The following is a 275,187-nucleotide window of genomic DNA, read 5'->3' on the forward strand; positions in this document are numbered from 1 at the left end:
AAACGTTTGCGATAAAGACAACTACATAAGCACACTGCAAGAGTGAATGCGCGGGAATCGTTTTGGCGCCTTTTTTGAGTGACATAGCGCTTAGAGGATGCAGGAACACCATCTAGCGGTCGTCCGATGTACTACAAGACCGAAAACGGCAATAAATGTGCGCCCGTAGTTTCAACGGGCTACGACCGGAATGTGTTAAATGACTTCCTCCTTAATCCTGTAAGCCTCGATTAGTTGTCGATTGTTGGTTAGCAGGTTTTAAATTGACCCCATTTTTAATGTGTCCTTTTAGTGCCATTGCTGCTAGCTATTAATTGGCATATTACTTTCTGAGAGTATACACTGTAAGGTCTCACTACTTTCCCTATTGAACAGTAATGAGAGCTTGTAAATAGGAGTGGCACATGTGTGTGTTCTTTTAACTGATGACTGTGGTGTGTTGTTCCCTGTTGCCACTCATATATCCCCACTAAATTAAAAACTTGTTTACCACTCATGTAAAAGGAAAGTTTCATTGTGCTTTACGGTTTATATAATAATTGCATTATGCGCAGTAAAGGAGCATATTGAACGGATCAGTACAGAACTGTGGTAAAACTGGGTGGAAGCTGCAATATACAATTATTATGTTGTTTGTACCACAACAAACAACATAATAATTGTATATTGCAGCTTCCACCCAGTTTTACCACAGTTCTGTACTGATCTGTTCAATACGCTCCTTTACTGCGCATAATGCAGTTTTAACATATTTCATGTACTTTTTATGTAATTTTTTGTTTTTTCTTCATTTTAAATGTAAACCACTAATTCAAATTGTGAACAGCTGGGCTAGTGACCCAACGTTCTTCTATTAGTCAATAGATGGCAACACTTATGCCACTCTGGTTTACCAGTCTGCTTCCTCGTTCGCATCCGTTGCTTCGCTCTGTGCTCACAGGCAGCACACTGCGCCTAGTACACATCCACCACAGCAGTTGGGGGCCACACCACCAAGTGTAAGTGTCCTGATATTATTTGTATATGTCCCTACCCTGGCAGTTGTTTGTAGGACTGTCTGGTGTCACTTTTTTATTGACAGAGGTTTCTCAGCACTTAGCCCAATTGGTGGTTTTGAAATGTTTTTTAAAACTTTTTTATGAATTTTGTTTTTGTTTTTCATGTGTGTTGCTGCATATGAAAATTATCTCCTGTCTCTAGCTGTTTCTGGTACAGCACCCGAGGATGGGCTTATAAGAGTCCAAAACCGGTCATGTGATAATAAAAGAACTTTACAACTGAAGCAGTATTTTCAACCTCTGAGAAAATATAGACAGTTATCAAGGGAAGACGTGTGTGTGTGTGTGGGGGGGGGGGGGGGGGGGGATCACACTGAAGTGGAAGAGTCAACTGCACAAAGCAAGGCTCAGTATTTGTTTTGGGTCAAGTGTGATTGATAGGGTTAATGATGAAAATATGTTTTCACTGAGGGGACTAGGAGAAGGAGAGAAGTTATAAAAATTATTTCTGATTAGATGTGCGTTTAACATGTACTCAGGGAAGACTGTAGCTTTTTTGAACTAATGAATGGGTTACAAACAAAGAACATATAGAGCAATTTTTCAATTTTTGTGCAAACTCTCATGGCTATAGTCAAAAGTTTGTAGAAATTGCAGACTTAGGCATACTTTGATATGAAATAAACTTATTTGTTCCACATCTCAAAATGATAATAATATTACTGTAACTCCAAATCACTGCAGCATGTCTAACAGATTAAGGCTCAGTTCATAACAGAATCAACTTCATATACTTAATTAGAAAGAAATTGAAACAAAAATAATGTGTTAATTACTGTTCAAACAATGGTAGTAAACAGAAAAATGCAAACACATAGCAGGCCGCATGACACACTACAGATCTCCATGCTTGCCATCAGAAATGAGCAGTTGAACTGTACCTATACATCCAGACTTTTCAAACCACTGTGAAGTGCTTGGCAGAGGGTACTTCCTATTGTACCAGGTATTATGACTTCTTCCCACTCCATTTACATATAGATTGTGAGAAAAATGACTGTTTCAATGACACTGTGAGTGCTGCAATTAATCTCATCTTGTCCTCATGATCCCTATGGTAGTGATATGTTGGGGGTTCATAAATACATCATTTAAAGTTGGTTTTTGAAACTTTATAGGTAGATTTTCTCAGGATAGTTTGCTTCTGCCTTCAAGTGTCTGCTAGTTCACTTATTTCAGCAGCTGTGACAATCTGTGCTGCCCTTCTCTATACACATTCAATATTCTCTGTTAGTCCTACTTGGTAAACACTTGAGCAAAATTCTAGGATGGTTTGCACAAGTGATTTGCATGTAATCTCCTATGTAGACTGATTATATTTCCCCAGAATTCTACCAATAAACCAAACTCTGCCACCTACTTTACCATGACTGAGCCTACGTGATCATTAATTTATATCCCTACACATTGTTACAGCCTGGTATTTGTAGTGGTTGACTGATTCTGTGACTCACTGATATTTACAGTCATAACAAGTTATCAAATTTTGCAGCACTTTGAAATCTTATCACAATCCAACTGAATATTTGTTCAGCTTATGCAGAGTTTACCTTAATACAGTCATATTTTTTTCATTGTATTTTTCTGCCTCAGGATGGACAAATAGTATGATGTTATTTGTGTAACCCAAATTTCACTACAAGATTGTCACTATGTTCACCTAAAGCAGCATGTTTAGTTTGTTATAGTTATATTTATTTTTGACATAGAGTGAACCTTGTTTCATAAGCCAAGAGAAACTTACTTTCCTGCTTCAAGCTCTGTAAATTCTGTAGTACTAAATGTCTCTCCTTGAGTGAAATTAAGATCCTGAATGCCAGTACCTCCTTTGAATACAACTGCTGAATTTGGAGGCACATTCCTGCCTCTTATGTAAGTGATTCTGAAAACAAAAATCAGTGTTTTAAGTTTCAAGTAAATTGTGTCAAAAATACATAATTACTAAATTGCACTCCACTTAAAGCTTCTCGAAATTTGTTGTCTACTTCCAATGAAAACAACTGTCTAGTGTCTTATTTAATGCTGTGCAATGCAGTAGAGAAAAAATGCAGTGGTGTAATAGCTTCAGTATGGTAAGAGGAAGCAACAATGATAGGTGCGCTTAAATGTTCAAAAAAGGGGACAGTTATCTGTTTTGAGGTGTATGAGCATGTGTCCTCTATATATCTTCACTGAGATAGTTGTCTGTGGTATATGATAAAACAACAGATCAATCTGCACTCAAGAATCAAATTCTAACAGAGATCATTACCAAAACTTACAGAGAAAATATAGAACCACTCATAAAAGAAATGAAAAATTAAAGCTGGCTGTGCATATAAAAAATCTAGAGCGGAATAACAACAGTGAATAGGATAGATGCTGAATGTGGCACATGTTTGTGTGTGAGGTGTGTGTGTGTGTGTGTGTGTGTGTGTGTGTGTGTGTGTTTTACTGCATATGAGGAATGACTTGTCCCACAGTTTAGTCTACTTTTAAATGTACTTTAAATGTGCCTTTCTCCTGCTCAACACCTCCTCTATGTTGTGAGTAGCAATCTATCCTATTTCAGTTTTGTTATGTGTCAAGTTAACCAATGAAATTAAAGACCTACATGGGTAAACATGCATGCTATCTCACTGTTTGCATAAATGATTCATGACTTAACTTTCAAAGGATAGTGTACAAAATGAAAAGCCTAAACAGTATAGGACTGATTATCAAGAGACTGAAGAAGATGGGTAACATCCACAAATACTTTTCCATCTCTAATTATTTCAGTTCTGATGGACACTAAAATCTAGCTAGCTTCTCTTCTTTTTACACAAACATTTTCCTCTATCTCTGAAATATCAGAGGCACATACCTATGTATTCCTTGGTGAATTTGAGACTGATCCATAAATCTATCGTGAAAATGCCAAATATTAAATTTTTCTGAATAAAGTCATTTAAAAACATGTGAGTTACTTGCTACCCAGATTTGACTGCAACAGATCACTGCTGGTGAAGTTACCCTAAATGGCGTATGCAAACAAAGATAAGCTACAAATACCTAAATATTTGGTGGTGCAAATGCAAGGTAAGAGCCAGATAATGTCAAGAGATTCTGAATATTATGTTTTAGTGCTTAAGTGGTAGATTTAAAACAGTTTTTTATGATTGTACCTCCTTTCCCCTGCAATCCTATATGATATATCAGTATTTTGTACATTTCAACCAGTATTACTATTGTGGCCCCACTCTGGAGAGTCCCTTATGTGAAGCACATACCATATACAAGTAAATACCACAACATTTACAAAAGTTCAACTGCAGTACATTTCACTTACAATTTGCACTGTTTAATATTAGAATATATTTTATGAGTAGAGTTTTAATACTTTTATAATTTAGTGCTTGCAGAGATAATATCTACAGATTCAAGTGATGATTATCATGAAGTCATTTTGCATAGTGTACTTAAGATACTGAAATAAAATTATTCCATCACTTCCTGTTACTATTGTTTTTCATCTACAAGTTTTGATTAGTGCATCCTGCTTGTAACTGTTCAAAGTAATTGAATGTGATTTATGTATATGGTGTAGTGTCATGCTTCTGTTATTGTTGAAAGCTGGACAAAGAACAGCGTGGAAGCTGGTATCATCATATGACCTATTTCTATTAGGAGACAGAAGGGCTTCACCAGCCAGGCTTAACAGTCCATTCAATGGAGAGACCAAAATCAATATTTTCTAATGAGTCATTAGGGTGTAAAAAAAATACAGACAAAGATCTGTTAACTGAGAATTCATCTGATCTCTCTTCTTCTCCTGTTCCCAGTTTAACTACACTAACGAGGTTCCCTTCAACATCAGCAACTGAACTCTGGCTCTACCTCACGTATGGTCACCGTTTAGCAATTATGACTGTAAAAACAAGTAAGAGATGATAGCCAAAGCTCCAAGCATAGTTAGTCTTCACTTCTGAGTTGTCAGAAATGTGGCAAATAAGGACATGAAGTTCTCAGTCAGCAATATTTGTCATACGAGTAATATGTATATTAAGAACATTTTGAAATACATTTGTTTATTAACATTAGGGGAGCTTATTCTCACCAAAATCAGATATGCCAACTTGTCCATTATTTTTCAGATTCACTGTTACAACTAAAATGTACTAAAAATTTCTCCTGGCTTTATTCATGTGAATCAAAAATAGAATGGCATTGTACTACAACTAATAAAGGAAAAACAGTATACATTATTTACAATAAGTTATACATTTCAATAGAATGGATGGCATCTGTTTCCTAAAAGTAGAATTATGTTCTGAGTGATTTAAATAGCTGAGAGATTCTAATAGTTGTGGCTAGATGTAGCAGATATAACCAACAGAGTAAGGAAAAACAGTCAACATGCACAGAATGCATTAAATGGTAGATAGACACATAAACATGAAATGACTCATCGTAATCATGTTTTTACTTATATATGAATTAAGAACTTGCTTTTCTTCTCTTAGTAGCTGCATTTTACCACAGGTGTGACTACTAAGAGCTGGGAGAAGCGCCCTTGATTACATCTCAGAGGGGAGTAAAGGAACCAACAAGGGAAAATCCAAATGTCCAATTCAGTCATTTAACCAGTGCAGCTGTTAGTATTCATGACACAAGAATCTTGATGAATCGCTTTATGGGAAACAAATATGGACAAGTTCCTCACAATGCAGATAGTATGATAAGCCTACGTCTGCAATGTTATTGACTAAACACACTGCCTGGCAAAAAAAAAGTGAAGCACATAGAAGGGGAGGAGGAAATAAATTGCATCATGATAGGTCAAGAGGGTATGTCATCTTATTACAGTGATTATAAAACTGAATTAGATTTGTGAAGAATTTGGCCATTTATTGCTATGATGGTGCAACCACTCTGGTGTGGATGCATGCACAAATTCAGTTTGGAGGGGTGTCATAAGGTCATTGTATCCTCTCCTGAGGCAAGTTAGCCCACAACTCTTGTAACTGGTCCTTGATATCCCATATGCTAACACTGTGACAGAGTTGAGGTCTGAGCTAATTCCATGCACGTTCACTCGACATTTTGTTGGTCATAGGAGGACCTCAACATCACACACATAGTACACAGAAACACATGTCAGATGCAGACAAACCCTGTCCTAATGAAAAATGGCACCTGTAATGCCGGAAATGCATATCCTCCTATTTCCATCTATTGTACTATTATTTTTTTTCCTTGTTTTGTTACCTCAAGATATGACATTTCTGTCTCTTTATATATTGTAATTGTTTTACTGTTTGTATACATATATATATATATATATATATATATATATATATATATATATATATATATATATATATATAATGGAAGGAAACATTCCACGTGGGAAAAATTATATATAAAAACAAAGATGAGGTGACTTACCGAGCAAAAGCGCTGGCAGGTCGATAGACACACAAACAAACACAAACATACACACAAAATTCAAGCTTTCGCAACAAACTGTTGCCTCATCAGGAAAGAGGGAAGGAGAGGGGAAGACGAAAGGAAGTGGGTTTTAAGGGAGAGGGTAAGGAGTCATTCCAATCCCGGGAGCGGAAAGACTTACCTTAGGGGGAAAAAAGGACAGGTATACACTCGCACACACGCACATATCCATCCACACATTGGTCTCCTTGTGTCTCTCCCTTAAAACCCACTTCCTTTCGTCTTCCCCTCTCCTTCCCTCTTTCCTGATGAAACAACAGTTTGTTGCGAAAGCTTGAATTTTGTGTGTATGTTTGTGTTTGTTTGTGTGTCTATCGACCTGCCAGCGCTTTTGTTCGGTAAGTCACCTCATCTTTGTTTTTTATATATATATATATATATATATATATATATATATATATATATATATATATATATATATATATATATATATATATGCACTTATGTCGATGTATAATTGGTTTGTTTCGTAAATATTATTTGTATTTTTACGCTGGGCCTTGCCTAGGGAAAACTGCTATAGAACGATTACATCGATAGGTCGTGTGAAGAATCAAAGTGTGTAGGACCTTTGGTAGTGAACTCTGCCACGTGGAGCGCGGGCAGAGCAGAGAGAGTCTGGCTGGAGTAGCGAGTGGAGCAGGTGTGTTGTGTGTAGCTCCCGCGAGTTGCCGCGCTTTCGGGGTTTGGCAGCATGTAATTGCGCTCGACTTGCGATGATTGTTCTGACATGGTGTCGCGGACTGGAAGCATTAGCTGGCGCACATCAAGAGCCCGTTTCGTCTGGTGACCGTGTTGAGAAGAAGGCGCGCCAGCATCCAGCTTCTGCAACAGCGACGGCCGACAATGAGTGACTGTCGCCACCTCCTCGATCGACGGCTTCAAACCTTCAATCAACTAACAAGGAAGACTGGAAGCACGTAAAGTTTTAGAACTGTATGGCAGACCTCAGCTTTTCAAATTGTTCCATTTGCCTCGCAAAATTACAGCAACTTAGCATGAACCTTTGTTGCTCATTATCCCAATTGCATTACCAAGCAGGGTCCCTTCCTTTTCCGAAATGAACCCGAGTGTCGTTGAAATTCAGACGCCAGCATTAAAGTACAATTATTGCATTTCACTGCTTTAATTTCAAAGTTCAGTTTAAGTATTCATAGCTGGCTACAATATTTAGATTACGCAAGCACAAATTAAGAGTGCGAGTTTTGTTACCATATTTTAGCTTACCTGTGACTGCAGCTCAGCTTGGTACGTACTAAATTTTACTATTGTTAATTGTTCAGAATCATTTAATTCAAGTTCAAAGTTAAATCTCTTATTTCTAAATTGCGTAGATTCAAGTAGCTTTTGAAATGATTGTTGAGGTAGTCCAAGACTAACCGTATTTTACTGAATTTCGATGTGCTTCAGAAAGAAAGCTCACTATTAATTTCAGTCACTAAATTAACTTTCGGTTTTCCGGTTTTATTAATTCTTTTGCTAAATTAAGTCAGAGTGCAGCGGAAGTTATTACTTCTGACAAACTTTCAGTTTTTACACTACACGTGTCAACCTTCAGTTGCCACGCTTCTAGTGCTAATTATATGTGTAATTACCTTTCTTTTTCAGTTACTATAGTAATTGTCCTTAGGACTGGCGACCGTAATTTCCCCCAAATCTCAAATATCTATTTACCGCTAGTTAATTGTTAACGTAACGGGCGCACATTTACTTTCTTCATTAACTTTACCCCTTTTCAAAATTAATTTCCACCAGTTTCATTTGCAATTTTCCTTTCATTTAGATGTAGCCCTTTACTCCCTCTTTACCGACAGATTAACTTCGGTGACGATTGCTTTTTCCCAAATTTCCATTAGGTACACGCGGTTTAATTTTTCACTGTCATTAAGGTCGATAAGCGAGGGGGAGGTTACACGTGGCGGCCTGGTGACAGGACAATCTTCAGTTTTGAGGTTGTTCTGGACATGAATTTTGTATGGTGCAAATCTCGTAACAAAGTACTGGTTACGTACAGGCCGTTACGTCAGCGAGAATAGGTAGTGGGAGTAATCCTAATTATATTTGAGATTTGGCATTTATATTGAAAATTATTAAAATGAGTGAAGGCAACAATTGCCAAAATTTGGTAGACTTGGATACGGAACAATCGGTCGAACAGTGGGAAACACGCACCGCGGTACCCATTGTTCAGGGGCAGGCGGCTAGCATGAAAGACGCGACCGCCGAAACGCAACAAAGAGCAGAAATGGAATTCCAAACTTTAGAAAATGTTTCCGAATCGGAAGTGAAAATCAAATCTGAATCCCTTGATGCCGAATAGGGGGGGGACAATTAAAGAGGAAGCCACTACGGAAGTAAAACCGGTAGTTTCCGGGAATTTAACTGATTTATTGAATGTTTTGATTAACGAAATCAAGAGTCAATCGGCCAAGCAAGAAGATCAGGCTGCCAAGCAAGAAGCTCAGGCTGCCAAACAAGAAGCTCAGGCTGCCAAGCAAGAAGCTCGGGCTGCCAAGCAAGAAGCTCAGTCTGAAAAATTTGAACGGATGCTAGACAATCAGAACAAAGCTATTAACGTTGTTATCAACAATGTTGGAGTTGTTAACACAAAAGTTGATAAAATAAAAGAAGATATTGTTGTAATTAATACCGAAATCGGTAATCTTAAACAGGAAATGATAGGCGTTCAGGCAGAAATTGCGAGCATAAATACTCGTTTTAATTCCGAAATTAGCAGAATCGAGAAAAGTGTAGGAGAATCAGTTGCTCCGATCATCGAGAATAAGGTGACGGAACAAATTCAATTAGTGAAAAAAGAGGATCAAAAGAAGGTGGAAACTTTAAAGGCTTTAGTATCCGAAGTAGATACCAAAGTGACGAAGCAGGCTAATACCTGCGAAGAGAAAAAAAGGGAAGTAGAAACGCTTGCGACAACCACTTGCCAAGTAATTACGAGAGTGTCAGAATTAGAAAAGAAACTTGACGAAAAACAGAGCTATGTGCCAATCTATGCACATAGTTCGGAATTGTTGACGAAAGAGGAGCGGTTCGACCCCTTGAAAAAAGGCGGTATACACGCGACGGATTTCATTAAGAATTGTGAAAGGGTTTTACCCAGATCATGGACTAATGAGAGAAAAATTAATGCGATTATTGATGTGTTGGCTGGTGATGCCAATCGTTGAGGCTTAAACCTCAACATTACGAACCTGACTTTTGACGAATTTAAAAATTTGTTTCTGGCTGAATACTGGTCAGAGCAAAAACAGCAAAGTGTCTGGCGCGAATTTGTCGTACCGAGGCCTTTCGATGCGAATTCGCGCGGTTCGATGAAGGAGTTTTGTGAGGGCTGGATCCGCAAGTTGGAATACTTGCATGATCGCTGCACGGAATCCGAAATAGTCTGGGAACTCTACAAAAAGCTTCCAGATGATACAAAAAGCTACGTAGGAAGCAATTACAGGACAATAAATGATTTCGTGGAAAGAGTGGAGGACGAGGACAATTGGCGCAATAATCGCGACAGTGGTAGAGGCCGTGGTAACAACAACGGGTACCACAGCAACCACAACAACGATAACCATGGGAATAATGCATACCGCAACCATGGCAGCAATAACAATAATGGTTCGGACCGTAATAACAATCGGTACAATGCAAATAATAACAGGAATGACGGAAACCAGTATCATACTAACGTGATACGGGCTTCACAGAATAGTAATAACGCCAGAGGGTGTGATCAGCCGCCTCAGCAGCATCCGAGGAGCGTATCTGCTGGGACGAGACAGGGAAACCATTAGCCGCGCCGGTGAGGGGCCGACCGGGCGTGGAGAAATTTTGGCGGCCCAATAACAGGAGAAAACTCAGATGTTGTCGTTATGAAAATTCCGTATGGAGTAATCAACGGCGGGAGAGTGTGCCAGTGTTAAGAGAAAGGAGTGCACCCACAAGTAGTAGATCAGCTGTAGACACGGCAGTAGAAAATACATTCACTGTCAGTGAGAACAATTTAAGTAGTGTTCCGGAAATCGATTATAAAGTGGCAGCTGTAATACCCACAGCGGAACTGGAGATTGAGTTTAAGAATGATTCGCAAGTGTTGAGAGAAGATCAGATGTCGGATAAAACGTCCGCCATCGAGCGAGGGGATGCAGAGAGGGATGAGGTCTGGTTAAGGCAGTTCGGTCGCTTATACGACGAACTAAGAGATTATAGGGGCCTGTATGGGAGAAGTGTTTATGGGGAGCACGTGCAGGATTTTCAGCATCTCGTCCCGCAGGAAGATAGTGTTTGTGAAATGATAGAAAGTTCTGGCCCTAACCAGCAGACTTTACTAGAAATAGTTTATGTTAATGGGGAGCACGAGCAAGATTCATCGTGTCTCGTTCCACAAGAGTTGGATGTTGAAGTAGTAACGGAAAGTTCTGGCCCTAACCGGCAGACCTTACCGAAAGTTGTAGTGGTAGAAGTAGCCGACCCATCCGACACAAACCTCCAGTTTAAACATTGCGAGAGTATTAAGGAGAAAGATTACGAAAATTTTAGTGATAGCCGGACACGATTGGTAGAAAAGCACATAGATTACAGCGTGTATGAGGTTAGAGCTGACGTTATGCAGTCAGACGGTAGCAGTGTGGGTTGCGCAGATCGAGAGGAAGTAATTTCAGATGCAACTGGGCACATTCCTCCAGGTAGATTGGCAGATGAGATCAATCTGGCCAAAGAGGAATCAACAAAGGTGACAATTAGTGAATTGATAGCAAAGCAACACTCGCTAGTTGACAAGTTACAGGAAAAGGTTTCGGTATTGGAGGCGAAGCTACAGACAAAGCCTCAGGACAAACGTGTTGAAATTAAAACTGTATGTGAACAGAGGCTGAAAAAGCCACCAGACAAACCGAATTTAGGATCAAAGCCGGATGGTTTTTTCTGGAATGACCTGGATATAGACGAGGATTTTCTGTGGGAAAATAATGAAACAGTCGAGGACAAGTGTAGACAGATAGTAGTGTCTGTTAATATGCACGACCTACAACTAAACGTGTTGATTGACACCGGTGCAGAATTGAGTGCTGTATCTGGGAAAATATTTGAGTTACTGAAAGACAGACCCGGCATCGTAGTTATGCCAGTAACAGGAGTGAAAATTATCGGTGCTACTGGGAATGCCAGTAAACCGATCACAAAACAGATTTTTGTCAACTTCGAGATATGTGGGGCACGATTTGAGCAAGAGTTTGTCGTCGTGCCAGACTTAACTACGGAAGTAATTATCGGGTTGGATTGGCTATTAAAGTACCGTGTAGTGATTAATTGCGAAAGCAAAACTTTGACATGTACGTCCCAAGATAAAACAATAGTAGTTAGTTTTGACGAGGCAGGAGACGGTGTGCATAGGCAATACCAGCCTATACACATTGTTAACTGGCCGAATGGTATTGACGTAGGTATGAATTTGAACTACTGTAATGTGAGGAATCTCGGCATTGACAATAGTGTAGAAAGTGAATTGGAAAGTATTGTAGACGGTGTGTCAAACATAACACACGAACATAGACGAGGCCTGTATGAAGTAATAATGAGGAATAAGAGTGTGTTTTCAGACAAACTGGGACTTGTGGAAGGATATAAATGCAAGTTGCATGTAATTCCGCACGAACCATTCTTCGTGAGACCGTATGCTATACCGCTGTCCAAAAAGGAAGCAGTGCAACGGGAGATAGATAAGATGATCGAATGGGGAGTGATTGAAAGAAGTACGAGTCCATACAATAACGGTTTGGTCATTGTAGCAAAACGGGATGGTAGTGTGCGTATTGTGATTGACGCACGCACGTTGAATAGGGTCGTTCAACGCGAAACAGACAGACCAGAGAGTATGGAGGAGATTTTGCAACGTTTTCATGACGTTAAGTTCATGACTAGCCTCGATCTGACGGCTAGTTACTGGCAAATAGAACTCGAAGAAGAATCTAGGCCATACACCGCCTTCTTGTTTGCGGGCAGATGTTATCAGTATAGAGTACTGCCGTTTGGACTTAATATATCTGTGTCCGTATTCATCAGGGCTCTAGATAAAGTGCTAGGACCGGCTTTGAGTTCAAGATTAACTGTATATGTTGACGACCTATTGTTGGCCAATGCCATTGTGACCTGTTAGATGAAGTTTTTAGAGCATTGCGCCGTGGCGGAATGACTCTAAAGCCAAAGAAATGCGAATTTGTGAAGCAGGAACTGAAATTTTTAGGGCATGTAATTACCACTGCTGGTATTACGAAAGACCCAGAGAAACTAGAGGCAATAAGGAATTGTCCTCCACCCAAGTCTAGGAAACAGTTAAAAAGTTTTCTAGGGCTCACAGGATTTTACCGTAAATTTGTAAAAGGACAAGTGTTTAATGATGAAAATTTGAATAACCTCTTACACAAAAATGTTCCGTTTGTGTGGACTGACGGGTGTCAGACCGCTTTCAAGAGATTAAAAGACGAGTTGTTAAGATCTAACATACTATTTCATCCTGATTTATCGCTACCCTTCCATCTGGGAACGGATTCGTCGAATTACGGGGTGGGGGTAGAACTGTTCCAAGAAGTTGGTAAAGGAGAGGATAAGGAACACCGGACGATAGCGTTCGCGAGTCGAACTTTATCAAAAAGTGAGCGAAACTACACGATTTCTGAGAAAGAGTGTCTCGCTATCGTGTGGGGATTCAAGAAGTTCAAGGGTTACCTATGGGACCGTAAGGTGATTGTTTATACGGACCATAAGGCGCTCACTTATCTGAAGGATTGTAAACTACTTCACGAAAGACTGACTATGTGGTCGTTGTATTTACAGCAATTTAACTATGACATCTGTTACGTAAAAGGGACCGACAATTGCGTAGCAGATGCGCTGTCGCGGTTGCCCGAGTCTAATCAAGGTCTATTGAAAGATGAGGCAGATGGAGTGGTCAAATTGTACTATTTTAAAGAAGTTGAGGGACGTAAATTAATAATGAACATCAGTAAGAATCTACGTCGTCATCAGAATGAGGATGGTTGTTTAAATATGGTGAAAACCCGATATGATGAAAAGAGTCCAGAAGGAGAGAAATTAAGGAAGTATTACAAGATATACGATCATATCTTGTACATACGTAAGGGTGAAGATAGTAATATTTGGCGGGTATGCTGGTCCACCAAATACGTCACGGAAATAATAGACTACTACCATTTGGCGTATGGTCACTGTGGACCAAAGAAATGTATGGAAAAGCTGAGTGAAGTAGTGCATTTTAACAACATGTTAAAGCGAGTTACTGACAGAGTGAAAACTTGCGATTTATGTCAGAAGGTGAAGGTTACCAACTGTACGAGTCGTGGTCCTATGCAAAGTATAAGGCCTAACGACACCTTTGAGTTACTGTGCGTGGACTTGTACGGACCTTTGGCCAAGTCATCAGGAAACTTTGCCTACATTTTAGTAGTGCTAGAAGCTTTTTCCAAGTTCATCAAACTATACCCGATTAGGAAAGCTACAGCCAAAGCGGTCTATAGCAAGCTTGTGAACGATTATTTTGTTCATATTGGTAAGCCCAAGGCGATTCTATCAGACAATGGGGCACAATTTACTTCTAAGTTGTGGAATGAAGGCATGGAAAGTAATGGGGTCGATGTGATCCATATTTCAGCTTATTGTACGGCTCGGAATCCCGCTGAGAGGTATATGCGTGAGCTAGGCCGACTGTGCCGTACCTATTGCCATCACAACCATAGGGCATGGGGCAAATATGTACCAGTATTTGAGAGAATTATGAACACCTTGAGACATGAATCTACGGGATTTTCTCCAGAGGAAATCCTGTTGGATGACAGAAGTAAAAGTTTAGTGGAAGAGATAATCAAATTCCCTCCACGGATTGACATTAGTATTGGTGTGAAAAAGGATCGTTTGCGAGAAGTAATGAAGCTAAAAGCCGATGCTCGCATACGTCGTCATGACGCTAAAGCGCGTTTTGCTAAGTTTGCAATCGGAGACTTAGTACTTGTAAAAGCTCATGAGAAATCGAGCGAGTTAGACCATGAAATCTCTAAATTTAAGTTTGTTTATAATGGACCATATAAAGTCATTGGTATACCTCACACAAATGCTTTTTGCTTAGAGTATCCAAGCTCTGGAAAACTATTAGGTATACGGAACATTGTAGACTTGAAATAGTACCAACCTAGGATCGATTAACACCACACAATGGGTAATTCATACAGTATGTAAAATAGAGTGTAAGATTTAAGGATTTGCTAGATTGCCATGCTTTTGACTGACCAAGGTCATTAAAGAAGTTGTAATTAATAAGTAATTAATTTTGATTAATCAATTTAATCATGATCTAATCAACTGAAAAATCCAAGCTGCTAGTTTAAGTTTTCAGCTGAGTCACAGTAGATTAAGGAATGTAAATATGATTTTGTAAATAGCTGTAAGATTTCATAAATATGTGATTTACTAGTCATTGCCGATGTACCTAGACGCTGTTTTAAGTTTCAGGCTAGTACATACGTGTGATGATGGACAGTGTTGAGTTACCCACTGTGATAGTGTTTATGGACTCCTTGAGATTACTTGGGAGTGAGTTTTTCCGAAAGAATTCAGTGAAACGGACGTTCTGGAAACGCCGTCACAAGGGCGAGTGAGATCAAGCGTGCCGCACACGTGGGCGCAACAATACTGGCGAGGCGAGCCGCTGTCGGCTCTTGTGCCGCTGTTGGCTCTTGTGCCGCTGTCGGCATTCTTTGTCCTTGCGAGTACGGAAGGCGGAATTGTTTTTCTTCCTGGACAGCTGAAAGAATTCTGCTGTTAATATTTATGTTTTTGTCGATCTGCTGTACATTATTTTCTTGTTTAGCGTTAAATAGATTCTCGTGACGTGAATATTAATTATGAAAAGGTTATATAAAATGTGTAGTCTATTTAATTATTTATTTGCGTATTTTGATCTACCTGTTTTTATGACCATGCACTCTAATTAATTTTGCAAATAGTATTCCATTTCTCATAGTGTTACGAATTTTAATGATTTTGGAATAGCTAAACCATTTTCTATATTTTCTATGAATTTTAATATGTTGTCAACCTGTTTTATTTTGTGCAAGATGACAGAGTGGAATAAGATTAGGAGTGTCTCCACTCAATTATTATGGTCTAAAAATTGATTTATGGTTAATTAGACGAATGCTAAATTTTGTTGATGTTTTGAGCATATGCATTTCAGCTGTTTCTTTTTTGGGACTTTTTCTGAGTCTGTTTACGTTACACAAACATCCTCAGACAATGTGGGGCACGTGTAACGCCGGAAATGCATATCCTCCTATTTCCATCTATTGTACTATTATTTTTTTTCCTTGTTTTGTTACCTCAAGATATGACATTTCTGTCTCTTTATATATATATAAAAATTGGTTTGTTTCGTAAATATTATTTGTATTTTTACGCTGGGTCTTGCCTAGGGAAAACTGCTATCGAACGATTACATCGATAGGTCGTGTGAAGAATCAAAGTGTGTAGGATCTTTGGTAGTGAACTCTGCCGCGTGGAGCGCGGGCAGAGCAGAGAGAGTCTGGCTGGAGTAGCGAGTGGAGCAGGTGTGTTGTGTGAAGCTCCCGCGATTTGCCGCGCTTTCGGGGTTTGGCAGCATGTAATTGTGCTCGACTTGCGATGATAGTTCTGACATGGTGTCGCGGACAGGAAGCATTAGCTGGCGCACATCAAGAGCCCGTTTCGTCTGGTGACCGTGTTGAGAAGAAGGCGCGCCAACATCCAGCTTCTGCAACAGCGACGGCCGACAATGAGTGACTGTCGCCACCTCCTCGATCGACGGCTTCAAACCTTCAATCAACTAACAAGGAAGACTGGAAGCATGTAAAGTTTTAGAACTGTATGGCAGACCTCAGCTTTTCAAATTGTTCCGTTTGCCTCGCAAAATTACAGCAACTTAGCATGAACCTTTGTTGCTCATTGTCCCAATTGCATTACCAAGCAGGGTCCCTTCCTTTTCCGAAATGAACCCGAGTGTCGTTGAAATTCAGACGCCAGCATTAAAGTACAATTATTGCATTTCACTGCTTTAATTTCAAAGTTCAGTTTAAGTATTCATAGCTGGCTACAATATTTAGATTACGCAAGCACAAATTAAGAGTGCGAGTTTTGTTACCATATTTTAGCTTACCTGTGACTGCAGCTCAGCTTGGTACGTACTAAATTTTACTATTGTTAATTGTTCAGAATCATTTAATTCAAGTTCAAAGTTAAATCTCTTATTTCTAAATTGCGTAGATTCAAGTAGCTTTTGAAATGATTGTTGAGGTAGTCCAAGACTAACCGTATTTTACTGAATTTCGATGTGCTTCAGAAAGAAAGCTCACTATTAATTTCAGTCACTAAATTAACTTTCAGTTTTCCGGTTTTATTAATTCTTTTGCTAAATTAAGTCAGAGTGCAGCGAAAGTTATTACTTCTGACAAACTTTCAGTTTTTACACTACACGTGTCAACCTTCAGTTGCCAAGCTTCTAGTGCTAATTATATGTGTAATTACCTTTCTTTTTCAGTTACTATAGTAATTGTCCTTAGGACTGGCGACCGTAATTTCCCCCAAATCTCAAATATCTATTTACCGCTAGTTAATTGTTAACGTAACGGGCGCACATTTACTTTCTTCATTAACTTTACCCCTTTTCAAAATTAATTTCCACCAGTTTCATTTGCAATTTTCCTTTCATTTAGATGTAGCCCTTTACTCCCTCTTTACCGACAGATTAACTTCGGTGACGATTGCTTTTTCCCAAATTTCCATTAGGTACACGCGGTTTAATTTTTCACTGTCATTAAGGTCGATAAGCGAGGGGGAGGTTACACACCCTGATACTGTTGCCATGTAGCACATGAGGACACAGTCACTACCAGTCAATGGGTTGCTACATCATAATGTCAAGCACATCAAAGCTGTGCCTCTCCAAAACATCATAAGAATGGGACCTCTCCCTAGGTAACTTTCATATTCACTAATGTTGGTCATCCAGAGTATTGCAGAAATGATGATTCATCAGTCAGCACAATGCAACACTGTTTGTCAGCAGTCCATGCTTCTTGATAATGGTAACACTCCAAATACAGCAATTTTGTGGAGCCCTGTGCATGAGATGGTAATTTCCTAGTCCACCTGTTGGTAGTCTCTATCCAATACTGCAGAATGACACAGAATATTGCAAGGAGTGAATTACTTGTTCATGGATAGCAGTGCAGATGAGAAGGAGCTACAGTATGCTTGGTGTATAACACAGTGATCCTCCCTAGTGGTGGCCAAATATGGTCAGCCAAAACCTTAATGAATATTCCTGCCCTTATGTTCCCACACAGTACTATATGAAGCACTCACATCCAAATGCCCCATAAATCTGGATAATGCATGACTCAACCAGCAAGTCAAATGGAGACCCACAATGAGGCCCCTTTCAAACTATACAGGGTGATTCAAAAAGAATACCACAACTTTAAAAATGTGTATTTCATGAAAGAAACATAATATAACCTTTTGTTATACATCATTACAAAGAGTATTTAAAAAGGTTTATTTTTTCACTCAAAAACAAGTTCAGAGATGTTCAATATGGCCCCCTCCAGACACACGAGCAATATCAACCCAATACTCCAACTCGTTCCACACTCTCTGTAGCATATCAGGCGTAACAGTTTGGATAGCTGCTGTTATTTCTCGTTTCAAATCATCAATGGTGGCTGGGAGAGGTGGCCGAAACACTATATCCTTAACATACCCCCATAGGAAAAAATCGCAGGGGGTAAGATCAGGGCTTCTTGGAGGCCAGTGATGAAGTGCTCTGTCACGGGCTGCCTGGCGGCCGATCCATCGCCTCGGGTAGTTGACGTTCAGGTAGTTACGGACAGATAAGTGCCAATGTGGTGGCGCTCCATCCTGCTGAAATATGAATTGTTGTGCTTCTTGTTCGAGCTGAGGGAACAGCCAATTCTCTAACATCTCCAGATACTGTAGTCCAGTTACAGTAGCACCTTCGAAGAAAAAGGGACGCTGACGCCTAGTCAACAGCGCCTCAAGCGAACAAATGTACAACTAAATGAAACTTTATAGCTCCCTTAATTCGCCGACAGATAGTGCTTAGCTCTGCCTTTTGTCGTTGCAGAGTTTTAAATTCCTAAAGTTGCGGTATTCATTTTGAATCACCGTGTATCATGTGGCTGATAATGCTATCTCATGCAAGGATGTGACAGCTCAATGTCCTTCACAGTGGTCGTTCAATACCTGACACTGTTCAAGCACCTTATACAGGATGTTCAGAAATTCCCATTACAAACTTCTAGGACATGTAGAGGGGAGTGAACGCATGTCTGTAAATGTACAGTTTGCTAGGTAGTTAGGCAAAATGGTGGGGGTTGCTTATATCAGATCAGCTTATGTCATTTGAGTCTGTCCTACTTCCCTGAACTGGTTCAAGCTTCATTCATATGTCTGGGAGTGTTAAAGCACCATGGTTGAGTACATGACTGCAGAATACACTGACATGAGCTGCTCATCACCATTATTAAGATCATTATCCACAATGTCTGACTCCATAGCATACCCCTTTTTGCCACAATTACAGAGTAGCTTTGAAAAAGGGGAGCCTACACCACCAGCAGGGGTGACAGTTGCACTCCAAGGAGATGCCACACACCGAAGTTGGAACAGGCTGTACTGCATCACACAGAAGAGAACTCATCAATGAGTACATGAGCAATTGTATGTGTTTCTTTGATTATTAATGAGTGGAACTGTAAAACAAATGATGTATTGGGTCACATCTAATAAATTACTTACAAAAGTGCTCATGTTACCAACATGTTTTCAAACTGCTGTAGCACAGAAATGGAACAATTCAAAATATTATCTACTTACTCCCCTGTACAAGCTCTAGAACTTTGTAATGGGAATTTCCTAACACCCTGTATAACCTATCAGGTCTGGTAACAACTTTAAACATGAAGAACACTAAGAGTAGAGTTCTTAAAGGTTCTACTGTTATGAATGAATTCTTGGGATGTGTTTTCTTTTTTTTCAATCAGAGTGAAAGAACAAAGGGAACAATGGACTGAGGTAACTCAAGCAATTGCTTCAGACACATGACAATGCCTGAAAACTACTGTGTGCACACTTGCTACATGAAATGCAGAGAATAATATGAACCACAGGAACCAAATTGTTTCTACTGTCTTTTACTTAGGATAATAAATAGCAGAACTTTAGGATCGGCAAGATGATTAATGCAGGTGAAAATGAGTTAACTACAGCAAATATGCTATAGTAGAGATATCTCAAGTGCAGCAAGAAAACTGGGACAATATAATAATTTGAGTTAACACTTTATTGTAAAGAAGAAAATCAAATCAGTATTACAGAGACTGAAAGAAAAGTCAGGAAAAATATCATTACATGTGTATAAAAAAAGGTTCAATGAAAATCATAAAACAACAGCACAACAACATGATCACATCCTTGATTTCTGAGAATGTGTTCTATCAACCTGTTCCAGCTTTAAGTTTTAGTTGTTTTCTCCCCAACTCAGTGTTGCACCACTTTAAATAAGCATAAGATATAAGTATCATAACACATCAGACATTTTGATAAAATGTATAATGTTGATCCCAGGCTAAGAGATTTAAAAGGATTCAGGATTGAGGTGAGACTGCTGTGAACATATCTCTAGTGCATTATGGCTCTATGTACATACATGTTTCACTTCTGTATACAATACACTGCAGGAAAAGACTTTCTATCACTCAAATTTATATTACATGTTAACTTATCCCATATCAGTTGTACAAGCCATTGTACTGATTTGATCTACGGGACAAAAAATAAATAAATAAATAAAAACAAGTTTCTCTTTTTTGGAGAAGTTTTTTCTTGTTTTTGCCAATGTTTTTTTATATGCTTGGGTCATCAAGAAGGATTTTTCTATCCAAATAAAAAAACCTGTCTACTATTTTCAGCTTCTCATTTCCTGAGGAGGGGTCACCTGATTGAACCGCTCTCCATTATCTTTCATTTACTTTTTTTGGCGTTAATCCTGATAACCCCATTTATAATACCAGAAATAACACGGGACATACAATAGTAGAACTTGTTAAGAAGGATGACATGTTTTGCCAAGCATTCACCTTAAACACTAACATCCAAACAATGGCTGCAGTCGCCAGAGACAGTGTTCATGTGTGAGTGAATTGTGCTTGAGTGAATGTATGTGGGTTTCCTACATCAGAAGGCCTTTTGGCTGATAGCTAATATGAATAGCAGTCTTTTCATTGTATCTGTCTGTGACTCAACATCTCCTTTATACAGTGAGTAGCAATCTATTCTTTTCTTAATATTGTTGTTATTTCATACTAGCTTTTCACTGTTTAACATACAAGCAACATTGTTACAAAATAAAATGATATGTATATGCTTGATGACATATGGAATTAGCTGATGTAACTGCTGTGCATATTAAAACATCACAGTCGACAATTCCTACATAGCTAGTGAGTAAAGGGAGAGCTCTGCCCTCCTTTCCACATGTCGTTGGAGGAATAAATAAATAAACAATAAATTTTACACATAGCATGTATACAAACAGGAAAATGTCATAGTGTACATGCAGACATAATAGAAAGTTGATCAAAATTGACAAATACATTTAAAACATTAAAAAGACATTAAAAAGATTGCAAGGCCAATAGTAGTGGCCAGAATACAAAAACAATGTCCTCTATCAAGCATTAGATAGAATCATTTCATCGTGTACACTTTGCTTAACATTTTCTGGCTACAGATAATTCCCCTGCTGGAAGAGTAATGGATATATTTGCGAATTATACTGAATATAAATTTTTTGAAGACAATGATGAAATTAAAGCCAAAACTTATTTACTACAAAAGATATGTTGATGAACATTTTTACTCTGCAGTGGTTAAAAAGGTGAAATAGATAACATTGCACAAATCCTAAGCAGCATGCATCCTAAGTTGTAGTTTACAGTAGAACATGAAGAAGATAACTTAATTAATTCCCTGGATTTGACTATTATAAATAGTGGAGGTGGCTACCAGTTTGGCAGTTTGAAAAAATCTACAACTACTGATGTGGTTACTGATGCTGAATCATGTCGTCCTTGTAAATATGAATAGGAATTTTTATTCCACTGTCACAGGATGTGAAGATACCTTTAGACTGCATTGAAATGGAAAAATAAATTTTAATTTTGAAATAAATTGTGATAGCAAATAATTACAGTACTGGAGATGTGGATGATATTCTGAATAACATTAAACAAGGACCTACAAATATGTCACCTATAGAACATCCACGTTTGTCAATATGATATATATGGGTCATGTTATGGACAAAATATGCTGGTTATTCAGAAACAAAAATATTAATAGAATTTGTGTCACTAGAGATTCCCTGCAAATGGAATTGAAACACACCGAAGGTAATCACTGGAATAAGTTTTACCAGCCCACTGTTTACAAAATTAAATGTGACAACTGGGATAAAAAATACATAGGACAAACAGACCACAATTTCCGTATCTGTTTAAAAGAACATACCCCTGCAGTAGCATGTAACAAATCTGTATTTGGTCAGAATGTGTTAAAGAATGAGAACTCAGTATGCACCATAAATGACAGAATAAAAGTTCTGCATTGTTGTTGTTGTTGTGATCTTCAGTCCTGAGACTGGTTTAATGCAGCTCTCCATGCTACTCTACCCTGTGCAAGCTTCTTCATCTCCCAGTACTTACTGCAACCTACATCCTTCTGAATCTGCTTGGTGTATTCATCTCTTGGTCTCCCTCTACGATTTTTACCCTCCACGCTGCCCTCCAATACTAAATTGATGATCCCTTGATGCCTTAGAACATGTCCTACCAACCGATCCCTTCTTCTAGTCAAGTTGTGCCACAAACTCCTCTTCTCCCCAATCCTATTCAATACCTCCTCATTAGTTATGTGAGCTACCCATCTAATTTTCAGCATTCTTCTGTAGCACCACATTTCGAAAGCTTCTATTCTCTTCTTGTCCAAACTATTTATCGTCCATGTTTCACTTCCATATGTGGCTACACTCCATACAAATACTTTCAGAAATGACTTCCTGACTCTTAAATCTATACTCGGTGTTAACAAATTTCTCTTCTTCAGAAACGCTTTCCTTGCCATTGCCAGTCGACATTTTATATCCTCTCTACTTCGACCATCATCAGTTATTTTGCTCCCCAAATAGCAAAACTCCTTTGCTACTTTAAGTGTCTCATTTCCTAATCTCATTCCCTCAGCATCACCCGACTTAATTCGACTACATTCCATTATCCTTGTTTTGCTTTTGTTGATGTTCATCTTATACCCTCCTGCATAATATTCCTAAAAGTCTTATTACTGGATGCTTTAGAAAAAAAAATTGAAATTTATAGTTACCATAAAAATGCCTCAAGAGTTGTTACATGAACAGACTGACATCAAAGAAAAACATTATAAGACTTGTTCAACGAATTGGTGCAGTGTGGACTTACTGCTGTTCTGTTTTAATTTTTTACTTCTCACTTTTAGTTTCTTACTTTCTGTGCATTTTTGGAACATAAATAGTATGATAGGCTTAAATAAACAAGGAGTTAACTAAATTCTTGCATATATGTTATGGTGTATTTTTACAGTGAGATAAATTTGATATATTTTTTTACTTGTATGCTTTTTTTACAGGAAAAGAGGCTACTAAATAAAAATAGCACCTATGAAAGAACAGAGTAATGCTGTATTTTGAGCATTGCAGTGGCCACTCAGTTGCCAATTGCTTAATACTGAACACTGTACATAACTGTTACTATGATGGTTACATGACCTTTCTGCATCTTTGTTGTTGATCATTGCATCCTACATATTATACTACCTGCTTCTCAGGCTAACTTCATGTGCCAGTTACCATTGCAGCCTAAACACAATGTAAATATGAAACTTCCTGACCAAATAAAACTGTATGTTGGCCCAGGACTTGAACCTGAGACTTAACGCCTTTCACAGGCAGGTGCTCTATGAACTTTACTACCCGAGCATGACTCGTGACCTATCTTCACAACTTTACTTCTGTCAGTGCCTCACCTCCTGTTCTGGAAACAATGTATAGTTCATGTAGCTATATGACTGGCAGCAGTTTTCAACAGTGCCTTCTCTATACCTTTAAAACTGTTTTAAACTGTTCATGATTTTTAACACAGGGTGTACATTAAGTCCGGGAACACTTTCAATTATTTATTGCACAAGAACCAAACATTGTACAGATATCATTCATACATCATTTTGAAGAGAAACCCTGAAATCCCCCCCCCTCCCTCCCCAGGTATACCACCACAACATAGTTTGGTAATTTGCCTATAGTCAGCACCAGTTGCCAACATGGCAAGTTCAGGTGCGAGAGCACTTTGTTGAGAGTACTGTCACTGGATATTCTTACTTGGACATGTGGCAGCAATGGCTGAAGCCTCTAATGCAATCTGACTCTCTGTTCATCTTTCAGCAAGATGGGGCTCCAACCCCCCCCCCCCCCAAAAAAAAAAAAAAAAAAAAAAAAAAAAAAAAAAAAAAAAAAAAAAAAAAAAAAAACTTTGAGAGTTTCGTTTCTCTTCAAAATGCAATATGTACGACACCTGTACAATGTTTATTCTTGTGCAACAAATGATTGAAAGTGTTCCTGGACTTTAAGTATGCCCTGAATACTGACTGTCTGTGCATGTAAAAGTTTTGTGACTAAACCTCATGTAACTCTAATCATGAGGCAGGACACATATCATTTTACTGGCCCACCTCTAGGGCAAGTTATCACTGGTATAGCAGTACTGGGGAGGGTGTAGCCACATGGTAACTGCTGACAATTAGCACAGAGCAATCTTTGCTTGGCTGAATGTATCATCTATGCTAGACAATGTAGCAATATGTACGTGATGAACTGATTCCATATAATGCACAATGGAAGTGAGTGTTTTTTATATTCTGGATGCTACTACTAGTCATTTTAGTCTTGAATTATTCTATCAAATGTGTGGAATGGTGGGCAGAACATTCCCTTTATTCACTAGCTACTCAGCAATTGTCAAAAGGGACTTTTCGGTACACACAGTAACTCCCTGACCTTGCTCCATGTGTCATCAAGGACATAAAAATCATTTTATTTTATAGCTTTTTTGCTTGCATGTTAGTTTTTAAGGTGAATCATCCTCGGCCCACTTTATTATACATTTCAAAGCTTCTGGTCTGAAGATGGTCACTTAGACCGAAACCTGTTACCAGAATTAATCTGGATTGACTGTGCCTGTCATACTGTTAAACTTAATCACTGACATTCTGCTATTACATCAAAAATTGTGAACTTATAGTAAAAATAAATGTGTCAGTATTAAAAGAAAAATGAAATGTATTGTAATATCTGCGTAATGTGAGTTTTTCATATCTTCGTCATATGTGGACACCTGAATCTTTGGACACTAGAACAGAGGGTGCTCATGTTGTGACAGTGCCACGACATTTAACAGTGCTGCCACGACAGTGCACGCAAATGGCAATAGAGGCGCTCCGCAACTCGGCTGAGTGCGGGAGCGCCACCTAGCTACGAACGGCGCCGGCCGCATATCACGGCATGGCAGTCGAATGAGAGATACTGAGTTGTTATCATGTAAGCAGCTATTGTTTCTAAGTGAGTGTGTTTGAATATCCACGCAATTATTGGTGATTAAAGGTTATAACGCTTTTTGGCGTCGAGGTCGGATATTTTCACTGCATTGTGGATTTGTGTGTTCATGACGGGGCAGACATGGAACAGCTTATGCAAGCGCTCATTGAACAACAAACACAGCTGACGGCTGCTATTCAGGCACAACAAACACAGCTGACAGCTGCTATTCAGGCGTTGTCGACGTCGCTTACTCATCATCTGTATTCCTCTTTTCCGCCTCCATTCCCTCCTTACGACGAGGTCGCTGAAGACTGGGAGGATTATGAGAAGTGTTTGCGGCCACACTTCTTGGCTTTCGGCGTTGTCGATGCTCCTATGTGTAAGTCATTATTTCTATCTTGGATTTCCCCACGGATCTATCAGCTGCTATCTCAGTTAGCCCCTCTGCGGGAACCTGCCTCCCTGTCCTTCCAAGAAATGTGTGACTTATTGTCTAACTATTACCGCAAAAACACCCACGTCGTTGCCGCCCGCGTGGCGTTCTACCGGTGTCGTAAACAGCCCCATCAATCTCACCGGGCTTGGGCGGCGGAACTACACGGTCTGAGTAGGAAATGTCAGTTTGTCACGGACACTCATCATGAGTCTTATGCTGATTCCATGGTTAGGGATGCTATTCTACGGCTTGCTACTGATAAAGAAGTTCAGCAACGTGCCCTACAACTGCCAAACCCGTCGTTGTCGGAAGTTCTAAGCATCGCTCAATCCTTTGAAGTGTCTCACGCTGCTGGCACGCAAATAGACGCGTGGTGTGATGTAGGCGCTGTACAGTCAACTTTCGACATGGACAATTTGCCTGTTTCACAGGAGAACGAAGATGTGGCGGCGGTTCACTCGCGTAAACAAAGTCACGTTGGGCCGCAACGCTCGCAGCAAAAACAGCAACCACAGAAGCAGGTTCATTCCGCACTTCCTTCTTGTCCACGTTGTTTTGTACAGCATGACAGGGCCACGTGTCCAAAATGTTGGGCCACGTGTAATTCATGTAGGAAAAAAGGCCACATTGCTTCTGTGTGTCAGTCCCCTAAAGTTCCTGTCGACGAGGACGAGGCATCGGACATGGATGTTAACTGTGTGCTTTCTCAAACAAATAAGTTGTTTGTTACTGTTTGTGTTCTGGATAAAGACATTCGCATGCAAGTGGACACTGGCTCTGCAGTAACTCTCATTAATTCTCGCATGTATTTAGAGTTGGGCTTCCCTCCCTTGTCTCCAGTTACGCGTAATCTGAGAACTTATAATAAACAGAAAATTCCTATCATTGGCCAGTTTGATGCTTCCACTGCCTACAAGTCTGTTGTTAGGCCCCTCACGTTTTATGTGGTGGATCATGCGGGCACTGAAAACCTGTTCGGTTATGATGCTTTCCAGTTGTTCGGGTTCTCCATTGATGATGAGGTGCACCTCATATCTGAGGATATTCCGTATCAACAGCTGGATGGATTGTGTTCTGAATTCTCGTCCGTGTTCTCTGCTGGTCTGGGTCGTGTCAAGGATTTTGAAGCCCACATTACTCTTAAACCTACAGCTCGCCCTAAGTTTTTCCGGGCACGCCCTATTCCGGTGGCATTGCGTGCACCTGTCAAGGCTGAGATAGACAGGTTCACGGCTTCAGGGATTCTCCTTCCTGTTACCTCCAGCGAATGGGCATCGCCAATCGTGGTGGTTTCTAAACCAAACGGGAGTCTACGATTGTGTGGTGATTTTAAAGCCACCGTCAATGCTCAGAGCCTCATTGACACTTATCCTCTTCCCCGTCCTCAGGAGTTATTAACCAAGCTCACTGGGGGCCAGTTCTTTTCCAAACCTGACTTATCGGAGGCTTACCATCAGTTGCCATTAGATGCTTCTTCCAAGGAATTTCTCGTCACCAACACTCCTTGTGGGTTGTATCAGTACCAGCGGTTACCATTTGGCATTGCTAGCACACCGGCCATTTTTCAGTGGTCTTTGGAACAGCTCACAGCTTCCGTTCCCGGCTGCATAAACTATCTGGATGAGATTGTTGTCACGGGGGCCTCCACTGAGGAGCACCTTCGCAATTTGCGTTCACTGTTTCGGGTTTTGCATTCGGCTGGGTTGAAGTGCAATCTGGACAAGTCACAGTTCTTCCAACCCTCCATTGTGTATCTTGGTTTCCACTTGTCCCATGAGGGTATACGTCCTCTACGTCAGCACGTTGCGGCCATTAACGCTCTACCCTGGCCGTCTACGGTCAAAGAACTTCAGACGTGTCTAGGCAAGATTGCTTATTATCACAAATTCATTCCATCCACGGCGGTGGTAGCTCATCCTCTGCATCAGCTGTTACGCAGAAACGTCCCTTTCTGTTGGTCCAACGAGTGTGAGCAGGCTTTTGTCCACCTGAAGGCTCATTTGCAGTCAGCGCCTTGTCTTGCCACATTCCGTCCGGGTCAGCACTTGGTTCTGGCGACTGACGCGTCCCAGTATGGCCTAGGGGCTGTTCTCGCCCATCGGTATGAGGATGGGTCAGAACGACCCATCGCCTATGCTTCCAAGACCCTCCACGACGCGCAACGGCGTTACTCTTAAACCAAAAAGGAGGTGCTCCCTATCATATATGCTCTAAAAAAGTTCAGCGTTTTATTGTATGGTTCTAAGTTTCACCTCATCAAGCCGCTGGTCTCTCTGTTCAGCCCATCGGCGTCGCTTCCGGATAAGGCAGCTCACCGCCTGCAACGTTGGGCCTTATACTTGTCTCGTTTTCACTATGAGATTCACTATCGCCCCACGGCCGAGCACGCCAACGCTGACGCATTGTCGCGATTGCCGATGGGCCCCGACCCGGTTTTCGATCGTGATGAACTACTCTGTTTCCACATTGATGAGGAAGAACGTCGTGCGGTCAAGGGTTTTCCACTTACAGGTTCGCAGGTCACGTCGGCTACTGCGCGGGACCCGGTCCTGCGTCAGGTGATTGGTTTTGTTCATCAGGGTTGGCTGGACAGGACCAAGGGCCAGGCATCGTATCCCCTTCGCAACTACCATGCCTTGCGCCTTCGTCTGTCTGTTCGTGATGGTGTTGTTCTTCTGGCCACGGATGGCGCATCTCCACGGGTTGTGGTGCTAGCCTCTCTTTGCAAAGATGTTCTCAAACTGTTGCATGAAGGCCATTGGGGGATTTCTCGGACTAAGTCCCTGCCACGCACGCACGTTTATTGGCCCAGTATTGATTCAGATATAGCCCACATGGTTGCTGCGTGTGGTCAGTGTGCTCAACAACTGGCTGCACCTCGTACAATGCCCTCTCCGTGGCCTGATCCGGCGCAGCTATGGGAACGGGTGCACACTGACTTTGCCGGCCCCTTCCTTGGTACTTATTGGCTACTGTTGATTGACACCTTCTCCAAGTTTCCATTTGTTGTTCGATGTCCGTCACCCACCACTGCGGTGACGACGCTGGCTTTGTCCAAAATCTTTGCGCTAGAAGGTCTTCCATCCACGATCGTCACGGACAATGGCCCTCAGTTCTCTTCGCAGGCCTTCCGTGATTTTTGTACTGGACAAGGGATTCATCATGTTACAGCACCGCCCTTCCATCCGCAATCGAATGGGGAGGTCGAGCGCCTTGTCCGCACTTTCAAAAGCCAAATGAAAAAATTTCTTAGTGATTTTTCCACAGATGATGCTCTGCTGCAATTTCTGAGTTCTTATCGCTTCACGCCTCTGGGTGATCGCAGCCCTGCTGAACTCTTGCATGGCCGCCAACCGCCCACTCTACTGCACCTGCTTCACCCTGTCAGGCCTTGTCCTGTGTCCCCTAGTGCGGGAAAATACTCGATGGGCGCCGACGTGTGGGCACGAGGGTATGGATCTCGCCCTAAATGGATTCCAGGGGTGGTCAAGGCTCTTCGCGGCCGCCGGCTTTGTGAAATACATACGGACGACGGCATGGTTGTTCGCCATTATGACCAGATGCGCCCACGATTGGTAGCCACGCTGGTGACACCGCCCCTTCCTTCACCTCCACCAGCCCGAGAAACCAGTCCTGTTGCTGCTGCCAATCTACCGTACGTGTTGATGCAGCCGACATCACTACCGCTTCCGAGTACGCCGGAACCGGCCCCAGTCGCGACGCCGCCTTCTCCGGGACCCATCTCGCTGGAGCACACCCCCAGGTCCACGACACCTATGGATGCTGCTCCGGAGTTTTCACCCATCATCTCGTCCAGGAGGCACATTCCATGCACAAGCTTCCGTCCTGGACATTTTCGACCATACTCTCGTGTCTCTCTGTGGGATCTTCTCGGGGCCTCACAAGAGGCCATGGATGTCTCCGCACTGTCCATGTCTCCAAGGAAGTGAGTGTTTTTTTTTTTTTTCAAGGGGGGAAAAGTGTTGTGACAGTGCCACGACATTTAACAATGCCGCCACGATAGTACGCGCAAACGGCGATAGAGGCATTCCGCAACTCGGCTGAGTGCGGGAGCACCACCTAGCTGAGAACGGCGCCGGCCGCATGTCATGGCACGGCAGTCGAATTAGAGATACTGAGTTGTTATCATGTAAGCAGCTATTGTTTCTAAGTGAGTGTGTTCAAATATCCACGCAATTATTGGTGATTAAAGGTTATAACAGTTCATCTTCGTCACAAAACTGAACCTATTTCAGGGCATGATGATAGGTAATCAAAGCCCTGACAAAGGATGTGGTTCTGCTGTTCCAGTCTGGGGTGTTATTGAGTGGCTAAGGGGTCACTCCTGCTTGAGGCTGGTGGGAGGACTGTGTGTGTGTGTGTGTGTGTGTGTGTGTGTGTGTGTGTGTGTGTGTGAGGAACCACATTTTTGTAAATCTTATGCACTTTGTAGTCTGTTTTAAATAAATAATCTTAACAGGTTATGGGCCCAGACCACGTGTGAACAGCCGCGAAGTAAATGTTTTTGCTCGTGACTAATATAACTTGAATTTGCCCATTGTTTGTGTGTTTGACAAAAATGGCAGCCAGTGTTGGTGATTACAAAATACAAGTGGAAAACCCTGAAGCATCTGAAGACTGGGCAAATTGGAAATGGCATGTGTTGATACTGTTGCGATCATATCCACTTGAAGACATTGTAAACAGTATGTACAAGTGTCCTGAATAGCCGCATGATGTGACCGCAGAGAAAAAAGCGGCACATCAGCAGTGGTTGAAAGACAATGAGAAAGCAGCAAGTTTACTGGCTAGTGCCTTAGGAAAGTCCGTTACAGAGCTGATGTTAACATGCACCCAGGCAAGTGAAATTTGGGATAAGTTACCTGCACAATTTGAAACAAGCACTACACAATGTCTGAACATGTTGATAGAAGCATTTTTTGTGTTCAACATGATGCCAAAGAGGACATTAGCACACACGCTGCAAAACTGCAGAAGCTTTTCATGGATCTGAATGATGAATTGCAGAATCACGTTGTTAATGTTTTGCCTGAAAGAATTTTAAATGGCGGAATTCTCTCCACACTAGGCAAACCTTTTGATTGAAAAATTGTGCACAGTTGAATTGCATGATCAAAGTATGGTTGAACCAGCCGCATTTGTTACATGCAGTTGGTCTAACAAGAAAATTCAGTGAAGCAAAAGTGATGATATCAGTAGTGAAAAAATTTAAAAAGAATACTGAATGCATGAAACAAAGATTTCCTTGTCATAAAAATGGGCAGGTAGGCCACTGGGCTGCAAAGTATCCAGCAAAAAAAAGACAGATAACATTAACATCAATCATTCTGAATAGAACATGTAAAAGAATGTTGCATTTTTGTCTCATGTTTTTAGTGCTTCACTCAAAAACTGTGTTGGAATCGGCAGTTGGTACTGTGACAGTGGTGCCACAAATCACATCACTGCAAATAAAGAATATTTCATATCATATACAAAATTTGCCATCCCTGAAAAGATTTTTATAGGGAAAAGAGGTGTGAGCATGTTGGCTCATGGACAGGGAACTGTGAAAATACAAATGCAGTTGAATAATGCCAGGAATAATGGTGAACTGAAAGATGTACTTTATGTTCCTGAAGCGACTGCTCATTTGTTCTCTGTCAAAGCAATTGAGCAAATTGGCCTTTGCACAAGACTTTATGACAAAAGTGTGGAAATTGAAGACACAGTCACTGAGCAAACAATGAAGACTGCTCATGTTAGCCATGGTCTCTATGTTCTTGACATGTGTCGTTAAACCAGTACAACCAGCTCAAGTGAATTTGATGACATTGTCAGATATGCTGCAAATTTACCATGAGAGATTTTAACATCAACACAAACAACATGTGAAATGCATCTTGAAGCAGATGGACATCAATGTGGATGGGTGCAAAGAAGAATTCTGTGATGGATGTGCACTCAGAAAAGTGCATAGACTGGCATTCAGAAATAGAATGAACTGACCAATGGTTACAGGTGAACAAATCCATGCTGATGTAAGTGGACCTATGTCTACAGAGTCTCTCAGAAAAGCATGATATTATGTATGTTTCAAGGATGATTTTAGCAAGTTCTGTAAAATTTTCTTTCTTAAGCAGAAAAGTGAAATCAGCACAGTCCTGGAACAGTTCTTGAATGAAGCCAAGACAAATGGTCATGTTGTCAAACAGTTCAGTTGTGATGGAGGAAGAGTGTTTGATAACAAGAAAGTCTTGGAACTGCTGGCAAGCAGAGGCACAGAGCATTGCATCACTTCTCCTTACACACCACAGCAAAATGGTGTTGCAGAAACAGAAAACTGCACTATTGTAGAGTGTGCACATTCTATGTTGAACCCCAGTAAACTGCTAAAGGAACTGTGGGCAGAAGCATGCAATACTACTGCATATCTTTTAAATTGCACTTCGAAGTTCTCTACTGAAAACAAATCTCCGTATGAACTGCGGTATGGATGACCAGTAGGCAACCTGAATAATATGAGAATCTTTGGAACAAATGTTATGTGCATGTCAATAAAAATTTTTGTTCGTAATTTGACGAAAAAGCTGTGCTTGGACATCTGGTGGGGTACATAAATGACAGAGGTGGCTCTAGGGTCTGGATTCCATCTCAGAGAAAAGTTTACTATGTCATGATGCAAATTCAAGCCTGAAGTTGTATGCAATCTGCGTACCAGTGCTGCTGAATTTGAAGTTGCTGTTCAACAGCGTCAGCCTAATCAGACTTCTGGTGAGAAAAAGGAATCAGAAGCTGTCAGCCATGACGAGAGAACAGAAAGAGTAAGTGAAATGGAAGATGACTTGGAGACAACGTCAAGTTCTGGAGAAAGTAATAAGGAGGAAGAAGATTTGGATGTGGCATCAACTTCTGCAGGAAGCAAAGTTTTGTGTGAGAAATGAAGAAGCAAATGAGAAGAAGAAACCAAAATGGATGGCCAGTGGAGATTATGTGTACATGGCTGGAACTCCTATCCTCAGGGACAAGGATCCAAGCTCATATGCAGAAGCTTTGCAGTCTAACAATAAAAATCAGTGGCTGGAGGCCAATCATGAAAAATCTTAAAGTCCCTGAAAGAAAATAATACTTTTGGATATTGCTGAGTGTCCAAGTGGTGTATGGATTTTGCAAAATCAATGGGTCTTACAGAAGAAAACTGCAGAAAATGGGAAAGTTTGATTCAAGGGTCGACTTGTGGCCAAAGGACACATACAAAGACAAGGAACTGACTATGAAGAAATGTTCAGCCCTGTAATGCATTATGATATAATTCGAACCCTGTTGGCAGTGGCTGCTGCAGAGAAATTGAAGCTTGACCAGTTTGACATCAAAACAGCTTTTCTAAATGGAGTACTTGAAGAAGATGTATACATGGAACAACATGAAGGTTTTGAAGATGGTATTGGGCATGTTTGTTTGATGAAGAAAAGTCTGTATGGTCTCATAGAGGCACCACATTTGTTGGAACAAATGTTTCCAAGACTTAATGATGAAGGCTGGATTTAAAAACTCTGATGCTGATCTGTGTCTCTTCCACCATCAGAGCAGCAAGAACTGTCTGTGTATTGCAATCTATGTTGATGATAGTTTACCTGTGGGCAGTAACACAGACATTGAAGAGTTCATGAAAATGTTGAAGATGGAGTTTCATACAACTAGGGGTCTCTCAACAACTTTTTGGGTATGAAGATCTAGAAAAATGAAGATGGGTCAATACCATTGAACCAAGAAAACTACACAAAGGAAATTCTGAAAAGATTTGGAATGGCTGAGTCTAATGGAGTTTCTACTCCAATTGGATTGAAGAAAATAATGTAAAAGAGAAGATCACAGGCAAAGTTCCATACCAAGAGGCAGTGGGTTGTCTGATGTATTTGACTACTGTCTCACATCTGTACATTGCTTTTGCAGTGAAAAAAACAGCTAGAGTGATGGAAGATCATACAGTTCAAGGCTGGACTCAAGTAAAATGATCTTTTAGATACCTAAAGAATACAGTGGACTATGGAATTAAGCACAACAACAAAGACAGTGATGCTGATTATGCTGGTGACAAGGACACGAGACATTTAACGACAGGTGTTGTCGCAACTGTCAGTCATGGGGCTATATCATGGACCAGTCAGTTATAAAAGACAGTGGCAATGTCTACTATGGAAGCAGAAATAATACCAGCCAGTGAAGGCGCAAAGAAGTTGAACTGGTTAAAAAGGTTTTATATGAACTGATTGGAACTTCCAAACAAGTGAAACCTCCTGCACTGTATGTTGACAATACATGTAAAGTAAAACTGTCCAAAAACCCAACACATCATCAAAAATCAAAGCACATAGAAAATGTCACTTCTATGTCAGGGAATGATTCTTGAATGGGGATCTTGAATTAGAACACACTGACGGGACCAAACAGTAAGCTGATCTACTAACCAAGCCATAGGAAAGGGTTCGACTCAAGATGCTGCATGAAAGAATTTGAGTGCAGAAGATGAAGATTAAATCCATGTGAAATTCAGTACTCACCTTTTACTTTTCTTTGGAGGAAGTCTCAATATTAAAAGAAAAGTGAAATTTATTATAATATGTAATGCGAGTTTTTCATATCTTTGTCATATGTGCACAATTGAATCTCTGGACAATAGAGCCAAGGGTGCTTGTCTTTGTCACAAAACTGAACTTACTCTCTGAGTGTGTGTGTGTGTGTGTGTGTGTGTGTGTGTTTTTGTGTAATGGAGTATCTGTGAGGAACCATATTTTAAATAAATAATCCTAACAAAATGCAAAGTTTGAAAGGAACAGACCAATCAGGTCCAAAGTCAGACTGTGAGCATCTGGCAAAATGAAATTTTCCAGACACAGAAAAAAAGAACAGTTATAAAAAGGTAGATCATAGTCCAGCTGAAACTCTCCATTTTGGCATTTCTCATCTTTCCATATCAAACAGTCCCTTCCTTACAGCGTAGTCATCCATAACAAATGTTTCTGCTCCACCACCAAATGGCTCAACACACATACCAAAAACTGCTCGCAGACTTTACTGTAACTACTACACAGTCCTTGTCTACAAATAGACCTCCCAGGCAGTCGCCTCCTCTCATCCACTGATGACGGTAACTCCCACTGGCAAAAAGCTCGGAAGAACCAGCCTTGTCACCCAGTACCATCCAGGTTTAGAGTTCCAGCGTTCAAAGTCCAAATCTCACAACTTTCTCAAGTCTGTCGAAGAAATGAAATGTCACTACTTGATAACCTCCCCAGTCATGAGATCCATGACATTGTTAACAGCCTATCCCAAACAACCAACCAATGCAATATACTGGAACACCCTTCCCCCCCCCCCCCCCCCCCCCTCCCCACCACTGGTAAATCCTAACAAATTAGTCACAGAAATAAGTGAAACCAAACTTGTTTATTCATTCATCATGTACTGTAGATCCAGTCTTTACAGAGAATCTTCAAGGACATCAGGTGCGTCAAAGTAAACACCAACAAAAGGCCAGCAAATCGTAGAATCTTAATCTGTTCACCATATTAACAATAAACTACCACTTGAATGTTTAATATTATTTGCTCTTAAGTCAAATATATGTAACAAGCAAACTAGAGGGACAGCCACTACTCTGAAAGAGAAAAAAAGGAGCAGTTGTTTCTTTGGTTGTATTGAACAGCTATTCTTTATCTCCTGTTGGCAGCTTAACTCCTTACTGGAATACATAAATAGTAAACAATTAGTCAATTACAATGGTAATTTTTTTAAAAAAATAAATGCTTATATCTGTAACAATAGAGGCCCGAATAATTACTATTTCTTGTAATGCATATATACAATGAACACTTCAACATTCCATGAAGCTAATGGAACTTTTCAATCCTTGAATCTTCTCATAATTTGTGGAAGGATTGGCTAATGAAGGATATTTTCTATTTTATTTTCAATTGCTTGTGTTATGCTGTACAAAAATACACTTGCCAGGACAATGGTGGGTTCTTCAGTTAGCTTCGAGAGAAGATTGAGTGGAACGTTAATATATAAAATATTAGTTCACATTATTATCAAAAGCAAAGGTGCTACTCATCATATAGTGGAGATGCTCAGTCGCAGCATCTCAGCATCTCTGCTATATGGTGAGTACTAACTTTCCTTTCCATAATATTGTTGCATTCCATCTTGGATTTTCCATTGTTTCATAGTTCATTTTATTACAATACAGGTATGAAGATTTACTTTAATTTATGTGATACAGTCCCTTACGAATGTTCTGAGTATTTACAGCTGCTCTGAATATTAAAGTATCACTTTATACGGACAAACAATGGAGAATCCAGGATGGAATAATGACCTTATTATGAAATGGGTAAATTGCTACTCACCATACATTGTAAATGTTGAGTCACAGGTAGGCAAAACAAAAAGACTGCTACACAAGTAAGCTTTCAGCCAAAAGGCCTTCTTTTGAACTGGATGACACACACACACACACACACACATTCACACAAACGCAACTCATATGCACGACTACTGTCTCTGGCTGCCAAGGCAAAGTCATTTGTGTGTGAGCTCCATTTGCATGAATATGTGTGTGTGTGTGTGTGTGTGTGTGTGTGTGTGTGTGTTGTCTAGTTCTTAAAAAGGCCTACTGGTTGAAACCTTACTTGTTTAGCAGTCTTTTTGTTGCCCCTGTCTGTGACTCAAAATCTCCACCATATGGCGAGTAGCAATCTATCCTTTTCATAATATTAACTTTTTACAGACAAATTTACAAAACTCTTCCCTTGAAGAATAACAGACGATGGCCTGTCTACGAAGATACTATTGTCTTGTTCGCTGACTGCAGACTGGGGTTCAAATGGCTCTGAGCACTATGGGACTGAATATCTGAGGTCATCAGTCCCCTAGAACTTAGAACTACTTAAACCTAACTAACCTAAGGACATCACACACATCCATGCCCGAGGCAGGATTCGAACCTGCAACCGTAGCAGTCGCGCGGTTCCAGACTGAAGCACCTAGAACTGCTCGGCCACCACGGCCGGTAGACTGGGGTGAGTGGTCCTCAGCCATAAGTAGACCAAATGGATTGTGGTGGTATAGCAAAGCTCTAGGAGGTGTGGCTATGTCAGCATTTCTCATTAATTGCTACCTATGTCAGCATTTCTCATTCATTGCTACAGATACAGCAACCATACTCTTCTGTGGTTTCATTGCGAGATGCCAACTTTGCTTTGGCATCCTGCTCTTCAGACGTCACCACATATCGTGTCTACCAATTTCTTGCTTTTTGTTATATGGGAATTTGTTGAACCAGAGCACATGACTCCACTCTCAATGCCAGATAAAGAGGCAAAATCTACATGAAAATAATTTTTTTGTCTTTTATTGTGAGAGTGTAGATCATAGTTCAGCTGAAATACATTTTCATAATTGGTAACAAAAGCCACTTCCGAATAAAGGTACTGGGAAATGAGTCTAAGAATTGTAAGATACTGAAAGAGTCCTCTGCAAGATGTATAGTTAATATCCTTAAATCATTATTCTTATTGCTCTGCTGATTGGTGTATTTTCTTCAATGAGTAATTCTATAGGGCAACAGGGAGTGTATATCTGTAAAATATGACAACATTCTTGGCAATACACTGAGAGACATTTCTAAGAGCAAAACATGCTGAACAAAGCTTCTTGATGAATTTACCTATGTATTGACCCCATTTAATTTGTATCTGGCTGGGCCTTCAGGAATTTGTATTGTCTTTCACTTAGTGTAGTATTATTAATGTTCACTTCTGCTGCTAGCAGGTCATTTTGGCATGTTTCAGATCATAAAATTTAAGGCTTTGTGAGTTTAATACTTAAACTATTTGCTCGTAAGCATTTGTAGGCATGTGTCTGGCAAGACTGAGTGCAGCATTTATCAGTTTACTTGTGTCATCAGCAAACAATACAGCTTTAAACCACCCTAAAATCACTGTAAGGTTATGAATGTACAAATAACCATAAAAAAATGTAATAACAGATTAATTATAAACCGCGTGAACTGATCCTATAATGAAACCACACTGACAACCACTGGGCTTTTGATGTGAGGTCAGAGCATTATGCATGACAAGTAAGTCAGGTTACACGTTTTACACATTTCTTATGAGTTCTGGCTTGGAACAGGTGGAAGTATGATGTATTCTTACTATATAATTTGTATAATATGTTCAGCTACTTTCAATAACAAAGAAGTTTCCCACATGTCAAAAATTCAGTAATTCTAAAGTAAATTTTTGTAAACTACCCATAAATCAACTTAGAAACTTGTTTCCATGAATGAAATTAAAATTAAAACACAGTACAGCTCCTTCAGAATACAATGACGCCAAATGACTGTTTGTACAGGTTGCCAGTTTGAGTGAGTTGAATGAAATACAATACTACACACGTGTTCCATGCTGAGATGTGGCAACTCCACCCCATCCCTCCACAAGCTCCTACTGACATGTCACTCCTAAAGTAATCCATAATGGAGTATAGCTTTATAATGGGTGAACACAACATGTGGGGTTCCCCAGGAATTGTTACTGGGCCTCTTTTGTAACAAGGAAAGCCGAAGCATTTGGTGTTTTAAGAGGTGCTTTATCAAATATTTATACCACACATAGGGAAAGTGGAACAGCATTGTCCACCAAGTCAAAAAGTGGACAAAAGTTTAAATGGAGTAATTGTGACAGGTGCTATTTGAAAAGAAAAGGACTGTGACGATAATTAAGAGAATGACAGCTGCAAAAGTTACAGCAGAACGGAATGTCGCACACGAGAATCCTGTCAGCACCAAAGCAGGGTGAAGGGAGCTCCTTAATCTGGGAATTGCAGGGTGAGCTTGAATTACAAAACCACACATCAGTGATTTAAATGCCCATAACAGGAAAACATTGTGCCTAAGCCATGAAACCTGTACTATGGAGCAATGGAACAAAGTCTTGTTTCATGCTGTTTTCAACCTCTGGCTGAGTTTACATCCCAAAACTGAAATATGGTGGGGGTTCGGTGATGATTGGGCGGCCTTATCATGGTATGCCATGGGCTCTGTGGCAATTCTTCTATGACATATTATTGCCAATGATTACATGGCGATTTTGGCTGATCAGGTCCATCCGATCGTAGAATGTTTGTTCCCCAATGATGATACTGTGTCCAAGATGACAGGACCGCTGTTCTCACACTCACATAATCCAGGACAGGTTTTTTGGCACAAGGATGAATTGTCACTTCTCCCCTGGGCATCACAATTGCCAAATCACAGTGTTATTGGGCTTTTGCAGTCTACTTAAGAAAGAATGGTGCATGATTGCTATCCACCTCCATCACTGTTTTTTGAACTATTTTGCAGGAAGAATGATATAAGACACCCTCAAAAATTATACAACACCTGTATTTATCCATTCTGCGGCAAGTGGAAGTTATTTTGAATGCCAATGGGTTTCCTACACCATATTAGGCATGGTAATGTGTTTTTGGTGTTCCCATAATTTTGTTCACACCCCTGTATCTCATTACATATCTGTCAAATAAAAGCTACATTCATTTATCATGACATCATCATGATTGGCACAATCTTCTCTATTCCATGACCTGCACCACTCATACTAGTGAGGACAGCAAGGGTATAGAGTTAACTGCCAAACCAGCAGATGCACAGAAAGATTGCTCTCATCATCGTGCCTTACTCAAGGTACCCTCTACCACACACTGTGGGGTGGCTTGCGGAGAGTGGATGTAGATGTAGATGTACATACTGTGCCAATTCATGCCTGTGAAACACGCACAATACAAAAATCTGCACACAGTATGTGAGTCAAAACTTATCACTTAACTAATAATGAGAACATTTGTTAAAGTTGCAACAGTCACTCATCAGTCACTGAGACTTGGGGTAATGCATCAGTTTCCCCAAAATGATGTGTTGCACTATGTATACCCCCACACACAAATGAATGGTGTCACCAAATTCTTTTTATCTAAATAAATAGAGAATATCATAACTATTAACAACTTTCTTCTGCTTATAATTGTGACTTGGAACAACATCCTCTTCTCCTGTGGTACTCACTTTCATCTTCATAAATCAAAACCACCAAGTTATTTATCAAACCTGTATATCAAAATTGACTACCAAAGTCAGGTAGGTTCATCTACTTTGTCACCATGGAGAAAGCCTCAAATCAACAGTATCCTGCCTTGTAGCAACCATCAAACACACTTCTATCTGAAGTGTACACTCTGCAAATATTCCCAAGTTTTTGCAGTGACAGCATCCCAATATGTATTCTTTCACTCCCATTTTGGTGTGGGCCATCCCTTCTCTTTCAGTACACCCACCCTTTCCATTTTACCATTTATGTATAAGGGTACAGCATGTTCTTCACTATTATACCTATTGTATCTAGAACCTGTATCCAATTTCTGAACTTATTCATTCACTATGTCTTAAATGTACTCCTCTGTAAGTGACCTCCACTAACCACTTATATTCATCACTACTGTATTAAAATTTTTTTGAAATTTGTGGTAAGGTCTTATGGGACCAAACTGCTGAGGTCATTGGCCCCTAAGCTTACGCACTACTTAATCTAACTTAAACTAACTCACACTAAGTATTCAAACCTCCTATGGGGGAAGCCACGTGGACCGTGACAAGATGCCTCAGATTGCTCGGCTAGCCCACGCGGCCACTACTGTATTAAGCTGTTGTAACTATCTTGATGTCACCAGGATATAAGCTGGAGGTTAGCATATCAGTTACTATATATGACATTTTCAAAAAGAAACCAATCTTTTGAAATAGCACATCAATCAGCAGAGGAAGTGCATGATGAATATAAGTAGCGGAAGGTTTAGACAACAAACTGCTGTTAGCCTTGTTTCACTGTGACCACTAAACACTGAGCTAGAGCCACTGAAGTGAACACGTGTAAAATTTATTTGTCAAATTAGTGGCAAATTGAGAAAGAGCGAGCTTAAAAAAAGTGTTTGTGGGAAGTTTTGCTGTAAACTTGGCAGAACATTTTCAGAGACACAACTGTCATAGTGGGTGGGCAAAGGGTCTCCTTATTCAGAAAAAAGCATGCATGAGTTGGTCATAGATCAAAATGATATTCGTTGGTTGGTTGTGTTTGTGTTTTATGACTGCAAAGGCATTGTCCATCAGGGGTTTGTACCATTGGGTTAGAATAATTTAGTATGATTACAATGCTGTGTGCAGAAAGAACCTGAACTGTGGAGAAACCAGACTTGGATGTTGCCTCATGACAATGCTGGTTCATATGTCATTCCTTGTCTGCAGTTATCTAGCAAAACATCATATTCCCATTGTGCCACATCTCTTCTATTCCCTGGACCTAGCCCCAGCAGACTTTTTTTGTGTTTTCCAAACTTAAAACTATGTTGAAAGGATATCATTTCCATACCACAGAGGACTTTCAAGACCATGTGACAAACTGAGTGAGGTGGTGCAGTCGTTAGCACACTAGACTCACATTTGGGGGGACAATGGTCCAAACCCATGTCTGGCCATCTTGATTTCAGTTTTCCACGATTTCCCTAAATCTCTTCAGGCAAATGCGAGGATGGTTCCTTTGAAAGGGTACGGCCAATTTCCTTCCCATCCTTCCCTAATCCGATGGGACCGATAACCTCACTGCTCACTGTTTGGTCCATCCTCCCCCCCCCCCCCTCCCCCCCACCCCACAAACACCAACCAACCAACAATGCGACAAGAGGAGACTTGTTCTTTTAGAACACACCTTTAATATAAAAAGTGGATGCCTTCCCATTTCAAGCCCTGTTCATTGCTTATATTAGTATACTTTTGTGCTCTTACCAATGATGTAGAATTGTTGTTAGTAAAAATAAATCATAACTACTTTGTTATTTTGATATGGTTTCGTAAATATCTTGTTTTGTAGGATTTCTAACCTTCTGTACTCTCAACATGGGTTCACTGTGCCCAAACAGACTCTCATCACTTTGCTTGTCTTTTCTTTCTTATTATATACATCCCCCTATCTTTCTAAAATTCTTAATCTGTCGGATGCGAAATGCAGCGAGATTTGTGAATTACTTTGCTTGAATTGCTGTCATTTGCAGTTTTATTTGTAATTTTTAGCTGTTTAATTAGCCTGCAAGAGAAAAATGCTAATGGCTAGGAGGGGTGGGTGAAAAAGGGGGGTGGGGGTGGAGGGGGGTAAGCAAACTGTTACTTAGTGGTCATCATTTGAGCATTTATATTATATATATGCCACTTTTGCACTCCTTATTAAGTTACCATAATTAGAAATAGTAATCACAGATATTACTACTTATATTCTCTCAGTTAACCTTCATAGCTTCCAAAATAACTTAGATGTGTGCTGGGGTAAAGTATTACTAATAAGGTATTTCACATGATTATAATCATGTTTACCACTTAACAATTATGAATCTCTCACAAACACAAAATAGGTGTGGCATGAATGCTAATGTGCTCAGTATATCAAAAAGACATCTTCAAACACTGGAAAATCCAGTATGGAATAATGACAACATTATGAAAACGATAGTTGCTACTCACCATATAGCAGAGATGCTGAGTCACAGTCGCATTGTCTATTTTGATGAAAATACATCTTAATAATTGCTATCTGTTAATGCTTATTTGTAGGAGAATACTCATAATACAACAGTTGACAGAAACCTAATTTCCAGAAAACAGTATAGAATGAAGAAAAGAAGCTGCTGTAAGGAAATCAAATCAAGAAATAATATAGCAGCTAACTGAGAACCCAATGGGGAACTCAAAGGTCATTACCCTGCCTAGTTGACCCAGAAACTTCTGTTTGCTTAACATTGGCATGAGGCTGCCTTATTTCAACTTCAAACATGCCTTTTCAGTTTCTTTTTTATTTACTTAAATATTTAATTTCACCATCTCACATAGCATAGAGTTCAAAAATGAAAGTACAGTTTAATTTACCTCTACTCTTTTTGTAAGTCATCTTGTGCTACCTGTTAACACAATGTGTAATTTATACTTACTCTTACAAAAATACCAAACAGATCATGTGAGTTAATTATGTCATATAAATTAATGCCAAAAGTTAGTAGACAACTCAAATACACACAACCCTTTTGAAACTATTGGCAAAATTCTGTCACATGTGTGTCCCAATAGTTCAATTGAAATTCTGCATCAAAATCAGATAATTTATCCCAAATTAACTCATTAAATACAATTTATGGGGAAAGAGGCATGTTAATATCTAGTTCCACATGGGGTGAACCTTCAATTCAATGGGAACACTATTACCCTTCTCCAATGTTGCCAAGGGGGACCAAACAACTTCCACCTGGCTTGTAGCTGTGTCTTGTTCTGGAACATTACAACTGACATTAATGTCTGAGATCTGCTCTGATTTCATATTCAGTCCAATAATATGGGCATATGTATAAATATGGAAGGACATTCAGGGATGGTACAATTGCACATCAGAAGATGCTTCCACACCATAACATCACATCCAGAGCTGGGTTTGTGAACTGCCAACCTCCTCAGGAGAAGGCACCATAAGAAAAAGAATATGTGGCACTCAGTGGGGTTATCACATAATCCAGCTGTACAGCTGCACCAAAGCGACCGCTCTGCCTCATTTAATCAGGCATCTGTGTCTGTGATTTGGTTATGCATTTCACAAATTTATGTTTAGCAGAATCTTTCACTGTTTTAATTCATTATTTACTTCTCTAAACTGCTCACTAACTTAATTTTTTATCAGACCACATTGTTTAATTACCTCAGAAAGTAACTCCTCGGTTAAGGCAGACAATGTCCTTTGAAATTTAGAGATCTTATTATTTATCTTTATTGTTTTCTGATGAGAATCCATAATGTGTCTCCACACTCTCATGTTAGTAACATCTAACTTTGTATTTATCTCTGAAATAGCCTGTTCAACATCACCACCCTGAGTGTCTATTCTAATAATTAGTTCATCTTCTGGGCTTTGATAGTAGAAGTTAACATTTATATCTATTTTAATACTTGAAGCAGCAACATTTGCATTTATTTTAGAATTTATCCTTCATTTGAGATGTATGTTTAGCAATGAGATTGATATTTAGCTTAGTACTCAATTTATCAGTTTGAAACATCTGGTCAGCTTTTAAATTAGCCTTTAATTGAACTCCCAAAATCTTAAACAAATGGCTCTCAACCTTAAACAAATGGCTCTCATCACTATAAGAATACATTTATACGTAATCGCAATTACTGTCTACCAATAAATGATAATCAACAAGACAAATCAGTTTGGAGTGAGTACAGCTCAACCAATTTCTTATATAGGTCACAGTGTCATGATACTGACTGATGCTAGATGATGTGACCTGGTGAAAGCTGTAGATGTTGTCAGTTGATGAGCTGCAGAAATGGATGAATTTAATACAGTCTCATCAACAAATCAATCCTTCTTAAAAAATTCTTCAGCTGTAGTGCCAGAATTTGGTTGTACACAGCAGCAATTGCAGTTGCTAAGGACAACAATGATATCTTTAAATGAAACCTTCCTTCAAATTTGTGACTTTCTTCTTAATTCAGCTTTATTTCTCTAGAGCAAAGTAGTACAGAAGTATTTTGCATTCTGTCACGAAGTTCACCAGAATGATGTGTTACTCTGTTGTGTCACAAAACTGAGCCAGAATGAAATGTTCTGTTCTATGTTGGTTGATTGTGTAAAGAGTTTGGTCGCTGTCACTTATTACTTCTGACTATCTGCAGTGTAAACCAATGTCAGAATAACTGTGCCTATCTCATAGCTGTTGACTTCTACACCACTACATTGTCCTCCATACTAGCTGGAACGTCATTCTAAAAAGGTCATCTCAGCTGAAAGCCATCAATTACATATTCATACATTATATGCAATCTGAACCTTTTTTATCACAACACAGAACTACTTCATAAACAGTACATTTACAGAAATTGTAAGCAGACAACACTTGTCTGCACACTCAGTCTACCTCAGCAGAGATCTGTCAAAATACATGCTATGTTTCTTTATCATCACCTCATTGTCACTATTACAATCTTTTCTATTCCATGCCCTGGAGATGTAGTGGAACATGTTATGAAACCAGACACTTCACTTCCTCCTATTAAACTGATGAAAGATGGTCATAAAGAAAAGTTATTAAGATATGTAGTGTATAGAAAGAACTTCCAACTGTGTACACATTTTTTTATCTGTGTAAGAGATGTGAGGGGAGAAATAAGAGCACAGAGCATCAACAAGGCACAGTAGCAACGGAGTGCCTCCACCAGTGAGGGAGGGGCCACTTATGGTTTGGCATCACAACCTGGAGGGTGTGGAAATTCACAGAATATGAGGGGCTGGTGACAATGGCCACAAACAGTAACAAACAAGGAACGTTCTTTAGTCTTTCACTTACTTCTGTGATAACATTCTGAGAGATTCTATTATAAGCTTGGCTACATAAAAGTAGTGAAATAGCAATCTATATACCTGACATTGTAACTGTTTCATGAGAGAAGCAAAACACATAAGAGTTTATTATGAGTGATTACATGATATCATAGATAGTTGACTTAGATGTGAATTCTGTTAGTCCTCAACCCTCTGCAGATGGAAAAGAAGTCACATGGTATAATTAGTGTTACTCCCTTGCAGTTCCAAGAAATCAAGTAACTACAAGAAGGTGACCATAAGACAACAACCGAGGTAAAAGTGATCATGAAAAGCATCTGGATGACATACATTTAGTGAAGTTGTTGGTTGAGTTACAAACCATAACTTGAGCCATAAATATTTCATTTTGGCTCCCAAGGTGAAGGGCACGGATACAAGAGGTTTTGTAATAATAAAGAGAATTTTTAAGTAATAATGGAAGAATATAAAGCTGCCTAGTGCAGTCCAAGTAAACAAAAAGGTAGATAGGATGTGGGCACATGCTGTAGTGCCACCCAATGTAATTAGAATACTTATTTATTATCACAACAGAAAGGATAAACCAGAATAGTTGACCATAACAACCAGGTCAACTACATGAAATATTAACATGTTGAAATAACCCTCAACATGTGAGCCAAGAAATGTTACATCAATCAAATGGAAGATTTCGGCCACTGATTCTGAACCTAGGAGTGCTGCTGCAACTACTAACGGCATTGACAGCAGTCAACCAATGTGTTGGCAGCACAGCTTCACTTTGCAGGACAGCAGCTAGTCAGCTGACTACCGTAATGGACACACAGCACCTCAGTGAGACATCGCTCTGTCCACATAAAGCAGCACCAGCACAGTGCAGCTAGTAGCGATTATTGATTAGCACTTGCTGTACAAGGTGATGTGTATACTTTGGAACTTCAAGTTGGCAGTGTCACAGATGGCTCGCAGTATGTGGGCAACCAACATTGTCACCGGGGACCCAAAACAAATGAATCTTTTTTATGTTAAAAGGAACTCTGATGTGTCCGAAGGGTCAGACGTTACGTATTAGAATCTGTTTCTGTTTGGTTCAACTACTTTGACTTACAGTCATTGGGAACTGTCATTGTAAGACTTGATGTCTTTAAATACACAGATCTGCGAATGAGAGTTCAATGTTTATCTAGTAGCTTGAAGTAACCATTGTGATATAACATGTCCGCATCACCAAGGAAGAATCAAAGTCCAGAAGAAAAGGAAGTTCATTCACAAGATTTATAACAGTAATTTACAGATCTGAAACAGTGAAAACTTACCGAGCACAGACGGTAGTTGAAGTAAACCACAGAAAATCCATCTGTTTCATCATAGTAAGAATATTGAAAATTACCTGGACTGATAGGGTAAAGAATATATGGAAAATACTGACAAGCAGAAGGGACAGGATGACAGGACATGTGTTAAGACATCAGGGAATGGCTTCCATGGTACTAGAGCAAGATGTACAGGGCAAAAACTGTAGAGATTGTAATACATCCAGCAAATAATTGAGAACATAGGTTGCAAGGACTACTCCGGGATGAAAAGGTTGGCACAGGAGATGAATTCCCGGCAGGCTGCATCAAACCAGACAGAAAACTTATGACTCAAAAAAGCCTCTCTACTTCCTCACTCATGTAACTTAGTGCTAAGAATTAACTCTCATCAGTAATGGAAGTTGTGAAAATGTATCTGGTACTTTATTTTCTGAACTTTTTATGTGTTCAGTTTCTATCTGATATTCCTGAAGGAATAACCCCCATTGCATTAATCAGCTATGTAACAACCTTCTCTCCACAGGTAAAGATAAAGCCCAATTATCTGTCTATACAATGATCTTAGAACCCCAAATTAGTCTTTGAAACTCTTGCATGTTTATTTACTCAGTATAGTTGAGTTCATGTTTACTTAGACATCTACTACTGGAGGCTATGATGTTACTTTCACCTATCTTGAGACACTATTTACAGTTCACAAGCTGCATCATATACAGAAGCATCTGTTGGTAATTTAAATGCTTTGTTCATCAGAGAGTATTTTAATATAGGTGTGTCTACAAAAGTCTGCTTAATCGTCCTGAAAAGCCTCCAAACACATTTGGCTTTTTGTTTTAATAATGACAATAATCAGCCATGGGCTGACCTAACTTAATTGTAATTCCTTTTTCATGCACTTCTGTAAAGTTTCAGTTAACAAAATAAAATGTTCTTCCCATATCTTGTGCACTAATAAAACATCATCTACATAGATAATTAACTCTTGTAATAACTCCTTATCTAAAGCTTCATGTAATGCTTGCATGACTACTGAGACTGTCATTCAGTACAATGGGCAATACCCTATTCAGTCCACAGGGCAATATTGTAAACTGATATGTCTTGCCATCAAACAAAAATGCTGTATATTTTTGTGGATTCCCATGAATACTGAGACTGGCAGACTTAATCTGAAGGGCAATGCCATAAACCAATATGACTTGCCATCAAACAAAAATGCTGTATATTTTTGTAAATTCTCCTGTAATTTTACCTGCCACCACCTGATAGTCAAATCGATTGAGCTAAAATACTTCCTTTGCTCAAACGTAGTTAGTAATTCATCTATACATGTATGTCTATTTCTTTCTGGCTCTAAATCCCTATTAAGTGTTCGTGCATCTAACACCAAGAGGACACCTCCCGTAGCTTCCATTACTGGTAGTAAGGGGTTGTTATACATAAACTTTTTTCTATTAAGTTATTTTCTACCATTTTGTTTATTTCTTCATTCACTGCAAGTTTTAAACTTACTGGAATAGGATATAGGTTGCAAAGAATGATTCACTGTCTTTTATTTTAAATTCACGGATGTACACACAATTCACTCCTGATTTATCAAAACACACTATTGTACTTCCACAAGATATTATTCAAATCATGCCTCTGATATTCAATTAGCAGGTTAGATTTGTAGACTTTAATCCTTATCTGTTCACATAATTCATCAAAACCTATTTTTGATTCCTCTTTGCTCATAACCTCATCAGCAACAACTAAATGGATTTTATTTAGTTATGCGTTAGAGCTATGTACTAGATGATTTATCTTAAATGGTACTTCATATTTAGAATCTCCACTGATCCAGTATCATACTTTAACTTCGGAGTCTATTTTTACTTTATATTTCAATAAACAATCATTGCCTAATAGTATTTGTAAATTCACATTTGGAGCTAATAACAGAATTTGAATGAACTTAGAATAGTTTATATCTATGGGTAGCCACATTTCTTCTCTTATTAACTTCCTTTAACTTCCAGTTATTCCTACAATATAGACTCATCATGCGTAATATGGGCAAGTATTCTTATGCTACCACGGTAGTACAAGTTTATATGCCGACTACCTCCGCAGATGACGAAGAGATTGAAGAAATGTATGATGAGATAAAAGTGATTATTCAGATACTGAAGGGAGAGGGAAATTTAATAGTCATGGAGGAATGTAATTGGATAGTAGGAAAAGGAAAAGAAGGAAAAGTAGTTGGTCAATATGAAATTGGGGTAAGGAATGAAAAAAGAAGCCAACTGGTAGAATTTTGCACAGAGCATAACTTAATCATAGCTAACACTTGGTTTAAGAATCATGAAAGAAGGTTGTATATGTGGAAGGGGCCTGGAGGCACTGAAGATGTCAGATAGATTACATAATGGAAAGACAGAGCTTTAGGAACCAGGTTTTAAATTGTAAGACATTCCCAGGGGCAGAAGTGAACTCCGACCACAATTGATTGGTTATGAACGGCACATTAAAACTGAAGAAACTGCAAAAAGGTGGGAATTTAAGGAGATGGGACCTGAATAAACTGAAACAACGGAAGGTTGTAGAGAGTTTCAGAGAGAGCATTAGGGAACAATTGACAAGAATGGGGAAAAGAAATACAGAAGAAGAAGAATGGGTACCTTTGAAAAATGAAATAGTGAAGGTAGCAGAGGATCAAGTAGGTGAAAAGATGAGGACTAGTAGAAATCCTTGGGTAACAGAAGAGATATTGAATTTAACTGATGAAAGGAGAACATACAGAAATGCTGTAAATGAAGCAGGTGAAAAGGAGTACAAATGTCTCAAAAATGAGGTTGGCAGGAAATGCAAAATGGTTAAGCAGGGATGGCTAGAGACAAATGTAAGGATGTAGAGGCATATATCACTAGGGGTGAGATAGATACTGCCTACAGGAAAAGTAAAGAGACCTTTGGTGAAAAGAGAACCACTTGTACAAATATCAAGAGCTCAGATAGAAAACCATTTCTATACAAAGAAGGGAAAGCAGAAAGAGTGATGTACTTGAGGGCAATATTATGGAAATGGAGGAGGACGTAGATGGAGATGAAATGGGAGATATGATACCATGTGAAGAATTCGACAGAGCACTGAAAGACCTAAGTTGAAACAAAGCTCTGGGAGTAGACAACATTCCATTACAATTACTGACAGCCTTGGCAGATCCAGCCCTGAATAAAACTCTACCATCTGGTGAGCAAGATGTATGAGACGGGTAAAATACCCTCAGACTTCAAGAAGAATATAATAATTCCAATCCCAAAGAAAGGTGTTAACAGGTATGAAAATTACTGAACTACCAGTTTAATAAGACATGGCTGAAAAATACTAACATGAATTCTTTAAATACGAATGAAAAAACTGTTAGAAGCTGACCTCAGGGAAGATCAGTTCAGATTCTGTAGAAATGTTGGAATATGTGAGGCAATACTGACCATATAGCTTATCTTAGAAGATATATTAAGGAAAGGCAAATCTATGTTTCTAGCACTTGTAGACTTAGAGAAAGCTTTTGACAGTGTTGACTGGAATACTCTCTTTCAAATTCTGAAGGTGACAGGTGTAAAATACAGGGAGCAAAAGGCTATTTACAATTTGTACAGAAACCAGATGGCAGGGGCATGAAAGGGAAGCTGTGGTTGGGAAGGGAGTGAGACAAGGTTGTAGCCTACCCCCGATGTTACTCAATCTGTACATTAAGCAAGCAGTAAAGGAAACAAAAGAAAAATTTGGCGTAGGAATTAAAATCCATGGAGAAGAAGCAAGAGCTTTGAGGTTTGCCGATGACATTGTAATTCTGTCACAGAAAGCAAAGGTCCTGGAAGAGCATTTGAACGGAATAGATGGTGCCTTGAAAAGAGGATGTAAGAGGAGCATCAACAAAAGCAAAGCGAGGATAATGGAATGTAGTCAAATTAAATCAGGTGATGCTGAAGGAATTAGATTAGGAAATGAGACAGTTAAAGTAGTAGATGAGTTTTGCTATTTGAGGAGCAAAATAACTGATGATTGGTTGAAGTAGAGGGGATATAAAATGTAGACTGGCTATAACAAGGAAAGCATTTCTGAAGAAGAGAAATATGTTAACCTCGAGTATAGATTTAAGTATCAAGAAGTCTTTTCTGATAGTATTTGTATGGAGTCTAGCCATGTATGGAAGTGAAGCATAGTTTAGACAAGAGGAGAATAGAAGCTTTCAAAATGTGGTGCTGCAGAAGAATGCTGAAGATTAGATAGATCACATAACTAAAGAGGAGGTACTGAATAGAATTGGGGAGAAGAGGAATTTGTGGCACAACCTGACTAAAAGAAGGGATTGGTTGGTAGGACACATTCTGAGACATCAAGGGATCACCAATTTAGTATTGGAGGGAAGCTTGGAGGGTAAAAATTGTTGAGGGAGACCAAGGCATGAATACACTAAACAGATTCATAAGGATGTATGTTGCTGCAGTTACTCAGAAAGGAAGAAGCTTGCACAGGATAGAGTAGTGTGGAGAGCTACATCAAACCAGTCTCTGGACTGAAGACCACAACAAAAACATTCTTATTTCTAAGTGTTTCCAAAAATTCCTAGGATAGCTGAGTCTATCTAAATGTCTACACATTTTCCTCACACATTTGCTATTACTATTGGTTCTGTGTTCTTTTCCTACCACCTTATCTTCTTCCAATAACCATTCCCTTGAGAGAATAGTAAGTGTGAAAGCTATTAACCTCTCAGTATATGGTCCTATGATTATGGTGTTACATCCTGGATTCTGACCAATACTCTGTGATGTTGCCAGTTTTCCATTACTTTTACCGAATAATTACCCCTTTCATTCCTTTCTTTAGGGAAACATATTATTTTTTACTATAGTGTCAATGGCATATGTGTTACTGGGTACAAATACCTGTGAATTATTATTCATTTGATTATTTCTTGTTTTGTTTCCTCCAGTGCTGTATCTTTTATACATAAGATTGATTGCCTTCCTTATTCTGATTCTCTCCTTGAGTGAAATCTCTCCTTTCTTTATTTAGATTCAAATTCTTCAGAATGACCAGTTCTCAATTCTGCTGCATCATCTACTAAATTACTCAGTGTAAAATCTACTTTCTTGGAATCTTCACATCTCTTGGGTAGAAAACAAGGGAATACTCTTAAGAAATAGGTCAGATGTATCTCACCATCTCGTCTAAATTTTGAAAATTGTTTTGACAATTCATACCATTTCCTATCTACAACTCTTCTATCAAATCATTCGATAACCCACAGTTAGATACAGTGATCTTATTTCTAAGTATCAGCTGTGTATTTTGTAGCAGTACCCGTAACTTCTGGAATCTGAAATTCATTATCATGTTCAACAGTATTGTCCACAGAATTAGGTGTAGCTCTAGTGGAATCTACTTTTTCTTGCACCTTTCATTCTACTAATGCTTGCAGATGCTTCTCCAATTAGTCAAAGTATTCAGAGTACTAGTTATTTCAACATTTTGTCCATTTCATTCTAATGCATCTACTCAATTTCACAAGTCTGAGATTTGACTAGTAATGCTTTCAAACTTCCAAGTGGGTAGTGCCCGTATGTTTTGTTTTACCATCTACCTCCTTAAGCTGTTCTACATCCTGCTGTACTACAACCTCCTTCCTGACTAAATTGATCGATTTTCCATTTAAAGCTGTAATTCCTTGAGTAATTTTTCTTAGGTTGTTTTTCTATTGGAAATTTTATCATTTGAAGACTCTAATTTTGTAACTAACTCTTCCCTTCATGTTTTTAAAATTGTGGTACTGGTTGACAACATATCTTTATTGGCTTTCACAGTAAGAGATGGCTCTTTTTAGTGGCTAAAGCCACACTATTTGACAGTCCTTTCAATCTCTTTATTACTTCTGACAGACTGCTGTCCATTCTGTATGTGGTGATTAGCATTCAGTGATAACAACAATATATGTTGCTTGACAACTGCCAAGGAAAAGCTGACACTTGCTAAGGAACAACTGTCACTTGCTATGGTACAACCTATAAGTGCTATGAAACACCCAACAAATGATAGTAAAAGAAAATGTAGGGGACATAACATGTTAACTGAAGCAAAGCCTGTGCACAAATGCTCCATATACATTCAACAGTCCATGTAATATAATGTTTGACAAAAATTGTTAAGAGCCAATTAGTGCAACATTCCATGCGTATGACAACATGACTGCAAGACATCATTTTAGTGCTTAATATCATGGATGATATTATATTGTAATTCTGTCAGAGACAGCAAAGGACTTGGAAGAGCAATTGAATGGAATGGACAGTGTCTTGAAAGGAGGAGATAAGATGAACATCAACAAAAGCAAAACAAGGATAATGGAATGTAGTCAAATTAAATCGGGTGATGCTGAGGGGATTAGATTAGGAAATGAGACACTTAAAGTAGTAAAGGAGTTTTGCTATTTAGGGAGTAAAATAACTGATGATGGTCGAAGTAGAGAGGATATAAAATGTAGACTGGCAATGGCAAGGAAATCGTTTCTGAAGAAGAGAAATTTGTTAACATCGAGTATAGATTTAAGTGTCAGGAAGTCGTTTCTGAAAGTATTTGTATGGAGTGTAGCCATGTATGGAAGTGAAACATGGACGATAACCAGTTTAGACAAGAAGAGAATAGAAGCTTTCGAAATGTGGTGCTACAGAAGAATGCTGAAGATAAGGTGGGTAGATCACGTAACTAATGAGGAGGTATTGAATAGGATTGGGGAGAAGAGAAGTTTGTGGCATAACTTGACTAGAAGAAGGGATCGGTTGGTAGGACATGTTTTGAGGCATCAAGGGATCACAAATTTAGCATTGGAGGGCAGTGTGGAGGGTAAAAATCGTAGAGGGAGACCAAGAGATGAATACACTAAGCAGATTCAGAAGGATGTAGGTTGCAGTAGGTACTGGGAGATGAAGAAGCTTGCACAGGATAGAGTAGCATGGAGAGCTGCATCAAACCAGTCTCAGGACTGAAGACCACCACACACACATCATGGATGAATGGTTGGATGGCTCAAAGTCAGTCAAAATGTCACTACTGTGGCTACAGTAATGAGTGTATCCAAAAGTGTCACCTCACATTTAAGAAAGGGTACTGATGGAGGAAATGCCATGTAGAAGCAGGCTGATGGTCAGAGACTGACCACCACACACAAGAGGATTGATATACAGCCCTAGTGGTGAAAAGCAACAGACACCTCACCCCCATGCAGATTGCTGCACACCTTGCAATCGCTACCAGTACACATGTGGCTGCAAGAACCATTTTGCAGCAATTAAATTGGACTTGTGTGTATGACTGGAAGCCTGTTAAATGCAAGCCACTTCAACCATGCCATCCTTGAGAATGATTTTGTTGGTGCAGGGAACATGTTGGTTGGGTCAGCAACACTGATCAGAGTTATGTTCTCCAATGAATCACACTTCACTGTGGCAAGTGATTCTATCTATCAGTTAGCATCACGAGTCTGGTATTGGGCTGCATGGAAGTTGAATGCCTGCTGCAGCAAATGGACCTCGATGGATTATAGAGGGCAGTGTTGCCGCAGTGCTGGACTTACCTAGTGAGTGAGCCACCGTCTCACCATGTGATTACACCAGCCAATAGTGTCTCTTGCAGCCAGCATATATACTGCCACACCTCAACCACTCAGGAAGTCATGAACTTCATCTGATTGCATTTGTTACTATCTCCACCGTACTACTGACTACTCATTGATAACTTTGCTTTGGTACTGGGTTTCCTCCTTGGTCTCAATTTGGATTGTGACTTGTACTTGACCCATTGACAGTATTGTGTTGAGAGTTTGTTGCACCTCATTGTTGCATAGGTTGCCATTGACTTGCTCTTGTTGTGTCAGGTCCACCATCCAGTTAGCCCTGTTGCTCAACTCTGGCATGGGTTCAAATGGCTCTGAGCACTATGGGACTCAACTGCTGAGGTCATTAGTCCCCTAGAACTTAGAACTAGTTAAACCTAACTAACCTAAGGACATCACAAACATCCATGCCCGAGGCAGGATTCGAACCTGCGACCGTAGCGGTCTTGCGGTTCCAGACTGCAGCGCCTTTAACCGCACGGCCACTTCGGCCAGCTCTGGCATGGGTTTTGATGTCCTATGCACATGACATCTTTCCCACCTTGTGTTTTCTTCTTTCTCTCCCATTTTTCTGATGTGTGCACCAGTATGCGTGTACTCATGGATATAGGAGAGGGAAGGCAGGGGGGAGGGGGGGGGGGGGGGAATGTTACACACCACAGAATGTTCATGAATGCTATTGATATAGCCAAGGCATTATGGTGTGTGTAGGCGTTACGCACAACGGCTGAACACTGTTACATACCTTTGCATGATGTAGCATTACAGCACAGCAGTATGGCAGTGAGATTATTCTGGATCATGTCCATCAGTTTAGGAGTGTGGTGGGAACCAATTTTCTGTTTATGGACAACAACGCCATCCACAAAGGACTGCTGAGGTGTCGGCACAATGGGAAGTGGAGCTATTGAACTTATGGAATGGCCTGCGTATTCCACAGACCTAAACCCCATAGAGCACGCCTAGGATGCTCTTGGCGGACATAATTCTCAATGAACACCCCATCCCCTAACCGTACAGGAAATGACAATCGCCTTGAGAGGTGTTGGCCATATCCTCCCAAGAACTGCTCAACAGTTTGGTAGCCAGCATGACCAATGGGTGCAAAATATACTTAGTGCCTGAGGAGGGTAAATTCCTTAATGAGAGTCCAATAGTAGCCTTATGTTGGGAGCCTGACCTGACTCTCCATGAATGTTATTTATGTTCGTTATCCTGGTGTCCTGTGTGGTGAAATCTGTAGCATTTTTCGTTATAAATGTTCTGCTCCACCTCTATTATGTATGTACTGTGTTTCATGTCATCTATCATTGCCTGTGATTATTCCTGTCCATCAGTGTCTCTGTTAGCAATTTTCAAGTGGAATATAGATACCTTCACTAATAAGATTATGTTCTAATGCAGCTGCTTACAATTCGCAACATATGTTTCTATCACCTTCCACACAAGAAACTACTAACAATAGTATTTCAGTTTTCTGCTGATTACAGTTCACCTAATCAGTATCACTGCTAGCTGCACCAAACTGCTGATGTGTCGCATGGGCACAGTGATGTCTCACTGAGCTGCTGTGTAGCCGTTGCCACAGTCAGCTCACCAGTCACTGTGCTGCAAAGCAAATCTGTCCTGCCATTGTGTTGATTAACATCAGTGTTATCATATATTGTGGATACACTCATAAGTTTGGAATCAGCAAATCAAAATCTTCCATTTTCTCAAGGTAATATTTATTGACCCATGTCAATGCTAATTTCAACTTGCAAATATTTCTTCAAGGTAATATTTCTTGAGTCGTGTCAACGGTAATTTCAACATGTAAATATTTCTTCTAGTTGTACTTGGTTGCTATGGTCAATTAATCTCATTTATCCCTTTTTTGTGATAATTCACTTACATGTTTTACACCACATAAAACAAAATAATTTTCTCTTAAATATTTTAATTACATTGCACAACACTACAGTGTGTGCTCACCTCTATCTTCTTCATTGTTTACTCTGGATGCTCTAGGCAGTGTCGTATATTCTTCCATTATTTTTTTAAAAAATCTTGTTATTATCCCAAAAGCTCTCTTATTTCAGTGCCCCTTATCCATGTCCACCACCTTGGGTACCAAAATAAAGTGTTTACACAACTTATATGTTGAAACCGAGTCAACAACTTCACTAGTGATCTGTCACCCTGATGCTTTTCTGATCACTTTTACCTTGATTTTTGTCTTATGTCACCTTCTTGTAGTTTCTTGATGCTCTGGATCTACTATGCAGTGCCACTAATTCTATCCTGTAACTCCTTTCCCATCTGCAAAGAGTCGAGGACTGTAAGAGAGCTCACATATATGCCTGATGGCTATGAAATCATGCAACCAGTCTTAATAAACTCTTCTGTATTTTTCTTCTCCCATAAAACAATTACAATGTCAGGTATACAGATTGCTATTCAACTACTTTTCATACCCAAGCTTATGACAGAAGCACTTACTATGTTACCACAGATGTAAGTGACAGATTACAGGACATTCTTCATTTGTTTCAGAATGTGATCATTGTCACCAACCTCTCTTGTTCTGAGAATTTCCATGACAACTCCATGCTGTGATGCCAAACTATAAGCAACTCCTCCATTGCAGGTGGAGATACTCCATCGCCTTTGCATATTGGTGATGCTCTGTGCTCACATTTCTCTCCTCACATCTGTATATAGATCAAAAAAATATGCACACAGTGAGAAGTTCTTTTTGTATGCTACTTATGTAAATAACTTTTCTCCATGATCATCTTTCATTAGTTTAATACGAAGAAGTGAAATATGTGGTGACTTAACAATATGTTTGAATGCAGAGTACAGATGTAGATGTAGATATAGTTGAACATCAGTACAGAGTAATATTTCTTAATTTTTGTATGCTTTATATTTTTGCCTCAAGTTTTTTACACACACTTCTATGTAACATTGAAATCAAGGAGGATTCAATATTTTAGTGCAGTTGTTGTGGAATAACAGCAGTTTGGCATTCTGTCAATAGACTGTCCCATATATACATTTCTTAATTTAAAATAACCTTCTAAAATCCACCAAATAATCACAGTTGAAAGGTAGCGCCCCGGAAGATATCATCAATAAAAAACATGCCTGAATGTTCTTACTAACCAATCTACACCTACTGTGTTCAATTCATTACAATGCAAGATTGAATACTGAATGATAATTTTTGCATTCTAAGCATTCTTCAAATCCTAGAGGAAAAGTGAGCGAAAGTTCCTATAGCAACGGACTTTAATATCCACAAATTCAATTTAAGTCTACTAGACAGATGTTTCATTTGGTCAGTAGTAAATATTATTTGATTTCTAGCAGTAACAAACTAAAAGTAATACCAGACTGTTAGATTAGAACTTACTTTTATCATACGATACTGAAGATCCATATATTCTGAACTGTACCTAATTTTCGATTTTCCACTCAGAGTTTTGTTCAGATCTTCAAACTGTGTAACGTAGGCCATTAGCTGAGAATTTACTGCACATATAATTATCTCCTCTACCTGTAACACAGAAATGTTGAGAGAGATTTTTACCTGATGTCAATACATACGCAAATAATTAAACTTACCTGTTGTTCAGAGGTTAACACATTAATGTATAGCTGTTGTTGAGTAATCAACAAGTGACTACATTCAGATGGAGCAAAAACCATGAAGTCATAAGCAGTTATATTTTTTATGTTCACATTCTTAAATACGAAGTTTGAAGAACCATTAACTATTTGTAAGCCATTGAAAGGATTAACAATTTCAATTCTACATGGCACGGTATTGATGAAGTTCAAATGAGTACTGTCTTTTACAGGAAGGACTGGGTACGATTCCTGAAACAGAGGGCAAGCAAAGACTTAGTTTAACTCAATAGTCACAAGAAAATAATTTTGTAAAATTAAAATAATTAATAATAGGAGCATAAATTAGGAACACATTCAAATCTAGACACTCATCACAGTAATTCACACGTGAACTAGTGAGAGAAAAAATATGTCAAAATAAACCCTTTATGGTGGCAATTGGATAATCTCACGAATGTCATCTTATGGACCACTGTGTATTCTCTCACATATTATCATGTAAGATCTCTGTAAGATAGATTGTTCATTGTGATATTTATGTACAGCCATTAACCATGGCACACATCTCATTTACACATTTTATCATGCAGTGGAGTAGTTAAGAAATATGCAGGGTGATTATAATTAAAGTACCAGTTTTAAAATGCCATGCACTGCTAAGAACGATGTCAAATAACATAAAATTTGAATGGAGTTTTATCAAAGAAGGGGTAAATGTTACGGAAACAAAAGAAATTTAATGAAAGTTTTACCACTAGCTAGCATTGTAAGTGCTAGAATATGCAAAATAAAAGACACAGCATCCACAGCTGTTCCTCAGTTTGCAGTCCGTATGACTGTCTCAGTGAATGATCAACTGCTATTGTTAAAGCTCTACTGTCAGTAGATCTGCAGGAGTTCCAGACACTGAAAGGTATGAAAAAATGTGTTGGTCAGATGTCTGCCAAGGGCCTAGAAAAATGATTATGAAATTTGAAAAGAGATTTTCTTTTAAAGTACAATCCAGCAGAGGAAGAAAAACAATTGGTACAGCATCAGTAGAACATGTTGCTACAGCATTGCAGGAGAGATCAAGCAGTTGTGTGCAAACATGCAGACATAATGAATTGCCAAAACTCTGTACATGCCTCTAAGCATGGCGCATAAAATTCTACAAAACATACTGCATTGCTATCCATAAAAACAACCCATGTTCAGGAGTTGTTTTGTGTTGACTGGCCAGCAAGACAAATGTTTGCTCTAGAATTTCTTGCTCTCATGGAAGTGGACAATTAATGGCCATAGGCCATTCTGTGGACAGATGAAGCCCATTCCTATCTCAAAGGACATGTCACTACACAGAATTGCAGAATATGAGCAACGGAAAATCTGCATGTACATCAACGGATGATGAGTCCTGTTACCCGTACTGTCACTGGTAAATGCTGTGAGAGTCAACTGCGTATCAATGTCATTCTGACACTTCAACAGCAAGGATGTATGGGTAGGGTTATTTTTATGAAAGATGGCTCTCCTTCAAACATTGCACAGGCAGTGAAGCAGCTGCTGCAGGGGCATTTTGGAAATGCCAGAAATATCAGCAATCATTTCCCTACAGCTTGGCCGAGCATATCACTTGATCTTAATCCATGTGACTTCTGGCTGTGTTCAGTGCTCCAGTTACAATTGTATCCAAATTGAATGCATGCATTGTGCAACACACTTATGGCCCCTGACATACATCGATCTGTTCTGGAAGATGCTGTTTCCCAATTTCAACTTTGGGCTAAAAACAGTGGTCAGCATACTGAACACATCTTGCACCAGCCTCACGACAATTAAAAACTGATTTCATTGTTGCTTTTTATGAGGCTTTTGGCCTCAGGACAATCAAAAATGGATTTTTCCCATCCGATGTAGTATGGCCATGCTGTGATGGATGGGCTTACTTATCTAACAGTGCCACAACTGTTGAATACTGAACTTGTGCAGTCATGCATGCTGCACAGCACAATTTGTTTGATGTGCAACTCATGCAACAGCCATCATATTGCAATTCATCTGTCATTTGTAGCTGAACCCATTAACATTATGATGCTTACAGTGCCATTTAGTGGAAAAATTTTCAATGTTTTTTTCTCCCCCGCCCCTCACCCCTCCCCATAATGTTTCCCCCTTCTTCGATGATATTCCATTCAAATTTGATGTCATTTTGAGCACAAGTTCTTTTTTTTTTACACTGTTCTGAAACTAGAACTTTGTTTAGTAGTTATATGTACAAATAGTAAATGCAGTTGCATTTCAAATGAGACAATACACATTATTTTTCTGAGGCATGTTTATTTCTCAGAGGGGATCACCGATTCTCTAATGAAAACACATTCTGTCAGGAAAAACTAAATACATCCAAGGCTCTTCTAAATGCAGTATATCAGCTGTTATAAAAAACAGATACCTTTCCTAATTTTTGCGCGAGACTGAAATATCTTCACTTCAAGTGATTAGCTAAGCAAAAAAGTTTTATTGAGAAGTGTAACAAGAATCACTTTGACCTTCATGCTATTTCATACAGTTTCTGGTGCCAAGCTATATGACTGCTGCCATATGGCTTTTGCATTAGTGATGTGATTTTTTTTTCTCTACTGATCATTAACATTTACAACTTCATGGTGCAAATTGCCTCACTGCATGGCAACTTCCACATTAATCATCAGACTTTGTGATAGATGCTTCAGTTGCTTATAGATAACACCGATAATTTGATTTGCCATGTCCTAGATGTGGTTAGAGCGTTAAAGCATTACACAATTACAAACTGACTGTACAAAATGTATAAGCGTTGCTGAGAGTCCATCTGCGTGGCTTCCTTTGGCCATTGCTCACTATGTCAGGTGGATTTAAATAGGGAACAAAATTGTTGAGGCTTTCGTGGCCAGTTCTTGACTCAGTGCCTGTTGGCTTCTGTCTCAGGAAGATGTGACTAGAACATTAGTCATTAATGACTTCCTGTCAGCAGTGTCCATAGGGACCAGTGAGTAGAAAGGGAGGTCAATGGCTAGGAACAGCCCAGTTTCATGTTATTATGCTGAACTGTTCCATCATTTAGCATATTGGGAACATTACATTCCCCAAGCTGATAGACCCTTGTGATCCTTTCTATCTTAGGATACAAAGAAAGAAACATCATAATCATGAGAGATACAGACATTAGAACAACAACTAGTTGTTGTTCAGTGGTAAGTCAGATCAGTGAGTAGCTTTGCTGTCATCCTTTCGGTAGTTAATAACCTACACAATACAATTTGAACTTATTGTCCTAGTTTCATAATAACAGATTATCAATACATATGTTTCAACCCTGACCTACCCAGGATCAATTCTCATGACAAATATGGATAGGTTGGGGGAGGGGCACACCTGATATATCAATACCGCGGTATCATTAGTGATACATCCTACACCAGTTGAGGCACAATGAGAGCATGGCCCAGGTAAACAATACAGAACAAGTTTATTAAAAAACACACAAACAAAAGCTTCTTCTTGTAGTAAATTATTTACAAGAACTGTTTCTGGTTGCTCATAGTAATCACTGATTTTACATGAGCTCATAAGTGGGTAGATAGCCACAATAATGGACAAAGTCAAAGTCTGATTTCATCCTGAAATTGAACAGTTACATTGTAAAGCACTGATGATGGCCAGTACCAAAGTCCTCCACAGTCTCTGGTATGGAGCCCACTTCTTTGTGATGCCTGAGATAGGTACTGGCACCTTCACAGACCTTGGTGGCTGGCAGTGGCATAGTGTTGCATATTCCAGTGGGTTCCTTAGTGAAAGACCTGACTGATGGACCGCTATTTTGGTCAGCACCTGGCCCAGAAGACTTGAAAGTAATGACTGCCTGGCACATCATGGCAGCAACCTAAAGGTTCCGGCAGTGCCAGCATACAGCTGAGAGGACCTATTTGCAGCCACAAGACCTGACCCAGCCAGCAGGTCTGCTGGGCCAGTGACCTCTGGTGTTATTCATGCTGTTGTCTGTCAGCCTGGTGAGCATATCTATCTGTTGTCTGCAGGTGTGGCCCTCCTGGCTTCAATGGGTAGTCCAATCCCATGGCGGTGGGGTTTCTGACAAAGAGAGGGTGAACAGCCCACACACAGTATCCTTCCCTCCCCCGGGGCACCCGGATTGATGGAGGTCCGACCTCCCTGTAAGCTGGAGGCTATGTGACCTACTGAAGCACTAACTGGATGGCATAACAAATGGTCCTGGGAGGGGGTGGGGTTAGTCCAGCACTGTGAAAAAGATTTTGAAAGACTACTGGTTGTTGGAAGGATCAGCAAGCTTGGGGGCATGGGAGGTGGGGGGCATGCAGATAGTAGATATATCTGTGGCACGTGGAGCCATTGTGAAGTTGTCTGAAGCAAAAGATGGGTGATAGCTGCCAGCACCCAGCATCGGCAGTTCTTAGAGTGCACCAGTGCCCAGACCTCATCCTTGATATAGTGGTGGGATGTCTGCTGAGGAGGTGGTGATGAGGGGGGGGGGGGGGGGGGTGTTGATCTAGTAGAATGCAGGATGGAGAGTTGTGGATGGCGTGGCCTACCATGTAGTTTCTCATCTAGGGGTGGAGGTATGAGACTTGAAAAAGGGTCAGCATTTCGTCAAGAGCATGGTGTAGGTGCAGTCTGGCTAAGTGTGATTCAAAAGTGTGGGCAAACCATACTGCCAGTTCACTGGATGCTAGCTGGAAGGGTACCATGCGCACCAAGGTGAAGTGGAAAATTCAGTAGACATGAACAGTGACTATAGTTTCTGGGAGCCCCTTGATGGAAAAAAATATGTGTCAGAGCTTTAATCATTTAAACTGATGATGGGGACAACATGTGTGATGTATAAGAGAATCCACCACCTGCATTGATAACAATGAACCAGGAATAACCCAAAAAGGGGCCTGCAAAATCTAAATTGTGGCATGTCTGAGGTATCTGGCAAAGGCACTGAGCAGGTGCTGCTTTTTTACTCTGACAGGATTAAAATGCTGCAGCCACACTGGCAATGTTGGTGTCAATCTCACACCAATATACATTATGTCTAGCCAGTTGCACAGTCAGAATCATCTGCCACTGTCCCTCATGGAGAAGAGACAATACACATCACCAGAGTGATTGGGACTGTGACCACTGTTCCCCTGTAGTAATAGGTTGCCTTCAAGGGTGGATAATTTGTTGTGAAATACCAAAAAGCTATATGTCTGGAAGATCCAGGTGTTTGCGATCTGTTGGCCGATGATGGTTCACTAGATGGAGCACTTCTCAGATGACTGAATCCTCAGAACAATGCTCGGTATCACAGGAGTACCTGGACAAAAATAATGCCACTGCTGAAGACAATGTGCCATCCTGGTTGGAATATTCAAGTTGGTCTTGAATCATGGTACAGGAAGTTTATGGTCAGTCAAAATGTAAACATGTAATCACGGAATTTTTTCAGGGCAAAAACAATAGTGAGGGCTTCCTTCACTATCTGGCTGTAGTTGGGCTGTGCCTGTGTTAAAGTTTTGGAGATAAATGCAAAGCAATGAGTTGTACCACCCCACCAACTTCATGAGCCAGGACCATGCACAAGCTGTTGTCTGATGTATCAGCTGCCACAATCAAAGACTTAGATGGTTCATAGATTGCAAGCCATGCTGGATAATGAACAACTTGTTTTAGATCCCTGAAGGTTTTGTCACATTTGTAAGTCCAATTCCATTTCACATTTTCCATAGTAACCGATGGCTACTGCAGGGGGATTAAATTTCCTATAATAATTGAGTTGACCTAACATAGATTGGAGAGTTATTTAGTGTCCTTAATGGTGGGAAGTTTCTGGATAGCTTGAATGTAGTGTGCCATGGGCTTTTTTCCTCAGTCACTTAAGACATGGCCTAGATATTTGACCTGTGGTAAAAGAAATCAGGATTTGTCCTTGTTGCACTTGAAGTTGGTCTGCTGGAATACAACAAATAGGGTGTCTATGCCAGTCATTAAATCTTGAGCTTTTTACCCATAACAATCATGTTGACCAGATAATTGGCTGCTCTGGGCACATCAAAAGTCAGGTTTTCTAAATATCATTGAAAATTAGCTGAGGCACTGGTGATGCCAACAGGAAGCCTGTTATAGCAGAAAGACCAACAGGGATGTTGACCACTAAAATATTTCACAGCACTTCATCCAAAGGGAACTGAAAGTAAATATCCTGCAACTCCATCTTCGTGAAAACTTGCCCCCTGCAAAGCATGTCATGTCTTCAATTTTTGGGGGATGGTAGACATTGATGATGGATGAACATTAATCATGGAGAGTGGAAGAGTGTGGTGCTCCACTTCCAGGTTGAGCTGCTGCAGTAAGTGGTAAATTTCAGGCCCTCCATACACCAAAAAGAACACGCACTGCTGAGCATCACCTGAGATACCAAAGCCTAAAGCATTTCCCCATTCTGGCCATGTAGTTTGGCCATGGCTCAACTTTTCTGTCAAATGTTTGCAATGGTGGAAGTGCCACCCAGGATCATTTCACCAGGGAATTCATGTGTGACATGTGGTTGGAGAATTCCAGGGGTATTATGCTGATGACCACCATCTTCTCTACGATTGCTTCCATGGCATGTTGGGTGTTCTGGAGCAGCAGCAGCAGTACCTGGGCAGTAACATCTGATGAGTTAGACATGCTGGTATGGAAGTCAATATCGGCAAACCCACGGTGTACAGGCCACTGTTTATGTGGGGCATAGTACAAGCACGGACAAATACCTAATCACCAGTTGAGATGTTTCCTTCCAGTGCAGGCACAATGAGAATGCAGCCCAAGTAAACATTACAGAACAAATTTATTAAAAACATATACACAGGAGCTCCTTCTTGGAGTGTTATTTACAAAGACTGTTTATGGTGGCTCATGGTAATCACTGATTTTACACAAATTTGTAAGTGAGCGCCAGTAATGGACAAACTTAGGTCTGAGTTCACTCTGGAGTTGAACAGTTAGAATGTAAAGTAGTGGCAATGATCCATATCAAAGCCCTCTGCAATTTCCAGTGTCATTTATCACACCAGAGTGATTGAACACTGGTGTAGATAATCACTTCCTGGCAATGCCTGAGGTATCCATGGGCAGCTGCATGTGAGCAATTACTCGCAGTTGCATAATGTTGAAGATTCTGATGGTTTCCTTAGCGAGAGCTCTGATTGGTGGACCACTACTGCACGTGCAGCAGTTACTGGCAGTCGCATTGTGTTGAAGATTCTGATGGTTTCCTTAGCGACAGCTCTGATTGGTGGACCACTACTGTGATCAGTGCCTGGTCCAGAGGACTTGAATGAAATGACTGCTTGGTGCTGGCCTACAGTCCTGAGCAGTGCCAGGATTCAGCTTAGTTGGACCTACTTGGGGCAATGTAACCTGCAGAATCAAGCAGGTCCGCAGGGGCATTGACACGCTGGTGGTGCTCATGTTGCTGTCTGTTGGTCTGGTGAACATGAAAGGTCATCTGCAGCTGTGACGCCTGTGACAGCTGGGTGGGAAAGTCACAAGACACTGTTATCTTGAACTGAAGTGAAGCTGTATCCTGTTTCATCACCTACCAGTATGCAGCATGTTTCAGACATACAAACCCTGGCATACACCATCTACTTTTTCCATAAAAGGAGAGAGAGAGGTAATTGCAGGGATTGTTGTTCAACAATTTTGTCTTTAATGTCTTCAGTGAAGATGAAATGTTTAACTTTAATCTGTGCCATTTCCAGGGGGAAAAAAAAAGTTTCTTGATATTCTACAACAATTTTTATTTATCCACTACTCAGTTTTAGGCTTATTACAAAATTGTCATGTGATTATTTACTGTCACAACTGGAGATAAAATAAAATAGGTGAGACAAGTATAAGGTAATACAAAACTTACAACACTTAAAACTGTGAAGAAGATATTAAACACATTTCATATACAAGGTGACATACAGAGGCTAGGCAAAATAATGTGAACAGTGGCAGTAATGGAATAGTTGTGTTTGATACTCAACAATGCAGGTAAGGCATGTGTTGTGCTGGACTCTGCATGTTTAGTACAGACTAGGCGTCACTGAAGGTTGTTTACAAGTAGTGCACACTTTGTATTTGCATTCAGAGAACAAGGTTGATGTGCAGTGAAGGAGCTAACAGAGTTCCAAAGAGGGCAGATTGTGGGGGCCCGATCAGCTAGGGCATCAGTAACCAAGACAGCCAACTTATTGAATGTCTCAAGAGCAACTGTTTCAACAGTCATGACGGCCTACACCAAACATGGAAGGATATCACTGTGTAGTGTAAATGTAATAGTGGGCACAAATCAAGACTAAGTGACAGAGATTGTCATATGCTAACACAAACTGTGATGGTGTGAGCAGCCATAGCATGGTATTCTGCTAGTCCCATCATTAGCCTCGATGGCCGTGTTACAGCCAATGATTATGTGAACATTTTAGGTTTCAGGTGCACCCCATGATTCAATGTTGTTCCCCAACAATGCTGCCATATTTCAGGACAATAATGTACCCATCCACCCAGCCAGGACAGTACAATCGTGATATCAGGAGCATGCAACTGAACTGCAGTGCTTTCCCTGGCCAGCGCAGATGCCTGACTTTAACATTATTGAACCTTTGAGGGCGGTATTGGAGCGCAGACTCTGGAGCAGATTTCTGCCTCCCTCATTGCTACAGGTGTTAGTAGAGGTTCTGATTGAAGAGCAGCATTACAGTGCACTGGAAACTATACACTCATTATATGCCAGTATTCCAAGAAAAATCATAGCTATATTATGGGCCAATGGGGATCCAACCCCTTATTAATAAACCATTCCCAAGTAAGTACAGGTGTTCACATTATTTTGCCTATCCCCTATACATCTAAGAATGATAAAAACATGCCACTACTAGAGATAGTAGAAATCAACAAGCATGAGACACAGAATGCTAGCTTTGTTTTAAATGAGTAGCTACAATTTTCTTTTTCTCCTCTGTTGCATTAAGTTTCATTTGTGTATATCTGAGGAAGAGGAAACTAGACAGTCACAACACACATTCTGTATTTTACCTCCAGTTACACCAAAGAGCCATCACAAAGTGCTTGCAAGGCTAGAAAAATTTATTGCTGAATAAACAAAAATTGTTGCACATCAATAAAAGTTTTTTTTAAAAACATTACCATCATGATATATCAAACTACAATGGTGAATTAAATTAATGCTTCTTTTTCCTTTGTAACTTGAAGAAACTGATCCTCTGACAGCATGTATTCTTGTTAATAGTTTTATGGAACTGAAAATCTGCTGCTATAAAATTAGATATAGAGCAGATTGTAGTGACTTATAGTAGATTTTGATCACTTACAAAATTACCAAAGGAACAAAACTAAACATCCATTATGAAGATGTATAGTACTGATAAAAGTAAATATTTGCTCCGGGCTGTATTTAAGAACTTCTAAGTAGACATACACATCATACTGTGAAATGCACATTTTCAATATATGTTGCAATTCAGTCAACACTGATGTAAAACATTGTGTTACCTCTACAGAAATAGTATACCTCTAGTTTAATCTCTATCGCTCCAGAAGTGATGAAAGCAAAACTTGCAATGATGCCACCAGCAAACATTTTTGTCAAAAGTGATGACACTGTGTTGTTATATCCAATTACAGGATAAATTGATCTGTCAAACAAGGGAATTAGTACCAGAACAATTGCAGGATTTAAGACCTGCATCTGATCTGGTATCAGCTGCATTCCCAGAAAATCCCCACGCATACGTGAAGCTTGAAATGTCCACCGTGAACCCTGAAATAAAAACATACACTTGTTACTACTTAACTCACTCTCACAAACACTATCACTGAAAATGTAGGCTGCAGGCACTAAGTATGAAGTTCTGTCTAGAAGCTCCCAAAATTAGAATTTGGATATAAATGATTATGAGAGCCAATTTGAGTAGATGGGTTTATCTTTGGCAAATATACTTCAACATCTAAGTAATGAACAGAAGAAGCACTGATAGAAAGTTTGCAGGAAGTGAAAATAGCTTCAAGAGGGACCACAGACTTTTTTAAAGTTTGTCGGTGCAGTGAAAGTTGTGTTTATGGGCATATGGGCATCTCATTTGAAACTGAACAGCAGTTGTCATATTGCAAGGGTTCTCCCTTACCCTAGAGGTGGTGGGGATGGGATGGGGTGGAAGGGTTAGGTGGGGGGATTAAAATGAAAAACATTGAGTTAAGTCCCTGTCACACTGCTTCTTCAACAGGAACACCATTGTCTGTAGGATGTTCATTCCTCAAGATTATACAGTCAATAATACATTATATCACAATAGCCTAAAGCTTTTAATGGAGCACACAAGAAAGGTCACAATAAGCAATTCATGAACAATTCCGTAATAGATCATGACTGCTTTCAATACACATAAAACTTTACGAGAGATGGAAAGTTGCTACTCACCATATAGCGGAGATGCTGAGCCGTGATAGGCACAATAAAAAGATTCACACAATTATAGCTTTCAGCCATTAACGCCTTTGTCAGCAGTAGACCCACATACACACACACACACTCATGCAAGCGCAACTTGCACACACATCTGCAGTCTCAGAGAGCTGAAACTACACTGCGAGAAGCAGCACCAGTGCATGATGGGAGTGGTGGCTGGGTGGGGGTATGGAGGAGGATGGGGTGGGGAGGGGTAGGGATAGTATGGTGGGAGTGGCCGACAGTGAAGTGTTGCAGTTTAGACGGAGGGTAGGAGAGAAGGTGCAGAGGGGGGAGGGGCTAAGTAGTGGAAAGGAGAGAAATAAAAATAAAAATAAAAGAAATTAAAAGACTGGGTGTGGCGGTGAAATGACGGCTGTGTAGTGCTGGAATGGGAACAGGAAGGGGGCTGGATGGGTGAAGATAGTGACTAACGAAAGTTGAGGCCAGGAGGGTTACAGGAACATATGTAGTGCAGGGAAAGTTCCCACCTGCACAATTCAGGAAAGCTGGTGTTGATGGGAAGGATCCATACGGCAGAGGCTGTGAAGCAGTCGTTGAGATGAGGGGTATCATGTTTGGCAGTGTGTTCAGCTACAGGGTGGTCCACTTGTTTTTTGGCCACAGTTTGTCGGTGGACATTCATGTGGACAGACACCTTGTTGGTTGTCATGCCTACATAGAATGAAGCACAGTAGTTGCAGCTTAGCTTGTAGATCGCATGACTGGTTTCACAGGTAGCCCTGCCTTTGGTGTGATAGGTAATGTTGGTGACCGGACTTGAGTAGGTGGTGGTAGGAGGATGTATGGGACAGATCTTGCATCTAGGTCTATTACAGGGGTATGAGCCATGAGGTAAGGGATTGGGAGCAGGGGATGTGTAAGGATGGACGAGTATATTGTGTAGGTTCGGTGGACGGCGGTATACAACAGTAGGAGGGGTGGGAAGGATAGTGGGTAGGACATTTCTCATTTCAGGGCACGACGAGAGGTAATCGAAACCCTGGTGGAGAATGTAATTCAGTTGCTCCAGTCCCGAATGGTATTGAGTTACAAGGAGAATGCTCCTCTGTGGCCAGACTGTGGGACTTTGGGAGGTGGTGGGAGACTGGAAAGATAAGGCACGGGAGATTTGTTTTTGTACAAGGATGGGAGGATAATTATGGTCACTGAAGGCTTCAGCGAGACCCTCGGTATATTTAGAGAGGGACTGCTCGTCACTGCAGATGCGATGAGCACAGGAGGCTAGGCTGTACGGAAGGGACTTCTTGGTATGAGATGGGTGGCAGCTGTTGAAGTGGAGGTATTGCTGGTGGTTAGTAGGTTTGATATGGACAGAAGTACTGATGTAGCCATCTCTGAGGCAGAGGTCAACGTCTTGGAAGGTGGCTTGTTGGGTTGAGAAGGACCAGGCGAAGCAAATGGGGGAGAAGTTGTTGAGGTTCTGGAGGAATGTGAGTAATGTGTCCTCACCTTCAATCCAGATAGCAAAGATGTCATCAATGCATCTTAACCAGGTGGGGGGTTTAGGAAACTGAGTTTTTTACGAAGGATTCCTCTAGATGGCCCATCAATAGGTTAGCATAGGATGGTGCCATGCGGGTACCCATAGGTGAGGACACCTTATTCACATTCCTCCAGAACCTTTATCACATTCCTCATCCTTTATCCAGTCAATGCCAGCTTGGGACTGATATAGGACTTCTCCAGTTTCATGGAGAAGTAACCATAACAGTATATAGGCTATCATGACAATGGGGTCACCACTCACAAATGCATTTTAATGCGACAGCTTCCCAAAGTGTTTGCACATCACATACTGGAGGTGGGACATGGGGATTCAGCTTAGTTTTCCATGGTGAATGTGGAAAACAGGCTAAAAACCACATCCAGGCTAGCCAACATACTGAAACCAGTGAGCAAGGCGGATTCAATCCAGAGCCAGTGCGCCTTCTTGTGTCCCAGATATGGGTACCTTAATGCACATAACTGTTTGTATGGGTAAACCTGGTTCTGTACAATTTATTTTTCTCCCCCAATACAAAAATCATGTTGTAAGGCTAAAAGCCTGACACAGTTATATGAATCAGGCATAAATGCAAACAGTGCTAAATTCCATGAAAAGAGGAATATATTTCAACACTGGTAGCAATTCTCATATCACCTGTACAAAGAGGTTTGTATTGAATGTGAATATGCCAAATAACTAAAGCAAGACATAATGGCCATTAGTCATTAATGATGAAAGTTCAGAAAATACTGTTAATTTCTCATATAGGGGATTTTGGTGCTTTCATTTAACTTTTTAGGGCTGTATGAATGCAAATTACCTGGGAGTAATAGACACACTTGTTTGTTGTTGTGGTCTTCAGTCCAGAGATTGGTTTGATGCAGGTCTCCATGCTGCTCAATCTTGTGCAAGCTTCTTCCTCTCCGAGTAACCACTGCAACCTACATCCTTCTGAATCTGTTCAGTCTATTCATGCCTTGGTCTCCCTCTACGGTTTTTACCTGTCACGCTTCCTTCCAATACTATAGTGCTGATCCCTTGATGTCTCAGAATGTCTCCAGCCAACCAATCCCTCCTTTTAGTCAGGTTGTGCCACAAATTATTCTTCTCCCCAATTCTATTCAGTACCTCCTCATTAGGTATGTAATCTACCTAATCTTCAACATTCTTCTGTAGCACCACATTTTGAAAGCTTCTATACTCTTCTTGTCTAAACTATTTTCCATCCATGGTTAACTTCCATAGATGGCTACACTCCTACATATACTATCACAAAAGACTTCTTGAGACTTAAATCTATACTCGATGTTACCATATTTCTCTTCTTCAGAAATACTTTCTTGCCATAGACAGTCTACATTTTACACCCCCTCTACTTCAACCAATAATCAGTTATTTTGCTCCCCAAATAGCAAAACTCATCTACTACTTTAACTGCCTATTTCCTAATCTAATTCCTTCAGCATCATCTGATTTAATTTGACTACATTCCATTATCCTCGTTTTGCTTTTGTTGATGTTCCTCTTATATCCTCTTTTCAAGCACTGTCCATTCCGTTCAGCTGTCTTCCAGGACCTTTGCTGCCTCTGGCAGAATTACAGTATCGTTGACACACCTCAAAGTGTTTATTTCTTCTCCATGGATTTTAATTCGCCATATTTTTCTTTTGTTTTCTTTACTGCTTGCTTAATGTACAGGTAGCATAACATCGGGGACAGGCTAAAACCCTGTCTTACTCCCTTCTCAACTACTGCTTTCCTTACATAGCCCTTGACTCTTATAACTGCCATCTGGTTTCTGTACAAATTGTAAATAGCCTTTCACTCCCTGTATTTTACCCCTGCCACCTTCAGAATTTGAAAGGGAGTATTCTAATCAACATTGTCAAAAGCTTTCTATAAGTACACAAATGCCAGAAACATGGGTTTGCCTTTCCTTAATGTATCTTCTAAGATAAGTCGTACGGTCAGTATTGCCTTGCTTGTTCCAACATTTTTATGGAATCCAAACTGATCTTCCCTGAAGTCAGCTTTTACCAGTTTTTTCATTCGTCTGTAAAGAATTCGTGTTAGTATTTTGCAGCTGTGACTTATTAAACTAGTAGTTCAGTAAATTTCTCACCTATTGACATCTGCTTTCTTTGGGATTTGAATTATTATATTCTTCTTTAAGTATGAGGGCATGGCTCTGCCAAGGCTATCAGTAGTTCTAATGGAATGTTGTCTATTCCTGGGGCCTTGTTTTGATTTAGGTCTTTCAGAGCTCTGTTGAATTCTTCATACAGTACCATATCTCCCAGTTCATCTCCATCTACGTCCTCTTCCATTTCCATAATTATGCCCTCAAGTACATCGCCCATGTATAGACCTTCTATATACTCCTTCCACCTTTCTGTTTTCCCTTTGCTTAGAACTGGGTTTCCATCTGAGCTCTTGATATTCATACAAGTGTTCTTTTCCCCAAAGGTCTCTTTAATTTTCCAGTAGGCAGTATCTATCTTACCCCTAGTGGTATATACTTCTATATCCTTACATTTGTCTCTAGCCACCCCTTCTTAGCCATTTTGCATTTCCTGCTAACCTCATTTGTGAGACGTTTGTATTCCTTTTCACCTGCTTCGTTTACAGCATTTCTGTATTTTCTCCTTTCATCAGTTAAATTCAATATCTCTTCTGTTACCCAAGGATATCTACTAGCCCTCATTTTTTTACCTACTTGATCCTCTGCTTCCTTCACTATTTCATCTCTCAAAGGTACCCATTCTTCTTCTACTGTATTTCTTTCCCCCATTCTTATCAATTGTTCCCTAGTGGTCTCTCTGAAACTCTCTACAACATTCGGTTCTTTAGGTCTATTCAGGTCCCATCTCCTTAACTTCCCACCTTCTTACAATTTCTTCAGTTTTAATCTGCAGTTCATAACCAATAAATTGTGGTCAGAGTCCACTTCTGCCCCTGGAAATGTCTTACAGTTTAAAACCTGGTTCCCATAACTATCTGAATAATTTCTATTACAGGGTGTATATGCAGACAAGGAAAAAAAATTCCCGGATTTTTCCCAGATTTCCTGGTTAAAAATACATTTTCTCCTTGGTGAAAATACACTTTTTCTGTGTTAAGTGACAGAATACTTTCCCTCGGAACTGTAAAACTTATTCTTTGAATGGATATGGTTTTATGCAGCAGCGCAGAATTTCCCAGAACTTCAGAAAACAAAACTCCGAAAAAAACATGTTTTGGAAAGATCTTTGAAGTGCAGCAACATGTACGCTGCATATTTTCATATGACAAAAGTATAAATTCGAATTCCACCAACAGGAGAAGTTAATGGTTTAAATTAATGCACGTGGTGTTGCTACATGAAAAGCAAAGCTTTCACATATAATATTTGTCTCAAATATTAATAAACTACAAGAGAAGCCAAGCTTTCACATTAATGTTGATCTGTTTACCGCACGCTACACTTTAAGATACATCACACAAATACGCCAGTAAAATTTTTAACACTGGCATAAATCTCTGATATTCTGGGCTCGAAATTCATCTAAATGGCTCATCATCAAAGAGTTGACTTTTAAAAGAGAGCAAATGCTCTGTGATTTAAGAAATTCATCGTACATTTTCGCATATAGTTCATCTTGCATAAGAGGAAAATTTACTTTGAAAATAATGCTTTTTGAACAACAATTCACAATATTTTCCCACGACCTGTTAGAAATAGATTCATTTCAGCAGTTGCCACAGGGCGCCAGATAAGAGGCGTCACCGCGCTTGCACAGCTACGGTGACATAGGAATCCCATATGTTCGTATGTGTAAAACATTAAAAGATCTTACATCATACACAACTCGCTATTAAAATTGCTACACCATGAAGATGATGAGCGACAGATGCGAAATTTAACCGTCAGGAAGAAGATTCTGTGATATGCAAATGATTAGCTTTTCAGAGCATTCACACAAGGTTAGTGCCGGTGGTGACACCTACATGCTGACATGAGGAAAGTTTCCAACTGATTTCTCATACAAAAACAGCAGTTGACTGGCGTTGCCTGGTGAAATGTTTTGTGATGCCTCGTGTAAGGAGGAGAAATGTGTACCATCACGTTTCTGACTTTGATAAAGGTCGGATTGTAGCTTATCGCAATTGCGGTTTATCGTATCGTGACATTGCTGCTAGCGTTGGTCAAGATACAATGACTGTTAGCAGAATATGGAATCGGTGGGTACAGGAGGGTAATACGGAATGCCGTGCTGGATCCCAAAGGCCTCGTATCACTAGCAGTCGAGATGACTGGCATCTTATCTGCATGGCTGTAATGGATCGTGCAGCCACGTCTCGATCCCTGAGTCAACAGATGGGGATGTTTGCAAGACAACAACCATCTGCACAAACAGTTCGACAATGCCTGCAGCAGCAAGGACTGTCAGCTCGGAGAACATGGGTGCGGTTACCCTTGACGCTGCATCACAGACAGGAGCACCTGCAATGATATATTCAACAACGAACCTGGGTGCACAAATGGGAAAACGTCATTTTTTCGGATGAATCCAGGTTCTGTTTACAACATCATGATGGTCACATCTGTGTTTGGCGACATCACGGTGAATGCACATTGGAAATGTGTATTCGTCATCGCCATACTGACGTATCATCCTGCGTGATGGTATGGGGTGCCATTGGTTACACGCCCCAGTCACCTCTTGTTTGCATTGACAGCACTTTGAACAGTGGACGTTACATTTCAGATGTGTTATAACCCGTGGCTCTACCCTTCATTCGATCCCTGCGAAACCCTACATTTCAGCAGGATAAAGCAAAACCGCATGCTGCAGGTCCTGTACGGGCCTTTCTGGATACAGAAAATGTTCAAGTGCATTTCTTCTTGGTGTAGCAATTTTAATTGCCAGTATTGTATCATAAAAGAAGCAAGACATCAGAGGATACTCCAAGAGCATTGGAATTTTGTGAACCATACTAAAGTGCATAGTTCACCTTACAGTGCGCATTCGTATGTCCAGATTCCCTATGACATAGGCCTCAACCTGATGTGAAGCTTTTCATTGTGGTTTTCAGGACGTAAATTTTCTTGGAGTACCAGAACCACACCAGTCTTGGGTACTATTTGTATTAACAGCTTCTCATGTTTGGTTCTATATTATGGCATAAAGCCATACGTGCTAGAAGATGAAAACGTGCACTTGAAATGAAGCAAACAGTTGAAACTAGCCAATAGTGTGGCATTAAACACTTTGTTGCAAATAAATTGACTGGCTCAGCAGGAAAGCTTAATAAAAGCCAAATTTCTTTAGCAAACTGGCAAAAATAACTTTATTGTTCTGCAAGGCGATTAATGCTTGACTGTCAGAAAGGTGGAAATAAAATAAAATCTGAAAGTAGTAACATACTTTAGCCTTCCGTAATTATGTGAATGTATTTCAATTCACTTGATAGCTCCCAGCCATTCAGACTGCTCTGCGCATCAGAATATCAAAATTTTTTAAGAAAAGGGACTTTTCAAAAATAAGGTTATTTTGTAGCACACATCTTTATGAAGAGTCTGATACTTAAAACATATATCTTCGAGGAAATGTAAGACACATTATTTGGTTGTATGTGTGCAGTGCAGTGCCACGCCTCTTCAAACAACATTCTTATACCGCACCTCACTGTATTTTGCTCTGTGGAACTCAAACGTGTATATTTTGTAATGGACGCCATCAAACTATTTCAGGACAGTGTAAATTTAAATGTCCTGTAGTGCCTCTCCTGATCCCAGTTGGCCGGTTTGACATCCTGCCCCTCTTTAAAAAGAAACTCGCAATTAATACTGGATGGGATTATTTGTAATTGTTAGAACAAGAACTCTTCAGAAAATTTGCACTCTTTATTACCTATTAACTAATAACTTGCTGTTTTGTGTGACATAAAATTAAATATAGGATACGTAAAACCAGTTAAGACAAGAGACAGGCAAGACATTTTACATTTCTTCAATCCTTAGGTCCTAGCGATTTTTCTCTCTAATCTTACGACAGCTTTACATGGTGTGCTTTCCTTTCTGCAAAGAACTATTACCTTATCACAGTATGTCAAACGCTTAGTTACATAAAAAATAGAAATGTCGTTGTCTCATATTGAAAAAGCTGTTAATACAAATAGTACCCAAGACTTGTTGTTTCTCGATCTGATTATATCTATTTTGTCACTGTGTGCTGGATAAAACAAAATAGGGCTTTCTAGTATTGCGGCAATTGTAACACACACCAAATAAGTGAGACTGTTTTAGCAATAATGATCTTTTTATAATAAGACAGAATGTAATTCATGAAGTACCAATACAAAATACCTGTTTGGCCTACTACAAGCAAAAAGCTTTATGTTAGGAAATAGTTTCACATTTCATTCATACACTCCAGTTTCTCATGTATGAGACTGAAAAGAAGTAGAACGAAATTTTTGTATAAATTTGGAATCGTCTTATTCTTCCATAATTTGTATGATGTCCCCATTTCTTCACCTTCCTTGTTCTAACAAACAGTCTTGTCATCACTAATTCTGTAACTATTCCTACCACTGTCAAAACTCATTTTCCAGTTAACTTTACTAATCCTGCCACAATCACTGGTTTAGTTATCCAGCGACTATTCCCTGGTTAGGCGTTATTATGTGTTCGTACAACACGTTTTAAGTGCTACTCCCAGAATGGAACTTAAGCGGCCGCTAGCCGGGCCTTGTTTAGTGTAGCAATCTGGCCAAAATCTTTCCGTCAAAATTTCACTTTCTTGGATGCACTGGGAAGATGATACGTAATCTTTCTTACTCGTTATTCTTGTTAGTCGTTTTTTCCACTCTGGTAGTCTGAATCTATAGATTTTGCTAGTAATTATAACAAAGCTGAACATTCACAAACCAAATCAACCACATGAACAAGCAGCAGTTATCATTCACCTGTTTGGCTTTATTCCGCTCAGCTCGTATAGCCCCATCCCGTTTTGTCTGCAGGAAATTTTCTTTCTAGATGTGACGAGGATTCCCGTGGTGGAATGTATGTGACTGCTTTCTAAATATTTTTGTAACATCAAATAAGCTCTAAGAAGTCTTCTGCTGACTATAAGGTGAAACATGGTTGTCCATAAGCATTCCTATTGGACACTGTGGCATCATCTTTAACATTAGGCAAGTACCTCAAATTTATTTCATGGTGTTCTTCATGGCAAGAGCTTCTTGGAAATAAGCTAAACTCAATGGCTTTTCACTTATGTTCTGTACACCAAAATTTAAAGATGGAACTTTGGGAGTTTTATCTTAAAGACAGTGTGGAAATAGAAGATAATTCACTAGCTGTTTATGTTAAGTATTATGAATTTCTGGAAATTAACATCCAAGTGCCTAGAATCTCTGCAGGACAAACTTAACAATGAGACAGCTCTATTGCAGAGGTGCCCTTTTTATTCCTTATTTGGACTCTCTGGTTACATCACATCTGTGGATATCAACATAACAGAATGGATACACAGTGATGTTCAAATTAAAGCAGTTAAAAAGGCTGCCGCTGTGTTATAAATACGCTCTAAGAAAAAAAGAGGAAAGGGTGCACAATGAAGGAATTATTTGAATGGGATGGAAATCATTGGATGTGACATGCATGTACAGACAAACATATGATTACAGTCTTAGAAAAATTTGATGATTTGTTCAAGAGAAAGCTTCACAAATTGAGCAAGTAAATATGTAGGTCCACCTCTGGCCCTTATGCAAGCAGTTATTCATCTTGGCATTGACTGATAGAGTTGTTGGATGTCCTCATGAGAGATATCATACCAAATTCTGTCCAGTTAATGTATTAGATCTCAAAACCTTGAGCTGGTTGGAGGACCCTGTCAATAATGCTCCGAACATTCTCAATTTATGGAGAGATCCAGTGACCTTGCTGACCAAGGCATGGTTTTGCTAACTCCAAAGACAAGCAGTAGAAACTCTCACCCTGTGTGGGCAGGCATTATCTTACCTGAATGTAATGTATTACATAAACATCAACACTCTGCAAACCACTGTGAAGTGCAGGCAGGGGCTACTTCTCACTGCTCTTCTTCTTATTTCTTTTGTTTATGGAGAATGGGAAGAATGAATGATTTACTGCCTCTGTATATAAAGTACAACTCTAATCTTGTATTTGCAATCACTATGCGAGCATTACATAAGGGGTGGTAGTATGTTCACAAATTCTTCCCTGGTTCTTGAAACTTTGTAAGGATTTCACAGGGTATAGCATTTACATTCAAGCTCTGCCAGTTCAAGTTTTTCAGCATCTACTTGACACTCTCCCATTGGTCAACCAAACCTGTGACCATTCATAACATCTTTCTTTGTATATATTTAACACCCTGTGTTTGTCTTATCTGCTACAGCTTCCACACACCTGAGTAATGTTTTATGAAGGGACATATGAGAGTTTTGTAAGCAATCTCCTTTGTTAACTGAATGCACTTCCCTTGCATCCCATCAATAAATGAAAGTCAGCTGCATGCTTTACTAACAACAGCTTAATGACCATTCCATTTCATATCCCAACAAACTGTTACACCCAACTATTTGTTTTCCAACTGTAACTAATAGAGATTGAAACTGAAGGATACTATGTTTTTGTCTTGTTTTGTGAAATGAAGAATTTTACAATTTTACAATTATGAACATTTGAAGCATGTTGCCAAGCCAATCATTGTACCACTTTGAAACTTTACTGAGCTCTAACTGAATATTCGTGTTGACTGTTTCCCCACAGTACTTGCTAGTAGATAACTGCACCATCAAAACATTCTGAGGTTACTATTAAAATCGACTGCCAGGTCATTAATATACAACATGAACGAGGGTCCTAATACACTTCATTGGAGCTAGCCTAAAGTTACTTCTACGTATGCCAATAACTCTCCAAACAATAACATACTGAGTTCTCCCTACCAAGAAATCCTCAATTCAATCAAAAATTTGATATGTCTGTCATGGACAATAGTGAATCGAAGTAGCAGCAATAAAAGCAGACAGGTTTGAACATAAGAGTGTGTATTTGTGTTTCTGATATCTCTGTTTAACGTGCAGTAGAATAAGTCAAGTTGTCATTGGAAAATGAGAATTTATAGAGACTTATGACAGCAGGAAGGAGGATATGGTGAGATACAAGCTGCCCCAGTCAGAATTCATCAACATCAGTCCACTCACAACAGACACAGGTCTATCTTATGAGTGGCCCAGCATTTACCATCATTTTGCCAACAGAAAACAAAAAGTTTGGTTCAAAAAAGTGAAAACAATTTTTTTCTATCGTGGAATAACAAAAGATCAAATGATAAGGCAATGTTCATCTATGTGGTTAGCCAACTTGATCAAAGCTTCAATCTGTGATAGAAGATATCATTATTGCTCCATCAATGTCCAATTGTTAAGAACACTTGAAGTAAGCATTGGTTGGTTGATTCAGGGAGGGGGGAAGGTAAGGAACCAGACAGTGAGGTCATTGGTCCCAATGGATTATGAAAAGCTGGGGAAGGAAGTCAGCCAAGCTCTTTCAAAGAAACCATCCCGGCTTTTGCCTGAAACTATTTAGGAAATCAATGAAAACCTAAATCAGGACAGATGGATGCAGGATTGAATCATCATCCTCTCGAATGTGAGTCCAGTATGCTAACCACTACATCACCTCACTCAGTGAAGTTAGCATTGATACAGTGGGTTTCCAGATCAGCAGAACAATAGATTCACAAGTTATTATATAGCAAAAAGATGGGAGACAAAACCTCTTCACAATATCTACGGCATCTTAGCCATGTATCTGACACATTAACGGTTCAAATGGCTCTGAGCACTAAGGGTCTTAACATCTGAGATCATTAGTCCCCTAGAACTTAGAACTACTTAAACCTAACTAACCTAAGGACATAACACACATTCATGCTCGAGGCAGGATTCGAACCTGTGACCGCAGCAGTCGAGCGGTTCTGGACTGAAGCGCCTAGAAACCTCGGCCACAGTGGCCGGCTGACACATTAATGCTGGACTCATTGCTTCAGGTGTTGTGGACAAGCTGGTTGCCACTACCTGTGCAAACTGTAATAAATTCGCATTCAGAATTGAGATTAAGTATGTTGGCAGATGTTGGTGATTGTATGCAGGGAACATTTTAACTTCCACTAGCATCAGTCACAGTGTGCCCACAGCAACAGGTAACAATGATAACACAAGGAGTTGTGGCACTACAAAACAAGAGCTTCTCAGATATCCAGAAAGAGTTACAACAAATGAAAGACAAAATACAGTATTGTTGTGCCAAATAAGAGACTTCAACAGACTGTGAGAGGTCACAAGACGGGGACCATACTTCATGTCATATGCATATCAGAGTATTGAACATTTACATGTTTTGTTACAAGTTATTGGTTACCTTCTAAATGAAAATATTTTTAAGATTTTTGACTTATTTCACGTATCTGTCATAGTTACCAGCACCTTTAGTGACCAGCCATTTAGTTGCAAGTTTAGGTAAAGAAGAGCAGCAGATCTTGAATGTGGCAATAGGCAGACGAGGAAGCACATACACATTCTCCCACAGTTTTTTTGTATCAGACATATTTTCAAGTTCCAAATTCCTGATTAGACACAAGCTCACATTCTTTCTTGGCCTCACACAAGATGCAACAAGTTCAAAGACAGAATTTCCAATTTCAAATATTTCTAAAACTAGAATAATTTTAACCATTAGTACATATCGATTGTGACAATTTAATTTCTTTTTATACATTTTAGCCTGAAATATAATACACCATATACAAAATCAAATGAAATTCTTTCAGTAAAATAGCTAAGAATGTTCACCTATATGAGAAGTGGCAATATACATGGTATTGGTTATTTCTATGAAAAAAAATAGGTGGTGTTAGAGTAAGGCGCAGGAAATTAATTCCTCCAAATTTTTTATTTTGTCCTCGACATCAGTTGAGATATTACAAATCATGCATATTACTCCATCAACTTTCCAACTCCACTGACACAATTTGCAACAATCTGCCTCTAGAGGACTCTGAATTGTAGTGTGTAACATTGCAGTAGGTTGATGCTTAAGAAATATCATGGTGTAATCCCTCAGAATACTGAAAGCATGAATTTTAAGAGCTCACTCACACATTGAGCACCCACTGCTTCAGCATAACAATGTCAGACCATGAACGAGTGCTGCAACATCTGTAACAGTCCAATGCCTTCGGTTCACTGTCATTGATCATCATCCTCCATACAGTCCCAACTTGGCCCCAACCAATTTTAATCTGTTTCCAAAACTTAAAGGACACCTTTGAGAACTTCACTTTGATAGTGATGAAGCAGTGCAAGGAGAGGTGAGGTTGTGGTTCCATCAACTCTACAGTGACTTTATCAACAAACTGGTCTCTCCTTGGGAGAAACATGTCATTACCAGAATAACTATGTGTCGAAATAAATTGTAGACATGAAGAATAAAGATGTAGAATGTTAATTAAGTTTTTGCATAAAACATTTGGGGGCATTACTTTTCAGCATGCCATTGTAAGTTTGCAGGTCTGGATGGAACCCTTATGGATTTTACAGAGACTACTCTATGACATTGCCCCCTTACTTACCTTGCATTTATTTGAATCTGTTGCCCAGTGCAAAGTCCCAAACAAGTGGGAAAAAAATAAAGGTGACTCCTGTATCAAAGAACAAACTTGCAAAATAATAGACCAATGTCCTTGACACTCGTTCACTGCTGAGTTCTAGAACATATTCTTAATTTGAATATAATAAATTTACATCAGATGGAAGAGCTTCTGTCCACAGGTCAGCATGGATTTAGAAAGCATCACTCACACTAATCTCAGTTTGCCCTTTTCTCTCACAATATCCTGCGAACCATGGATGAAGGGCAACAGGCAGAATCCATATTCCTAAATTTCCAGAAAACATTTGGCAAGGTGTTCCACTGCAGGCTGTTAATGAAGGTATGATAATAAGGAATTGGTTCCCAGCTAAGTGAGTGGCTCAAAGGCTTTTTAAGTAGTAGAACCCACTACATTGTCATTGATCAATGACAAGGGTATCATCAGGAATGCACCAAGGAAGTGTGATAGAATCACTCTTACTCTCTGTAGACATAAAGTATCTGAAGGATAGAGTGATCAGCAATCTGCTGTTTGCAGATGATGCTGTGGCAAATGGGGAAGTGTTGGTGTTGAGTGACTGTGGTAGGGTACAAGAGAACTTAGACAAAATTCATAGATGGTGTGATGAGTGGCAGATTGCTCTGAATGTAGAAAAATGTGAGTTAATGTAGATGAGTAATAAAAAAGTCCTGTAATGTTCGAATACAGCATTAGTAGCATGCTGCTTTACACAATTGGGTAAATTAAATATCTAGGCGTAACCTTCCAAAGTGATGTGAAATGGAATGAGCACATAAGGACAATAGTAGAGAAGGTGAATAGTTGACATCAGTTTATTGGGAGAATTTTAGGAAAGTGTGGTTCACCTGTAAAGTAGACTGCATATAGAACACTAGTGTGGCCCGTTTATTGAGTACTGCTTGATTTTTGGGATTCTTATTACGCCAGATTAAAGGAAGACATTGAAGCAATTCATAGGCAGGTTGCCAAATTTGTTACCGGTAGGTTTCATCAGCACACGAGTATTATAGAGATGCCTCATGAACTAAAGTGGGAAACTGTGGGGGGAAGACAACATTCTTTTCATGGAACACTATTGAGAAAATTTAGAGAACCAGCAATTGAAGCTGACTGTTGAACAATTTTACTACTGCCAATATACTTTTGAGTAAGGACTGGGAAGATAATGTTTGAGAATTAGGACTCATAGGGAGGCATATTGACTGTCATTTCCTGTCGATACACATTATGCAGTGATATCCATTACCCTCCAATTCTCATGCCATTGATAGTTGCTGAATTCTCCACTTTTGGGGGCAGTTTTCCTTCCCAATGTTAGAGACTGCTCTGAATCTGCATCTGCTTTTGTAACCTCTTTGAAAGTCTGTTGACAGAATGAGGGCAACTTCTTATGTCAGAAGTTCTCAGACATTGTTAGTGATGGTTTTATTTCCTATTTAAGCAGTGGGTGGGACCAAAACCAGGACCTTTTGATTAACAGACAGAGACTGTACCAGAGTGCTATTCAGCCTTAAGCCTTAAATGTGTGTGTGTGTATGGGGAGAGGGGGGGGGGGGGGGGTAATGTTCTGTGGCTTCAGATTAATGTAAAAGAGAATCTTTTGAGTAGTTGGCACATGCTGTCATGTTTTTCATTGAGAAAATGAGTTACAACTGTAAACTGAATTGTTTCACATTATTGTGAGAGACTGCAGTTATATTTCATGGAATGTGAAAATAACTAACTAGTATAGGTAGTATGTCAAGGCTCCTGAAAATGTCAGTCATGTGGGGCTGTGTTCTTTGGTCCAGGGATGGGTTGCTATGGCTGGTACTAATTGAGGCTTGGAGATGTAGAGTAGTTAGGACGTTGTCAGCATGTGGTTAGTTTGTGGCACTTTCATCAGTGATACATGGAGGCACATCTCATTTAGGCATTGACCGACTCTGCCACCCTTAGAAGGGATCACAGACATACTAGAACTGGAGATATCAAATGTCCATCAAGTACTACTATCCCCTCCTGTGGATCCTCTATCCCTTACAGGAAGTGCAGGAATATCACTGCCCATCCACTTGTTGCATAGGATTGAGAAGGTCCTCTTAAAGCTGTCAGGTAAGTACTACATATCAGAGGCTGCTACCCAGAGATACCAAATGTCTCTCAAGTACTACTATCCCCCCCCCCCCCCAATGGGTTCCATATCCTCTACAGGAAGTAGAGGATATGGATCATCCACTTGTTCCATAGGACTGACAAGGTCATCTTAAAGGTGTCAGGTTAAGTACTGCACATAAGATGCTGCTAACCAGGTAGCTGATTGTGTGTGGAGTGCATACAAGAATCTTTTTAATTAGATACTGTCCATCCACGCCAGATAGTGATAGCTGTAGGAGATGCCAAACTGTTAGTGTAAGATTGAACGAAATACCCCTTGCCGAAGAGACTAGAAAATCTATAGATCAGCTGCTGAAGCATTTGCAACAGGGTTCCCCAGTTTGAAGCACTCCTAAAATCAGTGGAGCTCATATAACACTAGTAAAGAAAGCTGGCTAAAACTTGAAATTGAATGCAGTGTCATCTTTGGGGTAGATCTAAGTATAATGAAAGGGTAGGCTGATGGGAAATGGAGGTGGTGTATTCGTCACTATGGACAAGAAACTCAAATCCTCTGAGATAGAACATGAAGCTGCATACCAGATTGTTTGGGCAGTAGTCAGTATCAAGGGTGGGCATAAACTTACTGGAACTTTCTGCCCACGACCACCAGACTCACTCCAAGAACTAACCAAAGGCATAAGAGAAAACAGCTCACTAGTCTGAGCGTTCCCCAACTAAAATGTCATCATTAGAGGAGACATGAATCATCTGTCAAAAAGGCAATATGTGAAGTTTTCAATGATTACCACAGTAGAATCTTACAAAAGACCACTCACAAACCCAAAGAAACGTTAATGTCCAGACACTTGTGGATGACACAGGGGCCAAAATTGACCGAAGCAAAGCAAAAGTAGAAATGCTGAACTCTGTTTTCAGATGTTTCTTTACACAGGAAAATCCACTCATACTACCACAGTTTGATTCTCACATCACTGCAGACAGGAATTGATATGGATTATAGTGTCAGTAGCATTGATAACAACCAAAATCACTACAATTTAACAAAGCTCCAGGGTCTGATGGAATTTCTACCAGATTCTATACCGAATTTGAGTCTGAGTTAGCCCCTCTTTCAACCGTAATATATAGTAGTATCCTTGAATGAAAAACTGTGTTTTCAGTAGCTGAAAGAAAGCCCAGGACACACCTAACTACAAGAAAGATAACAGAAGTGATCCATTGTATTTTACATCCATCTATTGTAGAATATTAGATGATACTCTGAACTCAAATCTAATGAGGTATCTCAAAGAGAACAGCCTTCCCCATGCAAAGCAACATGGATTCAAAAACATCAATCAACCAAAATTCTTATACTTTTCTCACATGACATCCTGGAAGCCATGGCTCAAGGCGGTCATATAGTTGAGTATTTCTTGACTTTTGAGAAGCATTTGACTCATTGTCAAACCAATGATAATTAATGAAAATTTAATTATATAGTGTGAAGTTACTATATACTTTTTGCAGTTCAACATTCTTAAAACCCTTGCAGAATACTAAATTACTGTAAAGTTATTACCATTCACAACTTTACTGAGATAAAAAGGATAATGAATCAGGGACTTTACATTCAGAAAAAACGTAAACTAACAGTAAAAATCAGGGATATCAGAAACACAATTCTGTGCTTTGTGTTGGAACCTCACTGCTCTCAGTGCCATCAGAAGATTCACTGTGGACTGCTACACAGCCTCCCTGCCTCAAGTGTGGAGTGCCAGGGGTGCATGGATATTTAAAGTATGCTTGAGTGCCCGGGGTGCATGGATATTTAAAGTATGCTTGATATCTTGCGCAGGTCTACCTTTATGTTGTTTGCTCTTGCATATTTGGTTGTTGAGATGTCAATGAAGCAGGCTTGCCACTGGTTGGCGTTAATGGTACCACTTGGGCTCGAGGGTGGGAATCATAAAAACGGCATATGTGCTGACTTTTCTTTCTCTCTCTCTCTCTATCCATCTATCTCTATTGAAACTACTATGGCTTCCCCATTGTAACATATTTCCATTTTATGTTTGTCTCTGTATAATAAATTGTAAGGTCCCAAATAAGGAGCCTGCAACAGTGAATTGATAATGTGTGATCAGAGTGTAATGTGGATTCATCATTTTAAATCATTGAAGACGAAACTAGCTGGGTTCTGTGTCTTGTTCCTGGAAGTGCATCCAGCTGAGACATCTGTTGTCACAACTGAGCAGTAAACATTGTCAGTGTATCAGCCACTATTGTCATCAACATCATGTCTTTGATAAAATGAGTTGGGATGTGGATATTCTTGCAATATATCAGTTCTGCAACAAGTATACCAATGTCAAACTTGTTGTTGTTGTTGTGGTCTTCAGTCCAGAGACTGGTTTGATGCAGCTCTCCATGCTACTCTATCCTGTGCAAACTTCATCATCTCCCAGTACCTACTGCAACCTACATCCTTCTGAATCTGCTTAGTGTATTCATCTCTTGGTCTCCCTCTATGATTTTTACCCTCCACACTGCCCTCCAACACTAAATTGGTGATCCCTTGATGCCTCATAATATGCCCTACCAACTGATCCCTTCTTCTAGTCAAGCTCTGGCACAAATTTCTCTTCTCTCCAATTCTATTCAATACCTCCTCATTAGTTATGTGATCTACTCATCTAATCTTCAGCATTCTTCTATAGCACCATCTTTCGAAAGCTTCTATTTGCTTCTTGTCTAAACTATTTATCATCCACGTTTCACTTCCATACATGGCCACACTCTATACAAATACTTTCAGAAAAGACTTCTTGACACTTAAATCTATACTCAATGTTAACAAACTTCTCTTCTTCAGAAACGCTTTCCTTGCCATCAGTCTAGATTTTATATCCTCTCTACTTCAACCAATCATCAGTTATTTTGCTTCCCAAATAGCAAAATTCATCTACTACTATAACTGTCTCATTTCCTAATCTAATTCCTTCAGCATCACCTGATTTAATTTGACTACATTCCATTATCCTCATTATGCTTTTGTTGATGCTCCTCTTATATTCTCTTATCAAGACACCATCTATTCCATTCAACTGTTCTTCCAGGACCTTTGCTGTCTCTGACAGAATTACAATGTTATCGGCAAACCTCAAAGTTCTTACTTCTTCTCCATGGATTTTAATTCCAACTCCAAATTTTTCTTTTGTTTCCTTTATTGCTTGCTTAATATACAGACTGAGTAACATCAGGGATAGGCTACAACCCTGTCTCACTCGCTTCCCAACCACAGCTTTCCTTTCATGCCCCCCTACTGCCATCTGGTTTCTGTACAAATTGTAAATAGCCTTTCGCTCCCTGTATTTTACCCCTGCCACCTTCAGAATTTGAAAGAGAGTATTCTAATCAACATTGTCAAAAGCTTTCTTTAAGTCTAAAAATGCTAGAAACGTTGGTTGGCCTTTCCTTAATTTATTTTCTAAGTCGTAAGGTCAGTATTGCCTCATGTGTTCCAACATTCCTACGGAATCCAAACTGATCTTCCCTGAGGTCGGCTTCTACCGGTTTTTCCATTCGTCTGTAAAGAATTCGTGTTAGTATTTCGCAGCCGTGGGTTATTAAACTGATGGTTCAGTAATTTTCACATCTGTCAACACCTGCTTTCTTTGGGATTGGAATTATTATACTCTTCTTGAAGTATGAGGGTATTTCACCTGTCTCATACATCTTGCTCACTAGATGGTAGAGTTTTGTTAGGCCTGGCTCTCCCAAGGCTGTCAGTAGTTCTAATGGAATTTTGTCCACTCCCGGGGCCTTATTTCGACTTAGATCGTTCAGTGCTCTGTCAATCTCTTCACGCAGTATCATATCTCCTATTTCATCTTCATCTACATTCTCTTCCACTTCTATAATATTGTCCTCAAGAACATCGCCCTTGTATAGACCCTCTATATACTCCTTCCACCTTTCTGTTTTGCCTTTGCTTAGAACTGGGTTTCCATCTGAGCTCTTGATATTCATACAAGTGTTCTTTTTTCCCCAAAGGTCTCTCTAATTTTCCAGTAGGCAATATCTATCTTACCCCAAGTGATATATGCTTCTACATCCTTACATTTGTCTCTAGCCATACCTACTTAGCCATTTTGAATTTCCTACCAACCTCATTTTTGAGACATTTGTATTTCATTTCTGCCTTCTTCATTTACTGCATTTTTATATTTTCTCCTTTCATCAATTAAGTTCAGTATCTCTTCTGTTACCCAAGGATTTCTACTAGCCCTCGTCTTTTTACCGACTTGATCCTCTGTTACCTTCACTATTTCATTTCTCAAAGCTACCCATTCTTCGTCTACTGTATTTCTTTCCACCATTCTTGTCAATCGTTCCCTAATGCTCTCCTTGAAGCTCTCTGCAACCTATGCTTCTTTCGGTTGATCCAGGTCCCATCTCCTCAAATTCCCAGCTTTTTGCAGTTTCTTCGGTTTTAATCTACAGTTCATAACCAATAGATCGTGGTCCAGAGTCCACTTCTGCCCCTGGAAGTGTCTTACAATTTTAAACATGGTTCCTAAATATATGTCTTACCATTATATAATCTATCTGAGACCTTCCAGTATCAACAGGCTTCTTCCATGTATACAACCTTCTTCTATGACTATTGAACCAAGTGTTATCTATGAATGCACTGCGAGGCCCAATGTTAAAACAGCAACTAAAAATTAAAACACTATAAAAGGCACATTAACAGGCAAGGGATTAAAAGAAAACAACATAATCAAATGTCCTTAGACAGGTTTGTCAGGTGGATAAAATGAAGCAGCTGCTCCTGGGTCATCCGCTAAAATTTCATCCAGAGTACATGGCAGGCCAAGATCAATGCGCAGTGTATTAAAATTCGGACAGGACGTTAAAATGTGGCGTACCGTCAGCAATTGCCCACATTGGCAGAACAGCGCAGCTGTCAGGAGATGGCGGTGGCTGAACTGGCAGTGTCCAATTCGTAACCGGGCCAAAACGACCTCCTCCCGCTGAGAAAAGCATGAAGAGGTCGTCCAAGCCGTGGGGAGAGGTTTCAAGCTTGTTTTCAGTAAGTGTAGGCCATCAGCATGCCACAGCGATAAAATACGCTAACAAATGACCCTGCTAAAATCAGATGAAGGCACACAAGAAGAAACTGTCCGAGGCTGGAGGACCGCAGACTTGGCCGCAGCATCTGCAGCTTCGTTCCCAGGGATACCGACATGGCCAGGAACCCACATAAAGGTAACCGGAGAACCGTTGCTCTGTACAAAATTCTACCAGGTGGCTTCCCTTACTCCCATTCCATATTCACCTACTACGTTTTCTTCTCTTCCTGCTATCAAGTTCCAGTCACCCATGACTATTAAAATTTAGTCTCTCTTCACTACCTGAACAATTTCTTTTATCTCATCATACATTTCATCAATCTCTTCATCATCTGCGGAGCTAGTTGGCATATAAACTTGTACTACTGTGGTAGGTATGGGCTTCATATCTATCTTGGGCACAATAATGTGTTCACTATGCTGTTTGTAGTAGCTTACCCGCATTCCTATTTTTCTATTAATTATTAATCCTACTCCTGCATTACCCCTATTTGATTTTGTATTTATAACCCTATAGTCACCTGACCAAAAGTCTTGTTCCTCCTGCCACTGAACTTCACTAATTCCCACTATATCTAACTTTAACCTATCCATTTCCCTTTTTAAATTTTTTAACCTACCTGCCCCATTAAGGGATCTGACATTCCACACTCCGATCTGTAGAACACTAGTTTTCTTTCTCCTGATAACGACGTCCTCCTGAGTAGTCCCCCATCCAGAAATCTGAATGGGGGCCTATTTTACCTCCAGAATATTTTACCCAAGAGGATGCCGTCATCATTTAACCATAGAGTAAAGGTGCATGCTCTCGGGAAAAATTACGGCTGTAGTTTCCCCTTGCTTTCAGCTGTTTGCAGTACCAGCACAGTAAGCCCATTTTGGTTAGTGTTACAAGGCCAGATCAGTCAATCATCCAGATTGTTGCCCCTGCAACTACTGAAAAGGCTGCTGCCCCTCTTCAGGAACCACACGTTTGTCTGGCCTCTCAACAGATACCCCTCCATTGTGGTTGCACCTACGGTACAGCTATCTGTATTGCTGAGGCATGCAAGCCTCCCCACCAACGGCAAGGTCCATGGTTCATGGGGTGGTTTCCATGGTTCATGTCAGACTTAAGTGTGAAAATGTACAACCAATGGAAGCAGATGTATCCATTTGTCTCTGTGACATACTATTCCTGCCTTCAAGGTCCTGTTCTATCTTTACGACATTCCATCACTTTGTGGATTATACTAGTTGTTTTACAATGGTTGATACTGCACAGCTCATCTATTTGTTGGAACAGAATTGACTCAAACTATTTCTATTAGTTGTTACCTGTATAGGGCAACCAAGACATGCTATCCATGTACTCAAAATGTCTTTGCTGCTGTATTGTCCAAAATATCAGTGGTAGGAATAACCTCCATCCAAAGGCTACACAAAACCCTTTTCCATTAGTTATGGCATGTTTTTTATGCCCAGACATGCCAGATGATGAACACTATGAAATGCTTGTATGTGGTAAGTCACCAATGCAAAAAGGCAATGTTTTCTTGTTGAGACGTTGCACCAAATTTTGAGGCTTGAATTAGGCAGTGACACTTGCACTAGCTGGAGGTCAATCATTTTGTGTGGTAGGTAATCTTGCAACTGTGTTATTGCCTTGTGCAATCATTAACTCATTAAAATAAATGCTTTGTGCTACATTGTTTATATGTGAAAGGTTATCTGCAGCATTGTTCTCTATTCCTGGCAAGTGACATATGTCAGATGCGAATTGTGCTATAAGCTCTATTTGCCTTTACTGTATTGGAGAAGTGCCTTCATCACACTGCTTGAAAACAATTGTTAGGGGTTTATGGTCAGTGAATATTGTGAAATCCTTACTCTTCAGTGATGCTAGGAAGTGCCTGAAAGTTTCAAAAACTGCTAGCAATGCTCTATCAGATGCACAGTAGTTTTTTTCCTCAGATTCCTGGGAAACAAGTTCAAGGGGCTATCAATGAAATATGTTCTTGCAAAATTGCACTTATTGTCATTTGAATGCAATCTACCACACCAGCCAAAGGTGCTGAGGGAAAGGGATGTGCTTTAGTGTTGCATTGACTACACTTTCTTTCACTGTCTTGAAAGCCTGTTGTGTTTTTAGCAACCAAAAGATGCTCTGCTTAGCTCTGGTGCCTGCAAGTGTTATTGTGAGAGGTTCTTGTAATTCTACTGTCCCTGGTGGACGTTGATGGTAAAAATTGACTATTCCCAAAAATCACTGGTGCATAGTAAAAAGTTCCGTTTACTGTATAAGTATATACTTTTCTATAAGAGCATGGTGGCTCTCTGACTTTTGTTGCAGTGTGGATGCACTAAAATCATCCGAACTCCTACAGAATCTATAATTTGTGAGGAGGGGGTTAATGGATGGAGGACACTGCATTGCAGCAATTGATAAGTTGGAAATTTGAGTCAGTCAGGGACCATGTCTGAAAGGCCAAAGCAGTTAAGCCAACTGCTCATGAGATGTGGACCAAGCGAGGTGGTGCAGTGGCCACCACATTGGACTCGCATTCGGGAGGACGACGGTTCAATCCCGCGTCCGGCCATCCTGATTTAGGTTTTCTGTGATTTCCCTAAATCGCTCTAGGCAAATGCCGGGATGGTTCCTTTGAAAGGGCACGGCCAACTTCCTTCCCTGTCCTTCCCTAATCCGATGAGACCGATGACCTTGCTGTCTGATCTTCTCCCCGAAACAACCCAACCCCATGAGATGTGGCATATCTGGGTTTGAATCCTGGTCCATCACAAATTTTCAACTTTTACCATTGCATTACTCTAAGGCCCTGTGCATCTGGAAGTCACAAATTCCCACCCATCCCTTTCCTTCCTTTCGCCATTCTCCATTTCAAATAAATATTTGCTGTATAACCTGCATCTTTTCTGGTAAGGGAGAAAAAATTGATGCTGTAACTAAATATCCCAAAAAGCAACTTTGTCCTGTTCCACACTTTCTGTCATTAATAGTTCTTGTATTATGATTTTATGAAATAATGAACTGTTCAGATTCTCTGTACCAATTAATAATAATAATAATAATAATAATAATAATAATAATAATAATAATAATTTTAATAATAAAATTCACTGAGAAAAAAGAATCATTGTTTGCTTTTTGTATAGCCATGCTGGCAAATATTGTAGACTGTGATGTATTTTGTGACAAAAAAAGGAATATGAAGTTGTTATTTAACAAAAAGTATTAACAGTGTTTGAATTTTCTGAAAGTAATAGCATTCTGAACCTTTTCTTTTCAATTATAAAACTGTGAATATTTGAATCAAAGGTGTTTATTCTAAAAAAGAAAATGACTGAAATACTGACTTCAACAAGAAAGATAAAGATAATACGATCTCTGGTCTTTCTATTCTTTGACAAACTAAATTTACAACAGAATTAATTAATATTTTATGAAAAGAAAGACACTATAAGTGACCTACTCTTGAAAAGTACAATATCTATTAATATTGAAAGTGCTCATAGTGAACACAGTTTCCATAATTATACACTACTGGCTATTAAAATTGCTGCACCACGAAGATGACATGCTACAGACGTGAAATGTAACCGGCAGGAAGAAGATGCTGTGAGATGCAAATGACTAGCTTTTCAGAGCATTCACACAAGGCTGGCGCCGGTGGCGACACCTACACCGTGCTGACATGAGGAAAGTTTCCAACCGATTTCTCATACACAAACAGCAGTTGACCAGCATTGCCTGGTGAAACATTGTTATGATGCCACGTGTTAGGAGGAAAAATGTGTACCATCACTTTTCCAACTTTGATAAAGGTCAGATTGTAGCCTATTGCGATTGCAATTTATCGTATCGCAACATTGCTGCTCGCATTTATCGAGATCCAATGACTGTTAGCAGAATATGGAATTGGTGGATACAGGAGGGTAATACGGAACACCATGCTGGATCCCAATGGCCTCGTATCATTAGCAGTCGAGATGACAGGCATCTTACCCGCATCTCTGTAACGGATCGTGCAGCCACGTCTCAATCCCTGAATCAACAGATGGGGACATTTGCAAGACAACAACCATCTGCACGAACAGTTCGACAACACTTGCAGCAGCATGGACAATCAGCTCGGAGACCATGGCTGCGGTTACACTTGATGATGCATCACAGACAGGAGCACCTGCGATGGTGTACTCAACGACGAACCTGGGTGCACGAATGGCAAAACGTCATTTTTTCAGATGAATCCAGGTTCTGTTTACAGCATCATGATGGTCGCATGCGTGTTTGGCGACTTCGCAGTGAATGCACATTGGAAATGTGTATTCGTCATCGCCATACTGGCATATCACCCGGTATGATGGTATGGGGTGCCATTGGTTACACATCTCGGTCAACTCTTGTTCACATTGATGGCACTTTGAACAGTGGACATTACATTTCAGATGTGTTACGACCCATGGCTCTACCTTTCATTCAATCCCTGCGAAACCCTATATTTCAGCAGGATAATGCACGACCGCATGTTGCAGGTCCTGTACGGGCCTTTCCGGATACAGAAAATGTTCGACTGCTGTCCTGGTCAGCACATTCTCCATATCTCTCACCAACTGAAAATGTCTGGTCAGTGGTGGCCGAGCAACTGGCTCATCACAATACACCAGTCACTACTCTTGATGAACTGTGGTATCGTGTTGAAGCTGCATGGGCAGCTGTATCTAAACACGCCATCCAAGCTCTGTTTCACTCAATGCCCAGGCGTATCAAGGCCGTTATTATGGCCAGAGGTGGTTGTTCTGGGTACTGATTTCTCAGGATCTATGCACCAAAATCGCGTGAAAATGTAATCTCATGTCAGTTCTAGTATAATAATATATTTGTCCAATGAATATCCATTTATCATCTGCATTTCTTTTTGGTGTAGCAATTTTAATGGCCAGTAGTGTAACTTTGATTTATGTGAGAGTTATTATCAGTTTGAAAACAAAGAGATAAGTAATCCAGACTGTAGTGACAGCTAGTTTTGTACAAAGTACTCAGAAGAAATGTGTCCACCCCCATTAGCTGAGTGGTCGGCGCAGTGGAATGCCTTGCGAAGGGGCCTGGGTTCGATTCCCAACTGGGGCAGGAGATTTTCTCCGCTCAGGGACTGGGTGTTGTGTTGTCCTCATCATTGTTTCAACCCCATCTCCAATGTGCAAATCGCCCAATGTTGTGTTGAATGCAATAAGTACTTGCCTTCAGCAGCCAAACTTCCCCAAATAGGGGACTCTCGGCCCACAATGCTGTACGCTCATTTTTTTTCAGTAGAAATGTGTATTTGTGTGTGTGTGTGTGTGTGTGTGTGTGTGTGTGTGTGTGTGTGTTTTAAGGCTTGCTGTTAAAGGTTTGAGTATTCTTTACGTCTTACTCCACACAGAACGATTGTAAAGTCAGATTGTCGTCATATTTTTGTTTATGTTTTGGTGCAGTAAACTTTTTTCTCTTTCCAGCAATTTAAGTAGCACATTTCCCTTCATTATTTAGTTTATATTTCTGGAACATATTATCAATTTTAAGTTGTTTGATTCAGAAACTTATCATTAGTAATTTCTTTACATAGGTGTAGGTCACTATTTTGTAACTGTATTTTCTTGTTTATAGGTAACGTACTTGGCTTATTCTTACTAAGGTATTACTTTCATCAGTTGAAGATTGCCTGGCTTGTGGCAGAACTGTGATGGGTGCTGTAAATTTTTCATTGCACTGACTGTAGTGGTGTGTGAATTGAGGAAGAAAATGAGGCTCTTCAATGGCTTTGTCATATATGTAGTAGAAACAGGAAGATAGTGGAACAGGAGGGAAACTTTTCTGCTCTCCAGGCTAAATTAGACAAGGCTAAGAAAGACCTGGACAGGTTAAGGAGGGACAGGGGTAGTGGGAAGTGGCAACAGGTAATAGAAGAAACAGGCTTTGAACTTCATCTGACAGTTTTTTGGTGAATGTAATACAATAAAGATTGGCTTGTTGCTTCATTAAGAAAATGATGAGCATCACGCAGATGTAATGGAGACAGGGCACAACAAACTTTCAATAATACATTAAAAATATGAATACAAGGAAGCAGGAAAAAGAAATAAGTCTTGTTGTCAGGCATCCCTCATGCTAGAGGTGTTGGCCAACTTCTGCAGGTTGAACTAGCATCAAAATACCAGGTCATCATTCTTTTTAAATCCTCATGTTAGTCTGGGACAGATGACAGAGGATTTAGGATCACTCTGTAAAGTCTTCACCATGGAAGAGACCGAGATTATAGTGGCTGGGCTGGGCAACAGTACTGACAGAGATCCTGGGTACAATATAGAGTGTGACCTGATAAATACTGCATCAGTATCAAGATACATCAATGATGAATTGGTATCCGGTCTGAGAGACTGTGACTGAGCTCATTTGAACTCATCTGTGAGGAGAGTTAATTTGGAAATGGCACAGCCATGCAGTGTCACATGTTGGCACAGTTCCAGTTGACTATGTCAGTAGATGGTATTATACTAGACACATGGCCTTTACCTCAACATGATAGGGAAGGGTAAACTGGTTGGGCTAATATCAGAAAATTTTGAGGTAAGGGGAACAGGAGGACGCTATTAGAAGCGTAAAATACTAGTGCTTAAAGCTGTCTTTTTTTAGGACTGAAAGAAGTAACTTTTTACGAGAGATTAAGTTTGAAACAGTTCAGTTTGTAAAAAGAAACTAAACAACATAATATGGTATATCGCATCAGCACAGACAGCTGTTGGTTAAGGATTTTCAGTAACAACAGAAATTTTACTTCCAACCAGTTTTATCTCAGTCGATAATAAACTACAATTATCTTTATTGCAGGAAAATAGTTGACATAAGCTGCCTCTCTGAACATCACGTGACTACTGGTATAGATGTCTTAAAGTTTAGGTTAGCATCTCACTTTGGGGAGAAATAACTGAGAAAGGAGGAGCTGCCACATACATCAGGAATTGTTAAACATTTAAGAACATAGACATCCATAAATTTTGCCTAGGGCAGCATACAGAATCATGTGTGACAATAGCAGAATTTCACAGTAAATCCTTCACAAAAGAAAACTGAGCACCTGCAAGTAATTTTAATATTTTCATTGATAATCTTGAAATTGTATGGCCTATTTAGCAGCAAAAAACATAGAAATAATGGTCACTGATGATTTTAATCTGTATTCTCTTAAATATTCTTACAGTAAGCATTTATTACAAATCAGTAACAATGTCATTAAACTTAAACCCTACCGTACACTTCTCAATTAGGTCAACTAGTTGCTCACACACAGCCATAGATAATATAGTTGTAGAAAGGTCTAATGAACAAATTTATGTTACAAAACCAATAGCCAATGGCTCCTGAGACCATGAGATGCAGTTTTTTTGTTAAATGTTATTCCTGAACAAGATATAAAATGTACTGAGTGTACGAGGTCAGTAAGCCCAAAATTGATTACATACAAAGTGTTCCTGACACTGAAAAATACAACACTCTTACTTATTTGAATCCTGTTTCCCCCAAAACTAACCCATATTAGATAAAATCTACAAAGACGACATGGATTATTCAAGGAATAAAGGTATCTAGTAAAACAAAAAGGTAATTGTATCTGTTGATCAGCTATGATGTTGATGCTGTAGCTCTCTAAAAGGCAAAATATTGTAGATAATAATACCAACATGAGAAGAAGATGATGACATCAGATAACAAAATAAAGACAACATAGGATATAGTGAAGGAGGAGACTGGTAAACCAGAGATGAAGAGGAGCAGATAGGATTAGGAGTAAATGGTATGTAAGTAACAAATGTGTGCAGTGTTGCACAACTTTTTAACAAGTATTTCATAACAGTTACTAGAAAAAATGATGACTAACTGAAACCCTCAGCTGCCGACAGGTGTTGTTGATATACCTCGATGTGGACAGCTAAAAATATGTGCCCTGACCGGGACTCGAACCCGGGATCTCCTGCTTACATGGCAGATGCTCTATCCATCTGAGCCACTGAGGACACAGATGAAAAGCGTGACTGCAGGGACTTATCCCTTGCACGCTTCCCGTGAGACTCACATTCCCAACTGTCCACAATTCTACATATGTAATGTACCTTATAGACATTTGCCCATTCACTCATTACTCGCGCACATTTTGGCGATTCCCGTGAGAGTTTGGGCAACCTGTGCGCATTTGCACAGACGAAGGTCAATGGCTGGGTACCCTTTAACTATATACATGAAGACAGTAACTGTTCTCGAAAGAACAGAATACTGTTGATGACCGTGCAGCTTTTCCCTGGAATAAATGATGACTAACTGAAACCCTCAGCTGCCGACAGGTGTTGTTGATATACCTCGATGTGGACAGCTGAAAATGTGTGCCCCGACCGGGACTCAAACCCGGGATCTCCTGCTTACATGGCAGATGCTCTATCCATCTGAGCCACCGAGGACACAGATGAAAAGCGTGACTGCAGGGACTTATCCCTTGCACGCTTCCCGTGAGACTCACATTCCCAACTGTCCACAATTCTACATATGTAATGTACCTTATAGACATTTGCCCATTCACTCATTACTCGCGCACATTTTGACGATTCCCGTGAGAGTTTGGGCAACCTGTGCGCATTTGCACAGACAAAGGTCAATGGCTGGGTACCCTTTAACTATATACATGAAGACAGTAACTGTTCTCGAAAGAACAGAATACTGTTGATGACCGTGCAGCTTTTCCCTGGAATAAATGATGACTAACTGAAACCCTCAGCTGCTGACAGGTGTTGTTGATATACCTCGATGTGGACAGCTGAAAATGTGTGCCCCGACCGGGACTCGAACCCGGGATCTCCTGCTTACACAGCAGACGCTCTATCCATCTGAGCTATATATCAACAACACCTGTCGGCAGCTGAGGGTTTCAGTTAGTCATCATTTATTCCAGGGAAAAGCTGCACGGTCATCAACAGTATTCTGTTCTTTCGAGAACAGTTACTGTCTTCATATATATATAGTTACTAGAAAGATGGAGTTGTCTGGTTCAGAAGATGCTGCCCTGGAATATCTCATGCTAGTCATTACAAATAACTTCATAAATATATGACACTCAGTAAAAGTAATGTCCACCGAATAATCTTGAAAATTAAAAAAAAAATATTGGGTGGTTATGATAAAATGTCAAGACAGCTAGCAAATTTTTTCATGCAATCTCAAAAATTTTAGAAAATGTAATATGCAATCATCTTCTTAACCACCCGAAAACAATATATTGTTTGGACTTCTATAGGATTCCTATATTCAGAAAGCTAGCTAGACATACACTGAGAATGTACTTACTTCATCAGACAATAAATCACAGGCTACTGGTACATTCTGCGATCTGTCCAAAAAAGTCATTTGACTGGGTAAATCACAATATCCTTTCAAGTAAATTAGAACTGTGTAACAGAAAATGGTGCATAATGATTCAAACCCCTTATTCTCTGCCAGGAAACAAAGGGTGTAAGGGAGAGATTGTATTAAGATTGTATTAACCTGTTAGGCAACATGTAACTTGGATCTAATTATACATGGCATCCCACAAGGTTCCATCGTAGAGTGTTTACTTTTTCCTGTGCATATCAATGATCTTTCATCTGTAATATTACCAGATGCGAAGTTTGTTTCGCTCGCATACGATATAAAAATTGCAATAAAGAGCAAATCAAGTATTATTTTAGAAAGATCAGTTAATGAAATTTTCATGGATATCAATAAATGCTTCCTAGCCAATTCTTTGTCAGTATAAGCCGTAGGTATGGTGACATGCAGATAAAGAAATTGACAGTGTTAAATTCTTGGGACTACAGCTTGATAATAAACTCAACTATAAAGAACGTACCACAGAACTGCTGAAGCATCTAAACAAATCTCTATTTTCAACGCAAATGTTGTCAGACATACGAGATTTAAAAATTAAAAGGCTAGTATACTTTTCATTCATGAAGTCATTTCATAATGTCATATGCAATTATTTTCTGGCGTAACTCATCACACCAACTTATAGTTTACTGAGAGCAAAAATGTGTAGTAAGAATTATATGTGGTGTGAACTCAAGAACATTCTGCAGAGATCTGTTTAGGGAATTAGGAATACAAACTACTGCTGCCCAATATATTTATTCCTTAACAAAATTTATCATTAAAAACTTATTTCTTTTTCAAACCAACAGTTCACTACATGGAGTCAATTCTAGAAATAAGAATAATCTTCACAAAGATTTAGACACTTTCTTTGGTCCAGGAAGATGTCCATTATTCCCAAAAAATACTTACATACAAAACTAAATCATACTGATGTATGACTACCTAAATAAACCTATGTGTAGGAAAATTATGACATTTGTGGAGCACCAGTCTATGGTCACAAAAAAAAAAAAAAAAAAAAAAAAAAAAAAAAAAAAAAAAAAAAAAAAAACAGATCACAACTATGGCTACTGAAAAACAGGACACAGGAAAGTATACAGAGTGGATAACTGTAAAGAATATACAGTAAAAAATAAAACATAATGCATCATGCCTAAGATAAAAAATCTATATGTAAGAAGTAAAGGAAGCTGCACCAGAGAGGAAAAATGTTTAATTTGTGCTTTTGGACATTGCTGGTTGGAACTGGGAGAACAATGTAGCAGTCTGTAACTATCAGCAGCATGTTTTGCATTAAGCAGGGCAAGTTTACTGATGCCTTTGAGATGTGGGGACATGAGTTCAAAGCTGCAGAGTCAAGAGCAGTATGCAGATAGCAACTGGGGCTCCGCCCACAAGATACTCAAGTTTTGACTGGCGAGTCATGTACAGTACTGTTTGTGTAAAACTGATGTGTGTGAAATTACACACACACACACACACACACACACACACACACACACACACACACACACACTGCTTGACAACTGAAAAGGAACAAAAACATTGTTGGACAGGATGACATGAAACACAGTACATACCTAACAGAAGAGGAGTGATGTATTTATAATGAAAAATGTTAAAGATTTCACTACATGGTAAAGCAGGACAATAGACATAAATAATGTTCATATTTGACACAGGTCAGACCCTCAGCATAACGGTTGCTATCAGATTCTCAGCTAGGAACATGCCCTCCTTTGGCACTAACGCTCATTTCACACCTGTAATTCATGCTGGAACCAAACTGTTGAGTGGTGCTTGAGGATTATTGCCTGGTTCCCCTCTCCAGATGGTTTTGAATTCTTGCTCCCTTTGAGGAGGGGATTCATTGAGAAAATGTCCATCAAGAACATCCCAGGCGTGATCTATAGGATTTATATCTGGGAAGTGCGAAGGCCATTTCATATGTTCAATATCTTCACTTTCCTCAGCAGTCCATTGCGGGCAGGCACTGTCATTCATAAACAGAAATTTGGGTGCTCTATACAGATGGAAATGATCCAGAATAATCTCCCTGCAACATCACTGTGCTGTAATTATACTTCGGGCAAAATATATGCAGCCATGTTCAGCCACTGTGCATAATGCCTGTCTACACCACAACAACTAGGCCATAGGAATGAAGTTCATGAACATTCTGTAGTGTGTAATGTGTTCACCTCTCTCTCTGTACTAACTGAAGGCCAGAATCACTTGCCACAGTGAAATGGGATTTGTCAGGGAATATCACTCTGGACCACTGTTGCTGACCCCAACCAACTTGCACCTACACTAACAAACACTTTCTTGATGATGGTATCGTGAAGCAGGATGAATTTAATAGGTTTCTGAGCAAACAAATCAGATTGATTAAATAGCTGCCGAATGGTTCTGGCAGAGACATATGTGCCAGTAGCAACTGCAAGGTCTGAATTTATCTGCCTAGGAGTGAGATGTCTGGTCCATTTCAATTCTCTTGTGGTGTGGTGGCCCATCTATAACCACAGCCATGCTTTTGCACACCATTTCCACCCCCAGTGACCTTTTTGTACTGCAAGACAACACTTTTGGACACATCCATTACCGTGTCCACAACAGTGACACTCTGACCAGCTTTAAACCATCCTCTGCTCGTTCAAGATCGTAAGCACTCAAATGATACCTTCCACACATTGCTGTACCACATGAAATGACACATTAATCAGTCCCACAACAACCTTCCTAAAACACTGTACTGCATAAACTATTGAATGCATACAGAGCATTCATGCACTAGTTTCACTGCAGTTAACGTGTTCCGCCCTCTACATTTCCTTTTTCTATCGTTGGTCGGGTGTTCTGTAGCAATTGGGTTGTTCTGTGGCAATTTGCAGTTGTGATTACTAGATGCCATTGACATTCAAATTTAATTTTTGTAATACTATATTAGGGTCTGATTTTTTCAGGTTTTTTTTTTCTTTCGAAAGTTGATAACTGCATACAATTATTGCTGGTATAAATATAATGAAAATCATAATTGCTACTCACCATTTAGTGGATAAACTGGGTCGCAGAAAGGCACAACAAAAAGACTGTCGAAAAGTCAGCTATCAGCCAACAAGACCTTTGTCAAAACTAGACAACATACACACATGCACTCACGCATGCAAAATCAACTCACACACACATGACCACAGTCTCTCGCAGCTAGAGCCAAATTGCTGACATCAGTTATTTTGCCTTTTTTAGTTCTGAATAACTTTTTAATTTTTTTACAATTAATTTTTTAATGTGTTTTAGTGTTTATTATATGCATTCACTGTTTTACAATTCATATTTTTGGATACATTACTATTCATTGCATTTTTTTAATTTATAGGTTTTAACTTTATTGAGAATACACAAACAATAATAATAGAAATAAAATGGCGTAATACAATAATAACAATTATAACTATTTTAACACAATTGTTTAACATATATCATTACTATTATCATCAATGCTACATAAAGTAATAAATGATGAAGTGTATAACGAAAAGTATTATATGTTACAGTCTCATTGTTAATGTCAAGTTTTCTGTCTTACATTTATACATTATTTGTCTAGGAGATCTTTGTAAAACTCCTTTGCAGCATCTGAAATTTCAAAGTACTTCCCCAAGACAGTCACATCTTTCTTCTTTTCTTTGATAACCATATTTTGTTTTGGCAGAACGGTATATGTAAGTATTGCTGGATGGCATTGTTTCTTTCTACGCAGCGATTCAACTTCTACAGAATCTCAAAGTATTTATTACTTACTGACACATTGACAAATTTCTTTACTTTCATGTACAAGATGACATTCTGGTTCTTCATTTTCAATGGTAGGTTGGATTTTAGTACTTTCCGTGCACTGTCTTTTAGATTTTTAACAATCCAGTATTTAGAACACTGGAGTACCATGATCTTCTAAAACTCATCATATTCTTTACAAGACAATAATGAAAATAATCAGTTTTTGGCTGAAGTCAGACTCAGATGCCAGAGACTGTGGCCATGTGTGTGTGAGTTGTGTTTGCATAAGTGTGTGTGTATACGTCGTCTAGTTTCGATGAAGGCATTGCTGGCTGAAAGCTCACTTTCCAACAATCTTTTTCTCGTGCCTATGTGTAACTCAGCATCTCTGCCATATGGTGAGTAGCAAGTATCGTTTCCATAATATTGTTACATTCCATCCTGCATTTTCCATTGTTTGTAATTATGTGTATTTTATTTACTGACTGATAGCTTTCAGAACACTTGACAATGACCATGTGTCAAAACCGAAATCACAATAAATAATACTTTTAACAGCCTAAAGCAGAATGATTTCATTCAAAAATTTTATGAAGGCTGTGGATGCAGTCCTCACCAAAATTCTAAAATGATTATTTAAGTTTGGGGCAGATCTAAGGGGCAGAAGTCATGCCACAGAACTTTTGGAACAATATCAGTCACACAATCCAACAGAAAGTTAAGGCAGATGAATCTAGAACTGTTGCACAATCAGATTAACAGCCGATCCACACAAGTTGCTGAAAAGAATAATATACAGAAGAAAGGAAAAGAAAATTGATGATTTACTGAATGATAATCATGTAATGGCATCAGCAACTCAGATCTAATATTGTGTTTGGTAATAGAGGCAAAACTTGAGAAAAATCAAGAGATTGTCAAAGGAGTTGTCTTCTGAGAAGAACTATCTGACATTGTAAAATGATCCAAGACGTACAAAATTATCAGAAAATAGGTATAAGCTATAGGGAATGGTGGATAATAAACAGTATGTACAAGAATCAAGAGAGAACAATAGCAATGGGAAACCAAGAGAGAAATGCTCAGTTTAAAAAGGGTATAAGACAGGGGTGTAGCAGTTTTTCTATGCTGCTGTTGGACCTGTACATACTGACAGTGGAAAAAAATTTGGAAACACTGAAAACAAAACTCATTACCATGTCTGATACAGTGTATGAAAATGGTTCACATTCAAAACAGCTTCCAGTCACCTCTGGATGGATAAATACAGGTCCTATTTGATTTTCAAGGAAATCTTATACCATTATTCCCTCAAAATAGTGGCAACTTCAGGTAACTATGATGGAGGTGGATGGTGATCATGCACCCTTCTCTCAAAAGTCAACCATCGGAGCTCAATAATATTGAGATTCAGTCACTGTAGTGGCCACGTGAGATATGACAATTCATCCTTGTCCTCACAAAACAAGTCCTCAATGATGTGAGGTGTGTCAACAGATACCCTGTCATCTTGGAACACAGCATCACTACTGCAGAATGAACATTTTACCATGGGATGGCCTGATCAGACAAATCAATCGCATAATCTTTGGCAACAATGCAGTCTTGCAGAGTCACCAGGGGGCCCATGGAACACCATGATATGGCTGCCCAAATTGTCATCACACTCCTGTCACATTTCACTCTTGCGATGTAAACTCATTCAGAAGTTGCAAACAGTGAAATAAGACCCATCCAACCAAATGTCATTCTCCCATTGCTCCTTACTCCAGGTTTTCTGGTTTCAGCACCACAATTTTCTATTAAAAGCATTTGCATCAATGATGAGCAGTTTTGTAACTCCAGATCACCCTGTAATTCCCTGCTAATGGAGCTCCTTTCACTTTGATTTAATGCTGACAGGATTTGCAAGTACAACATACAGTTCTGCCATGGCTTTTACAGCTGTCTTCATCTTATTTTTCATCACAGTCCTTTTCAATGACCACGCCTCATTGTCACTAAACACGCACTTTCATCTGCATTGTGACTTAGCAGATTATGTTTTTATACTTTCTCTATATGTGTGCCTCTTGAAACACCAAACACTTCAGCTACCTTGGTTATGGAAGCACTCATATAAGAGCATGATGAATAGAGATGTGGAAATAGAAATGGATTAATAACTACTGGAATAATTGGAAAAATTGATTGGAAAGAATAGCTGAAAAAATCTGAAGGTAATTTATGAATATGTGCACAATCTTGGGTGAACTTTAACTGATACCAATCTCAACAGAACTTTAATATCATTACATTCAAGGTCAATAAACATAATTTGCATTATGTACTGCTGCTTTCAGTTGTGTGTGATACCAAATAATCACTGCAACAACTGAAACTGTCAATCTGTCAATGAAGCACAATATTTTTAGTATAAGTACACCAAGTTCAATAGGTCCCTATCAAGTCTGAGTCATTAAGTTCACGTTAGTTCCATTGTGTTTAGTCTTGAGTGTGACAATGTCAATGCACGAACGCTTCTCCAGATACCACGTGAATTATTCTTGTCTGCACTGAACCTCTTGATGGAGGATCTCGGCAGCAAGTGAAATGATGAACAGATAGGATTTCAACTTATAGCTGTTCGAATAAATATTCCTTTTCTAATAACTTTTTATAATACTTTTAATTAATTGTTAAAATACACATTTTTAACAATGCTGGTACAACGGATCCAAGCATACGTCCGTATGCTACCACTTCGTGAAACAAACAAAAGGGTGAGGATGCATGAATTAATAAACTGAAGAGCATATTTCTTACTTTGTTTCACACAGATATTTAATGATGTATCAAAACATTATCCTTGCCACAAAACAGCTCGTTAATTTACCTCTGGCAGTGTCCCTGGTTTATAGCTCATTCAGTTTACATATAGCTTATATGTAAGAAAAGAAAAGAAAGAAAAATAATATGATTCAATACAACTTCCCCTCCACTGTGCACTGACATCATACGGAAGTGCACAGTGGCTGAGCTTATTTCCCTTTTTGAGGTCTGATAATCCTGGCTGGCATGGGAATAGCCTTTATATTCAGTCAATGGTGTTACCATGAATGGTTATCAGTTGATATGGGCATGTCAGTTTCTTTTAAAACACACACACACACACACACACACACATACAGAGAGAGAGAGAGAGAGAGAGAGAGAGAGAGAGAGAGACATCTTTTTGTATTTACATTGCAAGGTTTGAAGCAATCAACAGATTTACGATACATTTTCTCTCCTAACAAAGTGCATACTGTAACTGCATAGTCCCATTATTGTTAGTCAGTATCCACACAGTATCTAGCTTGAAAAATATGCATGCGCAGCTCAATGTCCATTATCATCACAGTTCATGCTTACATGTCCAGTACGAGGCCCAAATGTCCATGTCATGCATTCACAGCAGCTTTCAGTGCACAAATTCCTGAAGCTCGTGTTCAGCAACATGATCCTTTGTGAAATCTTCGATGCGGTGACAATTGGTTTCCATATGAGCAAACCAAGGAATTTGTTTCACCTCATTGCTCTCACTTATTCAGTGAAGAGACCAGCCGTACAACCGACACCTATCAACAAGGTACGTTCCTCGCTGCTTTTACGATGTTGTTGAGCACAGAAAATTCATTTCACATGAAGTATTGCCATTTTTAGTTTACCACGTGCACACCCATGTGTTGTTTTGACACATGTACACTTAACACTTTGCAGTCAGGTTTTGTATGTTTCTGTGCTTCATTTTTGAGCATCTTTCATACAGTTTCCCCTTTTTATATATAGGGTCACTACTTGTCATTTGGTTTTAGTACATTTTATCTGATTTCATTTTCATTACATTATTTGATTCCTATTATATGAGTAAACATTTTACTCTCATTTAGTTATACATGCTTCATATAATCTTCATACAATAATAGATTCTGTTTTCATTTACAGCACAAATTGGCATGCATTTCATTTCAATTTACAGTGACTTCTTGTCAGTGCATATTCATTAATTCAAAAAGAATCAAAGAAGCAGCAAACAACAGTCACTACATTTAGATACTATGCGCCACTCAGATAACTAGCATGGTCTCGCCTCTCTAGCATTCTCCAGAAAGGATCTGCACACTACAGGGTTTTAGAAATTCCATGGAAAAGCAATTATGTGCTCAGTTACGTCTCATTAATAGACTTAACTGTGATCCCAAGGACAAAATAGTTTGTTGTTATTAAGCACAACTCAAATCTGATGATACCAATTGTATAAATACTTATTCAGTGTTTAAAAGTGAGCTCAATATTTACTTTATTATTTTTGTTATATAAAGGAAAACCATTTCATGTGCTGAGGTTTACAGAATAGTATCATCAATACAATATGATACATATAATGAGGATAGAACAATGTTTACATAGGTAACAAACGTGCTTAAAAATTTCAATGTAATTCAGGTGTTTGACACTTTCACGGGTAGTTGACAATCACAGTAGTTATGTTTCGGCCCTTTCATCATTTCATAGTACTCAACCTCAGTTCAGCACCATAATATGTAACATACTGCAACTGTTTTCTTCTTCACATGCTTTCACACTATCACATTGATATGTATCATAAACTTGCAACTATATTTACTTGCGGTGCAGGCCTTTCTTGTGTTTATATGATACCCAACACTCAACAAGCATTTATCTTTCTTCGCTTTAGGACCTGTCGATGCATTCTTCCTTGGAAGAAAAAACTTGATACTAACTTAAATCTATATCTTCATAGATAAGTGTATAGTGGTTTGATGGCATCGTGTTATCACAAAACTTATTTCATGTTTTCATGTCATGTGTGCATCTCTACTTACCTTATAGATCTGAAAGATGAAGTGCATTAGTGGCGTGGTGCGACTTCTTATCCAGTTTGCTACATATACTGTATTCACTTATTTACCTTCAGCAAGACTTCTCTCATCCATCAAGTATAAATAGTGCATGCACTTTCAATACTTAAATTTGTAAATATTGTACATATACAAGTATAATGTACATAGTAGTGCAGATTAAGTAAATATCTCTTAGTTTAGCGCCCCTTTCCTGTGCACATAATCCCTTAGATTATCTTTGTATGTGTGTATTGTGCAGATAGTCGTAGTTGTAGTATAGTCTCTCCCTTAATTTTCTATGTCTCTGTTTATTCGATAACCTTTACAAATGCTAGTGCGGACTGTAGCTCATCAAGTTTGTTTGTTTGTTTTGGATGCTCCAACACTTGCAGCTGTGCCTGTCTGGCATGCACATGTTTGTGGTATGTTGACCAACTTGCTTCCCAATGTGCATGCACTGTGAACTCTGATACCACATGTGCTGTAGCAAGTTGTTTATGGCACTGCATGCTACCATGTGTTTCACAAGTCCATTTATTTGTTTACAACTGGGCTACGGGTAAGGCAAAGCATTGTATTTAGAGTATCATCATCTCTAGACACATAAAAGTAAAATTCTTCCTTGTTACAACCACTCATCATATTGTTTACTGTTTACACATTTGACTTATAAAAAAAATACTAACAAAAATTTTCCTTAACAACTAACAACATAAACTCTGGAATGTGACTTTCCAGCAGCCTAATATCATACATATATACAACTTAGAGGGTAAGCAGCCCTTCTTCAATATATAGATGGTCTCAAGTCTTTGTGTGGGTATAGGCCTATGTCTCTAGCTGTGTGTGCGTACCAATCTGTAACTCCCGGGTAGGGGATTTTAGTAATAAGTATGGTCTGGTGTATAATAGGTGTCACTTACAGTTCAGTTTTCCAATTATAGAGAATTTGGGATGTGTTCCAAGTAACACCTTTTGTCCTATATAAGACTGTGTTGTACATTTCAACTTTCTGTCATAAATTCCTTTCCTGTATTTAGCCCAGATTTCAAGGTTGATTAATGCTTGTCATATTTTTATCCACCAATGATAATTCCTGTATCGTTACCTTGGGCAAAGATTTTTCCCAGTCGACTAATTGTTTGCAATTCAAGATCAGCTCATTTGGTGTAAGTCCAGTTGATGTATGAGGAAGGTTAACAACTTGTGAGAAGGGGGTGACATATTCAATCCACTTCATATGTTATGAGGTATATAGGCCCTCACAAACCTGTTGAATTCCTTAAACACCCTTTCTATGGGGAATGCTTTGGGATGAAATTTGGGTTGTAAAATGTGTTTGATTTGGTTGGACTCTACAAACTCTTTCCATTTACATCCAACAAAATATGAGGCATTATCTGTTAACATGACCTCTGATTTTCCTACTTTTTAAAAATAATCCTCTTTGATTTGTCTTGTAATTGAACTAAGTGTAGTGTTCTGCACAGCACATAATTTTAAGTATTTGGTGAAAATATCATACAGACATACTACACACATTATGCCATCCTTACCTCTGGGATAGGGTCCAGCCACATCCAAAGATACCTTTTCTAGAGGTTTTTTTTAGCTGCAAATGGGATGTAATTCAATCTGTTTGGAGATGTTGGAATGTTCTGTTTTCTAGCAGACAACACACTTGCTTAACACCTGTAGTACTCTTCGAGCAAGGTTGGGGAAATAATATTTACCTATTTTGTAAGTGTACCTTGCAATGCCATAATGACACTAAGTATTGCGTGTGTACGAGATAAAATAATCCACACATTTCTCTAGCAAACACATGTGCCATTGTTCTTGTTTAGGATGGATCCTATGAAACAGAACACCTTTGTGAATAGTGAAAAACCTTTTTAACTTTTCATCACTGTTTGGCATTAAGTTTCACTCGTACTTTACTCCAGCGTGTGTCTTCCTGCTGTAATTGCTCCATGTGTTTACACATGTGGACATAGTATGGTCGGAGTGTTTTGATCAACATAGCTCTTATTTCACCTTCTTGCTCTAAGAGATCATTAAATTCCTCTAAGCCTTGTGGTACTTGAGAAAGAGCATCAGCAATTATGTTTTGGTTTCCTTTTATGTACACTATTTCAAAATCGAATTCTTGAAGATACAAACACCACCTGGCTATATGTTGGTGTAGGAATTGACAAGTTAACAGAAACAATAGGGACTGATGGTCATGGTATACTTTTGTGTGTTTACAACAAAGGAAACATTCAAACTTTTTAAAGGACCAAATTACAGCCACAACCTCCAACTACATAGCTGAATATGAATGTTCAGCTTCAGATAAGGTGCAGATGGTGAAGCCAATTACTTTAGGAATGAGTTTTCCCTCTTCTTCTACCATTTGAAAGAGGCATGCACCCAGACCTTGAGAAGACTTGGCCTAAGTATGCCTTCAATTGCCTCTTGTTTTGAGGAGCAGGGCAGTTCATAATGGCACCAAGTTTTTGAGGATCTGGCAGTATGCCTTCCAAAGAGGTTATGTGTCCTAAAAATTTTACCTTACTCAAAAGTATGGGTCCTAGCACTTTGTCCAGAACAGAGATAAATACAGGTGCACTTACATTCAATCTAAACAGTAATAGTTGAAATTCGAAGCTCCTGCCCCACATACAAAGGTGGTATACTTCCGACGTTCTTCATGTAGTTTTATTTGCCAATAAGAGAACCAGGGATCAATTAAAGAAGGAAATTTAGCATCATGGAATTTCATAAACTGGTCCTCTAAATTGTCTGGGCGTGTTTGTACTGATACAATAATCTTATTAATGTTACGTGCATTGAGGACCAGCACACCTTGCCATCTGGCTTATTAGTGCCCATTTTTTTTTTTTTTTTTTTTTTTTTTTTTTTTTTTTTTTTTAAACACATGTATATAACCAAATACAGCTGCAACTCTCACTTATATGTCCCCTCAGTCTCAAGATACCATCTACACTCCATTTTGATTTGATATCGCCAGACACTTTACATAACAGAATCCTTCCCCCGATTTTCATGGGAGTTGGCATAAATCCAGGCAGTTTTTCCCATGGTGGGAGAATGACTTCAAGAAAGTAACTGCCAAGTGTGTAAGTTGCAACTAGCAGTACCTTAGCTCAGCAACACTTTGATTAGATGCCAGCAAAAAGTTACTTAAAAAGACCTTATGACATCAGGCCACATTATGTGGGATTGATACTGAGAGTAACAGACAGTACTGGTGTAAGTTATGCTTTTATGATAAAGTGACAGGTGGGCAGGAATAAATTATTTATTATTTACCTGTCAACAATTTTAAGGATGTTGTCTACACTCCTATTTCTCTATTACTGATATTTTGTGATTATGGTCTCAAGAGTCCACACAGTTGCATCTGGTGTAATGTTTGTCTTAGACTGCATCAACTAAGAATGTCTGGACATTACATGCTCCAATTCATGAAACTGGTTCTGCTTTGTGGTGCTTTTAGGTGTTCAATTGAGTTGTTGATTCTATTTTTATGCACAATGTTTCAGAAACCAACCATGTTGTCTCGTTCAGGTGTTGCAAGCTGTGTTGTTATGTGTACTCTCTGGCTGGACACCAACCAGAGATTTGGGCACTATTTAGCATTTGCATCACCCACAGTTTACAATGCAACAAATTGCAATAAATATGTTTTGTTTCTAAGAGCACACATAAGAATAATATATTCAGTTTGTTACCTGTTGATCAAATAAACTCCAAAATAATGGAACTGGAATAAATAGAAAAAAAATTCCAAACACAATTTTCATATCATCTATTAACTTCTCACTGTATTTTTCAATAGCTGCATCCAGCCAGTGATCAGTGTAAAGGACTTTAGATTCCAGTCTTCTTTTAACAGCATACTGGAAGACAAGAATACAACATTCAAAATGAAGTATTAGTTTTGCTACTTTATTTGTATTAATGTAAAGAGATAGATTAATTAATTTTTAAGATATGTTTACTGAACTTTTACAGCTCTAAGAGATTAAATATTTTCACAAGAAAGAAGAAGAAATATTTTACATTTTGGTTAATTCTCTTTGATGACTACAAATAATCATTATAATTTTATATTAATAATTTTATGAAGTTGGTAATTATGGCTTCTCTTCCTTTGTCAGTGAGTCTCTCTCTTTGTCTCCTGATGCTTCAATGCAAATTTACCTCTTATGTGAACAGTTAAGTACCACAAGGAACAGAAAATTTTAAGATTCTCCATTTCTACTTTTGGAATGTTGAAAACAGGATAAGGGCTACTGAATACAGCAATTTAAATAGGGATTGCAACAAAAGAGTTGTACAAAGGAAACCCAGGACCTAACTGCAGGACACATTATTGAAGACTTTATGTAAAGGTTGGTTTAAAAGAGGGGGGAAGGGACCAAACAGTTAGTTCATCAGTCCCTTGTTCCAAATAAAACAATGCAACAAGGGCAAGAATAAAACAAGTGAGACTGACAACACAAAATCGACAGAAAGTAAAAATCAAAGAACAACAGAAGGGAAACAAACACTTAAATGGAAAAAAGGGGAGAAGAAAACCACAGGAATGCAAGAAACAGATGGAAGAGATTAAAACGACATAACATGGCTGGCTAACCATGAGAATAAAAAGGAGAAGCCAGCCACTCTGCAACAAATTAAAACCTCCACCCTAAAAGCAGTAGAGTGGAGGAAACAGAGGGACAAAGGACATGCGCTAAAACTTAGATTAAATGATAAAACCCATCCTCAAGAATAAAACGTAAGACTAAATCAGCTGATGAGGCATTGTCAGATAAAATTAGCGGCAACGAGTCCCGTAACAGAAGATTTTGTTGCAGGGCAGTCAAAGTGGGACAGTGTACCAGAATATGGGCCACTGTCAACTGGGCACTGCATCGACACTGAGGCGGGTCTTCACAGCACGACACTGAGGTGGGTCTTCACAGCAGAGGAGGTAGCCGTGGGTCACCTAAGTGTGGCCAATGTGGAGCCGGCAGAGAACCACAGAGTCCCTGTGGGAGACCTGCATGGAGAACTGCCACACATTCATAGTCTCCTTAATGGCACGCAGTTTGTTGTGCGTACTGAGACTATGCCATTCCATCTCCCAAAGCCAAAAAACCTGGTGGCATAAAAACAAATGCAGATCAGTTATTGGAATGCCAATCTCCATAAGAGGTTTCCATGTAGCTTGTTTGGCCAGCCTGTCAGCAAGTTCATTGCCTGGGTTTCCACCGCGTCCTGGGGTCCACACAAACACCACTGAATGTCCGGACTGTTCCAGGGCTAGATGGACTCCTGGCTGGCCGCTATCAAAGGATGATGAGTGTAGCACTGGATGATAGCTTGTAGGCTCCTCAAGGAGTCAGTACACAGAAGAAATGACTCTCCAGGGCATGAAAGATGTGCTCAAGAGCACGAGATATAGCCACCAGCTCTTCAGTGAAAACACTGCAGCCATCAGGCAAGGAATGCTGTTCACTATGTCCTCCATGGGAATACGTGAAGCCGACGAGACCGTCAGCCATTGAGTCATTGGTGTAAAGTACTTCATGGTATTGGTACATGTCAAGAATTGAGAGGAAGTGACAGTGGAGAGTCAACGTGACTGTCAGCCATTGAGTCGTTGGTGTAAAGTACTTCATGGCCTCGGTACACGTCAAGATTTGAGAGAAAGTGACAACGGAGAGCCAGGGGGTGAACCGAGTCCTTTGGGCCATGTGAAACGTCCAGGCGAAGCCGCGGCCTAGGTGTACACCGTGGATGTGTACGTGAATGGATCTCAAGTATAGCTGGTAAAGGCAAGAACTCCAGTTCAGATAGAAGGGATTGGACATGAACTGCAATTGGAGGCCATGACCTGATGTGGGAGATGAACTGCCGTGGGTGGGAAAAGGAGACGGTAATTTGGATGCACAGGAGAACTGCAAACATGTGCAACATAACTGTCAAGCAGTTGCGCTCTCCTGACCTGCAATGGAGGTACTCCAGCCTCCACCATGACGCTGCTTACTGGACTCATCCTAAAAGCTCCCGTCGCTGGTCAAATGCCACAGTGGTGCACTGGGTTGAGTAAACGCAATGCTTAGGGCACCGCCAAACCATAAACCAGACTCCCATAGTCAAGGCAGGATTGAACAAGGGCTCTGTAAAGCTGCAGCAGCGCAGAGAAATCTGCACCCCAGTTGGTGTTGCTCACGCAGTGGAGGACATTGAGGTGCTGCCAGCACTTCCGCTTAAGCTGACAAAGGTGAGGAAGCCAAGTCAATTAGGCATCGAAAACCAGTCCTGAAAATTAATCTGTCTCCACAACAGTGAGGGTATCAATCAGTGAGGTAAAGTTCTGGTTCTGGATGAATGGTCCGTTGCTGACCGAAGTGCCTGACACACGACTTTGTGGCTGAAAACTGGAAGCCATGGGCTAGAGCCAATGACTACGCCTTGTGGATGGCTCCCTGTAGGTGCTGCTCAACAACACCAGTACTGGTGAAGCAGTATGGAATGCAGAAGTCATCTGCATACAGAAAGGGTAAGACAGACAGCCCTGCAGCTGCTGCTAGACCGTTAATGGCCACTAGAAATAGAGATACACTCAATACAGAGCCCCGTGGGACCCCATTCTCCTGGATATGGGGGGAACCATGGGAGGCACCGACTTGGACATGGAAAGTACGAAGCACCAAGAAATTCTGGATGCAAATAGGAGCGGGCCTCAGAGACCCCACATGTATAATGTGGCAAGGATATGATGTTGCCAGGTGGTGTCATACACTTTTCGTAAATCAAAAAAGATGGCAACAAGGTCTTGGCATCTGGAAAAGGCTGTTCGGATGGCAGACTCGAGGGAAACAAGATTATCAGTGGTAGAGTGAGCCAGGCGGAAATTGCCCTGCCATGGAGCCAGTAGGCCATGTGGCTCCAGAACCCAATCCAACTGCCGACACACCATATGTTCCAGCAGCTTACAAAGAATGTTGGTGAGGCTGATGGGCCGATAGCTATCCACATCAAGCGGGTTTTCACCGGGTTCAAGCACTGGAATGATGGTGCTCTCCCGCTAGTGCAATGGAAATATGCCATCGCACCAGATCCGATTGAAGATCACAAGGAGATGTAACTTGTAGTCAGACGAGAGATGTTTAATCATCTGACTGTGGATCCGATCTGGCCCAGGAGCTGTGTCAGGGAAATGTGCAAGGGCACTGAGGAGCTCCCACTCTGTAAGTGGAGCATTATAGGGTTCACTGTGTTGTGTGAGTGAACAAGAGGACTTTCCCTTCCATCTGCCATTTGGGAGGCTGGAGTGTAATTCTCCAACACAGAGGCGCGAGCATAGTGCTCAGCAAAGTGCTCGGCAATCACATTTGCGTCAGTAGATAACATGCCATTTATGTTAACACCAGGTATACCTGTTGGGGTCTGGTACCCAAAAACTCATCTGATCTTTTCCCAAACTAGGGAAGGTGACATATGGTATCCAATGGTTGAGACATACCTCTCCCAACACTCCTATTTCTGTCTTTTGAAAAGCTGGCGAACGCAGGCACAAAGCCATTTAAAGGCTATGAGGTGCTCCAGAGAATGGTGCTGCTTATGCCACTGTAGAGCTCACCAATGCTCCTTAATTGCCTCAGCAACTTCCTCTGACCACCAAGGGACTGTCTTTTACTGGAGGCACCCTAAAGAATGAGGGATCATGTTTTCTGCCACAGAAACGATAGTTGTAGTTACCTGCATAACCAGCACATCAATGTTACCATGTGGGGGATATTCAACAGTGACAGCAGAGGTGAAAGCATTCCAGTCTGTCTTGTTTAAAGCCCATCTGGGCAGGCGTCCGTGGGCCTGATGCCGGGGCAGTGACAGGAAGATGGGGACGTAGTCATTACCACACAGGTCATCATGTGACCTCCAGTGGATAGATAGGAGAAGGCCAGGACTGCAACCTGAGAGACCAATGGCAGAATATGTGCTGTGTGTCACACTGAAATGTGTGTGGGCACCTGTATTTAATAGGCAGAGTTCGAGTTGTGACAGTAAATTTTCGACATCTCTGTCTCAGCCAGTAAGCACGGTGCCACCCCACAAGGGGTTATGAGCGTTAAAATCTCCCAAAAGTAGGAAAGGTTTATGGAGTTGATCAATCAGTGTAGCCAATGTATTCAGGGGTACTGCACCATCTGGAGGAAGATATACTTTGCAGTTATTTCCTGTGTCATCCTTATCCTGACAGCCACAGCTTCACGAGGGGCTTTGAAGGGGCACAGGTTCACTGCATACTGAGTTCAGGACACAGACACAAACGCCACCTGACACTCTATTATAGTCACTACAGTTGTTGTAATATCCCCTATAGCTGCAGAGGGCAGGGGTCCACATTTCCAGGAACCAAGTTTCCCTGAAGGGCAATGCAGAAAGCAGGTGTAAAGTTTAAGAGTTCCCATAGCTCAGCCAGGTGGTGGAAAAGACCACCACAATTCCACTGGAGGACGATGTTACCGTGAGGCTGGGAATGGTGGTGTTGGGGCCATCAGAGGGTACTGTTTCTTAGCAGACTTCTTCTTACTTAGCTTGCTCTCTCACTTCTCTTTAGGGGCTTGCTTCGAAGATTTCTACAAAGCAGCTTCAGGCACGGAGGAAGACCATGAAGCTTTTCGTCCAGCAGCTTTTGGCTCCTTGAGCCACTGGTGAGTGTCCACTGTGGCATTAGTGAAGAACTTGGGAGAGAGGGGCCCCAAGGGACCCCTTCTGCACAAGAGGAGCCAGAAGAGGCTGTTGCTTTTCCGGCTTGGCTTGGAGATGTGGTAGGCCAGAAGCTGGAGGAGATTGTGGCCAGGTGGATTACAAGATCGAAGGATGTATTGCAAGAACAACTACCATCTGTATAATTAAAAAAATGTAGGTGTTGGAGGGAATGGTACAGGTTGTGAAGCAGTCATTGAAGCTGAGCATGTTGAGCTCAGCAGCATGTTTCACCACTGGTTAGTCAGTTCTGCTCTCAGTCACAATTTGTCAATGACCATTTATTTGGGTGAACTGCTGGTTGTTGGTCGCAGTCACATAAAATGCTGTTCAGAAATTACAGCAGAGCTATTATACAATGTGGCTGCTTTGCAAGTGACCCTTCTAATGACAAGATAAAATTTACTTGTGATAGTACTAGAGTTGGATGAGTTGGGTTGGTGCATTTGATAGATCTTACACTTCGGCCTTCCACAGGTTTATAATTTACGTGACAAGAGGGTGGGAAAAAGCATGGCATACTGATGGGTGAGGATATTTCCTAGAGTGGGTGGGTCACATAATACCACAATGAGAGTTGTCAGAACAATTGTGGGTAGGATGTTGCTCATTACAGTCACAGTAAGAAGTAGTTAAACCCTGGCAAAGGATACAGTTAAATTGTTCCAGTTCAGGGCGATCCTGGGTGATTTGGAAAGAGAAATATGGGGAGGGGGAGTGCTCCTTTGCAGCTGGTGCATGGGAGTGATCATAGAATTAGTTGTGATGGTCATCCATGGGTTAGCCAAGGATATGGAGAGACATTTCAAAATGGAAGCGACAGCAGCTACCAAAATGCAGGTACTGTTGAGGTGCACTTGATAAAGACAGAGGTTTTTATGGAGCCACCAGCAAGGTGAAACTATCCAGGTGGCATTGGGATAAGTGCTATATCAGCAGTCTACTCCTAATATGCCAGCAGCCCACATTATAGAAGAGTTACACAAGCAGCCGGTTTCCTAGTAGACAGCACATGATGGCAGCTATGTTCCAACAGCCACCAGATGGCAACCCAAGTGGCACCAGAGGTTGCTGCTGGCCCCCAGAGACTGTAAATGGGACTGAGAGTATCCGGGTGCTGGGGCTGTATTTAGGGAGGCACTCGGGACCTGAGCCATTAATTCACTCCAAGTAGGCTTCCTGGGCCAGGCACCAAACACAGTCACATTCATTCAATTGGGAACGGACTTTGGAGCTGGCACAATGATGATGCCAAGTTTTGCATTAGGGCTTCTGTGAGGGGACTTGTAAGAATTTTGGACTTTTTTCATTAGTAGTCACGAGTCTTAACTATGTTTTCATCACACTAGAACTTTAATATTGGACTGTACTTCAGGGATTTTAACTGGAACTGAGTCGGAATTCTTATCATTTAAATATGAGACTGTCCTGTCGGTACTTGAGAATTTTCCAGTTGAGTGCTTTGTGTACTTACTAGTTAATAGCATTTCCCAACCGGTTTTGTTTTCCTTCCAGAGACCTTACGCCTAGAGCTTATATTTCTGTTAATTCTTTCTTGTCACCAGTTGTGCAAAACTTAGTTTTGGACTGAGGCTTTGCTAGTTGCTACTGGACTCTAATTCTGATACTTTGAATGTGATAACTTTAGTTGTTAAATTTGTTTAGTTCCTTGAGATGCCACCAGCCTCCTGCCACAGTTCCTGTTCAGTGTTAACTTCAGAAAATTTTTTCTGTGTGATTACTGGTTACAAACTGATTATTTTGTTAATTATGTTGCAATAAACTTGAGATCACTGTACATCTGGGACTTCTTTTCTTGACTGCCTGTAGCGGATACTTTGTTGAGGATTAAAAGATTGTGAAAGAAGTGGTGTTCTGCCACTTGCTGCCCACCCACTCTATAAAACTTCCTAGTTCATCCTCAAACCACATCTACTCCCAGCCACTTGTCACATGGATCATACCCCAGTGTAAGACCAACATCCAAGACCTGTCCAATGAACTCACCAGCTTCACCTATACTTTCTAATCAAAGGCAAGACCACTTGCAACAGCAGTCATACCATATACCTGATCTGTAGCAATTTATGTATAGCATTTTACATGAACATCACCACCGAAAGCTCTCCACCTGAATGGTTGGAAACTGCCAAACTGAGTGACCAACAGCAGAGTGAGCCACATAGGGGCAGAAAATACTGCTGAGCACAACATGCTCAAGTCCAATGGCTGTTTCACAGCCCACATCATCCAGATCCTACTCCCCCCACCGCTCCCAACCTCTCCACCAGAACCAACTTCGCTGAGCTATGTAGATGGGAGTCATCAGAGTCATCACTGCAACATTTCCTTCCCTCCCACAATCCTCCCAACCTGTTTCCTCTAGCCTCCATACACTAAAACCGCTATACGCGATGGACAATGTAGTGATGCCACTTGATGTCACCATGGAAATTGAGTAGCTGGCACAACATTGCTACATTACTGTCAGCCACTCTCACACCACTACCAACATGATGCTTGTCAGCACAATTTAATGAGGCCAGGTCTCCTACAATCCTGCATATAATTTGGCACAGGGCTGGTCTGATCCATTGTAAATCTACCACAGCATTGACACAGCACAATGGTATGTCTATCGCTTTGATCATCACCATGGTCTTTGCATATGGATGTTTACTTTCTCGGACTCTGTTAGTAACTGGTCGGACTTTGACACTGTGCAAACCTGACTTTGAATGGATTGCTTACTTAAAGATATCTTACATTGCTCAGGGAAGCATTCTATAAAATATCTCAATTTCTTGCAAAAACTAGGGCTAGTCTCTATTAGTTTTGAGTGTAGGTCACCTGTACAAAAGTGGTGATAACTCAGTATCATTGAAACATGCAAATAAACCTTAAACATTTTGTAGTTACGTGAGAGTGTAGGTCTTCAACCACAGACCACCTACAACAATTCCTTCTTGGTATCGGTGATGCCAGCTGAAATCAAAGGCAAGTTAGTCACATTATTCTAAGAGAATTATTGTCCTTGCAGATTGGAAGTAGAAAAGGTTAACATGATATTAGTAAACTGCAGGAGCAGCCATGGGAAGGTCCCAGAATCAGTATCACTCACTGAAGGCAATAATTCTCATACATTATTAGGGACAGAAAGTTGGTTGAAACTGGACAAGAATGGCAACAAAATCCTAAATTCAGATTGAAATATACAGTGTATTAAAGAAAAAAGTATTCCATATTTTTAGAGGTGGCATTATGGACCAAAACAAGACAAAAATGTCCAGTGAACATGGGCTCCAAAATGCATACCTTAAGAGTGAGCAGCACTTGTTCATCTTCATAATATGAAACAGATGTCTTCTACTGCAAGCACATAGCTATTACAAATTACCTACAGATGGTAGTAAGCAAGTCAGGACACATTCCTCTGATACTGTTCAAGGCTACAGCATGAAGTAAACACCTGTTAGGGTTGCTACTGTAAGTTCTGGGTAAGTGCATGACATACAGTAGTTCTAATGGAACCAGTTTGTGCTAAGTTTGTGTCTTTGCACTTACCATCATAATGGAAGCCTACTGTTCAGTGAACGAAATGGCAGATATCAGCTTCTGTAATGGTTTGTAAAATGGAAACAACTGTCAAGCCCACATCCTATATGGTGCAAAATATCCACAATGCAGGGTATCAACACAATTATTAAGCCATCTTTTCCAGTGACTAGCAGACACTGGCTCTATAGCTCAAACAGTGGTGTATCATGAAGGACCTTGCACTATTTGACTCTGTTATGGAGGAACAATTGTGGTAATGAGAGGAAGAAGATACTGGAACGAGTGCATGCAGAATTTCAGCATCTATTGGAGTTAGTCATCCTCAACTCAGAGCAATCCTGGATGAACAGTTGCTATAACTGTATTATGTATACAGCATGTCCAAGCCCTTCAGTCACAAGATCAGATTGCCAGAAAGCGGTTCTGCCAATGGCTGATGCAAAGATGTGGAGAAGGTTCATTTTTCACTGTTCACAGATGAGGCTGGATTCACTCGAGGTGGGATTGTCAATTTTCATAACCAAAATGTGTGCACTGATGCAGATCCGCATGCAGATGAAGAAGTAAGGGACCAGGACCAATTTTCAATTAATGTATGGGTGATAGACTAATCATTGGGATTTTCTTTGTGCATATTAGTTTAAACTCTTGAATTTCTTGGATGTCTGTGTATTTATCAGCCACACTTCAACATTTTAATAACTGTATAGTGCATAGTACTGCTGTTTGCAGCACAGTAATGCATTTGTTTTTGTTTGAAGAGCTAGTCACTGTTGTTACTCTCTTCAGCTGACTCGAAGCTTCCATTCCTGCAGTAGTTCATTGAAGCACACCATTTCATTTGTGAGTTGACACAGGTGCTAATAAGAAATGACTTGGCCAGAATTTCCTGGGTGCCCTTTAGTTTAAAATCTTGAATTTATTGCATGCTTATATATTTGTCAGGCACAGTACCACATTCTAGTAACCATTTAGAGTATATTCCCACTGTCTTTAGTATGGATATGGACTGTGAATTTCTGTGTTCAGATGCAAGCTGAGTTGGTGACCCTTCACTCATAGCTCTAGGAAGTGCTGGCTTCAGTCACACAGGCTGCTACCAATGGGCATCATTGTGGGGATCCAAGGGATGTCCAGCATATATCAGGCATCCTCTGATTGGTCCACTACTGTAACCACTCCGGGTCCTGCCCACACTGAGGTCGACCTCTCACACATGGTTAAGTGTGAGGTCACACAGCAGTGAGGCAGGCAGTGAAAGACTGTCACAGGAACCAATAGAAGGGCCTTCCCAGTTCATGTGATGAACAGGTTTCAGGTGCTGTCTGTGTCTGACAAACACCCTGAGGCAGATGCATTTGCTTGCCCTGTTTCAGGAGATGTCTCTCAGCCAGCAAGATCTGGGCAGTCACAGAGGCTAGGATTATTGGTAGTAGGGAGCTCCACCATTAGGCGCATAATGGGGCCCTTAGGAATACAGTTGCCTAGAAGGGGAAGATATCCAGAGGGCACTCTGTGTGCATACTGGGAGGAGACATCTCAGATGTGGAAAAAGTGCTTCTGGATGCCAAGAAGAGCACAGGGGGCAGGCAACAGCAGGTGGTGATTCTGTTGGTACCAATGATGTGTGTCATTTTAGATTGGATGTGATTTTCTCTGGTTTCGGGCGGCTAGCTGAAGTGGTAAAGACAGCCAGTCTTGCTTGTGGGAAGAAGGTGGAGGATCAACTTCAGACCATTGGTACAGAGCCAAGTAGATGGTGTGGATCTGAGCGTCAGACAGTGCTGTGACTGTGTAGGCTGTAGATCTCTCAACTTGGGGCTTAGGGTGATGGGTTTTAGGGTTCTGCTTAATAGGGCAGTGGTCCACTACACACGGGAATGAGCTAATTGGTTAGAGGGAACACATGGAAGGGACTGGGTGGTTTTTTAATGTAGAAGGTCCTGGGAAACTATACAGAAAGGGCATCAGTCTAAAAGGGCATAGGATGAGGGTAGATATAACAACAATTAGTATCATAGTTTTATAAACTGTCCTAGTGAGAAAAAAAACAGAGGTTCAAGTGCTGATAAAAAGCACTGAAGGTCAAATCATTATCCATACTGAAAGCTGGATAAAGCCAGAGATAAGATCAGCTGAAATTTTTACGAATGACTTAACAGCATTCAGAAAGCGTAAATACAGTAGGTGATCAAGCGTTTATTGCTGTCAGAATGCTTTTGCCTTGTAGTGAAACTGAAGTAGGCAGTTTCTGCAAGTTAGTTTAGATTGAGGTTATACTTCACAACCAGAATAAATTAATGATTGGTGGAACATCAACAATGTGAGGTAAAGATAAATCACTACTTACTGTAAAGATGACATAGTAAGTTGCAGACAGGCACAACTAAAAGATGCTTACTCAGCTGCCAGGGGGACAGTCACCTGTGCTTGTGTGAATGAATGTGTGTGTGTGTGTGTGTGTGTTGTTTTTTTCCCTTCCTTTTCTGATGAAGGCTGTGGCCGAAAGCTAATGCATAAATGTCTTTTAGTTATGCCTCTCTGCAACTTAATGTGTTATCTTTAAGGCAAGTAGCTGTCTATCTAACGATACATTGTTGATAATCGGATTCTTTCTCCTAGACTGGCAATGTTGTAATGAATCTCAAAACTTAGTGCAGATTTCAATGTGACAAGCTTTTATAGTTTACATAATTAAAAAATCTGGAATAAAATCCAAAGTATGCCAGTGACAAGACACAATCAATACCTTCAGTTTTTGACAGCAATGGTAATGTTACCGATGAAAATGCCACTAAAGCAGATGAAGTAAATATTACAAAACTGAAACCAAGAACAACTGCCAATGTGACTAACTGAGAAGTAGATATCCTCACTGCAGCAAAGAAACTTAAATCAGTTAATAAAGGCAAGGACTCTGGTCCACATAGCATTCCAGTTAAATTTCATTCAGAGTATGCCAATACATAGTGCCACTTACAGTTGTTAGCATTCAAATACAAGCATTCGCTTGACAAAAGATCAGTACTTAAAGACTACAAAGTTGCACAGATCATACCAATACTCCAGAAAGGAAATAGGAGTAATCCACTGAATTACAGACCCATATATCTAACATTGCAGTAGGATTTTTGAACAAATACTGAGTTCTGCTTAATAGGGCACCCAGGAAAATGACACCTGCTTACCCTGCCTTTGGAGCAAGTACAGTTAGTCATATATCACCTGGACCAACTCCTCAGCTGGGTACAGGTTCTGTAATGATTGTAAGGCACTAAGGGAATCAGAGAAAATGAGAAACCATTTGCCCCATGTACGATGCACCTGCTCCAGTGCCTTCAGGATCGTGTGAAGCTCCACTGAGAAAACAGTATACAATTCAGGAAGGTGAATCCTGGTGACATGGTCGGAGAACATGACAGAGCAGCCAAAGGAATTCCCTTGCTTGGAGCCATCAGAGTACACGATTGTGAAACAATGATGTATATCTAAAATGGTTAAACAATAGAGAGTGAAATGTAAAATCTGACTTATGGTCTTTCTTAAAATTCATGAAGTCTAAAATAAGTCTGGGCCTCTGGAAAATCCAAGGTGGAAATCTGCTCCCACCACAATGTAAAACATGAAGACTCGCCACATCCATCTCTAGAAGGCAATACTGTGCACGAATCTCATAGAGCCTAGTTGCCTGTTGGTAATTATGAAAAAGCCTTTCCAGTGAAGGCTGAGCAATGGTATGGTAGGTGGGTGAGTGTGTATGGTGTGGACAGTGTTTTATATGGCTGATGCACTGTAAGTAGCTGTTGCCTGATGTGAAGTGGCAGTTCACCAGCCTCTTCACGGAGGCTTGGTATGGGGCTTGTTCTGAATGCCCCAGTCACCAATTGAATCCATTCATGGTGCATCACATCCAACATCTTTAAATAAGGGGGTCTGACAGACCCATTAACCATGCACCCATAATGGAGTTGAGAACACACAAATACCCTGTAAAACTGGAGCAGACAAGTTCTGTCTGCTCACCATGTACTGTGGCTAAGACATTTTAAAATACTTAAAGCCTTAACTGGCCATTTTTTCAGGTCCTTAAGATGTTGTAACCACATAAGCTTAGAGTCAAACATGAGGCCCAGAAACCTCTCTGTGTCTTTAAAAGTAAGGATAGTGTCCCTCAGCCTCAACTCAGGAAAGTTTAAAATGGAACGAGAATGGTTAAAAAGAACACACACAGACTTCTCAGTGGAAAACATAAAACCACACTTCTTCGCCTCTTCATTCAACTGACATGCTCTCGTTGCAAGGCTTGAAGAAGAGCAAAACACAGAGAAGTCATCCAAAAACAAACAACAATGGACAGGACTTTTCACTATTAACGTAATGCTGTTAACAGTTATGACAAAGACAGTCACACTTAAAATGCTATCTTGAGGGGCACCATTTTCTTGCTCAAAGTGATCAGACAGGATGTCACTGACTCAGAATCCAAAATATCATGGCAATAGGAACGGCTGAATAAAAATGGGAAGACAAACATGAAAACCCCATTCATGCAGCTGCTCCAGGATAAGATGTCTCCAAGTAGTATCATAGGCCTTCTCAATGTCAAAAAATATACCTAGAAGATGATGGTAGCATAGGAAAGCCTGTTGTATAGCCACCTCCAGGAGGGCAAGGTTATCAAAGGTGGAGCGATACCACCTGAACACATATTGAAAACGACTAAGGAGTTGCTTGGATTCTAATATCCAGACAATGCGGCAGTTGACCATCTGCTCCAAGGTCTTCCCCATGCAGCTATTGAGGGAAACACTACGGTAACTACTTGGGCATGTATGGTCTTTCCCAGGTTTTAAAAGAGGAATTAAAATTGCCTCACGCTACAAGTTGGGAAAGTGACCTGATGCCCAAGTGGCATTATAAAGTGCGAGGGGGATATCTTTGTTTCGCCTTGTGAGGTGCCGCAACACACCATAATGGATCCTGTATCACCAAGGGATGTGTCATGAGCCGCAGACAATGCAGAATCCAGCTCCCACATAGAAAACGGGCAGTTGTAATTTTCATCAGAGGTGAACCAGAAGTCCAAACTACACCTCTCAGTAACCGCTCTGTGGCACTGGAAACCTGGACCCTGACTGGCTGTTGCATTAACTGTGGCAAAATATGCCACCATAGCCTGGGCAATGTCTCGTTGATTGGTTTGGAGAGTGTCATTCTCCATTATAGCAGCCATGGGGCACCTGCCTCCTCTTCCAGAAATTCTCCTGATGGTCTCCCACACAACGGAACTTTTGGTGGAATGATTAATGGTGTTCAGGATCTGTTGCCAAGATCTCTTTTTGCTCTCTCAGATAATTAGTCAACACTTTACCCTCACCACCTGAAAGGCTGCAAGACTCTTTGCAGTTGGCCAACATGTGGACCTACTGCAGAGCTGCATGCCTGGTCCTGATTGCGGAGTGGCATTTAGCACTCCACAAAGGACAAGTCGCCTCTTCTGTTGTTCCATGTTCTGTGGAATGAATGCTGAAGCGGCATGGTGGATCATTTTGGTAATATAATCTACCAATGCCTCAACATTCGCATAATGTTTGAACAGGGCCAACTAGGTATAAAGTATCCAGTCAGCTCTACCAAGCACACATCGCAGTAGTTTCCTTTCAGGTTTCACCCCATCTGGCAGGTGAATGCATATCGGGAAGTGATCACTTCAGTGCAAGTCATCGACCACTTCCCATTTAGCAGAGTGAACAAGAGCTGGACAGCAAAGCCAGAGATCAATGACAGAGAACGACCCAGTTGCTGCACAGAGGTGAGTGCTCTGTCCTGCATTTAGCAAGTATGCGCATGATGACACGAGAAGCCTCTCAATTGCTCTACCCCTGGGGCAGGTAGTTGCAGAGCCCAAAAGCACACTATGTGCATTAAAATTACCACAGAGGATTAAGGGGCAGGGTAAGAAGGTCAGTTAGGGCTTCTTCATCAAGTGCATCATGTGGGGGCAAATAAATGGAACATCTTGTCAATGGATGACGCACATGCACTGATACAACAAATGCTTGTAAAGTTGTTGTAAGTGAGAGAGGCGAGGATTGGTAGTCACTACTGACTACACCTCCTCTAGCTCTCTCTCCACTCACGTCATCCTTTTTGTGGAGAACATAGCCTCATAGCTCAGGGGTGTACAATTGATGGAAATGAGTCTCTTGTAGACACAGACACAGTGGTCTACCCTGAGATAAGAGACAGAGTTCCTCCACATGCATCCTGAACCCCTGCTAGTTCCACTGTAGAATGGGAATAATTTCATCAATTTCTTTTTAATTTACCACTATCTTTGCATCATGGAGGTAAAGCACCTGTAGAGCGAGGGGGAGTGGAGGGACTGCCTGGATCCAAGGCATCTAACTCCATGATGTCCTCCTCATCACTCAGATGTGAAAGAATGGGATCCAACACCGCTCAGGACAGCTTTTTACCCAAACGTCGTGAACCTTTCCCTGTATCCTGTCTGTTCGAGGATGGTGGTTTTTTCTGTGGCAGCTGCTTGGATTGCTTTATCCTTACTCTTTTTGCCTTGGCATGTACACATGCAAGTGCAGGTGCTGGTGGTGGATTTTTGAATACTGGACGATGCCTGAGTTGAGGTGTCGACCTTAGGAACAGGTTTCTTCGCCATGGAAGCATAAGAAGTGGTAAAGGAGGGAGGTTTCATGACCTTATATTCCTTTTCAGCTTCAGCATAGGGGATCCACTTGGTGACTTCTAGTTCCTGAATTTTTCATTCCTCTGCAAAAACAGGGCAGTCTCGGCTCCAGACCGGGTGGCTCCCAGAGAAGTTAATGCAGACTGCTGGAGATGGATAGTCAATCCCAGCTTCATGGGCTGCCTTTCCACATTTCCCACAGGTTGCTTGACCCCTGCAACTCACCATTGTGTGACCAAAACGTTGGCAATTGTAGCACAATATAGGGTTAGGTACATAAGGTCTAACCCTAACTCTGAGGAAGCCTTCCATGATGTGGTCTGGCAACATTGGAGAGTTAAAGGTCACAATGAAGGTAGCGGTCTTCTAAATTTCTCCATTATTCCTACACATCCTTTGCTCTATATCCACTATCCCCTGTAATGCCCATTCCTGTTTAAGTTAGTCTATGTCGATATCCTTGTTCCTGCATGTAACCACACCCTTTCTAGAGTAAGGGAGTTACGCAGTTCAACAGTTGCATCATATTCACCCAATTTTTTTGGTCTTCATAAGTAGTCCCACCTGCTTTGCCCTGTTAGTCTTGACCAATAGCAAACCATTCCACAGCTGCTTAAAAGACTTCAGGCTTCCAGCAGTCCTCCCGAGCCTTATTTTTTCAAATGTCCCCTCCTTCATTCTAATGACAAAAAACACATTTTGATTTATGACTCCTTGAACCCTGTTACTATAATTCAAATGATGCAGGTTACCAGGAGGGCTACCCTCCCTCATTCGTTTGGAGGATTGAGTGTGAATACTCTCAGGCAGTACACACTTCCTCTTGGAGGAGAAGATGATGATTCCGAGGTTCCATCTCGGTCCCACAAGCAGCTAGGGAAACAAGGGTCCACTCAAACAGAGCCCCGCCTGGCTGAGTAAGCCTTAGGCAAGTGAGGTGCGGCAGGGTCCCGCTAATGAATGTTCCACCTCAACAGCCATGCATCTCATCAGCTCGCAGCACACCTTGAGATTGAGGGTTTTTTTAAAAGAGGTTTTCACCATCCTTGTGCTCCAGGCAGTCAAGACAAGATTCCCCCCCCCCCCCCCCCCATGCTTTTGAGGCATGCAACAAGCCTGTGACAGGGCCCATGATTCCTGAGGAGATTCCAAGTCCAAGGTTAGAACTTTGTTAATCTATCCATTAAAAAAACAACATGAAGGGAGCTCCATAAGCAGGGAATTGCAGGGCATCCTAGAATTCCAAAACCACTAACCAGAGATGCAAATAACCATAACAGGAAAACATGGCACTGAAACCATAAAAACTCAAATATAGAGTAATGGAAGAGAAGTCATTTGGTTGAATGAATCTTGTTTCACATCATTTCTAACTTCTGGCCAAGTTTACATCCTAAGAGTGAAACACGTGGGAGTGCAGTGATGATTTGAGTAGGCATATCATGGTATTCCATGGGTCTCCAGATTATTCTGCAAGCTTGCATTAGTGCCAATGATTGATTATGTGACCACTTTTGTTGATCAGATCCATCCCATGGTACAATGTTTGTACTCCAATGATAAGTCTGTGTTTCAAGATGACAGGACCCAGCTTAAATAACTATCATCATCCATGACAGGTTTTGTGAACACAAAGATGAATTGTCGCATCTGCCCTGCCCACCAAAGTCACCAGATCTCAATATTACTGAGCGTTTTTTGTCTACTTTGCAGAGAGGGGTGAGGCATCACTATCCATCTCCATCATCATTACCTGAACTTGTCATTATTTTGCAGGAAGAATGGTATAAAATTTCCTTGAAAACCATACAGGACCTGTATTTTTTCCATTCTGAGACAACTGCAAGCCATTTTGAATGCCAATACCATTAGGCTTGGCCGTGTGTTGTGCTTTCAGTGTTCCCATAATTTTGTCCACCATCTGCATTTGACCATGTCCTGTTTCTACCTGTCATATATTTTCATTGGAAGGATGGGTAGAAGTTCAGGGTTTAATATCCTGTCAATAAAAAGGGCATTATAGACGAAATACAATCTCAAATTGGACAGGGATGGAAAAGGAAATCATCTTTGCCCTCTTCCAAGGCCAATCCCAGCATTTGCTTTAAGAAAATTTACAGCACAAAATTGATTCCTGAATAAATCTTTCATTTTGTAGTGGACTGTATGGCATTTCAAAACTACCAATCACATTAAAGTTGTGCACAGACTGGGAAACAAGACTAGAATTGTGCTTTGGCAGGGAATGCTTTTACCAAATAATATATCAAGTAAGGTTTTGAGTTCAAGTTACAGTTACAGTCTGAAATGAGGTTCTAATCTACCGGAAAGTTTCACTGCAGATTTGAAAGATTCACTTTGGTGTTCTTTATCTCACAGTAAACAGTAAACTGTAAATAGAAGTATTGTAGTTTTGCTATAAAAATTGGTCTTATATAAAAGTGATAAAAACAGTTATCTAACACGTACTCACATACGTACAGCATATAAACTTCAGTATAATGTTTTCCTTTGGACATCTGATTCTGAATAGATCCTTACCAAAAACATACAGATCTGAAACAATTGTAATAAAGTAGTTAACTAGTATCATCAATAACAATTAGCACTGTTGTTCCAAAATTTTTCTACATTATCCTTCTGAAAAGCATTCTGGTGATACTCATACGTTCCTATACACATGAAGTTTCACAACTGATGGCAATGTAGTATAAAGTTAAAAAACATTAACAAAGAATACCAAATAAATGACCAATAGCATGATGTAAAATTACTTTCATTAATGTTATAATTTTAGTTGTCACTGCTGTCTCTGTAGTTGTAGTTTCACATTTCTGACATAAATGAAAACACAATGTGTGAATTAAAGAATGTCAATCAATTTCACATTCATACTTTCATATACATCTTAGATTGTGATGGTTTCAGAAAATTACATGACTATATGTTTTTAACTAAGACCATAACTGAAAGCTTTAGATTCAGCATCCTACAATCACTCAACTAGATGACGTAAAATGGTTTAAAATTTGAATTTCAAATAAATATACCTATCCTACTGCAATGACCACACAGTTCAGATGAATTTTTACAAGACTGAAAAGTAAATAAACGGATGATGGATAAGATTCAACTGCTTCACAATTATTTACAGTTCTTCAAATTAATTTAATAAATATGTATGTCGATTAATGACAATTATGAAGTTATCCTCACTAAAACAGCTATACAATGTTCAAATATGAATTCCTGTATTCCCATTATGCAAAACGTGTATTTCATTTATTCTTGAATTGGCTGCTTATGGTTTTCACGGAAAATCTCAAAAATAGACAACAGAGGGTAATTAGACACTAAAAGGTTGGAAGGAGATACAAGCAGGTATAATCCAGGGATCCATATCAGGCCTGTTAATGTTCCTGTACTACATAAACAACAGGCCATGTAAGGGAACTTCAGAAACAACTCTGTATGCAGACAGCTCACAGAACTGGCACAGCATATTCTTCAAGAATTTGGAACTAGGATAAATAATAATGCCTTTGAAACTGAATCTTTCAAAACCACAAACTGTACATTCCAGAACCAAATGAATTGCTGAATATGTATCACAGTTAAATTATGAGAACAAAGAACCAACCTACATCTATACTCTGCAAACCACCATGAACTGCATGGTACAGGGTACATGCCATCGTATATTTCAGTGTCAATCTTACCCTCATGATCCCTACGTGAGTGATATGTAGGATGTTGTAGAATATTCCTAGAGTTATCATTTATAGCCAGTTCTTGAAATTTTGTTAACAGACTTTCTCAGGATAGTTTATGCCTAAGTTAGTGAGTCTGCCAGCTCAATTCCTTCAGAATCCCTGTGACACTCTCCCACAGATCAAACATACCAGTGACCATTCATGCTGCCCTTCTCTATATACATGCAATGTCCTCTGTTAGTTTTATGCAGTATGAATCCCACACGCTTGAACTATATTCTAGAACTGGAGGCACAAGTGATTTGTAAGTAATTTCCTTAGTAGACTGCCTGCACTTCCCCAGTATTCTAACAATAAATTGAAGTCTGCCACCTGCTTTACCCACAACTGAGCCTATGTGGTCATTCCATTTCATATCCCTACAAAGAGTTAGAGTTACTATAAACAAAAACTTGTCATGGACATGGATTTCTTAGTGAAGTGATTTAACAGTTTTGTTTATGCAGTGAGAGTTCTAAATAATGAAATTGACTTAGCTGGCAAGAAAATTGTTCGTCATGTACATTCTTAACAGTTAATAGATATGGCATAGTTTTTGGAGTGTTGAAATACCAAACCTCCTTAGTGCGTTAAAGCTACAGAAAAAAATCACCAGGGCTATGCTAGGAACCAACAACATGCAGTCACGCAGACCATGATTCAAAAACCTTGATTTTACATATACTTCTGAAACAAGGCATAGATCAGACTGGGTGATGTCTTATCACAGGTTTAACTTATTTGAAAATACCCTGTATACATGGCTTTAAAGCTTAGCAATGAAATACAGTACAAATTCAAGGTTTACAAGCTAAAAACCATAATACTCAACACTAAAAAGCACTTAAAAATGAAATTTACGACAGTGTGGAGTATTTTATACATGAGCAAGCAGAAGGTTGTGTTGTGTGTGTGTGTGTGTGTGTGTGTGTGTGTGTGTGAAAATTGGGGGGGGGGGGGGGGAGGGGGGCTGTATGCTGTAATGCTAGAGATATCATAACAAACTGAATCTGCCATTACTTATCTTTGTATCACTACCCCCTACCGCAAGTGGAATGAGGTTCGGCACCTGCCAGTACTTTGCACAAGAACTAGGGAGTCAAGAGCTCAAGACTTGGTTAACGTACCAAGCAGGTCGCAAGTGCATACAATCAAATATAAAAGTTAAATAGAAAGATTGTTAGAAAATGAGCGTGCGCCCACACACACACACACACACACACACGGACACACACACACACACACACACAAAAGCAAATAAAACACATGACTGCAGTCTCTGGCTGCTGTGGTCTCAGCAGCCAGAGACTGCAGTCGTGTATGTGAGTTGTGTCTGAGTCAGAGTGCGCACATATGTGTGTGAGTGTGTGTGTGTGTGTGTGTGTGTGTGTGTGTGTGTGTGCGTCGGGTCAAGTGCGTGCATACGCACGTGCCTTTGTGTGTATGCTCTACCTCCAACAAAGACCTTGTTGGCCAAAAGCTCATTTTCTGACAGTCTTTTTGTTGTGCCTATCAGCTGCTCAGCATCTCTGCTAGATGGTGAGTAGTAACCATCCTTTTCATAATATTTGCAATGGATTTTCCATTGCAAAAGCGAAATAGATTGTTGAAATACTAATATATGTAATTTAATATTGTTTCCAGACAAACTGAGACAAAACGAAACAGCTGAAGTCTGGCTATAGACAGCATACCAAGTGGGTTGTGGGTGTGAGTGGTGCATGCAATCAAATGTAAAAGTATACAAATTGATGACTGGGGTAATTTAATCATTGAGGAAAGCATATATAATCAAACTGATTGTAAAGTACTGAAATGCAATAGTAAACTCAAAAGAACTGTGCTACCTGAGTGACTTTGACTTTAATGTGGATCTAGTTAGAATAATAAAATTCAATGTTTATTTAAACCAAGTTCAAATCATAGAAATCTATAATTATTTTATTATTTTGGTGGGTAATATCAGACAGAAATAGTAGAAGTTCTGATAGGATAAGTGTCAGTAAGCGCACGGTTATGAATTGTGTCATATATATTCAGTCCGATGTCTGTTGATTTTGACACAAAAATAACCCAAACTTTTTGTAATCAAAATAGGAGGAGGCTCACATGTAAATCCCTTTGATATGACCAAACTATTTCATCTACAGACATGATGACCTACAAATGTTAATGACTGACTGAATGAAATAGTTCATAAACAACAGGCCATGTAAGGGAACCTCAGAAACAGCTCAATAGCAGTATTTTCCTATATAAAGAATACAGAACTGGCACAAAATACTAAACAAACTCTTCAAGAATTTTGAACTAGGAAAAATAATAATTCTCTGAAACTGAATCTTTCAAAAGCATGAACTGTACATTCCAGGTCCAAATAAATTGTTGAATATAAATCACAGTTAAATTATGAGAAAAAAGAGACAACTTACATCTATACTCTAGCATAGTTCCACTTTCAGATATGATGACCCTCAAATGAAACAAGTGGATAAACTGTTCCAAACAGCCAGAGCCAAATGCTAGAAGAAACAAGAAATATGGATCCTGCAGACACCACATCACAGCACGTATACATATCAGTAGCAGAAAATAAACAAAGTGTCACAAGTTCTGTAGGTGAATAATTAAATCATTGATGTAGGCACAGAGTTAGAATCGCTTCAATTTGTTACAAACAGTGTCAAAAACTTCATGTAAGTTAACCTGGTAGTACCTTGACATTCACTGGGTACTCAATAATGTTTTAAAAAACTTAAATCTTTAACTGATGAAAAATTAGGCACACAGAAAAGTTGTTCAAAGAAATGGAATGGTTAATCAGAAATGAGATTGCAAAACAAAAAGCAGGAGAAAAAAATCAAAGAATTCAAACTAGAAGTGAAATCAGAAGTAAAAGAAGCAAAAACCTGAAATGGAGTCATTGTTCTGGAAATAAGAATTGAAAATTCTGGAAATTACTGAGCCCAACATTGTACTGGCCAGGTGGAACAAGAAGTAACCTGCATAAGCCAAGTGTACTGGAAGTGCAGCAGTCAGTGTAAAATGCACAGCACACTCAAAAAAGCATAAACTCATATGTAAGCTTTTGAAAGACAAATTACTATGATTGTAAGAAACAACCTCCAACAGAATTTGTACATAGATGCAGAAATAAAAAATTAAAACCAAAAGAGGAAACATTATTAGAAAGAAAATGTGAAAGAAATCAGTTTCTAGGCACACAGATGATGAACTAGGCGTAGTATGCTGGACAGTGCAAGGACACCCACGCAAAGAAGGCAGGTATCAAACAAGAATAATAATAGTGACACTGGAGATTGCAGCAGAACAGGAATGTAAAATATGTATGCTTATCAAACATGTAATATGTAGCTGCTTAATAGGCAAGGGTGCAGAAATAGTGATGTGACAAAAGACAAAGTTCATATAGCAAAAGTGGATAGAGAGACTGTCAGACCTGTTAAGTAAGGTCTTCAGTGTGGGCAGACTGAAGAAAAGAATCCTCAAAGAAGTACAAAAGGAAATGTAAATGCAGTGGATATCAGTTTGGATGCAGCAGACGTGGAAGAGAAGAAAGGCCATGGTCAAATTGAAGAAGAATACAAAGTGGAGAGGCAGAGAATGGGCATGAAGCAGCTAATCAGTGAGAACAATGGAATCTCCCTCTAGTTCAGAGATGTGAAATCTGTAGGCCACAAGCAGCGAATGGTGGCAAACAATGTGAATCATATGAAGAAAACTTTAAATGAAGAACAAGCTAGTTTAGAGAGGAAAACATATGTTAAAAGAGAAGGTGATAATTAATCCATTCATTCACATTAAACTATATTGGCAAAATGTTAGAATAAATAATCAGTTCTGAAAGTCATCTGTATGGCAAAGTAAGCTTAGTTTACTGGGTTTTCCTTGTAGATAACCAGTAACTGTATCTGCAAATAATGACCAGTAACTGAAACAATGGAATTCTGAAATACACATGATAAGAAGCTGAACTATTCTGAGGTGGGATTTGTAATAAAGTGTATGATATAACAAGCTTGCAATGGAAGGAACAGGAAGATTAACAGAAATATTAGATGAAATATGGTACAAACAAGTTTTGCCAATCAGGAATGATGACATGATTGCCATGAAGGAAGCAAAATAAAACCTCATGAACTTATCTTGTATCTACATATCCAATACCACAAGCATTGAAAGTTATAAGCAAGAAGAAATGACGATGCGATGCCATGAAAACTGCAGGAGTGGAAGAAGACGGAAAATATCATAAAATAACAGTGAAGGAGACACAACCAAGGGATAAATACAAAAGGAATAATTATGTATAAAAATTTTGTATATCATGTATTATGGGCAACTACCAGAAATTAACACTGTTACAATACTCTAAATTTGTATAGGTTTATGTTGAAGAAGGGGGTTTACATAACGACATCTCAATATGCAGCAATGTGTACATGAACTGTGGGCTAAAAAGACCCATCAGCAGCCATAATGAAACAGCCAGCGAAAACTAATGACATGTTACTTCTGTTTCATGTTTAGAGTCAATGAGACGAGAGGGCTGCATTGAAATGGTGCAGCATAATGGCAGAGCAGTGCACAGTGGAGCAAGCTGTGGCCGGGAGCCAGGACTTCATGCAGTGACTGAAGGCAGCCGATGAAATGGGGACTTCAGAAGAAGGCCTGATGTTTTCAGGCCTGATGTTGGCTGACAACTTCTGTCATGATCAGCCGGAAGCAGAAGATGGTGAGCGAGCTAACAATGATGTGCACAGCAGTTGCGTTTAAGAGTAATGCAATGCTGTACTACAGCATCATGCAGGAAGGGTGAGCTGGCAGCACGTGACAGCTCTTAAGTGTCATGTCTGTGTGGTCCATTATGCTAAACAATGCTATTTACCTGTGAATTAGTCTGCTCAGTATAAAGAATACACTCATATCACGCACAAAATTATTGTGTGTGTTTGTTCCTTTTTCAGCAGACTCAATTAATGGCTTTTATACTGTTGTTACTTCACACATGTTTAATCAGATTTAGAAGTGTTACCTCTGAATCAACAGAGTAATGTCTTGTCATGCCATAAAGACATACAGTTCTCTGCAACACTGTGTAACTAATGTGAATAGTTTATAAAGTTTGTTAATTTCACATTTCATGAATCTTTGGTAAATGCTTTGCTGTGTGGTTTTTCTTTCAATTAGTACTACATGTTACAAAGATTGTATAATCTGACTAAATGGGTATCCTACTTTAAAATGTTAAAATGTAATAGCTTCTCTTACATAATTCATGTTATGTAAACACAAATTTTGTAAAATTTCTGTAAGCAGGGATGACTGAATGAGATGAGTGTATTTTGAAATGTTAATAATTTCTAAATATTAATTTCAATTAAGAAGACACCACTGCCACTGTCATTTGTATTTTAACATTTCTGGGATATTTGATGGTGACTGGCAAACAGTGGCATGCTTGTGAATCTCTGAGAGGTGGGTAAAAGCAGGTCTTGGCTGCATAGCTGTCCACTTATGCCTTCAAAACCAGTTTGAGGTATTGCGCATTGCTGAAAAGTACATATGATCCACCAAGGGATGCCTCGTGTACTGGGACTGTGGTCGATCTTGCTGAGAGTTTTACACAAGCATGAGAAATAGTGGGCAGGTCAGAAAAGAAGGGTCCATTTGATTGCCAGAGGTTCTCATCCGAGATGTAGAGGATGTTCTGCCATCATCAACTGAGTGCACTGGGTGCACACAGTGGAAAATTGTGATTCATGTCAGCACAAATGACACCTGCTGCCTAGGGTCAAAGGCCATCCTCAGTTCCTGCAGGAGGCTGGCTGATTTGACAAAGACAGCTAGTTGACTCACAGTGTGGAAGCAGAGCACCATTCCCCAAACTGATCGTGGTCCTCTGGTTTGGAGCCAAGTGGAAGTCTCAGACAATTCTGTGACAATCTTGGATGCAGATTTTGAGTAGTGCGCACATGTTGTTTTTTGGACAGATAAATCCCATCTCAGGCCTGATAAGATGCATTCCAATTCCAGGCAGGGTGGCATTCACCATAGCACATCTGAGAAATAAAATGTTAATATAGAAGTAGCTAATTGCAGGAGTATTTATGGAAATGTCCCAGAACCAATCTCACTTATAATCGGTAACAATGCCCACATGGTAATAGGGATACAAAATTGGCTGAAACCAGATGTTAATAGCAATGATATTCGAAACTCTGATAGAATAGTACATCATAAGTGATGGTGACAGCATGTTTATAGCCACAAAAATATGATAATATCTAGTGGATCAAACATGTTCATCAGGTGGTTTTATTGATCCCTGCCTCAGAAGCAGTAGTGGTAAACATTGGTGAATAATTCATGTACATCTCTCGGTCACGTTAAAGATTTAGGCGAAGATTTCAGTTCTCCTTCCGCTCTCCACAAACCCTTCCCCATTGTTCTGTATCAGAACTGATTTTCAAAATTGAGCACCTCCATGTTGATCAAATGGGGTGATATTTTGCCATGTGGGCTAATAATGATAGAATGTTAAGCAAATTTCTTAAAGAAATGCAACCATCAACATTTGGGTGATATTTTTGTTGATCAATGCGATTTCCGGGCAACACAGACAAATCGAATTGTATTCTTATGAATGATTTTAATCACACAGAATTTGGTTTATTATTTACTTATCCAGTAGCGTTCTCGCTTCCTATGCCCGGGTTCCTGGGTTCGATTCCCGGCGGGGTCAGGGATTTTCTCTGCCTCGTGATGACTGGGTGTTGTGTGATGTCCTTAGGTTAGTTAGGTTTAAGTAGTTCTAAGTTCTAGGGGACTGATGACCATAGATGTTAAGTCCCATAGTGTTCAGAGCCATTTGAACCATTTACTTATCATGTGGCTTTTAGTGCTGGGAGTCTCCAAGGAAATGCTCAGCTCACCTTCAATGCAGTTCTTTTCAGTTAAGCAGAGGGCCTGCATCTTTAAGGTTATTGGAATGTGTCAGGAAAGAAAGGTATTCAGAAAGAATTGGCTATGTAGTATACTCAGCAATCAGCCCCAGCATTTGTGTAAACTGAAAATGGGAGAGCACAGAAAACCATTTTCAATGTTGCCATCAGTTGGATTCAAATTGCCCCTCCTCCTTAATAGAAGGATTGCTATCTCAGCAGCGCAACATGCAGAGCTACCTTGATCACAGCAGAATTAAGAACATATGGTTGTTGTACATTGTTTGAAAATAAAATGACACACATTACAACAAAAATTGCATTCCGATAATGTATGTTTTTCCTTTAATTCTGCGTGTCTGGTGCACAACTGCACATATATTTAAAGATTCAATTGTGCACAGAATTGCTGTTTCCAGTTGTTATAGTATTACAAGAGTGTATGTAGATTTGGACAAGGGTGGGGAAGGGGAGGTTGGCGATGCAAGACGCAGTCGACTCAGACGAATGCAAGCAGACTGTTGAAAAAAATTGTCTAAAAACGAACTATAGAATGTGCTGTCATCACATACCCCTTCTGCTCTCCACAAACACCTCTCCAGTGTTCTGTAATGGAACTGGTTTTCATAACTGAGTACTTCCCGGGTAACTAGATTGGCGATATTTTGCCATTTGGGCTAATAATGATAGAGTATTTAACAATTTTTTTAAAGAAATGCAACCATCAACATCTGGGTGATATTTTTGTTGATCAATGTGATTTTTGGGTGACAATGGCAAATTCACATGTATTTTTATGGACTAATTTTAATTTAATGTTATTTGTAATGATATTTACTGCTATGCTGCCTTGTGAAATACTTAAGTATTGCAACTGCAAATTTCTGATAGTCTCCAAATAATGACTCAAGTGCCAACATTAAACTGGTATAGATAAGTAATTAGGTAATTCTAGTAGCGTGTACATAATTTTGACGTGCCCTAATGCTAGTGGATGGATTCTTACCCATAATTAGAAACTGTATCGCAACAGCACATGGCACAAAAACAATAAACAGCAGCACCTGTGTTAAATTGGTTCTGAAAAAAATGTTCGATGAAAGAGAGCACTGGACACAAGCATCTAGATAGATGCCATGTTCCTCGACTTATGGAAGGTGTTCAATACAGTTCTGCACTGCCACATAATGAACAAAATACAAGTGGACAGAATATCAGACCAACTGTGTGATTGGATAGAAGATCTTTTAGCATACAGAACACTGTACATCACTCTCAATGGAGAGAAGTCTTCAGACTTACAAGTACTTCAGGCGTATCACAAGGGGGTGCTATAGGATCTTTACCTTTCACAATATATTTAAACGAGCTAGTGGACACCACTGGAAACTCCATCCGGCTTTTCACAGATGATGTTATTGTATACAGAGTTGATGCAGCAACCAATGTAATTTACTGCTTATGTTGTTGTTGTTGTTGTGGTCTTCAGTCCTGAGACTGGTTTGATGCAGCTCTCCATGCTACTCTATCCTGTGCAAGCTTCTTCATCTCCCAGTACCTTCTGCAACCTACATCCTTCTGAATCTGCTTAGTGTATTCATTTCTTGGTCTCCCCCTATGATTTTTACCCTCCACGCTGCCCTCCAATACTAAATTGGTGATCCCTTGATGCCTCAGAACATGTCCTACCAACCGATCCCTTCCTCTGGTCAAGTTGTGCCACAAACTTCTCTTCTCCCCAATCCTATTCAATACTTCATCATTAGTTATGTGATCTACCCATCTAATCTTCAGCATTCTTCTGTAGCACCACATTTCAAAAGCTTCTATTCTCTTCTTGTCCAAACTATTTACCGTCCATGTTTCACTTCCATACATGGCTACACTCCATACAAATACTTTCAGAAATAACTTCCTGACACTTAAATCAATACTCGACGTTAACAAATTTCTCTTCTTCAGAAACGCTTTCCTTGCCATTGCCAGTCTACATTTTATATCCTCTCTACTTCGTCCATCATCAGTTATTTTGCTCCCCAAATAGCAAAACTTATTTACTACTTTAAGTGTCTTATTTCCTAATCTAATACCCTCAGCATCACCCGACCTAATTCGACTACATTCCATTATCCTCGTTTTGCTTTTGTTGATGTTCATCTTATATCCTCCCTTCAAGACACCATCCATTCCATTCAACTGCTCTTCCAAGTCCTTTGCTGTCTCTGACAGAATTACAATGTCATCGGCGAACCTCAAAGTTTTTATTTCTTCTCCATGGATTTTAATACCTACTCCAAATTTTTCTTTTGTTTCCTTTACTGCTTGCTCAATATAGAGATTGAATAACATCGGGGAGAGGCTACAACCCTGTCTTACTCCCTTCCCAACCAGTGCTTCCCTTTCATGTCCCTCAACTCTTATAACTGCCATCTGGTTTCTGTACAAGTTGTAAATAGCCTTTCGCTCCTTGTATTTTACCCCTGCCACCTTTAGAATTTGAAAGAGAGTATTCCAGTCAACATTGTCAAAAGCTTTCTCTAAGTCTACAAATGCTAGAAACATAGGTTTGCCTTTCCTTAATCTTCCTTCTAAGATAGGTCGTAAGGTCAGTATTGCCTCACATGTTCCAGTATTTCTACGGAATCCAAACTGATCTTCCCCGAGGTCGGCTTCTACTAGTTTTTCCATTCGTCTGTAAAGAATTCGTGTTAGTACTTGGCAGCTGTGGCTTATTAAACTGATGGTTCGGTAATTTTCACATCTGTCAACACCTGCTTTCTTTGGGATTGGAATTATCATATTCTTCTTGAAGTCTGAGGGTATTTCGCCTGTTTCGTACATCTTGCTCACCAGATGGTAGAGTTTTGTCAGGACTGGCTCTCCCAAGGCCATCAGTAGTTCCAATGGAATTTTGTCTACTCCGGGGGCCTTGTTTCGACTCAGGTCCTTCAGTGCTCTGTCAAACTCTTCACGCAGTATCGTATCTCCCATTTCATCTTCATCTACATCCTCTTCCATTTCCATAATATTGTCCTCAAGTGCATCGCCCTTGTATAGACCCTCTATATACTCCTTCCACCTTTCTGCTTTCCCTTCTTTGCTTAGAACTGGGTTTCCATCTGAGCTCTAGATGTTCATACATGTGGTTCTCTTATCTCCAAAGGTCTCTTTAATATTCCTGTAGGCAGTATCTATCTTACCCCTAGTGAGAGAAGCCTCTACATCCTTACATTTGTCCTCTAGCCATCCCTGCTTAGCCATTTTGCACTTCCTGTCGATCTCATTTTTGAGACGTTTGTATTCCTTTTTGCCTGCTTCATTTACTGCATTTTTATATTTTCTCCTTTCATCAATTAAATTCAATATTTCTTCTGTTACCCAAGGATTTCTACTAACCCTCTTCTTTTTACCTACTTGATCGTCTGCTGCCTTCACTACTTCATCCCTCAGAGCTACCCATTCTTCTTCTACTGTATTTCTTTCCCCCATTCCTTTCAATTGTTCCCTTATGCTCACCCTGAAACTCTGTACAACCTCTGGTTCTTTCAGTTTATCCAGGTCCCATCTCCTTAAATTCCCACCTTTTTGCAGTTTCTTCAGTTTTAATCTACAGGTCATAACCAACAGATTGTGGTCAGAGTCCACATCTGCCCCTGGAAATGTCTTACAATTTAAAACCTGGTTCCTAAATCTCTGTCTTACCATTATATAATCTATCTGATACCTTTTAGTATCTCCAGGGTTCTTCCATGTATACAACCTTCTATCATGATTCTTAAACCAAGTGTTAGCTATGATTAAGTTGTGCTCTGTGCAAAATTCTATCAGGCGGCTTCCTCTTTCATTTCTTAGCCCCAATCCATATTCACCTACTACGTTTCCTTCTCTCCCTTTTCCTACACTCGAATTCCCGTCACCCATGACTATTAAATTTTCGGCTCCCTTCACTATCTGAATAATTTCTTTTATTTCATCATACATTTCTTCAATTTCTTCGTCATCTGCAGAGCTAGTTGGCATATAAACTTGTACTACTGTAGTAGGTGTGGGCTTCGTATCTATCTTGGCCACAATAATGCGTTCACTATGCTGTTTGTAGTAGCTTACCCGCATTCCTATTTTCCTATTCATTATTAAACCTACTCCTGCATTACCCCTATTTGACTTTGTGTTTATAACCCTGTAGTCACCTGACCAGAAGTCTTGTTCCTCCTGCCACCGAACTTCACTAATTCCCGCTATATCTAACTTTAACCTATCCATTTCCCTTTTTAAATTTTCTAACCCACCTGCCCAATTAAGGGATCTGACATTCCACGCTCCGATCCGTAGAATGCCAGTTTTCTTTCTCCTGATAACGACATCCTCTTGAGTAGTCCCCGCCCGTCCACACATGTGCTTATACATAGATAGAAAGAGCCATTATTGAATGGTTACGAGACCACAGAACAATCACTGGAAGCAGTTACTTCAATGAAATCTATGAGTATGCACACAGAATTATTTGAAGTGGAATGACCACATAAAATTAAATATGAGTAAGGCAGATGGGAGACTAAGACTCATTGGAACAATCCTCAGGAAGTGTAGTCCATCAACAAAGGTAGTAGTCTGTAACACACTTGTTGGATCAATATTTGAATATTGCTCATTAGTATGGGATCCATACCTGATAAGACACAAAGTGGAAATAGAGTAGATTCAAAGAAGAACAGCACATTTTGTTGCAGGTTCATTTATTAAGCACAAAAGTGTCATTGAGATGATCAACCAACTCCAGTAGCATATGCTGCAAAAGAGGTGTTCCACATAACAGTGGTTTATTTTTAAAGTGCCAAGAAGGTATTTTGCTAGAAAAGCCAACCAATGTATCACTTCCTCCTACATACATCTCACAAAAAGACCATGGACATAAAATTGGAGGGATTTGAGCCCTCACAGAGGCTGGCCAGGGATCATTCTTCCTGGGTACCATTCATGACAGCTTTGGGAAAAGGTAGATGTGATACTGGTACACAAAACACCCTTTGTCACTCACCATAAGGCGGCTTTCAGGGTACAGAAGTAGATGTAGTGATCTGTAGCATAGTCTGAAGTCTAGGTTACGTTGAGGTGACAGTTTGGTTGCAGATTTGTGAAACAGTTTTTAATGTTTCAGTTGATCTGTAATCTTCACCATAATTCTGGCCAGGCCGGATGAACCAAGAACTTTACTGTAAATACTTAAGAAAAGTTTTTTGTATGATTAAGTTAAGAAAGTTCATTGCGCTTGTGTAGCTGCTTCATTAATTGTAACTGTATTGGCAAAAGCTTGGCCAGAAATTTCATTCAGAGGCAAATATGCCTCATTATCATAGTTTATTTAAAGTCTTGTTACAACATTTATGTATACTATCAAGAGATGGCCATGACTACTGAGTTTGGGAATGCTGTAAACAATATTTATCAAATTGATTTTATTACAACACTGAACATTATTGTTTATTTTAGGTGATGCCAGGAGATTTTTATGGGTCACAGAAAATTATGATGTAATTCTAGTTAATGTAACACACATAAACATCTATATGATTACTATACAATTCACACTTACGTGTTTTGCAGAGGTTTCAAAGAAAGACTTTCAGACTATTTCTCTGCCACTCCACTCTCAAATAGCATGTGGGAAAAATGAACACCTAAAGCTTTTCTTGCAATCTCTTAACTCCTCATATTTTATAATGATGATCATTTCATCCCATGTATGTATGTGGGAGCTGACAAAATGTTCTGACAATCAGTGATGAAAACTCATGATTGTCATTTTCTGGAAAGGTTTAGCCATAATGTAAAACATATTTGTTATAAAGACTGCCACCCCTGCTCACTAATCATTATTTTGAAGCTCTCTCCCATACTTTGTGATACTACAGAATGAACTATTCTTCTTTGAACTTTTTTGATATCCTTTGTCAATTCTATCTAGTAAGGACCCCACACTGCACTACAGTACTCCAGAAGAGAATGGACAAACGTAATCTAAGCAGCCTTTTTAGTATATTTGTTACAGCTTCTAATTCATTCTGCCAATAAAACGCAGTCTTTGGTTCACCTTCTCCACAATATTTTGTATGTGATGGATCCAGTAAGTTATTTGTGCAATTCCTGGGTATTTAGTTGAACCACCAGTCTTCATGTTTGTGTAAATTAACATGTAACCAAAATGTGACAGGATTTTTATAATACTCATGTGGAGAATCCAACACTTTTTATTGTTCAGGGCCAACTGCCACTTTTTGTACCATGTAGATATGTTGTCAAAACAATTTTGTAATTTTTTTTAATTGCCTGATGATTTACTACATGGTAAGCAACACTATCATCTGCGAACAATCTAAGATTGCTGCTCACATTGTAACGTAAATCGATGGATTAAGAATAACAGAGTGCTGCAACACTTTCTTAGAGACCCCAAATGTAACTTCAGTTTCACTAGATGACTTCTCATCCATTACTGCAAACTATGACCTTTCAGTCGCATAGCAGAGACGATACACCATAGGCTCACAATTTGATAAGAAGCTGCTTGTGAGGACCAGTGTCAAAAGCCTTCTGGAAATCTAGAAATATGGAATCAACTTGAGATCGCCTGTCAATAGGGCCTTTTACTTTAAGTGAATAAAGAGACAGTTTATTGCAAGAAGGACATTTTTCTAAATCCACATTGTTTGTGTGTCAATAGGTCATTTTCTTCAAGATACATTTTAGTGTTGGAACAAATTATATGTCCCAAAAATCTACAAACTGATGTCAATGATGTGGGTCTATAATTCAGAAGATTATTTCTATTTCCTTTCTTGTATACTGGTGTGACCTGTGCAACTTTCCAGTCTTCAGGTACAGATCTTTGTTCAAGGTATGGTTGTGTTGGTGCTAAAAATGGAGATATTTCTTCAGTATACTCCAAAATAAATCTCACTAGTATACAGTCTGCACCAGAAGAGTTGCTTTTATTAAGTGGTCTAAGTTTCTCCAATAAATCCAGAGTATCCACTTCAAAATTTCTCACTTCGGCAGGTGTTCTCGCTTCAAATTCTGAAATATTTGCAACATCTTATTTTTGACAGGATTTTGGAAAACAGTGTATCGTAACTCCGCTTAAGAGGTGTTGTTGGTAACATTACTACTGCTATTATACAACAGAGCCACTTATTGTGTTGCCACTGGTATATTTCACATATGACCAGAGTGTATTTGATCATAGACTACTGGTTTTCTTTATTACACTAGGATGTACAGAGAAGCCATAGAAATTCAAAAGCGTAAAAACAACAGTAACAGAAAAGAAGGACTCGAACAGGAAAAGTTGTGATCCTCAGTGCTAAATATAACAAATGGCACCAACTCTTTCTTACTGCAAGCTCCACGACACACATAGGTGCAACTGCACACCTTAGGCATCAGTCAGATGACATCATAACTGACTGTTGTGTGAATACATACAAACAGTGCAGCTTATCGAGCTTGTTTGAGACCGTAACTGCTTTCTGAGTCATCAAAGCCTCTGATGGTGCCTCCAGCATTGGAAGACGAAATGTTAGGTAGAGAATAATGCCTTATACCACAGCCTAATTCCCATATAACCAGTATCAGCAAGAATGTACAGAGTGTACACAGTCTGGGAACACTTTCAATTATTTATTGCACAAGAATTAGACATTGTACACATGTCATACATACTGCATTTTGAAGATAAACTCTGAAAGTTTTTTTACAAACATTCGATATGCGAATCATGAGTGACCCGGCAGACATGAGTACGGTAACCGAATTCTTGCCCTACCCATCCCAGCATGACATCGTCAACTGTGGCAGTCGCTTCCTGTATTCTCTCTCGGATCTCTGCTACATCACGTGGTAGAGGAGATACATAATCAGATCTTTAATGTGTCCCCACAGAAAAAAGTCACATGGAGTGAGATCTGGTGATCAGGGAGACCATTTCATGAAACAGCTGCCGCCTTCTGTAGCACAGTTGATCCACCGATGAGGCTGCTCTGTGTTCAGGTACTCACAAACTTCACAAAGGAAATGGGGTGGAGCCCTATCCTGCTGAAAGATGATGGGAGAGTCAGATTGCATTTGAGGCATCTGCCATTGCTGCAACATGTCCAAGTAGGAATATCCAGTGACAGTGCTCTCAGTGAAGAAGAATGGCCCGCACAGTCTTCAATGTGACAAGGCACGAAAAAATTTACCTTTGGGGAATCACGCTCAAATTCAATGCATGCATGTGGATGCTTTGTACCCCAGATTGGACAATTATACCTGTTCACTTTCCCATTAGTGTGAAAAGTGGCTTCGTCGCTAAAAATTAAGTGACCAAAAATGCCATTTCCACCCTCATTCAATTGTTGCAGCTGCGAAAAAAACTCAAAATGCTTGTCTTTGTCACCATCATTGAGCTTCTGCACTAGCTCCAATTTGAATGGTTTCATAGACAGCTTCTGTCGCAGGACTTTCCACACTGTCATTGGAGCCATTTTGAGTTCACGGAATGCATGATGCACTGATTTCTTTGGACTGATTATGAATGTCTCTCTTACACGCTCCTCATTCACTTCACTCGGACTGGGACGTCCGCTTCTCTCTGCTGGGAACAAGCAACCCGTCACAACGAATTTGTTGTGCCAGTGGTAAATGACCTTCCTGGGGGTGGCTTCTTACTGTACTTGGTTCTAAACAACTGTTGAACTGCTGTAGGACACTTGTTTTTGTCGAACTCCAACACACAGAAAGCTCCCTTCACACCTGAACTCACCATATTTGCAACTAGCCCTGACTATCGGCAAATTACCAAACCATGCTGTGGCAGTATACATCAGAAAGTATTCAGGGTTTCTTTTCAAAAAGACATATGTTTGATATCTTTACAATGTTTGGTTCTTGTGCAATAAATAATTGAACATGTTCCCGGACTTTATGTTCACCTTATATTTGCAAGCTTATGGAGGCAGTGGCTCCTTTTGGCAGAAATGTTGAAGGAAGAGGAAGAGGAGTGAAGAAAAGGGCTGGTAAGGTTTAGGAAATGGGAAGAGTCCAGTAAAGTTGCCCAATTTCCTGGTCAAGGGAGACTTCCCACACTTCTTTCCTTCTCATCTCATCTGATAGGTCAGTGAATGATGACAAGCTTGGATCACTTAATTCATTATGCCACATAAGGTCATGACTTTCTGAAAAGAATCATCACTGGTGAAGAATCGCGGGCATATCACTGCATGCCTGAATCCAAGAAAACCTCTATGGAGTGGAGACATGTTGGCTCCTCAGCACAAAGAAATAGATACAAAGAGACTCAATCTACTAGGAAAGTGCTTTTGAAAGTGTTCTGGGACATGCATGGGGTGTTATAGGTGGACTTTCCTGAGAACAGGATGACAGTGAATGCTGCAGCCTACGTTAAAACTTTGGCTAAGTTGCATCATGCCCTTCATGAGAACTGCCACAGCGTTAATGCTAACAGTGTCAGACTTCTTCATGACAATGCTCACCCCCATGTTGCTGCTCCCGGGTGGGAGGTGCTCCTGTGTCCACCACACATTCCAGATCTTGCACCATTGGACTTTCATCTGTCTGGTCCCACAAAAAAAAATTCCTGTCAGCCCACACTTTGGGACAAATGTGGAATCGAAATCAGCAGTCTGAAGGTGGGTATACTTGAACCAAACCAACTTCTACTAAACTAAACTTTTTTGTAATAAAATTATTATGCATTCCTTTCTGACCTTCCCCTGTAGTTTCCAGATGAGGCATTTAATTTAATAATGTTGCAAAAAATGTCTTGTCATACACACCACTAACAAAACTGTAATCATTCCAGTTGATAGTTTTATGCATTAGCAAAGTGAGTTTTCTCTAAAGATTTCAGTTACATGAGGAGGTAAGTCTGATGGTCAATAGGAGGACTCAGTTACGATTTTATGGCCATCCCTGACACTGAGCCTTGCCCAAACCATCTTGCATGGAGCTTCAAATTCTACCCTGCTAGATTTGAGTTTCTTGTCCACTCCAAAAGGTACCTCACCCCCGTCTCACACCTGGTGTCCTTATAATGTATGCTTAAATTTTCCCCTGAAGTCTCAGGCTGGTTTGATGCAGCTCTCCATGCTACTCTGTCCTGTTCAAGCTTCTACATCTCATCTCCAAGTACCTACTGCAACCTACATCCTTCTGAATCTGCTTAGTGTATTCAACTCTTGGTCTCCCTCTACGATTTTTACCCTGCGCGCTTCCCTCCAACACAAAATTGATGATACTTTGATGCCCCAGAATGTGTCCTACCAACCGATCCCTTCTTCTAGTCAAGTTGTCCCAGAAATTCCTCTTCTCCCCAGTTCCATTCAGTACCTCCTCATTAGTTATTTTATCTACCCATTTAATATTCAGCATTCTTCTGTAGCACCACATTTCGAAAACTTCTATTCTCTTCTTGTCTAAACTATTTATCGTCCATGTTTCACTTCCACACATCGCTAAACTTCATACAGATACTTTCAGGAAAGCTTTCCTGGCGCTTAAAATCTATACTCAGTGTTAACAAATTTCTCTTCTTCAGAAATGCTTTCCTTGCCATTGCCAGTCTACATTTTATATCCTCTCTGCTTCAACCATCATTAGTTATTTTGCTACCCAAATAACAAAACTCATCTACTACTTTAAGTGTCTCATTTCCTAATCTAATTCCCTCAGCATCACCTGATTTAATTTGGCTTAATTCCATTATCCTCATTTTGCTTTTGCTGATGTTCATCTTATGTCTTCCTTTCAAGACACTGTCCATTTCATTCATCTGCTCTTCCAGGTCCTTTGCTGTCTCTGACAGAATTACAATGTCGTCAGTAACCTCAAACTTTTTATTTCTTTTCCATGGATTTTAATTCCTATTCAAATTTTTTCTTTTGTTTCCTTTACTGCTAGCTCAATGTACAGATTGAATAACATCTGAGATAGGCTACAACCCTGTCTCACTCCCTTCTCAACCACTGTTTCCCTTTTGTGCCCATCAACTCTTATAATTGCCATTTGGTTTCTGTAGAAATTGTAAATAGCCTTTCGATCTTGGGTATTTGACTCCTGCCGCCTTCAGAATTTGAAAGTGAGTATTCCAGTCAACACTGTCAAAAGCTTTCGCCAAGTCTACATATGCTAGAAATTTAGGCTTGACTTCCTTTAATTTATCTTCTAAGATAAGTTGTAGGATCAGTATTGCCTCACATGTTGGAACATTTCTACAGAATCCATACTGATCTTCCCCTACGTTGGCTTCTACCAGTTTTTCCATTCGTCTGTAAAGAATTTGTGTTAGTATTTTGCAGCCGTGACTGATTAAACTGATAGTTCAGTGATTTTCATGTGACTGATTAAACTGGTAGCTCAGTGATTTTCACACCTTTCAACACCTGCTTTCTTTGGGATCGGAATTATTATTTTCTTTTTGAAGTCTGAGAGTATTTCACCTGTCTCGTATGTCTTGCTCACCAGATGGTACAGTTTTGTCATGGCTGGCTCTCCCAAGGTTATCAGTAGTTGTAATGGAATGTTGTCTACTCCCGGGGCCTTGTTTCAACTTAGATCTTTCAGCGCTCTGTCAAATTCTTCACGTAGTATACTCCTTCCACCTTTCTGCTTTCCCTTCTTTGCTTAGAACTGCTTTTCCATCTGAGCTCTTGATATTCAAGCTAATGGTTCTCTCTTCTCCAAAGGTCTCCTTAATTTTCCTGTAGCCTGTATCTATCTTACCCCTAGCCTGTTGATCTCATTTTTGTGTCATTTGTATTCCGTTTTGCCTGCTTAATTTACTGCATTCTTATATTTTCTCCTTTCATCAATTAAATTCAATATCACTTCTGTCACCAAAGGATTTCTACTAGCCCTTGTCTTTTTACCTGCTTGACCCTCTGCTACCTTCACTATTTCATCTCTCAGAGCCACCCATTCTTCTTCTACTGTTATTTCTTTCCCTCTTTCTTGTCAGTCGTTCCCTTGTGCTCTCCCTGAAACTCTGTACAACCTCTGGTTCTTTCAGTTTATCCAGGTCCCATCTCCTTAAATTCCCACCTTGTTGCAGTTTCTTCAGTTTTAATCTACAGTTCATAACCAATAGATTGTGGTCAGAGTCCACATCTGCCCCTGGAAATGTCTTACAATTTAAAACTAGGTTCCTAAATCTCTGCCGTACCATTATATAAATCTATCTGAAACCTTCCAGTGTCTCCAGGCCTCTTCCACATATACAACCTTCTCTCATGATTCTTAAACCAAGTGTTAGCTATGATAAGTTATGCTCTGTGCAAAATTCTACCAGGCAGCTTCCTCTTTCATTCCTTACGCCAATTCCATATTCACCTACTACTTTTCCTTCTCTTCCTTTTCCTACTATCGAATACCAGTCCCCCTAACAATTAAATTTTTGTCTCCCTTCACTATCTGAATAATTTCTTTTATCTCATCATACATTTCTTCAATCTCCTCAACATCTGCAGAGGCAGTTGGCGTAAAAACTTGTACTACTGTGGTAGGCGTGGGCTTCGTGTCTATCTTGGCCACAATGATGCATTCACTAAGGTGTACATAGTAACTTATCTGTGCTCCTATTTTTTTATTCATTAATAAACCTACTCCTGCATTACTCCTATTTGATTTTGTACTTATAAGCCTGTATTCACCTGACCAGAAGTCTTGTTCCTCCTTCCACCAAACTTCGCTAATTTCCACAATATCTAACTTTAACCTATCCATTTCCCTTTTTAAATTTTCTAACCTACCTGCCCGATTAGGCGATCTTACATTCCATGCTCCAATTCGCAGAATGCCAGTTTTCTTTCTCCTGATAACGACGTCCTCCTGAGTAGTCCCCACCCAGAGATCCAAATGGGGGACTATTTTACCTACGGAATATTTTACCCAAGAGGACACAATCATCATTTAACCAAACAGTAAAGCTGCATGACTCGGGATAAATTATGGCTGCAATTTCCCCTTGCTTTCAGCCGTTTGCAGTACCAGCACAGCAAGGCCGTTTTAGTTAATGTTACAAGGCCAGATCAGTCAATCATCCAGACTGTTGCCCCTGCAACTACTTAGAAGGCTGATGCTCTTCAGAAACCAGACGTTTGCATGGCCTCTCATCAGATATGCCTCTGTTGTGGTTGCACCTGCAGTTGAAGAATAATTTCAACCACCCTTCAGATTTTACAAAACTGATTAAAAATGTAAAATCTGAAGAGTGGTTGAAGCTATTCTTCAACTGTGAATTAAAAATAAAGCTTTTCGTTTAATGTTATTTAATGTTACACAAATAAGAGAACACAGTCTCATTAACTGATGCATTTTTGTATTGTTGACTACAGATGATGCTACATTTAACACTGCAACCTTTGTTCCATCTCCCCATCATTGTTGTAATTGGAAATAGTGAACTTATTTCCTCCATATTTGTGTAGATTTGATTAATCTTTACTTTAAACATTGGTGATGAAAGACATTTACTCAGTAGAATTAACAGCAAATACACATAAGAAAAATAATTTTATTGATAGTAGTCCAGTATCAACACCTTCAATAAAGCATTTTCTTGAAAGTACCTGTTTTTGCAATACTTTGATTCCCTGCAATGAAGTACTATAGGAAGAAAAACTGCACAAACTTTCAGGTAGATCTTGATGAGATTCCAAAGTGGTGTAGAGACAGAGAACTTGTTTTGTATGTTCAGAAATTTGTACAAATCACAAAGTACAAAAAGGTTGTACCCAATGATTACAGCATCAACAAATAAGAACTGGAAAACAACCAACTCATACAAACACCTGGGTGTAACAGTTTGTAACTATACGACGTGGAACAATCAAGTAGGCCCCTCAGTTGTAGGCAAAGCAGTTGCGCAGACTTTGGTTCACTAGTAGGTTCCTGTGAAAATTCAGTGGAGACTAATTACAAAACATTTCTGCAACCCATTCTAGAATATAGCTCCAGTGTGCAGAAGCCGTAGCAAAGAGGATTTACAATTCATATTGAACACATTCAAAAAAAGACAGCATGAACAATTATACGTTCTTCTTCATCATAGGAGAGCATCATCAAAATTCTGAAAAACATGAATTGACAAACACGTAAGAATCGATGTCATTTATCCCATGAATGATTTCTTACATAAGTTCAAGAACTGATATTAAGGAAGAATCTAGGAATATGCTTCAGACCCTACGTATCATTCCTGAAGGTACTACAAAGACAAGATAAGTCTAATCGCAGTGAGCCCAGGAGCATTTAAGTAGTCATTCTTCACAAGACCCATACACAAGTGGAATGGGAAGAAACTTGTAGCCCTAATCTAAGTTCCCTCTGCCATGCACTGTAACAGTGGTTTGCAGAGTGTGCATGTAGATGTAGAGGTTTGTATATAGCTTTTATAAGTAATACAGGCTATAGGAATGATTTCCTACTGATACTTCTCTCTATGAATTCATATCTTGATTTGTTCCCTACTCTTGAAGGACTTCCATGTGCCTCATAACTGGTGGTGTAGTCTGACTGAGACACATCAGTAGAGAGAGAGTGGAGTGTCTCTGCAAGTTACATGAGCTTCAGTCATCAATATATGTTATATGCCTCTCATTCCTAATATTTCTAGACAGTGAATAGTTGTTTATCCTTATACTACTAATTACATTTCACTCAGAATTTTTCATCACTGTTTTACTTCTATTTTGGTGATCTGGCCTGCATATAATCACAGTATTTGTTATTATATTAGACTGTGAAGTCCCCAACATATGTTTTGTCGTACTTACTGGCTTATTGCACACCAATGAAGATATTCCTTCCTGCTAAGATCTGTAGACCATGATATGCCAGTGAGGGAGACTTAAGAAAAATAATTTAAGTCTGTGTTGCCTTCTAACAGTGTTTTTTATCTCTAAATGCCAGGTGAGGCCTTTTGTTTTTACTGAAATATGTCTAATGAACTACCAAATGTCAACAAACTCTGATTCTCAAATGTATATTTTTGAAATTCTTTAGGAAACATCTAGCTTTAAACAACTCCTCTACATACATTTCTGGCAACATAATATCTCTCCATTCAAATGTAACAGCTCTCTTTAATACAATAGTAATGTTGGCAACCCATATGCAGGAAAATATAGAAAACTATTTGCATACTGAAGGCTCATTATCATTCTTTGCATTCTAAACTTCTTGGTATAAATCGACACTGGAATATTGTCCTCACTGTAGTCGGTTTGTTAGGCATTCTGTTATATTCTCCATTGTCTCCTACAAAATAGTAGATACAGTGAATACAATGTCCCTGATGATATCTTACTTAATGTTAAATTTGTCTGAAATCAACTGTCTTTTTATTAATTATTTTAAAAATAGTTTCAGTAATTATACTTGGTATGTTTCTTACACAATGACAATATGACAAGTAGAGCTGGGAACCCAAATCCAACTGCATAGCACTGATCATCTCCAAAGCACATAAATGATTTGCGTAAAATGGGTGTAAATATCATTCCAATGAATCCACCAAAATTAATGCTGAAGTAGAAATAGGAAAAAAATTTGTCAAGCAGTTCTTCTTCCTCTGGCAAGTGGAACTGGTCTCCTCCAAACGCTGCAACACAAGGCTTTATTCCACCTGATCCAACAGCTACAAGTAACAGTCCAATCAATGAACATGATCTGAAAGAAAGGTTGATAAATAAAAAGTCAGCTTTCATAACAGATGCAAAAATACTAGCATGTAATTTTAATTTTAGAAAATTCACTACTTTCATTTGATTATGGAAATGAGAAACTGTGTTACATATCATACAATGTAGGCTGTTACATATCAGTGATTATGACAACTTACACAAAAACTGAAACATTGCTACATGGCACACTTTAAAAGTGAATTATTTGGGTATCTGTCGGAATAGGTCGTTCAATTACATACCATGTTGAGTGGATCCCATACTGAGACAGATCCTTGAAGGGTGTAGAACAAATAAGTTATACATTAACAGGTAGGAATAACCACTACAGACTACATCTTTAAACTATATATGATTAATGCTAATCTACTGACACAGAACTTTTCATTAAAAGAATAAATTCTCTGGCCAGCTTTATTTCTTCTTGGATAAGGCTTACAAGATAGTAACATGGAATAGCTCTTTTTGCTATACACCACTCCAGAGGACTTGCAGTTTCCATGTAGTAGGAGCATACCCTTTTCCCCATGCATGTGATTTACAAATTCTGATTCATATTTACTTTGTATCATATTCACTGCTCACACTGTGAATGCCGTTGGATTTAAATTAATAATTTGGAAAAAAATACAGGTCAATGCATTCAGCTCCATAAAGTTGGTCAAATTTACTTTCACTGCAGTAAAAACTTAGTGGAACATGCCTAACAACAGTGTTCTCCAATACATTGCGTAGTAACTGGAAATCATATTTTTAAGTGACATCACCCCAATTTGGATGCCATGAGTCCCAAGAGGGTCTATGCTGCTTCAGACAAGACAGAAACTTGAAGTGCTAAAGAATGTAGCCTTGTGGCGAGCATTAGATTTGCTGAGTTGAGCATGAAGTGGGCACTCCAATCTTCCTCCAATGATACAAGATGCTGACAACCAAGTTTTATCTTCCCTAATGTACTTCTCAAAACTGGTACATCTGGAACCTCAGGATGTATGACAGGAATGAACTGTGGAAGTGCATGTAGCCCTTGTGGCTTCTAAGAGGTAGACCCTCTTTTACAAGTTATCATTTCAACATATTACACCCAACCCATCATTATATCACTAATCATGAGCCATTAACCAATTACTGCCATGCCATACTGATCAATGCCTAGACAGTTAAAGCCATACCCTAGCATGGAATATTGAAGTAACTGCCACCCAGACATAACCATTTGAGGTTTATGAAGATATGTGCATCTTATGGCTAGGAAAGTAGGAGGGTGCCTTTTTCGTTCCCTTGGAAGGCAACATTTCCTAGACAGAACTCACAGCATGGATGTCATTCTTGATGGTACTGCATACACATGTAGTAGTTTAGTTACTCACGCCAGTTGATTGGAAGCTTCATTTCGTTTTACAACAGCTTCATTGTAATGCCTGGAATTTGTTGATATGTCATCTTTCTTTCTTTACAAGACACACACTGTTCAAAAGTACTAAAATCTCAAATATTCTGTCTACAGAAATGTACTTTTTATTTTGTGGCCTATAGATATTGTTTTTTTTGTTTTTTTTTTTTACTTAATTTTTCATGGATGAAGTCATTATTAAGGTTTTATTTCCTTTTTTACATGTCTATGTTAACATCCTTTTATGACACAATTCCTTCTTTTAATGTTGGCAAGAATAACTGATGCATGGTCCTCTACAAAAAATGCAACAATATTGCTCAAGAATTTTTTTGTAAATGTTGAAAATAAATTCATGGTTTATTTACTTATTATCATTGTCATATCCCTTACTACTGTTAACTTGCATCAGGTATGCACTGTTGTTGTTGCTGCTGCTGCTGTTTCCATCTTCAGTCCAAAAACTGGTTTGATGCAGTTCTCCAAGCTGCCTCTTCTCTGGGTAACTCCTGCAACCTTACAGTTATTTGGACATGTTTACTGTATTCAAGCCTTGGTATCCCTTTACAATCTTTACCTCCACACTTTCTTCCAGTACCAAACTGACTATTCCTTGATACTGCAGGATGTGTCCTATCAACCAATCCATTCATGTAGTCAAGTTGTGCCATAAATTTCTATTTCCCCCCAAATCTATTTAGCACCTCTTCATTATGTTACGCAATCTACCCATCTAATATTCAGAATTCTTCTACAGTAGCAAATTTCAAAAGGGTTCTATTCTCTTCTTGTGTGAAGTGCTTATTTTCTAGGTTTCACTTCTGTGTAAGGCTATACTTCAAATAAATACCTCCAGAAAAAACTTTCTAACACTTTAACTGAAATTCAATGTCAACAAATTTCTCTTTTCCAGAAATGATGTTCTTGCTACTGCATCTGCATTTTATATCTGCACCACTTCAGCCATCATCAGTTATTTTACTGCCCAAATAACAGAACTCATCTACTTCTTCCAGTTTCTCATTTGCTACTCTAATTCCTACAGTTTCTCATTTCCCACTCTTAATTCCCTAAGCATCACCTGATTTTTCATAACATTCCATTACCCTTGTTTTACTTTTGTTGATGTTCATCTTATATCCTCCTTTCAAGACACTATCCATTCTATTCAGCTGTTCTTTCAAATCCTTTGCAGTCCCTGACAGAATTACAATGCCGTCAACAAACTACAGATTTGTTTTTCTTCTCCCACAGCTTTAATTTCCACTGCGTTTTCTGCTTGTTTTCCTTTACTGCTGGCTCAACATAGAGACTTAATAACATCAGGAGTAGGTAGGTAATACAATCCAAAAGAGAGCCTTTAGGGTTGTTTTAAGGAGCACAGCTAGACAGTTGTGCAACTATTGTTTAAAACACTGCAAGTGCTATTAGTACCATGCACATATATTATGGACACATTAATGTGCATTTTTTAAAAATGCTACAGTAATAGTAGTTTTATGAGAAAAAAAATGTGACATACACATGCACATATATTATGGACACATTAATGTGAATTTTTAAAAAATGCAACTGTAATACTGAGTTTGTGCTCTGTCTCTAATAATCTCAAAGGTCATATGCCATTAAACCCTAGGAAGAAGGAAGGAAGGAAGACTAGGGTTTAATGTCCTACTGACTTCGAGATTATTAGAGACAGAGCACAAACTTGAAATGTATCAAGGATGGGGAAGAAAATTGCCTGTGTCCTTTTAAAGGAACCATCATGCCATTTGCCTGGAGCAATTTAGGGAAATCATGGAAAACTTGAAACTGGATGGCCAGACATGGATCTGAACCATTTTTCCTGAATGATAGTCCATTGTGCTAACCACTATGCCACCCCTTTTGGCATATAAAAAAACTTAATTAATGTTGATTAGCACTGCTACTGAATTAGAAGGTGTGGGAGTAAGAGATATTGATTTAAAAGCTTTCCTTGGAGAACAGTGGTACGACAAAATTCTGAAACATGTTACTAAACATAATCTTTAATTTATTTTTTGTAATTCAAATCTTAAATGAAGGCTATGTTCATGACACAAATGCAGATGTCTCAATTTGAAAAATGTATGATGGCAATCTTGATTAAAATGCTGTGTGAAAGAAACAGGGAAAGAAATGACAAACAATATTGCAAATATCATCCTACAAATATGAGTATAGCTGAGAATATTCTGAATGTACTATAATTCATTAACGAGTTTGAAATAAATCTTATCTTATTACGACAACACAATATCCTTTATTGTTTAAAGGTGATTCATCCTGTTTTAGAACCGTTTACAAAAGAAGAAATTGTTTACAAATTAGAAACATTCATGTGAGAATCATTTGTTGATGGAAATGTGGTGTTTAAAGTCAGACAACAGGACCAAAATCAAGAATGATGACACTAAAAGGCTCCTAGATGAATTCTGAGTAAGCCAATTCAAGATGAACATGTGTGGATCTCAACAAAATGGAAGAACTGGAAGAGAAGTGTGCACAGTTGTCTAGTCAATACAGTTATCAAAACATGAATGAGAAGCTGTGTGCTGAAGCAATAAATTACACATTTGTTACACTAAATGAAACTGGAATTAGTTCAATAAAAAGAAAATATCATACTGAATTTTCGTACGGGCCTAAAGCGGATCTTATTAATTTGAGAAGTTTTAGTTGTGCCTGCTATCTTCAGATTGAAGATCACAAATGAAGAAAGACTGAAAAATAAGTAAAGAAAGGGATCTTTGACAGATAAGACTTTGATTCTCCCTGCTACTGAATCTATGTGCCTAATAAAAGAGACATTGTTGCACCTGATGTGGTCACTTTCTAAGAAAGAGTTGAAGATGAGTAAGGTGAGACTTCCACAAAAGACAATATGAATGAAATTGAGTATCCAAAAGAAAATCAGATGTCTGATTATTCACTCTGTGATGTCTCTGAAGATTGCAATATATTATCTGATTATTTGTGCAACTTGAAATAGATCTTTCACTATCAAAACTATGTGATCAACAAACTTTAAGGTACCTGTCACATTTCCATATTATTAATTGGATATTTCTGTGACATTTAAGTTTATTAAGCAGCCCTGAAAATTTGCAACGACTGTTTTCTATAGTCTGCATGGATATCTGTATTGTATGATAACTGAAATATTAAAACTTAACAAATAAGTTACATACAATTCAAAATTATTGTCTCTAATTAAGCTTTAATACTTTTTACAGTTGTAAATCACACACAACATGACACATAACAGCTGTTTCCCCACAAGTACTTCTGTTTCAAGACTGAGTCACAGTTAAGACAATCAGTTGTTTATCTAACAAGTGCTTAGCTCTGAATAGAATATCAACATCAGCTTCAGGGTTCACTAACTCAAACTGTGTCAACTTGTTCGCCAGGGAAATGAACGTTGTGGTGAAGTAGATTTAAGAATCTAGAATACCTATTCATATATGATGGTTGTCGTTACTTTTTATCTGTTTGTGATGTGACAATATCCTACAAAATGTTTTGTTTAACTCTCTCTCTCTCTCTCTCTCTCTCTCTCTCTCTCTCTAGTTTAGTGTCATGATAAGTTTCAACTGGGGCTCTCCATGCTGTGCTATTCTGAACATATAACATATTCCTTCATCTGTTTGTATTCTCATCCATTTCTAATGTTGTCCACTATTCTAACTCTCTTCTTACCTCTTCCTCTCATCCCTTCCACTTTTCCCTCTAAAATTGTTTGTTGCAGACATTTCCTATACAGTATACGTTACAGCCAAGATTTTCTCCTGTTTCTGATCAGCTCCAATAATCTTCTTTCTCCCTCTGTTTTCTTCATTACTTCATCATTCGTAAGTCTGTCAGTCTACTTCACCTTAAGCAATATCCATATTTCAAAAATCTCTAAATACCTTCCTTCTTTCTTTTTAACTGTGTATGATTCACTGCCATATAGCAGTACACCGGCAAACCATTTTCTCAGCTCTACTGGAATTCTTCTAGCTGTTAATACTGCTTCACCTTCTTGCTTATTCCCATAATTTTAGTCTTTCCTATATTCATCTTCACTCTGTGGCATCAATAGGTCATATCGACCATAGTCAACATTAATCTTTGGGACTCAGGTCGCTCGTCCTAGCCGCCATGTTAATTCAGTCTGTTCTTATACCTTGTACTGTATGCATGTGTATGATAATTGTCGAAACATATGTATGTGCAGATATTAGTGGGGACAGTTTATTCCATACACCGCTATTCGTATCCTGTTCCCATAACTCCATATTCCTTGCTCCTTCTTGCAATATTGGCCAATATCTGCTGTAGCTTCTCTTCTGATTTTGCCAACACTGCTTGATCATCCACATATTTTATAGTCTTTATCCTTTCTCCTCCAATTACAGTGCTTCTTATGTCTTCTATAGCCTTACCCCTGGCTGTTCTGCCTGTATGTTGAAAAGCTTTGGTGACAGTGAGCATCATTGCCTTATATCCCTTAGAATGTTCATCTCTTCCATCTCCTCAGTGACTGATCTGCACTTTCTGCTTGTGTGCACATCTTCTTTATTAACCTACATTTTCAGTCATTACTGACATCTTTCAAAATTCTCAGCATTATACTGCAGTTGACCCTATCAAATGTCTTCTATCTTTTTTCCTCCAATCAGCCTCAGACATTCTACATAGCAACTCTTATTCCTTGCCCTTCCTGAACCCAAACTAGTCTTCCCCAATATTCCCTCAGTTTTCTTTTCAATTATCCTTTGAATGATTCTTGTCTTGTAAGATGACTGATAAAACTAACTGTCCTATAGTTTTTGAGTTTTTTATATTGCACATTTTTGATAAAGGTTCTAGAATGTCTATAAGTAGAGATTTGGGGCCAAATTCCTATGCCATAATTTTTCTTACTGCTTTAGTCAATCTGGCTATTGTATTTGGACCTAAAGACTTCCTGTACCTCAGATAGAATTTTGTCACAGCCCAATGCTGAACTGCTTCCTCCCATTCCCACTTCAATATATTTAGACCTCAGTCTTCTCCATTCTGTTCCTCTTCCTTCCTTCGAAAGCAGTCTGTTAACTGTCCATACCCTGTATAACTCTTCCATATAAACCATTAAAACCCTGTTCACCTCTTCTATACGTACTGTCTTTTTTCCATGTCTATTTAATATTCATTGTTTGCTTATTTTTCTTACTTCTCTTTTTGTTAACGATTTCACTGTTCTGTACATTCCTTCCAGTTTTCCCTTCTTTTCAGATTCCCCTAATGCCTCACATTGTTGCCTCATCCAACCCTCTCCAGCTTAGTCAGTTAACCTTTTAGTTCATTATTCAGGGTGATACTACAGTCTACCAAAAATAAAATGTAAGTTAATATTACAATAATGATCAGTTATGGCAAGTTACTTCAAATAATATACTACAGAGCAAATAAAACCATGACCAAGAATGGAATGTGGGAGTTTAACATTACTTGTTTATTACAATGAAGATAAATATTTTGTTTACTTACACTGGAGGAAGAGAAATTGGAGGAATGGCAGCAAGACACAGTAAGATGTTTCCAGCAGTGTATATGAGAGAAAAATACAAGATTGTTCTGTAAAAATCAATTAAGGACAACATTACATAAATGTTGATGGTATATAAATTATGCACAGCAATGCTCTTGCAATTGTAAAATGTATCTTATAACATCAAGTAACATCTTCAGACAACTGTAAATGATTACACTTAAGTTCACATAAGATATATAACTAATAATAATCCTTGAACGTAAATTGTAGGCAACACATTTTATTGTAAATATTGCAGACATGTTTGTAAAGAAACTCTATTAGCACAGCAGAAAACAAGGATCCTTTTCTTCACACTGCTCATATGAAAAATCTTTCTGTATGCTAAAGTACATATAATTGGTCTAACGCACTGCTTTCCGGGTGGGAAGGCGTGCCGGTCCCAGGCATGAACCCGCCCGTTGGATTAGTGTCGAGGCCCGGTGTGCCGGCCAGGCTGTGGATGGTTTTTAAGGTGGTTTTCCATCTGCCTCGGCAAATGCAGGTTGGTTACCCTTACTCCGCCTCAGTTACACTACGTTGGCGATTGCTGCACAAACACTTTCTCCACGTATGCGTACACCATAATTACTCTACCACGCAGAAATTGGGGTTACGCTCATCTGGTGCGAGACTTTCTCAGGGGGGGGTCCACTGGGGGCCGAACTGCACAATAACCCTGGGTTCAGTGTGGGGCAGCGGTGGGGTGAGTGGACTGCTGTAGCCTGTTGTGGGGTTGTGAACCACTGAGGGCTATGGTGGGGATGACGCCTCTCCGTCGTTTCTAGGTCCCCAGTTCCATAGAATACAATACAATACATATAATAACTACCAACTACTATCAATAATACAAAAGAAAAGATTTCTGTTCCGTACTCTATAATCAGGAGGAGCTGTTATGAATCCAGATACTTATCTGTATTTTTCTGCATCAGTAACATTTATTTATTTTACATTTAATTCAATGTATTGTAACACATTTTACAAATGTGTTCTTGATAGGTGTAAAACAAAGTGTAGCACTACAGATAGAGAGATGCTGAATGAAAGGTTTTTGGATTTCAAGAGAGCAATGTGTGATGCCTTCAATGAGTAACATAGCAGAATGTTGTCACGTGATCTTTCATAGAACCCAAATAAATTCTGGCTATTAATGATACCAAAGTTGGTGTCCAGTCCCTGGAAAATGAGGCAGGTATTGAAACTGAGGGTAGCAAAGCAAAAGCTGAAATGCTTAACTCAGTTTTCAAATGTCTCTTTACAAAGGAAAGCCTGGAGAATTGCCTCAGTTTAATGCTTGTGCCACTGAAAAGATCAATGCAATAAGTCGTGTTGTGACACAGCTGAAATCGTTGAAACTGAATGAAGTTCCAGGCCCCAATGCAGTCCCTATCAGCTTCTATACTGCATCTGCAGCTGAGTTAGTCCCTCTTCTAACTACTGTCTATCGTAGATCCCTCAGACAAAAACTAAAACCAGTACTTGGAAAAAGGCACAGGTTACATCAATTCACAAGAAGGGTAGTAGAAGTGATTCCAAGAAAGTCTGTTAATAGACTTCAAGAACTGGCTTTAAATGATTACTCTAGGAATATACTACAGCCCCCCATGTATTGCTCACATAGAGATAGTGAGAATAAGATTAGTATAATTACTGTACTGACAGAGGCATTCAAACAATCACTCTTACCACGCTCCATATGTGAATGGAACAGAAAGAAACCCTAATAAATTGTATAATGGGACTTAACCTCTCCCATGCACCTCATGAGGGTTTGCAGAGTATAGAAGCAGATGCAGCTGTTGATAGTTACGTCTACCAGCAATCACTCAATGTACTTAGACACACACCCTTGTCAGGCCTCTGCTATAACTAGCCATGGCTGCCAACAGTGTAGCCTTTCTTCACCCACAAGCTGAATACAATATTTTTTTATTTAAAGTGCACTTGTATCAACTAATCTTTTGTCTGCCTGTCCAGGTTCTTCCAGCAACAGATCTCTTTGGCAATCTTCCACCCATTTATCACTAGCAGTGAGGACATAATGGTTACCAAACATGCATCATAACAACTACATTGTTTTATAGTTCGTGAGCATCATTCATTGGCAAGGAAGACATAGGTCTACACATAACTCTTCTGGAACAATATGTAACCCCACATGTTTCTTGAAGGACAGTGCATGGCTATGAGTAACACTCATATATATAGGTGTTGGACAATGTTGACGTTATTTGCTGTACAATGTGACAACCAATTCATGCCAAACTTCTCTGTATTGTAAGCAAAATGCTTACACTTGAATCTTGTTGGGATCTGGCCATAGATGATAGACCTCATCATAAAGACCAAGCAGATCCTAGATGAAGTCAACTTGTCTTCCACCTCTTCAAACATCTTCCCTTGATCAGCCAATGTAATGATCAGCACAGATGAAATACCTGGAGTGTTCTGCAATGGGCTGATCATTAGTATAATTATTAAAGAGCACAGGAGCAAGCACCGCACAGGAGTGAGTGTTTTGCCTTTAGGTAGGGCTTTCTTTTGTATGCAGCATTTGCTCTTCTTGTCCTGGAGAAATATTTGGAATCTTCAATTCTGCAAGAAGGTACCTAAAAGGAACTTAAGATTATAGTCACTGATGAGATAGTAAATCTTTCTTAGGAACTTTCTTTGGTTGCTTGTGGCATAGACAGCTGTTAAGTTGGCATAGGCAACTCCACTTTATCTTACCCTGCACTACCCACCTGACAGTTTTATCCACACCACAGTAGTGAACCAATTGTAGATTGGCATAATCTTACAGTACGACAGTCCCTATGAAAAATATACTAATACTATGAAGATCTTTGGTCAACAGCTCTGATGGAACAATTTAACTGTATTCTTTCACAAGTTACTTAACTGTTACTAAAATAATTTTATGTTATTACTATAAAATTTCAGTGTCCACTTGAAATCAAGTGCATGCTAGCCGTGAAATTCTTAAGTTGCTTAATGTATTCCATCTTTAAAAATTTGCAGTTGTGTATTAATGAGACTAGGATAACCGAAAATAAAGTGAAAGAAATCTCAGAATTATGAAGCTTTAAGTGAATTAGTATTGTAGTTAAATAATTTTACATCCACTCAAATAAATTTAAAACTGAGCTTTCCTCATACATACTCTTGCAACAATCTTTCAATGTCGTGATTCTGATTTCAAGTTACACAATCTTTTGACCTTTCAGACAGAATCAAAATTGTTTAAACAAGTTGACAAGGAATTTTAGGATTCAGTTGGTTACTTTAGGAGACTTAATATATTCAATAATTAAATGTGACACTTGTGACTGTAATATCCTTTACACTTCTGATTACTTGGATTTAAAAAACCTTGTCTTGATTATAGGATTCATAGTGAAGCAGGGAATTAATTTGTTACTACCATGCTGTTTGCAGTTGCCATTTTCCTTGTCATCATGTTGGCTCCAAATTCTGTCTTAGATATATGTTGGAGATGACTTTTGGACACAAATACTGCTGCAACACCAACTTTTACTTGCATAAGTACCATTTTTGTGGTCACAGAATTTTTACATCACCAGACATAGTGCAACTATGAACATACACCATGATACCCAGCATGTAGGGCTGGATATTAGTTTCATAACAATCTTTCCCTCACACCATTAGTACCAAGGTCACCCAAACAATTGCAGGTTGAAAAGTAGTCACAATTAAATTGAAAATTTTCATTAAATTTTTTGGTGAAAGCTAAGTTGCTACATTACAAGTTGTTGCTTGCTGGGAAACTGCCCCCATGGCTCATTGTTCAGTACAGGCCCTAGCTACTGCCCTAGCAGAGTTCCCACAGTAGCGGACTGCTGAAAAATGGACACCAAGGAAACATTCATCTACAGCCCTTGAACAGTGGGAGTGTAGAAAGATTATCAAGTGAGGTCAGTAGATGCTAGCAAAATGCCGGGCTGAGATGGTCTCATTCTCTCTGCAAATGGTTCCCAGCTGACCAACAAGCATCTTCCTCAACCTCCTTGATCCTACACATCCCTCAGGAAAGATGGCCCCCTTCAAAGTCTTTGCACCTTCCCTAAGTGCCCCTTAGGCACTTCCAATTCTGCAATAAACCTGACAAGTATTTAAAAGATTCCTCTTTTTTCCTTAAAACTTACTCCCACTGGATATCCACTCATCCAACCTCTCACAGCCTGCACAATCTGGACAATGTAATCTCATGCTGACATGATAAAAGTAACAGATATTTTACTGATTCAAGTTTGGAAAGAAACAAAAATGTACTATACCATAATAAAGATACAAAATGTAAATGCAATTTGATAATTAAAAGGTCAAATATTTATTTATTTTCAATATATGTATATATGTTGGGAGGCCAAAAGTTTAAATACAGATACTACTGTTTATTTATTTATTTATGATAACTATTTGTTATGACATCATTTGCCTGAGTGAGGGAATGTGTGATGTAACATACCATGCTGGTAAAATGAAGTGTTACCCAAAGTCTAACTAGCCAATGAAACATGATTGTAAGATGTCCAAGCCTTTTAGTATTCACCGTCACAAGACATAAAAGGTGAGATGAGTAACAAAACATAATCACAGCTCACAAACAAATTGTCAATGTAGTGAAATGTCATGTCATTGATGCAGATTTGTATTTTCTTATGCTTTGCCAACTTTTTCTTTCTTTGCGGCCCAGGATAAAACCAGTGGTCTTAACTATCAATGAATTGTTTCTGAACAGAGGAGACACTTTTGCAGTTTATAAGCACTGGGGAAAATTACAAGTCTGTATTTGTTTTCAAGTCACATAATTGTTGTTTGTATCGTCTTTGTGTGTGTTACTTCTTCAAAATGCATGGACCCAAAAGAAGCACTTAAATATTAATTTTTGAACTAACTGATTAACAATGATGCTCAAGTATCCACTACTTTGCCCCCTTCATTAAAGACTCATTTATTTTCCACCATAAGAAAAACATTCTTTGGTACTAAGCTCTGTGTGGAAGTTTATAATAAGATAATCTTGTGGTTGGCTCTGGGCTTCTCTTTCAAGCAAAAAACACAATTATCGTTAAAAAAATCTTTTGGCTTCTCTTACACACAGTTATAAGTAATAGTGTCTCTTATCATGCAATACTTATTTTGCACCATCTTAAACCTCCACTTTTCTAATGGAAGAGGGAAAGAAGGTTAGAGTTTCAACAATGAGGTCATTAGAGCTAGAGCACTAGCTCACACTGTGAAAGGATGGGGAAAGAAATTAGCTTTGCCCTTTCAAGAACTTGTTCCTGTGCCCCAATATGCACAGCTTATTAATATACAATTAAACAACCACAGAACAAGATACAGTTCATAAAAACCTGAATAAGCTTGGCTGATGTGAGTGAGCAAACTTGATCGTGGAAGAATGATACCAAAAAGTCTATAAGTCTTCACAAAACCATTGTCAACAGAACAATAAAGTAGTCTATATAGCAATCCGTAGTCCAATCCAGTTATAGCAGCCAGGTTACAACAGTGTATCATTATGATGATGTGTAGAGTCTCCATTCCGCGAACAATGTGCCTGTGGAGTTGTGCTTACCCTAGGTTGCTAGGCCCCACCAACTCTTTGACTTGATAAGGCTGATCTCTTCCTTTGCAGAATTGATATAACACAGATGAGATAAAAGATACCTCTCCCCCACCCCTACCCCCCCACCCCCACCCCTCTTCCCAACAGAGTCAGTGAGTACAGTCCAAATGTGTGGGACAGTGATGGAGATGACGGGTCAGATGAGGGGAGTGAAGGTGGATATCTTGTTGCAAGGCTTTGCTGGTGAAGACTCCATCTCTAAGTTCAGTTGTGGCTAGGAGGTTTGAAGCACTTTGTTCATCTCCACCTCCAAAGCTAGTGTGGTATCAAAGTATTGAATGCCTGGGCAATGTAAAGAGTGAGAGATGCAGAAGCAGCATGATGCAGAATCAGAGTCACATAGGAATGATGACCCAGCCCCTGCCTTCAGCTGTTGAACAGAAAAGGTGCCTCTGGTGGCCTGCAATTGGTAATGGATAATGCAGTGAGTGCAGTCTGGTGGCAGCATTAGTGGGCAGGTATTTGAGTCAACCCTTGGTGATGAAGCGGAGGACCTGTTTGAGGATTGGATACTCTGCTGGAGTTTGAGTGGGCCAGTGTGTAGCGATGGGAAATCCACTGAGAAGGCTCTGTAGCCCCCCAGCATTAGAAATCCACATTGGATCCTATTCATAAAAATGTGGCTCAGAACCCCTGGGAAGCCGGGAGAGCACATCTGCACTGGCATGTTGAAAGGTGGATCCAGTATGGGTATTTTCTTAGGAATAAGGCTCATCTTTGTAATCACTGCGATGTTTTCTCCATTGTACGGCTGTGAGGGCTAAAAAGGACTACTGCTTAAAATAAAATTCTTGTATTTCTGGAAATCTTCTATGAGGGTGAAATGACAGCTGTAATCATAAAAGACAGTCTGACAGTAAGTACTGCTACTGCAGGATAAACTGACAAGGAGAGGGTGCAAGATGGGTTCACCAATTTAGATCAAACTGTGTGAGTAGAAGCTGATAGGTGCCCTTTCAAGTTTCTAGATTATCTCACCTGAGTTGGTGGTAGGAAAAGGCAAAATACTCTCTAAAGATTTTTAAGTAGAGTGTGAGGGATTTTTTTCAATAATTCTCAAGCCAATGTCGTTGCACAGTTGTCTACCACACGCTTGTGACAATTTTCCACAAAATCTTATTATTTTATTGTAAAATGGAAAACAAACAAGAATTTGTACCAATGAACCAGTGAACTGATTGATGAAAAAATCAAAACTACATTTTTGTTTACGATTTTTTTAAATTTCTCCACTTCTCCCCACTATGCTTTCTCAATCTATAACCAAGAAGGCATGATCACCAACAATCCTCCTGTGTCTGTGGCTCCTGTAGCAACAGATATCGGTTATGGGTCAAGCAATTGAAGAGCAGGTTACTGAAACTATGTATGATAAAATGAAATTTTGATATTGTACACCAAACCTGACAAAAGCAGCCTTTATGAAGAGGTACATGGTTTTCTCTCTCTCTCTCTCTCTCTCTCTCTCTCTCACTCACACACACACACACACACACACACACACACACACACACACACACACACACACACAAAACTTCATGCTTGTGATGTATATTTCTACCATCAATTCATAAAACTATTTAAAAGACTACAAAGTGTTCCTGGAGTGCTACAATAGTGAGAATTATCATTGAGACAAAAGGCAATTAAAATTCATTTTATCATTCAGTATTGTTTCACTGCTTCAGCTTTCATCCCAATGATTTGGTATTTCTTTTAAAACCTTGACTGACATATACTTTCTGCTGTAGTATATTTTGAAAAAAATGTTCTTGCTCACAAAATACTTTCATAAAATGTAAATGGTGTGAACAATACTTATGTTTTAAATCACCCTAAAAATGTAATGTACCTTCTAATAACAAACAAAAAGCTAGAATTTAGCTAAAATTTTTGGAAATTTTTCTTTCATTCAATACTTCTGCCTGTTATGTAAAATAACTGTTTAAATATATTTATTGATTACAGTAATCTTAACTAAATTGAATATATTAATTTTATCTGCAGTAATTGAACGGTTGTGTACAATTAAATTTTATAATTACATGGCTGATGTTGCTAGGAATAAAATAAAATTAAATAAATAATAAAAAGAAAAAAAAACAGTAGCAGGGATAATCGGACCCAAGCTGGTGAAACGTTAGACGGTGCACTTGACATCTGTGCCATGCTGACTTGCAAATTACTGGGGAAAAAAATCTGACACGTACAGGTCAAAAATCTCTTCAGAGTGTTTCACTTTTTCCTTTCACCACTCAGATGAGACATTCTAGGATCTTGAAAGGGGCATAATCTGTCTGGTTCCACTTGTGCAGTATGAGCCAAATTGGCAGGCCCAACCCACACCCTCCCCTTGTAAGGAACAGGGCGCATCAAATACATTATTACTGAAAGGAGTGAATTCTGCTGCCACAAAACTCTTCAGTCACTTACCAAATCGCATCAAAAGTCTGACAGATAGCCAACCAGCATTTAAAAACTAACTAAAAGAAGTTCTGAATTACAATTTCTTCTACTCAAAAGATTAATTTTTAGACACAAATCAGTGATGTTACAATCATAAAAAAGTTAATTATATAATGTAAAGGAACATTTTGTAAAACTGACACAATCCACATGATTTCAAAGTGTGATCTATGGAACAAGTATTAATATAATACAATCTAATTTGTCAGTTTTGCACTTGGTTCCTCCTGTTCTTAGCTTACATAAAAGGCAACCCATGTGTGCTGAGGGATTTTATAAAATTATATATATCATCTGATGGTATGAAGATGCTAATTAATGATCTAAATCCCATTCCACAAAAGGTGAGATTATATTTATAGAGATTAAAAACTAATTCACTGTACATATTACATCCTTACTGTACCAGATCTGTATTAATCAGTTCTAAATAATTAACAATGGCTGAAAAACAAGCAGATATTAATGGTCAATCAAAAGACATATACCTCAGTGAATGAACTAAAATGCAACCATCACACTCATAATCTCATAAAAAAGTTAGTTTGATTTGTTTTGTACTGGATACAGGAAGAGCTTCAAGTTTATTATGTTCACATAAAAGTATTATTGTATCTTGAGTACTCACACTTATTGTTCGCTAGGACACTCTCTTATGGAGCAGTGTAATATAACTCTTCGAACCATTTATCTTCAAAAAAAGTACACGATACAAAGTAGTATAAAGGAACACAAGGTTTCTCAGAAAATGTCATTGATTTCATATCAGCCAAGTGGCAGACACATCTTGTCGCACTCTTTCAAAAAGTTTCCCATTTGTCATATTCAGCTGAAGTGTTGGGTTCCTGCAGCGTGTGATCTTTAATAGCCACTGGACCACAGATCGAAGCCCTTCTTAGACATAGTTATCATTGACTAGTTATTTTCCTGTGTATCATAACAGTAGTCTAAGAATTTAATAATTGTTCACTGACTATTCAAACCTCTTCAAAATTGTTCATTAGCAATGCCAGCAAATGATTTTGCACTCCAGCGTAATCTTGATTGTTGCTCTTCATTACTACTGGCAACCGGTATCAACTACTGTTAATATGCAAACTCAAAATTCAACGTTCTATTTAAAATTTAAAATTACTGGTTATTCTTCTTGTTCTTTGCAAATTTTATTTACTGCCAACCATATTTGTTCTGGGTTGTTGTCAACGGTCACCAAATGCGATGTTCCACTTGTTCTTTGCAGTGATATAGGGTGGCAAAGTGCAGTCTGATCAGGAGCCTAAAGACTATCTGTTATTTAAGCCTAAAGACTATCTGTTATTTAATCTTGCCCACCTTGTCATTTCAGGATACTCACCAACCTCTTCTGATCAGACTTCTTGCCTCAAAGTATTGCAGTTACTGCTGGAAGTTAAAAGCACATCCAACACTCAAAATAAATTCAAGGGTTATCATTAACAACATCTTGAATGTTGTATTCTTGTTTATAATAACTGTGAAGTAAAAAGCTGTTACATTATTCAGAACATAAAAAAAAAAAACATTGATAAGGACTGAGTCGAATAAAGTTCTCTCTTCCCTAAGAAATGTCAACTGAATGTATTTATATAACAAGATTTCTCTTGTCCCTGTGACATTGTAGACACTGTCACAGCTCATCTTCCTCTATGGTGCACACCATCACCTCCAAGGCAAGAACCACTGATGGAATAAATTGCCCAGCTAGCAGGTACTGTGAATGTGGTATGATTGTTGTTATCCTGGCTTGCAGATAGGTTGCATCCAACCGTTTTATGTTTCATGATACATGTGCATAAATAAAACATACACCCAAACAGTAGATTATCTAATTCGTGTTAAAAAGAAACTTTTTATACTGGTGATCATCATTCACTGGTTTGAAAAATGCTTGTTGAGCAAGTCTGCTGCAGCAGAACACATCACCAATGAAGGATGAAAGTTTGGTTTTTAACTGACAAAAGTGCAGTCCCATGCCAACAGGTAACAGGTTTCTGTCTTCAAAGAGGCAATGGAAAACCAAGTAAAGAGCAATCTTGTTGACTGGAGCAGTGGTTTTCAATGAAGCTCTGTCTGGGTTTTGGCAACAGTGAAAATGCAGCTAGAATGCTCCCACCTAACAGCAGAGGAAGCACTGAGTGGAACGGATAGGCAATACAAGTATAAGTACTAACAATGATATTCTTTGTCTTTGGAAGCTCCAATGTTAGCTGGTGGTGGAGCTCCTTAGGGAAATAGTGGGCAGATTGAGCCAGAAGACCAGTGTCCACTCTATCTGCCAGCATCACATCCAAAATATGGAGCAGGCTCTGCTGGCAGGAACTGAGTGCACTGTGTACACCCAGCTGCAAACAATGGCCATGTCAGCACAAACATTGTCTGCTACCTAGCCTCAGAGATCGTCCTTCGCTCCTGCAGATGTCTGGCTGCTTTAGTGAAGACAGTTAGCCTCATTCAGAGAGTGGAAGCAGAGCTACCATTCTGTGGCATTGTTCCCAGAGCTGATCATGGGCCACTGATTTGGAGCTGAGTGGAAGCTGTAAACCAGAGCCTCAAACAATTCTCTGATCATTGTGGATGCAGATTCTCAACCTTCGTTATCAGGTGGAGAATTTTAGGACTCCCTTAACAGGCCAGGCTTGCTGTACCTGCAGGAAGTGGCTACTAGGGTAGTGGAGTATGTGTGCCATGCACATGTGGTTTTTCTAGGATAGAGAAATGCCTCCACAGGCTCGATAAGGTTATGTTATGATTTCACATGGGAAGAATACTATCACCATTAATTGAAGAGAGTAGTGTTCATCATAGCAGAACAGAGAAAGAAAATGCTAATATAACATTAGTTGACTGTAGGGGAAGGTCTCAGAATTAGTTTCACTTATTAGTGGAATAGCAAGGAAATATTAAATTCTGACTCCAATATATCTTGCAAAGATAGATTACACATCGGAGGTGGAGACATGTTTATAGCTGTAAAAAATACAATAATATCTAGTGATGTTAGTACAGATTCCTAATGCAAAATACAGGGTGTTCATAATTAAAGTTCCAGTTTCAAAACACTGCACAAAGAGAACCACTGCTCAGAATTACATAAAATTTGAACAGCATATTACTGATGCAGGGGCAAATGTCATGGAACAAAACAAAAAATACAGAAAATTGAGCAACAGATGGCACTGTAAGTGATGGAATATGTATGCCAACAGATGTATGGCACACAGCTGTTCCTCAGTTTGCATGCGAAGTGCCCAGCATGACTGTCTCCACAAAGGATCGCACACTTCCGGTAAAGCTCTTTTGAAAGGATGGTGACTGTGCACCAGCAACCATGGAGAAATTCCTGACACTCAACAGTATGAAAAAAGGCATTGGTCTGATGTCTGCAAAGAATCTGGAGAAAATAATTACAAAGTTTGAAAAGAAAGGGTTTTTTGAAGTGCAGTGTGGAAGAGGGAGGAAAGAAGGTGATCAGAAGTCTGTCAAAAATGTGGACACAAGACTGCAGCTGAATACAAGAGGTGTGTGCAAACACACAGTGCATGGGAATTGCCTGACTGCTGGACATGCCTGCAAGCATGGTGCATAAAATCCAATAAAACGTCCTGCACTAATATCCACATAAAAACACCCATGTTCAAGAGTTTCCTTCTGCTGACCTGCCAGCAAGACAAAAATTCGCTCTGGGATTTATTTCTCACGTGGAAATGGACAATGAATGGCCACAGAACATTTTGTGGACAGACAAATCCCATTTCCATGTCCAAGGACATGTCAATACATGGAACTGCAAGATATGGGGGATGGAAAATCTGCACACACATCATCCGGTACCACTTCATTCTGCAAAGGTGACTGTGGTGCGGGTTGATGGAATCATTTATTGCAGTGCCGTATTTTTTCAAGGAGATAGGTCCTGCAGGTCCTGTTACCTTTACTGTCACTGGCCAATGACTGGAAAGTCTTTTGTACACCAATGTCATTTCAATCCTGCAGCAGCACAGATGCATGATCGCACTCCCCAGCACATTTCACAGCCAGTGAAGTGAATGCTGCAGAGGCATTTTGGAAATGCCAGAATTATGAGTCATCATTTCCCTACAGCCTGGACATCCAGATCACCTGATCTAAATCCATGTGATTTCTGGCTGTTGGGTTATCTGAAAGATGTTGTACCCAGTGCTACAATTATGAATGTACCTGAATTGAAGGCACCCATTGCACGACACTTTTTGAATGTGACCTATGAGACACTACAATCTGTTGTAGAAGACGCTTCCTCTTGATTTCAACTTGTGTGGGAAAAAAAAAAAAAAAAAAAAAAAAAAAAAAAACGTGGACAGCATCTTGAACACGTATTGCACCAGTCTCACGACAATTAGAATCCAATGGCATTTTGTTTTTTATGCTGTTTTTAGCCCCATGGTAATTAAAAACTGTTATCATTTTTCTTTTGTGTGGTTTTTGGCCCAGGACAATAAGAAGCCATGTCATTTTGTTCCTTATGTGGTTTTTGGCCCAGGGCAATTAAAAACCAATTATTCCCATCTGTTAGTACAACCTTGCTGTGGTTGATGAGCTTAACTAACTAACAGTGCCACATCTGCTGATTGTTGAACTTGTGCAGTTATGCACATTGAATAGTACAGATGGTGAAATGTGTAACTCAAACCATAGCCGACATATTGCAATTCACTGAGCCCGTTTACGTTAAAACTCTTACAGCACCACCTAATGTTAAAATTTCTGTTATATTTTTTGCTCCATGATGTTTTCCCCTGTGTCAATAATATGCTGTTCAAATTTTACATCATTCTGAGCAGTGGTTTTCTCTCTACAGAGTTTTGAAACAAACTTTAATTACTGACACACTGCAGTTTGGGTAAAGATGAGTGTTAAAGGTGCATCAAACATGGTCATCAGATACTTTTATAGACCACTCCTGTTTCTTGAGTAGTAGTAGCAGAACATTTGAGAGGAAATTTGTAGAATATTGTGCAAGTTTCCTAGACATGTTGTAGTATTAAGTGGATATTTCAGCTAATCAGCTATAGTATGGGAGACTACAGTTATTATGGTGGGAAGTAAGGCCACAGAATCATGTGAAACTGTTCTAAATGCCTTATCCAAAAATTACCTAGAACAGCTAACCAAAGAATCGATTCATAGAAACAATGTATTACAGATCACCAACAGGCCCACACTTTCTGACTCTGTTAGCACGCAAATGGGTATCAGTGATGATAAGGACTTAGCAGCACCACTGATCATGGCTATAAATGACAATATACAGAAAGGTAGGAATATACACTCCTGGAAATGGAAAAAAGAACACATTGACACCGGTGTGTCAGACCCACCATACTTGTTCCGGACACTGCGAGAGGGCTGTACAAGCAATGATCACACGCACGGCACAGCGGACACACCAGGAACCGCGGTGTTGGCCGTCAAATGGCGCTAGCTGCGCAGCATTTGTGCACCGCCGCCGTCAGTGTCAGCCAGTTTGCCGTGACATACGGAGCTCCATCGCAGTCTTTAACACTGGTAGCATGCCGCGACAGCGTGGACGTGAACCGTATGTGCAGTTGACGGACTTTGAGCGAGGGCGTATAGTGCGCATGCGGGAGGCCGGGTGGACATACCGCCAAATTGCTCAACACATGGGGCGTGAGGTCTCCACAGTACATCGATGTTGTCGCCAGTGGTCGGCGGAAGGTGCACGTGTCCGTCGACCTGGGACCGGACCGCAGCGACACACGGATGCACGCCAAGACTGTAGCATCCTACGCAGTACCGTAGGGGACCGCACCGCCACTTCCCAGCAAATTAGGGACACTGTTGCTCCTGGGGTATCGGCGAGGACCATTCGCAACCGTCTCCATGAACCTGGGGTGCGGTCCCGCACACCGTTAGGCCGTCTTCCGCTCACGCCCCAACATCGTGCAGCCCGCCTCCAGTGGTGTCGCGACAGGCGTGAATGGAGGGACGAATGGAGACGTGTCGTCTTCAGCGATGAGAGTCGCTTCTGCCTTGGTGCCAATGATGGTCGTATGCGTGTTTGGCGCCGTGCAGGTGAGCGCCACAATCAGGACTGCATAAGACCGAGGCACACAGGGCCAACACCCGGCATCATGGTGTGGGGAGCGATCTCCTACACTGGCCGTACACCACTGGTGATCGTCGAGGGGACACTGAATAGTGCACGGTACATCCAAACCGTCATCGAACCCATCGTTCTACCATTCCTAGACCGGCAAGGGAACTTGCTGTTCCAACAGGACAATGCACGTCCGCATGTATCCCGTGCCACCCAACATGCTCGAGAAGGTGTAAGTCAACTACCCTGGCCAGCAAGATCTCCGGATCTGTCCCCCATTGAGCATGTTTGGGACTGGATGAAGCGTCGTCTCATGCGGTCTGCACGTCCAGCACGAACGCTGGTCCAACTGAGGCGCCAGGTGGAAATGGCATGGCAAGCCGTTCCACAGGACTACATCCAGCATCTCTACGATCGTCTCCATGGGAGAATAGCAGCCTGCATTGCTGCGAAAGGTGGATATACACTGTACTAGTGCCGACATTGTGCATGCTCTGTTGCCTGTGTCTATGTGCCTGTGGTTCTGTCAGTGTGATCATGTGATGTATCTGACCCCAGGAATGTGTCAATAAAGTTTCCCCTTCCTGGGACAATGAATTCACGGTGTTCTTATTTCAATTTCCAGGAGTGTATTTCTGCTTAGCAACAGTGATGAAAGAGAGATTTCAAATTACCTGAGTGGTCATGAAAATTTCAGATCCAGCACTGACAACATTGGGCATCAATGGTCATAGTTCAAGAGTATTGAAAAATACATCTTAGATAGGTATGTGCCAATCAAAGATGTGCATTATGGGAAAAACCAGCTGTGGTTTGACAGCTGTGTTAGAAATCTGCTACAAAAAGCAAGGAGAGCTTTATTGCAAAAGTAAACAAAGCCAAAAACTCACAGACAAACAAACTGAACAGAGCTGAAATTAACATAAGGAGAACCGTGAATGAAGCATTAAATGACATTGATACAAACATTCTTTCTACTGACTTGACAGAAAATCCTAAGAAGTTTTGCTCTTATGTTAAATTAGTAAATGGATCAAGCCACCTGTGCACACACTCTTTGGCTATAATGGTATTGAAACACAGGATGATCGACACAAGGCCAAAATACTAAAAGCCATTTTCCAAAACTGTTTTGCTGAGATAGCTCATAGTCTGTTTCCACCTTGCTATTGTTTCACAAATGTTAGATAGATACAGAAATAAGTGATCAAGGGATAGAAAAGTAACTAAAATCACTCATCAGAGGAAAGATCATGGGCCCTTATCTACATCTACATTTATATTCTGTAAACCACCCTGAGGTGCATGGCAGAGGGTATGTCCCATTGTACCAGTTATTAGGGTTTTTTCCTGTTCCGTTCATGTATGGAGTGTGGGAAGAGTGACACTTATACTACCTCTGTGCATGCAGTAATTATTCTAATCTTATCTTCAAGAGCCCTATGTGAGCAATATGTAGGGGAGTGTAGTATATACCTAGAGTAACCATTTACACCCAGTTCTCGAAAATTTGTTAATAAACTTTCTCGGCATAGTTTGTGCCTACTTTCAAGAGACTTCCATTTCATTTCCTTCAGTAACTCTGTGACATTCTCCCACAGATTCAACAAACATGTGACAACTCATGGTACCCTTCTCTGTATGCATTCAACACCCCTGTTACTCCTATTTGGCACGTGTCCCACACACGTCAGCAATATTGTAGAACCAGTGACATGAGTGATTTGTAAGCAATCTCCTTTCCAGATTGATTGCACTTACCCACAACTGAACCAATGTGATCATTCCATTTCATATTCATACTCAGGTATTTGTACGAGTTGGCAGATTGCAACAGTGACTCATTGATTGTATAGTCATAGGCTATTATGTTTTTCATTTCATGAAATGCAAAATTTTACAATTCTGAACATTTAAAGCAAGTTGCCAATAAATCTTATCAAGATCTGACTGAATATTTATGCAGCTGGTTTCAGATAGAACTTCATTACATATAAATGCATCATCTGCAAAAAGCCTGATTTTACTATTAATATTGTCTGCAAGACCCTTATATACAACATGAACAGCAAGGGTCCCAACACACTTCCGTGGGGCACACCTGAAGTTACTTCCACATTTGACGATGACTCTCCATCCAAGATAACATCCTGTGTACTCCCCAACAAAACATCCTGAATCCAGTCACAAATTTTACTTGATACACCATATGTTTGCACTTTCGACAATAAGTGTAGGTGTGGTACTGGGTCAAATGCTTTTCAGAAATGAAGAAATACTGCATTCTGATTGCCTGGACCCAAAGCTTTCAGTATGTAATATGAGAAAAGTGCAAGTTGGGTTTCATGTGATTTATGTTTTCATAATCCATGCTGGCTGGCATTGAGGAGGTCATTTTGTTCAAGACGATACCTCATTGTGTTTGAGCTCAGAATATGTTTAAGATTCTACAGCGAATTGATGTCAAGGATATTGGACGGTAGTTTTGGGGATCACTTCTACTACCCATCTTGTAGACAGACGTGACCTGTGCCTTTTTCCAAGAACTGGGCACAGTTCTTTGTTCGAGGGATGTACAATAGATTATAGTCAGAAGAAGGGCTAACTCGGCTGCAAATTCAGTATAGAATCTAACAGAGATTCCATCGGCTCTGGAGCTTTGTTCAGTTTTAATGATTTCAGCTGTTTCTCAACACCACTGACACTATTACTTCTTTCATTCAACTTTTCTGTGGTACAAGGACTAAATTGTGGCAGTTCTCTTGGGTTTTCTTTGTAAATGAACATATGAAAACAGAGTTAACCATTTCAGCTTTTGGTCTGCTAACCTCAATTTCAGTTCCTGTCTCATTCACTATGGACTGGACACTAACTTTGGTGCCACCAAGAGCCTTTACAAACCACCAGTATTTCTTTCGGTTCCATGAAAAATCATTTGAATATATTCTGCTGAAGTAGCCACTGTTGACAGACAAAAGCATTTCATTCATCATCTCTCTATCTACAGCCTTACGCTTTGTTTTAGACCTATTATGCAGTAGTGACTGTTTCTTTGGAAGTTTATTCACAGTGACTGTATACCATGGAGGTTCCCTCCCAGTATGAACTGTTCTACTATGTACCTATCTAGTGCATGGGCAACTATTCCTGTAAACTTGAGCCAGAGTTCCTCTACACGTTCCTGTCCTGTGCTAAAAGTTTCAAGTTCCTCACTGGCATAGGACATAACTGTCTTTTTTATCTAGTTTACTGAAAACATATATCTCTCTCCTTGTTTTAGTTGTCCTTTGCACTTTGATACTTATTGTTGCCACGACCAAGTCACAGTCACTGATACCAGTTTCAATGTGGACATCCTCAAAGAGGTCAGGTCTATTTGTTGCCATTAGAACCAATATATTTCCACCATGAGCAGGGTTCCTAACCATCTGTTCTAGGTAGTTTTCTGAGAAGGCATTTAGTATTGTTTGACAGGATGTATTATCATGCCCACTACTAAAAAAACTGCAATTTTCCCAATTAGGTTTTGGATGATTAAAGTCTCCACTGATGATTACAGTATGATTGGGGAACTTCCATACAAATGAACTGAAGTTTTCTCTAAATTTTTTGGTGACATCAAGAGATGAGTCTGGTGGGCAATAGAAGGATCCAATTATTATTTAATCTCACCCCTGAAACTGAGTCTTGCACAAACAATCTCACAAGAAACTTTCTGGCAGATTAAAACTGTATGCCAGACCGAGACTCAAACTCGGGACCTTTGTCTTTCGCGGGCAAGTGCTCTACCACTGAGCTACCCAAGTACAACTCCTGAGTTCGAGTCTCGGTCCGACATACAGTTTTAATCTGCCAGGAAGTTTCATACCAGCACACACTCCACTGTAGAGTGAAAAATTCATTCTAGAATCTCACAAGTAGCTTAAATTTCTAGCTCGGTGGATTTGAGTTTCTCATCTACTGTGACAAATACACCACCTCCATTTCCCACTTGCCTATCCTTTTGATAAACAGTTAAATTTTCCCCAAAAATCTCACTGCTATCAATTTCAGGTTTCAACCTGGGATATCAACACAATTCTGCAACAGAGTATGTGGAAGAATAAGCAACGGAACTTGATCATGTTCTAGCAGCAGTGTACCACGGGCTGCTGGAGGAACAAAGTGTTCCTCGTGACTGGAAAAAAGTGCCTTACATTCCTGTTTTCAAGAAGAGTCAGCTAACAGACACACAGAACTACAAGCCTACGAGGTATGTGAGAAAAGTAATGACATTGGTTTTTTATCTACCAAAGTTTTTATTTCTTTCAAACAGCAATATTATCCCCTTCAAAGCAGTACCCTTCAACAGCTATACATCGTTGGAGGCATTGTTCCCTGTCTTAGTGGCAATGCTGAAAGGCTTCAGCTGATATGGTCTTTTAACATGTCAGTCACATTCTTCTGAACGTTCTCCAGAGACCCAAAATGACATACTTTTAATACATTTTTCAATTCTGGACAAAGAAGAAAGTCAAAAGGACGCACATCAGGTGAATAGGGAGTCTGTGGAACAACAGGAATGCCTTTGGAGGCCAAACGTTCCATGATGGAAATGGGCGAGTGACACGGGGCGTTGCCTGCAATATCTGGTATCACTCGATTCATCCTTTTCCTCAGCATTTCAAAGACTTTGTAAAACACTTGGTTGACAGTTTGTCCTGGAGGAACAAATTCTTTACACACAATACCTCTCCTGTCAAAAAAGCATATCAGCATTGATTTGTTATGAATTCATCACCTGTGATCACATGATGGAAACATTCATGGTCATCGGCAATCCTCTCAAGAAGATGAATGCCCATATTTCTTCGATTGTCCTTCTGCTCAGTTATGAGATTTTTCAGCACACAATTTTGGCATAAATCTTTCACGTGTGCAAAACTTTGGTCAAAATTTGATGTATGGTGAAAATGCTTTAGTTTAACAGGTCACCCATCATTCTTATTTTTAAACATCGGTCTGATCTCAGAAGAGCTCACACACATTCACCATTTCTGTCAGCTTTTGAAGTTGAAGGTCTGCCTGAAAGAGATTCATCTTCAATGTCTTTTTGGCATTCCAAAAATGATTTGTGCCAATGAAAAACTTGTGCTCTTGATAAGGAATGTTCCCCAAAGGCCTTTTTCAACTTTTCAAAGGTCACCTACTCGCACATTACCCAAGTTAAACACAAAACATGGTGGTATAACATTGCTCTAAAATTTGCTGTTCTATTTTTGTAAAGCACAACAAAGACACAACCTCACTGATGGCATTCTCAAAAATCATGTGATAACTGTATGGAGCTGAAACTCAGACTGAGCATCTGAAAGGAATGAACACAGCAATCTACACAAGCAGAACACCACGGCATTGCAAGATCGCTCACACTTTTCTCACACACCTTGTACATATCTGACTTAAGTCATCTATTTTACAGTTTTGAAATACATTTTCTGCTTGCATGTTACAATATTTATGGAGACCAAAAATCACCTCTGTATGAAACAACATGAGTTCCCAAAGAAACAAGTGTGTGCAAGCCAGGTCACTCTGCTTGATCAGCTTGTTATGTCAGGAGGAGAGAAGTCAATTGTCTAATGGCTATATGAGTTCAGGCACCACAGACACTTCCCTTGAACATGACCAGTAGGAAACTCAACAAACTGCTACAAGACTACTCTGCAACTCGGCTGATGTTGTTGTTGTTGTTGTTGTTGTCTTCAGTCCTGAGACTGGTTTGATGCAGCTCTCCATGCTACCCTATCCTGTGCAAGCTTCTTCATCTCCCAGTACTTACTGCAACCTACATCCTTCTGAATCTGCTTAGTATATTCATTTCTTGGTCTCCCTCTATGATTTCTACCCTCCACGCTGCCCTTCAATGCTAAATTTGTGATCCCTTGATGCCTCAGAACATGTCCTACCAACCGGTCCCTTCTTCTTGTCAAGTTGTGCCACAAACTCCTCTTCTCCCCAATTCTATTCAATACCTCCTCATTAGTTATATGATCTACCCATATAATCTTCAGCATGCTTCTGTAGCACCACATTTCAAAAACTTCTATTCTCTTCTTGTCTAAACTACGTATCGTCCACGTTTAACTTCCATATGTGCCTACACTCCATACAAATACTTTCAGAAATGACTTCCTGACACTTAAATCTATACTCGATGTTAACAAATTTCTCTTCAGAAACGCTTTCCTTGACGTTGCCAGTCTACATTTTATATCCTCTCTACTTTGACCATCATCAGTTATTTTGCTCCCCAAATACCAAAACTTCTTTACTACTTTAAGTGTCTCATTTCCTAATCTAATTCCCTCAGCATCACTTAATTCGACTACATTCCATTATCCTTGTTTTGCTTTTGTTGATGTTCATCTTATATCCTCCTTTCAAGACACTGTCCATTCCGTTCAACTGCTCTTCCAAGTCCTTTGCTGTCTCTGACAGAATTACAATGTCATCGGCAAACCTCAACGTTTTTATTTCTTCTCCATGGACTTTAATACCTACTCCGAATTTTTCTTTTGTTCCCTTTACTGCTTGCTCAATATACAGATTGAATAACATCGGGGACAGGCTACAACCCTGTCTCACTCCCTTCCCAACCACTGCTTCCCTTTCATGCCCCTCGACTCTTATAATTGCCATCTGGTTTCTGCACAAATTGTAAATAGCCTTTTGCTCCCTGTATTTTACCCCTGCCACCTTTAGAATTTGAAAGAGAGTATTCCAGTCAACATTGTCAAAAGCTTTCTCTAAGTCTACAAATGCTAGAAATGAGGTTTGCCTTTCCTTAATCTATTTTCTAAGATAAGTCATAGGGTCAGTATTGCCTCACGTCTTCCAACATTTCTGCAGAATCCAAACTGATCTTCCCCGAGGTCGGCTTCTACCAGTTTTTCCATTAATCTGTAAAGAATTCGCGTTAGTATTTTGCAGCTGTGACTTACTAAACTGATAGTTCGGTAATTTTCACATTTGTCAACACCTGCTTTCTTCGGGATTGGAATTATTATATTCTTCTTGAAGTCTGAGGGTATTTTACCTGTCTCATACATCTTGCTCACCAGATGGTAGAGTTTTGTCAGGACTGGCTCTCCCAAGGCTGTCAGTAGTTCCAATGGAATGTTGTCTACTCCCGGGGCCTTGTTTCGACTCAGGTCTTTCAGTGCTCTGTCAAACTCTTCACACAGTATTGTATCTCCCATTTCATCTTCATCTACATCCTCTTCCATTTCCATAATATTGTCCTCAAGTACATCGCTCTTGTATAGACCCTCTATATACTCCTTCCACCTTTCTGCTTTCCCTTCTTTGCTTAGAACTGGGTTTCCATCTGAGCTCTTGATATTCATAAAAGTGGCTCTCTTTTCTCCAAAGAAGACTTCAGAAAGCCAATACCATGCTTTGGCCCCATAAAGGACTTAGTTATTTCCCAACTCACATTTAAGTGCACACTGATCCTGTAATACTAAAAACAAAATTAAATTTTTTGTTAATTCAGTGTCCCTATCACAATATTTTATATTAAATATATTCATTTCCTGCCCATGAGTAAAGCAACCTTAAGGCAATCTTAGTGGTAGAACACCACACAGTATAATAAAAAAGTATATGATATCTGCTTCTCACTGTCTTAGGCTTTCTCAATTTGTCCATTAAGTTTTATCCTCAATACTAGAAAGTAAGAGTACCACATCTTAAAGAATGAAACAGCCTCCCTTCCATACCCTTCCTGCCTTCCTGCTCCTCAATTAAGGAAGCATTAATCCTTACTTAAAGAATCAATAATTCGTTTCAAACACACTGACAGTTAACTACAACTGAGGTCTAGTGAGACCTTTATTTGTATAATATTGGTTTTTCCAATCATTTATATTACATATTTCATCAGTATAATGCATTAATTAGGAAACAGCACCATACATACTTGTATCTTCCCAAGAAACTGTCTGCTAAAATGGCTCCAACCAATGGAACTACGTAGCATAGCATTATGAATACATGATATATAACTGTGGAAGTATTTTCATCAAATAGTAAGTTATTCCTCAGATACAGCGACAATATTGCTGAAAACAATAACTTACGTCAATAAATAAGCAGTAGTCTTTGGCTTATTAATTTTAACACATACAATGTGCAGTATAAAACAAAGTGTGATAATTAAGACATGATGATATGATAAAGAATTAGAAAAGATATGGCTTTAGGAAGCAAGTGAACTAATTCAAAACATCATAAAGTAGTAGGATCCCAGAGCCTTAAAGTGTACAATCCTACATTGGAGAGAGTAATCTCTTCTTGCCATACATTTTCTTTATTGGCTTAAACAATAATTGTCTTATGTATGACAAAATAAGGTAACTGGATAGTTAAAAAAATCTGCTCACCAAGTGGCGGCAGAACACACACATAAAAGATTGTAATTATGCATGCTTTCAGAGGCAGTGTCTGCTTCTTCAAGCAGAAGAGTTGAAGGGGAATGAAAAGGGGTGAAGCAAAGAACTGGAGAGGTCTGGAAAAAGGGATAAATTTCAGGAAAGTCACCCAGAACCCCGGGTGAAGGGGGACTTATCGGACAGGATAGGAAGGAAAGACTGATTGTTGGGGACTGCACCGGATGAGATTAGAAAACTCGAGAGCTTAAAGGTGGAAGACAGGGTAATATGCAAGACAGAGATTACTGCTTAAACATCGTGCACAAGTTAATAAGAGTGAAAATTAAGTGCATTGAACATAACAGAAGAGGGAGGTGGGCAGTGAAAAATAGACAGGTCAGAAAATGGAAGATATAGAAAACTAAAATGGAGTGAAGAAAGGAGTACCATAGTTAGTTTCTGTGAGCAAATGCTGACGTGGAAGAAATTAGTGTAACTTGAGGCTTGGTGGGTGTCCACAACCAATGATATGTTGTAACACTAGTTCCCACTTGCGGAGTTCTGAAAAACTGGTGTTTGGGGGAAGAATGCAGATGGTGCGTGTGAAGAAACAGGCACCGAGGTCACGACTGTCATGTTGTAGAATATGCTCTGCAACAGGATATTGCGCGTTGCCAGTATACAGTCTCTGCCTATGCTCTTTCATCCTAACTGATAATGTGGTGGTAGTCATGTCAATGTAAGAGGCTGGACAGTGTTCACACAACAGTTGGTATATGACGTGTTGTTTCACACGTCTCCCTTGGATATTATATGTTTTGCCAACTACAGGGCTGGTATAGGTGGTAGTAGGAGGGTGCACATGGCACGTCTTTCAGCAGGGATGGTCACAGGGGTAGGATAGATATGGGTGCAGAAGGTGCATAGGGACTGACAAGAATATTGTGGAGATTTGGAGGGTGACAAAAAGCTATTCTAGGTGTGGTTGGCAAAATCACTAGAATAGCTTTTTGTCACCCTCTCAACCTCTGCGAAATTCTTGCCAGACCCTATGCACCTTCTGAACCTATCTCCCTACCCTATGACTCCCACCCCTGTGACCACCCCCACAGTAAGACTTGCCCTAAGTTCTCAGAGGTTCATGCCACTCCAATACTGCATATTTTGTTTATTCACGCGACCAGACAAATGAAAATGTGCTTCGTCGCTGAAGAACACTAAGGCATCATGAGGCAGCTCATCGATCAAGGCTTCACGTGCATTTTTTTGTGAAACAAAATCATTTGGATGAAGTGTGTGCACCACTGATAGTTTATATGAATGAAATTTCAACTCTTCATGAAGAATTCGTCTCACTGTGCATTCAGAAATTGCAAGGGGCAGCTGCATGTTTGTGTGCAGATCGCTTAGGGGAATTCAAAATTGACATCTTTGCCCTTGAGGGAATATGGAATAGTTGTAGGTAAACAACTAGAATTCTCTCATATACAGATTTATTCACACTTAGCGTCTACACAGATACAAGTCCGGAGGCTAATTGCCGTTAGCGTCCAACATGCTCTCCAAAGCCCTCTCCTCAAAGATAGCACACTTAAGCACAGAACAAATATCGATTTTTATGGCACTCTACGCCACATAGCCCCCACCCCCACCCCCTACCCCGCGCAGTATGGAGTACGTCCCTGTGAATGGGGGGAGGTGAGAAGTTAGGAAGGTAACGCACAGTTCTTCTGCGTCAGGCAGAAGCAGTCGACTGGTAGGAGACTGGGGGGTGAATCCCGGTATATCGACGGTGAAGTCAGCAAGCGACGCCGGCGGCTGAAGACGACGTCCCGTCCTGGAGTGAAGGTGTAGCACTTCGTCAGCCGGCAGGCGGAGAATCACCTTGCCAGAAGGCCTAACAAAGGCACGCAAATTGCCACACGCAGCACTTCTGCTCAATTTAAAGCGGCGCACCACACGAGATTCTGCACTTCCTCCCTCAATATTGTCACACGCAAGTACCACACACACTGTATCGCCATCTACGACAACAGATAATTTATGTATGTCATCAGGGTGCACATGTGTTGTGAATTCTTGGATGGCACCTGTACGAGCAATGGTAGGTAGGCAGGGAGGTGTGGGAAAGCCATGGCAGGGGGAAGCATCTGCTAAGAGGGGGGTGGCAGGTGCACTAGACTGTGCAGGAGACAACCTTGGGCGATCAGCTGACAGACGAGGGAGCGTGACCGAAGGCAACAAGGAGCCAGTGTGGGTTGAATGGCATGACAAAGAGCTGTGACACGAAGATGGTAACACGATGGTAGAATCCGAGTGGTTGGCAGTTCGACTGCGAGGGCTGTGAGGAGTGAAGCCCCGAAAAGATTGGTCACTCGAATTAGATGAACGCGGAGAAGGAGCAGTGCTCGGCAGAGAAACATGCTGTGGAAAATCAATACCCAAATGCATGGTGTGGGAAGATGGATGGCCGCTCGAAGCAGGAGTGGGAGAAATAGGGGCAGAATCAGGGAGGTTCACCTGAGACTCAATGAAAGCTGGTTTCACTCGGTTGAGTGAGACCGTGGTAACAGAGTCTTTTATGAGGAGATCCATGTTATTCTCAGAGCGTTTGACGACCTTGTAAGGACCTGTGTAGGGCGAATGAAGCGGGGCTTTGACTGAGTCGTCTCTGAGAAACACGTACTCACAAGAGTCTAGCGTGCGCGGTACGTACACCCGCGGAGGTGTATGAGCAGCCAGAGGTGGCGGCTGAATTTTGCTGCAGTGCAAGCGCACCCGCTCGAGAAGTGAAGGGAGTTAAGAGGGCTGTGGAAGTGGGGTCGGAGTGACTAATTCTCCAGGCAAAACCAGAGGTTGCCATATACAAACTCGGCTACGGACCCCTTGAGGTCTTCCTTGAAAGTCGCACGAAGGCCAAGAAGCACGAAGGGCAGTGCCTCTGTCCATAGTGAGTCATGGCAACGCAGGGCAGACTTCAGGGTGCGATGCCATCACTCGGCAAGCCCATTGCTTTGGGGGTGGTATGCAGAAGTATGAATTTTGACAATACCACACATTTTACATAAGTCAGAGAAAACTGAAGACTCGAATTGTCGCCCCTGGTCAGTGGTGAGGTAAACAGGTGAGCCAAATCTAGAGATCCATGAATCTAAGAATGCTCGACTTACTGTCTCAGAGGTAATGTTCGGAATAGGCACAGCCTCAGCCCACCGAGTCATACTGTCAATAGCTGTAAACAAGTAACGGAAACCCTCGGAGGGGGGCAAAGGGCCTACGAGGTCGACATGAACATGGTGAAACCGGCCTGGAGGTTGGGCAAAACAGCCAAGGGGTGGAGAAGTGTGCCTGGAAACTTTGTTCTGTTGACGCACCATGCATGCCCTTGCCCAAGACTGACAGTCACGGCGCTTGTTTCTCCAGGCAAACCGTTCAGCTACCAGACGGGTGCAGGCTTTGACACCGGGGTGTGCTAATGTGTGTAGTTTGTCAAAGACCTGGCGTTGAAGGGGCTTAGGAATGAATGGCCGCAACGTACCAGTCGATTCATCACACCACACTAAGTCAGATATGCCAGGGAAAGTAGAGTGTACCGGTTGGAGAGAGGAGCTGTGGTCTGAAATTAACTGCATGGTACCGGGGTCTGCCAATTGCAACCGAGGTAGGTCCATTAAGTCAATTAAGGTTGTGACAGCACCAACATGCGAGAGAAAATCAGCGACCACATTGTCCGCTCCTCGGATGTAGCGAATGTCATTTGTAAATTGCAAGATGTAATCGATGTGACGAAAGCGTCGTGGGGGCGGATCAGCCGCAGGATTTTTTATGGCAGGAACCAACGGCTTGTGATCAGTGAGCACATAGAAATCTCGTCCCTCAACATCAGTTCTGAAGTGTCTTATGGCCTCGTAAACTGCAAGTAGTTCTCTGTCGAATGCTGAGTATTTCTTCTGCGCGTTGTTTAGCTTTTTTGAGAAAAACTGCAGGGGGGTCGTAACATCGTTGTATGTCTGACTCAGTACTGCGCCGATAGCATTGTCACTAGCGTCAGTAGTGATAAACATTGTGGCATCCGCCCGTGGGTGAGCAATAGTGACAGCGGAGGCCAACAGCTGTTTGAGTTCATTAAATGCCTTGTCCATGTCTGGTGTCCATGGTACCTGGCGGGTGCCAGAAGTTTGTGGACCAGCGAGAGCATCTGTGAGAGGAGCCTGCACCGCAGAAGCGGCTGGCAAATGTTTCCGGTCATAATTAACTGTTCCAATGAACCTGCGTAATTCCCTGTAGGTCTGAGGGCGTAGCATCTCGAGAACAGGCTTGATCTTGTCCTGTGGTGGTGTCAGACTGTCCGATGACACAACATAACTTAGGAATTTGACAGATGACTGGTGCAATTGAGTCTTTTTATTGTTCCGTTCAATACCAGCGGCTGCTAAAATATCTGTCACGACTTGAACACGCCCCTCACTCTGTTCTAAAGTAGAAGCAAAAACCAATATGTCGTCCATATATGCGAAACAAAAGTCTAGATGGGATAAAGTTTGATTGATGAAACGCTGCCACGTTTGGGGTGCATTTTTCAACCCAAACGGCATAAATGTGTATTGGAACAGCCTGAAGGGAGTGGTTATGGCAGTCTTTTCAATGTCCTCTGGAGCCATAGGAATCTGATGAAATGCGTGCTCACAGTCCAAAACAGAGAAGTACTTTGCACCTGCGAGCGCATGATTGAAGTCTGCAATGTGTGGGACCGGATATTTATCAATGATGGTGCGGGCATTTAAACGCCTATAGTCTCCGACCATACGCCAAGTACCATCTTTCTTTTGGTCAAACAGGATAGGACTAGCCCAGCAACCGGAAGAAGGTTCAGTTATTCCCTTTTGTAACAGATCATCCAATTGTTCTTTTGCAATTTTCATAAATTCCGGCTTGAGGCGGCGTGGACGTCGCGATATGGGCGGCCCATCGGTTAGACGTAACCGATGAACTGTGCCGTTAGTGACTACTGCAATACGTGGCGCGGCACGATAGTCAGATGTCCGTGAAGCGGAGCAGGCAGTGGCGGACGGGCCAAGCTGTGGCGCTGAGGGCACGGAAGTACAGGTGTGCCACCCGCTCGTAGGCTGCGTAAAGGCCGCACACGTGTTAACATAGGCGAGGTTGGTACACTGGTTCTTGGTAGCGGGCCGTGCCGCTACGAGCGCTGTAGGCACGAGTGAGCGTGGCCGGGCAGCAGATGGCCGTAGTTCATTGCCACAAGCTTGGCAAGTTAATTTTCCATTCGGAAAGCAAGGAGCATGAGCACTCGGGCATACCCTATCATTACAAAAGGGGGTGCTGACACAGTTTACAGAGTTCACAACATTGTCGTTAACGTGCACGGGCACGAGAACACCAGATTGGCACGGACTGACCTTGTCTGTAGCCGATGAGTCGTCTGCTTGTAGTGCCACGAGGCGTTGTTGTGTGGAGGCCAACTCGTGGTGTATGTCGCGGAGATGCAGCAGCATTTCCATACGTTCCATCCGCAACTTAGAAGACTTGGCGCACTCCACTAGCCACTTGTTTGTCCAAGATTGCAGCTCCAAGGATAGGTTTACACACTTCTTAGCACAGCACACATGTTTGGTGTTAGCCGAACTGTCACTCGGCGAAGCGAAAGGAATATGTTTGTTAAGGGAGGGGTACAACACAGTATTTTGCACAAAATCTAGTGACAACTGATAGTGCTTGAGGAAATCAATTCCGAGAATAGGTTCCTCAATTGACACTAGAAACATCCACTCCAGGTTGCACTCGGGCGAAAGTTTCACTGTATAGAAAGTGGAACCCGAACACTGTAGGGTAGACAAGTTCACTGCACGAAGTACCGTTTTGTGTGGTTGCACTTTATTGGTTGCTAGGCGAACCGGCAGCAAAGAGACGTCTGCGTCAGTGTCTACCAGAAAACATACACCTGATCGTAAATCGCGAACATAGACTCGACCACACTTACTGTTATTTTCCGAAACGGAGTGCAACGTGGGATGGTGCCCGTAGTTTACATCGCAGGAGGTGGCACCGCAGCCTACCTGCGGTTGGAGTTTGGGTAAGAACACGGTGACTGGCATTTGCGAGCTTGCGCCCCGAATCTCGCGTGGAAGAAACAGTAAGGTTGGGTGGGCCTGTGCCCTTGTGGGTAGTTGCTAGGTGACGGAGTATGTGCCCCAGAGTCTTCCACAGAGGCCAATGCACTGTCGTTGCGAGGAGTTGAAGGTGCAGGCAGGGCGACTAGTTTAAAAAACTTGTTATCAGCAGCACCAGGCAAGGGCGTGGCGTCAGAAAGCGTCTTAGTGCTGTCACGTCCAGAATGCAGCGCACGGAGCTCATGTTGCCTGGCGGAGTATGCTCTGTCGGCGGCGCGTAAATGTTCATTTACTGGCCTATCTTCATACGCAGAGATTGCAGTCTGGACAGGCAAAGGCAGCTTTTCAGTCCAAATTTCTGCGAGCGTGTCATCAGGCATAACTTGCTCATCGACGAGAAGACGGATGCACCGCCACAGCTGGGACGGAGACCTGTCGCCGAGACGCTCTTCGTAGATGAGCTGTCGCACATTTTCTCTCCTGGTTTTAGAGACGCGCTCCAGTATCGTTTGTTTCGCCACAGCACACTTCCCTGCTAGGGGGGCTGCTTTGACCAGATCATAAATTAAATCGACGCGGTCGTGAAGATGGTTCATGACGCAGGCGAAGCGTGCGTCATCGTCCAAAGCACAGACATTGAATGTTTGCTCAACCAGGTTAAACCAGAACTCCAGGTGAGCGGGTTTGAAATCTGGTAATTTTGGAAGATTCGGCACTGCAGTCACTGCGGAGGTGCGCCTATTACTTCGGACGGAAGTAGAGCATGCAGAAGATTGCCAGTCCGGATTATTGGTGCGGGAATCGCGAAATTCACTTGACGCCAAGGGGGCGGCTGAGAAGCGACGGACGCTCAAACAGTGTGAGGATCGTAGTCAAAATGTGCATTCTCATTGACGTGGTAGCTTGGAGAGAAGCCACAAGTGCTTAAGTACGCCGGTGAATGTCCGTTATGCACACAGTATTCACTCGACCATGAGTGGTGGGGCTGGTTGTAGATGTCGGAGTAATTACTATCCAGCACAGAATTGTTGACCTGATTAGAAGCAACACAAGGATCCCACACACGTCCACTAGGATGCACACTCGGTGTGATATTTGCTGTTTGGCGAGCATTGAACACCTGTTGACTAGCCGGCGCGGAAGGATACACATGTGGCGGGAACTGATTCGAGTTTGAATTTACTACTGGATTTTCCAAAGTAGCAAAACCTCGCTCGACGCCAAGAACTGTATTGAATTGTGTGTTCGACACAGGAGTAGAAATGTTCCGACCAACACTCTGTGGAGAACACGTGGGAAGGTCCAGGCTAACAAAGCCAGAGTCCATAACCGTTGGCCGTTGGAAGAAACTGGCGGCACTCGATGAATTCCACTGCATGTTCTGGCTGAAGGATTCCGAAGATTCTTGCGGCATGTCCACTACGACGGCAGGAGTGCTGGAGAGATGTTGCTGGAATCCGGGCGGCGGTGAATGCTGAAAGGCCATTGTCTGGAGCTGAACAAAGGCCCTCACGATCGCGGAGAAACCCGACGCGGTAGGCGTGTAAGTAACCTTCAGGCGGTAACTCGGACGCGTATTACACAAAAACGGGGTCACCAGTGACTTACTCTCATATACAGATTTATTCACACTTAGCGTCTACACAGATACAAGTCCGGAGGCTAACTGCCGTTAGCGTCCAACATGCTCTCCAAAGCCCTCTCCTCAAAGATAGCACACTTACGCACAGAACAAATATCGATTTTTATGGTGCTCTACGCCACACCCTCTTGATATTTTCAGGCGTTCTGGTGGTTCTTGAAGGTCCTGGTTTCTTTTTCTGCACACTTCCAGTATCCATAAAGGTGTCTGCCCACATAACAGCTAATTGCTCATCAGGAACACAACCTGCAGGCATGATGTTGAACTGTTTCAACAAAAAATGCACAGTCCTCTCTTGCCCACTGCATGATCACTACTAAACTAACCCTAAAAAAAAAGTTAAGGCTTGCACTTTTGATTGCACTGAAACCCACACAACAATGAGTAACAGCAGCTGTGTGCCGCGTGTTTCAAATAAGGAAGTTACCGCGCTGCACCCTGTACTATCAAAGGGAGAGCCACCAGCAAAACGACATGTCATATACCAACTGTTATGTAAACACTGTTCAGCCCTTTACATCAGCATGACTACCACCAAATTATCAGTTAGGATGAAAGGGCATAGGCAGAGGGTGTATACTTGCAACAAACAATCTCCTCCAGAGTGAGATTTTCACTCTGCAGTGGAGTGTGCGCGGATGTGAAACTTCCTGGCAGATTAAAATTGTGTGCCAGACCGAGACTCCAACTCGGGACCTTTGTCTTTCACAGGCAAGTGCTCTACCATCTGAGCTACCCAAGCATGACTCACGACCCATCCTCACAGCCCCAATTCTGCCAGTACCTCACCTCCTACCTTCTAAACTTCACGGAAGCTCTTCTGTAAAACTTGCAGAACTAGCTTCCTTAGAAGTTTGGCAGGTAGGAGATGAGGTACTGGCGGAATTGGGGCTGTGAGGATGGCTCATGAGTCAAGCTTGGGTAGCTCAGATGGCATAGCACTTGTTCGTGAAATACAAGGGTCCTGAGTTCGAGTTCCAGCACAGTGTTTTAATCTGCCAGGAAGTTTCACATCAGCACAAACTCCGCTGCAGAGTGCAAATCTCATTCTGGAAATATTACCCAGGCTGTGGCTAAACCATGTCTCTGCAATATCCTTTCTTCCAGGAGTGCTAGTTCTGCAAGTTTTGCAGAAGAGCTTCTATGAAGTTTGGAAGGTAGGAGATGAGGTACTGGTGGAATTGTGGATGTGAGGATGGGTCGTGAGTCGTGCTTGGGTAACTCAGATGGTAGAGCTCTTGCCAATCTGTCAGGAAGTTTCACACAATATCCTGTTGCAGAGCATGCTCTACAACATGACAGTCATGACCCCAGTGCCTGTTTCACCACACGCACACATACACACACACACACACACACACACACACACACACACACATTGATTCTTCCTCCAAAACACCAGTTTCTCAGAACTCCACAATTGAGAACTAACGTTACAACATGTCATTGGTTCTCACCACCCACATGGCCTCAATTTACATTAATTTCTTCTGCCTCAGCATTTATTCCCAGTGGCTACTCCTTTCTTCACACCATTTTAGTTTTGTACATCTTCCATTTTCTGATTCATTTATTTCTCAACCCCCCCCCCCCCCCCCCCCTCCTCTGTTACGTGCACTGTGCTTAGCTTTTCACTCTATTAACTTGTGCACGATGTTTAAGCAGTAATCTCTTTCTTGCATATTACCTTGTCGTCCACATTTTAAGCTCTCAGGTTTTCAAATCTCATCTGGTGTAGTCCCCAACAATCAGTCTTTCCTTCTCATACTGTCAGTAAGTCTCCCCTCACCCGTGGTTCTGTGTGACTTTCCCGAAATCTTCCTCTTTTCCTAAACCTCTCCAGTCCTTTTCCTTCACCCCTTTTCCTTCTCCTTCAACACTTCTGGCTGAAGAAGGAGCCAATGGCTCTGAAAACTTGCCTAATTATAACCTTTTATGTGTGTGTTCTGCCGTCACTTGGTGAGTAGATTTTTTTTAGCTATCCAATTAAATTATTTTTTCAAAAATTGATTATTCTCATTGTTAAATTATCATATGGATGCTCTTCAGTACAGTGCATATCAACACTGTCATCACACTTCTTACCACTAAGTCTAAATAAGGCTTGTTTGATGCTCTCCATGGTGTCTGGTAGACTGACACTAGGAGAACGATAATCTTAAGAACAGTTCCTCATTGGCAGATAAGTTAGATATATATACATACAGTTCCACTCTTTTAAGGTAGCAATGCTATGCAAAATGTACTGTATTGTGTTTTTTATTAATATACCATGCATGTACTCTCATATATCATGCATATCATTAAAACAGCACACATTTTTGTACAGAAGCATGCAAGTATTTACAAGAACATCATTGCCATAAGGTGGTGATAATAAGCCCAGAACACCACATGCTGGCTTTACAAATTTTATGCATATCTGTGGGGTGACAGCCTTCTTTACCCACTCATCTGTGTCACACTACTGGGACAGTTTTTTTTACAGCTCACCTCCCCTGCCCACCACATCCCTCCTAACTCAGGATTCACTTGACAACACAACGAGATACCAGTAGTATTAACAGTACCAGTCATTGTCTTTTTTGATAATCTGTGACATAATTCTGCTGACTTCTTTACCAATCTTACATCAACTTACATTCAATTCATTGTTTCAGTGGGAAGGCTTTTTGTTATCTAAATTATCGCATAAAAGAAGTTGGTTCTTATGTAACATAATGGACATTTTCAACTACAACATAAAATTACTTGAAATTGTCCATCTCTTAACATAGCAGTCATGTTCATTATATTCCCTTTGTCAGTTCTCATTGTGGAATTAAAGTTTTGGTTTTTTATTTCCTTTTCAGAAATTATGTGCAACATTACTAACATTTACTGCAAGTCAGGACCCTTCCTTATTCAGGCAGAAATCATACGGTTCGTGTAAAATCCTAGAACTAATCCCAAGAACAACATCCAATTTATTCTTTTGAAACTTTATTTAAAAAGCCTTTATAAGATGCTGAGTACCTCAGTTGAAACACAAGCTCAAAAAACCTCCATTCAAGTAACTAGTTTTAACTACAAAGTGACATTTTAATTAGTATTGATTAATGGAAATAACTTTAAAAGTATGTTATCTAGACAAAATCTGAGATCAAATTTGCACTTTCCTAACCAAACAAAATCATTGGACACATGCAAGACCAACATACTGTTACATTTTATTTTTGTATTTTATAGTGATTTTTGTTTCGTATGTTTTTAGCCCCTCTATCCATATTCAATCACTGTACTATACAGACAGTTTGAATGTGAACAGAAGGACTATCTATGAGGGACTGCGATTCTTAGTTTCATGAACTTAATCTTTCCAAAAATTGGCTTCCAGTTTATTCAAAATTTTATAAAATATAATTTGATTTAAAAGACTTCTTGTAATTATGGTATCTGGCTTGGTTAACAATATAATAAGAAGCTATGATTACAAAAGAAGCTGCCTTAAATGATGGTGGGCAGAGTGTCTACAGTATCCACAATGAACTGACAATGATTTCCTGGCAGTAATTGTGACACTTCAGATGACCCTACATTTTAGTCTGAGTAACAGTATGGTGGCAACACTGATGACATATTGGAGTGCCTCATATACCTGTTATTGTTTGTTAAGCATGCTGAAAATAAAGGAACATTCCTTAAAGTTTTGTTTGTTATTTAAACCACAATATCACTGCAGATGGCAAATGAAGCTGTTGACTTCCAATACTAGAAGCAACAAGATAAGTAAATCTGTGAGAAATGTGGCTTGTATTACTGATGAGGACTTGATTATATGCCAAAAAGTAAACATGGATGGATCTCAATCTTACTAGCCCAATGGAGCACTATGTATGTAATCTATTGTCCACACACCATATCAGGTGCTTCTTTATCAATTTTTTCAGTATGAAAATCCAGTGTTAGTCTTCCAATATAATGGTAAATATCTTCACTTTTGTAAAACAGTCTGGGAGTCTGAGCTGCAAAATGCCCTGATTGGAGATATTGCTCTTTTACTGAAAAATGATCTGCAGAAGAAATCACTTTTCAATCCTTCCATGATTTTTATATTACAAATAACTTTGTACTGGATGACATATGTCCCAGAAAATAAAACCATGCATTAGAAAAATAAGTCTGAGGACAAGTGAGATAGCCTTCATTTAGCATTTGTGACAGCATTTTTCTAATATTGACATTAAGAAATGTTGTACTCAATTTCTTATACACATTTCTAGCATGTGAAACGTCATTTCAACAGACAACAGTTACCAAGGACACTAGTGTTTCAGCTCTCACCTTGGCAGTAATCAGCAGTGCTAACACAGTATTTCATGCAAAGCAAATTTTGATTAGTTATTTAATTTATTACATGCTTCTATGTGGCAGTGCACAAGTTTTTTAGTGTCGGATTCTCTGTGTTATTTCTTTACATCTAAGTGCTTATAAAAAGGCTGCGATTATGAGTACTACTCCGTTTGTGTATTATCACACCACCATGAGTATCACTCTCCTCTGACTCAAATGAAGCAAGTTACTGCTAGAGAACTGCTGTTGGAGAACCAGCTTTCACACTGCTTTATTATGTAGTTAATATGTAATCGAATATGAATTGGTCTTTGTGAATTCAGTAACCCTTTAGACACATTTACGTCTTTTGTAACCCCACCCCCTCCCACCCTACATAGTGCCCCTGGATTATTTCACAAAGTTCTAAAGGTTTGTGAATCAAGGCAAAAATTATATCAATTATAATTACTAAAGATAGGAGACAGGCCCTCTGCAAGAGTATTTTCTTGTTGAATGTTTGATATAAAATATTTGCAAGGATCAAAATTATTTGGGTTCAAAAGACAACAGAACACTTCTTATAATAAGAAAAAAATTGTTTCAATAAGGTCATTCAAGCAAACGTACAGCCTTTACCATAAAATAACTGATAGAAAAAGACATAAATTTAAAGACTGAAATTTACACTGTATTACATAACTATATCAGGGCCATATTCATCAGCATAACAAGGCATTCAACAAACGAAATGAAATAAGCTACAAAATGTAATTGGATGGATAAAATATCTACTCAGCAAACAGTGGCAGAGGAGAATATACATACAGATTAAGTAAATGTGCAAGCTTTTGCAGCTAGTGGCTCCTTCTTCAGGCAGAAAGGTCCACTGGCTCCAAAAGCCTGCAGATTTACTTAACCTTTATATATGTTTCCTCCCGCCACCACTTGGTGAATAGATTTTTTATCTATCCAGTTACATTATACTACACTGAAACAGGCTACAGTAAAATTTGTAATGAAAATGCTTCCCAGAAAACACAGTACAAGTTGAAAAAGCTTATACAAAAATATCTCCATTCCCTCAGGAAATTCCAATGACAGGACCATAAGGCTTATAATAACCAATCATGGTGTTAGACAAGATTGCTGTCTGTTGCCAGTCACAGTCTTCAGTCACATTCTTCAGTCAAAATCTGTCAGTATAACTGCTTGCCACGACGAAATAAGATCTGTTTTCAGAAACTTACAGCAATTAAGAACGGAAACATTCGTTGATGAATGCATTAAATGCAGTTTGTGTTTGAATAGCAACTTATCATTCTGTGACAGTCAAAAGACATCTCTCAGGGCACTAACTTACGAGATACTGGATTTGCAAATTGTTCAGATGGAAAGAAGATTTCAAGAGTTTCCCCAAATTCAGTTTGTGAACTTTTGAACGAAAAGTGTTTCCCGAACTATCAAAATGAATTTCCAAAGTAGAAACTGCTTCAGTTATTAGAACAGTACCCATTTTTCAAACAAGAACAACTTGAAAATGCACTGTGTAACATATACGCTGATGTGAAAAAACGCTTATCTTCAAGAATACTCTTAAAGTACATTGTCAACAATGATTCAGACTCTGTTTATGAAGAAACAACGAAGTTCCTGTGTTTGGTTTTCACCCTACCTGCAACTACAGCAGGCAGTGAACGAAGCATGAGTACTCTTAAACGAGTGAAGAATTATTTAAAGAATTCAATGTCTAACACTCGGCTGTCGTGTTTGAGCACGTTAGCAATAGAAAAGACACTACTTGGAGAGTTATCCAGTGATCAGATCTTTGTAGACCGAGTTATAGACTCATTCGTGGAAAGAAAAGACAGGCACATTGCACTTGTACACAAGAAAATGTGAGAGCTTCTTCTCTTGCTGCTGGAATTCTACAAATTTGTCATTGTTTCTTGAACAAGTTAGTTATTATTATTATTATTATTATTATTATTATTATTATTATTAGTGGCGGCAGTAGTGGTGGTAGTAGTAGTAGTATAGTAGTAGTAGTAGTTCTTGTTTTTTTATTTGATGCATTTTGTTTCATTTGTTTAAATTATTGTTTATTGTACTATTTTGTCTAACTATAATAAATGTAGAGTCTCCCCAACCTTTACAACCACGCTACACCACTGCTCATGGGTGCCATTGATGACACTCTTTCCATCTCTATATGGCATCCCAACAGTGCCTTGAGTCCCTTTAGTCTTAAACTGGCCCTGCAGTTGCAGAAGCTAACTATAAATTTATTAAGTCATGTTTGCAAGACACCAACACAAATTATTTACAAAATAATGGAAAAACTGCTAAAAGCTGACCTCGAGAAAGATCAGTTTGGGTTTCCAGAGAAGTGAAGGGTGGGATCCAGGAATCAATACAGATCTTACGACTTATCTCAGAAGATAGGTCAAGAACAGAAAATCTATAATTATAGCAATTGTAGATTTTGAGGAAGCTTTTGACAATGTTGACTGACAATGTTGACTGAACTACTCTTTCAAATTCTGAAGGTAAAGGAGATGAAATGCATGAAGCAAAAACTTACTTACAATTTGTAGAGTAACCAGTTTCGAGTTATATGGGTTGAAGGACATGAAAGGAAAGCAGTAGTTGAGAAGGCAGTAAGACAGGGTTGTTGTAGTCTATCCCTGACAGTATTCAGTCCATACACCGAGTGAGCAGTAAAGTAAACAAAGGAGAAATTAGGAAAGGGAATTTAAGTTCAGAGAGAAAAAATTAAAACTTGGAGGTTTGCCAGTGACATTGTCATTCTGTCACACACCACAGGACTTGGCACATGAACTGAAGGAATGGACAGTGTCCTAAAAAGAGGTTGTAAGAAGATCACCACCATGAGTATAACAATGGAATGTACTTAAATTAAATTAGGTGATGCTGAAGAAATTAGACTAGGAAATACGATGCTATAAGTAGCAGATGAGTTTATCTATAGATTTTGAGGAAGCTTTTGACAATGTTGACTGACAATGTTGACTGAACTACTCTTTCAAATTCTGAAGGTAAAGGAGATGAAATGCATGAAGCAAAAACTTACTTACAATTTGTAGAGTAACCAGTTTCGAGTTATATGGGTTGAAGGACATGAAAGGAAAGCAGTAGTTGAGAAGGCAGTAAGACAGGGTTGTTGTAGTCTATCCCTGACAGTATTCAGTCCATACACCGAGTGAGCAGTAAAGTAAACAAAGGAGAAATTAGGAAAGGGAATTTAAGTTCAGAGAGAAAAAATTAAAACTTGGAGGTTTGCCAGTGACATTGTCATTCTGTCACACACCACAGGACTTGGCACATGAACTGAAGGAATGGACAGTGTCCTAAAAAGAGGTTGTAAGAAGATCACCACCATGAGTATAACAATGGAATGTACTTAAATTAAATTAGGTGATGCTGAAGAAATTAGACTAGGAAATACGATGCTATAAGTAGCAGATGAGTTTATCTATTTGGGCACCAAGATAACTGATGATGGCCAACACAGAGAAGATATAAAATACCAGCTGGCAACATTACAAAAATCATTCCTGAAAAAGGAATTTGCTAGCATCTAACATAATTCAAATGTTAGTAAATTTTTTTCTGAATGTATTTGCCTAAAGTGTAGCCTTGTACAGAAATGAACAGTGGATGCTAAGCAGCTCATATAAGAGAAGAATAGAAGCTTCTGAAATATGGTGCTGCAGAAGAATGCTGAAGATTAGGAAATTCCTGGATGGAACAATAAATAAAATGAGGGAAACCCACCTTAGTGGACTGATGTGTGGAAACACAGACACTTAACAGAAAATGGTATTTGTACTAGCTCTTAAGCTCGTGCTCTTTTTCTAGTAAAAGTTCACACTCTATTTTTCTTGTTAATGTTCATATATTCACACACACAACCTCACAGACACCAAAATGTAGCTCCTGCAGCTGTGGGAGTGTACATTTGGAGCCTGTGTGGTTGTGTGAATATGAGTACTTTTATTAGAAAAAGAGCTCAAAAGCTAGAGCGAATATGGTTTTCTGTTGTGTGTTTCTATGATCCACACATCAGTCCATCCAGGCCAATGGTTGCTTTTCCCTCATTTTACGTAATGCCGAAGATTAGATGGGTAGATCAAGTAACTAATATAAGATACTGAATCACGTTTGGGAAACAAGAAATTTATGACACAACTTAACTAAAAGAGGGGATAAATTAATAGGACAAATCCTGAAACATGAAGGAATCACAAGTTAGAGGAAAAAGTGTGTGTGTGTGTGTGTGTGTGTGTGTGTGTGTGTGTGTGTGTGTGTGTGTGTGTGTGCGTGTGTGAGTGTGTGTGTGTGAATTGGAGGGGGGGGGGGGGGGGGGGGGGAGGTGCAAAAATTGTAGAAAAAGTCCAAAGGATGAATACAGTAAGCAAGTCCAAATAGATGTAGGTCGCAACAGTTATTTTGTTGCTGTTAAAACAGAATTAATACAGACAAGAGTATTGAAGAAAAGCTGGACGATCCTATGGAAGGTGATGCAGGAACAGAGGAAAAGATAGAACTGACAATTGTAATAACAGGAAATTTGTAAACTAAGCCATTTTCTTACAGTAGCGAAGATGTACATACAATAAAAAACAAGATATACCGAACACCTAGTGCAGGAAGAACTAAAGAAATGTGAGGCTTCAGAGAAATTTAGAAGAGGGGAAGTTTTGAGCCATGTTTACTCACTTAACATTAAATCATCACTGTGTGTTAGATGTTTACTTATATCCTAGGCTTCCAAAAATTACGTTTTTGAACTTTGTTAGCTAAAAGAAGGTCAGGGGACTGTGGCTGGTAGCTGTAGCTCTCACTCAGTAAATGCCCAGCAACTATGGAGTCAGAATTCTTCAATCTCAAGCTGCTTTCATGTTCAGCTAACCTAGTTGCTATATCTCTGTCTGATTGACTAATATAAAATATAGTAACTGATAAACCCAGCATTGCCCAGGTATTCATTTTGCCAGTTTTCTATTGGAAATAAAAACAAATAATGAACCGAATTTGTAGTGAAGTATCGAAAAAAATGCATTTCCATTTATTCGTGAACACATCTTTGAAATTATGAGACAGCTGTACAAAGACATATGCATAACATACAAGTGTCTAACTACAGTATCCAAATTAAAAAACATGATCCCAGACAGTTTCTATATGGGCACAATTGCTTCACGTGTCTACAACACGATTTTGTAAACATCTCTATGACAATGCCTTTTCATAGCTCTACAGACGACTGTGGTTTCCATGTAAAATTGTTTGCACTTCACAGCTAAAGGCTGCCAAAAGTGCTTCCAGGTGTCAGGGATTTCCTTAATTAGTCTCGACTGTACGAGTGTCAAAGTAGTAAAAATTAAACGTATTTTGAGGCAATTTTTCACACACCTCAGAGTTTATGACATCATATCTCTTGGATTATATGTCGTACAATGATATATTTGTGCAAGTACATTCAGCAGCATATGTGCATACTGTCAGCAAAAATGTTACGAATAGAGTTAGCAGCAAAGGAATAGCAAATTTCAACATCCTGCACAATGCAGCAGTTTTTCACGCATCTCAGTGTTTATGATGTCATACTCCTGAACTGTGTTGGATAGGTGGATCTTAGCCACATAGCAATTGTTGCCTGATAGTAAAGGCAGTAAAGGACATGTGTACCACATCTGGTTGAAATCAGTCCAGAGGTTTAGCAAATGTCTAACACATGCACTCTCTCTCTCTCTCTCTCTCTCTCTCTCTCTCTCTCTCTCTCACACACACACACACACACACACACACACATATTCATTTTTATAATATGTATGGATTAAAGCCAGTACAAATAATTTTTACATCCTGCTGTTAGCTCCTTCTTTTTGTTTCAAAAACAGTTCAGTGTCTTAAATACTTTGGTAGATAAATAAACATCTACAATTCATTTTTATGGATTCACATAAATAGTTAATTTTTATTTAAGAAATACTTGATAATGCATGTCAATAATTATTTATTTGCTTAACATTCCTTCTCATGTTAATCCTCCATTACAAGAATTACATTTCAGAAATAGGTAGAAAAAATAGCTACTGCCAAAATTAAGAAGCATCACATATTAAGGGAATGACAGATAAATTTGGTTGCAGTACTTACTTCTTATGCCACAAAAGGAAAATCTTTCACAAAATTCTGCACCAATGAGGAGGTACACAGCCTTTGGAAGTTCCTAAAGAGACAGGAATCTAAATTATACATGGTTCCTAGTTTTAAAAATAATTTCTACAATACAATGCCGCCTAACCATACTTTAGAAAGTGTTTGTGTGTGTGTGTGGGGGGGGGGGGGGGGGGGGGGCTATGTGTTTTCTGTAACACGGTGCAGAAATTTTCTACAGAAACAAAAGTAGCCAAGATTTATAGATTTAGATGCACTGAACATGAATATCAAGGTTAAAACTGTCTCCCAGCCCAGGGTTACAAGTAAAGAAAGTGTATGTCTCACAGCCACACTTACGGGACTCTATAAGAGCAAAGGTATTGTGATGAGGGTTCCTCTGCCATGTGTGAGATGGACATTTCCAGTACAATTTAGCAACAGAGAATTATTTGTGCACTATACAGTCACATGAGCATTGTCGAATATAGAAACCACATGCAATTTAGTTTTGATCTTTATTTGTAACTAAATTTTTTATGTTTGCTGGGAAATTATTGAAGATGAGTGTTCCTGAGTAGTGGACCCCTTTTTGAACTAAAGTAAGTGCTTTTAAGACTTTGTGCAGATCATTTTTGTTCCTGGTATTGTATGTATGAACTGAGCTGTTTGTTGGAAAAAGAGATATATTATTTAGGACAAATTTCATTAAGGAGTAAATATACTGAGAGGCAGTGGTTAGTATACCCAGTTCTTTGAAGAGGTTTCTACATGACGTTCGTGACTTTACTCCACAAATAATACGTATTACACACTTTTGGACTCTGAAAACTTTTGTTTGACTTGAAGAGTTACCCCAAAATATTATACCATATGACATTATGGAATGAAAGTAGGCAAAGTATGCAAGCTTTTTCATTTTTATGTCGCCTATGTCTGCTAACACTCGAATTGCAAATACAGATTTGTTAAGGCGTTTCTGCAGTTCTGTGGTGTGCTCCTCTCACCTGAATTTATTATCAAGTTGTAATCCCAGGAATTTAAGACTGTCAACCTCTTCTATCTGCTCTTCTTCATACTTTATGCATATGCTGGGTGGAAACCTCTTACATGTTCTGAATTGCATGTAGTGAGTCTTTTCAAAGTTTAATGTCAATGAGTTGGCTTTAAACCATTTATTAATATCCATGAAAATATCATTAGCTTTCTAGAGCAACACTCGACATACTATTTATTGCAATACTTGAGTCATCTGCAAACAAAACGAACTATGCTTCTGGCAGTGTAACTGATGATAGATCATTAATGTACACAAGAAAAAAGAATGGCCCTAAGATGGATCCTTGTGGGACACCACATGTAATTTCTTCCCATTCTGATGATGACTGATGACTTAATTCACTAGTCCCTTGTACTGACACCCTCTGTTTCCTGTTAGCTAGGTATGACTTGAACCACTTTGCAGCACTGCCCGTGACACCATAGGATTCTAATTTATTTAAAAGGATGTGGTTCACACAATCAAATGCCTTTGACAAATCACAGAAAATACCTGCTGCTTCTAATTTGTTATTTAATGAATTAAATACATTTTCACTGTAGGTGTAAATAGCCTTCTCGATATCAGAACCCTTCAGAAATCCAAACTGTGTTCTTGATGCTGCCTGTACATTACTTTTTCTAAAATTTTTGAGAATGCTGGCAAAAGTGAAATTGGTCTGTAGTTTGATGGTATCTCTTTATCCCCTTTCTTGAGTAGAGGCTTAACATCTGCATATTTTAGCCAGTCAGGAAATGTCCCAGTTATAATTGATTGGTTACACAAGTAACTTAGAATTGTACTAAATTCACAAGAACATGCCTTAATTAACTTTGTTGATATTTCATCGTAACGACTAGAATGCTTTGTTTTCAAAGATTTTATTATGGAAGTTATTTCTTTTGGTGAAGTGAGTGACAAATTCATGTAGCTGAAGCTATTTGTAAAGGCTAGTTTCAGATGTTCAAGGGCATTATTTACTGATCCTGACAATCCCATTCTGTCAGTAACAGATATAAAGTACTTGTTAAATAGATTTGCCACACTATGCCCATCGGTTAATAATGTGTCATCTACCCTTAATACTATTTGCTCCTGTTCCTTTCTGGTTCTATCAGTCTCCTCTTTCACTATATCCCATATTGTTTTTATTTTGTTCCCTGACATTGCTATCTTCTTCTCGCAGTGCATTTGTTTAGATGTCTGAATTACTTTTTTTAATATTTTACAGTATTCCTTGTATTTAGCTAAATCATCAGTATTGGAGCTATTCTTGGTCGACAGATACATTTTCCTTTTTGTCTTACAGGATATCTTTATTCCTTGTGTAATCCATGGTTTTATTATAGACTTCTGTTTAATTTGAGTAACTTTTAGAGGAAAACAGTTTTCAAACATGGTACTGACATTGTTCATGAATGTATTATATTTTTCATTCATGTCATGGGCACTATAAACGTCTTTCCAGTTCATATCTTTGAGCAGTTTTCTAAAACACTCAATTTTTGGTTGACTGACTACTCTCCTGTACTCAGACTTAGCAGTCTTGATAATCTGCTCAGAATTTACATCTCAAACAAGGAGCTGCATGTCATGATCTGATAGTCCATTTATTAGGCCTACAGGTTTTATGATATGATTTTGTTCCTTTGATTTGTCTATAAAAATGTCCTTGAGGATTTAGTGATCCTAGTTGGAAAGCTTACAGTGTGAGTTAGATTGAAAGACAATATTACTAACTGCAGTAAATGTTTACTGGAAGATTGCATTAGAAAATCTGTATTAAAGTCACCAGCAATCAAAATTTCTTTGTTTCTTCCTGTTAAATAACCCAAAAGAGCTTCTAGATGATTTATGAATAGATTATAATTTCCTGCAGGTGCTCGGTAAATAGTTACTATTATATAGGATCTGTTATGGAACTCTACTTCTGTTGCACATGCTTCTAGATGCTGGTCTAAACAGAATTTATTAATGTCAATGTTCTTGAATTTATGGCAGTTTTTAATAAATTTGTCATGGCTGCATGTTATTTGCTTTGTTTGTTCACTGGTACCTCCCTTGGGAAAGGATTCAGTACCAAGAGAAAGAGGAATCTTCAATACCCTGATGCACCGTATGTCATTTGCCCCCTGCCTCAAGACAAAGGACTGCCAGTTCCTGTTCCTCCACACGAACCACCATCAAGCAGTGATAATGATGATGCTGAAATGACACATACATCCAAAAAGATGCAATCATCTGCCAGTGACACTAATCCTTCATTTACACCAACATCATCACCTGATATGATTAGGAATTTAGATCTTCCAAAATGTAAAATCAAGCTCTTGGCCTCATGACTGCAGCAGTGCAATCTCCTCACTGACGCAGTAAGTAGACTATGTTTTGAAGTATCAGAAAAAAGCTGAGTGCCATTTCAGTAATGAAGGTGACATTACATTCTGTGGTGATAATGACGGTTTGCTGGAAGACCTAAACATCATATACAAAACCATACAAGTGGACACTCCTTATAGATGGCTCAAAAACAAGCCTGATGTCAATACTGTTACACAATAGTAATGAAAGGCAATTCATTCCTGTTGCATATGCTGCCTTAGCTAAAGGAAATCCATTGGAAACTGTGTTAATTACTATAATCATGAATAGATGGTAAGTGGAGATTTGAAAGTCACTGTGATGCTGTTGGGTTTGCAGGGGTGTTACATTAGGTATTGGTATTACTTGAGTGGAACAGTTGCACAAGAGAAAAACACTACACACAGATGGAGTGGCCTCCAAGAACAGCTTTAGTGCCTGGGGCAAAAAATATTGCTGAAGAACATCCAGCGATCTGAACAAAATTGCTGTTTCACCACTGTGCATTAAGTTGCAACTCCTGACAGCATTAGTTAAGCGCATGCACAGTAATGAAGCAGCATTTCATTATGTGTGTAAGAAGTTTCCATGGCTCAGCAGAGAGAAGATCACAAATGGGATATATATTAAGCCATAGGTAAGTCAATTGTTGGGGGACACACACTTTGAGTGCAGAGCTGAAAATTACTGGGACCTTGTGGACAAACTCATTCATGCTTAGAAGGTCATGGCTACAACACAACCCTAATGATGAACTTTGTTTGCTCCCACCTCAATGTGTTTCCTAAGCACTGTAGTGCCTTCAGCAACAAGCACAGTGAACAGTTTCACCAGGACATTGACAGTCTACTGTTAAGTTGGGTGATTTCTGCTAGATGGTACAGAGAGCTGCTCCAGAGACTACTCACATGAGAAAGGCAAAGAAATGGAGCAAATAAACAAGGTAAGTTCAATTAATGTAAATATCCTATCAACTATGGCAGCAATATATATGAAATATAAAGCCCAACTTCCTTGTAATCCTGAACTGGAGATAATTTTAATCGTGAAATTCATGTTCACAGGATCAAAATCAATAAGAGCTGTCTACTTTGGTTTCTGCAAAAAATTCTGCTGTGAACCAGTGTAAACGTGTATGATTTATAGCTGCACTGTAAATGTGTTCCTCAGTGACTTTTACATATCTATTTCCCAGGGTAATTGTGCATTACATAATTCTAAAATATTAAGGAAATAATTCATGTTTATTTTAATTTTGTCAAAATTATGTAATTACATCATCCATCTGCGTCACATACATTTCCCTTAGTCATACTGAGGTTGCACCATTCCAGAATAATACAGACTAGTTGTTTCTCTTTTACTTCTTTATCAAGATGCTTTCCATTACAACTAAAACTGCTTTTACTTTTTATGTTCAATTTTTCTCCCACATTTATGTTTATAAAATTTTTCCTTAAGCTCAAAGAATATTAGTCGTTTGCACTCATATTTTGGTGAGCCTGTTTTAAGTCTCTGTACATAAACAGAAATTGGTGACACCTTTTCTTTCCCTGGAGGTACTCGTGAAATGTGTGGCTATTGTGAAATCTGAAAAACATAAATGCTTCAGTCTTTAACACAACAGTGTGTTCTTATTTATTTGTACTGACACCATACATCAGTGCTAATACATTAGCCATAATGCACACAGTGAAGTATAATCAAATTTCAATCACATCTTTCACCAACATAATTACTGGTCTAAAATTTGTGCGTGTCTGTTTTAGTAAGTAGAATAGTCAATAGCAAGATCATTAGCATTATCATTACTATAATGCTGTCTGAAAAACATGGCTGAAGTGTATATACACAAAGTGGTCACAAACTTACATAGCTCTTACAGTGAAGATCTCTGTGGCATCTCAGTCATCATCTTGACACAAGTAACTGACATTATTGTTGCCCCTCTAACCTTTCTGAACAATAACACTTTTTAGGCTGGAAAATTTCCTGAGGTACTTAAGACTCTATTGTTATCCCAATTTATACAAAACAACATAAAAACAGATTTGGAAGATGCCATCCAATATTCCTCCCAAATATAATGGAACAAAATGTTACATTAAATTGCAACTTTGCAGCTTTTTTGAAGATTTCAATATGATTCCCTCTTCACCCTTTGATTTTAGGCTGGGTTTGTCTACAGTAAATGCAGTAAAAACTCAAATTACTGATATTCTTGATGGTTTCGAGAAAAATTCCTTCATTCACACAAGCAAGCACACCCACGCACGCATGACCGCCAACTCCACGTGCTCAGACCAGAATACAACTGTCACATGAATGGAAGCAGTCTGGAGGGGCTGGAGAAAGGGAATGGATAGTAGTGTATGGGGAGGAAGAGAGGAGCGCTGTCTGGTGGAGCGTGCAGGAAATTAGACTGTCAACAGTTGCAGTGTCAGGAGGCTGTGAGGCAGGGAGATGAGGAAATCAGAGTAAGAAAGGAGAGGAGCAGGGAAAGATGGGATGGTGTGCTGGCAGAAGGTGACTCACAAAGAAGGTGGGAGACAAGAATAGGGATGTAGTGATGGACAGAGGGTGTGAGAACAGTATGTTACCTTAGGCTGAGGCCGGGACCATTTCGGGAGTGGGAACAGTACATTCTCCAATCCCAAAATTATGCAGCCTCAACCTATGGTAACATAATGTTCCCACACCCTCCATCCAATCTTTCCTCACTCACTTCCTTTTCTGTTTTGTTTTCCCCCATCTCCCTGCCTCGCAGCCTCCAGACGCTGGACTTGTTGGTAGTCTGGTCCCTCCACACTCTGCCAGACAGTGTTCTTCTCTCCACCCACCTGCACATTGCTATCCCTTCCCCTTGCCCACTCCCTGCCAGATTGCTGCTTCATTCCATGTGACAGTTTCATTCTGGTCCAAACTGTTGGAGTTTGTGGTCATGTATGCATGAGGTGTGCTTGCTCATGTGAATGAATGGTGTAACTACATATATTCTACTTACAACCTGAGGGCACATGGGCATCTTGAAATTAAAATACTATATGTAGAATTTTAGATTTCACATTTACTTATTATTTATCATATGGCAATACATATACAAAGGTCATTAAGTTACTACATGATAAAATTCAAACATAGCTATCGAGAATAAAATAAATGACAACAGATATAGATGGATATCACGGTCTTTCGTGTATTTTATCACACCACTCGTTGCTGATATGATATCCTCAAAAGAACCCTTGTAATTACATGCGTAACATTTTGATATCACATGAGCAACTGCCTGTCATTCCACAGCACAATTACAAGATGGTGATGAAAATTTGTCCGAGAATGTCTCCACATCGCACATGGCCCATTCAGGTGTGGATCAGAGTAGACCAAATTGCCCGAGGCTGGTCAAATTCAGAGGCGTTTCTTCTGTACACTGGGCAGTTTCTGGCATTGTAAAGGACAGTTTTGTTTCCAATAGTGTTTCCATTCATCAATGGCATGTAAGAGTCCTGATTGCAGTGTGAGTGGGATGTCTTGATCTTAATCATGTAGGAGTATATTGTATTGACTGGGCACTAAGAATGCACATGGCTTCATTATGTTGTACCTCTACCTTTTCTGCATGTGGAACATTAAGCCAGACATGTGCACAGATTAGGGTGCCCATATGATAGTTTGTAGGAGGTAGGGAGGTGGAAGTGTGGAAGGGGGAGGGAGCCTGATTGGGGGGGGGGGGGGGGGGGGGGAGATTTTTAATATTTTAAAAAACAAATGGCAGCCTGCAAGTAGCCAAAAAAAAAGTACCAGTTACAACCCTGATAAAATGTGCAGCTTTTAAATCATTTCCTTGAAAGGGAAGCACCTGACTTCACTATGTTTTTTATCTTTTCCTGAGAGCTGGAAAGGGGGGGGGGGGGCAGGGGGGCAGAGATGTGTCCCCTTGCCTCCCCCCCCCCCCCCAAGTGTAGGCGCCCTTAAGCACAGTACTCAGCTGTTGAGTGTACCCGGCCAAGTGCCGATACTCAAACAGTAGCCGGCCACTGTGGCTGAGCGGTTCTAGGCACTTCAGTCTGGAACCGCGCAACCACTACTGTCGCATGTTCGAATCCTGCCTCAGGCATGGATGTGTGTGATGTCCTTAGGTTAGTTAGGCTTAAGTAGTTCTAAGTTCTAGGGGACTGATGACCTCAGATGTCAAGTCCCATAGTGCTCAGATCCATTTTAATCAAACAGTGCCTGCTGATGATCCCCAACTATTGCCACCGGGTTTATGGAGACTGTTGTTCCTGCTTTTGAGCTAAGCAGATGTTCATATATTTGGTATTTTTTAACTTATTTTTAAAAATGATTAAGAATAATACATGCTCTATGTTGGATAGAAGTCAGCTGTAAAATATGTTCCTTGAAGTTACAGGTTCTCTATCAGTAATTTTTAGTCTTTTACTGTGTTTATAATAATTTTCTCTAGACCTGGTGTTATATTCACAAAAATCTCTGTTTAATGGGTATTTGCACCTTTTGGAATGTTATCCGTTTTTATCTCCATGTATGAATATATATTGTTTTCTCTGGACAGCCTTTTGCCATTTTCATGTTCTCACATGCTTTCCTTCCCAGTTATTTAAGAGAGTTTGGATTGACAACTGTTATCTTGGATGGAGATTCGTAGTCAGATGTAAAAGTAATTTCAGGTGTGCCCCAGGGAGTGTGTTGGGACCCTTGCTGTTCAGGTTGTATATTAATGACCTTGCAGACAGTATTAACAATAAAATCAGGCTTCTTGCAGATGACATAGTTGTCTATACTGAAGCACTATCTGAAGGAATCTGGATAAATATTCATTTATATCTTGATAAGACTTTAAAGTGGTGAAAAGACTGGTGACTTGCTTAAAATGTTCAAAATGTAAAACTGTTCACTTCACAAAATGAGCAAACATAGTACCCTGTAACATCAATGAGTCACTGTTGGAATCAGCCAACTCATATAAATACCTGAGTCTAACGCTTTGTAGGGATATGAAATGGAATGATCACATAGAGTCAGTTGGACAAAGCAGGTGGTAGTCTTCAGTTTATTGGCTGAACATTGGCGAAGTGCAATCAGTCTACAGAGGAGATTGCTTACAAATCATTTGTGTGACCAGTTCTAGAATATTACTTAAGTGTGTGGGATCCATACCAAAAAGGACTCACTGGGGATATTGAACATACACAGAGGGCAGCACAAATGGTCACAGGTTTGTCTGATCTGTGGGAGAGTCTCACAGACATACCAAAGGAACTTAACTGTAAGACTCTTCAAGATTGACGTAAACTATCCTGAGAAAGTCTGTTAACCAAGTTTCAAGAATCGGCTTTAAATGATGACTTTAGGAATATACTACAATCCCCCACATGTCACTCAAATAGGCATCATGAGGATAAGATCAGAATAATTACTGTACAGGAACAGGAAGAAACTCTAATAACTGGTACAATCGGACATACCATTTTCCATGCAGCTCACAGTGGTTTGCAGAGTATAGAGGTAGATGTAGCTGCTATTACAGATGTGTCATCAGCATATACAATCACCTAGGCTATGACAAGTGGCATATAATTTATGGTACAGAATAGGAAGTAGAGTCCTTGTACAGAATGCTGAGCTATTCAGTATTTAATGTACTGAAAATCTAAGTCAGTAGTTCTTACAATGTTATCAGAACTATATTTTGAATAAAATCTTCTCAGGCTTCCAGTCAAATCGAATGGTTAAGAACACCATGCGCCTTTGACCAAGCACTCCTTGGCCATCAAGAAGAATTATTGCTAATAGGCTAATATTATGCTCTTGTACACTCTAGCTGCCTGATGAAACATCACTGCTGCTCGCAGTATCATTGTACATAGGCATAAGTTGACTTCACATTCAATTCCTGCACTTTCCACTTGTAATCACTGGATTCCACCCTGCACTAAGCTGTAGACTGCTTTCTCTATTAAAAGTGTTGCCAGTGATTTTTATTTCAGTGGCTTCTTTAACTATGCTGTTGCAGCAGCCGTGATTGTGAGCCATGACAGAAGTTTTGGCAGTTTCGATTCAATGACCATTTTCCAGAGCATGCCCAGATAAAAAAGAATTTCATGGGATCATAAGCATTAAAATCTCTCATACTCTTTCCTGCACTGTTGTACAATGTGCACTCTTTATTCGATGTAAGATTGGCGATTGGCTGCACCTGTACCATTTTTATTTAACCCTAGTTGTTCTGAAGACCTGTTTCACCATTAACTGACATCAGTAATTGCTCAGTTATGACAGAGGCATGAATATCAATCTGATTTTCTCTCTCTCAGCAGGTGCTTATCTTACCTGACATGGATCCATAGAATAGCAAAAATGAAAATTCTTTTGCTGCTCCACATCAGTGGTCTTATTCTGAATCTTACGTTGGATCACTTCATTTATTTGGTGAGCATTGTAGCCGTTTATCCTGAATATCGTGCAAGGGTGGCTCACTACATGGGGTAAGTTATCAGCATCTGATATCAATCAAGAGTGATTGCATTATGTACCAACATCTGTATCACAGTGTGCTTCTTGTGATGGATGATAATGGTTTATGGTGAGCACATACAGACTAATGTGAGTAGATTTTCTGTAGATGCTGTTGTCAATGCATCCATCTTTTGGTTACAGTTTGGTATTGAACTCTCCCCCCCCCCCCCCCCCCCCCCAAGAAATAGTGGCAACAGACTGATCTGTAGCACAGACTAAGGTCCAAAGGTCCAGATTAGGTTGAAAGGTGGCAGTCTGGTTGTGAGCTGGTGAAGCCAACAAATGTGAAAGCCAAATAAATGCTGTGGTAACAAATTGACCAGCAGTCAGCCTAATGTGTCTTCAGAGACTTTTGTCGCAGCATGTCTGATTAATATCTTCTTTGGCAGGATTATTAGTGCCAAAGGTGGGACATTGTGGACACCATGTTGTAAACTCATAGACTGTTGTTGAAACACTGAAGAAAATAAAAATAAGACAAAGCAACATAGTGAACAGAGATTAGTCTGGACGTTGTGTCACTTCTGATGATGACGACGATGATGATGATGTTTGGTTTGTGGAACACTCAACTGTGCAGTTATCAGTGCCCGTACAAATTTCCAATTTTTGCTCAGTCCAAACTCGCCACTTTCATGAATGTTGATGAAATGATGAGGATAACACAAACACCCAGTCATCTCGAGGAAGGCGAAAATCCCTGACCCGATCAGGAATCAAACCCGGGACCCCATGCTCGAGAAGTGAGAACACGACCGCGAGACTACAAGCTGCAGACACACTTCTTATGAGGGTGCCAATATAAGACACAATGAATCTTTTGGCCCAACAGTTTCCACCTGGAATCATCAAGTGTTCTGTCATGTTCTAACAACAACACACTTCCTGTACCAAGGTGTATATGATGAAATGGCAGATGGCATAGCAATGGTAACACCACTGTATCCCACAGTCATGAATTTCTCCATGGAGCACTTTGAAGAGCAGGCTCTGAACTCTGCAGCGTTGCATTGCAGCCATGTTATTTCCTAAGGTACGCTGATGGCACCTTCCTGATATGCCCTCAAGGTTAAAATACACTGCAGCAGTCCATCAGACACACAAATGATGTCCATCCCAACATTAAGTCTATCACTGAGATGGAGAAGGATGGCAAGCTACTGTTCTTGGATCCTTTAGTTAAGAGGACAGCAGGAGGCCAACGATGTCATTCAGAGTACAGGAAACTGACACACACTGAATGATACGTGAAAACTGATAGTTTTCACCACGCTGTACAAATAAAAGCAGTCCAGGACACATTAATACACAGACCAAAAGTTAGTTTTGACAATGTCTATCAATAGTTTGAATCACAGTACTTGAGACACATGTTCAGGGAGAATACTTATAGCAAGAGAGAAGCAGCAAACAGTTTCGGGTGCCACTGAAGATGGTTGCCTCCAGTCGCCGTGTGAACTAGCAGAAGAAGCCAAGCTGACTGCTTTCTTGGTGTACTGTGGTGCAACAAGCAGCAAGTCAGGACGTGTGTTGCAGAAACATGAACTGAGACCAGTGTTCCGGCCCCATCCCCAAGATACAAGATATGCTGTGTCCTGTTAAGGATGATGTAGTTATTCATATGCCCAGTGTTTGTATGGTATTCCTTGCAAATGCACCAGCATCTACATAAGTCAGATAATCCACACACTTGCAGAGCATTGATTCCAGCACAAGCCACACATTCAATAAAGGGATCTTTTACAAGTCGGTCATAGATGAGCATTGCCTGCAAACGGATACAAAATACAATTTGAAAACACGAGTTTTGGCTCATGCATCAACGTCTTGGGATTCCATTATACAGGAAATGGCTGAGATTAGAATAAATAACAACGATTTCAATAGAGAACAGGGGTAGACACTTAGCAAGGCGTGGGGATGGGCTTTAGATATCGACAGGAAGCAAAGATGGAGATGTTTAACATTTGTAGGAAAGCAGGCACAGCAGTTTCTAATATGTTAACATCCTCTCGCGTCTTGGCATCACTTAGTCCCGTAGTGGGCTGGAGCTGCTATGAGCTGCCGAACTCACCTTCTGCACACGCGTCATTTTGGTCCTCTTTGATTGGTGGAAGAGGCTGCAATCATGCCCCTATAAGCAAGAAACCATGCCAGCCCCAGCAGCCAGTGGTTTTTATTCCGACAACAATGGCGGAGGTAGCTATCGAAAGCTTGGGAATTTTATTTGATTCGACACAGCTTGGAAACTGAGAGGATTTTATATATGCAGCCCAATGTTTACGTCTGAGCCATATTGAAGAATGCAACAGTTGTCCAGTATGTAACAATTACCCATTTATCTAAAGGAATTACATTGCTACAAATTCCCAGGTGTCACTGTAGACCAATATATCACATGGGAACCTCAGATGATAACAATTTTCCTCAAAAAATGATCTATAATATATTTCTAACGAGAAGGTAATCCATTACACTAAATGACGGTATGGGGTGCTGCTCCAAATGTTCGTTTAAAGCATATCTGTTTGTTAAAAGTTGCTGTGTCATGACATAGGCATGGGAAGAATTATTACTGCTGTGAAAGTTCTTAATACTGTTTTTTCAAGATTTTTTTCAGCTACGTAGTAAAAAAAATCCAGGAAAGTTTGAAGTGTGTGTGATTTAGTATATTAAGGCAAGTTATTTTCCCTCACTACGGTACTTACAATCACTATAGCTACGTATGGCAATACGTCTCGTTTACGCCTTTGTATGCTCGTGAAACTCGATATTGGCTACATAACGATGCATTGGGTGGCATTCATAAAAGGCAAACTGTCGACGAATGAATAAATGAAAAGAGAGACCGTGAGCAATCATGAGTACAGAGCATAGCACTAAATCATGAGTACAGAGCATAGCACTTACATCCGCTGCCACATTTCTCGCGGAATGATCTCTGGCCCTTTTCACCGAGACGTCTTTGTTTGCCGGTACCGCTTGCAGCAGTTGGTCGCTGTATTTCGGAAGGATTTACAAGGAGACTGCATTTTTTCCCAAGCCATCCAAACAAATTTTCCACTGCGTGGGGTTTTTCTGATGTGCGTTATTGACTGATCATCCGTCTACATTAGTCAGCCGATTCCTTACTTAAGTTCTTAATAAATCAAATCAGGGTCCGTTGGTAGTTACGTAATTGTTGGCCCAATTTTAGCAAAAGAGAGAAAAACAAACAATGCTTACCATGAGAATAAGTGGATAACTAAAAACTAGGAGCACCTCCAGTTCAACACCGCATACAAAAATGTTTTGCGGTTTTACGAACATTAATTTCACCTGATGCCATAGACGACACAGTCTGGTCAAAGAGAATTCAATGCGACAGAAGGATTTCGGATAAAAAAGTAAAGATTCTATTGAGAGCGCTCACAAATTCCAACTCCAGAGTAAAAATAATATCAACAAATAACTTTCTTTGGTTGAAGTTAACAGATTAGCCCATCAAAATTTATGGAATTATATCAGTGATCTATACCAAGCAAAGAGGTCACTAAAATACTCCCTTCCCCAAATATTTTTTATTTTATAATTCCAGTTTTACTCTTTGATTGGAACACGAAATTCGAGATACTTCGCTGCAGATAATGCAATGTGAAAGGCAAGTCGATCTAGTACTTGTCAGTAACACTGCGTTTCAGCACGTCTCGAACGTCGCATTTTACGACACGTTGGGAAATATCGGAGTCAAATTGAGTTTTCAATGTTCCCGCCCTCTAGCGACGTCTGTTGGTGCTCGGTGAACGACGGGTCTTTCCACTATAACCTCTTCTTGCGCTCGTAAATTTAATCCAATATGACCCTTTTTTTCGTTTATTTAACTTGGAATTAATTTTTTTTCTTGACCGATAAAACTATTAGCATCTTCGAAACATTTAAAAGCTAATAGCTTTTATACAATCTGGAGTATAAACAGGATGGGAATGTTCATTTGCATTCTAGTTGAACTACTTCGTTGAAATATAACAGAAATGGGAATTACTGGTAGGAATTAGGCATCTCGTTGAAATGGTGATTTGACACAGAAATCTTGTAATTTCGCAGAGCTGACAAAGTCACTGGCTTCACAGTCAATAATTAAGTTATACAGTAAGCGGGTATATTTGAACTATTCTCTCTGCAGCTTCAGTTTCAACAGATTTTCCCAGTAAAGGTCATTTGGCAGTCATAATACCGAAGGCACATTCCACCCTAGCCTGTAGCTGAAAACTTACTCTTCATGCAGGATTTCGTTTGGAGTAAGATCTATTAGATAACTTTTCAAAGGGCTTGCATCATCTCCGAGCATGACAAATGACACATCTTCAACAATTCCTTTCGACATGACAGTTCTCCAAGAATGAACACTTAAGGTGGAAAAAGTTCTTGCATCATTCTGTTTTCCATAACCTCTGACATCCGAACAATAAACCGACAATGGCAGTCTGCAACAGGTTATAGTGCGACCGAAAAAAACTTTTTGTAATGATAATACGTAGCTCCACTTTGTTTTGGACATTTAACTCGGATGTACTTTTCATTAATACATCCAATGGCTGAACAAAAATTACACCGCTCTTCTATGCCTGTCGCTATACTTCAAATTTTTTTGAGTCAGCAAGAAATACACGTCACCGATAGAAAATTTTCCATATCGCATCCAGAACTGAGGACATACATTGGCCTTCAGCGTAGTAATCAAATGGTTGAAACGTTAGACACATAACCAAAATGACTTTCGTGAAACAGAAAAACCATATCGCAATGTTTATCACAGGATGAGATTGTGGTAAAAACTTTGAGATCCATTCACAAGGAAACATGAAATCAAGAATGGTCATTAAGTGGTTGCTTCTTATAAATGGCCTTATCTCAACGACATGATGTTATTGATGGAAGCAATATACAGCGCAGGATATTTTTATGCCACAGTAAAAGAAAATGGACCTTCTCCAAGTGACGAAAACCCCACCATGGCAGGTGAGGAAAGTGCAAATGATGGTGAACCAGACACCAGTTGCTCTTGAATACAACCAGAGGCGTCCACTTCCTGTGTCAACCCACAAGCATATGAATCACAACCTCACTTAAGAAAAATGAAATTTAATACGATTCACAGACACTTGGCCTTGAACAAAGGAAGATCGATCTGTTTGAACAATAGGGGAATTCCGGTTAAAATGACATACCATTTTGTTTTAAGGTCATTATTGCTTCATAAACTATGATGTTAAATAAAATTTATGTCAAGACAGCGCCACAATCAGTGTAGATTTCGCCATCTTGGTGCCATGTTTTTAAATTAACATAAACCATGCGTTTTTGACATTCTTGCGAAAAACGCATAATATGTCATTTTAGACCGATGTATGGGTAAAATGACATAGGTGTAAGAAAACGTAGGAAATTCAGATAAATATTGATATATTTATATGTTTAATATATTTGTACTTAAGAACAAATAAAATCTTCAATGGTATCAATTAAGGTTTCTCAGTTCAGTCGTACAAAGAGTGACAACTGAAAGTAGAGTTACAAATGTTAATACATCAAACAAGAAAATTAGTTCCGTGTTTGAAAAAATAATTCTCCCAATCCTATCTATTTGCAGACATCACAAATAATGTTTTTTGTTCTGTGGCGTACTCCAGCACATTCAGTGTATGCTAACAAATTACACTGCTGACACCTTAAACAGTGTTCTCCAGGTTTTGAATGCGAGTATAGTTCCAAGCAGTACAGACAGTGACAATCTTCGGAAGCAACACCGCTGTCACCAAAAAGATCTTTTTCGTACAATATTTCTTTTCCAAAACTAAGTTTTCTCTTTGCTTTTTGGAATGCAGCCTCCTTCATAGTCATACCAAACATGCGCTACTTCAATAGTTTCAAGTGTTCTACCAGTTCACGCTCCAATGCAGTGTTGAACATTGGTTGGTGTCTACCCACAGAACACCACTGAAGATTTCGTTCGTATTCCTAATTCGTCTTCTAAGCGTATCCTGGGGAACTCCGAATGCTTTCGACGCCCGCAGCCATCCCATCTCACCTCTGGTAACAACAGCTATAGCCTGCTCATTTGCACCGCACACAAGGCCGTCTTGACGATTTACTTACTTTATTGCCAGCCATCAGATATGGGAAATTCACTACTCATATTTGGTCTACGTAAATTCATTGCATTTATGTACATTGCACATTTATCAATTCATGTTTAAGGTTTCGTTTAATTACTATAGTGACCTACTGCTGTTGCCGTTATACTTAAACAGATACGTGAAATAAATAGCTTAATTAATATCGAAATCACACAGAACAGAACTAGAGTTCACATTGGGGTAAAATGACACACTGTATCATTTTACCCTGACGTAAGATATGTCATTGTAGCCTGAAACATCATCTTAGATTCATTCGAGAAGTGTTCAATTATCACATGCTCTAGCAGAACCTTCTACTCTCAAAACAAACTAAAAGTATGCTTTAAGGGTAACTTATACTTTTCTCGAAACTGTAATTACCTACAACATTAATGAATATATGTGAATAAAAGTAAAAAGTTGGATGCTTACCTATAAGTTTTTCGTTCGCAGTACCAAGACGGAAGCTGGCAGCTCATCGCCAGATACATGGGAACAGGGTTTCAAACCGAACTTTCTATACAAATTTGAGCAGGTGGCGCCACCCAACTGGTTTCGTCCATAGCTTGCTATGTCATTTTACCCGAGTATGTCGTTATAGCCTTACTTCCCCCACGTTTCCCATAAAACAAATAAACAAGACTGATGAGAATTATTCCTTTTTCAATTGCCAACTAGTAAACAACTCAGTCAGTTGAAGAAAATGAAACTCTGAATGAAAATCTTCAGGTTTGCCACTTCTAAAGAAAGTAAAAAAGATCTGCTAAAAATGAAGTATATTCTTAAGGCGTCTTGGTCTCTATAAGACCTTTTTACAAAGTTCCACAAACACCACACCTCCCATAGCTGTCCAACTCAGAATCCTCAGTGATGGCGGCCATGCAGTTATGCCCCTCTTTGTCGCATTTATGGCACCTCTGCGATACCAGTTTGTAATGAATCTTGTCACAATTAGGCTAATCCCAGTATTGTGATCTCACGAGTATAATGATCTTTGTGCCACACAGGTCTTCCGTAAACAATACCAAGACCTTTTCCAAAGGTCTGACACGGAACTATGCAGTCCTGCCCCACGAATGTTTCGCAATCCAAAATATAATAACAAAAAAAAAAATCGCAATCGTTGTTGAGTAATGAAATTTCGGGAATACATTTGTCTCGGTAACATATTTATGTGATTAACATTACAAGACCACAGGTTAATGTAAGCAAAAGATAAGCCACTGCAAATGTGAAATGCTGGTACATTAATAACAGGTGTAAGCACCAGAATGTTTAATGCAAGCATGCATGTACTGTATTATACAGATGCCGGATGCCATTTTTTAGGATGGAGTTCCCTGGCTGTTGCACTTGGTCGGTCAATACAGAGATGGTTAATGCAGTTCGTGGATGACGCTGGAGTTGGGGTCCGATGGTGTCCCAAATTTGCTTGATTGGAGACAGATCTGGCGATTGAGTAGGCCAAGGCAACGTGTCAACATTCTGTAGAATATTTGGGCAAGTGTTATCCAGTTAGAAACACCACCTGGAATACCTTTCATGAAAGGCAGCACAACAGGACAAATCACCAGATTGAGTACAAATTTGCAGTCAGGGTGTGTGGAATAACCACGACAGCACTCCTGCTGTCATTAGAAATTGCACCCCAGCCGTAACTCCAGATGCAGGTCCAGCATGCAGACAGGTTGGTTGCAGGCCCTCAACTGAGGCCGTCAGCTGGCCTCCTTTTAATCAACCCACGGCCATCACTGGCTCCATGCAGTACCAGCTTTCATCAGAAACCACAACAGAGCTCCACCCTGCTCTCCAATGAGTTCTCGCATGACATGGTTGAACTCGCAAATGGCGGTGGTTTGGGGTCAGTGGAATACACGTTACAGGGCATCTAGCTCGACATTGTCCTCGAAGTAACCGTTGTAATAGTTCACTGTGATACTTTCGCACCACCTGCTGCTGCAGATGCAGTGTGATGTGCCAGAGCCGTCCGCCAAACACTACGGTCATCCCTCTTGGTAGTGCCACATGGCCATCCAGAGTACGGTCTTCTTGCGATCATATATTGTCGTGACCAGCAATCATGTACCGTGGCTACGTTCCTGCCAAGTCTTTCTGCAATATCACAGAAGGTACAGAGATCTTCTCGTAGCCCTATTACACAACCTAGTTCAAATTCAGTGAGGTGTTGATAATGACGCCTTTGTCACCTTAAAGGCATTCTTGAGTAACATCAACTCACCACGTCCAGTCTCAAAGGTTAATAACGTTCACGATCGTTACAGTATGTATTCAAAGCAAACCTGATTCGCATTTTCATAGTGGCAGTACTAGAACCACTCTTATGCGACTGGCGCGAAATTTGAATGTATATCATCTTTCAGATATAGAAACACCGTTCACGTCTCACAACTCCTCCTTCGTGTTGCGATTTTTTTCCAGTCAGTGTAACAGCGACAGTGACCAACAGGCTATCATCGACTGCTGACTATCACAAACAAGAATTATAGCAGCAGGAGAACGCACAGAAGGTGACTTGCCAAGTTCAATGACATCTGTGGTGTAGCACAGAGTAAACTTTGCCAAGTGAACTACGTTCGTCTGGCCTCTGTCATTGTCAAAGTCCAAATCAAGCTTTAACTCAAGTTATAAATTTGCACAACGTACGCACAAGTTACTTCACACACTCTGGTTCTATTTGAGCAAAACGATAAGCTTATTTCCGAGATTCGGGTGAGCGACGCTGACACACATCTAGCCCATTCGACCCCAGAACCAAGTTCTACCAGGGGCATTCCTGTCGCTATTCCATCTCGCTGAGCCGCTGAGATGTAAGCCATCATCTTCTTCGTGAAATTAAACGTGCTGACTCCAGCACCAGAAATACAGAATTATGATTTTATGTAATTTGTGCCGTTGCTTTTATTATTTATTGACGCAACATCGGAGGGCGATGGTCGGACCAGTTAACCTCCCCAAACGTGGAGAGATGCCCGCCTATGAATAATTTCTTTTTTTTCCGCATCTTCCTCTGCGTTCACTCACTCCATAATCATTCGGCACTCCCAGCCATGCAATCCGCGCCTGCTGCCTCATGCCTGATATCAAACAACTCTGATTCGTGCCTCTTGATTAAAATCACTGTAACTTCTTTTTGGTGTTCGTACAGCAATACTACACCCACAATTTGACACAACTCATGCAACGAATAACACAACATTTTACAAAACAACAGTATAGTGTAACACAAAAACAAAAGGGTATAGGAGAACAGTTTACACACCAAAATCAGGCATTTAACGATTTCAAGAATAGTATTAATCAACAGTTCAGTGAGGTGAGGTGAGCAAAACTATACACACTGAATTAGTGGAGGAACTATCCGGGAAGTTGGCAGAGCTAGGTAAACAACTAAAACGAGAAATAACTACCAACATGTCCCACAATATAAATACATTAACGATAAACAGGGACAACTTGCAAGTGAGTTACAAAACCTTAGTGAAGCATATTCTCAAATTCAGGAGACGCAATCCCAAGTGGATGCGTCAGTAAAAAATGTGACGAACGCAGTCAGCAAGCTGCAAGACGTATACAAAAACTTACCTACAGAAATAACACTTTGACTCTAAGAGTAGACCTTGCCACTACTATGAACAGTTTGAGAGAGCCTTTCTGGAAAAGTATTGGTCTGAGGCTGTACAAGAGAGGCTCAGATGTGAAGTATTCAACCCAGCTCCATTCCACAGCAAACATGGAAGCTTAAGGGAACATGGGAGCTTAAGGGGCTATTTTGAAAAATATCTGAATAAAACCAGATACTGAATGAGCCCGGTATCTCAAGTAGATGTGCTGAAAATTTTAAAGAGCCATCTTCCTGCCCACATTAGGGAAAAACTCATCACCATTCTGGAATATGACACCAAATACTTTATATTTGTACTGGACTCAATAGATTTGACATAGGAAGAGAGACCAGTACAAACAAAGACTGTTAATATGCAGATAGTGTCACAGAGATTTACGGACCAACAAGTAAACAACAGATTCGTAGTACAACAAGGATGGCAACCTTATCCCACACAGACCTATGGTAACGGTAACAGTAATCACAACGGCAATGGAGAAAGCTGTAAATTCAAAGGTGGATATAAAAGATATGGGCAAAGATTTAGCAAAAACAACTACAATGGGTGAGTAGCATATGGCCAGCCTGTACAATATGTACAGACACAAGCTACCAGCAATAATCAGCCAATCACTTGGCAAACACAAAACAATACAACAGCCAAATAACCCACTGACAGCAGGATTCGACCAGCAAAATAATGCACATATACCGAATAATGCGCAGAGGCAAAGAGAATTTCAGTCGGAGCCTCACAGGATACTAATTGGCATAATCAAACACCAACAGTCCATATAGTACAAGTTACACCTAACCCAGAGACAGATGCCACCGCGATGGCAGAAAACTTGAACCAGTCACGGTAGGCCACCGTTCTGTGACCTTGGAGGAGAGTGGGGGCACAAGCTTGATTGACAGATGCTTTACCAGATACAATCAAGGTAGGTATATTCTCTAAGTTGTATATATGATTATAATATTATATTTAGGATGCTGAAATCAGGAAGCAGTTATCACACCAATCTTTAAACATGGAAACAGAAAAAGATTGTAACAACTACAGAGGTATCTCTTTAATCAGTGTTATGGGTAAAATCTTCTCAGGTATTGTTGAAAGGAAAGTGTGAGTATTAGTTGAGGACAAATTGGATGAAAATCAGTGTGGGTTTAGGCCTCTTAGAGGTTGTCAGAACCAGGTCTTTAGCTTACGGCAAATAATGGAGAAGTGTTACGAGTGGAACAGGGAATTGTATCTATGCTTTATAGATCTAGAAAAGACATATGACTGGGTTCCTAGAAGGAAGATATTGTCTGTTCTACGAGATTATGGAATAGGAGGCAAACTTTTGCAAGCAATTAAAGGTCTTTACATAGATAGTCAGGCAGCAGTTAGAGTTCACGGTAAATTGAGCTCATGGTTCAGAGTAGTTTCAGGGGTAAGACAAGGCTGCAAACTGTCTCCATTGTTGTTCATATTATTTATGGATCATATGTTGAAAACAATAGACTGGCTGGGTGAGATTACGATATGTGAACACAAAATAAGCAGTCTCGCATATGCGGATGACTTAGTTGTGATGGCAGATTTGATTGAAAGTTTGAAAAGTAATATTTCAGAGCTAGATCAGAAATGTAAGGGCTATGGTATGAAGATTAGCATTTCCAAAACGAAAGTAATGTCAGTGGGAAAGAGATATAAACGGATTGAGTGCCAAATAAGAGGAACAAAGTTAGAACAGGTGGATGGTTTCAAGTACTTAGGATGCATTTTCAAACAGGATGGAAACATAGTGAAAGAACTGGAAGCAAGGTGTAGCAAAGCTAATGCAGTGAGTGCTCAGCTACGATCTACTCTCTTCTGTAAGAAGGAAGTCAGTACCAGGACTAAGTTATCTGCGCACCGTTCAATCTTTCGACCATCTTTGTTCTACAGGAGCGAAAGCTGGGTAGATTCAGGTTACGTTATCAATAAGGTTGAGGTTATGGATATGAAAGTAGCTAGGATGATTGCAGGTATTAGTAGATGGGAACAATGGCAGGAGAGTGTCTACAATGAGGAAATCAAAGAAAAACTGGGAATGAACTCTATAGATGTAGCAGTCAGGGCGAACAGGCATAGATGGTGGGGTCATGATACATGCATGGGAGAAGCAAGGTTACCCAAGAGATCATGGGTTCAGCAGTAGAGGGTAGGAGGAGTCGAGGTAGACCAAGGAGAAGGTACCTTGATTCGGTTAAGAATGATTTTGAAGTAATAGGTTTAACATCAGAGAGGCACAAATGTTAGCACTGAATAGGAGATCATGGAGAAATTTTACAAGGGGGACTATGCTCCAGACTGATTGCTGAAAGGCATAATCAGTCTTAAATGATGATGATGATGATGCTGAAAAATCATATTCCAGAATTTATTTTGTTAGTTGACAACAAAATTTTGTTTGTGTTTTTTTTTATTGTATGTCAGATGTGTGTGGATGTAATAAGGAAGAATTTTACATTTATGTGTCAAGAGATGAAGATACTCTAAATACAATGCTTCACCTTGCACGTGGCCATGTTGTAAACAAATAAATGAACTTGTGAAACGCACAATAGTACGCAACACGATACACTACTCACTGCGACATTCAGTGGTATCAAAGCAATGCAGGACATATGCATTGAGGGGCAAGCCAGTCAACAAACCACAAGCACGTGCTGGAAAGACAGACACAGCTGGGAGAGTTGGAGCACCTCTAAACAAACAAACCATATGAGCTACAGGCGGCATTAGCAGTTGTAAAGCTTATTGCATAAACAGAGGCATAGAAAATTAAGGGAGAGTCTATGCTACAAATACAACTATCCATACGAAACACATATACAAAGAAAAGCTAAGTGATTGTATACACAGAAATGGGACCCTAAACTACGAGATATTTACTGAAATTATGCTACTATATACATTATATCCATATATGTGCAATATTTAGAACTCTAAGTATTGAAAGTACACATATTAATTATATTTCAGGGACCAGAAAACTCTTGCTGCAGGTAAACAAGCGAGTACAATATAAGTGGCAAACTGAATAACACGTCGCACCACGCCTATAATACAGTTTATCTTTCAGATTGATAAGATAAGTAGAGATGCACACATGACATTAAATAAGTTTTGAGATAGCACGAATGCACACTGAAGTGAAAGATGTATTAGTAGCCATCAAGCCACTATACACATATCTACGAAGATTTAGTTTTAAGTTAATATTAGGTTTTTCTTTCAGGGTACGATGCACTGACATGTCCTAAAGTGTTGTTGTTGGTGTTGTTGCTGTTGTTGTGGTCTTCAGTCCTGAGGCTGGTTCGATGCAGCTCTCCATGCTACTCTATCCTGTGCGAGCTTCTTCATCTCCCAGTACCTACTGCAACCTACATCCTTCTGAATCTACTTAGTGTATTCATCTCTTGGTCTCCCTCTACAATTTTTACCCTCCATGCTGCCCTCCAATACTAAATTGGTGATCCCTTGATGCCTCAGAACATGTCCTGCCAACCAATCCCTTCTTCTAGTCAAGTTGTGCCACAAACTCCTCTTCTACCCAATTCTATTCAACACCTCCTCATGAACCATGGACCTTGCCGTTGGTGGGGCGGCTTGCATGCCTCAGCGATACAGATGGCCGTACCGTAGGTGCAACAACAACGGAGGGGTATGTGTTGAGAGGCCAGACAAACATGTGGTTCCTGAAGAGGGGCAGCAGCCTTTTCAGTAGTTGCAGGGGCAACAGTCTGGATGATTGACTGATCTGGCCTTGTAACATTAACCAAAACGGCCTTGCTGTGCTGGTACTGCGAACGGCTGAAAGCAAGGAGAAACTACAGCCGTAATTTCTCCCGAGGACATGCAGCTTTACTGTATGATTAAATGATGATGGCGTCCTCTTGGGTAAAATATTCCGGAGGTAAAATAGTCCCCCATTCGGATCTCCGGGCGGGGACTACTCAGGAGGACGTCGTTATCAGGAGAAAGAAAACTGGCATTCTGCGAATTGGAGCATGGAATGTAAGATCGCCTAATCGGGCAGGTAGGTTAGAAAATTTAAAAAGGGAAATGGATAGGTTAAAGTTGGATATAGTGGGAATTAGTGAAGTTCGGTGGCAGGAGGAACAAGACTTTTGATCAGGTGATTACAGGGTTATAAATACAAAATCAAATAGGGGTAATGCAGGAGTAGGTTTAATAATGAATAAAAAAATAGGAGTGCGGGTTAGCTACTACAAACAGCATAGTGAATGCATTATTGTGGCCAAGATAGACACAAAGCCCATGCCTACTACAGTAGTACAAGTTTATATGCCAACTAGCTCTGCAGATGATGAAGAAATTGATGAAATGTATGACGAGATAAAAGAAATTATTCAGGTAGTGAAGGGAGACGAAAATTTAATAGTCATGGGTGACTGGAATTCGTCAGTAGGAAAAGGGAGAGAAGGAAACATAGTAGGTGAATATGGACTGGGGGGAAGAAATGAAAGAGGAAGCCGCCTTGTAGAATTTTGCACAGAGCATAACTTAATCATAACTTGGTTCAAGAATCATGAAAGAAGGTTGTATATCCGGAAGAATCCTGGAGATACTAAAAGGTATCAGATAGATTACATAATGGTAAGACAGAGATTTTGGAACCAAGTTTTAAATTGTAAGACATTTCCAGGGGCAGATGTGGATTCTGCCACAATCTATTGGTTATGAACTGCAGATTGAAACTGAAGAAACTGCAAAAAGGCGGGAATTTAAGGAGATGGGACCTGGATAAACTGAAAGAACCAGAGGTTGTAGAGAGTTTCAGGGAGAGCATAAGGGAACAATTGACAGGAATGGGGGAAAGAAATACAGTAGAAGAAGAATAGGTAGCTCTGAGGGATGAAGTAGTGAAGGCAGCAGAGGATCAAGTAGGTAAAAAGACGAGGGCTAATAGAAATCCTTGGGTAACAGAAGAAATATTGAATTTAATTGATGAAAGGAGAAAATACAAAAATGCAGTAAATGAAGCAGGCAAAAAGGAATACAAACGTCTCAAATATGAGATCGACAGGAAGTGCAAAATGGCTAAGCAGGGATGGCTAGAGTACAAATGTAAGGATGTAGAGGCTTGTCTCACTAGGGGTAAGATAGATACTGCCTACAGGAAAATTAAAGAGACCTTTGGAGAGAAGAGAACCACTTGTATGAATATCAAGAGCTCAGAAGGCAACACAGTTCTAAGCAAAGAAGGGAAGGCAGAAAGGTGGAAGGAGTATATAGAGGGTTTATATAAGGGCGATGTACTTGAGGACAATATTATGGAAATGGAAGAGGATGTAGATGAAGATGAAATGGGAGATATGATACTGCGTGAAGAGTTTGAAAGACCTGAGTCGAAACAGGGCCCCGGGAGTAGACAACATTCCATTAGAACTACTGATGGCCTTGGGAGAGCCAGTCCTGACAAAACTCTACCGTCTGGTGAGCAAGATGTATGAGACAGGCGAAATACCCACAGACTTCAAGAAGAATATAATAATTCCAATCCCAAAGAAAGCAGGTGTTGACAGATGTGAAAATTACCGAACTATCAGTTTAATAAGTCACAGCTGCAAAATACTAACACGAATTCTTTACAGACGAATGGAAAAACTGGCAGAAGCGGACCTCGGGGAGGATCAGTTTGGATTCCGTAGAAATATTGGAACACGTGAGGCAATACTGACACTACTACTTATCTTAGAAGAAAGCTGAAGGAAAGGCAAACCTATGTTTCTAGCATTTGTAGACTTAGAGATAGCTTTTGACAATGTTGACTGGAAAACTCTGTTTGAAATTCTGAAGGTGGCAGGGGTACAATACAGGGAGCGAAAGGCTATTTAAAATTTGTACAGAAACCAGATGGCAGTTACAAGAGTCGAGGGACATGAAAGGGAAGCAGTCATTGGGAAGGGAGTGAGACAGGGTTGTAGCCTCTCCCCGATGTTATTCAATCTGTATATTGAGCAAGCAGTAAAGGAAACAAAAGAAAAATTCGGAGTAGGTATTAAAATTTATGGAGAAGAAGTAAAAACTTTGAGGTTCGCCGATGACATTGTAATTCTGTCAGAGACAGCAAAGGACTTGGAAGAGCAGTTGAACGGAATGGACAGTGTCTTGAAAGGAGGATATAAGATGAACATCAACAAAAGCAAAACGAGGATAATGGAATGTAGTCAAATTAAATCGGGTGATGCTGAGGGGATTAGATTAGGAAATGAGACACTTAAAGTAGTAAAGGAGTTTTGCTATTTAGGGAGTAAAATAACTGATGATGGTCGAAGTAGAGAGGATATAAAATGTAGACTGGCAATGGCAAGGAAATCGTTTCTGAAGAAGAGAAATTTGTTAACATCGAGTATAGATTTAAGTGTCAGGAAGTCGTTTCTGTAAGTATTTGTATGGAGTGTAGCCATGTATGGAAGTGAAACATGGACGATAACCAGTTTGGACAAGAAGAGAATAGAAGCTTTCGAAATGTGGTGCTACAGAAGAATGCTGAAGATAAGGTGGGTGGATCACATAACTAATGACGAGGTATTGAATAGGATTGGGGAGAAGAGAAGTTTGTGGCACAACTTGACTAGAAGAAGGGATCGGTTGGTAGGACATGTTCTGAGGCATCAAGGGATCACCAATTTAGTACTGGAGGGCAGTGTGGAGGGTAAAAATCGTAGAGGGAGACCAAGAGATGATCACACTAAGCAGTTTCAGAAGGATGTAGGCTGCAGTAGGTTCTGCGAGAAGAAGAAGCTTGCACAGGATAGAGTAGCATGGAGAGCTGCATCAAACCAGTCTCAGGACTGAAGACCACAACAACAACAACCTCCTCATTAGTTATATGATCTACCGATCTAATCTTCAGCATTTTTCTGTAGCACCACATTTCAAAAGCTTCTATTCTCTTCTCGTCCAAACTATTTATCGTCCATGTTTCACTTCCATACATGGCTACACTCCATACAAATACTTTCAGAAACAACTTCCTGACTCTTAAATCTATACTCTATGTTAAAAAATTTCTCTTCTTCAGAAACGCTTTCCTTGACGTTGCCAGTCTACATTTTATATCCTCTCTACTTCGACCATCATCAGTTACTTTGCTCCCCAAATACCAAAACTTCTTTACTACTTTAAGTGTCTCATTTCCTAATCCAATTCCCTCAGCATCACCTGACTTAATTAGACTATATTCCATTATCCTCATTTTGCTTTTGTTGATGTTCATCTTATACCCTCCTTTCAAGACACTGTCCATTCCGTTCAACTGCTCTTCCAAGTCCTTTGCTGTCTCTGACATAATTACAATGTCATCGGCGAACCTCAACGTTTTTATTTCTTCTCCATGGATTTTAATACACACTCCAAATTTTCTTTTGTTTCCTGTGCTGCTTGCTCAATATACAGATTGAATAACATTGGGGAGAAGCTACAACCATGTCTCACTCCCTTCCCAACCACTGCTTCCCTTTCATGTCCCTCGACTCTTATAATTGCCACCTGCTTTCTGTACAAATTGTAGCCTTTCGCTTCCTGTATTTTACACCTGCCACCTTCAGAATTTGAAAGAGAGTATTCCAGTCAATATTGTCAAAAGGTTTCGGTAAGTCTACAAATGCTAGAAACGTAGGTTTGCCCTCCCTTAATCTATCTTCTAAGATAAGTCGTAGGGTCAGTACTGCCTCATGTGTTCCAATATTTCTACGGAATCCAAACTGATCATCGGCTTCTACCAGTTTTTCCATTCGTCTGTAAAGAATTCGTGTTAGTATTTTGCAGCTGTGACTTATTAAAATGATAGTTTGGTAATTTTCACATCTGTGAACACCTGCTTTCTTTGGGATTGGATATATTATATTTTTCTTGACGTCTGAGGTTATTTCGCCTGTCTCATACATCTCGCTCACCAGATGGTAGAGTTTTGTCAGGACTGGCTCTCCCAAGGCTGTCAGTAGTTCTAATGGAATGTTGTCTACTCCCAAGGCTTTGTTTTGACTCAGGTCTTTCAGTGCTCTGTCAAACTCTTCACTCAGTATCATATCTCCCATTTCATCTTCATCTACATCCTCTTCCATTTCCATAATATTGTCCTCAAGTACATCACCCTTGTATAGACCCTCTATATACTCCTTTCACCTGCCTGCTTTCCCTTCTTTGCTTAGAACTGGGTTTCCATCTGAGCTCTTGATATTCATACAAGTGGTTCTCTTTTCTCCAAAGGTCTCTTTAATTTTCCTGTAGGCAGTATCTATCTTACCCCTAGTGAGATAAGCCTCTACAGCCTTATATTTATCCTATAGCCATCTCTACTTAGCCATTTTGCACTTCCTGTCGATCTCATTTTTGAGACGTTTGTATTCCTTTTTGCCTGCTTCATTTAAGACTGAAGAAACATAAATGCTTGTAGAGTGTTAGGTACAAAGGACCACACCTCAAGATAAATATAGATATAAGTTTATGATATGTATGAATGTGATAGTGTGAAAGTATGTGAACAAGAAAACAGTTTCAGTGCATCATATATCACAATGCTGAACTAAGGTTGAGCACTACCAAATAATCAAGGGGTCTAAGCCTAACTATTGTGAGCATTGATTACCCATGAAAGCATCAAACACTTGATTTCCATTGAACCTTTTTTTTGCATGTGTGTTACTTATGTAAACACTGTTTTATGCTCATTGTACATAACATTCCGTATTGACGATACAGCTCTTTATACCTCAGCATATGAAACGGTTATCCTTTATACAATGAACATAACTAGTAAATACTGAGCTGTACTTTTTTAACACTGAATAAGTGTTTGATATGATTGGTACTGTCAGATTTGAGTTTTTTTTATAAACAACAAACTATTTTGTTCTTGGGATCGCAGTTAAGTCTAGTAATGAGACATAACTGAGTCCATAAATGCCTTTCCATGGAATTTCCTCAACTCTGTAGTGTGTAGATCTTTCCTGGACAAAGCTAGAGAGGCGAGGCCATGCGTAGTTATCTGATTGGCATGTAGTGTCTATTGTAGCAGCTATTGTTTACTTCCTTAATTCTTTGTAATTGATAAATATGCTCCAACTAGAAGTATATTGAAATGATATGTATGTCAGTTTATGCCATAAAGGCAAACAGAATCTATTGGTATATGTATGTTATGTAAAGACTGTAAAACCAAACAAAAGTAAAAAGAGTACTCATACAATTGGAATTGAACACTGTAGCAAAAATGTAATTTAACAAAATGCAAAACAAAAATGACAAGCAGACTATAATGTATATAATCGATGATAATGGCATCTCATTAAATGAACAGGATAAGTGTATTTTGTAACTGTATTTGTATTTTTTTATGTTATGGGTATAGTATGTGGAAAGGACACTACAGAAACTTTACGTAATGCAACTGCATCACAAACACTCAAAAACAAAGTGCAAAAACATACAAAACTTGGCTGCAAAGTGTTAAGTGTGCGTGTCATATACTTGGGTGTGCATGTGATAAACTAAAGATGACAATACTTCGTGTAAGATGAATTTTCTGTGCTCAACAATGTTGTAAAAACGTGAATTTTCTGTGCCCTACAATGTCGTAAAAGTGGCAAGAAACTCACCTTGCTGACAGATGTCAGATGTACATCTGGTGTCCCCACTGAATAAGTGAAAGTGACGAGGTGAAATAAATTCCTCAGGCCACTGATGTGTAAATCACCGTATCAAAGATTTCCCAAAGGACAAATCTGTGCAGTGAAAGCTACTGTAAATGCACGACACAGACACACTGGCTTTGTACTAAACATGTGAGAGCGAGCTGGGATGGACGTTGAGCTGCACACGCATGCTTCGCAAGCTAAACACGGGGCAGGTAATGCCTGACAACAATGGGACTATGCGGTTACAGCAAATACTTTGTTATGAAAGAAAACTTATGTATGTGTGTGTTAAAAGAAGCTGACATGCCAAAACAAATTAATAACCATGCCGGATAACTCTAATGGCTGAAAATGAAGGCTATGCCCATATCAGCCAGGTTTATCAACCCTCAAAAAGAGAAATAAGCTCAGACACTGTGCACCTCTGTATGACAACAGTGCATGGTGGACAGCAATTATAACGGATCATACATTTTTTTTTTCTTTTTTCCTTCATTCTTTTCCTTTTGTACATGTAAGCCATATATAATCAATGGTAAAGTAACAAGTTACTTTGAGCCAGCGATAATGTTGTGATACAAAACAAAAAAAAGGAGAGATACATTCTTCAATTGATTAATTTCTGTATATTCACCTGTTTGTCTCTATAAGTGTTAGCAAGCGGATGTATGACGAGCTCCGGCGTGCCAGTATTGTTCGAAAATGTGTATTCCAACCATATATTAAAAAGTGTTATAAAAATTATTAGGAAGACCAAGTTTATTTATACATATTTATGTCAATAACCCTGTCTCTTCAACATTTCATCCGCACCAAGAATCCTGCATCAGGAGGTTCAATGCAGACAAGAGGATTTTGTGTGAGCAGCAGAGGGGTAATCCGGTAACAGTACTGTCATAATCAGCTCTACGCACAATGGAACTATTGAGAAGTAGTACATAACTTTAAATAAGAATATTGATCTTAAATGTACTGACATTGAAGGTCTGTTGATGTTGTTGTTGTTGTTGTCTCCAGTCCAGAGACTGGTATGATGCAGCTCTCCATGCTACTCTATCCCTTGCAAGCTGCTTCATCTCCGAGTAACTACTGCAACCTCCATCCTTCTGAATCTGTTTAGTGTATTCATCTCTTGGTCTCCCTCTATGATTTTTCCCCTCCCTCTGCTTAGTCTCTTGGCCTCCCTTGGTGCCACAAATTCCTCTTCTCCCCAATTCTATTCAGCACGTCCTCATCAGTTACCTGATCTTCCCATCTAATCTTCTGCATCCTTCTATAGCACCACATTTTGAAAGCTTCTATTCTCCTCTTGTCTAAACTATTCAATGCCCATGTTTTGCTTCCATACATGGCCACACTCCATACAAATACTTTCAGAAAAGACTTCCTGACACTTAATCTATACTTGATGTTAACAAATTTCTTTTCTTCAAAAACGCTTTCCTTGCCAGAGCCAGTCTACATTTTATATTCTCTCTACTTTGACCATCATTAATTATTTTGCTCCCCAGATAGCAAAACTCATTTACTACCTTAACAGTTGCATACCAATGCTGTATGTTGCACTGGCCAACACCAATGGGAGGGGTCAGTGACTGACCCCACAACCATCACACATTCTCTGTCTAGGACAAATCACATTACTTATGTATTTCCATAATTTTGGCAGATTAGAAGAATGTTGATTATTGTTACTGGGAAAGGGTTTCTGGGACATTTTAGTAAAAAATAAATAGTTTTTTTACATTTATTTGTATTAATTTCACAATTACAAGGATTACTCAGATTCACATTCAGAACACTTTACAATACGAACTACTTCTTCTTTCTTGGTGTGAGCAGGGCAGATACACTTCCTGGAAGAAGTGCAAGCCTTCATGTACTTACGGTCTTTGCTTCTGGCGCATAAGTAACAGCGTCCTTTCTTTGGCAGATTATGCACAGCTGCACGTGTTACTTTCCATCGCGGCTCCATAACGTTGTTTCCTCTGCTCACAGCACCTTGATTTTGATTACACCCATACCCAAAAGTTGATAATGCTGTAGTGTATTTTGAGAGTAGGCCTACAGCATTTTGAGCGTGTCTTTTCATGTTGAGGTCACAAAGTTCACGAGCAAGATCTTTCAGGTACTTATTTCTTCCAGAACTCTTTGTCAGGTAATTCTTTGTCCGTTCCTTGTGTGTATCTTGAAATACAACATATGAATTGTATGCTGCAATGTCAATCAAGTTGAAAAACACCGCCATTGGCCATCTATGCATTGCTCGACGGCAGCTGTACGTTCTTACACACTTATCGAATGTATCCACTCCTGACTTTGTACAATTGTAGATAGGATGATGTCTGGCTTCTCTTCTGTCACAGTCATATCATGACGTTGGGTTGACAATACTGTAACAACCTTTCCTCTCTTAGGCACGTAACTGACTAAAGTGGCATCATCACTAAAGGCAAATCGGATTGTTCCCGGTGTAGCTTTTTTTAGAGAAACAGGACGGAGTTCTGTAGGAACATTGCGTTTGTCACTTCGAATAGTACCAACTGTAGTTATTTTCTCTTTCAAAAGATCAGATGCGAGTGGAACGGTAGTGAACTTACTGTCCATGGTAACATTTCGTCCAGATTGTTTCAAGTTAGACATTTCAATCAATCTTCTAACTATTTCAGGGCCACTGTTATGGTTCTTCTCACTAGCATGCTTTCGAGTGTAGGAATCCGCAGCGAAGCAGTATTTCGTATCTGAATCACATAACAGGTTCACCCTTATTCCATATTTTCCTGGTTTTGTTGGAATATATAGCCTGAATGGGCATCACCCATGGAGGGTCACAAGTTCTTCATCAACTATGACTGACTCACTAGGATTATAAAACTCAGTAAATTTACTAACTATCACGTTCCATATATCCCTGATTGGAGCAAATTTGTCGGTCTGTTTTCTAGCTGCTCGAGTTAGAGCATCATCAAAACGCAAGCACTTCAGTAAGAGCCTCAAACTATGCTCCGAAAATGAAGCTCGGTACATCGTAAAGTTTTCTTTACTAAATATATCACGTAAACTGTCCTTGTTCTGTCTATGGACTCCACAGTTCAATAGAATTCCAATTGCTGACACAATTTCTTTCCTTTCAAACGCTTTCGAATTTTTTATGAATATATCTTCAGATGATTCCCTAAGATTTCCAACCTTTTGATTGGTACACATCAAAATGGTATCCAGGATGTTATCATCGAAGTACATGAGAAAAGCTTTATCGAAGTACATGAGAAAAGCTTTACCTGGTGTATCAGGTTTTATCCCTGGCTTTGTTACTTTCGGGGTTCTCATTACGTTAGCAACAGACCTCCTCCTTTGATTTATGTAAGAGCATCTCTTCCATATCATACTTGATGGGGCCACCATGTCTTTTTCAAGTTAATTAATTTGTGCTTTCGGCCTGGGTCGTCTTCTTGTTGGTTGAATATCTTTAAAAACATGAAAACAGACCTGAACACTTGTGAACTAAGCACTCTACTGAGACACACATCCTAATATACTCCAAAATATCTGCAAAAAGTAATAAAAATCAATACTTACCCTGTTCACTTTCATCCAACTCGCTGCTGTCAGAAACTACTTGATCTGGAATTTCCATGACTACATCTTCAGTTTCACTGCTTGAGCTTTCGTATAGTTCACCACTAAATTCATTGCCTGAACTCTCAAGCAAATTTCTAATTTCGTTATCTGTCAGTTTCATCTTCTTGTACATTCTGTCAAATGCCACAAAGATATTACCTTCCACTCACCACACTGTTTACCGGTTGACTGCGAGTAGTGATTGTTGAACTGCTACACCTTCAGTTATAACAATCGCTATAACTCAACAATGAGTGTAAACCAAAAGCTGTTCTTATTGTCAATTGTAGCAATTATAATTACAATAAATGTCATGTGTTTGCTAAATAAACTACTGAACACGACAGGAGTTTTAGCCTAAAAACTTCGTTGGGGTCAGTTACTGACCCCTTCCATTGGTATGCAACTGTTAAGTGCTCACTTCCTAATCTAATTTCCTCAGCAGCACCTGACTTAATGTGACTACATTCCATTATCCCAATTTGGTTTTGTTGATGTTCTTCTTATAACCTCCTTTCAAGACACTGTGAATTCCATTCAACTGCTCTTCTACGTTCTTTGCTGTCTCTGACAGAATTACAATGTAATTGGCACACTTAAAAGTTTTTAATTCTTCTCCATGGATTTTAATTCCTACTCCAAATTTTCTTTTATTTCCTTTACTGCTTTCTCAATATACAGATTGAATAACATCGGGGATTGGCTAAAACCCTGTCTCACTCCCTCTTCAATCACTGCTTCCCTTTCGTGTCCCTCGACTCTTGTAACTGCCGTCTGGTTTCTGTACAAACTGTAAATAGCCTTTTGCTCCCTGTATTTTACCCCTGCCACCTTCAGAATTTGAAAGTGCGCATTTCAGTCCACATTGTCAAAAGCTTTCTCTTAAGTCTACAAATGCTAGAAACATAGGTTTGTCTTTCTTTAATCTATCTTCTAAGATAAGTCAAAGGGTCAGTATTGCCTTGCATGTTCCAACATTTCTACAGAATCCAAACTCATCTTCCCCGAGGTCAGTTCTACCAGTTTTTCCATTTGTCTGTAAAGAATTCATGTTAGTATTTTGCAGCCATGACTTATTAAAGCAATAGGTCAGTAATTTTCATGCTTTTGACACCTGCTTTCTTTGAGATTGGAATTATTACATTCTTCTTGAAATCTGAGGGTATTTCACCTGTCATACATCTTGCTCACCAGATGTAGAGTTTAGGTGTGGCTGGCTCTCCCAAGGCTATCAGTAGTTCTAATGGAATGTTGTCTACTCCTGGGGCCTTTTTTTGGCATAGGTCTTTCAGTGCTATGTCAAATTCTTCACACAGTATCGTATCTCCCATTTCATCTTCATCCACATCCTCTTCCATTTTCATAATATTGTCCTCAAGTACATCGCCGTTGTATAGACCCTCTATATACTCCTTCCACCTTGTTTATATTCTTTCCAGTTAAAGTTCGCCCAGGATAAATGTAGCTTCCAGTTTCTTTCAGTTATTCTTTCCAATTAATTTCTTTAATTATTCAAGCAGCAATTATTAATCAATTTCCATTATATTATTTATACCCACCCCCCTGTATGTCACAACTCAATTTTCACAAACAAGCAGTCAACTTTCTCCACAGTCTCTCCCATCCAATGGGAAGGGCTGTTGTATGACTTGTGAGGAAGGCATTTGTTTAGCTAAACATCAAGAAAGACTGCAAGTCATTTGTTTGCCAATGTAATGCACAACAAGATAATTCAGCACATTACAGCTTCCCTCAGTATTTTCATTCCATTGATTTAACACTTCAAGCATGTCCACATCGACATCACTGGAACTTTACCTCCCTCAGAAGGGTATCAAAACAGCTGGGCAGTGATTGACCATTTCCCTCGCTGGTCTGAAATCTACCCTACGAAAGATGGAATGGCCGAAACTGTAGCCATGACCTTTTTTTTATGAAGCCAACTCTTCAGCAATCCTCTCCACATCACTACCAATCAGGGTAAAAAATTCGAGCCATATCTCTTCGAGGCACTCTCAGCATTGCTTGGTATGAACCAGATTCAGATCTGTACCTGACATCCCACCACAAATGGTCTTATGAAACACCTCCATAGAAAATTAAAGGCCTCACTCAGATGCCATGCTACATAACATTGGACTGACAGCCTCCCTATTGTCCATCTAGGCTTCTGGGGAGCTTTCAAAGAACATATCAACAAAACAACATGTGAATTTATGTATGGACAATCACTTTGACTGTTTTTTATCACATCAACCAGTATTATTGAAGCCTCAGACTTTGTGCAACATCTTCACTCTTAGATCTGCAAGCCATTTCAAAAGAACATTCTACAAAGTGACAATTATTTTTCTGTGACTTACACTCATGCAAATAAGTTCTTGTTCGATATAAAGCCATTATGTAAGTTCTCCAACCCAGCTGAGCCCTACATCAATACAGAGACAGCCCCTAACAATGAGACATTACTTACAGGTTACTCCATGAGAATACCAGACACACTCAGTATTCCACCAACATAACCTGTGCCTCTAAGAAAACATAAAGTTGGCAGCCATGTACCTTTCAACCCCAAATATGGTTGACACTCAGAGAGATGGGGAATGGAAAGGGGGAAGGTGATGTGGATAATGAATTGTTTGCTACATACCTCTACAAACAAATTGTAGAAATAGATGCTCCATACAGTCTTGCGATTACATGTTGTAATTAATTGCATATGTTGTATTGAACAAACAAATTGTATTTACATGACACAAACAAAGTTGCTCATTAATATTTCTTTATTAATAATATCTAATATTACTGTGATAGTATTATGAAACAGATCTTGACAAGTTAAGGAAGGAGAAGAGTAAAGAGAGGTGGGAAGTGGCAACAGGCAACAGGAGGAACAGGCCTAGAACTTTGTCTGACAGTTTCATGGTGAATGTGGAAAATAGATTTGACCTGTTGCTTCAGCTAGAAGCTGGTGAGCCTCAAGCAGTTGCAGATGTACACAGGGCACAACAAACTTTCAGCAGCAAATTGAAAAGTAAGGATGTAGGGAAAACAGTAAAGAAAAAGAAAGTGTTGTTGTTAGGTAGTTACCATGGCAGAAGTGTTGGCCAACTTTTGCAGGATGAACTAGGATCAGATTACCAGGTCACCAATTTTTTAAAACCTAGTGCTGGTCTGGAGCAGGTGACAGAGGATTTAGGATCACTTTGCAGATATTACACTACGGAAGACACCGTGGTTATAGTGGGTGGGTCAGGTAACAGTATTGACAGAGATCCTGGGTACAGTATAGAGTGTGACCTGGCAAAGATTGCATCAGCATCGAAGCATACTAGTGTTGGAGTTTGTATCTGTTCTTGGGCGCCATGACCGACCTCATTTGAACTCTTCTGTCAAGAGAGTTAATTTGGAGTTGGAATGGTTGCTTATGTCTTGTGCAGGGTCATACATTGGTGTGGTTCCTGTTGATTCTCTCAATAAATGGGATTATACTAGGCATGGCCTTCACCTTAACAGGAAGGGGAAGGGTAAAGTGGCTGGGAAAATAGCAGGAAAGTTAAAGGAGGCAGGAATTGTCATGAGTGATAAAATACCAGTGGTTATAGGGTTCAGAAAAAAAAAAACATTTTTAGGGTAGCGAGGACAGAAAGTAACCAAATTTTATAAATGGTTAGGACTGAGACAAACCTTCAGTTTGAGAAAGAACCCGAAAAACATAATTCTAGCTTATTACATCAGCATAAACAGCCATTGGTTAAGAATTTTAAACAGTCAGCAGATATTTTAACTCTACCCAATTTTAACTCAGTCAATGTGAAATGTCAGCTACCGTTATTGCATCAAAATATTCGAGGACTGAGAAACAAAATTAATCAATTAGATCAACACCTTCAACCCATTACATGCAGTCTCCCATCCTTCATCAAAGACACCAACCACTTCCTTGAACGCCTGGAATCTTTACCCTATCTGTTACCCCCGGAAACCATCCTTGTAACCATTGATGCCACTTCCTTATACACAAATATTCCGCACGTCCAGGGCCTCGCTGCGATGGAGCACTTCCTTTCACGCCGATCACCTGCCACCCTACCTAAAACCTCTTTCCTCATTACCTCAGCCAGCTTCATCCTGACCCACAACTTCTTCACTTTTGAAGGCCAGACATACCAACAATTAAAGGGAACAGCCATGGGTACCAGGATGGCCCCCTCGTACGCCAACCTACTCATGGGTCGCTTAGAGGAAGCATTCTTGGTTACTCAGGTCTGCCAACCCAAAGTTTGGTACAGATTTATTGATGACATCTTCATGATCTGGACTCACAGTGAAGAAGAACTCCAGAATTTCCTCTCCAACCTCAACTCCTTTGGTTCCATCAGATTCACCTGGTCCTACTCCAAATCCCATGCCACTTTCCTTGACGTTGACCTCCACCTGTCCAATGGCCAACTTCACACGTCCGTCCACATCAAACCCACCAACAAGCAACAGTACCTCCATTATGACAGCTGCCACCCATTCCACATCAAACGGTCCCTTCCCTACAGCCTAGGTCTTCGTGACAAATGAATCTGCTCCAGTCCGGAATCCCTGAATCATTACACCAACAACCTGACAACAGCTTTCACATCCCGCAACTACCCTCCTGACCTGGTACAGAAGCAAATAACCAGAGCCGCTTCCTCATCCCCTCAAACCCAGAATCCCCCACAGAAGAACCACAAGAGTGCCCCACTTGTGACAGGATACTTTCCGGGACTGGACCAGACTCTGAATGTGGCTCTCCAGCAGGTATACGACTTCCTCAAATCCTGCCCGGAAATGAGATCCATCCTTCATGAAATCCTCCCCACTCCGCCAAGAGTGTCTTTCCGCCGTCCACCTAACCTTCGTAACCTGTTAGTTCATCCCTATGAAATCCCCAAACCACCTTCCCTACCCTCTGGCTCCTATCCTTGTAACCGCCCCTGGTGCAAAACCTGTCCCATGCACCCTCCCACCACCACCTACTCCAGTCCTGTAACCCGGAAGGTGTACACGATCAAAGGCAGAGCCACGTGTGAAAGCACCCACGTGATTTACCAACTGACCTGCCTACACTGTGATGCATTCTATGTGGGAATGACCACCAACAAACTGTCCATTCGCATGAATGGACACAGGCAGACAGTGTTTGTTGGTAATGAGGATCACCCTGTGGCTAAACATGCCTTGGTGCACAGCCAGCACATCTTGGCACAGTGTTACACCGTCCGGGTTATCTGGATACTTCCCACCAACACCAACCTATCCGAACTCTGGAGATGGGAACTTGCCCTTCAGTATATCCTCTCTTCTCGTTATCCGCCAGAGCTCAATCTCCGCTAATTTCAAGTTGCCGCCGCTCATACCTCACCTGTCTTTCAAAAACTTCTTTGCCTCTACACTTCCGCCTCGACTGACATCTCTGCCCAAACTCTTTGTCTTTAAATATGTTTGCTTGTGTCTGTATGTGTGGATGGATATGTGTGTGTGTGTGTGCGAGTGTATACCTGTCCTTTTTTCCCCCTAAGGTAAGTCTTTCCGCTCCTGGGATTGGAATGACTTCTTACCCTCTCCCATAAAACCCACTTCCTTTCGTCTTTCCCTCTCCTTTCCTCTTTCCTGATGAGGCAACAGTTTGTTGCGAAAGCTTGAATTTTGTGTGTATGTTTGTGTGTCAATCAACCTGCCAGCGCTTTCGTTCGGTAAGTCACCTCATCTTTGTTTTTATATACACTCCTGGAAATGGAAAAAAGAACACATTGACACTGGTGTGTCAGACCCACCATACTTGCTCCGGACACTGCGAGAAGGCTGTACAAGCAATGATCACACGCACGGCACAGCGGACACACTAGGAACCGCGGTGTTGGCCGTCGAATGGCGCTAGCTGCGCAGCATTTGTGCACCGCCGCCGTCAGTGTCAGCCAGTTTGCCGTGGCATACGGAGCTCCATCGCAGTCTTTAACACTGGTAGCATGCCGCGACAGCGTGGACGTGAACCGTATGTGCAGTTGACGGACTTTGAGCGAGGGCGTATAGTGGGCATGCGGGAGGCCGGGTGGACGTACCGCCGAATTGCTCAACACGTGGGGCGTGAGGTGTCCACAGTACATCGATGTTGTCGCCAGTGGTCGGCGGAAGGTGCACGTGCCCGTCGACCTGGGACCGGACCGCAGCGACGCACGGATGCACGCCAAGACCGTAGGATCCTACGCAGTGCCGTAGGGGACCGCACCGCCACTTCCCAGCAAATTAGGGACACTGTTGCTCCTGGGGTATCGGCGAGCACCATTCGCAACCGTCTCCATGAACCTGGGCTACGGTCCCGCACACCGTTAGGCCGTCTTCCGCTCACGCCCCAACATCGTGCAGCCCGCCTCCAGTGGTGTCGCGACAGGCGTCAATGGAGGGACGAATGGAGACGTGTCGTCTTCAGCGATGAGAGTCGCTTCTGCCTTGGTGCCAATGATGGTCGTATGTGTGTTTGGCGCCGTGCAGGTGAGCGCCACAATCAGGACTGCATACGACCGAGGCACACAGGGCCAACACCCGGCATCATGGTGTGGGGAGTGATCTCCTACACTGGCCGTACACCACTGGTGATCGTCGAGGGGACACTGAATAGTGCACGGTACATCCAAACCGTCATCGAACCCATCGTTCTACCATTCCTAGACCGGCAAGGGAACTTGCTATTCCAACAGGACAATGCACGTCCGCATGTATCCCGTGCCACCCAACGTGCTCTAGAAGGTGTAAGTCAACTACCCTGGCCAGCAAGATCTCCGGATCTGTCCCCCATTGAGCATGTTTGGGACTGGATGAAGCGTCGTCTCACGCGGTCTGCACGTCCAGCACGAACGCTGGTCCAACTGAGGCGCCAGGTGGAAATGGCATGGCAAGCCGTTCCACAGGACTACATCCAGCATCTCTACGGTCGTCTCCATGGGAGAATAGCAGCCTGCATTGCTGCGAAAGGTGGATATACACTGTACTAGTGCCGACATTGTGCATGCTCTGTTGCCTGTGTCTATGTGCCTGTGGTTCTGTCAGTGTGATCATGTGATGTATCTGACCCCAGGAATGTGTCAATAAAGTTTCCCCTTCCTGGGACAATGAATTCACGGTGTTCTTATTTCAATTTCCAGGAGTGTATAATCAATTAATTATCTGCATAGATGAATTAGTCTTCAATCCCAGCTGACATAATCTGCCTCTCTGAACATCATGCGACCACTGGCATAGAACTTTTAAGTGTTACAGGGTTTAGGTTAGCATCTCACTTTTGTAGATCAGAAATGGAGAAAGGAGGGGTTGCCACAGTCATCAGGAACTGTCATAAATTTAAGAATATAGACATTCATAATTTTTGCCTAGAACAGCATATGGAAGCATGTGCAACAGAAGTAGAATTTCACAAAAAATCCTTCATAATATTAAGTGTATATCGAGCACCTGCAGGTAACTTTAATCTGCTTGTAAATCACCTTGAAGCTGTACTGGACCATTTAACAACCAAAAACAATGAAACAGTGGTAGCTGGTGATTTCACTGTAGACTTCCTTAAAGACTCTCCCAATAAGAACTTATCTGAGTTAGTAACACTATCATTCAACTTAATTCCCACTGTAAAGTTCCCCACTAGGGTAGCCAATTGCTCACAAACAGCCATTGATAATATCTTTATAGAAAAGTCCAATGAACAAAATTATATTACAAAACCAATAGTCAATGGCCTCTCAGATCATGACATGCAGTTCCTTCTGTTAAATGTTCATACTGAACAGGATATAAAATCTGTTAAATTTGAGCTCAAAAGGGTAATCAATGACCCAAAAATTGATCATTTTAGGACACTCCTCAGAGGCTTTCACTGGACTGATGTTTACAGTGCTCATGGCATGAATGAAAAATATAACACTTTAGCTAATAAAGTGCTTACCTTATTCGAACACTGTTTTCCCCAAAAACTTACCAAGGCTAGAGAAAAGTCTACAAAGAAGCCATGGATTACTCAAGGAATAGGGATATCTTGTAAAACAAAAAGAAAACTGTATCTGTCAATCCGAAACAATTCTGATGTTGATGCTATAGCACATTACAAGAAATACTGCAAAATATTAAAGACTGTAATGCGGACATCAAAGCAAACATATTACAAGGAAAAGATAGTCATATCAGATAACAAAATAAAGACAATATGGGAATATAGTAAAGGAGGAGACCGGTAGAATCAGACATAAAGAGGGACAAATAGCATTAAGAGCAAATGATACATTGGTGACAGATATGTATAGTGTTGCAGAACTTTTTAACAAACTTTTATAACTGTTACTGAAAAGATGGAGTTGCCAGGTTCTGTAGATGCTGCTATGGAATACCTCAGACCAGACATTTCAAGTAACTTCCATAATATGAATTTGACCCTCACTACCCCAGCAGAAATAATGTCCATCATAAAATCTTTAAAATCAAAAACACCTAGTGGGTATAATGAAATATCAACAAAGCTAATTAAAGAATGTGATTCTGAGTTAAGTAACATATTAAGCTATCTGTGTAACCAGTAGTTTATCAGTGGAATATTTCCTGAATGGTTTACCGAGCGAGGTGGCGCAGTGGTTAGCACACTGGACTCGCATTCGGGAGGGGGTTCAATCCCGTCTCCAGCCATCCTGATTTAGGTTTTCCGTGATTTCCCTAAATCGCTTCAGGCAAATGCCGGGATGGTTCCTTTGAAAGGGCACGGCCGATTTCCTTCCCCATCCTTCCCTCACCCGAGCTTGTGCTCCGTCTCTAATGACCTCGATGTCGACGGGACGTTAAACACTAATCTCCTCCTCCTCCTCCTGAATGGTTAAAATATGCTGTTTAAGAAGGGAGATATTTGCCAGCATTCTCAAAAATTTTAGAAACAGTAATGTAAAATCGGCTTTATAACCATCTTATATCAAATAACATCCTGTCAAAGTCACAGTTCAGATTTATATAGGGTTCTGATATTGAGAAGGCTATCTACACTTACAGTGAAAACGTGCTTCATCATTAGATAAAAAATTGCAGGTAACTGGTTGTGATCTGTCAAAGACATTTAACTGTGCTAATCACAATATCCTTTTAAGCAAATTAGAATGTTATGGTGTAACAGGAAATGTTGCAAAATGGTTCAAATCTTATATCTCTGGCAGGAAACAAAGGGTGTTATTTGGAAAGAGACATGTGTCAAGCTATCAGGCATCATCCAACTGGAAACTAATTACATGTGGGGTCCCACAAGGTTCCATTTTAGGGCCCTTACTTTTTCTTGTGTATATCAATGACCTTTCACCATTAACATTACCAGATGCCAAGTTCGTTTTGTTTGCCGATGATACAAACATTGCAATAAATAGCAAATCAAGTGTAGTCTTAGAAAGATCAGCTAATAAAATATTTGAGGACATTAATCACTGGTTCCTAGCCAATTCTTTGTCACTAAACTTTGAAAAAACACACTACCTGCAGTTCAGAACTTGTAAGGGGTGTCCCACGAGTATATGCCTAACATACGATGACAAGCAGATAGAAGAAGTGGACGGTGTTAAATTCTTGGGATTACAGCTTGATAATAAATTCACCTGGGAAAAGCACACCGCAGGACTGCTGAAGCTTCTTAACAAATCTCTATTTGCAATGCAAATTGTGTCAGACATAGGGGATATAAAAATGAAAAACTACTACGCTTACTTTCATTCCATAATGTCATGGGGTTATTTTTTGGGGAAATTAATCAAGCTAAGCTAAAGTTTTCCGGGCACAAAAATGTGCAATAAGAGTCATATGTGGTGTGAACTCAAGAACATCCTGCAGAAGCCTGTTTAGAGAACTAGGGATACTAACTACTGCTTCCCAATATATTTATTCCTTAATGAAGTTTGTCATTACAAATACATCACTTTTTCAAACCAACAGCTCAATTCATGGAACGAATACTAGAAACAAGAATAATCTTCAGAAGGATTTAAAGTCACTTAGTCTTGTACAGAAAGGTGTGCATTATTCAGGAACACACATTTTCAGTAACTTGCCAGGAGCCATGAAAAGCTTAACAACCAATGAAATTCAGTTTAAAAGAAGCCTAAAGGATTTATTGGTGGCCAAGTTCTTCTACTCCTTTGATGAATTTCTCAATAGAACCAACTGACTAGTGTGTGTGTGTTGTTGTTGTTGTTGGTGGGGTCTTCAGTCCTGAGACTGGTTTGATGCAGCTCTCCATGCTACTCTATCCTGTGCAAGCCTCTTCATCTCCCAGTACCTACTGCAACCTACATCCTTCTGAATCTGGCTTAGTGTATTCATCTCTTGGTCTCCCTCTACGATTTTTACCCTCCAATACTAAATTGGTGATCCCTTGATGGATCAGAATATGCTCCACCAACCGATCCCTCCTTTTAGTCAGGTTGTGCCACAAATTCCTGATTGTGCATTAAACAAGGCCAATCTAGGTACTCACAATGGATGATGTTGGATGACTTTGTGTTACGTAATTAGTCTGTATCAGACCAGAAGAAATACAGATCCAATGTAGGAGTAGCCTTATTCATAGAAGTGTCTCGCATACCATTTTGAACTTGTGGCATGTGATTTTTCCAGTAGCACTTGATGCATTTTTTGAGTTCAGTGAAGTAATTTTGGCCTATGTGTGTGGTATATCAGGAAAACATGGGCCTCTTTGACCGCACTACATGGCAAAGTACTCACATTGTTACCAGACAGTAAGACCACTGTCAGCATAGCTTCAGTGTGCATTCAACAGACAAGAGATAAGAACTACGCAATAGTCAACTGCAAAAAATTAAACATTACTAATGATAAAGTGATTTATGGGGATGTAGGGCTACAGATATTCAATTTTAACAGATTGTGAGTGGTACATTCATATTCTTTGATTAGCCTGTGATAACAGTGGCACCACTATCAAGGCATTCCACTGACGGCCAACTTCAGCTGAATGAAGAATCCACAAGTATTTTTTTATGTAAATGTTTGTAATTTCAGTTTAGTAACTTAATCATTGATTATCAAAGGCTACTACTGTAAATATGATATTGATAATGTGAGCCCCTCACCTAGTTTTTGTTTTCAGTGATGTGAGACGTTTTTCCATTCAGTATTCATCTTTCTTGTCTGAGTCTTCATGTGAGCAAGACACAGAATTTGACTGCTCCCATATTAGCACATCTTAAGATACAAGTATATATGCAGGGTCACTCCATGATAATATTACAGACTTTCAGGGATGATAGAGAAGGGTAAATGTATCAATTTGATGCAAGGACCCCTGATCATGACCTGCAGAATCACCAATGAGTACTCCCCCACATAATTTCCCATGTTGATGGACTAGGTATGGCATATATAAATTGATGTCAAAGAGACTGAAAATCCTGTGTAATGATTTCCATTTACCTGCACAGTCTTCACAAACTACATTTACAACAGTTGTTCAAAATGGTGTTCCCTAGTGTTAATGCAGGCATTGCATTGTTGAACAAAGTTCTGTGATAACCGATCTAATATCCTAGGTGTCATTTGAACAGTGTCCATGAGATCATCTTCAGTCTTGACAGGGATCTCATATACAAGACTTTCCATATGGCCCCACAAGAAGAAATCAGGTCAGGTGAGATCAGATGAACGTGCTGGCCATGAAACAGGACCTCGTCTGCCACATCCATTGATGAATAACAAGTGGGGTGTTCTTCAGGAACCTGGGTAGAATGTTTCTGATAAAGATTGTGTACACTGGTGCATTTAAACAAGAGGAAGAAGGAACAGGCCTAGTAAATACTGGTAATCACTGACTACGCTTGTCCACAATTAATTATAATCTGATTGATGGCTCTTCGCTATCATAGTGATGGAATTCTCAATGGCCCAAACATGGCTATTGCGACTATCTAGCATTCCATCTCTGGTGAAAAAGCCTTCATCTGTGAAAAGCACACATGCAGGAAAGTGAGAATGACTGCAAGGCACTGCAAGAATGACCAGCTAAACGTGACATGAGGTCTGAGATGAGCAATGCAAATTGTAACCTCCATCTCATTAACTAACTAAAGCACTATAAGTACTTATGAGCCACACCCCTACTTCGTCTACTCTTCATTTATGTTAGACAGGGTAGGCCAATGGTAACCCTTGTTACTACAAGCAATTTGAAGGATGTACAAAACCTGTGCAGAATATACTAAGGTACACTTGCCACCTTTAGTCATTATTACCTACATTATGAACATCTGAGACACTTAAAGCACTAACATTCATTTATAAAATCAATATAGAATTAGACCACTACAGATCAGCTACGTCCCTTTATTTCATAACTTTGGAATAAGCCTCAAAACCAACAGAAAATATACTTCCGTAGAAATTATCAAATACACCTACTTCCTCAGAAGGATGTCTCCTGTTCTATTTCTTTTGAGGTGCAGGTCCTTCTTGCTTTTGTACAAGACCATCTATATTCATTACACAATTTATACACACAGATACAGTACCCTGTTTAGTATTATACACCACTCTTCTCTCTGCTCCTGTACTTAATAGTTAAATTCCTTTTATTTTATCCAGAATTCTTACCCGATTACTGCACTGTGTCATCTGCTGTCCCTCAAGCACACTCCTATATTCGATTCAATGTGACCAAAACTTATTCAGTTTCACTGCAAATGTATTATGCTGCTGTGGCTCTGAATGTTCCTATGTAGACTTCATCTGGATGTTAACTTGTCATTGACTGCTATATCAGGCTATCTTTCCCCTTCTTACTGTTCCCGTTTTTGACGTGATGCTCCTGCACCTTTCTAGTTAAATTCACATTCTTATTTAGGTGATGCATCTTCTCCATGGATGCTTAGTAACATTAAACATATGCAGTGTTAATGTTGAGAACATAGGAATCCTTATTTACCCTCATCATAAAGTTACATAAGTGTATTTTATGAGCAATTACAGTGAAAATTATCATCCACAGAAATAATGTAATAAACTCATGGTATCTGTTAAAATTAAATATGCATGTAATTACCAATATTCCATATGTTAGTAAGTTACTCATTAATTGAGTCAAATTGACTATAGTCGAAAAGCATAGTGAAAGGAAATTTAACTGAAGGAAGATAGGTAGCAGGAGAAGAGATCATTATACAGAAATCGAAATTGTTACCTTCAAATCAGGTGTTGTAACATTACAATTACGTTCCTTCACTCGAACCAGTGCAGTTTTATTTCTTTCCTGCACACCCTTGTCCATGCTCCATATTTTGGATTGTACCTTCTGGCCATTTAAATAATTTTAACAATTGTTTTTCTATAAATTTTCTATTTAATATTTTCACGTGTGAAAGTCTAGCAGACAAATGAGGCAACTTGTTTAAAATAACTTGGAACTCTGGAATCATTCCAGCCCAGATTATATGCCTGTTTGAACTATTGGTTCAGCAAAGTTTACTTAATTCCTTCATTGCTCTTTATGACAGGGGAGACTGAGGATGGTACTTTGAAATTGTAATATGCTGTACTGCTTCTCATGCTAAAAATTCTTTAACACATTGACTACAATGAGGCCTTCGCCAGCCACAGCAGAGCCTCATGCCTGATGCCATAGCCTGACCTGGGGTTGAAACATCCTTTACTGTGCATGTGGCAGTCAATGTGCCATTATCCATAAGTAACCCTCTCAGTTTGAGCACATCTGTAAAACACACCCATAAACAGTTAACTATTGTCACTGTATTTGCTATTTTAATATGATATAATTTTACGCATTTTGACCAGAACTCAATTGCTATGAAGATTTAAGTCACTCCACCTCAACCTTTTGGCAACAGTCCGATGATATCTGTGGCTGTTAATTTATGTGATGCCTTTGATACTGTTGGTTACAATTTGAAATTGGTGTCTTAAACCCTCTGATGAAGTCAGGCATACGTGACATTTCCTTTATTTTTCTTGTTACGTCCTGAGCCCAGGAGTATTGTTATCAGCAGATAGTGTTGTAAAATTCCAGGGGAATACTGCCGGTAATATTTCCAAAATTCATAAATTACTGGAAATTATGATTAATTAGCAGGATAGTTCAAAAAACTGCTAATAGGTAAAAGCAGCAATTATTTGGTTAAATCAAATTTATATAGATCTGGACAAAACCTCCTTGTTAGAAATAAACACACTTTTTAGTTTTCAATGTTTTAAATATCAAATAATTAGCCCTAGAATTGCCAAGCATCGTCATTTACAACTCTTACATTACCTAGAACTGCCAACGTCGAAATAATCAACTTTTAGAAAAATCAAGTTTATAATATTGATATGCTATCTAGTGAGTAACTAAAGTTACTAAAATACACTGGGAAGTTTGGTTATCCAATTTGTTAAGTTTTCTATCAATGTTTGAGGTATAAAGTTTAAAATAAACTCGTGCGAATTTTGTAAACATTAGACACTGAAAATGGCATTTCGGGGAAAAATTATGCGAATAAACCGGCCAAGTTTATGATTTACTTGAAAATACAAGTGATTTTATTTACACAGAACCTGGTAAAATATTAATTAACAATTCTAAAAGTGAAGGTCATAGCTATATTTCGGAAAATAAATTTATAAATCATAATTCATCACAGGAAATGAGGAGTCTTTGAATTCTGAAAGTGAAACACCTCTAGTCATTCGTTATAAAAATTAAAAAATACCTCAGATTACGGACGGTTGAGAATTTCATCTCCAGAGAAATATTTTGTAAGTTTAGGTTTCATTCCGAGGAATGTGGGGTTTCAACTTGCCTAAAAATAGTAGGCCTAGGGAACATTTTATTAATGCATGGAATGATAAATTTTGGATTAAAATGTATGAATTTACTTAGTTAACCTAGTTTTCAGGTTCTTTCAACTGTTAGTAAGTGTTAAAACATTCAAAATCTAAAAATTTTCATAAATTCCCAATTTTTTGGCATCTTCCCTCATCAAAGAAATATTCTCAGCAATATTTCCATTTTATAAGTTCCCTCCCACTGGGAATATACCCAGAGCACATCACTATCAGCAGGTCAAGCGAAGAGTGGGAGTGAGTGATACCGTGGAGTGCCGGGCCGTGAATGAAACATCGTTCAGTCAACAGTCATTTATTAGTGATACTTTTACAATCCCCTTGTATTCCTCATGATGGTGCTTCTTGAAAGCATGAGGTAGCATGTCAGTGCCTGGTGAGGAACTCGCTGAGCGTAGGGTCTGGCAATGCCTATAGTCAGTGCTGTGGCCCAAAGGAGGGTGTAGCAGCTGTGCATCTCCAAAGCCCAGCGTGGCTGTGGACTTCTGTTGGAGCCACAGCACTTTCAATGAGTGAAGCTGCACTTACGGCCATTCCCAGAATACTGCATACCCCAGTAGCTCATTGTCGAGATGGCTTGAAGTGGAAGAATCAGCAGCAGTACGGATGACAGCCCAAGTGGTTGTGCCAGCGTACAGCTGGTGAGGCAGTACTTGTATTGCCCCACTAGCGGCGAAACAGGTGCACAGAACCCAAGTTGAATAACTTGCAGATGAGCAGACTGGGTCTTCATCCACAAAAGGTTGGCCCAGCCCCATCCTCATTCAACCACTGTTGCGATAGGCAAGACTGCAGCTTGTAGATAAGAAGTCCCACTTACAGCTGGATGGCTGTGGACTTGCAGCAGTGGACTCCAAGTTGGCTGCAGCTTGTAGACACTTGTTGAATTCACCAGAGCATCTTGCAAGTTAGAGATGCTACTCCATTGTTATCTATGATACAGATAGAATAGGCTCATTCTGAGGATCAGCTTGAGGATGGTGGACGTTCTACAGCAGATGATGTGATCCTCCTCCACACTTGTCACCGAATGTGCTCTCGTTTTCAAAGCCTGTCAGGACCTCAGCTGCTCTGGTCTTTAAGCTGAGGCCTTCAGGGCATTCCTACATGAGAAATTTGCATCCTCAATGCATTCTTATGACGCCCCCTGGTGAAATTACTAAATTTAGCCTCGTTAGAGGCTGTCTCCTCTGCACTGTTGTCAAAGTGCTGAATCAGCTGTTCTTGGCTTCCCTCTTGCATAGTCTAATGAAGTGAACTCTCAGCTTGTTTGTACTTCAGGCTCCCATCCATGTTGACTTTTGGTTACTACGTCATTGCACAGCCAGCAGACGTGCCCCACTTAGCAAAGTCTTAGTTGGTTTCTAACAAAATATTATACCTGTACTTACTGTTCTACTGTGCAACATTCTACTTAAATTTCTAAAACAGTAAAACAACTATATGCTTAATCCACTTATGTATTCAAAAGTGTCCATATCCATTGGCTACATACCACATAGGATTATAAATGACTGTAGTCAGTATGGATATTTGCCACTGCTTTGATACTCCAAATTAAGTATCATTATACAACAGCCACTTTGTGTGTGTGCGTGTGTGTGTTTTCCAGTTGGTGACCCTAAGTTACAGGACATTACAATAGGACCAAAGTACTCATCAGATTGTAAGCCATCTCTTATTTTTTTCTTGATAACAGTGTTATGTCATTATTACAATAATTTATTGAAATGCAATTTACTCTAAATATGGTTCCAGATCCTGCAGTTCTACTTCAGTTATCTCTACCTAATGGTAACCTAGAAAGTACATCCGCCATCGCATTTGATGTATAATCTCTAACTTAAATTCTTGTAAAAATAAAACCCATCTTATCTCATTAGTCTACTGAGTAACAGTCTACTTTCCATTGGAAAAGACGAAGTCTGATGGTCTGTGTCTAAGACCTGGAAAGACCACTGCAAATTGATGACACTTACTCTAAGATAATTATGAGAAAAAGGAATAACAATGACACTTTCCAAGTCACATTTACGGCATACATCCTTTGAATAGCTCACAACTCAACATACATTCTGACATATCTGTGGCCAATTTAGACACTTGAGCACTTAAGGATAATATAAAATCTTAGTTTCTACAAGAGTTTGCTCAATATTAGTAAATGCTTCATCTGCACCATCATCCAATATCAACATAGCTTTTTGTTTCAATAAATAAAAAAGAACAAGGATCATTCGTCGCCTGGCCTCTAATATATATCTTCTATAGCAGCTGGCTAAACCTAAAAATGACTGCAATTGTTTTGTTCTGGTTGCATGCCCTTTATTACGACAATATGACCCAAAAACTTCAACTCTTGTCCCCCACAACCTGACTTGGAAAGGATCACTGTTATTCCTTTTTCTCATAATCACCTTGGAGTATGTCAGCAATTTGCAGCAGTCTTTCCAGGTCTTAGGACTAGCAGTTGTTGTACCAAGTCCCTTCCTAGCAATTTATCTAAAGCATGAATGAAAACTGCCACCCAATTTTCAAACTAAATGGTAATATTTTGCACTGAAATGATTTACCTTGAAATAAGAAAGCCAAATATAGTCTTGATTCTTCACGTAATGGGGCTTGCCAAATCAGTCTAATAAATCCATTAAACTAAATAATTAGGCTTCCTCAAACCTAGATAATAACTAATCTATACTCATGGGTCTGTGCTGCTCAGTTTCTATGTGCTTATTACGTGTTTGTACATCTAAACTAAAGAAACACCTCCTGTTAACTACTAACAGCATGTTATCGTAGACATGAAAACTGCGTCCACTGTCAGTCATCCTCTCACAAGAGTCCAAAGATTCATCATTACAGGCTAGGACTCACAAAAGAAAGTCCTGTCATCTTTCACTTGAAACCTACATACATAATACTTAATCATTCCTGGTATATATGAGAACATATTTTAATAAAACAACTCCTAATTGAATTTTTTGTTTTTTATGACAAAACAAACAAATCACAATTACAGAGCTCCACCACATCAATTAGAAACAGAGTATTATTGTGTTTTCCTTGGCATTTACATACACTTACATTTGAAATAGCTGTTTCACACACATCACATTCAAAAAGATATTTTCTAGTTCATGTGACCATAAGCTTTTTACTTTATTAGAAACAATGATTTTTTTTTATCTTTGTACGGTCCAGCTAGCATCCTTATTATTTAAACTACATACGATGAAATTAAATCTGCTTGAGACACTGATGTAAGTTTACACTCACAAACACCACAGCCTTTACATTGTGTTACCTACCATGTTGAATATGTGTACGGCCATCCTGATGTAAATTTACCTGATTTTCCTAAATCGCTCCAGGCAATGGAATGGTTCCTTTGAAAAGGCACAGCCGACTTCCTTCCCCATCCTTCCCTAATCCGATGACCTCACTGTCTGGTCTCCTACCCCAAACAATCCAACCCAACTCATATCCCTCCGTATACAAAATGTCATCATCATACACCTCTTGTACTGTGGGGGTATGGTGATATCTTCACTATTTAGCAATGCTTTCCACAAAAGTGAATTGTTTATATTTAAAGTGAATGCATTTATCCTCAGTTGTCTATTTGTCAGATTAAGATTAATTTGAAAACTGTATATAATACTGCCTATCATCGAAACAACTGCGACAATGAGTTCCTGCTAATGCTACTGTCATATTTTGTGTAGAACTCGTAATAATATATGACCCTTCCAGGATTTGAACGTGTTGTTCTTATTCGCAATCACATATGCTATCCGTTGTGGCAAAGAGTGCATCCTACAGACGACATTACTGCTGAGTATCTGAATTTGCCAAGAATAATTTCATTGAACTTTGGATCATAGTTCATGACCGATAGTCGACAATCTAGATATAAGATATGGACCAGTTGCAAAAGTTTCCGTAGCTTTGAGTGAGTTTAATGATGTTGCAGGGAGCAGGGAAAAGAATGTCTGTCCTTGTACATATTGTTGTTCTAAATGGGCGGAAAAAAGACGCATCAATTTTCATAAGGTTTCCACCATCAGCATTCACAAACTTTCCTTCTATTGTCAGTCAAAAGTTTCATTAAATGGCTGAACTATTTGCAGGAAAAGTATATAAAAACCTAGTGACTTCTGTCAACACTCCTGTAACACACATATATCATTGTCTTACTCCTAGTATGTGATGTCACCAGAACTTCAGATAATAACAGAGCATTTTCAATCACATGACCAAATCTTCATAGAGAATATTGACTGCAAATGTGATTTGAATGTTATAATCACTCAGAATAACAACAGTCTGAACCATACTTTTAACACAGGAATGTAGCCTATTAGCTCACTCATCATTTAATGTTACACAATAACTCATCATTTAATGTTATTCAATAACTCATCCTTTGCCTGTTTTGTTTCATCAACCATAATAATATCAGTAGAAGCCACTAAATGAATATGCTTCACCAGAGGTTGATCTTCTTTAAATTCTAAGAAATTTATTTTGGATGCATACACTTCATACCTTATCATTTCCTTCCCATGTAATTCTTTTGTGGTTGAAACCTAACATTCTATTATCAATTAACCAGTCTGAGACTAACAGGACATCTATGTTTAAAATGTGTTCTACTACAGATGTTTGGTTAAAGGTCAACATATTAATTGTTATAGTTGGTTGTTTTCTACTACTAAAGATGCTTGGTAAAAAGTCAACATATTAATTGTTATAGTTAGTTGTTTTTCTTCTTTTATTTGTTTCCCTTTATGACTAATAGGTAACACAAATAACAAACACTACTGTTACTGATAGTATGGGGTAAGGATATTTTTTTCTCATTACTGCTAGCAATTTCTGTGAGATTATGGATATTTCACTCCCAGAATCAAAGTGGCTATCAAATTTCTTTCCAAAAATATCATCCACTATTACTGATTTATCTCATTCATTCATGAGTCGTTATCGGTCTTGTAAAGGCTACTGTCTTCTTTATATGAGGGCGAACTGTGTCACTGTTACTTCCCAAAGTGGCCCCTGCCTCTGAACAGTCATTGTTTCTCAACAACTAGTATGAAAATTACCAGTTAGTCAGCATATTAAGACAGACATTGTTTATTCTATTAGAATTATGTGTCTGTGTATGGCTACTCCCTGGATTGTTTCTCTTATTGTTATTTTGCTACCTTTCATTAAAATATTTACTTACAGATTTTATCTGAAACTGTGGTGGATAATGATATCAGTATTGTTACCTGACTGACAGTTTTCACCTTGTGTTTGTTTCCCTTGTTCTTCGTTCAATGTATCGATCTTTGAGACACGTTAACAAATCATTCACAGTCATCCACACTTGATATCGTGTTTCCTTGCTCACATGATAAAGGTACCACTATGAACCTACACTAAAATATTCTCAATTACTGTACAACCAGTACTTCTTTTTAAAACTTCTCCTGAAAATCATTCAAAGAAGAGAGTTCTCCTGAATCAGCAGTTCCCCATTCAGCACCATCCCCTTCCAAAGAACTGAGGACAAAGTCAGTTCTCTTGGAGTCATCGCAATGCTTACGCAAAGATTTAGAAAATACTCTTAAAAAGTAAGTGGGGGCAAACACACCTTTCCAGTTTCAATTCTGAAAACTGTTGGGACAAGTTAGTTTCATTTCACAGAAGCAATTCCTCTATCAGTTCTACAAGATACCACCATTTCCATTTTATTAAAATGTTCATCCCAGAGCTTATGAAATTCACCCTCAGTCCTATCTGTGTCTGCTGTGGAATGAGGTTTAGTGACAGATCATTCAATCTCTTCCCATACCTTTTGTTCAAATAAGTCATTAAAATGCTCCTCCAAAGAAGCAAGAGCAGAGGCTGAGATGACAGCTGTGTTAGGATCTTTACTTTGTTGTAAAACATTTTGCCTGGCCTTCAAATCTGACACTTGTCTACATACCTCAGTAAGTTCCTGAATATTAAATCTTTAATCTGCTTTAAATCCTTACATCTCTAAACTGTTCATTGACTTCATTCATCAATAAGTCACATTGCTTAATTAGATCAGAATGTATTTATTTATATATTTATTCATTCATCAAAAAAGTTTTCCAGATTGTGGGACACACAGAACAAACACAAAACAAAACAGTGATGCAACACTATAAAAATACAGTATTATTTTAGTAGTCACATAAATTTTAGCTTGTTCCACAAAAGAGCTTGCACTACTTGCAGTAGCTGCACTGTCTTGTTTCCAAGACTCTTGTATCTCAAATGTTCTAAAAATTCTGCTACTGAATAGAAGCAATGGTCTAATAAGAATGCCCCTAAGGTTTTACAAAAGAGTGTGAATGATGATATGATTTTTTCCTTATGTGGGAGAATATTGTGAGTTTGTATACCAATGTTTATTGAGAAAGTCTTGCACGCTGATGTCTTCAGTGCTGGAAATGAAGCTTTTCCTTTTGTCTTGTCTCATGCTCATGGATATTAAAATTTTCATTTACATCTCCTAAGTTATTTCTATCATACTTACAGATTTCTAGTATGTACATACAGAGAAGTGGGAGGACTGTTGACTTTTGAAAGAGGGTTTTGCAAGAATGTGCCCAGCACATTGCATCGCTCTTACAGTTCTTTTCTAGGTTAGAAAAATGAGTGAACTAAAGGGTGTATTACCCCTGTATATAATTCCATACAGTAGGAATTGAGCAAACTGGGCAATTCGGACAGTGCTAAAACTTGTTTTAACAGAGAGTAACCATTGACTATCAATGTATTTTGTTTTGAATCCATATGCCTAAAAACTTTGTCTCCAGAGAAGATGAAATTTTTTTAGAGTTCAATGTCTTTTGTTGTATGCATAACCTTTTAAACAGACATTTAGGAATGTAATTGTTTTGGTGTTTATCTTTAGTTTCTCCCTTCAAAGTATCTATTTAGCAGTAGACTATTACACAGTTTTTCTATGATTTTACTAAAGCCTGATAATAAGTTTTCTATATTTGACTTGTCTCCTTTCTTATGAATAGGGACCACTTTAGTAATTTTTAAACAGTCTGGAAATGTGCCGGTCAGAAAAGATGACTGTCTATATCTGCAAGAGACAGTGAAACGTTTGTATACATTGCTTTATGATACAATCAAGAATACCATCAATTTCAGATGATTTTGTCTTAAGAGTTGATCCAACCATTCCATGTTTGTACATACTCCAAGTTCTTGTTTGTACCAAAGAGAATGCACAAACATATAAAACTAGGGCTAATGTCCGTACTTATGAACATCAACCTGATAAATGTCCCCGGGACTAGATTATCCAAGCTCTGGTACTGTGCACCGCGGCATTTGAATCCGCGCCAGACAGCATGGAGGTCGAAGACCCCTAGATGTGTCTGCACCATCGCCCTGTAAGCCTTGGCGGCGTGCGCCTCCTGGCCTACATTTAGTGTGAGGGCACCACAGTGGAACACGTGGTTCCAGCGGCGCCCCCGATCATGTATTTAAGCGCCAACCTCTCGCTTAGCCAGCCAGTTTAATCTTGCGTACATCTCTGGACATATCATCTCGCCTTAGACAGCATATTTACTTTCGTGTTCTGTGTACGAGTGGACGTGGTTGTCTATGACAAGGTCTCAGCCGTCGATGCGATTTTACATGTACCAATCAGCAGTGTAATGCTTCATATGCGGACTCCCAGATCCGGGATGTGGTGGTTCAGCTGGCTCCCGATCCTGAGGTCCGTACAGCGGTGCTGAAACTCGATAACCCCTCCTTAGAAGAGATCCTCCACATCACCCTATCCTTTGAAATTGCTCAAGTGGCTAACGAGAGTCTTATGGCGTGGCCGCCGGTGGCGGGTTCAGCCCTCGCAATGCTGACGTGGCCCAGCCAACAGTGGCCAGCGCCATCAGGACTCTTCGTTGCCGACGTCTCTATGGCATCAGCGCCTCCGGTCGCCCCTCACTGCTGGTCGCACGGCCCACTTCCATCTTTCCTGCAGTGCTTTACTACACATTCTCGAGCTGATTGTCCCCACCGCTGGAAAACCTGCACAGTGTGTAACAAGGAGGGCCACATCCGATCGGTATGCCGTAGTCGCTCGACTCGCTCCGGTCCTGCCCCTCCTGGGCCCCATGATACCGGCCATGCTCTGCAATCGGTCAGCCCACAGGACGACCCACAGGTGCGGAAGCTTTTCCTCACTCTCTGCCTTTTCACTAAGGATGTCGGTTTTCACGTTGACTCTGGGACCACCGTCTCCCTGATTAATATGGCGACATATACCTGGCTGGGTTCTCCTGAGTTATCACCTCCCTCTCGCCTATTGGTCGCCTGCAAAGATGGTTCCATTCATCGTCCAGGCGACGTACAAGCGTGTTCCCCAGCTCCTTACCCACTTTGTCACAGACCATCCGTCGGCTTCGAATATTTTTGGCCTGGATGTGTTTCAACTGTTTAGTCCCAGTTACATCACAAGCTTAACAATAACTCTGCAAACATTGGCATAGTGTTCCTAAACAAGGTAATACAAAGTGTTAAGGAACTGCCACAATAAATTTAAAATAGTTATAGAATCATATCTAAAAAGAAAAGCCTTCTACAATGTGGAGGGAGTTGTAGGTAACAGTATAATGATTTAATGATTTAGTAATTTAATTATAATATAAACAAAATGATATATATTGTAAGGAGTGTAATATACAAGTGTAATTGCTATTTATGTAAATTAAATAGGTAATACTATAATGATTAAATGATGATGGCGTCCTCTTGGGTAAAATATTCCAGAGGTAAAATAGTCCCCCATTCGGATCTCCGGGCAGGGACTAGTCAAGAGGATGTCATTATCAGGAGACGAAAAACTGGCGTTCTTCGGATCGGAGCGTGGAATGTCAGATCCCTAAATTGTGCAGGTAGGTTACAAAATGGATAGATTATTAGATATAGTGGGAATTAGTGAAGTTCGGTGGCAGGAGGAACAAGACTTTTGGTCAGGTGAATACAGGGTTATAAATACAAAATCAAATAGGGGTAATGCAGGAGTAGGTTTAATAATGAATAAAAAAATAGGAGTGCGGGTAAGCTACTACAAACAGCATAGCGAATGCATTATTGTGGCCAAGATAGACACGAAGCCCACGCCTACTACAGTAGTACAAGTTTATATGCCAACTAGCTCTGCAGATGATGAAGAAATTGATGAACAGTATGATGAGATAAAGGAAATTATTCAGGTAGTGAAGGGAGACGAAAATTTAATAGTCATGTGTGACTGGAATTCAACAGTAGGAAAAGGAAGAGAAGGAAACGTAGTAGGTGAATATGGACTGGAGATAAGAAATGAAAGAGGAAGCCACCTGGTAGAATTTTGCACAGAGCATAATTTAATCATAGCTAACACTTGGTTCAAGAACCCTGCAGATCCTAGAAGGCTTCAGATAGATTATATAATGGTAAGACAGAGATTTAGGAACCAGATTTTAAATTGTAAGACATTTCCAGGGGCAGATGTGGACTCTGACCACAATCTATTGGTTATGAACTGTAGATTAAAACTGAAGAAACTGCAAAAAGGTGGGAATTTAAGGAGATGGGACCTGGATAAACTGAAAGAACCAGAGGTTGTAGAGAGTTTCAGGGAGAGCATAAATTTAATAAGTCACAGCTGCAAAATACTAATGCGAATTCTTTACAGACGAATGGAAAAACTGGTAGAAGCTGACCTCGGGGAAGATCAGTTTGGATTCCGTACAAATGTTGTAACACGTGAGGCAATACTTACCCTATGACTTATCTTAGAAGAAAGATTAAGGAAAGGCAAACCTACATCTATAGGATTTGTAGACTTAGCAAAAGCTTTTGACAATGGTGACTGGAATACTCTCTTTCAAATTCTGAAGGTGGCAGGGGTAAAATACAGGGAGCAAAAGGCTATTTACAATTTGTACAGAAACCAGATGGCATTTATAAGAGTCAAGGGACATGAAAGGGAAGCAGTGGTTGGGAAGGGAGTGAGACAGGGTTGTAGCCTCTCCTCGATGCCATTCAATCTGTATATTGAGCAAGCAGTAAAGGAAACAAAAGAAAAGTTCGGAGTAGGTATTAAAATCCATGGAGAAGAAATAAAAACTTTGAGGTTCGCCGATAACATTGTAATTCTGTCAGAGACAGCAAAGGACTTGGAAGAGCAGTTGAATGGAATGGACAGTGTCTTGAAAGGAGGATATAAGATGAACATCAAAAAAATCAAAGCTAGGATGATGGAATGTAGTCTAATCATTGGATTAGGAAATGAGACACTTAAAGTAGTAAAGGATTTTTGCTATTTGGGGAGCAAAATAACTGATGATGGTCGAAGTAGAGAGGATATAAAATGTAGACTGGCAATGGCAAGGAAAGCGTTTCTGAAGAAGAGAAATTTGTTAACATCGAGTATAGATTTAAGTGTCAGGAAGTCGTTTCGGAAAGTATTTGTACGGAGTGTAGCCATGTATGGAAGTGAAACATGGACGATAAATAGTTTAGACGCCAAGAGAATAGAAGCTTTCGAAATGTGGTGCTACAGAAGAATGCTGAAGATTAGATGGGTAGATCACATAACTAATGAGGAGGTATTGAACAGAATTGGGGAGAAGAGGAGTTTGTGGCACAACTTGAGTAGAAGAAGGGATCGGTTGGTAGGACATGTTCTGAGGCATCAAGGGATCACCAATTTAGTATTGGAGGGCAGCGTGGAGGGTAAAAATCGTAGAGGGAGACCAAGAGATGATCACACTAAGCAGATTCAGAAGGATGTAGGCTGCAGTAGGTTCTGGGAGATGAAGAAGCTTGCACAGGATAGAGTAGCATGGAGAGCTGCATCAAACCAGTCTCAGGATTGAAGACCACAACAACAACTATATTTTGTTGCAACATTATATTCTGCAAAGAAATAACTTGCAGCAGACCAATACTCATGGAACAGCAATGTTGTCTTCAGACAAATAAAAGGATTTGATTTGAGAACAGTATACCCTCAAAACTATCCTCGGCCTTATGTGGCCACTGGCAAGACACTAGATTCACCTTGGTTACACCTCATTGTGGCATCACTATGATGTCTACTTGTCCAGTTTCAACTGTACGGGATGTCTATCGACTTTCATGGTCGAATCGAATAAGAGCATGTCAGCGCAGTTAGCCTCCCATATGAAGACCACATGTAGTATACTTGCTGCCTTAACTTAATGATTCTTGGAAGCAGTGTGACTTGTTGCTGTTTCCAATGCCCAATTACTTTCAAGCATGAAATTGCTGGAGATGTGTTCATTTTAGAAATGTTCTATGGAAATGTGCAATCATTGTGTGTGCCTCACAAATAGTAATAAATGGAAATGAATTTATAGGTTGTACACCAATAGTTAAATCATATCTTGAGAAAGAGAGAGAACAAAAAAAAAAAAAATTCATTTTGCATGTAATAATCATACATTACAAGTACATGGTTGCCACAAGTTTCCCCAAGTGAAATTTTCTGATATTTCCCTGATTTCCAGACAACTTTAAGCATTTTTCACTGGCACATTTTGAGATCTCAAGGGTAAATAAAGACATAAGTTGACAAAAAAGTAAGGACTTCCATATTTCTCCCCCGTTCTGCTTTGTTTTGTTTTAGGGTGCAAAACAACTAGGGTCGTATAAACCTAAAAACAGGGACATGGAGAAAGGTCTATAAAATACACAATAAAGAAATGGAGGTCCAGAACTAAAAATTAAATGACTTTCGCCATATTGCTACAATGTATAAGAAGTAAAACGCGGTCGACAGCCCTTGTGTCGTTTGCTAAAACGGCCGATAACTTAGATGGAAAACTGAAACAAGAACATAACGAGTGAAAAAAAGGGAATTCCATCAGGAAATGGCAGACAGTTAAATGTTGGGCGCCATGTGCACAGAGTCGTGGGGGGTGCCACTAAACAAATGGCGATTGCTAAAAAGGCAGTTCCCAATATGCAACCTAGTTAAAATGACCTCCTCATTGCAGGAGAGGTGGTAATCCAAGCTGCTGGGAGAGGCTTAATAACCCGGAGCTTATTCCCATGAAGGGAGGACCAGTGGTGATGCCGAAGTTGCACCCCATTCTGACAGGCGGCAACACAGAGATCATCAAAGATGATGTAACAACTGCAGCCTTGGCAGCAGCATGAGCAGCCTTGTTTCCTGTCAGACCGACACGACCAGGAACCCACAAACATCACAGTGGCTCCATCAAGAATGAGAAAGTGGAAGCTTTCCTGGACCCACTGCACTAAGCGATGGCTGGTGTACAATGCACAGACGCTTTGAAGGTCTGAGAAGATGACACAAGCCTGTGGCGCCAGATGTACTCTGTGACTTGACACAGGGCAAAGAGCTCTGTCGTAAATACTGAGCAGTGTGCCAAAAGCCAATACCAAAAAATGTCGATGCCAATGACGAAGGCACACCCGACACCATGATCAGTCTGAGAGCCACCAGTGTACACAAAGGTACTATCATGAAATTCCATGTGGAAAGTTGTGAAACTGAAGGCGATAGAGCAAGGTCGGTGTACTGTCTTTAGGAACTGAATGACGGCCACGGTGAAGATGGACCGCTGCACTAAGCCAAGGTGGTGAAGGGTCCACACCCACCAGTAAAGTTCCAGGGAGCGTGAAGTTAACCTGCCGGAAGTGAACTCCAGGAGGTAACAGAGAAAAGGGATGCACCCCACACTGGTGATCAAAGGAGTCATCGAAGAAGGAGGCATAGGATGGGTGGCCATGCATGGCAGACAAATGGCATGAATACCGGCTGAGAAGGAAGTCATGGCAGTACGATAGCAGTAGTTCGGTAGCTTCTGCATACAGACTTTCAATTCAGCTAGTGTAAAAGGCACCAGAGGCCAAACAGATGCCACAATGATGGATAGTATTGAGACGGCATAAGAGGGGCAGACATGCAGATGCATAAACAAAGCACCCATAGTCCAGTTTTGAACAGACAAGGGACAGGTACAATAGGTGAAGGGTTGTTCAATCTGCACTCCAGGAAGTACCATTGAGGACAAGTAAGACATTGAGGGACTGTGCACAGCAGGCTGCCAGTTAAGACATGTGGGAGTACCAAGAGAGTTTCTTATCGAGCAGGAGCCCCAGGAATTTTGTAGTTTCAACAAGCGGAAAAGCAACAGGCCCAAGATGTAAAGATGGTGCGAGAAATCAATTGAGCCACCAGAAGTTCATACAAACCGTTTTGTCAGTGGAAAAACGAAAGCCATCATCGATGCTCCATGAGTAAAGACAACTGAGACATTGCTGAAGACACCACTCAATGAGGCAGGTCTATGAAGAACTGCAATAGAGGGCAAAATCATCAACAAAAAGGGAGCCAGATTTGCCACCCAGCAGGAGACAGGCCACAACGCTCAGGACGGAACCCTGAGGCACACCATTTTCCTGGATAAAGGTGTCCAACAAGGCAGAACCCACACGTACTTTCAAACCTCGGTCTTTTAAAAATTCTTCAAGGAGGTGGCCACAGAAACCCCATGCGTAGGGGTCTTAGGCGTTCTCCAAATTGAAAAACACGACCACAGTCTGGGACTTCGGCAGGAAACCATTCATGACATGGGTGGACAAAGTGACAAGATGGTCAACTGCAGAACAGCGAGCTCAAAATCCAAATTGTGCAGTGGTTAGTAAATTGCAAGACTCGAGCCACCATACCATGAATCATACATTCCCTCACCTTGCAAAAACAACTAGTGAGAGAGATGAAGCAGTAGCTAGAAGGAAGGCGTTTGTCTTTACCGGGCTTGGGTGTGGGTATGACAGTGACTTCACGCCAGCGTCTGGGAAACTTGCCCTCCGCCCAGATGGGGTTGTACGTATTTAGCAGAAAGTGCTTGCCACCAAGAGAAAGGTGCTGCAACATTTGAATGTGAACAGGGTCTGGCCCTGGGGCAGAGGATCTGGCTGAAGTGAGAGCATGATCTAGCTCTCTCATAGTAAAGGTGGCATTTTAACACTCACGATTCTGAGAAGAGAAGGATATCGCCCGAGCCTCCTCTACTCGTCTCCAATGGAGGAAGGCAAGGTGATAGTGGGAGGAGGTCCAAAGACATCATCTGCTACTGTCACGCTGGAAACTGGGGAATGGATCTTGGCCCCAGAGAGCTGTCAGAAGTTAGCCCACATGACGGAAGAGGAAGTGGAACTGTTAAAAGAACTAGTAAAGGAAATCCAGCTAGCTTTTTTGTTATCCCGAAGAACGTGGCAACACTGTGCATGTGTCTGTTTATAATGAATGGAGTTTGCCACTATAAGATGACGGTTAAAAACGAGGAGAGCACGTCTCCGGGCGTGAATTGAGTCGCAGCATGCCTGAATCCATCAACATATTAACATCTATCATATCAACTATGCCATGCCAAACGATGCCATGCTTGGTGTAAGGAGCATAAACATTGGACAACTGAACAGTGGAAAAACGTTATGTGGAGTGATGAATCAAGGTACACAATGGGGCAATCCAATGGCAGGGTGTGGATATGGCGAATGCCCAGTAAACGTCATCTGCCAGTGTGTGTAGTGCCAACAGTAAAATTTGGAGGTGGTGTTGTTATGGTGTGAACATGTTTTTCATAGAGGGGATTTGTGCCTCTTGTTATTTTGCATGGCACTATCACAACACAGGCCTACATTGATGTTTCAAACACCTTCTTGCCTCCCACTGTTGAAGAGCAATTCGGGGATAGCGATTGCATCTTTCAACATGATCGAGCACCTGAACGAATGCATGGCCTGTGGCAGAGTGGTTACATGACAATAACATCCCTGTAATAGACTGGCCTGCGACTTGAATCCTATAGAACAACTTAGGTATGTTTTGAAATGCCGACTTCTTGCCAGGTCTCGTTGACCGACATCGATACTTCTCAGTGCAGCACTCCGTGAAGAATGGGCTGAAACCTTCCAGCACCTGATTGAATGTATGCTTTGCGAGAGTGGAAGCTGTCATCAAGGCTAAGTTAAGTGTTGGCCAACACTATACTGAATTCTAGCATTACAGATGAAGGCACACGAACTTGTAAGTCATTTTCAGCCAGAAGTCCAGATACTTTTGATCACATTGTGTATTACTCCCTTTGGATTTCGAAATTGTGTCTACTAGCTGTCATGTGTCGTACAAAAAGAGAGAGGAAATGTAGTATTTACAAAATAAAATTGTGTATTCTCATGCACAGAACTTATGTAGGCAGAATCGAAAGAGACATTTTCAGTTGTGCATACTGTAGGTTTTTTGCCCTTACACTACGGGGAATTGGAAATAGCGAGGTGACTTTTGATGGAGAAGGTTTTTTCAAGATACTTTACTGATTTTTGATCTGGCTGCTTGTAGCTTTGTCACAGAAAGACTAAAAATCTAGCCTTTGGTGAGACTGAAACCTTGTGCCAGAGCAGCCTTTTATGTTGACACTGCTCTTTGCTCAAGAATATGTCATTTGTTAGGGCTCACCATTAATTTCTTTTTGAAAAATTTGTATAAACACATCTTAACTCCTCACTAATAACAATATTGCATTGGAATGCCCAATGAGCCAACTGTTGACATTCAAGCAAATATGCAGTAATATTCATTCATTTAGTTTTTGTTTGCTTATTCAAGGCAAGTGTTGCATGACAGTTAAATGGCCACAGTTCATTGCATATATCAGCTATTGAGACTTCCTGAATGTTGACAATCAGTCATACTCGAACAATCTTTCTTGACACAAGAAAATCCTTTTCTAGCGTATTTTCCCCAAAATCCCCCCTCCACACACACACACGCGCGCACACACACACACACACACAATACAAAAAATGTGAGCTGCTACTGCTGCCATCAGCTCTCTGTTAAACCCAAAGCAAACAATGTATTTTTCCCACGTGGAATGTTTCCCTCTATTATATTCAATGTATTACAAAAGTTAGACATCTTCCACTGGGGTCTCTATTTTACAATGATTACACAATGCAATATGTAAATAAATGATAAATACTAGAAATTCAAGCAAGATAATGACAGTTGATAAATATACTCAAAGGGCTGTCCCACTGTCACTTTGTCGAGCAGTGTACAACGTGAGGCCGTAAGTGTCGTGTGGATATTTCTCAGATATCATAGGAGAGTGAGGAAGCTTTTGAGAGTATACTATTTTGTTCTGGACACAGTTACAAACTGGTTTGCAGGTCCAGAAGTTTTTGATGTTACCTGTGGGTTAGAAAGTGAAGCGAATTATCTTTGAGGTTCCATAATAGTGATAACTCTAGCTGACAGGTGAAATGTGGTTTTAAACATAAAGAGAGCATGTCGACTCAAGGTTGCAATTTTGTGCCTACGTTTCTTGATATTTACCACTAGATCATTACCTCATACAAGAGTGTATTAGATCGACAAGAAGACAGCACTTCCTCCTGTCATGTCCGCACCCTATAATGTTGATACAACAGTCATATGGCTGGACTTAGAATTCTGTGGGACTGCTTTAAGTGCTGCCAAGTTTACCTTTAAGACTGTACATCCAAAAACAATATACTTCAAAGCAGGTTAAAATTATAAACAAATTAACTAATTAAAATTACTTTCACCATGGGCATTATCAATATTCATTGACCAATGAGACACTGGGACACATCACTTTACCAAAACTGATATGTTACACCACACTGTATAGCTTCCAATATTTTTTAAATAGTAGTTAAACTGAAGGTGCCAAGTTCTTTTCAATTGTATGTTAGAGTAAATGTGATGGATGAATGCGATGAGTAGAGCACAGACTTTACATAATATTGCAATATAAAATACAATATTTTACCATGCAAAATATGCACTTTTTTCTTCGAGAAATTGGCTCCAAAATTAAGGCAAGCCTTGTCTTGAAATTAATATAAGAATGTCCAGTGTTTGATTTAAAATTCCTGCCAGACTTAAAAATGGCCATATATTCGATGATGCAGGAAACCTATCTCTATCTGGCAACATTGAATTCAATTGGCAGCAGCAGCGCACCAATGCGACGAACACTAGTTAGCGCACCAATGCGACGAATGTGAGTTGCAGGGATTTACAAGCTTGCTAACACTGTCTCCTTCCTGCCTCGCCATCACAATTCCAGAACACTGTCTAGCCTATGATGCATCACTGCAGTCTACAGTGCCAGTGAACTTGAACTGGACGTGATTTGTGTTATCGGTAACAGTACAAAATTTTGGTAGTAGCTAGTTTTGTAATGGAAAAAAAATAGAAGATATTCATATGAATGTGGGCTATAAACGGAAGTAATAGCATATGCAGAACAACATGAGAACAGAACAACTGAGCGGCATTTCGGCCCTCCACCTACAGTAAAAAAAATTTGTGATTAGCAGACTAGTAATATAAAAAAAACAAACAAGGAAGACTAAATGTGCAAATAGAGGATTGAATGCAAAATGGCCAAAACTAGAAGATGATATATTGAAATGCATTCAAGGACACCATCAAAATGGCACTGGAATACAAAAATGATTCAAATACACACTCATAAGCTAGCAGTACAGTGGAACTTAACACACTTTAAGGGAGGAGTTGGTTAGTGCAACAGGTTTATGAAGCATCATGGACTTAACATGAGAACCAAAACCAAAATATCTCAGAAAATGCCATAAGAGGATGAAGAGAAAATATTATCTTTCATGTACAGCTACATCTACATATATACTCCACAAGCCACTGTATGGTGTATTGCAGAGGGCACTAGTCATTTCCTTTCCTGTTCCACTCGCAAATAGAGGGCAAAAATTTCTAGAATCTTAACTCCATGGTTCTTACCCACAATCTACGGTGTTGGCAGTAGAATCATTCAGAGGTCCAAATTTTCTCAGTTCGAGTTCCCAAAGCATGTCCACAACACTTACATGTTGTTCAAACATACCGGCAAAAAATCCAGCAGCCTGCTATGAATTACTTTGATGTCTCCCTCCAATCCAATCTGGTACGGATCCTAAACACTTCAACAGTACTCAAGAATAGGTTGCACTAGTGTCCCATATGCAACTGCAAGAGCAACAGCCTCTGCTTCCTCAGCATCTTCCGAGTTTTGTTATTAAACCATTATGGGACCTTCCCATCCTTTATCCACTTGCTACGCATATAATTCTCCAGACCACAATTCACAATCTGCTTAAACTTTGCCCATCAGTTCACTGTCTAAGTGACGTGCTAACAACTGCTTATCTCCTCTATCTGACAGAAACATTCTCCTAGCCTTCTTGACTGATTTATTAACTTTCGTAGGGACATCATGATCCCTAATCCCCATTTCCATACTGACACTGTTGAAAAGGTCTGGCCTATTTGTAGCTACACAATCTAAGATATTTCCATTGCGTGTGGGCTGCCAAGCTAGCCGCTCAAGACAGTTTTCACAGAATGTTTTCAAAATTATTTAGCATGACCGTCTGTCTGTACCCCTGCAATTAATACAGACACCCCAATCTATATTGGGTAGGTTAAGGTCATCTCCAACTAGTATTGCATGATCCAGGTATTTACATGGTACTGACAATAGACTTTCTTTGAATGACTCTAGAACTGCCATAGGGGAATCGGGTGGCTGGTAATAACATCCAACAATTAATTTGGTTTCACCTAAACATGTGATACACCACCAGATAACTTCACTGTCACACTCAACTTTGACTTCAATAGAGAGAACATTTTTCTCAACTGCAACGAAAACTCCCCCTCCTACGGCCTCTAATCTGTCTTTTTGATATATGTTCCACAACTCGCTTAATATCTTAAGAGTTTTCCACTTCAGGTTTCAGACAGCTCTTGGCCCCAAGAATAATTTGAGCATGAGAACATTTCTGATTTGAGCACGAGAACATTCCTGGAGTGCAGTAAATTGGAACTTTATTATGAATACTTCGACAGTTTACTGATAAAATTTTGACAGTCGAAGTGTCATTTCTCTCAACACCATCCGACTGCCCTTGCTGCATATTGACTGGCGAGTGTTCATCAGAGCACCTCAACTACTGTCTAGTATAAAAAACCCTCATGTGCACCCCACAAGTATTCTACTATTCGAGTAGCTGCTTCCTGTGTGTAGTGCAACCTTGACTTATAAAGCGGAGTTGTACAAATCCCCACACAATAACACAGGTCTAGAAATCTGCAGTCAATACCGTTACCTCCACTCGGCTCCAAACCAAAGGAGCCCGATCAACTCTGAGAACAATGGTGCAAATTATGAACTCTGCTTGTACCCCGTGCGCGAACCCAGCAATCTTCAACGTCTCTGCCAGCCCACTGATGAACTGCGGATGGCCTTAGAACTATTGCAGTAGGCATCTTTGGTTCTGACGTGAGCCATAACTTGCAGACAATTGCACCTTGTATGCTAAATAGCTGCAGGGAAGGCAGTCTCCACATCTCAGATGAGCCCCCCCTGCCGGGGAGACATACCAAATGCGCATTGGCTTTCTCTCCAGTGCTGAATGCTATCTGCTCAAGGAACCCGTCTGTGAGGCCGATCCACCATGTTGGGTACCTAGGAGGTGTCTCGGAAGCAGAGCCCATGGGAAAAACAAGTTACACCTGTGGTATCCCATGTGACGCACCACAATCTCTCCCACTGCTACACCACAAGGCAGCAGCCTGAAGGTGTGTGACCATGACAAAAGCGCATCCAGTTGTTCATGAATTACAGCCACATCCTCCTGCATCCACACCCAGCATGCATACATCCTAAACATCCTAACAAGACTAACTGATGAGGTAAACTATAAAAGCAGACAGAATCCTAGATATCCAACTTGCCACCCTCCCGACGTGTCACCAATGGACGCTGATGTGTTAATGAGCTACGTAGCCGGCTGTTCAGTGAATATTATTCAACATGGAAACAAAACCAGTATGGAAATAAGTCAAATGGTGAATATGAACGAAACTCCTCTGGCATTTGATGCGCTCAGTGTAACAGAACTGTTGCCATAACTGTAACTAAAAACAAGTGGAAATGAAAAAATGCACTACATTGTTGTCCTTTCATGTTGTGCTGACGGTGATAAACTTAATCCTATGATCATTTTCAAGCACAAAGCAATGCCAAAATGTTCTGAAAGCGAAAACATTCTGAAATACCGCCAGGTGGTGCTGGCCACGTACATTGCAAGAGTTCAATGGGCAAGACTGGTATGAAATTATGGATTAACAGAGTGTGGGAGAGAAGCAAAGGTACTTTACTAAAGAAGAGTTCTCTTCTTATGGTAGATCAGTTTAGTAGTCATTTGAAAAATTCTGTGAAACAGTGACTGGCACAGGGAAATAAAAGAGCTTGCTGTTATGCCAGAAAGACTTGCTTCACAACTGCAACCACTTGATGTCTTGATAAATACAGTATTTAAAGTGTATATGAGAGAGGAATGAAACAAACGAATGATGGATGAAACCCAACATGAATTCACACCAAAGGGAGCTTTAAAATGATCTTCAATCAAACAAGTGTGTCAGTGGATAAAATAGTCATGGTGTAGAATGAGAGAAGACATTATCATTAAATCTTTCACAAAGTATGGCATTAGTAACACTCTAAATGACAGTGAAGACCATCTTATATATGAAGGAGACAATGATGAGGAATAGAAAGTTCACACGATGATTTCCAGGGATTTTAAATATCTGTTCAACAAACTAAGAATTTTTTTAGTCTGGCTCTGCAATCTATTTTTAGTCTGGCTCCGCAATCTAATAATAAAAATGGTAAAAATGGTTTTTAAAAAAACTAGTTAAAAATTAAGGTCTGTCTAATAAATCATAAAATACGGTATGTATATAAACTCTATGAGGAAGGGGAGGAGGAATGAACACACCTTGAATGAATCATCCAAATGGGATGGAAACTGGTAGATGTGATGTACATGTAGAGATAATACATTAAAAAAAGATTACAATTTTGAGAAAAATTGGATGATTTATTCAAGAGAAAGAGCTTCTCAAATTGAGCAAGTTAATAATATGTTGGTCCACATCTGGCCATTATGCAAGCAGTTATTCAGATTGGCAGTGATTGACAGAGGTGTTGGATGTCCTCCTGAGGGATATCATGACAAATTCTGTCCAACTGGTGAGCCAGGCTGTCAAAATGAAACATGGACTCTCGGGACAGAGGAAGACCAGAAGCTAAATTCTTTTGAAATGTGGTGCTTTAGACGCATGCTCAAAATAAAATGTATCGACAAGGTCACAAACAAAGTGGTTCTGGAAAGAGCAGGTGAGAAGACAAGCTTCTGGAGTTTCATTGTTAAAAGAAGAGTGCAATTTACAGGCCATCTATTAAGACATAAAGGACTCCCAAACGCAATCATAGAGGGATATGTCGCAGGAAAAAGACCAAGAGGAAGACCACAGCTGAGGTACATGGATCAAATCGTAAAAGATTTGCGATGTAACACCTATAAAGAAACGAAGAGAAAAGCTGAAAGATACACAGAATGGAGACAAGCTGCCATTGTAGCTGTTGCAAACCAATCCTTGGATTGACCACTACAGAAGAAGAAGAAGAAGAAGAAGAAGATCATCAACTGGAATAGAATTGTCTTCAGTGATAAGTCCAGCTTCAAACTGAGCCTCAATGACCAGCAAAGACATTTAAGTAGATGTTCCAGGCAGCGGTGGGATAACAACCTGACCGTCACCCACCATATGACCTGACTGTCAGGAGTGATGGTATGGGAAGCTATTCCATTTCATAGTAAGACACCTTTGGTTGTCATCTGTGGTACCCGTGTAGACAGCAGTATGTCGATGGTATTCTATGCCAGGGTGTATACGACCCAGGACAACGGGGAGATCCGGGAAAAACCCGGGAATTTTTTCATCTGGAAGAAAACCAGGAAAAACCCGGGAATTTTTTAGAATTCCAGGAATTTTTCGTTGTTTTAGTTTTCAGTTAAATTTTTGTAATTTTGACTGGTAAGAATCGATACTCCAACAAAGGATATTACTGTAACCCGCTACTGCAGAATAATACTGCAATAAAATGTGAATGAGGGGAAAAAAAAAAAAAAAAAAAAAAAACGAAAATATAAATTGCAAAGGAAATGTGCCATATACAACAACAAAACACAGTGCTCATACAAGCGTTTGCCAACAGCAAAATGTGTCAAATGCTTTAGGAAGACTATGCAAAGCTTCATAACAACAAATTGATTCCGATGAACGTGACATCACAACTGTTTACATTACGTTTCAGCAGTTACAAGCGGGCTCATGCGCATGTGCAGTTGAGTGGCGTATGAGTAGTAACTTCTCCCATTTCTGGCTACAGAAATGTGACTGTTAACTGTGTAAGTAGTCGCAGCAGGCAGCTAGATGCAACCGGGAAAAATTTTACTGCCGCGCCCAGGCTGCCCGATTCTCACATGGGCAGCAGGCCTGGATCTACGAGGGAGGAGCTGGGGTGGGGGGTGGGGGGGCAAATTCGTATTCTTGAGGTGAAAAAAACCTTGTTTCACAAAGCACCTAGCATCCAGCACACATTGGTCTATCGATTACTCATATGATTTTGATTCACATCCCTGTTGGTTTTTGAACACACTCTGTAAGTTGATTTCTGAATGAACCATAAGCCGCGCGGCGTAACCGTGTTTGGCCTTGGTTCACTCATTCCTGCCAGCATTGTCAAATAGTGTAAATGTTGAGCATAAACGCGGATATCTGCTTACAGTGTTCCCCCACCTATCTGTAACATATAGTTACTGTCCAACTGAGTACAAGGAATGAAATTCACACAGACTTTACGTTCTCATATTGACATACCTCCTTGCGAGCTGCATGGTGAAACTGCATTGCAGCATCACACATGCATCCACTGGCTGCCATAGTTTACAATTTTCCATTGATAACTGTATGAATAACAATCATGAACACATTTTATTAAATCTTTAACTTAAACCAATAATTTCAGATCAAATCAACTTCTGAATTACACCGTAGTCTACATAACCTTAAAATACACTTATTTGTTTTAGAAACGTGTAAAGTACATTAAGAAGGTACACTTTATTTTACTTAATTTATTTTGAAATACTATTACTCTACTAAAAGACAATTATTTTCAGTTACTTCTGTTTACTAAAATCACACACACACATGCAGCTGATGCTTCAGTGAACACAAGAACCATTAATAGGTATGTCAGAGACAGGGGTCTGAGCTCATGGTGCCCTTGTACCGACTACCCTTAACCTGTGTGCACCAACAACCCTGTTTGCAGTGATATTGGACACATTTGGCCTGGAATATCACTGACTGGACGCTCAGCCTAGTTACTCACCTCTAAAATAGTAACCTCAATTATCCTAAAACGCATAATAGAACAAAAAGTCGAAGCTACACTCTCCGAAGACCAGTTTGGACCAGATAGAGGAACCAGAGAAGCAATATTTGCTCTAAAACTAATAATAGAGAAACGACTAGATAAGAACCTGACAACATACATAGCTTTCGTAGATGTAGAGAAAGCCTTTGATAATCTTAAATGGGGTAACTTTTCAAAATTTTCTGCAGTCACTGAATGTCGCTGATCAGGAAGAACATTTTTGTATGAGGAAAATTATGTCTTCATGTCATAGGATGTCAAGGGTGCAAATTTTAGGAGACGACATATTCCTACAGAGATATTGGCTGGAGTGTTGTCTTCTCCCACAGTGAAGATATTACAGACAGAAGAAAAAGCAAAGTACCCTGAATTTCTTGCCACAACAGCATCAGACTTATTCATTATCCTCTGCCAGCATCTTCTCTTATGTCTGTCAAATTGCATTTGACATTCTCAATAATTTATGCTATTTCCTCAAAGGCAACACGCTAGATTCTAACTCTTTAATGCTACTGGCAAGAAAGTCACAGTTGCTATGGATGTATGCCAGAGTATTTCAATTTTAGGATCAGTAAAAGCATTTTGTGCCTCTTGTATTGAAAAGGAAGATTCTCTCAGAAATGAATCAGTCACTGTTTTCATGGCTTGAAAATGCTCATAATAAAAACCGACAGCTTCAAAGTACCCCACTGCATTAGAACAGGCTCCAGTGGCAATGTTAGTTTGACAGCAGTTCTCTGTAAATCAACACACAACATGAGGCTTCAAGAAACACTTTCTTGATGTATGAAATTATTTTACTTACTTGTGGATAGCTACTGCACACTTCTTTGGCAATACATTGCAGTCTTTGGGCCAGACAGGTGAAGTAGGTAACATGCAGACAGAATACGAAAAGGGCTGTCACCACATTGAGCATACTGGCCACAACATTCTAAATAATAACCAGAACTTTCTCTTCTAACATCATCACTGTTAAGGCTGTCATTCACAAAATGAGCTACTGTTCAATGATTAGTGCGTTCCAATACTTTGCGGGAAATCAATACTAACTTCTCCATCAAATTTTCCAACAATGAGATTGTTAACGAAATGTCCACCACATCCATTGTTCCATCAATGGATATCCATACGTGTTGGTTACTTACATAGCCCCAGACACTTTTCAGATCCTCCTGGTGACAAAAATCTAAATAGTTTTTCTTTAATGTCTATTCAGAAGGAAATCTGTTGCTGAGTCGATTCAGAAGGAATCTGTTGCTCACAGAACTTTTACACAGATGTGCAATATCCAGGGACTTGACATTTCTACCAAGGAATATTTGCAGTAACCATAACAGAGCACATATCATTGAAAAATTCATTTGTGGAGCTCACTGTCTTTTGCAGCTGCAGCAGTAACATTGTTGCTGAAGTTGGGACTTAATAGTGCACAAGATCTGCTTACTGCACACTAGACATAGAACGATATAGAACAATCTCTCCATCAGTAATGGAAGCATTGTCAATTGTAATAGCAGATGATCTGGTATTGATCTTAATTTAGATGGTAATTTTGATGCAACGAGGCATCACAAACGCAAACAGTCACGAACTCTTTAGAGGTACTATTTAGAAAACTTTTCTCGATACGTACGTGCTCCCTAGTTCTGAATAGATAGAAGTCACTAGTAGTCAGAAAACTCTGGGCTGCTAGTCTTTTGTTTCCCTCACTGCATCTTGACACCACACAAAGCCCTTTATGACAAACTAGAATGGTGATGACAATGCTACACACAATATTGTCATCAACCCACTTTGCTGTCAATAAATGAAATTTTCTATCTTCTAGAGTTAAGCAAAATCAAGTCCTTCATAATTCAATTCAAACTGCAATCAACCACATTTTATAACTCTACAACATGATTTTTAAGGATAATTCATCTGTTTTCAACTTTTACGATAGATTGGATTTGAATGTTTTTCTAGGGAGCAAACGAGGATAAGAAGGGTAAAAAAGCAAATAAGCTGTAGCTTTAAGCAGCATAAGCTTAAATACAAAAACATGTAATTATAGCAAAATATGTACCAATAATATTCAATATATCAACACTGGTGACAGTATTTCTCTGAAAATTTAACAGGAATTTGTTTTGTAAGAGTCTCTGTTTCTGTGATCAGTACTCTGCAACTTGAATCTGTGCTCTTGTAAAGACCTTTTTTTGGGTGTTTCAACCAGAACTTTTCTCGTATAATTCGTTTGTTTGTGACTGAATATTGATTCCTGTTATAATTGTTTTAAAGATCAAACAGTAAGTTACAGACACATACATGCAAGTCTACAGAAAAAATTGTGGTGCTATAGAATTAATACATACTTTCCATTAAAACAGATTTTACGTGCCATTTTCATTCACAAGAGTCTTCAATGTTAGCTATATTTACTTGATTAATGCCACAAACTAAAACTAATGGCATGAAACTAATGCTAACCACGTCGATAGACACTTTTCATGAATGTTATGTAATTAATTATAAAGTGAATTTTTACTATTATTATTTTTACTTTGATAGTTTAATAGTCAAGTGCCTTCAGCATATTATTATTATTAAGTTTCAATTTGTTCCTTTAAACAAAACTGAAAATTTATTTGGTCCTTTGATTCACCATTATTTAGCCATCCTTTTCTTGTTTCCTTTTATTTTCTGTTATACTGTTCACAACAAATTTTGTTGGATACTATGACAACACAAGTCACAAAACTCTACATAAATATAATAAATACTTGTATTTGTTATCTAAGATATATTTCAAATTTCAGTGGGGTAGTGAACGCACCCTCTGCAGCTGGCAGATGTGATGTCAGGCAAGGGGTGCAGGAGGGGGATCTAAGTGCAAGGAGCGGGAGCCCAAGTGGGCAAAATGTTTCTATAGTGGGAGACAGGCCAATAAGTTTTAATAAATGTGTTCTGGACAATAACTTTTACTTCACCTATCACGACAACTAGTCATTATTTTGAAACTGCATGAGCTAATCGTATATGTTTCACAACACACTTTGGACCATTTATCAGCAAACAGCAATATTTCTGGCAGAAATTTCTGCATATTTTGATTTATCAGCCATTCAAATTTTACAACTTGAAGTTTCTTCATATCAATTTTTAGCACATGGGTGGTACACTATAGACTAGACACATGTTCATTTAGTTTACCAATTTCACCCTTACAATTTTCACACATTTCCTTTTTACCAGAAATCTCTCTCTCTCTTTTTGTGTGTGTGTGTGTGTTTCTTTATAGTTGAAAGTAGGTGTTATAAACCCACAGAGCTAATTCATATTGTGTTTCAGTGGTTCATTGATCAATTTAAAATAGATCATCAAGAAGATTTATTTCCAAAATAATACTCTGAAGAGTATTATATTCAGAATAAAATACTTCAATACTTCATAAAGCCAATCCAGTACCTACGTAGCTAATCCCTAATTCTGGATTATAATTTATCAAATCTTTAATGGCAGCTGTTACTCAAACACAAAAGAATTTTTATTTTTTTATTTTTGAAACTTATAGCTGTAAAAGAAAATAT

The 275,187-nt window shown here is 39.8% G+C and overlaps 1 protein-coding gene across 1 annotated transcript; it reads right to left on the reverse strand.

Moving 5' to 3' along the window:
* Window positions 1-42,751: 42,751 nt before the first annotated feature.
* Window positions 42,752-231,915, reverse strand: LOC124613376 (peptide transporter family 1-like). The gene is made up of 12 exons (XM_047142077.1): window positions 231,475-231,915; window positions 212,897-212,965; window positions 200,249-200,321; window positions 181,531-181,672; window positions 159,282-159,368; window positions 152,065-152,339; window positions 128,373-128,455; window positions 110,601-110,768; window positions 67,406-67,654; window positions 57,805-58,059; window positions 57,593-57,736; window positions 42,752-42,781 (listed from the first exon to the last, which is right to left on the reverse strand). Exons 1-12 carry the CDS (start codon window positions 231,913-231,915, stop codon window positions 42,752-42,754), a joined length of 2,016 nt encoding a protein of 671 aa, XP_046998033.1.
* Window positions 231,916-275,187: the final 43,272 nt, after the last annotated feature.

The sequence above is a fragment of the Schistocerca americana genome, chromosome 4 (genome assembly GCF_021461395.2).
Source record: "Schistocerca americana isolate TAMUIC-IGC-003095 chromosome 4, iqSchAmer2.1, whole genome shotgun sequence".
NCBI lineage: Eukaryota > Metazoa > Arthropoda > Insecta > Orthoptera > Acrididae > Schistocerca > Schistocerca americana.

Excerpts from the sequence above, each read along its gene's own strand:
- LOC124613376 (XM_047142077.1), bottom strand. The coding sequence starts at position 231,915 with ATGGCGGTGTTTTTCAACTTGATTGACATTGCAGCATACAATTCATAT. Across the intron at positions 181,673-200,248 it reads TTCCTTTTGTGGCATAAGAA|CAATATTGTCGCTGTATCTG; the intron begins GTAAGTACTGCA and ends TATTGTTTTCAG. Across the intron at positions 110,769-128,372 it reads AGTTTATATGCTGTACGTAT|TATGCTGTTAAAAGAAGACT; the intron begins GTGAGTACGTGT and ends CTTGTCTTCCAG.